This window comes from Haemorhous mexicanus, chromosome 1 (genome assembly GCF_027477595.1).
Source record: "Haemorhous mexicanus isolate bHaeMex1 chromosome 1, bHaeMex1.pri, whole genome shotgun sequence".
NCBI classification, from domain to species: domain Eukaryota; kingdom Metazoa; phylum Chordata; class Aves; order Passeriformes; family Fringillidae; genus Haemorhous; species Haemorhous mexicanus.
In genome coordinates, this window is record NC_082341.1 from 151,163,565 (window position 1) to 151,451,922 (window position 288,358).

The 288,358-nt window shown below is 39.3% G+C and overlaps 1 protein-coding gene and 1 long non-coding RNA gene across 2 annotated transcripts; both read left to right on the top strand.

Moving 5' to 3' along the window:
- The first annotated feature begins 122,495 nt into the window (after window positions 1-122,495).
- Window positions 122,496-207,035, top strand: KHDRBS3 (KH RNA binding domain containing, signal transduction associated 3). The gene is made up of 9 exons (XM_059867498.1): window positions 122,496-122,999; window positions 148,726-148,844; window positions 158,039-158,155; window positions 160,222-160,368; window positions 166,608-166,747; window positions 177,206-177,398; window positions 189,411-189,493; window positions 203,071-203,129; window positions 206,427-207,035. Exons 1-9 carry the CDS (start codon window positions 122,912-122,914, stop codon window positions 206,516-206,518), a joined length of 1,038 nt encoding a protein of 345 aa, XP_059723481.1. The 5' UTR covers window positions 122,496-122,911; the 3' UTR covers window positions 206,519-207,035.
- Window positions 207,036-207,871: 836 nt separating this feature from the next.
- LOC132338214 (uncharacterized) lies at window positions 207,872-210,766 on the top strand. The gene is made up of 2 exons (XR_009489406.1): window positions 207,872-208,014; window positions 210,024-210,766. It is a non-coding gene; the product is annotated as an uncharacterized LOC132338214 (long non-coding RNA).
- The last annotated feature ends 77,592 nt before the right edge of the window (window positions 210,767-288,358 follow it).

Sequence of the window (288,358 nt, forward strand, 5' to 3'; positions counted from 1 at the left end):
TGTCATCATCTACTGTCAAAATAATAAGAGTAATTTCATTAGTCTGGACATTCAGAAAAGCAAAACTTTTGTCTGAAATTAATAACTCCCACAGATTAATCAAAGGTAATTATATTACGAGAAGTTATGTCTTCTTGTATCTTGAGTCATAAAATGAAATTCTCATTAAAATTGTATTACATTCATTACCCAGATTCCCAGAGATATACATTATATAAGAATCTCCATTTCAATATTGCTTGCAAACCTCATTTTGATTCAGGGCCAGGCTTTCAGCACAAGAGTGTTAGGTCTGAGGAAATCATACAATTCCTCCAACCACAACTTAGATTGTTCTGCTGTGAATAAAAGATGTTGCATTCAACTTAGCAAAGGCCATTGATGGTCACTTTGCCCAATTGTAAGCTCCAACTGATTTGTGACTATAACTATCAATCTGTGTTTCAGGAGGGTAATTCAGTTGCAGTTGCACCTCTCCTATTTAGAGAAAAACCTAAAATCACTGAAGCTTTATTACATGTTGTTTTTTTGTGCTATGAGGCAGCACAACAATTTGGGCAGAACCCAAGCATAAAACTCATGTGCTGAGCACTCTCTAGAAATTCTTTTGAATGCACTCCCATTCTGTCCTTCAACTTTTATCACTGCTTTCTTCTGAGCTTGGAGCAGCAGCTTGCTCCTTCCATGAATCTGTGCAATGCCTCACACAATGCAGCCTTGACCTTGGTTGGGACACTGCAGTGCTGTGAACAAGAAAAATGTTAATTAACTGCTATGTCCCAGCCAAAATATTTGTCCTTCAAAGGTGCATAAGGGTTTTGCTCTTCCTATTGGTTGCAATAAGGACTGCCAACTATGTGCTTTTGTGGTGAAAAGCTCTAGAGATATACAGTATTAGCTTTTTTCAAGGCAAGATATCTACTAGCAAGGTTGCTCTGAGTAAGAGATAAGGTTGTGCAATTCTTTTTTGAGGCCAATAATATATTAATTACTTGGACAGAGAAAAAAACCTCAAGGAGGGGTATTCCTTTTTTAACTTTTCTCACCATTGCTTAATGATGTACTTTTCTACCTTATCTCAGAAAATTCCATAGCTGCTGCTTTCTTTTGACTCACTTGTGCTCCTGCAACTTTCCCCTGAAGTCCATTTTGCTATTTGAAATATCATGATAAAGGCTAAGGAAATTGTCTGCATGAAAAAAGTATGAAAACAACTCGTAAAAATGAATCTGGGGTTTGGAAATATTATTTGATTACTAAAATCACCCTGGTTTGTGCTTGAGAACTGCCATTATCACATAGCACTGCTGCCTGTTTGGCATCACCTCCAGGATGAAGTTAATCAACAAAATTTTCCTTAACAAAATGAATCAAAATTTTGCTAATAAAATTAATACCAGATTAAAAATAAGGCAAAAACCCCAAAGCCAAAGCAAAGTTTGGGAAAGCACCAGAACCACATATTAAATGGAATTTGTAGTGCTTTATGGAAAATGAAACTGTTCTTTGAGTTTCCACTTGACCCTTTTTAACCAGATTTATGGCTTGGACCATAACTAAGCACACTCTCTAGCCTTCATGAAAGGCAGATCTGCCTCTGGAGCTCTGGTTTTGGTGCATTAGATGAGGCACTTTACCTGGGAGTCCTGGCACAGGGGTTTATCAGGGCAATGGAGCTGCCAGAAATGTTCATGTTCTTTACACACTAGAGGAAGCATGACAGGAAACACAAGCCTAGAGGCAAGTCACAAATAGCAAGCTACTGAAAGAACCTGAAACCAAACAAGAACAAGGCAACCTGCTCCTATGACACAGGGAGGTCTTTATTTTCATGTAATGAATTTTGGTGGATTTTGTCCACAGATGCATGAAATGGAGCTAGGAGGAAGGGAATGGAAGATGAGGCACTCCTGGGTGCCTGATTACATCATGGCCATCCCAGCAATAACACTTGCAATTCCAAGGTGAGGTAGCAGAAACACTGCTCTTGGGATGGAGTTAAAGGCAATTGTGTACTTCTGACTTGGGTACCACGTGACTTGTTTCTCTGAAATGCAATGAGGGTATATTGTCATGTTTTCAAGTTACCACCATGCCAGGATGCAAGGCCCCATGCACAAATGGAAGGAGACAGGAAATAGAGCACTTTTACCATAATAGCCATTCCTTTCTTGGCAGGTCACCTCATGGAGTAACTCTTGGAGAAGAGAGATTTACGAATGACAGCTGCTTTTGTGCTCTAAGACCTAACATGGTCTATTGAATCCTGTTGTCATAGAGGTCTTCAAATGGAGTAGAAACACTTCATTCCATTGCTTGGCACAGGACACTTGCAGAAACCTTCTTGACACAAGCAGAGGGAAGAAATAGTCTTGTAAGGAGCTCCTGAGCAGCAGCAGTGGCAGCACACCCCCAACTGTGACTGACCTGTCAGCTGTAATGCACCCTGCAGGGAAACTTTCCAGGATGCCTCTCGTGGAAGGAGGCAAGAACTGCACAGAATACACAAACCTGTAGCCTGCAAACACCTCGGGCAGAGACCACACCAGCAGCAGCAGGTGTGAGGCCACGAGTCAGTCATGTGAACAAGTGAATATTTCTGGACTGGCCACCAGGCAGAGTTATACAACAGAGCCCTTCTAGGGGCAGAGTTTTGTTCTCTTCAGCATGAGACACGTTGCTGACAAGTCTGGTCACACCTCTCTCACTTACACCTTCCTTCTTTGTAGTGACCTTGAGATGATTTCTCTCAGCTCCTCATGTGTTGGAACTCATCCCAAGCAAATTCTGCAGAATTTGGCAAAACTAACTCATGCAAATTATGGCTTGATGTCAACTGGGCTTATTTTTATTCATAGGGAAGCTCAAGGAAGGTGTTGTCAAAAAAGGTGTGGACAGAAGGATCACTTCTATAAATCTGACAAACTGAAAATGTGACAAAACTAGACAAAAATGGAGATTACAAAACTGGGCACAAGTCAGTATTATTGCCAGAAAACCTCTGCAAAACACCAGTTGACAACAGCAACAAATCAAGGGATCATGAAATGGGCATCTTCCTCCTTTTTAAAGTAACTCCAGTATATCAAGACCTTGTGGGCACTATCTGTTACACTTTTAATTTGCTCCCTGTAGCCTCTCTCCTGGGGCCGCGGGGGCTGTACGGGAGCCCGGCTGGGTGCCCCCGGCCCGGCCGAAGGTGGCCACACGATGCTGCCACTCCCGGATCCCCTCCAGAACCCTGGCAGTGGTTACCGTCTGCGGTGTGGGGGGCGCAGGCGGGATCTCGGCTACGAGGTACTGAAGCAAAGGAAGAAGGAGGAACACCTGTATAGGTACCAAGGATCTTTTAATCTTCCCCCGGCTATGCTAGGGACGGGTGACCAGACGGGGTCTCGGTGCGGGGGGAGGGAGGGGGGGTACTGATAAAAGGAGTGGATGTGTTAAGAGGAGACACAAAGTTTGCCAATAACGAGGACCCAGGGAGGAGCGGGGGTTACAGCTAAGCCACTGAGGATCACACAGGGGAGGGGAAAAAACCCCAGGGGCAAATCATACATCGAATAAGGAAATGACTGACACAGAGAAGTCTCGAGATAAGGGGGGTGGTTACAGGCAGGGCAGGGGAGGCGGGGGCAGCTCCAAAAGGGAGGAAATAGGGAGAAACCATTTTGAGGGAAGTACATGGGGGGAGCCGAGGACCAAACCATTATTGAGTTACAAAAGGAATTACCGATTCTAAAAACACACAATGCCACAGTTCCCCAAACCATTATGATGTATCAAGAAAAGTCCTTTTCTTTAATTCACTTTTGCCTCTTGAGAACAGCTTAATTCTCTCTAGGAGAGTATCTTTAGCTGTGTAACAGAGAAGATGAAACCTAAGTTCAGCTCTGCTGTGAAAACTATGTCTGCTTTAACAGATACATATTGTCCAATTCTAATCTACTCTAAATGTATTTAATACTTGTATTTAACCAAAGCAGCAAAGTATCTCATAACTATCTTTTAAGGAGAGTGGCACTTCTGCTAAGTTATGTGTAATTTTTCCCCCCAAGACCCTTAAAACAACTTTCAGAGGGCATGGCCCCTCATGTGAGCCAGTTCAATTTTCCACCAGAAGACCATTTTACACTAAAGCAAATGATACCTATCTGGCATATCTTAGTCTACAATCTTTCACTTCTTTTCCCAGGCTTACACCTAGAATACATTGCTGGAAACTGCTTTAACCTTTTTGTAAAGCCCATAAACCCCTGACTTTTCGTCTAATTTAGTTTGGCAGCACTTGTTCTTCTAAGGAAACATTTGCATGACAGTAGCAAAGAAAAAATTGTAATTAAGCAAGGATACTTCTAGCAATTTTATGTGCTAGATGGAATAATTTTCCAGTAATAAAAGCTTTATTTGCTATCTGTAGCTTGACTTAATCATGTTACTAAAAGGACAATGTAATCCAGACAGCCTCATGCTCACTCTCAAGTATCTAGTTTGTAACACTATGAACTTTTCAGGCTTTGTAGCCTTAAAAATAAAAGCATGCTATCACATATGAATTTGTTATTGTTAATTTTTTTTTTAGCCTAATCATCAGCTTGGTGTTTACTCTCCTTTCATTTCATTGGTTGATGAGCAAATAGAATTTTTTTGAAAACTCATTTCATTTCCAGAATTTTTTTGTTGTTGACAATTTCATGCTGTTGCCTAAATCAAAATAATTTTCTATGATAGAGCATTATGATAATTATTAAAAGTAGCAGTAATTGTCAACAATAATTATTATTTTCTTGCTTAATTGCCAGGAAAGCAGAATTCTCCAGAATGAGCATTTTGCCCAAACACTGCTTTGGCTTAGTGGAAGAATTCATTAAAGAATTAGGATATTAAAAAATATGTTTGTCATCTGTTTTCTACACTGGATTAAAAAGCATGGGTTAATATGTTCCCATCTGAAAAAATTTAGGCATTTTTGCAAATCAAGTATGGTCCTTATTCTAATTTTTTATCATCTTTTAATTATGTTGAAAAAATTCAAGCTCACAAAAATATCTTTACTATTTTTCCTGATATTTTGAAAATCTCTTGACAGGTAATTGATGCACTAGAGAGGAGCACAGTGGATATTACAGTAGCACACCATGTCCTCAGCCCATATTCTGCTTTTTTACTGATTCCTCACCACAACTGTCTCCAGGAGTTCATTAAGTGACCTGAGCAGCTCCTGACATTCAGAGTCTGCCCTTTCCTGCCCTTGTTCATTGTTTCAGTGCCTATGTCCTATGTGCTTGTGTTAGTGATGGCGTGGACCTGGCAGCTTCAGCAAGAACAGGAGTGAGATTTGGGAGGGTTCTTTCTCAAGACCATTGTCCCTACAAGGTCATTTCTTTCTCGGAGTCTCTGTGGCCAAGATGACCCCGAGGTGTTAGAAAGTCTCTTTTTCCCAGCCCTGCAATGGAAGAAGAAGTCAGGATTCCTCTGCTGTGGTTTCCAAGGCTGTTTATTTTATTTTCTGTTATCTATACCATTCTTTTTCTGACCTGCTGAGGTCTGTCTGGCAGGTTGGTCTGTGGCACACTGACTGCCCTCAGGGTGATGTTATCTTTTTATACTAAAAACTACATCTACTTTATTTACAATAATTTTCCAATACCTATCAGCTATGTTAGACAGTGAGTTTCTACTCTAAACCAATCTAAAAGTGCCAGCATCACACAGAAGATGGAGGCTAAGAAGAAGAAAGAAGAAGGACAAGGCATGCCCAAATCCCTCCATCTTGTCTTCTGAACCCCCATTCTAAAAAACCCCAAAATTCTACTTTTCCATCCTGTGACATACTATCATTCTACTTAAACTCTCGTGGCTTGTTAATCTTCACATAAGGTTGGTAATTTTCTCCATGGGTTAAAATCAAAAGCACAAGTGTCTTTGACTTTGTGCCAAGGTCTCTGAGCCCCCCCCCACCCCTGGCAGGGTCTTGAGCCATCCAGGGCAGCCAGAGTGATGTCCTGGGTTCTGACAGTCATTTGGGCATGAAGTTAATCCCATGTAACTCCCTGAGTACTGCTGGGCTGTGTTGGGTGCTGGGACTAGTTGGGAGTCCACACACCAGTTGTGTTCATCCTGTCTGGTGCAGTAAAATATGAGTTTGACCAGGAGCCCTGTGATGTGTCCTTCCTGAGAAGCCAGGTGGCATCCTTGGTGGCACTAACCAACAGGCTAAGTGTCAATAACAGGGTGTCAGCATTGCAGTACAGACTAAATCATCTGAAACTAGTGCTCAAAAATTTTTTTGCTTTGTTAAGATTTTAATGTTGAGAGAGTTTTGATATTGCCAGTGTGGAAAGGGTTAAGCTGATAAAATTCTCATATTATCAGCTGTCCTCAGTGGCAAAGACCAGCTTGAGATTTTTGCCAGCTGTGGACGATTTTGTGCCCACACTTTTTACATTGATTTACATTATTTTATCTCTTACTGATCAGGGCCACCTGTTTCTATTCTATGCCTGGTGGCTCTAGATATCATGCAAGTGTTAAATGTCTGTTGTGTGAGATCTGAATTGCTCCTAGTCCATTTTTTTTCCATTTTAATTTTTAACTGCAACAGAGAGCTCTCTGCCATGCTGTATGAGAGCAATGCTCTTGCTTGATTTTATTATTTCTTTGTTGTTGTCTTATCCCTTTGTTCCAATAAAGACGTTATTTAAAATATTTTAATTAAATTATGTCTTGTAAATTCATATAAACAGCATCTTTATGCTTGGTGACACTAATAAGAACATAACAGACCTAAGAAATTATGAGAAAACAAATCTAGACAGAGGTTTCTTTCTCCTGTTTCAGGGGCTAAAGTATTCTGATGAGGTCGAGCTAAGGAAGCTAAATTTCAAAACTGTGCAACAGTTTGCCTTTACAAAGATCTTTCCATGACTCCTCCTAAATTACTGTAGTTGCATCATGGTGCACTCAGATCTTTATGTGGAATAGAGTACAATTTGTGTCATGAGAAAACAAGAGTTTACAACATCCCTTCCTACAAGAAGAAAAGGTGTGGAGGTCATGGTGATGATACAACTGTCTCTGCTGCACAGCAGTCACTGCCCATTCCAAAAACCCATGCAGTTAACTAATTTTCCCCAGATGGTTCTCCTGGATGCTGCAGTGCATGTCATCCATGCAGCAGAGGAAGAGGCAGAGGACCCAGCCCTCAGTTTTGCTTATCAGGGCTGACCAGCTAAATTCCTCCAGGGAGCTTCATCTGAACACTTTCTGTGCCCAAGGACCCAAGTCAGAACCTGAGATTTCAGTGCAGGGTGAACCAGGCTGCTGCCAGAATGACTCCATTTCCTCATTAACAAAATGACAGATTATAGAGGATCTTCACCATACCAGCAGCAGGTAGTTACAGAAATGAAATGAGAAAAATGTGACATGGTACCCTTTTCATATGTACAGCTTTAATTAAGTTAGTGGCACAACTCATGTTACTAAAGAAGAGTAAAGAAAAGATTAATAGAAGCAATATCTAGATCACAAGCAATTATAATGGCTCCAGTCATCTAATTAAGAAATTCAGCTCTTGAAGTGGCTTTGTTTTTTGTATGCCAGCCACATGGGTTTATAATTGAAACACCCACAGTGCATAAAACTCTTGTGAAGAGCAGGTGGATACACAGCTGTTTTGGAAATGACAATAAATAAATAAGTGTCTTAATTCTTTCTACCTGTAAATCTGCAAAGAGGTCAGAGCTGCAGTGACAATTTATAGAACAACAAGGAACATATCTGAAATTAATAAGAGTGAGAGTCCATTTTCTTATGCTCAGGAAAAAGTCATAGAAACTTAGCAGTCAATATATTCTTTACTGTGCTGAGTAAACAGTAAAAAGAAAATGCAATTTGCTCACAGGGTATTTCATTGTGGAGAAAATTGTGGGAATGGCATCTTTTTATTAACTTATAAATATATGTGCATATATAGGACAATTTAAAGACTGGATTTCAAATGCTGATGGATGTGGAAATGCCCTATACCTATTACAATGAAATGAATAAATTTTGGAGAGGATGAAAAGTTAACTTACACATTTCTAACAGCTGCAGCCCAACTTTAAATATAAATACAGGATTAATGAGAGAGGGCATTGGGCTGTTGGTGCTAAGGGTGGCAGGCTGCAAATTTTAAAGGTATCATCTTTAAGGAGAGAAGTATCTTTCACCCAGACCTATCCAGGTTTATACCCTGTGCTGATGTTCCTGCAAAGTGAGGGACATTTCATATGTTTAGAAGTCCAGTCTCCAGATATTGCTGGGAAGCACTGTCCTCTCAACCTAGATCCATTTCATGGGGCTTTTGCTGATTCATTGGAAGTTTTGAAAAAGGTCCATGGTAACCTGGGTCATTGGTATTCTTTTTCTCCTGAAAGTCATGTGCACAACCTAAGCTTTTGATAAGCCAATAATGAACACTGACTTGTATTTACAATATTTCTGTATAGGAGTTTCAGTTTGGGGCTTGGAGTAGAGTTTGCATAGGCTGAACAGGGAAGACCTGGGGCTCTCCTTGGGCAAAATAAAGTCTAATAGTAGAGGAATCAAGGCTGGTTCATCTAGAGGAGCTGGCTGAACATGGCAATCAGTACTGGTGGGTAGTTCCTTGTCAGTAGTGGCTCAGCTGCCAAGCATCTTCTCCAGCTGTAACACTGCACAGAACTCTTGTGCCTCACTGGTGGCCTCCTTGTGTGAAATCACAGAGCTACCAAATGCTGAATATCAGCCCCAAGTGTAAGACTGGGAAGAGAAAGGGAGGGACAAATCTTCTGATGTCAAATATTGCAGCGCCTGACTTTCAGGGTGGCCAATCATGGGAACATTCAGCATTCAGGTGAGGTGTATTAGGAGAACCATACATTCCCTGGGAAGACTCAGACACCTAATGGGAGAAGGAGAAGGCATTGTTGTCCTCTTTCCTCATGCAATTGCTCAAAACCTGGGGAGGACATTTAGCTAAAGTAAGCTTTGACTCCACCTGAAGTGATTTGGAGACACATTCTCCATTATATAAAGCAGACAGCTATACAGGACAATTAAATCATACAACACAAAACAGGGTAAATTTAGGGCTGGACAGCTCAGAATTTGTGAGAAAAATGGCATTTCTATAGAGGGATAAATATTATTGTTTTCTGACCTACCTGCTGCTAAAATATCTTAAATTTTTTTCACTTGAAGGCATGATCTGAGTATAGCGAACCTAGACATCTCTTCTTTTTTCTACTTTCAAAACCACTGTCCCAGTTATCATCCACCATAAATATAAATAACTTGGTTTGGAAAGGTGGCGAAGATGAGGAGAGGAGCTTATTATCCTCTTCCCCACTAGCAATTTCAATACCAGCTGCCACGGTGACATTGACACAGTGGGATCAAATATGATGAACCACAAGGTGCCACTTTAACTGTCACTTCAAATTCCTGGAGTCTTCATATATTTAGTCATGTTTATTTATAAGATAAATTTCCTGTTTCTATATTGGCACTGATTTTAAACTGTCTGAAACGAAACATTTGCCTGTCAGAATGTGTCTCTCTCTTACTAAGTATGTATCATTGTGAATATCATATTCATAACCCAGAAAATTATTCTTTCCAGTCTATGGAAGTAAACATCTATTGTAGTCTCATTTACTCTCCAGCACAATCAACACCCCATGTTTTTTCCTCCTTTCAATGTAGCAAATATTCCTTCATGTTTCTGTGAGCTAATTTTGAGATTTCCTTGAGTGATTTTCAAATCACCTGACCATCTGTTTCAAATTTAAACATCCCCAGATGCAGCCAATCTAAATATGGGAGTTATGTTGTAAATTACATTCAGAGCTACCCTTTAAATTATCTGGAGTTCTGTTTGTTGATATTAACTGTTCCATGCGTAGGGCTATAATTGACTTTAAAACTTGTAAGCACTTTATTATCTAGAAGAAAGAACTCAGTGTTGAAATAATGTTGATGAAGGCAACAAACAAATCAATGCCTGAAGCAGACTCCCAAACAGAGCAAGTTCAGAGGGATCAATTAATAGCAGCTCTCTTGGAATGGGTGAGATTGGTAACTGTGAGAACCCTGCTCGAGCTGTGTCCCAGGGTAGATGACAACAAATCATTTCCATCAGTTCAAAAGAATGAATAAATCTTGAGCTGGGGTTTGTGAGTAGGTTAGTTTCTGTTAGGCATGCTACATGGGAATTAGGATTGGTGACTAGATCAAATGATTGTATGTCTCTTTCAGAACTTCCTGACTCAGAAATTGTAGATCTAGGACACTGAGGTCCTCAATTATCAGAAGCCATTATTTTCTAATGAATATTGGGGGCTTTTCTTCATGCAAAATGCATTAATTAATCATGGATTTAAATTATTAAGTTTCAACACAACAAAAGTCAGAGCAGGTGATCCTTCTGCCACAGAAGGGCAGTGTGTGGATTGACTGGGCCACAGAAAATAGGAGAAAGAGACAGAAACTTTCACTGCAGAAGAAACTATTGCAAGAAAATTCACTCTGCTGACTCGATAGTCCTCTGTCAGGAGACTGAAGACACATCTGTTAGAGAATGAACATCACAGCTGTTAATGTGGGGCCTTGCACCAAACCTAAAATTCACTTTCTATAGCTAAAAGAGAACATCAGATCTATGTAAGCCTACTGCTGAATGTCCCTTGGCTACAGAGAGGACTTAGCTAATGAACTGTCAGACCAAAGCAGGACAATTTCAAAATTATTTTTATTTTTTCCTTGAAGACTGAGTTCTGCTGCATAGAACTGTTTGTGTGGAGGACTGATGAATAATAGCTGCAGTTATGGATCCATGGGGATCCAAGAAAAGTCAAGTCAGCAGAGGAAGATGTGATGAGTGCATTTACTCTGTAACCACAATGAAGAAAATACATCTGGGTGAGGTGCCAATCAAAACCAGAAATCACTGTCTCTAACAGTTTAGATGATGGTTTTAGGTTGAATGAAATAAAAGAATTGTAGAATGACTTAGGTTGGAAAGAGAGACGATCTTGTTCCAACACCCCTGCCATGGGCAGGGGCATTTTCCACTAGACCAGGTTGCTCATCCAACCTGGCCTTGAACACTTCCAGGGATGGGGCAACAACAACTCTTCTGAACAACCAGTGCCAGGGCCTCACCACCCTCACAGTAAAGATTTTCTTCCTAATAGCTAATCTAAACCTACTCTTCCAGTTTGAAGCCACTTCCCCTTGTCCTGTCACCACTTGTGGAAAGTCCCTCTCCAGCTCTCTTGTAACTCCTCTGGGTCCTGGAAGATGCTCTAAGGTCACCCTGGAGCCTTCTCTTCCAAAGGCCAAACAACTCCAACTCTCTCAGCCTGTCTTCACAGGAAAGGCATTCCAGCCCTCTGATTGTCTTTGTCACCTCCTCTGGACTCATCCCAACAGGTTCTTCCTTTGCTGTGACCCCAGAGCTGGATGCAGCACTCCAGCTGGGGTCTCACCAGAGCAGAGGAAAAGGAGAGAATCCCCTCCAAAACCTGGGAGGGGATTTGGATGCTGCCCAGGACAGGTTTGGCTTTCTGGACTGCAAGGGCACCTTGCTGGGACGTGATGAACTTCTTAACCATCAGCACCCTCAAGTCTTTTTCCTCAGGGCAGCTCTCAATGCCTTCATCCCCCAGCCTGTGTTTGTGCTTGGGATTGTCCCAACCCAGGTGCAGGACCTTGTTATTTCTAGTAGAGAAGAAGAAACCTTTAGACAGGCAGCTGGATAGACAGAGACAGAGATCAAGAAATTGTGATCCTTTGGCAAGGGAACAAAAAAATTTAGATTAGTTTTATTTTTTATAAAATGTCTCTTAGCAAGAATTGTATTTTTTGATGTTTTCCATTTGTTAATAGTAATACCAGCCAGCAAAACATTCCAGGGGGTCATGGATGGATGGAGATTTCAATATACTCTGCATGGGCTGAATGAAGCAGAACAGAAATTGGCAAAATAGGGTTATTATCTTTGTTATTTAATATTCATAATAGAGTGATACTCAGACAGGCTAACCGACTCCATACTGCAGTAGTTTTTCTGCTTAGTCTTTTTCAGCAAATTTAAGCTCTGCATTCCTGATCTTACTGTCTAAACAAGGTGTTGAAAAGTCTGATTTAAAGAAAGTTTAAGGCAAGAAATGGAGACTAAGTAAAAAACACAGCTTTCAGCCAGTCTGGGTTTCATTCTGAGCTTTCCAGGTATGAGGACACAGACAAATCATCACATGAATGAACATGATTTTGACATTGGTGGGAAGACACTGACAGTAAGTTCAAAACCAGTCTTCCAAGGATCTTAGAGAGGAGCAGAAGGAGACAAATGTGCAGGAAATATTTTTGGGAATTCTCCAGTTCTCTAAAGCAAGAGAAGAGAGAAGGTGACACATTGTGGGAGTTGGTTATGTGCCAGAGGAGAATGGTTCTGTTCTGTAGGACATCCAGTATCTGCTTTGAGTAGCTGCCCTGGATGTACCTATGCTGGGATGCCAAGTTAATTTTAATAGCTAAAACAGCTTTAAATATCCCATAAAGGTACACTTCCATGCAAACTGTCATGCAAGGGGTATAATTTCAGGGTTTTTAAATATTTAGGAACTTAAAGGGAAATAGAGGCTTGTACAGGTCATTGGAGAGCAAGTCCCAGCCAACAATCTTTGTTACTTTTTCTCTAATCCCGTTGCTTGAAGACCTCTTCCAAAATAATCAAATTTTCTAGAGCAAGGATTTTTAAGATATGTCTTCATTAGATATCTTCCTAATTACAGCTGTTTGACCATATTCATGCTTCCTGACAAATTTATGTATAATTTTTACAAGTGGTGTAGCCTTGATTCTGGCATATTTCTGAAGACACTTCTGTTCTGAAAACAGTTTCAGAGTTGAGTTACAGTTTAGAGGAGGAATGTTCTGCAGCAAGAAAAACAGCAACTTCAAAGTAATGTTTTGTTTATATTCAGTCCTTTCTTCATGAGATTCACTTGAGCTTGTTTAACTCTCATGTAGATTCAGTTTCAAAGAACAACGTTGGCTTCAAAATTAGAGCAAATTCGAAAGGGTGGTGGAGGGGTGGAGAAGAGATTTGGGCTGAGGAAAAAGTTTTGCCTTCCTGACTTTTTAACTCAGTAAATTGAACATCTTCTATTGTTTTTGTCATCTTTCAAATGAAATGGGAGCTGCTGAGTTTATATTTCATGAAGGACTAAGCCACACAGCATTTATGCTTAAAAAATGTTTCTGCTCTACTTTGAAGCACTTGTTGCTTTTTATTTTCCCATAGGAGAACAGATAAAACACTTGGTGCTGACATCCCATGTGTGCATTCTCTGTTTTGCACATCTGCCATTCCATTTTGATGATCCATAATATTTTAAGCATACACAGACCTTTCTTTCTAGACTAGACTCCTTTCTACACAGTTCACTCAATTGTCTCATTTTTTTTAACTTTATGCGAGAGCTGTTCCATTTGAGAAGTTGTTTTGGGAAATGCTTAAGGACACACAGAGCTGTCAGAGTGACATTTTCTCATCTTAATGGTAATGTTTTCAAGAATTTTTTTAATTTTTTTTTTTTTTTTTTTTATTCACGTTCTCTGCATAAAATTTGACAGCCAGGATAGATTGAGGTCAGAATACAGTTGCTAAGATTAATGCTATCAATCTCCATTAAAAGCAAATGGAACTATTTTCTGGTATTCTGGCCTGCTGCAGATTTTGTTAATTTGGTTCTTTCTTGTGAAATTTAGCCTGAAGTGTAAGGAAACTGCTGGCTACCCTCCCAGGTAGATGTGGTTCTGTTAACACTGCCTCCCATCTTTGGGCTGGCATAAAGCTCTGTCAGGGATGAAATTTTCCTCAGTTACAGTGCTTGAGGTATTCCATCATCCCCTACTACGAATATGCATTTATTTTCACCAGCATGTCTTGCATCCCAGTAAGGCCAAATGAGCTTTAGTCTCCAATAACCATTAAAGGAGTGCTCCTTTTGACCACTTTTTTTTTTTTTTTTTTTTTTTTTTAATATCCCCAGTTCTAAAAGCTTTACAGCTTTTAGAAATTGAAATAGCAACAAAAATATTCTCAGAAATTAAAATGAGAAATTAGGTTTTTACGACCTACTAGTATGCCCAGTTTTTATTTTATGATGAGAATGTTCTTCTTTTTTTTATTTCATCTATGAAATTGGCTTTGATAGTGTGTCAGCTTTTGATACTTGAAGTTATACAAAAATACTTTCATTCATTCAAAACCAGGAACTTTCAAATTAAGAAATAAAACATGTTGGGATAAAAATAAAAGTCAATTTTCTTTGGAAAGTCACATTTATTATTAGACAGCTTGAAAGGGAAAAATAAGCCATCAGTTATTCTTAAATACATCTCTTCAGAAACACAAATATCAGATTGCTTATTCCTGTCCTCATCAGTTTGTAGTTGTTCATATAAAAACTAAGACCATGTATTAAAACATTGCAGCATGCGGCACACCAAACTTAAATCATTCCTTAAAGGTGCAAGAGGGATTTCAGGAATGAGGAAAAGGGTGTGGAGAGGGTCAAACGACTCACCCAGAGGCACACAAGAGCTCTTTGTCACTGCCCTCCACCAGGCCTGGTTCTGCATGTCAATTGTGTCCTTCCCTCACAGATTCCCTCACAGAGCTTTAAGTCTGCAGTTATATATATATATATATATATATATATATATATATATATATATAATTGGTTCTCACATTGCAAATTCAGAGGAACACACGTTTATTATTAATGTTGATAATGAGATAATGAGCTGTCACCTGGGATTGTGATGAGCAGCATCAAGGCAAGTCTGTTGCTAGCATCCACAGTGGAGTTTCTGCCAAGGAAATGTAATGAGGAAGACTGGGGAAAAGAAAAAAAAAGCAACAGCACCTGGTAGTGTGAGGGGTGTGTGGGCTGGAAACACTATCTTGGGAGATCTGCAGTTCTGCTTGTAGAGATGCAGTTTAGCCTGTCATTTAGCTTTTTCTGGTAGTTTTCCTTTTGAAATGAATATTATGCTCATTACAGGTGCCAAACTGACAGCCCCTAAGATTGAAGTTTCTTCTCACAAAATCAAGTGTAGTAAGCAGCAGTAGGAAAAGCTTTTTCAGAAATTCCTGTCAATAAGTCTGCACCTTGCCCAGAAAAAATTGAAAATAGCTAAAATTTATCTTTGGTCTTTGTACTTTGCCTGGCAGCAAAGAAATTTTTAATGCTACTTGTGTTGTTTCCATTTTCACTTTGGAAATGAATTGGTATCAACATATTTGTCTTTTGTCCCTAGAGGAGTACCCTTTGATTGCCTTTATCTCACCTTGTTATTGATAAGTGACCCCAGCTTTGACACTGACCATGTGCCACCTTCATTAAGTTGATAGTAATTAAGTTTTGAAGGGTCTTAAATGACACTTAAGAAAACATCTAATGGAAAAAGCTGAAAAACTTCTTATAGGCCAAGACAGCAGTGGTTATATCACAATGTGTGTAGCTTTGTGATCCCCTAATGCTCTTGTTTACTCTTAAAATATTGGCTTCCAGTCCCTAAATTCCATGAATGCTCTCTGCTAAGGTCCTGCTGGTTTGCCTTTCTTTGGAGCAGCTGAATTGTCTGATTTTCAGGTATGGTTTGTTGGGCTCATAATAAAAAACAAGATGGAAGAAAAAGCTCCAGAATGTATTTCCTCTGCTCTGTGGAAGTATCAATTCTGTCTAGTCCACTCCTGATGGATATTTTTCAAAGATGACCTCAAAAATTTTCAAAGAATGGAGTGTCTTTAAGCAGGAATGACCTCGTGTAAACACTGCACTATTTAATATAGGCAGTGGACTGGGTAAGATGGGCCATTTTTTTGGTGTGAGTGCTATCAAATAATTTCCTGACTTGCCTATACAGGGTAATTTAAAATAGTTCCTCCCTTTTTAGTGACACTAGGAGTGTCAGTCCCCTAGGAAAATTAAGTCCCAGCTTTCAGTTATGTTTTATTGGGCTTTTATGTCTATGAGTACATAGACATAGTATATAGACATGATATATCTACCTATACCCTAAGTCTTTGCTTTTCTGACACAGACCCAATGACACAGCAGCACACAATGACAGAGACTGAGATTAGGTTTGGGACAGACTCAGCAAAGAAGCAGGAAGGAGGATGGTGATGATCTTCTTAATCCTCCATTTAACAGCTGTGAAATGGGAGCAAGATATTGATTTTCATCAACTCTACCTCATCCATCGAGTGTCTGCTGACCATGAAGAAACTTAGATGCACCCAGCTTGGCACTGAAAGGAACTTCTGGGCACAGTGGGGCTCAAACCCCTCTGTTTCGTTGGAACTGGAGCTCACTGGATGCGTTGAAATTCAAGCAGCTGTCAAAGGCCAGATGAAATCTGATTTACCTGACCTATGAGTTACTGTTCTTTACCCTGTGCCAGTGGCTCTTCACTTTTGTGTCCACCTAGAGGAGACATCCCAAAGGAAGAATAGCACACAGGCTTTCATCAGTCATAAATCTCTTTGAAGACACAATCTCTTCCACTGCTTCAGTAAATCAAAGCAACAACCACTGTTACTGGTTCTTATCTGGAAACCAACACTGGCAGAAATTGGAATTTCATTAAGAAATCCACAGAATACAAATTTGGGGAACGGGAGCATTCCAGAAAAGGGGCCAGACAATAGTGCAATCAAACACCAAAAAATCAGAGCTGGCTTTCTCCATACAAAATGTATTTCTTCATACAAGTTTTACCCCTAAATGCATGAAGTCACTGACAGCCTCTTGATAGCCATCAAAGAAACCTGTGTGAGGTAATGCATGGTGGAAGGGGAGGGTCAGAGCTGAGGAACTCTGTGGGCAATGTTAAATATTCCTTCTTATTATGACATTGTAAATGTGATCAAATTAGAACTGGTGGTATGGGAACAGGTACACAACAGCCACTCTGCCCTTCAGTTCTTTAGGCTATTTTTTGTTAGAGAAAATGCTCAATTTATGTTTTGAAATGCACCCAGAAATTTCTCCGGAATAAATATCATGGGCTCCGAGGTTACATTTTCAAGTAAAACAAAAAGGAAGTAAAATACAAAATTGTCAACCTCCAAAACTCTGCCTAAACGCTTATTGTGATGTATTGCCCTGAGAAAGCCTGCCAGGCTGTTTAACACCTTTATTGCTTGATCCTGGGAGCTCAATTTATTATTTACTGATCCTTCTCCTGTCATTGGTCATGACCACATATCTGGTTATATTATTCCTAGCAGGTTTTCCAGCACACATTGGTTCAAAAATCAATCACTTCCTAGATCCATCATTTCTGTCCTTCTTTTGGACTACATGTCTCAAGTGCTGATCTGCCAGTGGCAGTCTCATGCTGTTTACAGCAGCACCTGCTTTTGCCACATGAGGAAAGAAAGACTTGCCTCTTGTTTCTTCAGCCAAAGCACTGTAATAAATAGATGGCATGGACAAATAAATACATTTATCTCTCCAACAGTACAGGAGTTCCCAGTTGTACATTTATTTATGTTCTGCAAATTTTCACATGGTTTCACCATTCCTCTGGGAAGATGGTTCTTCAAAATATCAAATCATCAGTATTTGTTTGAATTACTGTCATTTTATACTACCTTGAGCTTACTTTCCTCCTATTACTTATACTCTTAAGTGATATTCTAAATCATTCTCATCCTCTTGTTGCTTATTCCTCTCTGTATTGCATACCAATATATGGATTTCTAGTTTTATTCATCATTCTTACTGTTCATTTATTACTTAAGCATTTTAACATTTGCTTTTGGATAAATCTTTGATTTTTTTTTTTCACTCTTAAATGCAAGGTATGGAGAATGATGTTTATGATAGCACTGGCTTATTTTTCTGCCATATCTCTTTGCAAGCAACCACACAATTTTTATTTTTCTTAGAATTGGCCTTTCCTAGTTGTTTTCCTCTCATGCAGTATTGATAGTTATCTTATTGATTTTGTGAATTTGCAGATCCTATTTTGCTCTATTTTGATAGAATCATAGAATCACTATGTTGAAAAAAAAAACCCCTAAGATCATCAAATCTGAGCATTTACCCAGCATTTCAACCCAACTGAACAACCCCCTATGTTCACCATTAAACCATGTTCCTTTTAACAATAAATTTAATCCTCTTTTAAACACCTCCAGCAATGGTGACTCCACCACTTCCATAAGAAGCCTGTTCCAATGCTTTACAAGCCTTTTGGTGAACAAATTTTTCCTAAACATCCAACTTTTTGGCCAATTCCTCTTGTCCTGTCATTTGTTACTTGGGAGAAAAGACTGAACCCACCTGTCTGCTGCCTCCTTTCAGGAGTTGTAGAGGGTCATAAGGTTCTTCCTGAGCCTCCTTTTTTCCAGACTGAACACCCCCAGCTCCTCCAGCTGCTCCTCATCAGCAGACCCTTCCCCAGCTCCATTGCCCTTCCCTGGACAGGTTCCAGCCCCTCAATGTCTTTATTGTGAGTGGCACAGAAGAACTGGACTCAGCCCTTGGGGCATGGCCTCACCAGAATCCAATCCTACTCGTTTTCCAAGTCTCTAAAACTCAGGTAATTATGATCCATTTTCACATTTTCTCTGATGTTCTCATCTTATTTACTGCTTTCTCAGGCTATACCGTGCTAAGTTTTGCACACCAAGGGCCTTTCCTTAAAGGAGATGCATTGTAGACTCATAAAAATGTTGGTTGTAGACTCATAACAAAGGTCAATTTACCTTGGCTGGATACCAGATGTGCAGCAAAGCTGCTCTGTCACTCCTCTTCCCAGCTGGATAGGTGAGAGAAAACATAAAGAAAGGTTCGTGGGGTGAGATAAGGACAGGAGGAGATCACTCAGCAGTTATGGACTTCACCTGGGGAAATTACCTTAATTTATTACCAAACAAAGAAGACCAGGATAACAAGAAATACAACCCAAATCTTACAACACTTTTCCTCTAGCCCTCACTTCTTCCAGGCTCAACTCCACTCTCAAATTCTCTACCTTCTCTCCATCAGAGAAACTAGGGGAACTGGGAATGGAGGCAGCAGTTCATTGTATGTTGCCTTAGTTCCTCCTCCCTCCTTGGGAACAGGACTCCTCACACTTCTCCTGCTCCAGTGTGGTGTACCTCTCATGGGAGACCATCCCCTGCATCAGCCTGACCCTGCCTGGACACCAGGCACCCACCAAAGCCTCTCTATCACTCCCTTCCACAACTGGAAAGGGGAGAGAAAATAAAATGAAGGTTTCATGGGTTGAGATAAGGGCCAGGATGGATCACTCTCCAAATGCCATCACCAGAAAAACAGGCTCAACTTGGGGATGTTAACTGAATTTATTACTAACCAAATTAGAGCAAAAACACCTTCTCCCCACCCCTCACTTCTTCCCAGCCTTTCCTTCTTCCCCAGCATGCAGGCAGACAGGGAATGGGAATTATGGTCAGTTCATCACACATTGTTCCTGCCCCTGCTCAGGGAGAGGAGTCTTTCCCCTGCTGCACGGTGGGGTCCCTCCCACAGGAGACAGTGCTCCAAGAAATACTCCAAATTGAGTCCATTTCATGGGAAATCAGTCCTCCCCAAACTGCTGCAATGTGGGTCACTCTCCACAGGGTCAGTCTTAGGCTGCTTCAGCCTGGGCTCCTCCCTCCACAGATCCCTGCCAGGACTCTGCTCCAGCACAGGCCTCCCATGGGATCACAGCCTCCTTCAGCATCCCCCTGCTCCAGCGTGGGCTCCTGCAGGGCTGCAGGGGGATCTCTGCTCCCCATGGACCCCCAGGGGCTGCAGGGGGATCTCTGCTCCCCATGGACCCCCAGGGGCTGCAGGGGGATCTCTGCTCCCCATGGACCCCCAGGGGCTGCAGGGGGCTCTCTGCTCAGTGCCTTGATCTTCTCCTGCCCCACCTTCCCCACTGATGGTGGTGTCTGCAGAGATGCTCCTCTCACAGGTTCTCACTTTGCTCTTCCCTGGCTGTAGTTGGAAACTGTGGAATAACTTTTTTTCCTTCTTAAATATGTTATCACAGAGGCATTATGATCATTCCTGATGGGCTCACCCTTGGCCAGGGGCAGATCCATCTTGAAGACATTTGGCATTGTCTCTGTTGGACATGGGAGAAAACTTCTGGCCGCTTCTCACCCTGTCCCTCCCAAAAAACCTTGTCACATAAACCAAGTAAAACAAAATAAACAATTCAGAAGATAAACACCCAAAGAGGGAAAGAGAAATTATCAGTGAAGAGAGTTGTGTGTAGGTCATACATCCTGCTATTTACATGTAGCCCTGATTTCACATCTTCATTTTTTAGAGTTTTCTGTTTGAAGACTCAAAGGATGATCCATTAGACTGTAAGGTTGGCTGTGCACTATTTTAGATATTCCACAGGAATATTCTGCTCTTAAGAGATATAAATTTTCATGTTGTCTCATTGAGGACCCTCTGATGGGATCAAAATCACAGCCTGGGCAGTGACTATAGGATGTTGTGAGGCCTTAAAATGGGGAATGGGGCTCACAGAGAACTTCAGGGAAGAGTTAAAAGATTGTGAGCAGCCAGGAAAGCCAAAAGAAGGGGGAAAGGGAAGAAGAAAACTTTCCTTGTTTAAAACAACCTTCTGGGACTGTTTAAACTTAATTTAAATCTCTCTAACTTTTCTATAAACCCAGATCAGGAATATTGAAATGGAATAATAATGTTTTCTGTTCACTTTTACAGCAACTAAACTTTTTTAAGGACTTAAAAAATAGTAGCTAACATTTTGAGGATATGTGTCTTTATTTCTTTTTAAGGAATGCTTATATTTGAATCTCTTAAACACAACATAAAGCCTGCTATTTTTCTTTCAAAGTTACACCCTATGCCAGAGCATATCTTTCAACAAAATAGAAGTTTTCCTTAACTGACCTCTGCTGGAGCTGTTTTGTTTCCGTCCTAAAAGAGATTCTGGCAAGGACACTGAAGGTTCCACATTTGCTCTGTGACTCCTGCTCATTCTGTGGCTCTCAGTGGGCTACACATTATTTACTGAAGCACAACATGTGCCTTGATGACCCTGAAAAATGGGCAGAGTCTACAAAGCAAAGCAAGATCTCTGCTCAGAGGGTTTTACAATCTTCTGAAGTATTTTTGGAAGTTATAGAAACCAGCAGAGTTCTCACCACTATCACTGGACCAAGTCCAGCAGCTCTTGGGGTAAGGTGTAGTTTTCAGAGCTGCTGCACTCCCAGAACAGTTTCTCTGGATGATGAGCCACATTCTACAGTAAAACAGCTACTACAATCTTTGCTACTTTGGTATCACACAATGGCTGAGGTTGGAAGTGACCTCTGGAGATTGTCCAGCCCACGCCCTGCTCAAATCAGGGTTAGCTAAGCCAGCTTGTTCAGGTATATGTCCAGTTGGGTTTTGAATATATCCAGGGACTGAGACTCCACATCTCTGGGCATAACATTTCAGTTCTTAGTCATCCTCACACTAAAAATGTGAGGATGTGTCAGCATGTGCCTTTTGGCTCTTGTGCTTTCAGGGAGAACAACTGAGGAGAGCCTGGCTCCCTCATTGCAACCCCCACACTCCCCAGCCTGCTACTCGTACACATGGTTTCACAGTCCCTCTGAGTCTCCTCTTCTCTGGTTCCCTCTGAGCCATGCCTTCTCTTACAATCTCTTCTTATTTGTCAGATGCTCCAGTCCCTTAAACATCTTTGTAACCCCTCAGTGGACTTGTTTCAGGGCATACAAAACTCTCTTGCCTGGGGAGCTCAGCACTGGACACAGCACTCTCAATCTGTAGCATCAGTACTGAGCAGAGTGGAAGGTTCCTGCATCCATCCCTTAAAACTGTCTATAAAAGTGGAAAGCTTTATTGGGAGCACAGTGAAGGCCACATCAAAATTTTGAGCTGCCTGGAGGGCTATCCAACTTCTGTCTCTATGCTGCATTGCCTCCTGTGCTGCTTTCAGAGCAAACAAAGGCTCATGTATCAGTAAGAGGGCTCTTTCTCTGTGTGTTGTTTACTCCTGATCTAGATCAGTCCTGATGAAGACTGCGTGAGATTGAAATTGGATGCCCAGGGACTCTTTGCCCCAGAGAGGTTTCTGAGCATTTTAAGTGCAGCATTGGGTTGTGCCCTGGTATGAAATGAAGTAAGGAAGGCTATGTGATATCCTCCCTTTGAAAGACAGCTTTTATGAAAAATTCAAGAGGAAATGCTTTCCTTTTGTTCACTGCCAGTTCATCTAGTTTGCAGCTACAGAAGGAGAGATTATTATTTTGGGGTACTTTAATGTATGGGAGCTTTCAAGTGGATATAGATTTGTTCTGTTTGTTGTCAGGGTGCCAGAAGTTTTTGAAGCCTGATAATGCTCTTTCCATGTTTTATTCAGGTTGTCATTAGTAATGAAATATAATTTAATTTTACTTTCCTATTATGTTTTTCTCATCTCACAATCAAAAAAAAAAAGTGTGCAGAATAGTTTTTATCACTGCTTACAAATAAGGGAGTTTTACAAACAAATGTATGCAAAAAATTAATGCTTTTGTAGAAAGGCTTTAATTTATTATTTAGCTCTATTTCTCCAGTGATAGTAGAAACATGCTTTTTATGAACATCATAGTACCCTTAATTCTTGAAGATAATTTACACATTAAAAATAAATTGCAAAATCCCAGTAGGTTTCAGCATGTTGACACATTTTAGATTAAGGATGGTAATTTTGATGGTTGCTAACTTTAAATAAGTTAGATGGCTAAAAATGATTAGCAAGCGCTGGTTTTTTGGGGTTTTTTTTTGTTGTTTTTTTTTTAAAGGAGGAAGACCCACATTCCTTGAGACTAGACTGATTGCCTTTCTTCTTCAAGATGGAGTCTCAACACTTTTTCCTTTCCTCTAAGAGTTCAAAGAGAAAAATGAACCAATAACCCCTTATGATGGCAGGTTGCAGTCTTGGAGAGGACCTGGAACTGAATCTTCTGAGAGATCCCCAGGTGTGGATTTTTGTTCCTGCCCTCGTTCTGGTGGGAGCTGCTCAATCTCTCATTGCCGAGTCAGGAATTGTTTCTACTCTTTAATGCAGCCTTTGTGTCAACTCAATGGCCATCCAGGAAGCCAGCTGCCTGGCCAAGGGGGAATTGCTGCAGTGATTCCTTGTGGTCACAACTGGTAAAATTACCAAAGAGGATTTCCTTAAAGCCATGGCCTGTCCTACTCACCATGAGCATTGGCTCCCTTCATCACCTCACTGCTGTCCTCAGTGTGGAGGATCAGCAGTTCCTCTCTTCTCCCCACCCTACCACATGGACTCATTTTGTGTTCTGACTGTTTCTGCAGCATCATCTCCTGCAGCCCTGGCACCTATTTCCTGACAAAAATCTTCATCCTTCTCTATCACCCTTATTCATTTCCCCTTAATCTTCCTCATCACACTCCCATAAATCCTCTTCTGCTCCCAGAATTGCACTTGCTTGAAACAGATCTTAAAGAGAAGCAGCCCTTTGGCTATCAGGTACATTTTCTGTCCTTTTGCAGATTTTTATTTAAATCCTATTTCTTTTGCATTCCTTCATTAGGTTGCTGTCAAACCTCTGTGCATATTTGCCTCAGGATAATAGACTACATATGCATAATACATAGTTTGGATGCCAATAGATTTTATTACAGTTTAGGATAGTGGTTCTGCTTAATTTCATGCTATCCACAAACTAGGTGGTAAATTGTTGTCTCTGACAGGAAGGTTATACTACAGGCTAAATTTTACCCTGAGTCACATCCAAGCATCTTTCTATCAGAATTAGAATTTGGCCAATAATGCATTTGGAATTGAAACAGAGAAGTTCTGGTCCCCTTATCAGACCTGACATACAATCCTGTTACATTACAGATGCATCTCCTTGATATAAAGAAAGTAAAAAATCCCCAGTTCATGGTGAATTTTTGTGGTTAATAGTATCTGATAAAATATAAGTGAATGAACAGCACCTTGAGGGAAGGTTGGATGGGTGAGGGAGACAAGGCATCCAGGCAAGCATTGTTACATTTCTAGCAGAAGGGCAAAAGCAAAGATAAATGTAGGTCACTGGAAAAGCCAGAAGCAACAGTAAAATACCATAGAAAATTCCAGAAGAGGCAAGACAAAGTGACTGCAACAGTGCTTAATCCTCATCACATCTCAGGACAAACTCAAAGCAGATGTAAACCCCAGAAATCAGCAAAGCTACATCAGTCCTTTCCCCCTCCTTCAGTAGGGCATGAGAAACAAAACTGTCATTTTGCAAACTCACCTCTTTATGTCTTCAAGGTCTCAAATTTCTGAAACAAATCCCCACTTTGGAATTTCACCAACAATTCTTTCCTGTTCACTGAAGAACAAACCCAAGCAAGACACTGGTCTGGCCTCACTGTGTGAATAGAAAGTGTTCAAGAAACAGCTGGATATGGCACTTGGTGTTATGGGTTAGCTAATATGGTGTTTGTCAAAGGTTGGATTTGATGATACTGGAAGTTTTTCCAGCCTCAGTGATTCTATGGTTCTGTGATTCCATGAAATGCCCTGCACACCACTACAGAAGGATAAAAAGCCCCTCACCTGACTTCCCACGCTTGGCTGATGTTTCCTGGACCCCGGAGCTCAGCAGTACCAAGCTCTCCCATGCAAGGAGGGTGACAGCACAGCTTGTCTGTACCCTGGGTCAAGACCAGGCTCCAGTTTACTCCAGCCTGTCACTGCCCTTTCCCTTTCCCATGTTTGTAGTCTGGATACAAGGCAGTTGTGCTTTTGGCATGTGCAATAAATAAAACAAGGAGTGGTTAGTGGGAAAAGGTATACAAGCATTAGGACCAGATACAAAATTAGAATATTCTGAAAAAAAATTAAATCTGGCTGGCCTCCTGCATCTCTCTCCCTCCCAGATTGCTTCTTTCCCTTCCCAGATTTATTTTCTAATAATCTGTCCCATCTGTTAGACACAAGATCACTGGGGCATTTTCAGGGTTGATTCATCCAAACATAAGAGATCCCACCCACAAGGATGCATCTTTTCTGTACAGAGCTGACTATATGGAAGCAGGTAATTGAAAGCAATTAATCACACCAAAGACAAACAAACTTGGACATAAATCATTAAGCTAACAATAACATGATCTGCTTCTCTACCCCCTTCCATCTCCTCATCTGCCTTCACACAGCTTGGAAGAAATATCTTGGCTTACAGAGAAATTGTTGCCAGTGCATTTTATGGCTTCTAATGATAGCAGGAGGGCTTGCTTTATTTTTTTTTTTTGCTTTGTATTTTTTTTCCCTTGTATTACTATAATGCAAGTACATCTCTGTAGATCTTCCATACTGAGACCTCCAACCATATATAAAGAGAGCACACTCTATTGAATCATTAAGCATCTTTTTCAGCCTTCTACTATTTCACCAGTGTACTGTCCATTCAGCAAGTTTTCATGCTTGAAATACCCACACTGACCCTGGAGATGTGTCAGCTAGTTTGTGTAACAAACTAGTTCTGAAAACGTTGTGGCTTTTATGGCCACTGTCTGCAGCCTCTCAGCTCTCATTCACATTCATCCTGCTGCACAGGAGCCTTGCATCTCTGACCTTATTCCCCACGACCTACTTGTAATACTTTAGATTTAATGGTCTTATTGTTGAGCTGCCCTTGGAGGGATCCTTATGCTTTTCCTATCAAAGTCTCCTTGAGAAAGGTGTCTTACCAGAGCATTTGCACTTCAAAGTGCTCCAGGAGGGCCCGAGTCAGCAGCCATCTCACCAAACACAGCTTCTAGCTGGAAGGGATTGTGTCCTTCACAAAGGGCTTTAGGAAATGAGAATGAACTACAGAAGGACAGGTAACAGATCCTGATCTCTGCTTTGCTACTCCATATTCTTTTAGCAGACATGTCCAGAAAAGCCCCTAAACTTGCTGGTGCAAGAAGCACTCTCCAGTTAACTGGTTGCCAGGTGATGTGAATCCTTGAAATGGAGAAGTTACACAGCTGATTATATTCTTATAATTTGTAATGTGAAATAATGACAATTGTGACCCAGAAAATACCGAGAAAAGACGAACTGGAGAAACCTGCTAGCCAAAACAGAAGCCTTGGAATTTGACTGGTGTAGACTTGAAGAAGCAGGGGCACAAATGTGAGCACAGGTACTTGTATGACAAGAGAACCTTAAGTGTGCAATGAAATATCCAACTGCAACACCTCTGTTACAAAAGAATATTCAGCCAAAGAGGAGACAAGGACTAATAATGTGTAAATTTTGCTACACAAATGGCTACAGTCTAGGCTACTGGATGCTTCAACCCCCTGTAAAGGTATTTAGTCAGAAACATTCAGTTCTCTCCCACAGGGTGCAATCTCTGAATAAAAGGAAACTTGAATTTTTGCTATCTGTGTTTAACTAGAGAGGAAGACCCAAACTTCCTTTTCATAGCTGACATATTAGATTATATATACATATATTAGATATATTAGACTAGGGAATTATATTAGATCTATAAGGAAGCTACATGACCCAAATGATGGGAGCCTACACACAAACTTGGGAAACATATCTAAAATATAGCTGGGAAACATATCTAAAATATAGCTGATGTGCCAAGTCCACCCCTATTTAAAATCTTTCTGGGGAGACCACGTTCACCCCCCTTTACACATTGCCATGTTTTTACACCTCTGTCTGGACTGGCTCCAAGCACAGTCATTGAAGGGAAATAAGTTCATGGGGGATCTGAATCATCTGGTCTATTTTAGCTCTCTACCTTAGGGGATGAATCACCTCTTGCCTGCTTCTCTCTGGCTACACAGGAAGTCTGATTGCTTGTTCAAATGCAGATTATTATCTTATAGATGTTTCTGTTGGAAAAGGTGTGCTTTATCTTTCAGAACTCTTTGATATATTGAATTGTTGTGTGAAGAACTGAACCTCTGTTTAGTTTTTGAGAGTGAAGAGGATTAACTGAGTAATGACAAGAGATGGCTGCAATGATTGGTGAAAGATTAGTCCATCCTCAGTTTCCTTGTAGAGCCCAAAATGTGAAGAAGGAGCCTCTCCATGCCTAGCAAAATTAATGTCACTTACTTTGTCACCTATCATTCCATGGTGGGAAGGCAGCACAGGGTGAAAGAGGTGATGTCACCCACTGTACTCTGCATTTTCACTTCTCCTATGCCAAAACTTTTGCTGCTTATTGTGCAGATTTGCCTAGAGGCTTGGGGCTGATGAATTAGCAGAATGAAGCAGTCAGCCTGTTCCTCAGGGTATTTTACAGGTCTCCGTGATGTCACCAGTGTAAGTCCTGTCTGTGGTGGGGAAAAGGGCTTAGAGGAGAGGAAACTTTTGTGAATAAGATCAATATCATTTAGAAAAAAAATAGGCTGCTTGGTATATCCTGGAAAAAAAAAAACAAAAAACAAAACCAGAACAAAGCAAACCAAAAAAAAAAAAAAAACCCACAAAAAAAAACCAAAAAACCCCCCCAAAACCCCAAAAAACACCCCAAAACTCCAAACAAACAAACAAACACCCACAACCAAAACCCATGAACTATTACTAGCATTTTAAAAACAAAATTTGAAGTAAAAAGTGAATCACAGGGAAAGAACTTAATTATGTGTGCAAAACCTATTCAGCATTCAAACAATCCTGAACATCAAAAAGGGACACCTCTCTATGGTCTGAAGGGAAAAAAAGGGGAAAATAACTAATATTGAAAATATTGTGCATAACTAAGGAGGTCTGTTGTTGAACAAAAAACCCAAACCAACCAACTAGTGAAACCAAAAGCAATAATGGTAATCTGCAAAGAGAGGACTGGTAATTTCATAAGGTTCCCAAATGCCTACCAGATAAATAGAGCACCCTGGCAGTGTAGTCACTGTCTGAGGAGTATCCCTCAAATATATTAGACACACTATGGAAAACCAAGAGGAGTGATAATTTGACCAAAGACAGGTGAGAAAAACTGCTATTCCTGGAGAACAGGCCTGATCCTTCTATCTGATCCACAAAGCAACAATTGATAAATTCCATGGACATGAACTTACCTACTCTCTAGTGTGGAAGGAACAATCCAGGACACAGACACGTGATGCCTTGGGCTGAGGCATTCAAAGATGTGCACATCTGCCAGCCTCCAGGAGGATGCAAGGTCAGAGAAATTTAGGATAACATATATTTCTTCACCTCTGCAGCTTTATCAATAACCTAGGCCTACTTTTCTGTTAATCAGTCACCTGGCTTGTGTTTTCATTAAAGTGCTAATCTCAGTAACAAAAATGAAGTGATTAGAATTTTAAGAATGGTTAATATCCAAACCTAGGTCTCTTTTTCTTCTCTTTGCATTGATTTACATAGAAAAAAGAACAGACATTTCTAGCAGTTGCTACTAAGATCCATGAGTGTTTGAGGTGTTTTTCATGGAATTAAATCTCTTAGTTGAAAAAGCAAGAAGTCACCTTCAGTAAAATAAATATTGTAACAAAATTTTGCAAAGTTGACAAGAATGTTGGCTCCTGCCCCTGCCCCCTATGTTATCTGTCTCTGAAGACAGAGCACAAAGGAAATACAGTCAAAAAGATCAATGACCTTTGAAGAAGAAAGTCTCAGAGAACAAAGTTGTGTTGTTTTCCTGTCAGTAAATTTAGCATTCCTTTCGTGAAACACAATTTAGTCAAACTATTAAATGCAACCATAGATCTTATTAATGAAAAACTGCTAATTTAGTTTTTCTCCAATTATGGTGTAAGGTTTGGTGTAGAAGGGAAAAAAAAAAGTAAAACCAGCTTCTGATTTCTCCAGTCTTTCCATTGTCTGTAGTAGAAAAACAAAATGAAAAAGTTTTCTTCAGGCAAGAGAACAAGAAAACAATTATCTCCTTTCCTTTTTAAATTCCCTTTTCCCTGTCTACCTTGCCATCTCCCTTAACAGAGGGATTATTATCAGAAATAATAAAATCTATTCCCTAAGGAGAAAGGATGAGTAAACTTTATGGAAGGTGAGATTTCCTGAACCATTCATTTGAAAAGTCATTTAGCATTCATAGCCCTTTCATTCTAATTTAAATCTGTATGGTTTGAGCCAGTTTTCTCTTGGACCAGTTTTACACCTGAACAACTCCTCTGGGAAGGTTTCTCCCCTGCATGGCATTTTGCACAGTGAATTATACTGTGATATAATATAATATAAATGAGTGCTAGGTGCTACAACCCTGCTCTGGGACAATTCTTCATGCACCTTGCAGGGTACAAGATGATTATCTGCAAGACATAAAGCAGCAGAGATCCTGGGCCCTTTGCCATTTATGGGGTTACTTCCAACTTTCAGTACCAGCACAACCAAGGAACTTTGTAGGGATTATTCAGATGTACAATAAAAGAATCTCCTATGACAGAGGAAAGTATGCATATGAGCTCTCCTCTCCTCTCCTCTCCTCTCCTCGCCTCTCCTCTCCTCTCCTCTCCTCTCCTCTCCTCTCCTCTCCTCTCCTCTCCTCTCCTCTCCTCTCCTCTCCTCTCCTCACCTCTCCTCTCCGAACCTCTCCGAACCTCTCCGAACCTCTCCGAACCTCTCCGAACCTCTCCTGTCCTCTCCTCTCCTCTCCTGGGGCAATCCTGTGTTCTACCCCAGCCAAATACCTCCTCCTTCTAGGAGACAAAGCCTTTCAGCAGGACATGGTGCTTGGTCATAGCATCACACTGCAGGGGCTGACTGGGCTCTCAAACTATCCCTCTACAGAGAACTTTTTAATTTTTATCTATTAAGGAGTGAAGCCTCAAGTTGCAAGGACTTCTTACAGCCCATGTACACATGAGAAGGCTGCCAAGTCTCTCAGCACAAATACCCCAGAGATCTGTTTGCTTGTGTTGAAAGCTACTGAGAAAAGGACATAATTTCCTCTGAATTCTGAAAAAAAGGGGAAAAAAAGGAAGCAAAGTGTCCACTGAGCATTTCCTGGGAAACTATTTCTGAATGCAGAGGTCTGAAATCAGAGTGAGAATACTCTAAGGCTGTTTCATGTATCATCCACCCAGGAGTCAGAAACACATCATGGCCTGTGAGACTGCAGGTTTTGGAAACAACCTGGTGGCTTGATGTGCAACACAACATCAGTTCCTCAGCCACTGTGGGCTTGACAATTTAATGTGTTAATCTTCACAAACCCTTTGGATCATAGATAAAAGTTATATCCATTACCCAGGGAAGGAGCCTGCAGCCACGAGTCGGAGGGAACTGCAGGAAAACTACAATAAAATGGCCTAAGAAAATGTCAGCTTTGTGCCTCAGTGTTGTTTCAGAGTTTCTAGCCCCCTAAGACAGGCAAGCAGTAACCTGGCCTGTTGGGTGATAGGTTCTCCTCCCTGTTTGATCAATTCTTCCCAAATTCTTCCCCTTCCCTAACACAAGACCTGGTCACTGCTTCCTCCACCTCCTGGATGCCTTTCACACTAAGTGGTGAAAATCAGCAATAGAGTTGTACATGACATGTCTTCAACCTTTGTGATTTCCCATTCACTCCCGTGGATTGGGGTTTTTCTGGCCCAAATCTAGATGAAAAATTTCCATAATGTAAAATTTCCCAAGCAGATGCAGAACCCCTGGAACAGTGTCTAATTTTAAAAAGTCAACACATTTTATTTGGATTCTATTTGTCATGTAAGCACAATGGGGAATATTTCAGGGCCAGATTCCATGTGTTTTGTAAAGGAAAATTATTCCAGACTCAACAGGAAATATAGTTGCCTGACACCTTCTAGGATATTCCTTCCTGGCAACATGTGAGATACATGAAAACTTAAATCTTTAGGTTCTCTTTAGGAAAAAGTAATTTTTTTACCTTGTAGTTTTCACTGCTTGGCATACTTATTCACACACTCCCCAGCTGGACTGCACTTAACCCAATTAAAAACATACAACGGAAGAAATTTTGGCCTTGTCTTCATTCCCATATCGACAGTGTAATACCTCATCATGTCAAATTTCATTCCCATATTGACAGTGTAATACCTCATTATGTAAAAAAGCACCATTGAGAAGTTTTACATAATGTAATACTAGAAATTGTGTTTATGAGCACTTTGCTTTAATGTGAATATCTCCTGAGCAAAGTGTTTGCTGCTTGCCTCCTCCACAGCCCTTAACCCTCCTAAAGCCTTGTGCTGAGGCAGGAGCACAGAAAATCTAAACCCCACAAACAACAAGCAAAACAATTACAGGAGGTACCTTGATAAACAGCCAAGGCACTTGTAAAACCTGATGTCTGCAATTACCTAAACAAGGAAATGGACGTGGAAATACATCTCACAAAGGAGAATTATCACAGTGAAAACTTCCAGAAGATGAAGCAGCACTTCCAAGAAGCGTTTTGACAGTTCTGCTAGAGAGGAACTGCAGGAGAAAAGTGTAAGGATGCTGTTGTGGCCAGAAGCTGCTGATAAGATTGAACACCCTTGTTCTTTGGAGGGCTGCTCACAGCAGCAGGAAGGCCCAGATCAGCTGAGGGGCTGTGTTAAGCTGGTCAGTTGGAAACCTCACAGACAAGGCTGGCTGGAAAGCAAAAACAAAATTTTGTGAAAATGATCAACTTCTGACATTTCTCTTTCTTGTTCTAGAGAAGGCTTCCCAGACATTATTGGTAAAAATATGCAACAAGAAAATTACCATAGCTGGTGGCCAGACCTGGAGGGCACTAACGGGGTTAAATGGACCTGACAGGTGGTTTTAGGAATTCACACAAAGAATAATGGTTTAAATGCCTTCTCTGAATGACTTGGATTTGATCTCCCAGATGATATCTCATCTCCAGGCTTTGTTGTCTGGGAGGCAAGCAGGCAGTGTCCTGGTTTGAGTTGTCTCACATTATATAAAAATGAAATATCAAAGCAGGACCACAAAGGGGCTAATTATGTTTCCTGGAGAACATCTTCCTCCAGACAGATGCCCCTGAAACAAACTCCTGCCTGGTCTAAGAGGTTTTTTTACTGTTTTTGTTGTCCTGAGTCACTCTCTAACTTTGATCATGAATTGTGTCTTATACCTGTTCATGCCTCCTGATGGTTACAGGGAATGAAGGCTCAATTTCCACAAACCAATGATTGAATCAGATGATGACAAACACAAGGAGTATTTATTGAGTTAGATGATCCTTTATTACATAAAATAATGTTCCAACCATTATCTATAATCTCATTATGACTTATTATAACCTTGTAACAACACAAATAGTATCCCACCTAATGTGCACACCATGAGAACATGTGCAGTTCCAGCACAAGCCCTGCTGGAACACCTGCACACCAGCTGCCCTGTGATGACAGAACCACCACTGTCCCTCAGCCTCCTGGTGTGGAAACACCAGGGAAGTATGTTCCCAGCAACCAGGGAGGTTATCTGGGCTGATGCTGACCTTCCCTTCCCTTCCCTTCCCTTCCCTTCCCTTCCCTTCCCTTCCCTTCCCTTCCCTTCCCTTCCCTTCCCTTCCCTTCCCTTCCCTTCCCTTCCCTTCCCTTCCCTTCCCTTCCCTTCCCTTCCCTTCCCTTCCCTTCCCTTCCCTTCCCTTCCCTTCCCTTCCCTTCCCTTCCCTTCCCTTCCCTTCCCTTCCCTTCCCTTCCCTTCCCTTCCCTTCCCTTCCCTTCCCTTCCCTTCCCTTCCCTTCCCAAACCTTCCCAAACCTTCCCAAACCTTCCCAAACCTTCCCTTCCCTTCCTCCTAGATTTCTTTTAGTCCAGAAAAACTGATCAACCCTCATTCATGTTTATGTCAGTGATTTCCTGCCGAGGTGTCACATAGATCACCAGGCAGTATTTGCATGTTCATCTTGCCACAACGTTATCTAAGTTTACATCAGTCTAAAGCAAGCTATTGATTTTTTTCTGTTAGCCTCAAACAAGCTCTATTAAGCTTCAGGTAATTTCTCTTCCGTGTATCAGCTGACTTTCAATTACAGTTTACATTTTACTCCATCTTTGACAGATTTCAAGCAGTAAGGGCAGGTCTTGCATACTCCTTCAAGCTGATGAACTAAGATATTTCTGACCAAAATTAGAAAGAAAAATTAATATATAAATAAATAAATAAATGAAAAAGAAATTTGTTGAACATTTCCCTGTAAATATTTTTTGTAGGATTTCTATCACAGCTGGAATATAAGGCTCTTCATGACTTCTGTTATAAGTACACTCAGTACCAAATCAATCCCAGCTGGTTTCAGGACCAGGACAGACACTGCACTACCAAGGCCTCATAGAAAGTTTTCCACTTTCTTACACCATGGTCACTGTCATTATGTGCACTATGGACAAAGCCAAGTAAAGTTTAGCAGCATAACCTTCCCAGCTCTGCCACCAATCAGCAGAGCTTGAGGGCTCAGTCTTTGACTACCACTATCCAGACACCCTCCAGCTTCCACCTGAGGACAGTCTGAGTAAATCAAAGGGCCAAGGTAAAAGCCAGATGAGCAATGAACTAAAATCAGTGCAGCCAGGGGCAGGAATCTCAGGTGGTTGCAGTCAGCTGGGCTTCCCTGACAGAAGCCAAAGCTTTGAGAGGCTGGAGTTGACATCCTATTTAAACCTCCCAGCAGGGACAGAACTGATGATCAACCTAGTTGGCTCAGAGTGAGTAATGATTCTACCATTTATCTTGCTCACTGTATTTCTCCTCCCCTGTCCCCTCTTTATCCACATTTCTTAATCCTATTAAGCTTCTCACATACCTACTGTTACATTATTTGAGCAAAACATTACTGATAGTTTCCCCTCATGTCTTGCCTGACCAATCCTTGGAAATGAAACTTTCATAAATCTATGAAGCAGGAGCATGGATTCAGTGTGGAGGTATTTTTCCTCCTGACTATCTGGGGATGAAACAGATGTATTTTAAATGTTTGTGGTACTGTTAAGTGCAGCTGTTTCCCAGAAAAGACTAATCAGATGTCTCCTTAAAAATGCCATGGTACTTCTAAGGTACCCAAACAGCTTTTGATAATTTAATGGGAATTTTTTATAACATCTTGCTATTTCAATAGTATTCATCAAATAAAAGATAGATATGTTCATCTGATTAAGTACATTTGTAACCAGTACTATCAATTTCTTACTAGCATACATACCTACTTTATATCTAGGTACTTCAAAAGGTGAGCAGTCAGCTCCACTGATCAAACATGAGGATGAACCCCAGCCTTTTTGCTTATCTAGTTTCCTTACTTCAGTCAGGCACAGCATGAGAGCTTCTGATCATTGCCCTGCTCTCATCTTCCAGTTCAGGCTGCTGATGTGACAGACAGATGTTTGGACTGCTCAGTTTGGATGAAGAAGTTGAAAGCAAGGATTCATCCAGGATCTGTTAGTCCAATGGATTTACTTCTAAGTGAGATGTGAAGAGCCATCTGCTTTTGGAGCAGAGATTTACATGCTATCTCCAGCTCCTCCCCAACATCTGAGCTCTTCCCTGGCACTGTGTGGTGCTGCTCTTGCCTTTGTGAGCAGGTCAGTCCTTAGAATCCATGTGCACTGCCAAGAAGTTTCAGCTGAGCAAAGCACAGAATAATGGCAGCTTTGAAAAGAAAGACAGCTGTGTATAAGGTGTAAAGAAATAATTACATATGTAAGAGGTATAAAGAAAAAAAAAAAATACAAGAAACGGATTTAGAGATGTTTTAAATTTTTTTAAAAAATTAAATTTTAAAAATTAAAAAAAAATCAGGAAAATGCTCAAAGACACAAGCTTTATCCCACAACATATTCTCCAACTTCTTCACAGGAGCTAGACTATGTACTTCCTCTCTAAAAGTCTTTGGAAACTTCCTGGTATTAGATCTACTTTTCACAATGAAATCAGATGAAATCACCTTACAAAAAAATACAAATTGGATAATTTCTGAGAAGGTTGTAAAATGCCAAAAGGTTTTGTGCAATAGGTAGCATGGATTTTCATGTTCTTTCTCTAGTTTTCTAGGTGAATTTCATTTTCCTTTTTCCTGTGGAGCTGGATTGTGATGTCCTTTAGGTCTAATAGGGGGTTTCTGATAGAAGTATCTTTGTCAGATTCCTTTGTCCAGACCATTTGCTTTGTTATTCAGCTGGGTTTTCTTATCTTTTTTTTCCTCCCCTTTTTTAATTAATATGAAGCCCACTGCAACAAGAAAGGAAAACTGATCTATTATTTCTTCCCAACTGACACAGATCCAACAGAATTATTCCCTTGCAAATCCTCCTTCCATGCCAAGTTCTATTCACGATTTTACCAATTCTCATTCCTTAATAGGCCCAGCTCTGTGTGTTTCTATTTGATCATATTGTGATGAAAAACAAAAAAACTCCAGCATCTGCTTCCTCTTGCTTCCTCATCATCATCCTTCCTCAGTTACTACATCCCATACCATAGTTCTCCTACCACCATTTTTTTCTGTCCTTTCAGGTTTTTTCTTTGTCTCACTAATATGTTGATTTGGACCTGCTGACAGGTAATGGTGAGGTTGCTTTGCCACTGTGTCTTATAACTGTGGCTGATTAACTGGACATTTCCCAGCTTGCTCCTGCATGGCCTTTCTGTAGATGGAAATTAAATTATTCTTTAATTATGACCAGCATTTCATGCTACAAAGCACCAGACACCCTTTCTCTTTCTTTGCAATAATCCAAATTACATGCCAATGTTGATGTACCAGGTCCTGAGTGTACTGGGACAGGCTGTTTAGGTATTCCCAGTTTGGAGTGAAGAGTCCTGCTTGCTAATGTTAAGCACATGCCATGAACAGTATAAGAAACAACACAAACATGAGCAGATGAGGAAATAATGCTTTAATGTGACTGATCATTAAGTATAAAAAAGCACTGAAAATGGCTTGCAGTACAGGACACAGAATCAAAACCTGGAGCAGTGAAGATTCTCAGAGCTTTGCCCACTCCCCTACTCCTCCATTCTTCCAAGAAAATGCTGCCATTCAAAATGTTTCCACACAGGAAATTGCTCTTGGTTTTAGGGGTTGTACTTCATGGTGTGAGGAGCAGTCAGAGACCTGAACTTAGTGTCAGAATTTGATTCTACCTTCTTTTACTTTAAAACCATTACCCCTTGTCCTACTGCTACAAGTCCCAAGTGCTGCTAAAGCAATCCTTGGGAAGGGGATGGAGAAAATCCCCCTGGTAATTATATCCAAACATTTGAAGCACATTGTGATTGTGAGTAGTCAGCATGGATTTTTGGAGAGTCATGTATAATCAAGTTAATATCTTTCTATAATGAGATGGCTGATTCAGTGGATGAGGGGAGAGCAGTGGATGTTGTTTACCTTGACTTTAGCAAAGGTTTCAAAGCTGTCTTTTGCAATGTCCTCATAGACAAAACTGACCAAGTAAGGAGGAGATAAATAGATAGGGAGGTGGACTGAACTCTGGCTGAACTGCTGTGTGTAAAGTGCTGTGTCCAGTGGCACAAAAGCAAGCTGAAGGCCAGACACTACTGGAGTAGTCTGGGAATTGATACAGAGGCCAGTAGAGTTCAACATCTTTATTAATTACCTGGATGATGGGACAGAATGCGCCCTTTGCAAGTCTGGAGCTGGTACAAATCTCTGGGAGGAGAAACTGACAGTCCAGAGGGCTGCATTACCTCCAGATGGATCCATTGAGGCTGAAGATACAGCCAGGAACCTCAACAAGTACAACAAAGGGAAATGTGAAGTGCTTCAAGTCCAAGCAAGGCAAGGGAGCTGATTCTTCCCCCCTACTCAGCCCATCAGGAATGCTGTGTGCAGTGCTAGGCTGCCCAGTAGAGGACAGATATGGAAACATTGGAGCAAGTCCAGAGAATGTCCATCAAGATGGTTTTTGGAGCATATGGCATACAAGGAGAGGCTGGGAGAGAAGGGTCAGGGGGAGATTATCCATGTGTATAAATATGTGCAATGCAGGTTCCTTTCAGTAGTGCCCAGAGAGGAGACAAGAGGCAATGGGCACAAACTGAAATGTGGTTTTTAATTGTTGTGGTGTTGTGTGTGGTTATTAATTGTTGAGGTGTTGTTGTGGGTCCCAGTACGAGGTGAGAGATGAAAATTGGTTCCAAGTTCTCAGGAGGCTGATTTATTATATTATGTTATTATATTATATTAAAAGAAAATTATATACTAAAACTATACTAAAGAAAGAGAAAAGGAGACATCAGAAGGCTAGAAAAGAATGATAATAAAAACCCATGACTGACCAGAGTCTTGCCACAGCTGGACTGGGATTGGACATTAGGTAAAACCAATTCACATGGAACAAATCAAAGATGCACCTGTTGGTAAGCAACATCTAAACCACATTTCAAGCAATCAGATAATTATTGTTTACATTTTGTTTCTGAGGCTTCTCAGGAGAAAAATCCTGGCAAAGGGATTTTTCATAAAATATGATAGGGAAAATAATGAAATGCAGGAAATACCATTTAAACATGAGAAAGAAAACACGTTTTCATTGTGAGGATGATCACACACTGGAGCAGGTTTCCCAGAGTGGTTATGGAGTCTGCACCCTTGGAGACACTTCAAACATTTCTGTTTCAGCCTGTGAGTGCTGACCCTGGTTTGAGAAAGGTGAGGCTGAGCTACATGATGTTTACAGGTCCCTTTCAGTCTCAGCAATTCTGTGGAAATTCCCTCTCTTACCCTATGCTACAAAGCATTTTTTTTACAGAGTGTGAAGGAATTATGACTTCCTTAAAAGCCTCTCAAAGCCATTGTCTCTGTAAGAAAAGAAAGTTCCAGTCTAACTACCTTCAGGCAGTCCTAGCCTACAGACAGAAACAAGAATTCAGGTGCCTGCTTCTTCCTGGGCAAAGGGTCTGCTACTTTAGGAATAAAACAGAGGAAAAAAACCACTCTGACTAATGTCTCCTAGTGGAGAAGGCCTTAAGGCTGTTGTTTGCTGGCCTGTGAGGCAGTTAAACTTCATTGATTTCTTGAGGCTTGCACTGGAATGGTCATGATTTTAAATGTCCTAAGCTACCATGAAGGTGAGTCTATCTGCCTGCTTGTTTTCTAGTTTTTTTTTTTTAAAAAGCCATGTCTTCATGGCTAGGTTTCAGACAAGAGTGTCAACAAAGAGAACATGGCATGAGATCTTCTCCAAGAACCCTGGAGAAGGTGCTCCTGCTCTTTTTTGAGGTTCCTCTCTCATGGTCTGTGTGGACACTTTTAATTTGTTTCCCTGTTGCAGATGTCTGCCAGTTCTCTGCACTTAGCTCCTGAACTTTTTGACTTTTTCCATTTAAATTAGAAAGAATGGGAATGTTCCTCTTGGTGGGGGGGGGGAGCTGAAAACTCTGAGAATCCACTTTTCTGTCTTTATTAAGTTGCAGTGAAAGCTTTTAAACACAACTTGTGAAAAACTTTTTTCTTTTCTGTCAGTTGCTTCAGTCCTGAAGTGGTTTCTCTGTTAAAGAAGAGGCTGGGGAGCTAAGCCCTGTGAGGAAGGCACAGACCACTCACTGCTGCTCCAAAGCAATGGGAGAGGGGATCATCCTCCAGCACCTGGTCTCACTATAATAAGATAAGATTGCTTGAGGAAACACTCAATGTGAGCTTTAGTAAGGAGAATTTCGGGAGAAGGAGAGGAAGATGAATTAAAAATGTATAAAACCTGTGAACCCAAAATGTTTGGGTTACTGTTTACTGTCATTAAGATGTGTACTAATTACAGCCTATATTCTCACATCCAAGGATTTGTTTGATTACACTTACAGACTGAACAATTTTTCTGTGCAGAAATTGTTCAGACTATTCTACAATAATGACTTCATAATGCTACTGAATTTAAATTATCTCAAAGAATCTTGTTCATGCTTTTCTATAAGGTAGACCCAGTAAGAGCCATAAACATTTTACTGACACAAAAAAGCAGGGAGAGTGAAGTGCAATAGTAAATTCAAGGTGATGGAACATGTTTGCAGCAGAGTAAGTAATTTGACTTTTCTGTTTACTCTGTGAGGATGTATGTGCTTCCAAAAGTAGAATTATAGCTAGAAAAATGTCTGTGAGATTTATTGTGTTGCACCTGATCAGGGTTCATCCAACTGCATGTGGTGCCTTCTAAATTGATGTACGAAATTAATGAAACAGAAACAAGGTCATCTCAAATCAAAAAGACTCATCTTCTCTGCACAGAAAAGAATGCTGCATCTAATCTAAAAAGTAGGATTGCTAGCAAGGGGCTGGAGCCTGAAAGTATGTGTAGGCAAGGAAGAGACTGCAATTAGCTGGAGGGGAAAGCAGTGATAAAAAATAAAAAGGCAAACCCAACTTTTTTAATGCTTTCAAATGATTACTATAACAATCTGGAAATGATCAGCATGATGTTTGCACCATTAACAAAACACATAATTTCAGTTCTGTAACGTTAAACATAGTGCCAAGGAAGACAATCTTGTGCCAAACTTTGTATAACACCTGGCGTTAGGAAAATATGCTTTCTATTTCTCTGCTCTTTTATTAAAAGAAGATATTTCTGGTCTCATTCTCCTGAAAGTATGCCATCCTTTCAGCTCTGCATGAGCATTCCATCCCTTTAGGAAGAAATGCTCAGTACATACAGCCAAACTCCATCACTAATCATGCACTTCCTCTAAACCAGAGATGACCTCCAGGTGACTCCCATTCCACTGGCTGGGAAAAACACCTCACTCGTGTCAGGATGTGTGACCTTGAGTCCTGCTGAGGTGTAATTACTCATGCACACTTAGGTTGGTTTGGTTTAACTCTTCTCACTGGACAAGGGCATGTGACACTCATGGGAAACAGGCCCTGATCTAACTGCTGGCCTAAATTCAGCACTCAAAAACATGAAAGTTCAGAACAACACCTCCTCATTTATTCATGTGTCCTCATCATCCTGCTCTCAGCCAGAACCAAAATCTGTGCTCTTAAGGAACTAATATCCTTAGTATCTTATTTTTACATAACCATTTTCAGCAGCATACCTTCAAACACCACCTAAAGTAGTTCAGGTCTACCAGGACCTCTTCTAGATGCAGAAATACATATCTGTGGGCAGGAAATTATGTGCATAAGATCTCACAGTTACAGAATATTGTGCAAGCCACTCCTCTCTAAGCAGATATCTCTATAATACTATACCATAACACAGTTGTGGTGGGCTGTGGCCAGCTGCCAGCTGCCCACCCAGACACTCTTTCACTCCCCCTCCTCAACAGGCCAGATGAAGAAAATAGGATGGAAAAAGTCTTGGGTGGAGATAAAGACAGGGATATCCCTCAGCAGTTACCATTATGGGCAGAACAGACATGCCTTGGGGAAAATAAATTTATTCTCTTGTAAATTAAAATAATTTTTGACAGTGAGAAACCACAAGCTCCTGCTCAATTTTAATTCTTCACTCCTGACTCTCCTCCTTTGAAGGGAAGACAGACCTGTACTTTGTTGTCACAGTCACTGTGTTTTGGCTAAGGAAGCCCTGAGGCACAAACAACCCTGTCTGCTTCAGGGCCAGATCCAGATTTCCAAACACAGGCCCTTCCCTACTGAAAACTGCATTTGAAATAAAGGCTCGTGGTACAACTTCTTGTTAGGGTAACAGGAGCCTTAGCACTCTGGATTTGTCTTGTGATGGGAATGCCACAGCATTCCCAGCCCTGGACTGAGGGATCCAGGGATTTCTGACTTGGCCATCTGCAGGTGAGGCTGCTGCCATTGCAGCCTGTAGGTCCAGGAAGTAACAAGGATGAGCAGGGGAAAGATGTCAACTTACACTGAGCAGATAAGAGGCCAGGCATGATAACAAAGCAGGATTTTAGCCTATAACCACACAGAAACCAACAGCACTCACATAGGCATGAGAAACACAAAGGTCATCTCCTTTTCAGATGACCAAGTCTGAGGTTCACTAATAGACACACAAACTTTTAAATCTCTAGAACCTCAGTACAAACCCCAGGTTCCTTACTCAGCCCCCAGCTGTAAGCTTGGGTCTTTTCAACTGTGAGCTGCCCAGTTCAGCTTGAAGTTCATATGTGAGTCTCATGGAAAGTGAGGTCACACCCTCAGTAAATTTGAAGATGCCACCAAGCTGACAGGTGCCACTGACACACCTGAGGGACAGGATTCCATCCAGAGGGACCTGGACAAGCTGGAGAAGTGGCTCCATGATAACTTCCCAAGGTTTAACAAGACCAAGGACAAGGTGCAGGCAATCCCCAGTATCAATCCAGGCTGGGAGAGGATGAGCAGATGAGGAGCAGCCCTGCCCAGAAGGAACTGGGAATGCTGGGGAGCAAGAGGCTGGACATGAGCTGGCAATGTGCACTCACAGCCCAGAAACAAATCCAGAGCACTGTGGGCAGCAGGTGAGGGGGGATTCTGCCCCTCTGCTCTGCTCAGTGGGGCAGAATCCTGCAGTGCTGCATCCAGCTCTGGGGTCCACAGCACCTGTTGGAGCAGCTCAGTAGGAGGGCCATGCAGGTGACCAGAAGGCTGGAACACCTCTGAGGTCTCTGGGGATCCCTGATTGCACCTTCCAGTGCCTAAAGGGGGTTTATAAAAAATGTGGGGGCAGAGACTTTATCAGCGCCTGTTTTGATAGAACAAGGGGTAATGGCTTTAAACCAAAAAAGGGCAGACTCAGAGTAGTTATGAGAAGAAATTTTTTACAATGAGGCTGTTAAAACACTAGACCAGGTTGCCAAGAGACTTATCCCTAGAAACATTCAGGGCCAGGTTTAACAGGGATTTTAGCCACGCGATTGGAAAGTGTGCCAGTCTGTGGCAGGAGGGTTGGACTAGCTGATTTTTACAGGTCTCTTCCAACCCAAACTATTCTGTGATTGTATGAAAATGGGAGTAGGATTTAATGAGAAGAAAGCACAGAATGCAGTTCTCAATTTGCCATGCTTGTTCCACCACAATCTACTATGATCCCTCCCTTTCTCACATTTAGCCCTTCCTCTAAATGTGCCATAATAATTTCATGTGTCCTCAAGATTCCCTCAAAGCATTCTATAAGCAGCTTTACACAGCCCTACAAGTTTCACCAGCTATCCCATAATCAGTTTTCTTTTTCCTGTGGTTCATGTGGGAAACAGATTTCCTCCCTTCTTGATCAGCTACAAAATTCTGGTTGAGCCCTCTAAAGGCTTTAGTCATTTGCCCAGTGGCCCCTCAGCTGATGACCTGGAGGCTCAGGCTTTTGCTGGTGTCTATTATCTTGTTTTCCTTAGGGCTTGTGTATTTAGGGGTTTAATTTATTCTTTTCCTGCCTCTTATCTGTGTCTGTTATCTTTGTCTCTCATGCTGATAGCTGTTAACCAGATGTCCTTAGATTCCACTATCTTTGCATCGGGCAGGGCTTGGATTAAATAGGCAGAAAGGAATTAGGCTTGGAATTAAAAAAGCAGAAAGTGCAGAGCAGACCTGAGCATGCTAAAGTCTTCTGCTCCAGGGGCTCAGCTCAACATCTGAATCCCAAATTTCAGTTTACAAGTGGTGTCAAGCCTCCTTCCTCCCTGTGTTTACCAGTTATTTATAAACATCACGGGAAAGACCAAGGCTATGTGGAAATGAATGTGTTGTGGATTTGGTCTGCAATGAGCTGTAGAAATTTTAGTAAGAGCTAGTCCTGATCTCATGGCATTGACAACAAAATTACACAATAACAAAATAATAGTATTTCTGCTTTATGGCTAAGGGTCTGGGACACAGACACTGAAGGGCTAATCCTAAATCACACAGGAATTCTGTGACACATTGAGAATTGGACCTTTCTTCCTTCCTCAAGTCTCAAACTAGTGATGCAGACACATCCAAAAAAAAAAAAAATTTCACCTTTGGAACTTTTAGCAAATACATAGGTACCAAGCTAAAAGATGAAATCAGTGTTCTTTCCAAGATGTTAATCAGATTCTCTTAAGTTTTGTCAAGATATTGTTATTCTTAGAGAGTCCAAAAGAGTCTCCAAAACTTCCACTCATGGGCAAAGCCTTCTTGTTCCTAGAATGGACTTTAGGAGTGCTTTTACATGACTTTATGCTCCAGTCAGAATGTCTCACCCAACCCTAATTCAATGAGACAGACGGAAAACATCAGAGGAAAGAAATAAAGAGCACAACTGGAAAATCCTAATGTAGATTACACAGCACAATGATGTGTTCCTGTGTCCTTAGATGCAGCTCACAGCAATATAAAAACTGTGGGTAAGAAACCAAAATTCTAGTGGAAAACAAACTGCTTGGGAAGTCACTGCCAATAAATGTGATGCAATCCTCACAATCCAAGGTGATTTTTTCAGAGATTTCCATCCTATCAATGATTCCACATGAACTTTGTGTGAAATATAAATGTTGCTGCTAATCTGCATTTTCGTTTTGTTGATTTTAAACCAATAAAAAAACAATAATTGATTACAGTACATTAAAAAAGACATTAAAAAATGTTGGAAGTGTTTCTTTGGTGCTAAATCATTATTCCTGAATAGATGCTGGCAGAGCCAATGCAAGCAACAAACCCAGATTTGGTTTGAGTTTCTAAAATCCCCATTTCTTTAGAAAAAACCAATTTTCTTGTTGAAGAACATTTGGATACAAACTTTTAATTTTAATGGTGCCTGGACTGTAGGTTTCTGAATTAGAAGTTCTTTTATCTGAAGAAGGGGAAGTGAGTCAGAAGAAAGGAGCAGCAGAGATAATGTGTGAGGAACAGACTGCAACCTCCATTCCCTGTTGCCCTGTTCTTCTTGGGGTGAAGAAGAAATCTTTGGGAATCCATTTTACCCAAACACTAGAGATACTAGAAGACTAGAGATATTCTTATGCTCTGACAATGTAGTCATTTTCATCTCCATTTTTAACTTTATTTTTTGTATTATCTTATTTTTTTAATTATCTATATTTGGCACACTTGTTTTGTTGATGTTTCTAAAATCTATATAATCATATTTGGCACAATATATTTAAAGACAGGTGCATGCTCACTGATATGTGGAGGAAGGTTTCAATTTCAAAGCCCACAAAAAAATTTCAAAATTTAAATGTATTTTATCAGGAGACAAATATTCAAATTGGAAATAACCTTTTCACAAAGATTTGAAAAATAATAGAAATATAATCTCTTTAATCAATCAGTTGATGCCACAATTTTGGTATCATACTCCTGAACAAAGTAGAAACCACACAAAGAAGCAAAAATTTAGAGTCTGTAATGAAAGAATAGACATCTTGCTGGAAATATTTGATTATTGTTTCATGCCCTGACTGCTGTTCTCATTCTGTGCAGGTGCAGGTGCTCCTGTTATCAGTTAGTAGTTGGTTTACGGCTAAAATGCTTTAGTTTATCCCATTAGGCATGGATAAGAACTGTTATCAACTCAGAGGCAAACCTTAACTCAAATTTCAGGCATCTCCATGTAGTTATCTGTAGTGAGTGACTGAGCTGCAGGCATCAAAAAATGAAAATGGAATCAATACCTCCAGTATGAAACCAGCTGGGAGATACTTTAACCTTTAACCTGGTTTGATAAATGTGTGTTCCAAAATTTAAAAAATAATAAAAATCTCATTTTTTGAATGAAATGTTCCTTTTTGGCTGTAAAGGAAGCTGAATCAAGTCTCCCATTCTGTTTCTAGACCGGAGCAGAGACCCTTCTCCTCAGACAGATCTTCTGAATGCATTTAGAGACCTGTAACAGAGTGGGGTGATTGCACTTGATTACATTTCCATACTTTAAAATCAAACTTGGAGATTGCCCTGGTTTGAGACATCACTCCTTCAAAATAATTGTATCCAGGAAGTTTATATACTGCCCTCAGAAGTGTAAGTTATTCCCTTTCCTGTCCTTTTTTTCTTTTCCTAGTGACAAATGACAAGGAACAAGAGCCAACACCTGCTTATTGCAGAATTTAAGACATGCTCATCCTTTCTGCTCTGTTCTCTCTGTTATGGTGCAAACAAACCATGAACAGTACCAGCTCTCATCTAGCAGTGCTTTTACTCATTAACCCTGGGGTAAATAAATGGCTTTAGGCTGACAAGGGTAGGGAAAAATGAGGTCTTTCTTGATATTCAATCTTTAGTTTTCAGCTTGAAAACGTTTTCTTTACCTGTTGACCCTTCATAGTTTTTCAGTTACTCAAGGTAAAAGTAAAATAAAGAATAAAAAAATGCCATTTTTTGTTGCTAGGGGAAATTTAAAACCCAGCTTAATTCTGGAGCTGTGGTTCACGTCCAGAGCTCTTTGATAATAGAATCTATAACCAAGGGAATTGCTTAATTCTGTTCAGTTTGCTCATCTCCACTCACAGTCAAAATGAGTTCCTGAATAAATTAAATGATAATTAATTGTGTGACATTTCAGACCACGTGTTGTGGATTTTAGAGTTAAGGTTTCCTGATGGAATCCAATCCATGGGTTTAGTTTCTCCTTGTTTACTATAACAGTTTTCCAAGCTTTTTCATACTGAAGAACTTGCACTGTGGTTCCATGCATAATAATCAGATCAGGGTAAGGTTACATAACAAGAAAGAACTTCACTTTCATCCTCTCTTGGTAATAGATGAGCAAGTCAGACAGGAAATCAGTCTGCTTTCAAACAGGGTGTATTAAAAAATGTATGATGCAACGATATCTTGTACTGCCTGGGTTTAGAGGGAAAAGCGTGGTTTGATAAAGAGGCGTCCTATACCCAAAGCAAAATGGTAACACAATTGCAAGTGTACAACATGAGAAAGAACCAGTGACAATAGCAACACTGCCATTAATCTTTCTGTTGAGGACAGCTATTTATCAAGAGAGGAATCTCTCAGCAACTATGGCTCACGTGGCTTGAACTTAAAGAACCCTGAATGATCCTTGAAGGATAAAGGAAATGTTAAATTTTCACACAAGTAACACAGCCTTTGCTTTCCTGGGTCAGGAGAAAAATGTGTAACCAACATTCAGGCCATGATGACTCAGCTTGTGCTTGTTGTAACAAACCACAGAAGCAGCAACAGGACAATAAAGAAGTAAGGTGTCTCTCAGCTTCCCCTCCAATGCTCTAAATACAAGGGTCCTAATGACTCTTCCTGGAGAAGAGGACCTGATTGCAGCCCTTCTAACAGTGGTCTTGTGCTGTTTTTGGCAGGGATAGAGTTCATTTTGTGGGACACGCCAGACAACAAGGCACCATGTTCAGCACATAAAGCTGGGGGAAGAAGGAAAGGGGGCTGTTCATAATGATGGTGCTTGTCTTCCCAAGCCCTGGCTGGGTGTAATGGAGCCTTGCTGGACAACTGCCTGCCCTGGGGAAGTGAATTAATTCCTTGTGTTGCTTTGCTACTGTGCACAGACTTTGTTTTATCTACTGAAGTTAGCCCATGAGTTTTCTCACTTTTATTCCTCTGATTCTTCCCCTGTCCCACTCTAGGCAGGGAGTGTCTGTGTAGGGCTGGGCTGCACTGGAGTTAAACCACAGTGGGTGTTCTTCACCTGCCTTTGCATGGGGCCCTTGCAGAGCAGTCCTAAGGAAAAGAAGAGACATTCCCAGGATATTCACCCCTTTCCAGGTGGGCAGGAGGTGGATTACCAGGCATGGAGCCTAACTCATCTTCTCAGAACCAGCCTTAATTTTCCTACAAATCAGAAACATCAAAGGAGGGCTACAGAAATTGCTGACTGAGACAACCTTCCTGGCAAAGGTGGTAGCTCAAAGTCAGCACCAGCCCTGAGAATTGGAGCTTCCTCTGCTGCTGGTATTACTGAGGGGAGACTCTCATGTGTGGGTAATTGTGTGGGCACAGTTTCCCACTGAGGAGGGGCAGTGGGGAAATGCTTGTGGTGCCAGAACATCCATTTCTGCATCTGGTATTCAGGACACTGATTCCCCTGGCTTCAATGAGGGAAAGAAGACACACTGTGTGCTGAGGGAAGTTTGCCCTGCTGGCATTGTAGCTTTCCATCTGTTCTGCAGGCAGAACAGAAAACTTCGATGTCAAGAACAGTGACATTAACAAAAAGTGTACTTTTCCCTCTCTTTTTTTCAGAAAAAAACCCCATAAAATTAAGAGAATCAGAAAGAAGTGGATAAAAGTGCATACCTTTCCACAGGCACTTCTCCTCTGAAGAGAGAAAACAGTCTGGGTAGATGCTGAGTTGAAAGCATTCAAGAGTGAATATGTCAGTTAACAGTGATTTGGCTTGAATGATGCCTTCCCAGAGGAAAGAGGTAACTCATAAAACTTTCCTTCTGGAAGCTCTCAGATTCCAGCTAATTAATTGCAGTGCGGTATCTTTTAAACTAGAGGTGTGCCAAGGCAGATCCAGTTGCTTCTGAATCGCTGTTGCCAAGACTTTTTATTATTACTTTAAAGACCATCTCCAACATATATCAATGCAAAAATCCTTGGCAGTATAAAGATAACACAGAAATGCAGCAGTTTATTTTGAAGAAATAGTATCTCAATAAAGATAAAATGGGGGGGAAGCACAGAAAACCACAGCTTGTTATGAAGCTTTTGAACTTGACCACCTTGGATAAAGGTCTGTGCCTTGCAGGCTCAGGGGCTGGTGAGCACTGCAGCTGCTTTGTCAGGTGAACAGTCTGGGGAGACCACACCATCCCCCTCTCTAAATTTACCCCTGTACAGTGTTCAGGGCCCTCCTCCCTACAACCATACTGACCTGGCTAGGAGAGTGTTGTTTTTCCCAGCACTTGCTTTCCCTGACGTGACACCCCATGTGCTGGGATTTGTCCTCTAGTGAAAGTTCTTGCTTTTGTTGTGCCCTCCTGGGGTTTTGCAATGCAGCCTGGGCACAGGAGTCCATTGACTGAGCAGGAGGGAGCTCCGTGGGCTCCAGGAGTCACACTGGGGCTGTGAGATGCTGCTCCAAAGATCAGTGGAGTCTCTTTCCATGCAAAATGCAAACTGATGTGTTTGACTTTGCTCTCTCATGGCAATTCCCCAAAAGCACCAGCTGACTTGTGCTTATTACAAAGTAAAAAAAGATCTCTACAATAACCTTCAGCTTTACTCCTGATCACAAATCTGGCAAAGGTGGGACACGCTGTTGTACCTAAACTAATAAATAAAGATAATCTCATTACAGTTTATTAAGGCCAGTTAAGAAAACTGTATAGACAAGGATATTTGCTTTTTAACTAGCAATAGCAGGTGATGACAAAACCCTCACAGAGAATCCTGCCAAAGCAAACAAAAGTCCATATTGCTGTTTGTTTCCATTTGTTTCTCACTGCTATTTTAACCTGTGATAAGACCACAGCTTTTCTCATGACCTAGATTAACCCTTGCCAGATTTTTTAATCATATAGAGGACGTTCAAATAGGGTGATGGCTAACCTCAGAAAAACCTTGATGAAGACCTTGTAATTCATCTGCAATACGAGAGATGAACAGGAAAGATTGAGGCCTGTGGCAAACAGGTTTTTTTTGACACTGTATTCCTCTCCAAAACAAGGAAAACTAAGAAAAAAAGAGTGCACAATGACCTAAATAAGCTGTATTTTTTTATGCTTAAACATGAAAAGCAAAGTGGAATGTCCATGTTTATATCCCTGAGCCCCACAGAGCCACAGATGGAGGTTGCCACTTTGAATTTTTAAATGAACGTCGTTCCCTAAAAAGTGCAGAGGAATAATAGGCAGCAGAAAACTTGCTCAATGGTGTCACTCTGTTAGAAAGATGTAGGAAAAAGAGATAATAATGATTATCACAAAGTGGGAGAATGAGGTGGAAAAATAAACTACAATTTCAAAGCCATAAAAGCACTTGGGAGGCAGTTTTTCATCCACCTTTTTCTATGTCTGACTTTTGCACATAAGAGCAGAGAGCTCTCAACAGAAAGACAGTTTGAAAAGATTGATGAGAGCTAACAGGACCTGAATCTTCTTTTACAAATGACTGTGCATTTTCATTTAATATTCAGGCTTATTAAGTGCAAAAGTGTAAAACTCACAGTTCTGATTCAAGACAGAGACCAGAAAAATGGTATTGCAAGAGGTCTGAGGCAGGGACTGTACAGCCAGGGGTGGTTACTCTGAGCCTCACCATGACCTCCTACACTCACACTCTTTCCTGAGGTAGATGCCTTCTTGGGGGACATCTAGAGGGGCTGCCTCACCTGCTTAATTTCCAGAGTTCACAGAGTAATCAGAGTCCTGATTTACATTTAAATACCAATTTATAATCTGCAGAGGTTTGGCAGCTGTTGCAAGAGCAGACGATGCAATTCTGCAGATTCATTTTAAAAAGGGGATCAAAATGACAGCTGGGGTAAGGAAATACCACTAGTGTCCTGAGTTAAGCTGAATTCCTTCATAAAAAGAGGACAGAATTTTGCCCTTGTTCAAGGCACCTAAATGTGTGCTTGCATTAAAGATGTGCTTAAACTCCATTGATTACAATAGGGTTTAAAAGTATACTTAAATATTAGCATATGTGTACGTGATTTCACAGAAGTTTGCAGTCTTGAGTCAGAGTCCAAGCTAACTCAAACAACTAGCTTGTCCTGAATTCACAGAAATCAAGAATACATTTTTATTGTTACTGATAAAGAGCACCACATTTGTATGATGTAAATGCTGCATAAGCTGTCCCAAAAGTTTATTCCTCCTATGGGATATACATTTTTTGATAAAGGATGAAGTCTGATATGTTGCATCATCTGTCTACAATCATGATATCATGATGATTTTCAAATGAAGCAAGTGCATAAGATTTTACTTAATTAGTAAGTTCTGGGTTTGAAACTTGTCTCAGAGATCCCATGATCAGTGAATTACATTGTGGTGGTAAATTTGCAGTAGATCTTTAGAGGTTTAAGCCATAGCACATAACAACAGCAAGTTCAGCCCCTGAGCAGGTGTGTCTGTCCACACCAACACCACAGCTGGGCTCACAGGCATAGCCAGATCCAGCCAGCTCCTGTTTAACATTCTGGAACTTCAGGGCAAAGGAGAGTCCTAAGCCCTCAAGCAGCAGCCCAAGTGACTTCTTTTTGCAACATGTTCAATAAATATGCAGTATCACCTTGCAGAACTGGTGCACAAAGGCTTCCAACAGGAGACCTTCTGCAGATTGTTGTGACAGCAGCATCTGTTTACTAGGGCTGCTTAAGTGAAAGTAGCATAGCTATGTGCTTCTCTTTCTTCCACCTTGGGGCATGGCCAGTTTGTTATCTGAATGAATTTAGACCCATTTTCTGACAAATCCATGGGGTTTTAGCTAGTCCCTAAATTTTCCAGTCATTTCTATTTGCTTCTTATTTTAACATCTCAGTGATTCCTTGGTTCCCTCTGCTTCTGAAGTGCTCATACTGAGCTCTCTCCTTTAATCTATTTTCCTGGGAGTTATTTATATCTATATTAGGGTTTATAACCCTGCAGGCAGTCTCTTCAGTCTGCCTAGTAGAATTGCCATAGCAAATTTTGAGACCGTCTCACCAATATCGATAGCAAATTCTCTTTGTGAGTCTCCTGAAATCAAAGCTCTAGCTGAGGGTCAAAAGGAGGTGTGCTTTCTGATCTTTGCTCAAATACCTGCTAGGCTCAGGAATCTAAGAGGGTGGTCATCTATGGTGGGGCACTTGCAAACTGAAAATCTTATGAGACTTGCTCATTAGGCACAACTAATGAGCCTGTAATGACCAGAGAATGTATCTCAATTTCCAAAGCTGAGAATTTTTAGCACATTTACCAAGCCTTGGTCCCAGGCCTTGATTATGTGCATGATGCCAGTGAAGTTCTATCCTTATCAGAGGGATGTATGCCTTGAAGGCTGATCTAAGAGGGGTGGGAGTTCTTGACTGGTTTAAGAGTTAGATCTGATCATCCAGGCTTTCACTTCATATGGACTGAAAGCAATAAAGAAGTTACTCCTGGGAATGACTTTCTTGTGGATACCTAAACCACAGGAAGACAAATAAATGGTTGCATTCTTATACCAGTGAGAAATGGTCCTTATATTTTCCCTCCAGAAAGTGAAGGCAGTTGTAGTAACAAGCACTTGGATCAGGGCTGCCAACAATCTCCTTGTCCTTTCCAGGTCCCTGTGCCTGGCCTGATGGGCTGGGCTTCGTACACAGTCATCATCCTATTAGGCATGAAAGCAGGTGTGGATTTTGCAGTGCTAAAGGGTTTGAGGTCCACAGCTCATCTGTTAGATCAGGCAAAAACGCAGTGTGGTATCTCAGTCCCCAGCAGACATGGGGCTGCAGTGTTTGACAAGAATCTTTTGTGCACCACAGCAATTTCCTCGTGATTTTCTCACCTGAATTCCCAGCCTATTGTAACAGCTGCCTTACAGGAGGAATGACTTGGCCCCGAGGTCTCCTGTGACCACTCCTTCTCACATTGCACTTCTGCTCCCTCCCTTCGGGAAGGGAGTTACACTGGCTGCAGCTTTTATCTTCATTCCTATTCAGCCTTTAGCAGCTCCCCTTTGATGCTTCCTTCCATCTCTCTCTTTCTGGCTGTGCTTTGACGGCTCTCTACTGCAGGCACAAGTAAGATCATGCTGTGATGATCTCCCTCAAAGCAGTGTCTTGCTGGTAGCAGGTGCCCCTGCAGTGGAGGCTGGCAGGGTTCTGCTGTAGGGAGACAATAGCTCCTCTCTGCCTTTTCAGATTCATCCCCTCCCGGGACTCACAAGGGCACCCCTCTTGACCAGAAATGTCAAACCACAGTTTGAAGCTGGCAGCAGATAAACTCTGACAGGGTTCAAATCTACAAGCCCTAAGAGCAGTGGCTTGCATTGATGTGCTTCCTAAAGGTCTGCATCTGCATTAGGAGTGCTGCTGATCTTTTGCTTAAAGGTTTGGTTTTTAAAAAGGTACCACGGTGAAACACAGGGAGAGAGAATTATCCCATTTCTGAAATTCTGAAATTTTTAAAACCAAGCCTTAATGGAATATCTCTTCTCCTAAGAGATTAAACATTTTTTTAAAAATAATGGAGCTTCTACATTTATATGCAGAAAAAAATAATTGAAAAGGAATGTATATCACTTTAAAAAATTAGGATTGATGAGCTGAAATGGTTTCAAGAGCAAGAGGTGACTGGGTTTTACAGTGAACAGAAAGAATAACACTCAAAACACACTAGATGGGAGAAAAAATTCTTGTGCCTTCTGTTTACTCTCAGGAAAATTTAGTTCCACATTTAAACTCAGCAAACACCATGAGCTGTGAAAGACTGAAGCATTTTTCTGCTCTCTGTGGCTGAGCAATGTCAAAATAAAATGGCTACAGGGTCGAGAAATAGCCAGAAAAAGTCCATTATCAGCTCATGAACTTGAGGGCACTCCTGAGTTACATCCTTAGCCCAGGCTTGAGGAGGAAAAAAATGAGTTACTTCCCTCTTTCACTGTATACAAAGTAAAATGGGTGAAGTCAAAGAAACTCTCTCCTCCATGTCCCAGTCTTTACCAATCCAAAAAAAAAAAAAAACCACACACACACAAAAAAAAAAAAAAAAGGAAAGAAGAAAGAGCAGTCAATCACCAATCAACTAAATCCAAGCAGTGCAGTGTGACAGCTGAGCATCTCACAGTCTTTGTACACGTAAAAAAGTGAAAAGACAACTGCTTTAGAGGTTGGGCTTGAAAATTTTGGGAGTTTCTGAGTAGACTGAAACATAACAAAAGTCTCAAAGTTTGTCCTGGTAGTTATCTTTCAGCCAGGCTTCTTCCCAGATTGCCAAGAAAGATGTGGAACCCTCATCCTGCCTTTGAAGAACAAAATACAGAAAACTCTCTGCTGGAAATAGCACAGGTAGGGGCTGTGATTTTTATTTCATTAAGAGAGTGAGACACAGGAGGAGGGATTTTATTTTTGCTACAATATATTAATTTTGAGAGAAAAGTGGCTATCAGAGGAAGAGCTGGACTAGGCCTGAGTCAAATGCAAATCCAAATTCATTACTGCTTAGTATTTTTAAAAATCCTCTATGGGTAGAGGCTACATCCTGGCATCCTTTTGGTGAAGATGCTGGCACATGAGTGCCTGCACATCTCATCTGGAGAGGCAGGATCCAACCTTCAGTGTCTCATAATAAGAAAGTTTATAGTGAAAACTGATTTCAACATAGAATTCTGCCTCTGTTTAAGAAACTAGAGGAAATATGCATGAAGCATTTATCTGACCATGTATGCCGTACAAAGGAACATATGAGAGAATGAAAACTCCTGAGAATAAGTAAAAAAAGAAAATCCACCCCACCTCCTGAACTTTAGACAACTAATAGTTTTGAGATTGTTTTGGCTGCTTCTTGTTAAATTATGCCTACATACATATGATCAGAGCTAAAAAAATAAAATTGTTCTGCTCTGACACCTACCAACTCTCACTTTCAGTAATCAGTTCACAATACTGGCATCCATACGGCTGCGGGGGGACTGGGGAGAGTATTTCACTTCAGACCAGCCTGCTGCTGTGAGATCCCTTTAAAAACACCTTCCTGAAGAGCAGAGAGCTGCTACTTAAGACCAAACCATGCCACTGCTAAAATGCTACATGCATTGCAATTAGATGTCCTTGCAGACAAGATTGTTTTTAACATACAAGTTTTTAAAACAGAAATAATGTGTTTGTTTCATGTCCTTAAATGTTTCTGCAAAAGTTCCTTGGCAAAGGAGTATTTTAAACTCAAGTGGAGCCAGGAGCTGCTTGCACTCCAGCAACCTATTGCTGCAGATACAGACAATTTTCCTTTGCACTCTGAACTACCACAATTTTGCTGTAACTATTCAAGTCCCTAACAAAAGAATTATATTTCATACAAAACAAAGAAAATACTGAAAGGGCTAGTGCAGCATCCTTCTGCTTCCCTTCCACATCTCTCTTTCCTTTAAGCTGTTTTTTGTTTCTAGTTTTTATGTCTGGCTGAAGAATAGACAGTGGTGCAGTAAAGGTGTTTCCTTTCTTTCTACACAAAATGATAAGCTTGATGTGCTGCTTTATATAAATGTTCCAGATGTAACCTGTTCTTAATATTTACAAGAATTTTAAAGCTGATGCTAATATAGCACTGCTTTCCTTAAAGATGTAACAAAGCACAATCCTCAAGGCAAAAACTATGAAATAAATATTTTTTGAGATAGCACTCTTCTTCACTTTGCATAAATTTAACACCCTGCTCTCTGTACAATATGTGTTCTTTTTCCTAACTCCCCACAGACAGAAATAGCTCTGGCGAGATGTCATGAAAGTAACAGAAGCTTTGGAAAACACCGCACATTAAGGATGCTGAATTTAATTTTCTGCCTTTGTTTTGGATGGCCTACTTACTCTTCAAAAGCCTTGCCATGTCATGATGCAGAGTGGAGATGAAGGAACTATTAGACTATATTTTGCCACATACTAAACCTCAGCTATAAACACCCAGCAGAAAATATTCATGTGAGCCTTGAGCTGTCTATAAACAAAAATAATGGGATGGAGCAGTCACCCCTGTTCAGAAGAAGAGTTTGTACCAGTGGTCCTGCCTCCAGGTTGTTGGGCTGAGATTGCTGTTTTACAAGGTTGATAAGTACAGAGGAAAGAGGAGCCTGCAGAGATCTGCCTGGAACAGCTGTTCTGCAGAGGTCACCTCTTGTACTTACCTGAAACTCTCCTTTGTTTTTTGAGGACATTACATATTTCTAATGTGAAATGCATTCACAAATTGGGCACATGATGAATGTTTTATCCAGATAGAAATGCAAAGTGTACAGCAGGAGTAATAATCCTGGACAAAATTTTAAAATTACACATTATTGGCCAAATATTTTTGAAGTCCATGCTCTCAGTGTGGGTTACCAACCATTCCTGATAGTCTCCCTTTCTTCACTTTGCATCTCTAAATGATATTCTGGCACAGATTCATGAGTCATAGAGGATTCACCTCTCAGAGTTCAGTGTCTTCCCACATTTCCTTGGATTATCCTCTTAGCTGATCACCTGCTGACCTATCCCTAAAGCAGCTAAACTTTGGGAGTCCTTTGGACTGGCAGACTGGGCCCAGACATTGCAGCAGTTCAGGTGCTCTCTGGAACCCACCAAACCTCTTCAATGACTCCAGCAGGGAACTGCCTTGCACTGCAGCTCAGGTTTCTGCTCCTTCCATAGATGTTAGGTGTTATTTGGAAACTGAAGGCTTTCCTTGCCACTCCATGGCTGGGCTCAATGTACTAAGTGTTCAAACTTAGGGAGGGGAGGAGATTCCCAACATATTTGTTTTAATCCATGATCTCTCCTTGATTCAACCATCTGCACATTTTTTCAGCCCTTGTCCCAAATCCTGCAACTTTCTTGTCATTCTCTTTCCCTTCATGAGAAAGGAGCACAAGAGCAACACCCTCTACTGCTCCCACAAACAGCAATTTTTCTCTAATTTCTAGTTAACAATGCATTGCCAATGATTAGCAATATTTTATTTAGACTAGACAAGAACCAATAATGTCCTCATCTCTTAGAAAACTTAGGAAACTGAGGGAATTCAAATGGTTTGAGGCTTTAACAATGAACATAGAGCAGCAGGACAATGTGCTCTCCCTGTTTCAGTTTGTGTCTACGTTGCTAAAGGCCTTAAGAATTGTTGTAATGTTCTTTTAGATAAACATTTTGTCATTTAAAATGAAAAATTACTGCTTCCAAATCTCACTATCCCTTCATTGAACCATAAAGAGTTTGTACAGATGCAGGTGCATCTGTAGCTCCAGGGTAGGAAACACGAAAATGATCAGAGGCAGAATTCTTGACTTGTAGGTAAGAAAAGCTGTACCAATGTCACAGTTTGAGTCACTGTCCCTAAAATCGACTGATCCATAAAGCTGGTGCCTGATTACATGGCCTCAGTCCATAACTGTCTCCATTTTGATAAAATGAAACTGAAATATATTATTATTCAATGCCATTAATACATTTGTGCTGATTTGGGACAGATGCTTCTTTGCCATCCAGTTTTCCTTTGCCTGGTGACAGTTTGGCATTCAGACTTCAGTGCCCTGACTTCAGTGGTCACTTCAGCCTTTACTGTGAAGCAGGTCCAGCTCCCATTTCCCAGTGTTTCCCAGGGCATGATGCTTCAAACAAACTTCTGGGAATGCAGGGAGAGAAAGGGAACTTTACAGCTAGTGAGAAACGTCATAGCACAGACATCCTAATTTTAGTATCACTGATAAATTTCTAAATTATGAAGCTTGTAACTTTAAATAGACCATTTCAGACTGTATAATCAACTTATATTTGATTAAATATTTTTTTAATTTGAATTAGCCTTATCATCAAACAGTTTTCTTAGTTCACAAAAAAGTGGAGATTCAGCTCACCTGTATGGAAAGAAACTGAATTTGGGCTGTTAGAATGAAACCTCTTGATTTGGTATCTCTTAAAAATAACATAAAAATAACAAAAAAGCTCGAGAAAAAAATCCAAACTTAATGGGCTGATGATCCACGGTTACTAAGTTTAGCTAGCAAAAGTAGCTTAAGACATTTTTGAAAACTTTACCTTGACAAATTAAGAAAAAAACCCCATTAATCCTGAAAATTCCTGCTGAAATATGACACAAAACCCTCCAACTCGCCCAGCATGGAACTGCATGGATCTAAGTGACTTGAGACCAGATACTGATGAGCAAAATCAGAAGTACTCCTCTGTAGTGAGTAAACAAATTTTTTACTCAACTGGTCTGGAAAAATAGGCTGTGAGGAAGAATTTTCATTTGTGGTAGAAATATAACTTTTTTGAGTTTATTTAATGAAATTTAAATAAAATAAATATTTTTCCTTACTTTGGCATATCTTGGTTTTTTTTTTTTTTTGTTAAATGGTAACACATCTGTATAGATTTTTTTAGTTCTTTGTCTTTTTTATTTGGCTAAAACTGTTAAAAAAATGCACTTCAAGTTTAGAAATAAGTACTCCTAAAATCCAGTTTTCAGTGATTTATGAATTAATAACGTGGAGCTCAAACAGTAGGTATGGAGCTAGATGAAATATATTTATTTATAGTTTGATATTGAATTTAATAATTGTAAAAAGTAATTTGAGTCAAAATAAAACAGAAATGTGATCATCTTGGGTCCTGGAAAAACAAAAGTGGTATCAAAAATAATTTTCTTTAAATTTAAAACTTTTTATATACCAGTTCTTATATGCTGCACAATGTTTTTTTCTAGATGTACTGGTTGGTGAAACAAAAGATTTATTCTTTATGAGATTTTACTGCTTATCTCCTTAAATCATTATTGCTAGAAAAAGTATAGAAGGGAAAGAAAACTTACCATTTAACAGTGTAGCACAGTTGAAAAAACAGTACGGAATTCAGAAATTATTTAATACTTTTATAATAAATTTTAAAATTATTATTTTATAATAAATGCTTTAGTTTTTTTTTTTTTGTTGTTTTTTTTTTTTTTTTTGTGAATTATTTTATCTGTCTCTGTCACCCACACCTCAATTTTCCAGCAAATTGCTGGTTCTTTTCTGTGTTCATCAGCATTAACATCTGAAGAGCTGCAACTCTTCATGCTTCAGCAGATGCACTTCTGGCTGTGCTCAAGGAGAATTTCCCCCAGTGCAGGAGCCCCCAGGGCATTGGCACTGTCAGGATCCAGCATCCCTCCCACTCCCTCCCGAGCCTGCTGCTTCCCACCAGGGCCCACAAAACCACCTCCCAGCTCCTACCATTTCAGGCAGATCATAATTACAGCCTAAGTAAACTGACTTTACAAGTCATGACAACATTTAATTCAGCCCATTAATCCACCCCTAACTGTTTCACAGTTCCACAGAGAAGCTCACAGATGTCTCCAATATTTGCAGCAGGATCAGTTGGAAGGTGACTGCGTCCGATTCCCGGGAGAAGTTTCTTCTCAAAATCCTTCACATTAGAGAGGTGCAAAGCTACTCTCATTCTCACACATTCCTGGGTAAGCAACAGGTAAATCTGTCTGCTCAGCCCTTCACACTTTAATGTGATTTTCAGCATTAAAAAGATTCTGAGAAACTCTTGCCAAAGGCACAAAATCATTCAGTTACGCCGAAAACAGCAGTCAACACAAGGTGGATAAATCCTGCATAACCTACCTCTGTGAACCAGAGGTTTCCTTCAAATTATCCTAATCAAATTAATGTGGGATTTATGCATACTTTTGCACACAAGAGTTCTTGGTGGGAGAATGTGCCAGCCTGAGATTTAAGAGGGTTTGATGTAAACTTCACAGATTATTGCTTGGAGCCCTCACCATGACATATGGCCAAAAAATCCCCACTCCACATTCCCTGATTCCTGATTCCCTTCCCATGGGTACATTTCTCAATAACACAAGGAGAGTTTTTAGTTTTAGAGAGTGAGGGCAGCAGATAGTGATTCTGGGGACAAAGAACTAAGGCTGAATAACAGTGTGTGCATAGAAAGGCTAAGAAAAATCTTTCTCCCCACAATGTCACACATGGCAGCTACATGTCCCCAATTTGCCATCACTCTGGGATCCTTCAGCCAGCAAATTTCCTTTTACATTCTGCTTTCAGTTCCCTACTCTCCTCACAGAATTTATCAACCCTGCTTTTAAAGTGATTTCAGCCCTCTGCATATCCCATGGAAAGATAATTCCTTCTGTCTCACAGCCTTAATGCAACCTACTCATATTTTCTCTCATTATATGCTCACTTCCCAACATGCTTCTGGGTCTTGGACCATCCCACTGCATCTATGTGACCCCAAAAGGAACTGACCCCAAAAGAACCACCCTGCAAGCTTAGGTTTGGCATCTTGTTCCTCAGTTTTTCTCTTCACATAGAGGATATAAGATCAGGACATCTGGAATACGCCGGGACCCAGCATTACAGAACCTGGCTGCAGGTCCTGCAGAGGTCTGTGAAGCCCTCTCACAGCTGGGATTTACCTCAAGAGAGCAATAATGGCTGCTGTGTGCAGTCCCAAGCAAGTAAATGTGCAGCTCTGCACACTTGGGTGTGTGGCATCCCTGGCCACTGAGAGAAACTTGTGTGGAGGTACTTTGAAAAATTCAAAATGAAAAATCATTATGTACATAAAATTCCTGCCAATTAACAGCCAGTTTTCTCTCCCAGTGCCAAGGGGTTTACCTGATTGCTTAGAGCCAGGGACAAGAGATGAAATCATAAAGTTTAAAATATTAAATTTTAGATTTTTTTTTTCCATGTAATATCACTTCTCTTTCAGACAAGCTGCTGTTCTGCGTCTGCTAAGAAGCACATGAAGACACATCAGAGAATTTGGGAATCCAAAACTTACTTATTCAGACTATGTTTTCCAGACAATATTTATTATTTCTATTTTGTGCGTGTGTGTCCATGTATATAGGCTTCAATGTGCATAACTCTGTGGTCCTTGGATTAAGAACAAGCCTTCATCTCTCCTGTGAGCCTTTGTGGGCACTGCTTAGGTATGAAAAAGGCTCCCCCTTCAAGGACCTTCCTCTCCAGCCTCATTGGCTATCACAGCTGTGAAGAAGAGAATGCATTGTGTTGGTCCAGTTTGTGCTGAAGGAGTTGCAGTCTGTGTCAAATTACAGAGCATTCTCTTCCTTCAAGAGAGGCTCTGCTGCACCACAGTTCTGGCAGGTGCCCTCGAGGATCACAATCCTTTAGAGAAAAAAACAGTTTCACTTGTTTAGGGTTTGGAAGTTTTTTTTTCTTTTTTTCTGCAATGATGCATAAAAATTTTAATGAAGGGAGGAGAACAAAAGAGTAATTGAAACATAAGGAGTTCCAAGGAGGCTTTTCAACAAGCTAAAAATACTATTGCCTTTATCAAACTCCCCATATTGACTAATAAGCTTGCATCCTGGTTGCAAAGATTTCACACAGACCTGTAGTATTAGAAAATGGCAATCATTCTTTATCAGCACATTAATTGCTGTTGGACATGAACATGCAGATCATTCAGTGCAATTCAGCACAGACCAGGGAGGGCCAACATATGGAGAGAGACTATTTACAAGAGCATGTGGTAACAGAACAAGGGGGAATGGCTTAGAACAGAAAGAGAAGAGGTTTAAATTAGATATTAGGAAGAAATGTTTTACTGTGAGGGTGGTGAGACCCTGGCACAGGTTGTCCAGAGAAGCTGTGGATGCCCCATCCCTGCAAGTGTTTAAGGCCAGGTTGGATGGGGCTTGGAACAACCTGAGATAGTGGAAGACATCCCTGATCATGGCAGGGAGTTTGGATGAGATGATGTTCAAGGTCCCTTAGAACCCAAACGATTCTGTGATTCTACATGGGGAAGAACGAGTTAACCAAAATCAGGGCTTTAAGGAGCAGACTGCCAGGGGGCTGACCAGCAAAACCTTGCAGTCATTTCTACCAGGACAAGACTGATAAAGTAGATTTTTACTGGATCAACAATTACTGTAAAAGGCCTTAAAGGTCAAAATGGATAAATATCAGGTCATACAAAGCCCATCTTCAGCTAACAGCAATTTGGAAGGTTGTGCTTTTTTAATAACAATTTATTGTACAAAAGGTGCTGAAAATGTATCACAGAGTTCTTACAGAAATCCTGTGTTGAAACTGCATCTTCCTAGCTATTAATAATACTACAACAAGCATCATCTTGTATCATATCACTGGTTTAAAACTGTTCTTCATAAATATTTCTGGAGCTGGTTGAATTAGACTTCAATGATTTCTCCATTAAATGTGGTCTGATCAATTTTTATGGCATCGCCTGAGGACTGAAATCAAACAAATGTCATGCTGGACTCACATTTCCTCTATGGATTTTTGAGGCATTCCTTTAAAATTATATTTTTGTTTGACAGCAGAGACATCGATTTGACAACTTGCTTTATAAAATTAGAGTAGCTTTCAAGTAAGGTAGTTATGCAGGGTGATCTGAGTACTGCTTCTGTGTCATTTGAGGCTTCAGCTCACATCCCAGTCACACGGGGCAATTTGTCATTATCTCTGCTAATGACTGTGTGAATCTGGATCAAACGGAGGAGCTGGTAAGTAAACATGTTGATTTCTGGAATCAAAGAGCTTGATTTTAATATTTGTCATTAAAAAAGTGACACAGCTTCCTAAATGCTACGACATGGCGCTGTGAAAGATGAGACATATCACTTATCAAAGGTATAATTTTATAGCTAATTTGAGAGCAAAGGACTTGTGAGCTACCATGAGTCAGGCTAAAGGGCCTTCAGTCCAGTATCATGATCCTTAACCTGGCAAGTAGCTCCTGCTTAGAGAAAGGCAACAGCCACTGCTGAAGTTGATTGGAATAGCTGAATAGTACACATTCAACTATTAACAAGATATCAAGGGTCACTCTAGTTGAAAAAATGAAGGGATTTTTTAAGGTATATTGTAAAAAATTCAGGAAATGTAGGGCTGAGATGAAGAGGAAAAGTACATTGAACTTAGCTAAAAGCACCTCATTAAACCCCCATTTCATTAGCACAGCTTGTTAAGTCACTCAAGGCTTAACGAAGGTCTATCCACTGCAGCAGCTGTGGTCCTGCAGGGTTCTAGGTAGAACATCAATTGAATTATCCTGACAAACAGCTGAGAAGGGCCTGGCAGCCTCCTCTTTCAGGTACTTTTGCTGTACAACTGAACAGAGAGCGGGTTGTGCAGGAAACCTTTTCAAAGTCTTGCAAAACCCACTGAAAATGGTCAGATTTCAGAACACCTGAACAATAGCTGTGATTAATTATGATCTATTTTGAAATAAAAATAATGGGTTAACTACCTTGTAATGGGAGCCTGTGGTGAGCCTGCAGAAGACTTATCCTTTCCCCTCTTTAGAAGTAGCTTTCCTTGTATTAAATAAAATATATTAAATCCCCTTTTGATTTTATATTATGGTCGGGAGTAAGGCTGAGTAATATCAATTTTCTGTGAATTCAGGGAATAAGAAGTTAGAGGAGATAATTTGAAACTTTATATCTTGTCCCACCTGAGCTCTTGAACTACTCCCCAAACTTTCTGTTGGTTGAAATCACATTGCTTAAGAATAATTTATGTTTTATTTTAAAGGCATTGACTAATCTGGAAGATGAAAAGTCAGTGATGTCAGCTATGTGTTTTGTAGCACAACTATGTGATACCTGAGCACTTTTTAAAAAAGGGGCAAATTCTTTGTAAAAAAAAAATAAAGTGTGGCCCACTGAAGAACATGGACTGCATCTATTTGCAAGCTTGTGAAATATAATATTTTATGACCACCAGCTTCAAACACAGATTTCTTCAGTGTAAGTGAAGTGTGACTTCAGTGACTGAACCATTTGACACAGAGGTAGAACTAATCCAAAACTGGTACAACACAAGGCTGCAGAAAATATGCCCAAAGTGAGACAGCTTTAACTCTGCATCTGGCACTGACATTGCTTTCACCAGGCAAGCAGCCAATTGTTTGAAAGGACTGAAAGAGCTGTGAACTCTTTCCCCCACCATCCCCCTGTAGTCAACCAAAAATCTTAAGGAAAGGGTTAGAGTGAGCCCTGCCACCAGCGCTAAACACACAATTGACTCCAGGCTTTAGGAGCTGCACACCTGAACCAGATTGTCCTCAGAAATTCTGCATCACCTTCTTCTTCTCCATGGTTAAACAATGCCCAGCCTCACAGATGATCCAGCCTCACATGCTGCTTCCACCTGTGGACATTAATCCCCTTGTTTCTCACAAAATCCCATGATTTGTGAGAAAGCACCTGAAGGGGAGCCCTGGAGCCTGGAGAAAAAGGCTCAAAAGTTTTCCCATTTAAGCTTTTCCACTTTGGTCAGATTCCCTGAATATTCATTAGACCACCAAGAGCTAAAACTCATGAGAAGTATTCTGCAAACACAGAGGCTGAGTCACCAGTCAGGAAGAGAAAGAAACTGAATACTAATGTTTGCTGAAATTAATAGCTACTGCTACTACTACTACTACTCCTCAACTATTACTTAACTTTTCCTTAAAAAGGGAATGAGCTCCAGCAGAACATATGGAAGTTGTAAAGACTTCCTCCAAAATTTCTTCCTTTTGTGGTCCAGATTCTTTCCTAAGAGTTAGAGGTCTCAGGCAGAGGGCAGAGGTGACACTGAATCTCCCAATCTGGCCTTTGTTCTAATCAATAGACTACAGGGTAAAATGTTCTGTACAAGTCTCCTCGTGCTCTAAAATGTCTTTGCACATGGGCCTCATGGGTAACAGGGTGGGTGGCATAACAATGTCTTCATTGTGAATTTAAACAAAGAGCAATGGTGAGATAGAAAGTGATTGTTCACAATGGATACATGATGGTAAACCTTGTGCACTATTGAAAATGTCAAAAAAAAGAAGAGATTTTCAGAATTTGGTTACCAATGGAGGAGCTGCTTAGCCTAAATTTTATGATTGCAATTTTGGAGCAGTTAAGCCTCTAATCCCTTTCATGGATTGAGCTTTAAAATGCTAAAAAATTAGTAACAAACAAAAAACCCCAAAAAAAACCCAAACAAAAAACTACACACACAATCAAAAAACCCCAAACAAACAAACAAATAAACAAAAAGACCAGAATAAAAACCACACCTCAAAAAAATCCCAAAGAACCCCCAGGAAACCAACAAGTGAGGCTTCTCATTCACTTGGATGTCACTGAGTTTTTTATCTCTAAAATTTGAGTTCAGTGAGCCCTGATCTAAGAGAATCTCATGTGCAATGTGCACTTTCTTTTATTCCCAAGACTTTCCTGTATTGCTAGAATAAATGACCAAACTTCATCATTAGTCTACATTTATTTCAAGGTCTGATGTCTCCCACGTTCTTTTGTTATAAATCTGATTTTTTATAAATAGGCAAAACCCTGGACTCCCCCATGCTTTGTTACAGACCTGAACTGGAGTTACCTACAGTGACTGGCATAGCAATAAGTTAAAAAACCAAACAGCAAACCAGTCCCAACAGTGGCTTGAAGAGTTAAATTATTTAACACAAGATTCACTCAGCTCAAAAAGTCAGGATTCCCAAATCTCTGCCATTCTTTTACATACTTCATAGCCAGACTGGGTCTCCATATGTTCAGAATAATCCAACTCATGGTGAGACTAATCTCCCGAAAACGAACTCATTAAATTAATGTCAGTGATTTTATATGCCTGACTTGTGGGAACAACTCATGGGAGAATGACAGGTCCTGTGTGCTGTAGTGCCCTGCCACCACTGCCATTGAACTGACCCTTATGGATAGCTTGAACTCCAGGGCTGAATTTGGGAACTTAATTCAGGTTTTCTGGAATCTGAGTGCAACATGCATGTATCTGCCCTGTCAGGACAGCTTTTGCTGATGCTTATTGGCAGAGGATGCTGTCAGAAGAGATATCTTTTGGCCAGGTTTCTATTTCCACAAGCTATCTTATCATTAGAGTATTCAGCAGTCAAATAGATCATCCCTCAAATGAGTGATTGCACCAGCAGTAGCATTTGGAGGTTAGAAAGGATGTGATAGCAAACACAGGCCAATCCTGCAATGCTGCCACAAAAAGGAAAATCCTGCACTGAGTTGAATTCATGGATAAGCAAAATAGAAAAGATGTTAAGTGTTTTTATCACTGTCCTTAGCTTGGACTAAGGTTCAGTGGCAGTGATTTACTGCTTATGGTTGTGGTGTTGCTGATTAAATTAGTTGCTGGTGTTATGACATTGATTTACTATTTGTAGTGTTTTAGGAATAGGTGCCACTCTCATGAACCATGTCCCTCTTGTTCCACAGGCTTTGCCACCAGGAGACAGAGTTGTGGCTGGTGCTGGGAGAGCTCCCAGTGGGAAGCAAGGGATGCAGACAGATGGGAGAGCAGAAGGAGCCACAGCATCGACACCAGGCCCTGGTCTCTGCACAACTCAGCCCAGCAGCACAGAGCTTGTCATGCACACCAGAGGAATTTAAGGGGGGATTTGAAGGAGGCAAGTGAAATGGCTTTGGGAATTTTTAGAGGGAGACACTCCAAAATAAACAGTGGGCTTGGACAGCTCACATCTGGGCTGGGTAGGAGGGAACTGCCATCTTGATGAAGCATTGTCAAAGTCTGGGCTTTGAAGGAGCTTGGAAGTTTAGACAGGAGGAGTGCTTGATGCCATGGAGAGGGGGGAACTCAAATGGGGAGGAAAATCAGAAGGGACACAACAGGAAACTAATTTTTATAGCCATGTTTTGAATTGGTAAATGAGAAGGTGAACAGGCAAGAACACAGACATGACAAAAATGTATGGGAAAGCCTAGTAAGGGGACTAAAGAATATTCCAGACAACACAGAAAGGAAAAATTGATAGTTCCTCTCTTTTGTTCAGTTTTGGCTGGCATAGAGGAGTTTTTTTCCAATATTAGGTAAAACTCTTAATCTGACTATAACTCAGCTCCTTCCCTCTAGATGGATAATAATGTCTGTTCTTGTTGTTAGGAGATATTCCTTTTTGGCAGAGAATTTTCTGACCATGGTTTATTCCTCACTTAGTACAAGTTTGGCCTTTTATCAAACCTAGATTTAAACTTAAGCAATACCTAATAATAGCTTTTAAAAGCTATTGAAAAATGTAAAGCAGTTTGAAAAAAACAGAAGATATGAAGCAGAGAAAACAGGAAGAAAACCCATTGAGAATGGAACTTTATCCCCAAGTTTTTTGTGTGAGAAAGCCACTGCATTGGCCCAACCACAGTACCAGCACAGCATTGCCATCACATCAGGGCAATACATCACTTTATTTGTGATGTGGCAGTCTGAGCAGCAAAACACAAGGACCCAAGTGGATGCTGTCTTCTAGGACTTCTCCAATGCCTGAAATGCATCCCTACCCTTTGCTTGGTTTACCAGTTTGGGGTTTTTTTGATTGTCACAATGCATTTAGGAGGAAAGGGTTTGTTGAATTCCCTCCTGGCAAGAAACCACAGACAAAAGTGTACTAATGGCAAGCCAAAATGGCCAAGGAGGGAAAATTCAGAGAACTGGACATGTTTATGAATTCAATAAAAAATTATTCTATTTCCTTACCTCTTACTTCTCTCTGATTCATTAACATACATTATTTAGTTAAGAAAAAAACACCTTCTGCTAATCTGAATTAGAACACAAAAACCCACACTGTTTCCAGTAGATTCTTTGGGGTTTTTGATTTTTGATTTTTTTTTTCCAATTTGTATTAAGAATTTTTTGGGGTTTATTGAAAATTTGTAATTAGGCTGTTGAAACACTCTCTTTGCAAAATGCATAGTATATAGGTAAATTTGACTTAAATTGTTAGCATGTGCCCCCTAGCAGAGGGCCTTTTTTGGGAAGCTGAAATATTGAACTTGATCCACACAAAAGTAAAATCTGTGCTAGCAACAACAAACCGAAAAGACCTTTAGGTGTACATACTTCAGGATTTAAAAAATCTTACTGGAATAGGACATTCCCTTCCTTCTTTCCCCTTCAGGGAAAGTATCAGTGTAATGAGGGAAGAGAGAACACATTGGTACCATGAAAACCGAGGCTTCATGTAAGAAAAAGATCAATCTCTCTGTAAAAGTACTTCTAAAAACTGCATACAGGGAGACATTCTTGTAACAAACTAAAGGAAAAAAATCAATCTGGAAACAAAGCTTATTTTTATGATTGTGGTGAGAACAAGACTTGTGTTGAGAAATTAAATTCCAGTGAAGAGTCCGTGTTACATCTTCTCACTCAGGTGTAAGCACTGAGAAACAGAATGTACAGCCAAGTCACAAGAGAGAGCCACTTCAAGAAAAGATACGCAGGAAGATATTAATACAATTGCTGTTTGAAAATAATTATGAGTATTTGTATATGTTTCAGCTGTAACATATCCCATTGGCTTTCAGAGGAAATCTTCACAAATTAAATTACCACAGCAAAGGCTGTGGGTAAAGTTTGTATAATATAAAATCTATTTTTTTTCTGAAGGTATGTGATTAATGTGCTTTATGTCATAAAACTGGTCAGCTGGTAGGATGATTAATCAGACACATTGGTCCCCTCTCTCAGATCATTCCTGGTTTATCGATTATCACACAGCTTTTTCTTCCCTACAGTTAGAGCTCACTAGTTTTCACTTAAAATGATCAGATTAGACCTGAAATGTTTGCTGTGCGTGAGCTAATTCCAGTCACTTGAAACTTCACCTAGCATATATTCTGGGTAAATCTGATTAGAATGGACAATTGACTTCTGATCTGTGCTCACTCCGAGGGACAGCGCAGCAGCCCCCAACCCGCAATTAGACCGAGCACACGGAGCGCCCTGCACGGGGGGAGGCAGCAGCTCCTGGCCAGCCTGCCACTTACCATTAGCCAAACCCACAGAGGATGTCACTGAAACAAGAGCTGAAGTCAAAAGACAGAGAGAGACTGAGAGTGCCTGGTCTCTGCTGCAAATGACCTTGAGATATCTCCTGTAAATGTCGGGGAGTCTCTTGCTCTATTGCCAGGAAAGAACCCACAGTGATGCTTTTCTCAGTCATGCAATACTGTTTTCAAAATGCCATTCTTGTACTTTAAGACTCCTCAGGATAAATAAAATTTGTGGTAGGCAGATCTATTTGTGTTTACAGGAGGCGTTGAGCTCTTTCTGGATTCTGGACCATTTGCAGCTGTCCATGCCTCCTTCTTTCTTCTCTGCTGTTTAAGGACTTCAGAGCTTTTAGTCATAATAAGCCCCTAGTGTCTATTTTCTACTCATCTGCCATGACCCCTCAGACACTTCACACAGGAACTTTATTTCTTAAAATCAGACTTCCTCTGCTCTCTGTAAACAGGTATCCTGTAACCCCAGTTTCGTCTTTCCCCTTTTCTGCTCATGCTTTTATTCTTTTCATTTCTTAGATGCTACAATTTTGCTTTCCTGTCTTCTCACTTCTGTGAAGTCCTCAGAAGCTCAGCCTCTGCACTGTCCATTATTTTATTCAACCACTTTTGACTAGATCCTGCAAACACACTTCTCAACCCTGGGCTTCTCTCTTCCACCAACCTTTGTCTGTGGTGCTTCTCCCTGTGCTAACAGCTAAATGTAGCTGCCACAAAATGGGTCACTTTGGCCTCTTATCCAAGCCATCCTTTCCACATGCAATGCAGAAAGAATGTTAGTCTGGATTTCACCCCTGGCTTCCTGATTGCTGCCCTGCTCTTAAATCTGTTCTCTGATATGCTATTAGCTTTTTATAGGCACTACACCTATTTTCTTGAGTCCCTTCACGATTCCTCTGTGAGTCACTGACATCAGATGGAGGTTACCTCTGCATCTTTACCTGTACAAAAATAGTTGCACTTGCCCTTGTGCATTTTCATGACCTCCCTCTTCCCAGGTCTCTCCTGTTCACACAACTCTTTTATAGCATCCCTTATGTGCTTTTCAACAAGATTCTTTAAATCTAACCTGCAACTCTAAGGTCCTTCCTTCTTTTAAGTCTCTCTTTAAAGTCTCTTCAAGAATGCCCCCCCACCTGTGCTTCCTGTGACAAATTACCAGGACTGGCCAGAACACAAAGATCTTCAGCTATTTGCAGGTGCTTCATTGTATACATCTGATGTTAATTTATATCTTTGCAAAGTGTAAAGATGTTCAGTCTGAACATGCAGCCTTCCTCCTGCTCCAGTGTGACCTTTTACCCAGGCTTTTCTAATGTCTGGGACACCAGCTTGTATTTTTCATACATAAGACATAGCTAATGAGGAAATGTCCTGCACCTTTCACTGAGAGATGATCCTTACTGGAGGGTCTCAACTCTCTTGCAACACAACTGGCAGGAAAAACCAAAATAAATGAACTGTGAATAAAAAGTCTTTTCTTAAAGACAAAGCAAAAAACCCCCTGGCTTTATGGACACATCCCTGCACATGTGAGCCCTGAGAAGAGCTGATATTCACAATACAAAGACAGATAAGGATTTAACAGAACTAACTCAAAACAGCAGGATCAGACAAAAGAAAATATTTCAGAAAGACAAAAAGAGGGAGGAAGTGACCACTTCTATCAATGTAAGGAAATGAACTGACCTTGCAGTTTCACCAAGAAGAGATTATTTTTATTATTAGTTTGTGACAGAACTGAATTCCTTTTCTCTTGCTTTTATCAAACAGTAGGAATACAATATCTCCTTTCACAAGAGAACTAGAGTCTATTTTCTAGCCTCAAAATAACAACAAATCTTGCAAGTGCTTTAGAAATGGATCAGCACATAGAGGCGAGAATAGATGTAAATTTCTAATTTAGGGCAGCATTTTCTTACACCATTGCAGAGTAATTCTGGTGTTTTATGTAGTATTTAACGTCCTACAACTATAACTTTTAAGGGGAAAAAAAGAAACTAGTAAACCCTCCAACATTTCTTTGCCCTATCAGCTGTGATTATTTTTAGGCCTGCTATTAGGTTTTCAAAGGAAAAATAAGATCATGCAGTAAATTTAATCAAAATAATTGCAAGAAACAAAAGTGAGAAAGCTAGAGAGAAACAATAAAGACAAAAATAAGTTTCTTAACTATAATATGAAACCTCCTATCAATGTGCCTCTCTTAAAACTTGTAAAGGTAATAATCAGAAAATGGCCTGGTTATTTTGTCATTACAATTCTTCTTAAATTGGGTAGTCAACAGCAAGTATGAAGCTGAAAGAAGAGTTCTAGATCAGTGGTCAGAAGATATTAATTGTGTCCTCTCCTTCATTGCCCCTTCCCTGCCACTCACACATTTGGTTCACAAAGAACTGAGACCTGCAGCCCACAGGCACAAGGGTGGCTCATTGGTGATCCTGAAGAAGTGGGTGACCATCTCTTCATCTATGGCTTCCAGCACTCAGGAGTGTGTTTGGGGGGGAGGAAAAAGAGAGAGAGGAGAAAAAAAAAAAAAGACTAATTACCTCAAACCTACATGGAAATTCAATGTCTCATTGGGTGGGATAGACACACCTTACCCAGTCATGTCCATAGGCACAACTCACCAGGGGCTCCCATACTAATCAAAGAAGTTTAGACCATGGCCTGTTGGTTTTTATAACTGGTGTTGATGTTTGGTTGATTGAATCATGCTCTCAATGACACTGACTATCCAATGGGTCTCCACTGAACAGGCAACAAGCTTCAACATGGATGTTGGCATCACTGACTCCTGAAGCCAGGGAGGTGGATCCCACTGTTGGAATGGGATTCTGTCGCTGAAGCAAAGGTGCTGATAGAACTTTGAGAAGTGTCAGATCATCTCAGACACCTCACTCAGGTACCAGGTATAGGAAAGGACTCTTGGGAGATCCAGATCTTTTGGATTGTCAGACAGAGGTCAGGGATGATGTCCTAGAGGATTGAAAATCCTCAGTAACTGGAGTCCAACACATGAACTGTATTTTACAAGCTGGCATTGGAAACTCAATATATTTTAATATGTGAGGAGATACAGAACTTCTAGGAATTTTAAAGAGCATAAAAATAAATACAAATAAGGTTCTTCATAATAGTAATCTTTACATGTGTGAAAGAACTTGAAGATTTTTAAGATTCCAGGTTGCTCTGAGTGCAAAGGCAATAGAGATGCCCTAAGCACCAGGACTAGCACATGAGAGGGATATCATGGTGTAACCCCAGCCAGCAGCCAAGCCCCAGGCAGCCTCTTGCTCACCCACCACCAGCAGCATCAGGGAGACAAGGAGAAGAGTAAAAGCTGGAATACTCATGGGTGGACATGTAGACAGTTTAATAGGTAAAGCAGAAGCTGTACCCAGAAGCAAAACAAAGCAAGCAATTAACTCCCTGCTTCCCATTGGCAGGCAGGTGTTCTGCCATCTCCAGGAGAGCAGGGCCCCATCACAGGTAATGGTTACTTGGGAAGAAAAACACCATCACTGCAAATGTCCCTCCCTTCCTCCCCTCACTTTGCACACTGAGCTTGATGTCACATGGTCTGGAATATCCCTTTGGTCAGTTTGGGTCACCTCTTCTTCCCAACACCCCAAATTTTCCTCCCCAATGTGGCCATATAAAAAGGAGAAAAGGCCTTGGCTCTGTGTGGGCCCTGCTCAGCAATAACAAAAGCATCTCTGTATTATCAGCACAAATCCAAAACACAGCCCCATACCAGCCACCATGAAGAAAATTAACTTCACCCCAGGCAAAACCAGCACAGGGGTGACAAAATAGAAAAAGCAAATTTACAGGAAGGGCTAATACTTTGCAGCAATTGTTCAATTTTTTTTGCTTGCTATTGACCTCTGGTGATTTTTCTCTGCTTTGAGACTTTTGTGCCTACTCTAAGTGTTCATTTTATGGTTGTTTGTGGATTAAGTGCTTTAAATTTTCTTGTTTATAAGCCAAATATCCTATTTTAAAGAGCAATATTTTGTTTTGCTTACATATAGAAGACATTTTCTCAGTGAAATTTCCCTGAAAATCGATAGGTTTTATATGGAGGATTGGTGCTTTAACCAAGATTGTGTATTATGATACTGTAAGAGAAAATAGAAATTATAGAACTTATAATAAAGATATCATATGATTTGTCCTTTATAATGAAAAGTGCATCTCCTTCTTTGTTGCCATGGTATTCTTTTGTGACTTTATTTATAAGTGCTTTATGTAGAATTCATGGTCTTTTTCTTAGATTGTTTTTTTTTTTTTTCAGTCTCTGTGTATTGCCAGTCTCTGTACACAAATTTCAAGTTCAGGCATCATTGAAAAAACTCACATTGGATATTTTCAGAACTATCTATAGTAAGTAGCAACTCAGATTTTATTAAAAAAAAAAAGCTTTCTTCAGCTGTTGCATGAAGCATAGGCCTTTTCAAACTCTCCCAAAAACCAGTGAAATATCTTTTTGGATTGCTCAACAGAAAGATACCAAAGTTCTCTATACGATATCCAGGCATTTTCCTTCCTTTCATCTTTTTTGACTCACCAAAAAAAGCCAAAGCTTTCATGGGAAAAAAAAAAAAGTCCCATATCTTCACACAAATAAATATATTCCTAAACTTCACCCTAAAAATACTCATTCCTAAAAGTGTGGAATGACACCAAAACAAAAGATATGAAATTAGCACCAAAAGCTACTGAGTGGCCTTTCCTGGAGCAGGGGTTCAAAAACCTCTGGAGAGTAAAAGGCTGAGTGCACACCTCCTGCAGGATAAAATCAGGGCCATGCCCACACTAGAAAGGAGGCACTGGCTGGGCTCCAGGTGCTTCTCCTGTAAGATCCCAGCTGTGCTCAGAAGAAAAAAAGCCTTTGAAAATCCTACTTTAGGTCTCCCTCTGCAGCTAAGGACCTGGCATGTGAGTATTGACAGGGAGAACTGGAGGCCTTGGGGATTACACGAGAGCTGAACGTGCTTCTGGATGCTTGAAAAGGTGGGCAGGTGGTCCAAGGCCACCAAGGCTCCCGTGGTTGGTAGGGCTGGCATGGTTTAGGGTGGGAAAGCCAGCAAAGGAGTGCTAAGAGTAGCACTGATTGCAGGAAAAATTGCTTCCCTGGAGGGACTCAAGGGTAGTGGCTGGCTGAACCAAGGAGAGGCTTCTGCTCTGAGTTTGCAAGTGTGTCAGGGCACCAGAGGAGCTTGCCATTGCTCCAATGGCTGCACGGAAAATTCCAATGATCTGCTCTTCCTCACCTACCAGGGGACAGAGAGTCTCAGGAACATACAGGATCTCCTTCCTCAAGGTGATCCATCCATTCAGGGTTTTGCAGCAGATTGTCTGAAAACTGGAAATTTGTGACCAGCTGGGGCAAAGCCCCAGGGTGTAAAGAAAGGGACAGTCCACACTCCTCCTCACAGGCAGCCCCTCCTACCAGATGTCAGAGTTCAGAAAAGGTCACTGTATTCTGCAGACAGTCTGTCAGCAAGATTCAAGGCAAGATCCTCACACAGGCTTTTACAGGCTGGAGCCATCACAGTTTTTCTTGATTTGAGGGTGACTGTAGCAGTTTTGTGCAGTGATCACAACTATCACTTGTGTGGCCATGGACACTGTCTCCATGTGACACCCACCAGCCCCTGAGCAGCACTTTGCACTTTCCCTGCCTGTTTTTTCAGCCACAGCAAGGTTTGAATTGTGAGTCTCCTTTCCTTCCTGCGCAGCCCGTGCTGCTAAATTTGTGATGTCTTTTTCTGGGATGCTGAAAGAACACTCTGCCTTTCTCTAACTGTTCCTGTTATGTTTTGATTCTTTCTTTGAACAAAGATGCTCTCAGGTATTACTGTTCTCTGCTTGGCAAAGAAAGGAAACACAGCAGGTTCTGAGTGCTGCTTTCACATGTTTACAAGGGACATTGTACAAATCTTTTCTAGCTGGCTTAACTGCTCCTGTGATCTTGTATGATTGTTGTCATACCTCTTGCTTTTCTCCAGAGTAATTCCTACTGAAGCTACAATTCATCCTGTCTTCTTGTATGCTGAGAACATCATCCATGGCAGGATCTTTGTCACAGTGTCTCTGCTGAGAAAACCACTAATTTATCTACTCTATTATTGTTTTTCAACTTTTTTTGTTAAACAGATGCCATAATCATACTGACAGTGCAGTGACAGGATTACACAAGTTTGATTAGTATATAATGAAAATTGCCTGTAACATAAGTATTTTGCAATTATGTAAAAAGCACAATGCCATCTGGGTCCTGCTTGTATTTCTCTTTTTTTTTTCCTAATAAATGACGACTAACAATAAAATTTTACTCTGTAGTAAAATGTAAATTGCAGCAACAAGAAATTATTAAAAACATTTTGTGCTTTCTTCTTAGCACTTTAAGACTTAGAAATCAGGCCAGCAAGTGTTTTGCCTGCTGAGTAGTCCTTACTCACAAAAGGAGCCATTGACTTTAATAGTGTGACCTATCTGGTTAAAGATTATTTGCAAGAGCCAAATGTTTCCTGGTCTCCTAGAGAATGGGGGGAGATTGATTCAGGCTCCTGCAGAGTAATCATTTCCCATCTTTCTTTCATTCACCTGAGCCATGAAAGTATAGCAAATTGCAGTGCTCCAGCCCACAGTGTATACATCCCTGCTATTATTGCTGCTATTCAGTGCATGTGTCCACCCAGGGTTTTGGACAGTGCATCCCACAGTGGCCAAAAGCTGGCAACCAGGACCTGGCATCCTCTTGACTCTTTGACATCACAGTAACGTGTCTTTGGAGCACTGAAATTGAGTCCTTGGTTTCTCCCAGTAGACATTCAGAAATCAGCAAAAGCAACTAGCCTGTCAAAGACCCTTGAAAAGGCTGAAATGACCTGGTAAGAATCCCAGCATGAGCCAATGAGGGAACTGGGATTACCAGACAGAGTTAACTGTGTCTCAAACTTCTGCTATATCTCCTGCAAGAAAAAGAAGTTTATCCAACTCCTTGTTAAAACAGTGGTGGGTGAGAAGAGGAAGGTAATTATCCTTCTATAAATGTTGAAAATTAGATAAGAACTTCTGGTACAAGGGTCTGCTGGATTTGGGCTTTTATCTCTGCAGAACAGTATTCCTTAGGCACCAAAATACATAGCTAGGAAAGTTCTTGCAAGATTCATGATTCCATGCATGTATAATGAATTCAAACAAGAATTATATAAACCTCCACAAACTACTTTCATCTAAGTCTGGAAAGTCCTCTGTGTTTTTGCAGTCAAAATGCTGTTTGAGATTACTTTAGCTGGATGTAAAGAATGGCCTGTTTACATAAAGAAAAATAGCACAGCGCTCCTCTGCAGTGGCAGGGAGAGCTGTAAAGAACTTTCACTCTTGGTAAGCACTAGATAAAGCATTTCTCTGAGCTGCTTGCGGCCCTTGGGAATAGAATGTCTTCATTTCCTGTTGGGAAGATGGCACCAAGCATAGGGTAAAGGGATGATCAGAGGTAGTGGAAAAGGAAAGCTCCATGTCTGAGGAAAGGAGTCAAGGGGACAGGCAGGGCTGCCTTCTTCTCAGACTCCATAATTTCTGTCAGGTGAACGTGCTAAAGAAGGGTTTAGGTCAGTGTACCTGAGAACAGTTTGTCTTTAAGTGAGGGAGAAAGGAAATTATTGGAATAAGATACAGACCCAAAGCTTTGGCTTCAGCACTCAATAGGTTTAAAAAAAAATAATAAATAATAAGAGGGATGTTAGTTACATGAGGTAAACAGAAAATGAGATAAAATACTAAATAGTTTACCAAGATTAGATAATGCTCAAATAATCATATATCTCCCTTTGATAGCAGAACTGATTACGCAGACAAAGGAAATGCAGCAGATGAAATCTGTCTGCATTTAGCTAGGGCTTTAGACATGGTGTCACATGGGAAGACACCAGAGAGGGAGAAAAATGGAGAATCAGTGTTACATCTGTAAAGTGGGGAGGGATTTAGCTAAGTCTGATACTACTGCACTCAGCAGGGAGGTGTCACTCTGAAGAGAAGCTGTTAGGGAAGTTCTCCAGAGTTCCTCCAGACTTACCTTTAATATTTTAATTACTGAACACGGCATAAAATATCTACTGAAACTCTCCATTGAACTGAAGTTGTGACAAGCACAGATCAGAACTCTGTGGATCCAGAGGAGCTGTGGTTTGTCTGAGTCCTGCCACACTAGAAATGGGTGACACTCACTTGGACTGAACACAGGGTTGTGTGCTACTGATTGAGAACGAACATTTGTGCTATGAACTGGGAATAAAGATGGAATCAGAGGGACATCCTGGGAAGATGGGAATGCAAACTTTTTATTCAGCTGTTCTACTCATCAGATCCTCTTGGAGAAGTGCTCTCAGGGTGGAAATGAAAGGAGGAGTAGGAAGACATTTCCTGCTTAGGCTTTTGCAAATGAGAGCAGAGTTGGAAGTTAAGGAATGAGCTTAGGTCATCTCAACTTCCATTGCTGCTGCCAGCAGCTGCACCATGGAGAGGAGAGAAATGAATTCTGTAAATGGAGGCAACAGAACCAGAAGAAAACTCTTCCAGCCCTCAAGATTCCCTTTTCCCTGTACTGAGAGAGGCTCTTTGACACGGGGACTCCTCTACAGCACTTGCAGCTGCTGGTGCCCAACTTTCAGTTTGCTGCCTTAGTGAGAATCCCTGATTTGATGTCTCAGACCTCACTGCCACCTGAAGAGCTCTGAAAAGTAGAGGCAGAACATTTGCTCATTTTACAACTGCATCAAAATGGTTTTTTGGCTGCTTTTTGATGAAAACTTTTGCTGAAAGGCACAAAGAAATCTTTCATTTAAATACTTGTGAGACAAGAGTTGAGTTTATGAAAAAAGTCATAGTCACACAAAGTGATGTTAAAAGCAGCACTAGCTATTGCCAAAACAAATGGCAAAAGTTACAAAAAACCCCTACATTTGTCTCTTGTTTAATTTCAGGGGACATTTTAATAATAAATTAAGATGTGTAACCTGTTCTTCTTAATTAATGTGGTCTGACTCTATGAATTATGTAATTCTGGGACTATTTCCAGTCTGCAAATTGTTTTAAGTCCATAGTAGTTTATGATAATTCTTGTGTATGAAATGTATTAATCCCGTGGAAAACAAAATACTAGCATTTGTTTAATGAAATCATTATCACTAAACACTTATCATCTGTTTAATGAAATTCAGAAATTCACAGATGGTTGTTCTCTTATACAGCAAATGCATGTTTAGCAGAAACAATGTTGGGAAGTAAACACAGTAATCAGTATTACAAATGTCCCTCTTCTGCAATAAAACTGAAACAATTTTTTTCAGGCATGGATATGGACTATCAGCCCACAGTAAGATTACTTATCTCTTCTGAAGAGTCCTCTTTGAAATTAAAATAGGAAATAATCTGCTTTTTGTAACAGCAGATTAAAACAAACCCAAAAATGCAAAATGCTACCCTGATCCAGAGGCTCACAACTCTCCTGACTTTTTAAATCCCCAGCCACCACATGCATAATAAACTTTAGTGAGGCTGATAATTATACTGAGGAATTATCCAGGATTACAATGGCAATAACTGTTATCTCCTACCTAAAACTGGTATAAGTTTAGCCAGCACTCATCACAAGCACATTTCTTTTGTTATGCAGAATATACAGCTTTGCAATTTTCTTGCTTCTGTAGATTTGGCCTGCCTGTAGGCATTTACCCCTCACTGCCTGATTTTGTTCTGCTCTGCTTTAGATGTTCTCAGTTATTTAACTGCTCCCATATGAAATTCTGGGTCTGCCTGAAGTCATGTCATGTTGAACTGAAGCTGAGATGTTAAAGTATGTGATTTAGCCATACAGCACAGCCTCACTCCTCTCCCACATCCACAGAGGTTCTGGGGATAGAGCTTGACAAAGTGTCTACAAAATCAAATTGCTTCTCAACATTTTGTCCTTGGATTTGTTCTTCCCATATACAAGGGCAGCAAGGAGAATAACTAATACAGGAAAGGAAGCTGTAAGGGAGCTCTTACTTATGGGGATTAACATGATACAGCACAGTGACTTTGCAATCTAATCTGCCCTGTAAAGTATCAGATGTCCCATCACAGGAAGTCCCATTACTTAAAGGAGTACATGTACAACTTCTCTTTGCCCTAAATAAATTCTGAGTTGCGGTCCCACTGAAAAGGCCAAACTTTCCTGTCTGTTTTCAGTTTGCTGACAATCTCAGCATGAAAACACATAGAACTCAAGCACAGCTTTATTGAAGAGATAAATGTCAGGCGATGGCAACTCTTCCATTGAAAACTTGACAAGAGCTGGTTGCATTAACACAGAATTACTTACAGTGGGTGAAATTTTAATTCATTAAATATAGATTTCACCTTTTCCACCTCACTACTTTGTGGAACTGCTAGAAGAGCCACATGTCGGAGTACTCTTCCAAAAAAGCTACATGTGAATCATTTCATTAACACATTTAATACATCCAGGCTGGAAATTGGCCAGACTCCACAGATAGCCTGGAATTGCTCCCACCTTTCCCAATCAGGAGGATTAACAGGTTTCTACTTTCCTATTGCCACTCTTTCATGGTTCAGGTCTATGGCTAAATCTGCTCTCAGCTCAAGGCAAAGTTCATGGGATAAAAAAGGAAATCTGAGCAGAGAGGAGAGAGGGGAGATGTTCTCTAAAGGAGCCATCAGCCCTCAGCCCTGGGGAAAATGGAGGATATTATTAGTGCAGCCAAATTTTGTATTACTTTACCTTGGTGATTTTCTGTGTCTGTGAAGACCTGCTGGAGGCAGCATAACTCCAGCTGCAGGACTGCCAGAGAGCAGGTGGGAGAAGTGAGAACCCTGGGGTCCAGACAGAAACCTGACACTGAATATCTCTTTTCCTGCAGAGGTGCTGAGGGAAATAGGGCAGGAGCATGGACCACTTCTTCCACTCTACAGGGCAGACCCACTCTCTGAAAAGAAAAAAAGAAGTTGCTGAAGCTGTCAGAAATACTGTGATCAGTGGAAAAATGATATGATCCCTTTGGATTTCCCTTCTTCAGGATTTTGTTCAGGAGTAGTCCAAGCCAAGGGAGTGTCAGGGATAGTTTCTCTATCTGGTTAAGTGTAGCATAATTAAGAAATCACAGACAATAGTGGCTGACATACTGGGATCTCTAATATTTAGGGATAATTTTCACAAGAGTGAAACTGGAGAATTTGGCCCTGCAAAAAAATCCCCATGGAACCTTAAAGCCAAGGTAATTACTGTGCATTTTCTTTCCAGCTGCTTCTCTGCCACTTGGTGTTTCTCAGACTTGTATTATTGAAAGGAAAAAACTGAAGGGCATTTTCTTGCCTCTACCACATGGCTAAATCTTTGAAAGCTTTCTATTTTCATCCAGCACAGATCCTTCTCTGACTTATTGCTGCCCACCCTCAAAGCAACAGCAAATCCAGATTATGTGTCAAAAACAAAAAGCATTCAGAGCATATGCACATTATATTTAAAAAAAAAAAAAAAACCACAAAAACCAAAACCAAACAACTCTTTCCTAATGTCTCCCTTTAAATTTTGTCTTATTTTCCCCCTCTGGGAAACCAGTCTATAAATTTTCCCCTTTTTTAATGTTCTGAAGGCCCTTAACTCTGCCCTCTTAGCATTGTCATGCATTTAATTTAGTTAAGCAAATTTGGTTTGTATCAGTCCGTTTGCTGTTCCTGCCCATGCTCTGAGCCTCCCGTGTCAGCACAGGGACTGCAGGAGCAGCCCCGAGGTTTTCAGCTGAGGGACAGTCAACAGAGGAATTCAGAGCACTGGCAGACCCCTGTGTTTGTGCTGGACTGTGAGCCATCAATCATTTCCAGAGGCTTTGCCAAGAAGGTGAATGGCCAGATGTCTTATTTTGGTAAGTTTATAATTCTTTCTAAACAGGGAAATGATCTTTCTCCAGCAGACATGAATCTCCTCCAGGAGCACCTCCTCCAGTTGTGAAGCCCCACATAAGACAGATCACTGGCTTTCAAAATACCCACTGAGCTCAAGTGTCCCACATTCAGCAGACTCCAAATGCAAGATTTAGTTAATGAACACATTTATAGACTGCCATTTACTCTTTTTTTTTTCTCTTCATTTTGATTTGAATCAAAATTCCAAGTGTTTCCTTATAGAAATATTTGCATTTTGGAGTTGATTTACATCAAAAATCCCAATTACTTCAATTTCCAAAGCATCAGTTAGTTTCATTGCAACAGGAGACAGGAAACACTTCTTCTGTTCAATATCTATCAGTAAGTCTTGGGACCACTGAAGATTTCACAACCAGGAAAGTAGCTTAGTCAATTCTAGCAAAGCCACTGGCATAAATGTGGTTGGGTTTTTTATCTCTCATTTATTTTAAAATAACATCACAATAAAGACAACACCACTCCCCACCCCCCCCAAAAAAAAAAAAAAAGGAAATTTCAGACTTATTTTTCAAAGTACCTTTTTTCAAAAATCCAAATCACAATATTGTAATTCCAATATATTTTCCCTATGAGTCTTTTTTTAACACAATTTCAGAAAAACTCCTTCAACCTGTTTTGTAACAACAACAAGGGGGAAAAAAAAAGAACCTTTTTCCAATCACTTTATCCTGCAACAAAATACACATTGAGCTTCCTCACTGGTCTTATTACAGCTGTCTGAATGAATGGAACAATTTGATTCAGACACATGTTTCAGCAGAAGAAAAAGACAACTTCACTGCCTCTAAATCTTGTAATCTTAATACTGATTTATTCTTACATGTTTTCACAAGTAGCTACCATTGTCCACAAGCAAAGCAATTTGTTCAGCAGAGCTGAGCTGAGCCTTTAGGCTTGTTTGAATCTTCTCTCACAAACCCTGAATGGAAAAGAGATGGAAACCCATCTGCTGAAACTGGGAGCAGGATGATGCAGCAAAAGGAGTAAATATTTTTCCCCACTTTGTTGGTGAATTTCTGACATCCCATAAACTCCAGGAGAAAAAAATGGTAGTGAAGGGGTGACAAATAATATAAAAAGCAGTTCTGCTGAAAAAATAGTCTCAAACCTGTGGTCTGGATTCAAGGAAAAAATTAGTGCTAATTTTACTGATGTTTTTTCTCATTATATAAAAGTCAAGTAATAACACAGTATTGGCATCATTTGGTGAGTGATTTGATCAAGGATGAGTGAGGCAATGAAGACTGGAACTCCTTCCTTCAGCTGTTCTATAGACTTACTGACAAATACAGCAGGAACACCAAAATCTTAATGAAAGAGAAGAAATGGTTAACTATTGTGCATTCCTGAGGTGGAGTTAGGCAGGGAGAAATTAAAGTCCTTGAGGATTTTTGACAGTTTCTACTGAAGAACAAACCTCTGGATGTAGAGCTTCTAAATTCCCACTCATGTCACAGTTACTGGCTCACACCATCTTTTATAACAACAATTCTATGTTAGAAAAAAGATTTTGAGGATCTCTGCATCCTGTGTACTCCACAGAACAGCTTGAAAGGAAGATGAATCATAGGCAACCAGTTGGCACCTTAGTCTCCTGTTTATTGAAGTGCATAGTTGAAAAGGGAAAACGTAACAAATATAAGCTATAAAATTAGTACAATCCTTTAATGACTGGAACTGCAAAACATCCGGAGTGTGAAGTTTTAACAAAGCATGGTATTTGGACAATTGCCATCCTCTTCATTGAGTAAAACCAAAATGATGGTTGAGGAACACTTCCTGGGCACTAGCAAAGCTTCTGGACACAAAGTCCCAAAATAATGTGTCCCTCTTCATGGATGCAAAAGCTATTAGTAGTTTGTCAGTGATTTCAAACAGGAACAAAGCCCTACAAAAAAATGTTGTGTATTCAGGGCTGGGTTCATCTGTTTGTGCAGGCATGCCTGTTCTTACAAAGTCATATTTGCCATATATTCAGTTATATCTCTGTACACTCCAAGTGGCTCCACATTTAGGTACCAATGGTGGATGCTATCGGGTCACACTAAAATCTTTCTTTGTTTCTCTTCTAATTAGCACCCGAATGAAATGAATCCTCCAAATGAAATCTAAGACTTGATAGGGTTTGGTCTCATGTTCAACTGGCCTTATTTGATGAGTGTTTTACCAGGATTCTTGTGATAGGAATTACATGGCCTTTGTATAGTGTAAAAGTCACAAGAAGGGAGGAATTGTGAAAATAACAGAGCTTTTAACTGTAAGCTGAAAATAGAAACCACAGCACTTGACAATCTTTTGAGCAGAAGGGCTTTTTGAAAAAGAGCAGTTTGTAAAGGGAGAAACAGAGGTCAAGCGACAAAGAACAGGTCTGTGTTACAGGGAAAGAGCTGAAAAGTGAAGGTACTGAACTGCAAAGCAAACAGCAAAGGAATTTACTGACTTTACAAATCATGTACCAGAAGCCCTGCAGAGAAGTTACACTATTTTCCTTTTCCTTTTCTCTCTGGTTTTTCTTTTTTTTTCTTTTTTTTTTTTTTTTTTTTTTTTTTTTTTTTTTGAGGGGGAAAGGAGCATATACATTTCAGAGCAGTGCAGTATGCTGGTAGCCACATAGCCACATTCCACTATTTAAAATTATTCTTTATACCCCTCACTTATTCTACTCATCATGATTCAGGAGGGTGCTTAAATATGCAATGAATCCTTTACCAATCAAGTGAATGACATGCTTAAATTTTGGCAACTATTAAAGCACCTAAGTGAAATGGGGCCTTAAATGAGATTTTGTATGTGACTGAGATAGGCCTTACATAGATATGCAGAGATGATATGTAATGGTCACATCAATTTCTGAAATATTAATATACCCCCGGGGATTTCAAAGTCACAGTGATTTATGCTGCTAAAGACTTGTCTCACTGTATATATCATATATAAAACTGTGGCTTTGGGTTGTTAAATAAATATCACTTTTCAGATGAATGAAACACTATGTCAGACAGTATAAAAGCAAAACTCTTCAAAGAATATTCTACGACAAGGTCCAGAACAGAAGTTTTGGAGCAAGCTAAGTTAAGTTTTAAATTATTAATTAGGAAATTTACACTTTCCCTTGATTTTTGAAGGGCTAGACACAATCCTTGTCACATGCTGTTGAAACTGAAACATGTCATAATTGAGAAATTCAATATTCCATCAAAGTATAAGGGGAACTGAGTAAGGGTCAAGAAATAAAGTCAATCAAAGCAACTGTCTACAATGCTGAATTTGTGTTGTTTTCTGCTTAGCACAGATCCATTCTTAATCGGCCTTATTATTAAAATGTATGACTAATAATAATTTAAAATTATAGAAACCTGGAATAAATTGGATGGGTAAAGACCTTGGGATGCCTCCAGCCCAGTTTCCAGCAGTGTCAGTTATAGGGTCAGTCCAGGCTGCTTTGGGATTTATCCAAGGATGGAGATGGCACAGCCTTTCTGACTGGGCAGGAGCTCCAGATGGACCATCCCAGTGGTCAATACCTTCCAGCTTGCTGCCTTTCTTGCACTGGACTGTGAAAAACTGGATATGCATTGTGCTAAACTCTTCACAGATGCCTCTGGTATTTGACTTGAAAAAGCTGAATATTTTTTTTTTTTTTCCACCACAGACAGTTAAGGTACCATGGGGTAACTGGTTCACCCAGGGCTGGCAGCAGGGAGCAGCGTGGGCTGCCCCATGGGGTGGGCAGGGCAGGGCCTCACAAGGCAGATCCTGCCCCACAGCCCCAGGTAAGAGCATCAGAGATGTCTGTGGGGCTGGGGATGGGGATGGGGAAGGCCAGGCCAGGCCATTCCCCTGTGGCTCAGGGGCAGAGCCTACCCCAGCAGGCTGCCAAGGGAAAGGACCACCCTTGGCTTCACTGGTGCTGAACTGGTTCCAGCCCTGGCACTTAAGGACTCATAGGCTGGGTTTTGTCAAAAAAAGACCCAGCAATTTTCCTGCTTTGAAGAATGTTTTTGAAATAAAATCTGCATACAAAACAAGGTATTGATTTCTTTCAAGTAGGAATCCTCAGACGAGAGAGGCAAGGTCCCATGAGAAGGTGAAAGAGACTTCTACTCAGTTCTCCAATCTGGTGGAGAGACTTTACACCCAGAGGAAGAAATTGCAGCCCTATGAAACCCAAGGCAGCATGCTTTACTCTGGACTCTGTACCACTGACCACTTGTGAAGCTGAGAGCACACACCATCACTATTTTGGTTATTTTTCCAGCAGAATGGGAGCATTCCTTCTTCATTCTGGAAGCGTAGGATCTGTCCATATCAACATACTACTACAGTATTTTCCACCTGAGGATGTCACTCCACAGATGATGACCCTCCACACTGCAACCCTTGACATTTTTATCTCCAGATAGTGAGATAGTGACAAAAGTCCAGTGATACAACTGCAGAAAAAAAAGTGTAGAAGCAATACCAGACCCTCTAGGTCATTCCTCCTGGGAAAGACACACCAGTAAGTCTGGCTTCCATCACTCACAAGATGGTTGAAGTGGTAACAAGGAGTATGATCACTTTGTTCATGGATAAACACAATGTGCTGGATAAAAGTTGTCAAGGGAAATCCTGTTTTACCAATGCAGTCACAGTTTCATGGAGATTCAGTAAGCGTGTGGGTAATGGATGTGCATTTGGATGTGCACTTATAAAAGGTTTTTCATAAGATTCCATTATTTAGGAAACCAAGTTGTCAAGTGGCACAATTCAAGTTTTTTGACTGAAGCTGCTGGAATGGTAAGAAGTCACACATTGCAGGACTCAGCAGCAGGGGGGCGTCGGATCCTTAAGTCAGTAATCCTTAAAAATAAACAGAACATTTTGGGGGGAAAAAAGAGAGAAAGAGACAGTAAGTAACTGCACTTGGAAAAGTGTATTGATACACAATTAATTGAGAAGACAATTCCCTGTTTCCTCCCCAGGTATCAGGAATTGTCATGACCCTTACAGCTGTGAAGAGCTTATGAGTTAACTGACCACTTCTCCCTCCTGTACCCCTTCTCACAGTTGGTTGTTCCAGTTTGGAGACAGCATCTTGGACATATCTCTCTGCTTCTCTTCATAAAATTGAAGCTAAAGTGTTCTTCTATGTCCCTCATGTTTGGTCAGAAATAGGCCCCACACTGGACTCCTTCAATTAGGCTGCAAGGGTCAAAACTCGAGTAATCTGAGGCCCTTACCACTCATGGGGAAATATCCTCCTCACTGTCTCAGCTTCCCAGAGAAAAATCAATGTTATAAAGAATCACATTGATGTTTTGTCCACAAGTAAGCCCTTGGAGCAGAAAAATGCTTGTTTCTAGCTAAACTAGACAAATTGGTGTTCAAGGTTACTCACCTCCTCACCAGACCCTGAATCCCCAGATGTGATTCATTTGCCATTTCCTCAGTAGACTCCAATAACAGCTCCTTTACTATTAAACACAAATATCTGAAAAATCAACAACACACTCACAGTGCATCAGTAGGTTTCTTTTGTCCCACAAAGGTTTTCTCTTACTTGAGTTATTGGATTATTATCTGCATTTCTCATGAGCATTTCTATTCATCTTCCAATTCCCCCTTCATTCTCTGAAGATTTAAACTCCACACGTCTCACCTCACATCTTCAGGTAAATTTTGAGGGAAAATGCAATATGCACAGCACAGTCTGGAAGTGTAAATGTTACAAATCAATATGAAATAGTCATATTTAAATAAACAGAATTAAAAGCTCAAATGAAACTGCAGCATCACAATCAGTGACACATTTAGATTAGAATTTATACTATGCTCAATATGAAATATGGGTATCATAACAGCTGATCCATCTCCAGATGTCTTTCAGGCTGATAAGTAATAACATGCTATTCAGAGACACAGATTCAACCCCTTCAGCCCTCCTAACAATGTCAGAACAAATTTTTCTTTGTTCAGCATCTCATTATACCTATTTTGCTGTAGATAATTTTAGTCCTAAAAATTCTCTGTGATTGCTGTTTATGTTGTGCTTCTGCACCTCAAAGTGACTGTGGAGCTCCATAAGCATTTCATGCCACTGATGTTCATATCAAACAAGCTCAGTTTAAAATCAGTTTCTTTTCTTTCACTACTTCTAGCCCTAAAAAGACAAGCCAGAGCCCACTCTGTGATAACCAGAGCTGGGGTTTTCCGCAGTTAGAGCCACACAGATGAGCCCACCAAGGGTCTGGAGGACGTGTTTCAGGGCAGTGTTTGCTCCAGTGTTTGCTTAAACACCCAGTGATTCTGACTCCCAGAGTCATCTTCCCAAGAGCCAGCTCTCATATCTGAGCCCACTGTATACACACAGCTCAGGTGGGTTTTTTTTTCCTGTGTCACTACTGGAAATAAATGTGGTGTTCCATTTTTACCCATATTGTCTTCAGGTTATGTTCCAGCATCTCTCCATGATGTCAATCTTCACCCCTACAAGGACATTTTCTGTAGAGAAGTTTTTCCTTGGTGTAACTTCGGGGATGAGCAAATGGCAATAGGGTTATGGAGGTGTTATTGAATTGTTACTGCTGGCAATAAAGTGCCAGCAGAGCACAGCACAGTGTGACTGCCATATTCCAAACTGAGTTACCAGCACTGACAGCTATGAGTACATAGCTTTTTTGCTGATAAAGTGATCACACTTGACTCAAAGGCCCTGGAACACTGTGTGTTTGGGATGATGTGTTACAGCCTTTATAGCCACTAATCACAGGAGAAACGTGATTTGCTATAACTTCTTTTAATGCAGACATCTGGATGATACAAGCTAACTGCACCCAGAAAATCTTACAAAAACTTAAATTTTGATCTAAAGTTTTGCAATAACCATGCATACCTACAGTAATAGCTCGAGCTCCCTAATCTTTATTGCATGTGTAGTGCACCACTGTGCTAGAATAGTATACTTTATAGTCATTTGTTTTTCAGCACTGAAAATTTAAATAATGTTAATGTCCCTTTAGATTTGATGTAAATTTGACTTGCCTATATAGCAAACTCCAATCTTTCCCTGGATAGATTCTGCATTCCTCTTCTGTCTTGACCTTTGAAAATCTTCCCCATGACTACCAGTCAAAACATTCTAAACATCAGAAATTCTTTCAGATCTTGTTGGAAGATTAATCATTCTGTATTCCAAAATATTCAGTTGAGAGCCTTTTAGTTAGTTAATTTCCTCAAATCTCACTTGAATAGTATCTAACTACTAAAAAATTGACAGGAATGATCAGTGGCAGTACCCTGCAATTGCCACTGAAAAGGATGTGAATACTTCCTCACAAAAGATGGTAATTCCCTGAAGTGTGCTTTTTGCTTCCTAAGCTAGCTCCAATAAGAGACTCATATGCCTGGAAGCCAATATGTGTATGATATTTAGGATCTGATCCTCCCTAAGCAAAATACAGAGCTCTTTTCTGTGTGTCTGGACTCTGGGTATGAGACAGAGAATCACCTACCACAAAATGAGACCAGGGGCAGCAACTGTGCTGAGCAGGAAGCTGACAGGAGCATTTATGCCCCCTCCAAAAAAGGGATAACTCTGGATATAGCTTTAAAACAATTTTAAACACCTCTGCTCTGGTTGCCTACACAGACTAGTTTGTTTTGAGCAATACTGAGATGTACAGATAATCCAAGCACAGGAGCAGACAGGTTTAAGAAAGAGCTGTCAAGCTCTATCCAGCAGCTCTCCCAAAGCACACTGGCAATTAGCACAGACACACTCCAAACAACTTGCCAAAGACAAGCCTTGCCATACCCACAAATGTGTGTGTGTTTGCAGGGAGTGTTCATGCTGACCTGAATCCCTGTTCCTTCATCTGCTTGATGGAAGGTAGAAGGGTAATTAGATCAGAAATACCCAAAAAGGGGGATACTCTGGGATTAGCTGTCCTAACATGACACACCCACTCACACAGGGGCACACAGTCCCAAGAGATCACTACACCCACAGCTCTACTTTCTCATTTCTACTGCCCTGGAAACACATACACATGTGCAAGGGAAGGCTCTGATTTTAGAGCACAGGGAGACAAGTCTTTAACTGCAGGTTCATGTAAGTGTTCATCCCCCCAACACTGAACTTTTCCCCAGAAATTTATTCTACTTTTAATTCGCTTGTATATCATAACATCATGTCTGCTATAATTCCTCCCTGGAAAGTACCTGGAGGGTCATTCAAGATGAGAGACACTTTAGAAAAACATTAATTATCATGTTGATATCAGAATTTATCTTTTGCAAAGTGTATAACTAACATCTTAGTAGCTTTCCCTAACTTTATGTATTTGCTTCTAGTAATTGATATCTCTCTTGGGATTCGTCACCACCAGATGGGTGACCATATGGACAGGGACACTTGTTTATAAACCCTGTTATTTATGCACCTACAAGGCTACCTAGGGAAAATAAACTTCCTCTAGATTTTATTAGGAAGACAGACATTAAAGTATTGTCATTCCATAGTGATAGAAATTACATTTTTCTTGTCCCTTTTCAATAGGAGTAAGAGAAAAACTCAGGTTTTGGTTGGTATTTTGGTGTGGTGTTTTTTGTTTTTTTTTTTTTTTTAATTACTTCTTAAGGAAAGTGAGGATTTAAATTAAGATAAAAAGTTACCTGTGCAACTGCATCACTTTTTCTTCTCCAAAGAAAGAGCACACAGAATGCTGAAAGGAAAAAAAAAATATTTTGCAAGAAGGCTGAGTTTAATAAAGAAGAGTGTGTTTGACTATTGGTGAGTGCACCAGAAATACCAGCTGGAAAACTAGCAAAGGAAACCTGCATTTGAAATCCCACCAAGAAGAAAAAGGGGTCTGGATTCTGATCTATTCCATTAGAAAATGTTATGAAAAAGCTTAGTAGCTCTAGGTTAACAGCTATCTGCATTCACACCAGTGTCATTGAGATCAGTCCCTGCCCTGGAAACTAGTAAAACTAATCATGTTAGAATAACATTTTAGGCTAATGATAATTTACATGACTTAATTTGCCATTTACCTAAAGCTGTTTAATCCACCAGAAAAATTAATTTGCTGTTAAAAGACCTCTTATATCCCATTGCCTTCAATGGACATTGGATGAACCTTTGTAAGTTCACAACAAGGGAATGATGACAGGTAGTAGGACAGTTTAACCCTGGTAAACTGAGACAGTACAAACACTGGAACAGGCTGCCCAGGGCAGCTGTGGAGTCACCACCCCTGGAGATATTTAATAGCTGTGGCACCTGGAGACAGGGTTTAGTGCTGGATTAATGCCTGGACTTGATGATCTCAGAGGTCTTTTCCAACCTGCCTGAGTCTAAGTGAGGAACCTTATGAAATATTTTACACCAAATAATTTTTATATAATTCCTGTGAGCCAACAAAAGAGTTTTCTCTAACATGAAGTTAATAATTGCATTACTAACACATACAACAAATGCTATTGCACAGGGCCATACACTGAAAAGAAATGTAACAGTTGGTGTGTGTGACATGGTCTCTGTATAGATATACACCAGATGAGGAAACCTTGTAAAACCACCAACCCAAGTAACAAAACATCTATTTGTATTTTTTCTGTAAGCATTAAACAGTCTGATGCCATGGCTGGATTGAAGGACTGAAGCATGGCCACGTGGCATATGCAATAAAAGGCAGAGCTATACCTGCCCTCTCCTAGCAGACCTGCTGTGTTCATCCCTAGGCATCACTGTCAAACCTCCATGGCCTCATCCAGCTTCTCATAGCCCAGGTCTCCTGGGCTGAACACCTTACTGGGAGCTTGTTTCTCTTCCCAGCTAATAGGTAAAGGGAAAAAAGACAGGGTTTCTGTGCCTCCTCAGTTTTTGTGGGTCACAATTTTGGACATGAAGTGAAATGTGAGCAGGGCCTCAGAGTTAATACAGCAGCTGGGAACACACAACTCAGATTGTTGAGGTTTTTGTTTAGTTTTGTTTTGTGTTTTCAGATATAGCTCAAGAAACTGCTTGATTTGTGTTTAGCCTCCACAGCCACTTGAAAGTGAGGTTACAGCAAAGCTGAGCTAACATTTTCAGATTGTTGGTTTCAGCAGCACAGCACTGCAGGGAGTTTTCACAAAGCAGCTCACCTTCAAAGCTCAGTGTGCAGGAATGCCTTATTTCCCCTTTGAAGCCCTGGAAGGGAAATAACTAGTTGGTGTGAGACGGGGAGGAATTCTTCTGCACTGCGATTCTCCACTTTATTTGTCTGAAATTCGGCTTTACTTTGATATCAGTTGAGTTAACTCAGCTGTGAGGTTAAATTTAGGTAGAAGGTTTGCATTGGCACTCCTCCCTCTTCTAGATAATCCTCCAGTAATGCTCACAGCAAACGGAGCAGCAGGCTGGGTACCCAAGTACTGATTTCTCACAACTGTCTGAAAGAGACACACTTTCAATGACAGAGCAGCACACAAAGTGTTTTCTAGGTCAAAGGTTTCTTCCTGTTTATCTAATAGCCACATTAATGTAGCTTTCCTGTAGAATTTATGGCTGTGTCTGACCAGTACATTAAACATTGCCAGGAACCATCCCCAGACATGGATATTCGATTGCGCTGCTAAATCACTCAGATGGTCCCTGGTGCTGTTGTGGTCCATGCCAGCCAGCAGTCCCCCAAACGTTTTGGGAGTTAGCACAGGACAGAGATCACTCTGAAGAGGAATTTTGGATGTAGTCACCCTGTTTTGGAAGCCACAGAGTTTCAGCAAGCTAATTGCTTTAGGGGCAGATGATGGTCTTGGTTCCTTTTGACTTTATAGTACAGCAGTAGTCTTTGATTTTGTTGTATGAAAATGTTCATGCCAAGAAAGATTCTTAGAAAAGGGTGAAATTTATAGCCATCACAGACCATAAAAATCACATTCCTGTTGTAGTAGGCAGCAGTGCATGTTATTAAGGCAGTTTATAAAAATAATGATAGGATATAAGGGATGAATTCCAGACAAGATGGATCCAACAGGAAAAATATACTGTGAGGGTGACCGAGCACTGGCACAGGTTGCTGAGGGAGGTTGTCTCTATCCTTGGAGGTATTCAAAAGCCATCTGGATGTGGTCCTGGGCATATGACTCTAGATGGCCCTGCTTGACCTCCAGAGGTTGCCTCCAGCCTCAACCATTCACTAGATCTGTGATTCAAATGAAGAAAAATAATTTTAATTTCTTCTAATTTAATTAAGTCAATGGCCACAAAGAGGATAAGGAAAATATCCTTTTTCTGGACTACAAAGCAGCAAAATTGGATGTTTTCCTGTGACTGCATAAGGCTTAGGCAGCAGTGAGTTTGAACCATGGAAATCTTCTACTCCTGGGTATGCTATGTTATATTGTGCAGGAAAAGGAGAAAAGAGACTGGTGGCCAGGTGAGCTAAGAGAGTAGAACAAAGAAGAAAAAGCTTTGCCACTTTTCCCTTTTATTGATAAAACATCAAACATCAGTACTGACTAACTCCAGCTGGAAAGTGACATTTCCCTTTAAAGGCAGAATATATTACATTAAAAAAGGGTAATGAATTGCTCAGCTTCTGCCTGGAATGGGAAAAGAACAAGGACTGAAAAAAGAAAACTTCTTTGTCATGAATTGACAAGCATGTTATTAAAGCTATTTATTCTGCAAACATGCCTCCAGAAGTAAGCTGTCATCCTGTCATCTGCAAGGACTGCAGGGGCCAATGAGTAGGGTGGACATCTGACCACTAGAAACAGGGCTGAGATCACTGCACTCACTTCTGACCACAGGTTGCAGTATAAAAGGTCTCACATCCAATAATTCATCAAGTTTATAAAGCCAGAAATATTTGGCCACATCTGTGGTCCTATTTATTGAATATACTTGAGCATCAAAGTACTGATAAATCAACTTTTAGCAAAATCTGCATGAGAAACATTTCAGATGTGTCTTAATAATTCACAGCTGGAAGAGGATTATTGGCCTCTTACCTCTCACATCTCAGAGGGCTGAGAGTTTGAAAGATATGTCTATACCACCTCCTTCTCATATCAACTGCACCACATGTTATTCCCTCTAAATAACCAACATTTTGGATTAGATACATCAACTTTTTTTTTCTTTTTTTTTTTTTTTTTTTTTTTTTGATAACTAAGTTGAAATATTTTGACCTTGGACAATGCAGCAATTGAAGGTACTAGGGAGAGTAACAGCTTGTGAAATGACTGGTGTCAGAGAAATTTGAGCCAGATCAGGGTGGAGGGGGGGAAAGGTGTTGACAAGTGAAACAGCAGTGGAAGGAGTAAATCCAAATGGGGCTCAGCTCAGCTTGTACCCACCACTGAGGCACCTCAGGTGAAGCAGGTTTCTCCTCCTGGCCTTGAACTCACTGCACATGCCTAGAATTGCCCTGGAAAATACAATAGGTCCTATGTCTTTCTTTCTACCTGGGCCAGAAGGTAAAAAGAGTAAGAAATAAGTTTTACATTGTCTTGATGACCCCATCCAGTCTGTTCAGAGTCACATGATCATCATACCAAGCACTGTCTGGAAGCTGCAGATTTCATTTATATTTGCAGTGATAACTGATGGCACTACCAACATTTTCTGTATAACACATCACCTGTTGGATTCCTTTCAGGCAGCAGACTGCACCAGCAGAGAAGAGGATTTCCATCCCTTTTGGTGACACAGATAATGCTTGAAAAGAGAGGTGCAGCTTCTTTAAAACCACTGTGCCTGAGAAAGGCTTTGGAGCAGGGTCACATTTTGTGAGTTTCCAACCACTTGTACTGAAGGTGAAGTGCAGCTTCTCCTGCATCTTTAAAAAGACAAGAGTGAATCATCATCACATGAGCCCTTTGACAGACTGCAGGGGCTTTTCCTAAAGAGGACTTTGGGCTCTAGCTTCCAAATAGAAATTCTCTAAAAGACCTTTATTGGGACTGCTCATCTCTGGATGACAGTGAAGGTTGGAAAAGCATCCAGATGCTTGGTAAATTTAGCAGACTGCATGGAGAGAGCCCTGAGCTCTGAAAGGGTCGAGTTGATCTAATACCTCATGATCATTAGGAGTGACCTGTCTATGGTTATATGCTCTCTTTGCATCTTACATCCAAAGAGATCGTGCACATCACTCCAGGAGAAAAATGCTGAGTTCTCTACCTTAGTGGTTTTTTTTTCAAGCATAACAGAGGGAAAAAAGAGAGAGGAAGAGGAAGAAAGCTGTAGCTCCTGCTAAAATGAGGCCTCATCCATCCTCTGAGTGCACATTCCTAGCTTGCTTTCTTTGCCTAAATCTCCCTTTACATCACATGAAAAGTGAAGCTCTGAGATCTGGATGCAGTCCCAGGCACCAGGGAACTCCACTTGTAGGTACTTAAGTTGTACACTGAATTAATTCAACAAGAGTCAATAGTGCAAAAAATCTCAATGCCCAATAACCACAGGTCAAACCACAGTAAACAGATCTGAGCTCTGCTGCACTTTCCTAATGACCCTCTGGCTAACTTATATTTTCCTCTTCATTGCTCAAGGATGGTGAGTAATGCAGAGAAAGTGATATATCCTGGCATGTGGAAAACACTTTGGAAATCCCCCAAAAAAGGGTATTTCATGGTGTAAGTGAAAGCCGTCCTAATCACTATTTGAAAAATAGGCCTTCATGCCAATCTGACTGATCTCATGAAAACAGGGGTTACAAATAGATTATTTACCTTTTTAGCAACTCAGATATTTAGCATTTTTCTTCTCATTATTAATAATGCTGGGATCATTGTTAATCCAGGATCTTACTTACTTTTGTGCCGTTAGGATTAAGTCAGACTGGAATTCCTTTTTTTTTTAATATGTGTTAAATGGTAGTTGTTGCTCTCAGACAAATCCTAATGGACAAGCCATAAGAGGTGAGTGCCAGTGCCCTCACAAGTGCAATTACTAATGGAAAAGATTGGAGAGCTGAATGGGATCAAGAAGCTGTGTGTGAAAGTGGAAAAGAGGATTTTGAAAACAACACATTATTTCAGCATTAGTCATCAATATGCATAATTTAGAGCTAATCAATAGTGGTAATTACAACTCCTTACTGATCTAACCATTATCAGATGGTAATATTATATAAATATCCAGGTTATTGGAATGGATTGCCATTATTATTCACAGCTGTATTAATTTTTATAGTGGCATAATGGTCAAAATCCTTTTCATCCATGCGTGGCATATTAAAATTTTAGTTTTGGTACAAAGAGATCTGCTCCATCCATCTTAACATAATTCATGATGCTGATGAATTTTCTGATTACTTAACCCTAAAGAATTATTCCCCCTAAATAAATTTTTTCTCCTCTAGTCACAATCTGCATTTCAGAATAGCAGGACAAACGCTGGGAGGTGTCAAGCATTTATAATTTGACTTCAGTGAAAGTTACAGATGCTCGATACTTTTCAGGTCATGAACCACCGTCTGCTTCTCCAGCTCCTGGAACACTAATGCTGTCCACTGTAATTTCAGTTCACTTTCAAATCATGGACTTGATTGTCAAGTGCTGGAGTTAATGGCTGTCTTGCCATTCATCCCACATGGGCAAGAGAGAGCTGCATGCAAGGCATAACAGAGATTTATTTTGCATTATTTCATTGAGTATTCCATGAGGGAACTAAGGAATAATAGAACAGATTTTATACACAAGTCATAAAATTAATTTGCCAATAGCATGGGGCTGCACTTCATGTTCAGCTCCCAGTGACTCAGAAAAACTCGTGGTAAGATTTGGTTAGGCTTTGCCCCAAGGTCAAGGATCCAGGTAAACAACAAAGTGTTCATTTACCAACAAAACAAAATTAAATACTTCTGTAAATAATTACTTAGTTGAATTATTCAGTAAAACTATCCATTAAAAATATAAAAATTTGACATAAAAATCAGATTAAAATCTGAAAAGACAAAATCACATAAAGAAATTTTTCCAGTGCTCACATATGGCCATGTATTTCTGTGCTTAGAGACTAGATGTTTTGGAGGGTCACATGAATTTCAAATATTTATCTCTAGGTGTACAGTATTTCTAATAAGCATTTTTTAGGCAAAAATACAGAGTTGCACTGACGTTTCAGCAAGGGTAAGATCTACCACTGTACCACTGTTTTCCAGCTATCTATGCAAACATAGATCACACAGCAGTTCTGAAACTTCCCAAATGGGCTGTCCATCCAAGGAATGGAGTCTGTGAGTCTCCCTGTGAATGAAGAGACACTGAACACATTGTAGTTGCATAGAATTGCACAAAATCTTCTAACTCCTCTGAAACTGAAATTTCACACAAAAAAAAAAGAGGTGACAGAAAATGCTGACATCTGGTAGCCATAAACCACTGTGCTCTGCAGAGCAGAGATATGAAGCAGAAGGAGAAAGGTAAATTAAATGTCTTGCATGATGTTACAAATGAAAAATAGTTCCATTAAAAGTTGAGCATTAAAGAAATCTCAGCGCTGAGGTGACAGTGTACTACTGTCAAGACCACTGCAAGTTCACAGCTCTCTATTTATTGTATTTTTGGAAGGATTTTGATCTTGAGAGATCTTCATCACTTATAAATGAACTAGTCATTAGTAGCCTTTTATGTATCTCCAGAGAGCTATCACAGCTCTCATTAGCACTGTATCCAAACAACTGAAATCTCCTGTTGCAGTGGCACGTGTTTTCAAGTCTGAATCCTTACCCACTACCATGTCCTATCTCACAGAAACAGAATAAAGCCTGAATAAATTAGGGTAAACCACAAAACTTCCAGCACTGCCTCACTGAGTGTTTAGGACATATACAAGATATATTGAACTTAACTGTTCAGACTCAAAGATTCCTTCAAGAAAACAAAGCAAAAAGTAAAGGACCAACACAAATTTTTCTTCTGAACTGACAGAACTGGGATTTTTTCTTTAACTGTTGATGATCTAGTTTATATCAGTCACTTGCTAGCTACGAATGTGATCATTTAGGTCATAAAAGAGAAGACAATAAGAAAAGTTTGATACAAAACCAGTGCAGACAACTATGGAATTCTTTCAAAAAAAGCAGCTGTGTTTCTTGTTTGCTCTTTGCCACAGTTTCCTACATGAAAAAAAAAAAACAGAAATGAGTTTTCACCTAATTCTCAGTTCACACATTGCCCTTTGCAAGATTCTTTGTCCTAGAGCATGTGAAAACACTATATGTACTTAATAAATTAAAGAATTTTGCTTCTCTCAGTCTTACTATTATCCTTTATTTTAGTTAGAAATTGAAGCCATATCCACACTGAGTTATAGAACAGATCCAGCCTGTCTGCAACAGTGGCCAGCAGCTGCTGTTTATAGAGGGGTATAAAATCAGACTAAGATCCAACAGTGCTTTCCCTCACACACATTCCCAGTTTCCAGAAAAATATAATGTGTTGCTTCATACTCATCTTTTTGCCCAATTTCTTCCCTTCCTGCTAACTTGAAGGATTTTATGAAGCACTATAACTGCACAATCACTGTCCTCTTTTATGGGCACAGACAACATTTCCCCCCACCCCCCTCTTTTATTACATTTATAGTCTTTGCCTGCCAAGATACTTTTATGGCAGGGGAAATGATTGCCTCACTCTTGATAAAGCCTGGAGTATCCCTTGGTGCTCCATATAACTTGTCACAGTGCTCTCAACAACAGCTCCTGGTGTGTTCCTGAGCCACTGACACTTGTCCCAGCTCCCCTGATGTGCTTCCTGACATGGCAGAGAATATTCTGCTCTGCAGCATCTCCCACACAGGGCTCTGCACTGCTTCTTTCCAAGGTCTGCTCTTGCATTCCTCACTTGTCTTAACTCCTGGGCTTTTGCCTTTGGAGACAATGAAAATTTAAAGCTTTGCTTTGCACAGTAACTACACAAACAATTTAAAGAAAAACATTTCCTTTGCTGCCTCACATTTCTGTTGAGAGTGCTGTGTGCAGGGTACATCCCCAGCCCTTTTATTTAATGTAACTGGAAACCAGGCAAGTTCACCTCACAGCATCTTGTACAGAGCAGCCTGCATTGTTGCAGACTCTTGGCTTTCCATTCAGCACAGCCTTGTGGCCTGGTTCATCTGCATTTCCAGCTCACAGAGGATTACAAGTGTACTTTCTGTACTGAAATGTAGAACCTAAAGGCAATAAAAGACCAGGCAATGGTATAAAATTGATTCTTCTTCAGAGATCTAAATGGGAAAGAATTATTGAAGATACTTTTAGGGCCCCTTGCTGAATCATCAAACTATTTTGCAGTGGTAATTGAGACAGCATATAAATACTGCATAGATATCTCTTCAGGCCCTCTTCATAGAGCAGTTGTATTCCATCAAAGTGCTTTTCTTGTACAGGTTAATCTCTCAAAATAAAAGTGGAAAATACAGCAACAAAACAAGATGATATTTTCACTACTCAATAAACCTCTCTTCCCTTGTCTATAAATAAATGATTCCCAGAGGCACCCTCTCCAGGGCTCCTGAAAACTCAAAAGGGCAAGCAAAGGAATTAAAAAACATCACACACTGCTGCTCATAGTGTTTATTAAAACAAACAAACAAACAAACCAGAACATCAAAGGCTGTCCTGCTTTATCCTGTATTTACATGGTATGAAAGTTAAATCAGATTTGGATCCATTCTGCCTGTGGGAGAGCACTCCTTGTACCCATTGATTGACATAAAGGTGAAAACAACCTCCCCACTGATGGGAAGCAGGAAAGCTGAGGGTTTTCTGAAAATGAGAATGACAAACCAGGCTTAATGATCAGGACAAATCCTAAGTGTGAAGAAGGCATAGAATAAGTGCATTATCACCCATTGTAATTTTTTGCACATCCCTAATTTTCTTTTTTTTCTTGTCCTGTGATTTTTTTTTCCCCAGTTCCAGAACTATATCTACAGCAACTGAACAGCATCTGATTTATTTTGGATACTAAGATAGTGTAACTACCAGTGACAAAAATACATTCTCATTGCAGCTGCACACATAGAAAAGTATTTCAACACTCAGAGTTGGATTGATTTTACATTATATATAAAAAAATACAAAAGTCTCTCCTAAAGGAAGTGAAATCCTGAAGTTTAATGGCTAGATACCAGTAACAGGGTGCTTACATAAATTGCTTTTAATAATATTATATCTAATTATATATACTATCTGTCACTCTGTTTTGACATCTTTGTCCTTCTCTTCCTGTCCCAAACTGGTGTACTGCATATTCTTCCAGATAACTGTTTCCTGCTCAAGAAGTTCTTCATGGGCCTTGTATTTCCTCTCAAAAATGGTGTTTGAATGAGTACCTAAAATGCTCTGGAATATTTGAGGGATGAGAGGAACTATATAAATCTTAGTTCTTATTAAAAGAGCACTGAATGAGTTGCCTAGAGTATGTGGTTTGGATCTTTATTGTAAATCATAGAAACCTGCACTACTGGTCTGCTTTACTGTAGATGAAACAAGTGTTGGATGACACCTTGTATTTCACCAGCTGCTTTCCTGCAATTTTTCATAGAAAGTAACACAATATATGGTCCACCTGCTGTGAGAACATCTGAAATACCACAGACAGTAAAAAGCCTCTGAGTAAAGTTCTTCCAGAGAGTGTTTTGTTGATATGCTTTATGGCATATACATATACCTTACATATAACATATACATAGCATATACCTTACTCAGTTTTCAGACAGTATGTCTAGTTTCCCTTGAAAAAGAACTATGCTTATAACACTAGTAATGTTGTTTTTTTTAATGTGAATGAGAATTCAATGAGTATTATCTTTAAATGTTGTTTTCCTTTTGTTTTAGGCTTCTGGATTTTTTTAAAATTTTCATTTAAGTTTCCACAAAGGATCAATCAGCCCATTATTAACTCATTGCTATCGAATACAAATTTAGGTCCTGCAAGAGTTCTAACAAAGGGCTAATTTTGTATCCTTCACCTATGTAAATAAATTGTCAGATGTTGGTGGAACTAATTACAAGAGCATTGCTTTCTGCTTTCATCAGGACTTCAAGGCCTGATTGAAGCATGGTCGATACACACCACTGTCTTCCAATATTATTCTTATTTCAGATCTTGATTTAAAAAGTTGTGTCCTCTTTGAAGAGTGTGAAGGAACTTTATAAGAATTAATTCCTGTAGTCACCTGGAAGGGGCTACAGCCAGTTGCAGCAAGGCTTGGTGACTCATCTGATAGATCCTCATCAGCCATATTTTTCATAACCCACACAATTCTCATCATTAAATTCAGCTCAATTCCCTACAAGCACTCTGTGCCTTTGATTTATACCCACAAAGCAGACACTAATTGTGCTGTATGTACACAGTGGAATGGGACTTTAAGGGATAGGTTTTTAGTAACTCTTATGACACCTTTCTAGTTAGTGCAGTGTAGCAGGATCCTTTTTAAGATTGCTTTGTTTAATTATTTAAGAGCCATTATGGTAACTGGATATACTCTAACTGTAATTTATTAACTCATACACTTGAATTATCCAAGTCTCTACATCCACTTCACAGAATTACAGAGGAACTAGAATAAGATAATGGTATTGAAACGCTACAGAATATTCCCTCTGCTGAGAAGTAGAGCAGCTCTCTTATCTCTCATAGCAAAGGGGTTCATAAGCTTTCTCAAACTATGCACTAAGAGTACAAGAATCATTTTATACTAGCAGCAGATGTTCATATAGACACTATTAAGAAAATGTGTGCATTTTCTACGTATATATGTGTATGTATAAATAAATACACAAATGAATGTATGCATAGATAAGTCTTCCATCTAGTACTGTGATTTGCTTCCCTTTTTTTGTGTAAAAATGATAGTAAATTAATCTGTTCATTCTCCTTTCTCTGCTCTTCTGAATATGCTTCTTCATGCTCTGATCCTTGTATCTTTCCACCTTTTGCTTTCTTCTTTTCTCCACATTTTATTTAAGTTTGGATGTTGTGTTAGAAGTTTCCTTAATCACTGTAAGGTGAGTGGAGTCACCATCCCTGGATGTGTTTAAAAAAAGCACGTGGTGCCATGGTTTAGTTGAGGTGTTGGGGCATGGGTTGAACTCGATGATCTTCAAGGTCTCTTCCAACATAGTCATTCTGTGAATTTGGTGTAAACACTGCCCATTCACCTGCATCCTCTTCACTACCCTCTGTTCACACTGCTTGTCTGCCTTCTGCCTGTGTGGGACATTTTCCTTTTCCTCTGGAAAATGACAGCTCTGGGAGCAGCACCTTGAGAGTGCTCTGACAGAGTGTCTGCTCTTGCCATCAGCAGCCTCATTCTCTTCTTGCCATTTGGGCACTTCTGAGCAGAGCTGTCATTTGCAAAAAGAATCGAGCACATGGAGTAGCAGTCCAAGCAAAAAACATCAAGACTAAATCATGTGATGAGCCAGCCCCCTGAAAGCCATAGCAGGTACTCACAGACCAGCTCAGTGTCATAAATTAATTGGGAACTGCTTAGAAAGGAAAATTTTCAGCACTCTGGATTCTTATTTACATCAGTCTCTTCAACAGAATATTGCTTTAGTTTCAGCATGTATCTTTCTTAAGCTGAGATGCTTCCCACAATTCTGCTGTGCTCCAGACAACAGGTCATAAACATCAGGAACGTGAAGCAGAGCAATTATTAGCCCTGTATGCTGGGCTGCAGCATCCCTGCTGTTCAAATATACTGGCATAGGACAGAAAACTGATAACAGTAATTCTACAGAGCTTTTGAGCCAGGAGAAGAAGAGGATTGTGAACAATTACTGCCTTGGAGGCTCAGATGTTCTAAAGCAAAAAGGGGGGAAACTCATAATTTACCTGGACTGACCACTTTTGCAATAAAAAAAGTAATTTTCTCTACATTAAGAGCCTGCCAAAACAGAAAAGTTAAAACAGGCATGCCTGAGAAAGATGATTAACAGATACAGAATGCTTTCCTGTGTAACCACTAATGCACAATATCCCTCTTACACTTAACCTTTATGTGCTACCAAAAGGACAGCATCAAGACTGTCCTTCCAGCACATGCCTGTTACTGAAAGCTTTTAATATCCTCCTTCCATATCCATCAAAGCCAAGATATCAGGAACATAGAAAGATTTAACCACTTATTAAACAGAGATATCATGTCAGGCAATATGTTCTTTTCTACAGGGCACTACTGAATTGAATGTGCAAGAGAGACAAAGTGTCTAACAAAGAGAAAGCTGCTGCAGGACATGCATTGCCTCTCCTCTCCCAAGGAACTCGACTAGCAAGGAAATCTCACCGAGTACAAACCAGAGCAAGCCGATGACAGCAGATGAGGCAATGGAAAATCACAGAAATAAAGGTGTGGAGAGAGACTTGCAGACATAATTTTTTTTTGTTGGTTTGTTTGTTTGTTTGTTTTGGGGGTTTTTGTTTGTTTAGTTGCATTTTAGGGGTTTTTTAATTTTCTTTTTAAGTTTTTTAATATTACATCAATAGTAAACAAAAACTTCAAAGAATCATAGCTTCGTAGAACAATTTGGGTTGGAAGAGACCTTAAAGATCATCCACTTCCAACCCCTTTACTATGGGTAGGGATGTCACACACTAAATAAGGTTGCTTAGGGCCCCATCCAAACAGGCTTGAACCTCATACAGAGTTGCTTGTTGGATCCAGCTTGGGATTTAATTGCTTTGATTACCTGGCTCAAGATGAAGTTGACTATCCCTTCCTCTTTTTCTGCAATGTGGACTTGGAAACCCAGGTCTCTCTGTCATGTTTCACACAACCATTGCCCAAACACAGTGCACACCAGACTAGGTACAGAACACAGCTGGAAACCAGGCCCTGAGGCAATCACTGCTGTCACAAAACCACAGAATATCCTGAGCTGGAGGGGACCAACAAGGGTTATTGAGTCCAACTCCTGGCCTTGCACAGGACACCCCAAGAGTCACACCATGTTCTTGAGAGCGTTTTTCAAGTGCTTCCTGAACTCTGTCAGGTTGGTGCTGTGACCACTTCCCTGGAGAGTCTGTTCAGTGCCCAACCACCCTCTGGGGGAAGAACCTCTTCCTAATATCCAACCTAAATCTTCCCTGGCACAGCTGCAGGCCATTCCCTTGGCTCCTGTCACTGGTCACCTGAGAGGAGAGATCTGTCCCTGCCCTTCCTTTTCCCCTCAGTGAGGAAGTTGTGACTGCAATTAGGTCTTCCCTCAGTGTCCTCAAGGCTGAACAAACTAAGTGGCTTCAGTCACTGCTTAAATGGATTCCCCTCAAGGCCCTTTGCCATCTTTTCAGGCCTCCTCTGGACACTCTCCAACACCTTTATATCCTTATCTGCTTAAGAAAATGAAATAAATATCATTATATAACAGCAGGTATTTAACACTGTGGGGAAGCTGCCATCAGGGATGTTTCCAGTGAAAGAAAACACAACAAAGAGCTCTCCCCTGGCAATATTCACACATCTTTATTGCACAGCATCAATGCATCACACATACTGACACAGAGAGGTCAGAATGAGCCTGTATCTGGCTTAACTACCCCACAGCTGCAGCATATTGACACCTGCTCTATCTGTGGACACCAAACAGTGCAAACAGTTCAGGACTCCTACATTCCTATGCTGAAAACCTCTGAAACTGCTGCTGCTACAGATTCACACTACCTCACATTTGTTTCCTGTCTTTAAAGCTGTGTCTACATAAATAATTACCAGTTGATGCATAGTCGTGAGTCATACAGACAAAAGGCACCAGCAATTCCAAGCTCTTCAGGTTCTGAAAATCAGCCTGACACAGGCTTCAACCTACAACATCTCTCTCACCTCTGCAAACCTCTGCTAATTGGAGGACACAGGGGCTTGGCCATATTTTTGGACAGAATTCGACCCAGAAAAAAAAAAGCAGCCGATAATGCATAGGTGCATGGCAGCCATGAGTTTTTGGCTTCCATGTTCAAAATGATTACCTAAAATGTTTCCTGTAACTTTTATAGGGCCTGGAACATTCAGAGGCACTTTCTCATGGTCATATAAGATCTCAGGTGCAGTACTAGGGTGAAAAAGAAAACATCAAAGAAACCCCCAAAGCTACACCCCCAAACTGAAATACACTTTCATTTCAATGGAAAACTAAAATATTAATATAAAAAAATCAGAATAAATTATGTTATTTCAGTTTCAAAAAAATGGATTTTTTTCAGTCAGCAAAACACATTTAATTAGGCTTTTCAACTCACACACAATTGAATAAAATACATGTAAAAAAGGCATAACTGTCTCAACTCATTATACACTCTTGTTTGAATGAATACAGCTTGCCCCCACAGACCCTTCACGGTGACTTTCCACGAATCATCTCGCTGAGGGCTGAGGGACTGAGTGGGCTTTGTGCAGACAGGTCAAGTGGACCTGTGTGCTCTAGGAGAGTCATAAACAACACAAAAATCCAGTGCCTGTAATTAAGCTGGATGATACAGACTCATTAAATCATTTCCACCGAATGATGAGAAGTTTCCAGCAATCAGATTGCTCAGGATGCTGCTAAAGGAATTGCTCTGGATGAAAATTTGACTTGAGGAGTAGAATGCTTTGTGCATCTTTCAGAATCTTGCCAAGGCAAAATGAGAAGAAAACAGAGTATTGAAGTTTCCAGTCAGAGCCTCAATTACTGCAACTGTAGTAAAATAATCCTATGAAAAATTCAGAAAAAAGCATCCTGCAAACACAGGTAGGGAGGTGCCTGCACCTTGTTGAACACAACAAAATGAGGGTACTTGTGTGCATTTTGCATCCAAAATACAAAAGAAACAAATAATATGATTTATAGCCTCAAATCAGCTGTAAAATATAAAGGGATGAATGAGAGAGGAAGCCACCGGGAGGCACTATTGCCACTCAGCAAGTGCGTGATCAGAGCCTCTCCTGCTGCCGCAGGTGCTCGGCCAGCAGCGAAACAGCCTCGTGTGCAGGTCACCGTAGGAGCCACAGCACCACTGCGCACAAAATACACTCATTTACAGGTGCATTTGTACCTACCTTGAATGGTGCTGAAAATGTTTGCAATAAAAATGATGTGCGACTTTTGCTAGTTACCAGAGACTAAAGTGGTTGTGGGGGTTTTTTGTGCTTTTTTTTTTTTTTTTTCTGTTTGTTTGTTTTATTGTACAGCATCATCTAACTTAATCTTGAATAAAAAAGAGGGCTGTTATGAACAAGCCAAAATCTTAACGGATTATGAACGAACTTCCTTGTAAATTAGAAATCTAGGAATGTCTGCAGAATGAATACTTACCTTTCAAAACTGCAAATTGCTATGCAAAAAAGGAAAATGAAAGTAATGATAATATGACTCCCCTTGCAGTTGAAAGAACCCTTTAATTTTGCGTTTTAATAATTTTATACTGTATCAACCACTTTGATTTTAATCTCAGAAGAAAAAAACAAAGCTGAGTGCAGTACAGATGAAAAATCAGAAACCACAGAAGCCTGAGACATCCTGTTCTTATATCGACACTCATCAGAATAAAAGTCCACAAAATGCAACTTCTTTTTCCTTCCAGCTATAATTAAAAAAAATCATTTTTTTCATGTAGTTAACAATTCTTTGGCAATTTGAAGACTATTGTACATCTTTTAAAATTCTGCATTCAAATATTTTGAAGTAGCTTCACAAAAAGATTTGACTCTCAGTTATGAAGTATCACAGTCAGAGAAGGGTTTACCTAGTATTCTTCTTATGCATTTACTGTATTTTTAAATGTTGCCATAATCAAGAAAAATAAAGTTTATTTAGGATTTTTGTCATTTTATAATGAAAATAGCATATGAAAAATTCAATTTAAAACAATTCTTTATGATCTCTATTGATTCATATGTACAAGGGCTTAATTCCTGAAGCAGATCACACATATAACATTTTCCTTTTCTGCTGTTACCCACAATATTTTAGATGCAAGATATTTCCCCATTTTTATCTCAAGGAAGAAATACACCTTTAATTATTGATAAATGTGATCTCAACTGCCTTGACTGCCCAAGAACAATTAACCCAGAAAGATCAGCTGATAGCATTAAGTATAGAAATGCAATTCAAAGAACCCAAAGTGAACAATTTTTAAGGCACATATACTTTGAATTATTTAATTCACCACACAGAACTCATTCAGAGAAACACAATGCATATCTCAATTGAAACTCCTCCTTAGTGCAGAGGTTTAATGTCAAAGTGAGTCAGGTAGGTTAATCCATGGCAATATCAGATCTTGTCTGGCAAATTTGCCTGTGCCAAGAGCATGTGCTCAGGCAGCTGGAAACAGCTGGCTTAATTTGCTTCTACTCAAAGCTAGAAAGATGAAAATCGGCTCCAGATTTGATAGCCCTGCTCCTGCAAGAGTGTGTCACCTGAGATGATGGTTATAAGCAGAAACTGGAGTCAACGACAGCAAATAGTTTTGATTTTTTGGCACAGCCACACACCTGGCTTGTGCTCTGCTGTGCAAAAACACAGCAGAGTTAGCCCAGGTCAGATAATGATGGGCACAAGAGGAAGGTGGTTTGCTCCATGGGTGCCAACTGAAAGCTGATTGCTGCTCTGTCATAGCTTACCTTTGGACAATTTTCTGTGCCTTGGATCTTCATCTCCAAAATATTAATTCTCTAATTGTCACAGTATTGCACAGATAATTCAATTTATGATTGCCATGCTCTTCAATACTGTTGTAATAAGACTCATATAAAAAACTTCAGAGACGTCCTTAGAGCTATCCGTTGTATAAGCTGGACAAGCAGAAATTACATGCCTCAGGCACAAGATAACCAGCAGCTTCAAGAAGACCTAAAATATCTGCTTATTTCAGGTACTTATTTAGTTCTTATTGCTGGACAAAGGAAACAAAGAGTAATCATTTAGTTCTACTCCAGAGAGAGAGAAAAAATTGCTAAGTTCAAGAATGTATTCACTGAAGAGTGGTCAGGCTGCCCAGGTGGAATCATCATCCCTGGAAGTGTTAAGAAAACATTTAGATGTGGCACTTGGGGACATGGATTAGTGCTGGACCTGGCAGTGCTGGGTTAATTGTTGAACTTGATGATCTCAGAGGACTTTTCCAGCCTTCAGAATTCTATGAATCTATGGTAATATTCTGCCTGTTTCCTTCTACCTTTATTAAAAAACTTGTGAAATGATAGTCAAGTTAAATGTGGGATTCAGACCCACTTATCTTTATGGGAGATTTCAAATTCCCAGAAAAAAACTGGGAATATCATCCTGCTGTGACAAACTGACAGATCTTGAAAATTCTTGAAGTTTGTAGGAGATAACTTCTTGTCACAGGTACTCAGTGAGGCAATGAGGAAAGATGCCCTCCTAGATCTGCTGTTTGTGAAGAGAAGGATTTGTGTGGGATGTGATGGTAAGTGGCAGCCTTGGCCACAGAGATGACAATGTGGTTGTGTTTAAAATTTTCAGTGCAATGAGAAAAAGGGACTGGAGAGTTGCTACCCTGGACTTCAGGAGAGCAAACTTAAAGCTAATAATGAACTGTTTAGTAGATTATCCTGGGAATCTGCTTTTGAGGGATTGGAAGCCCTCAAGGGCTGAGCAGTCTTGAAGAAAACCTTTTGGAAGCAGAGGATGCAGCAATTCAGCTGTGTCTTAAGTGGGGAAGAAATCCAGCTTGACTCCATGTGGGGCTCAGGAGGGAAAATAAACTGTATGCTCTGGTAAGTGAGCTCAGGCTTTTCAGGAAGAATACAGAGGTTTGGATACTGTCCATCACAGCATCTTCTGGAGAAGTTGTCCAGCTATGGAAAGATAGATACACAGAGCACTGGGTGAAGAACTGGTTGAATGACAGAGCTCCAAAAGTTGTCACCAATGGTGTTCCTCTGGGGTTGTTTCTAGGGCCTGTCCTGTTCAATATATTTATCAACAATCTGGATGCAGGAGTTGGATACACTATTAGCAGGTCTGCTGAGGATACCAAAATGGGAGGTGTGCTTTGCTTTTTTGAGACACAAAAGGTCTTAGAGAGGAAACTAGGCAGATAGGGTAATTGGGTAATGATTAACTGGATGAAAATTAAAAGCTGGATTTTGCATCTAGGGTGGACCAATGCCCAGCAAAAGTCTAAATAGGGAGAGCAGTGGCTGTAGATCAGCCCTGCAGACAAGGCTCTGCTCTCCAGGAGCCAGCAGTGGCCCTGGCAGCCCAGAGGGCAAATCCCATCCTGGGCTGCATTAAACACAGCATGAGCAGCAGGGAAAAGAGAGGATTATCCTGCTGTGCTCAGGGTGGGAGCCCTGAGTGCAGGGCTGGGATCACCAGGTGAGGATGTGAAGGTTCATGACTGTGTCCAGAGGGTACCAAAGATGGTGATGGGGCTGGAAGCCATGTCCTGTGAGGAGCACCTGAGGGCTCTGTGCTTGTCTGGTTTGGAGGAGGCTGAGGGGTGACCTCATTGCTCTCTGACAGCTTCCTGAGGGGGAAAGGGGAGAGGGAAGTGCTGAGCTCTTCTCCTTGGGATCCAGTGATGGAACATTTTGGAATGGTTCAAAACTGTGCCTGGGAGGCTTAGACTGGACATTAGGAAGCATTTCTTTACTGAGAGGGTGGTGAAACTGTGGAAGAGACTTTAGAGATGTGGTTGATGCTCCAGGCCTGGGTGTGTTTAAGAGGTACTCAACCAATGCCCTTAAAGCACTTTAATTTTTGGTCATCTCTGAACTGGTCAGGCAGTTGGATTAGATGGTCTTGTAAGTTCCCCCCAACTGAAATAGTCCATTTTGTTTAGTTCTATTCTTGTGATTCACAGACTGATTAAAAATCTGCTCTGCCCCCACACTGCTCATTGTGCTGAGAATCCCCATGAGTTTGCTCCGGAACCTGTGATGACCTCTGTTTGTGTTTTCATCCCTGTGCTAATGAGAGTTAACAGTATTACAGAATCCATTTTAAAAGCTGCCATTTCCAGCGTTGATGTCAGAGGTAACCTGCAGGTAGGAAATAGTTTCATTTGTTTTATTAAACAATTTATTTGTTCACTTAGCCTTAGCCTTCTGGGGTTACAGGTAACCAGAACTGCAGCAGTTTCTTGATCCAGTTGCACCCAGAACATCATCAGAGAGCATTTAGAAGGTTATATTTCCAATATTGTTATTAAAAATTAAGCCATTCACGGCAGATAGTTCCAGAAAAATCTGAAATTTGACCAAATGAAAGTCACCTACCTTCTTTATTTGGAAGATTAATTTGTACAGGACTCAGGATTCTTTGTCCTTTTTCTTTTTCCCTAAAGGATATTATTGTTTCTACAAGCTGGTGAGAGTAGAAAGCTATACACAACTGCTGATGGGCTGCTGTGAACTGAATAGAATAGTCATCATAATTAATAAATTAGTAATATTCACTACAGTGTCATGACCTGGCAGAAACTTTCATCTATAATTAATTATAGCCCTCATTTTGGATAGTTTTTGTCTTTGTTTTTTTTAGAAAAAGGCATGACAGTATTTGTGCTTATCTATTTAACTGCTAACATGAGTCTAATTTCATTAACAGTGAAATTTGGGGTTTGATTTGCAACAATAAAAACACAGTTGCATAAGCCCTGAAAATTCCTTTAAAACTAATTAAAGATTTTCTTGCATTTACCAAGGTAGAAAATTAGAATTTTTTCATATAAAAATAAGTTAAGAAAATATGCACTTGCATATGCTTATTGTCTGGAAATTGCTGTCCATTTTTTCCAAGTAGATAATGTAGCTATTAAAGCTAAAAACAGGCTTGGAGGACATTTGTTTTAAAATTCACTCCATGGAGAGTTCCAGGATTTATATGCTTTTATATGGGAAAGGGCAAAACAAAAACAATGTTGAAAACTAGGTTATATAAATAGAGCATGCACCTAGTTATGTACTATAAATCATGTAGATGAGCATTTTTTACAGGGAGAAGGAGATACAAGAACAAAGAAGAAATATAGATGTTCCTAAACTCTGAGGTGATGATATTCTGTTCTGAACACACCAGAAATACTCACAGACATTGAGCTTGCTTCTCAAAGAGAACTGATGAATGAGGGAAGGCCTCCCAAAGTGTTCCCCTAGGTTCCCTAAGTTTAACAAAATCAAAAGTACTCTTCAGTAAATACTTTTTCTTCATGTCTTTCCTCAAATAAAATGAATTATCCACAAAGATTGTTTATTTCAATTTGGATGCTTTGGAATTTCTGTTGTAATAAACAGGGCTCTGAGGACCTCTCTATAAATGCTTTCCCTGTTTGTTTATGTCATTTTTATCAACAAAAATACTTATCTCAACCCCAACAACTTATTTCTCCCCAAAAAACCCCCACAAACCCAAATATTATTAGGTTGGAGATGCTGACATATGTTTAAATTGCTGCCTCTCTGCATCTTTCCATTCACAGAAAAAATGGAACAGGAAAGTTTACCTTCCTGCAGGATTGATAGTGAGATTTTTTTTTACATTAATTATATACTTAGAAAATGGATTCTCTGCCTGTTTAAGTTAATTTTATTACTAAATTAGCTGTAGGATTTAGGAATAGTCATGCACAATTAAAGAGAAAAGAGCAAATAAAAAAAACAACCTGAGGATATTTTTTATGGTAACTCCATTCTTTACACAAATATGTTTTTTGGTGTTTTTTTTTTTTTTTCTTTTTTCCAAACAGATGTAATCCTGTCTTCTTTCCCTCACAGCCCAAAGCATGAGCTCTGTCAGGACCCAGAAAATATGTCGAGCAGTGCCTAAGATTCCGACACCCAGTCTGGAAGATGTCTTCTAAGAACAGTCAGGAGACATACTCAGAAGGACAAAAGCTGCCAAAATACAGTTGTAACATTTTTCTTTATAAAACCTGAGACGCAGCAGTATCTGTCATTATATTAGCCCAGTAGCCACAATGTTTACCCAGAAACTGTTGAGAACTAACTTGTATGCTTTGGGAAGATTTTCCTCTCTTAGAGAGCTACTCTAGTAAGCAATTCACTCTTTCACATCCATTCTCCCCTTGTCATATGAATCTTTCCTCCTTTTCAACACAGGCAAACACTTTGAATGTACCCACAGGCTCCTATGTTTTGCATTCAGTAGACATTGGATTTAAACACGAAATAATCTTCAGGGCAAGTTGAAACTCCAGGACTCCACACTCTAAATTCAAGGCATTAAGCACTGGTGTCAAAGGATTTCTGATTGAGTGTTAAACCCAGCAGGTTATTTTGCACAAGAGCATCACAATGATTTTAGCACAATTTTTTTTCCATTTTTTTAGATTAGACATCATCCCTCACAACTGGCTTTGACTCTGGACTCTCAGAAAGTTATCTAGGACGTCCTTAACAGAACTCTCTATGGTGCCTAAATTGCAAAAAGGACAAAAAAAATGACTTCTCCCACACTTAGAATTTTCCACTGGAAACTGCTGAGGTACCAGCGGTGTCCTAGTGAATCTGATTGTCTCCTTAAGGGAACTAGTTCTTCCTGGAGCATTGCAAAGAAGGCATATGGTAGGCTCTGGCTTCCATTTCTTGGGACCAGGCACCTAAAAAAAAAAAACCCTTGCAAAAACATCACTGCAGTCCTTTATCCATCTGTCTTTGGTATGCTGGTGTGAGACAATTTCACTCCAAGTTCTTCATACTGATGGAGTCCTACTTAACTGAAGTACTGCCATAGAAAATAGCTGAGCAGATCAGCCCTTCCTGGAGGACAACTTTGCTCACTGAAGCAGATGATAGTCATCCACAGACTTACACAATCTTTGAGAAAAGCAGGAAGACACAGAAGGTTCATTTCAGCTAAAATTCTGGTGGCTCTCTGTTCTCATTATAACTGCATTAGAGTCCATCATAAGAGGCCATCACATATGTTTGAAATTAAACACCTACACAACCTTTTGCACAACGAGGTCACAGCTATTACCAGTTTTGCTGGTACTTATTTTTATCTGCTCTCATCGTAGTTTGTTTATAAGAGGCTACCAAAGAACTGTAATGTCATTAAACACCATCCAGACATGAAAAGCTTGGTGGAGAACTTCAAGCCACAGAGGAACAAGTATTTATGGTTTTCAAATCACATTTTTGAAATCACTGGCCTTACAGAGTAGACTTAATCTGTGAGAACAAATCATCTTATGATAGATTTCTTTGGGGTTAACATCAAGGAAGCATCGTGTTGCATCGGATGCACCTCAGCCAATGAGGCATATCCACACCTCCTCTTCATAGAGGAGAATAAATATTGTCTGAAATCAATATATTTGTGTCCTTCACCAAGACGAGAAATCCCAATCATTCCAACCATTTTGGTCTGTAAAAGGAGATGGTGTTTTTCAGGGACTTTCCATAAGCTACAAAGAAATTCTCCATGGATGGGAAAGGGTTCAATTCAGCTGTGTAAGCACAAGCACCCAGTGCTACTAAATGCTAAGGTGTATACAGCTTGATAGACACATAGATATAGATAGATAGATAGATAGATAGATAGATAGATAGATAGATAGATAGACAGACAGATAGATATGTGTGTTTGTATATATATATATATATATATATATATATATATATATATATATATATATATATATACACACCTTAGGGAGCACATATAAATTATATGTATATATAAAGCTGAGGTCAGGTGTGCTGTTCCAGATTTGTCATGTCACACGTGTTTGGTCCCTGCCTCCCTGCCAAGTGAATACTGTGTCACCTTTATGCTGAAAGAGAGCTCAGTCCTTGCTGTGCACTTGGTGCTGAAGCACAGGTGGCGACCTTGCTGCCCACCTTTATTGATGGTCAGTAATTTAAACAAAGAAGACAGAACTACACCCATGATTGTCAGCAATTCTTCCTAGCCCTCTATTCTCCCTCCTTCACCTCTATGTGTTAAGATGTTAGCTAGAGGTAATTATTTTTCGTATACAAAATTTAAGCTATACATTTTTATTTCTCAGACACAGTTCATGCAAAACCCAGTTTAGAAAAGAGTGTTTTGATTTAAACATCCATTACTAGGTTCAGATTGACAGCAAAAAGAATTCACTGAGAATTTCTAAAAAAATATGTCACACAGTTCTGGTGACCCTGTTAGAAAATGTAAGAGATTGCTGTTTCACAAAGTAAATAGCAAGTCTCATTTTCCTAGAAATTCTCCTCTCTTCAGATTCAACAAACTAAAATTGTTCTCCAGTGGTAGAGCAACACCTGCCTGCAGGGGAGCATTGCAGGAAACTGACTTACACGTTGTACTAAAACCACACCCTGCAGACAACAGAGGGGTATAAACAAAAGCTGTATCTCCCCACTGCATATTAAAATAATTGCATAAAGCTGAGGATTCCAACTACTACTACCACCAAAAAAAAAGCAAAAATCAAAACCCACCAAACCCCCCAAAAAGCCACTTATATTAAAAAGAGCTCAATAGATGATTTATTGCATGTTGCTCTCAGACCCTATTATGAAGGAAATAATGAAACCCAAACCAAATGGTCCTACATGATGATAATAAAAAAATCTTCTCTGCAGAAAGAAATCAAAACACAGGCTCTGAACCCATCAGATAACCCTAACCAAATGGACCACAAACAAGGTTATGGACTCTTGCTGCACTCTAAGGCTCCCTTGCTCGTGCCACAGTTGTTAACTGTAAGACACAGTTTTACCACACACTACCAACTCTTCATCTCCTTTTCCCCAGGGTGTTAATAAGGTTTAATTAGCAAAAGAAACATTTGCAGTAGAACTACATTTCCCAGAGCGGTCTTCTTTTTGCAAAGCAGTTATTTCTCAATACCTGTCAAGATCCATAGAAGAGAGAACTTTCTTCTTGAACCTTTGTCCGGGAATGGTTTTTAAGACCCAATTGAACCAGTCGATACAATTGGTATTGTAGAGCTGTTCTCGATTCAGGGTTTTCAGGTACTTGTAAATGAAGACAAATAATTAGGTTCTTACAGGGACCCTATCTTGTCTCAGCTTACTCCACTGTTGCATCTGTACAATGTAAAATTTTCTAAGATTTTCCTCAGCTCAGGAAGTGTTAAATGACACGCAGCACAGGAAATATCTAGGGCTACATTGTGAGCTTTTGGGGAGTGCCTTAAATTTTTTAAAACACACAAAGAGTTTTTTATTATAATATTTTTCACATTTTTAATGCATATTAACATTTATTTCTTCCAAAATTTCTTATATTGGTGCTAATGCCCTTTTTTGGTGGATTGGTTCTCAGACACTGGAGAAGCAGAAATGAATTCAAAATTTCAGGGCTTCTTTTTTCTCAATTTGGATAAAGAAACACATTTTAAAAAGCAATAGCTGTGTGTGGGGCCTTAGGGTTTTGTGGGTTTTAAGGGTGGACGTTGATAGCTTTTTTTAAACCAGGTTAGAAATAATTCCAGTAAAGACTCCTGCTGTGTCAGCAGATCTGGATAAAAGTAATCAGTACAAAATGATGTATAGGTTTCTTTTCTTTAATAAAAAACCCATACCAAAAAAAACAAAGCCCCAAAAGAAAACAGAAGTTGAGAGCTCAATGTAAATAAGGAAAAGCTAGCTGGTGCTGCCACAAATGAGTGGTTTAGGTTGCTTAAAGAATCACCAGCAAGGGATCAGCAAAAGCAGGTTTGATATAAATTTGCAAAAACATGGCAAAGTTTGATGGCAAGGTTCACTCTACTACTTACTATATAAATAAAGCCCACAAATAAAAAATGGTTGAGGAGTAACCTATGAAGACTTTTGCTGGGACCAGGGACATAAATGGGTACAGAGGGAAAAGAGTAAGGGATGCAATGGATAACAGAGATCCTCCTGCTGATTCTCAAAGTTCAGAGTGGACGCCCTTGCCAAACTTAGCCTGAAACAGGATCAGCAGTTTAGGTCTAAAGGATTTAGCATAATAAGACTACAGAAAATATTTTCCATATGTAGTAAGGGGTACTATAGTGGCAGGTAAATTTAGGCTTTTATCTTTAGTTTGATATAAGAAAGGCTAACTGGGCACTTCTAGGTTTGAAAAACATCACATAATTGTTCACAATCTTTAGGTTGGGTGAATATTACCAAGCAAGATGCAGGATGCATAAAATCACCCTACATAACCTGAACAAGCGGGATAAACTTTTTTGTCTCACAGATTCAGGGCAGAAGCTCAGGTCCTGCAGTGAGCTCTGTCCTGGTGCATTTGCAGCCCTCCATGCTTTACATAAAAGGAAGTCTGAAAGTGCAAGGGAAGGCTGCTACTGGGGGCATTGTATCCAAGTTTTGGCAAGGCAGTTCAGCAGGTATTAGTGCTCCCAAGACTCTTTCATTGGGTAAACTGTTGGATCAGATGACCTTGTGGGGTCTTTTTCATTCTCCTTTTCTTTGGTTCTGTATTATGTTACTCCCAGCTGTTTGGGTCGTCAAGAAAAAAATATTCCTGTTGATAATTTTCCTGCATGTAAAGGACAACAGCATCTGGCAAAGCAATGTTTTATAAAGCTGCACTTGACCACTAACTGTTGTGTTAAGGACATTTGAATAGTCTTCCATATTGAAAAACCAGCAAGACTTTAACACCACTGTAGATAAATACCATAATCTTGAAATGAAAGCATATGTTTCTTTCACACATTCCTACTTCTATGCTTTAATTTGTACCAGCCTACCTGAAGTGTTTTTACTGAAATTAGATCTGTTACTAGTGTAAAATTATAGCTGTTCTATTTCTGTGTTATAAAAAAAAAGAAATAGAAATGTATCTCGTTATACTTAGCATTGGATATTTTTAGTATTGTTTCCTAATCTTGCTGTAGGAATCTAATGCAATACAGAACATAAGAGATCACATTATTATACTTATAGCTACAATATAAGCAATCAGAAATAAAAAACCCACAAACCCAAACAATAATGGATATTAAAAATCTAATTATTCGTGTCGTTTAGAGAAGAGCATTTGTTTTATAATACAACCATGAATATGGCACATTTGTGTAACACATTCCGTTTATTGAAAAACAAATCCAAGATGAGATAATTTTAACTGCATATGGTATCATGGGAACAGGAGATTTGTGGCAAAACACCGGGAAAAAAAAATCACAGTAAAGAATGAAAAAAATCAGTAGCTGAGAAACTTCCAGCAAGGGACCCATTTGTTCTTTAGGATTGTTATGCTAATTTTTAGGACTTGCTGGAGCAGCAAAGTAGAGGTTTTAGGATGAAGGCATCAATTACCAAATACTAATGCTATAAAGATATCATTCCCTTCTCAAGGTAATTTCAAACACCCATTCATAACACTACTTTTCAAGCACTGCACTTTTACTTGAACTCTGTAAGAGGTAAAACTCTTCAAAAGTCAATAAAACTTAACAGTTTCTTTATCAAAACAAAAGTGGTTTCCTTGGGAAATATAATGTTCTAATCCTTCACTAATTTGAAAAAAAATAATAAAATATCTAGAGGCCCCTAAATAAGACCCAGAATTGAGGTATTAGACTACTGAGGTATTATTTTTAAGGAAGTGTGTGCTTGGATACATTTTAAGCCTTACTAAGCACTTCTTACCTGAGTTTACATTTGTGGCTGTTCACTGCCAAAATAAGGCAGTGCATAAATAAAATTCAAATTATGGATTTTTAGTAACTTATTTTGACAAAAAATTATTTCTCAATATAAGTCACAAAACTGCATTTAGTCAGATTCCCAAATTATTAGGAGAAATGATGGGGAGGGAAATGAGGGAGGGACACTGCACCTAATGAAAATATTCCAGCAGGAAAGCAAAGATATATTTTTGCCTTAACATTTCACTTTATACATTGATCTATAATGAAACAGTCCTGCTATAATGAAATTGTCCTGCTTCTTACTTTCCCTCATTTTGTGAAAACTTAATAAACAGATAGAAGTGCTGTGACACTTGTGAATGTATAGTCAGGACTATTTTCTTTCCATTTGAGTTCTAAATTAAAAATCTGAACTCAGGCCATTATCACCCATTGAATTCTCAGGCACAGTTTATAGAAACAGGAGTTTAGGGGTTCTGTTGGGTTTTTGTTCATTTTGTTTTGTTTCCTATCGTAGTGCCACCAATTTCTCTTCTCACAGCCACATTTCCTTTAACATCCCCCAAAGCAACAGCTCTCCCAACTCCTCTTGCTGTATCTTGCAGTGCCAACTCTTCTTGGGGTGTTCTGTGTAGGGCCATGAGCTGTACCCAATGATCCCTTTGGGTCCCTTCCAACTCTGAATATTCTGTGATTCTATGATTCTATGTACTGTCTAAAACAACTACTAACTTAAATACATAGTTTGCTAACTGCAAAAATTTAAAGTAAATTTAAGTAAGTAAACATTTGATTTCAAAATATAGGACCAAAACACAATTATTAGAAGTTTCAATAGAAATTAATCTAAACTTATGTGACAGATTTAAGGAACAGATTTCTTGTGAGATAATATTCATAAATACAGAAGGTGACAAAACTCTGCCTTGCTATCCAAGGTATTTTTTAAAATTATTAGTGTCTACTAATGTTCACACAGCTGAAATATTTTTAAAAACAATTGTTTTGCATATATATTCTACCAGGCTTTATGATATTAAAAATTAAGCAATGAGATCAGTCAGATCAACATCGTGGAGTCGGTATGGATGGGTAGGTTGAAAGAATTGACTTTAGAAAACAGACTTATTTTGTGTTATAAGTGCAAATGACACTATTTGGAGTTGGACAAAAATACAATGTCCTTCTCAGGAACAGCTGGTGAGCTAAGCAAACTTCTCATGGCAAAGACTGATGATTCTCTCTGTTCCTTAACTCTTTGTATCACAAAAGATACCAAGAACAGGATGCTGAGAACATTTTGCACTGTTTGATCCTTCCACTGTATCCTGGCAGAGTGGGTGCATGTATAAAATCCACGTTTCACAGACTGATCTGCATGTGTGCTTTCAATGGGAGCTGAGTCTTACTGTCTTATATGGTGAGTTCCTCTGTCACGTGTTGCCTTGTAGAAAGTACAGAAGGAGAATGGTTCCATTTCCAAACAGAAAATGCTTTATATCTTTTTTTGTTCATTTTCTTCCCCCCCTCCAAAAATTGCTTCTTTTGGGGGTCTCCTACAGCTGCTGCCTTGCTTCATAATATCACTTCAAGTATGCAAGGCCACTTAAAAGTAGTGTTAATTTTGTACCCACTCTGGTCTCAACATAGTCTGCAAAGTTTTAATGAACTATGCTCTTGCTCACCCTCCAGCTTTTTAAATAAAATTTTTTATTCTAAGAGAAAAACGGATGTTTTACTGCTAACCTTCCTCCCTTTTAAGAGAAGCTTAAGAAATGATTTTTCTAGGACTGCTTTACTATTACTGTGTAGAGTTAAAGTTTAAAAGCAAATGCATAAACCACCATCACCAAATGGCCTCTATTATATAATAACTTTAGTTTACTCCAACTCTCTCAGGATCTGAGCAGTCTGAACAATGTTATTTTCTGATATATTATCAGAAGAAAAGAAACTGTGGTTTTCATGCACAATAATGAAAGAAATAGGCCATGGGTAAGTCAGAAATGAAATATTGCAGAAAATAGTGGTATATAGAAGATATTAAGGCAGCAGATTTATTTCAGGGTTGGAGTAGCTAATATTCTTCACCTCGGTTCCAGTCAGTTACAAGGAAAAAGGCACTGATATTTTCAAAGCTCAAGTATCCAGTAAACTCATGCAAGCAGACAGGAAAACACAGATTGTAATTTTGAATTGAGTTCTGTTTCTTTTTCAAGAAAACATCACCATACAAAGATAAATGTTGGGAGCTACATCACAGTCTTACCAAGACAACAGATAACTTATGGCTGATGAAGCCTTAGTAGTTACGAAAGGCAGTCTGTGAGAGACAAGCTTTTAATGGATTGAATATAAGAAGAAAAAATTAGCCACAAACAATTTCACCCTGTAAAAAGCTGTCCTAAGAACAAAAGAGAACATTCATTAGCACACAACACAATGTGCTAAAAGATGTGAAAGCAGGAAGAGGACAGGTATAACAGAGATAAGGGTGCACTGGATTTGGCATCACCCACGTCCAGAGCAATAAAAGAGGTATGTGGGAGGACAAGATGCATCAAGGTTTGTAATACACGTTGATTGTCCCAGCACCAGAGAAGGCAGTCACAAGGAGCTCAAAGCAAACCACTTTTGTAAGTGTACTAGGCAGGAATATAGGAAATTAAAGATTGTACAATTTTGCAAAAGCTCCTAGCAGAGGAATTTAGAAATGGTACAACATTCCTTTATAGGTACAGTGTAAGATCAAGAAAGGATTACTAAAATGTATTTATATTCAAATATGACAGAAGAGAAAAAGATTATGTAGAAAAAGTTTTTTGCAATAATGTTATCTTTTGCATCATTAGAACTATAGGAAGTGTGTATTAGCAAGTACATAATAGAAAATGAAAAAAATCTAGATTTTTAACAAATACCTGTACAAAACAAATAATGGGCTGTAAAATCATTTCACCTTATTGAAAACAAGATTAGGAAAGACCCTTTTAACATTATAAAATGCTTCAGAGCAGAGAATACAAAGTTCATCAAGATGCCTACAGGCACCTCCCATGACCAAGGCACATGAGTGTGCAGCTCCAGGACTACACTGCTCCACAGGACTACACTGCAGCTCCACTGCTACAGCTGCCATTAGCAAAATATCTAGAGGAAAGAAAAAAATCCTTCAGACCATGGCATACTTGAATATAATGACAAAGGTGGTGAACTCACTGCAATGTATTGACTCAATTACTGCACTAGAAATCAGACAGCCTGTTCTGATACAGTGTGTTAGCCTTTAAGACCTAGAAAGTAAAGTAGAATGATAAAATTTATCATCTGCTCCAGATGATGTAATAATTTTGCTCTATAGATCTCATACATTCTATGCACTGTCTTCAACCTTAACTTGGCTGATTACCTTGATTAGGTCCAAAAAAAGTCTAAACTTTGAACCATGAGGCAGAAGGTATAAAAGAGAAAGAGATTAATTTTTAGAGAAAAGTTTCTGAAAGCAATTTGTCATGAATGTTTTGATATGACAGTACACTCTTATTTATTTTTTCATATTTTTAAACACATGAAAGTTAAAAAGAAAAAGAAAAACAACCATGGGAATATTGGAGAAAGGAGTGCAAAGGTACTTTCATCACACCTAATAGAAATTGGCAAGTAACACACTGCAATATTAAGGAAGCCAGAACCCACTTAGCAACATGCTAGTCAGAACTGTGGTGAGTCACATCAATCACTAAATGTGGTATTTGTGACAAACCATTCTCCAAATAGACCCTGCTTCTACAGGTCTTCAGCTGTGTGCACTTTATTGAGTTGAAGTCTCAAATAATGATTCTGTAACAATCTCTTGTGGACTGAGATCTAAATCAGGAACGCAGGAGTTAATCAGAAGCAAGGACGACATTAGAGGTAGGTAAAGTCTACCACAGAACTGGAAATGACCTCAGCAGGGTGACTGCCTGTGGATGCAGTGCCTTCTGTATCTGAGTGAGGGTGCTGCAACAGGCTCTCCTTGATCAGGTGCCTTATAGTAGATCCCAACCACAAGGTTGATTTTGCCTAAATTAATGCCCACTCTGTTTGGTTCCTCTCCTGTGACAAATGTTCCATCTATTCAATGATCACACCAGCTGCCACTGACTGTGGTGGGCTCATATCCCACAAAGCCAACCCTGTCCTGGGGCGGCATCCACAGCCCTGTGGGTAGCACAATGAGAGAGGTGATTCTGCCCCTCTGCTCTGCTCTCATGAGACCCCATCTGCAGTGCTCCATCCAGCTCTGGGGTCCTCAGGACAGGAAAGATATGGATCTACTGCAGCAGGTCCAGAGGAGGCCACAAAGATGGTCAGAGGTCTGGAACACCTTCCCTGTGAAGACAAGGCTGAATGAGTTGGGACAGTTCAGCCTGCAGAAGAGATGGCTCTGAGGAGAGCTTATAGCTGATTTTGATATTTAAAGGGGGCTTATAAGAAAGATCAGAAGAAACATTTTTAGCAGGAGCTGTTGTGACAGGACAAGAGGTAATGGTTTTTAAGTAAAAGATAGTAGAGTCAGGATAGATATAAAGAAATTCTTTACGATGAGCACGGTGAAACACTAGACCAGGCTGCCCAGAGAGGTGATAGATGCCCCATCCCTGAAAACATTCAATGTCAGTTTTGATGGAGCTCTGAGATACCTGATCTAGTTGATGATGTCCCTGCTCATTGCAGAAGCAGAGTTGGACTAGATGACCTTTCCAACCCAAAGCATTCAATGATTCCATGGAAATGACAAATATTTAGTTGTACTTGCGATATTTGGAACAAAGGCTTTGGTGAAATTACTGCTTGTAATCGCTGCTTGTTATGTTGATTCCACAAATAAAGAAAATTTAAGTGGATTAATTTGTACAGAATCCATATTTCAGAGAGAGGACACAGCTCAGTTTCTGCCTCTTTACACATGGTCCCCTCACATCCTGGTACAAGAAAGTGAATCTCACTCCTGAGAGTGAAGATACCAACACATCCTGATGCTTCTAGCACATATGAATATTAATTTTGACACCTACAATTTTAGCTTATAGATAGACACAGTGTCAGGTCAGATAACTGGTGCAAAAAAGGGAGCAATGGATATTATTCTGACATGGTTCCTGACTGATGTCCACCTACCGAACTAACTTCCTGAGACTACCACATGCATTAAACAGCAAAGTAGATGTGTCCTGTTAGAGAGAAAATACATTTAAGTCATGAGTTTTAGAAATTTGGACTCATGGCGTTTCAATATTCATGAATCCTACAGCTAATACTTACTGGGCAGCTCCTTGAGCAAGGCTGCTTTTCAAGCTCTGCACAGATTTCAGCAGTAAGAAAGCAATCAATCCTTAAGAAGATGGTATTTCCTACCTTTCCTGGACAGTAAAAGTAATGCTCAGAAGGCTTTTCCCAGCTAACCACATCCTGGGCTGCTTTCTAAGGCCCAAGGCTTGTAATTTCCCATCCTTTCTGCCCTTGTCTGACTTTATTGCATCCTAGTGAATTTCATTGGAGAAAACAATATCCTGCATTTGTTATGTTCAGGTTTGAGTTTGAACAGTAGGGTACAACATGGATAATTTTATAATTCCTATATTATTACAGACCTGGAGAGAACCAAGTCTTCAGACTTCCAGTAAGTCTTTCTCTGCTGAAAGCCAGAGGGAATTGGTAAAATATGGGAAGAAATACAGTGGTTTCTTGAAACACCAAATGTTTATTTAATCAGTTACCAGGGAGAATATGACTCTTTCCAAAAAAGGTGCATAGTTTTCTACACAGTTTGCAATAACATAACTACCTCTCTGTCTGAGGTCATGCTTTAGTACAACTTTAAGTACATTTAGGCTTAACTGGAAAAAAAAGGATTTTTTTGCTCCAGGTCACTCAATAAAGATTACACTCCTACATATTGTTCTGTGTCAAGAGTTGTATGTGCCTGCCTGCTTCACAACAGATGGCTGCATTTCAGTACTTTTATACAGAAGACGTATATGGAAGGTTGAAAAAAACATTCATTTTAATTCATATTCTTCCAGCTGCTTTTATGCTTTAGTTCTATCCATTAAGCTTGATGCCATGCAAAAGAATTTTTTAAATAGAACTTTGCAAATTTGTTTCTGTTCATTTTGGATCAAGATTTATTTGGAATGGTTGTACAGAGAGCATAAATCAAGTATATTTCATGTTGTAACATACCAGACATTGTTTCACGGGGCATTGCAATCTGTGAAATGCAACAAGGAGTAAGACACCTTAAAATATAGTCTTTTGGTTTTCAGGGTGAAAGAGCACTTACAGTTCTGAGAAGGGAACCTTAACCTCTGCTTCCAAGCTTTGAGTGAGCATTTCTCATGCTGGTTTACTTTTTCAGAGCTTTCTCCCTCACTGTATTGCAATGATATGTGTAAGATATATCGCAGTTTTATTTTTTTTTCATGAAATAAGGAAGTAAATGTATGGTTATTCAATTCACAGATATGAGTATTTTTCGTGGTCTTTTAAGTCTAGATCATCAAAATTCCTTACTGGCTTATCCAGTAAACACTGACTTAAAATGCTACTTTTATGGGTTTGGCTTCAGTGATTTAGTAATTTTCCTCTGTTTTACCCTTGTGCTCTATGACAGAGAAGAGCTGGTCTGGCTTCCTCCGGGCTTTTGTCACCCAAGATTCATTGATGAGACACCTAAGGACTAATAAGGAAGCAATGTAAAGCCTCAAAGCTAAAGAACAGAGCCAATCATGACCTATTACAACAAATGCATTCTCGGGAAAAATAGGCTCGAGCAAGGTCTTTTAAACTTTGCTTCTCTTTCCTGGTTTAGAGCAGGGTGAACCCCAAACCCACTTAGTGCCGCACATGTGGGCAACTCATCAGAAATACGGGTTTTTGGCTGGCATTTATTAAGTGGTTTATATTAATACAGGCAAAACCACAGCACGCTGGATAGAGGATACGCTGTTTCCAAGAGGAAAAAAAAGAAAATAAACTCGCGTTTACACTACTTTCAACACAAGATCTGCCTTTCTCCGTAACATCTGAGAGCGACGGAAAGGACGCCGTCCTGGATCCCCGACCCCTCTCACAGACCCTACGGCCCCGGAGAGGGTCTCGAAGAGGACTCGTGTGTCAGAAGGGTCGCTGTGGGGTCTGAAGGGCTCTCTGAGTCTCGCTGGTGCAGACACTGGCCCACACTCACCCACCGGCCGCTCGGCCCGCGGTGCGGAGCCGCTCTGGGAGCGCCCCTCAGCACCGGCCCCTCACCGACGGCGGGGAGGCGGAGCTAGCAGCAGCCACCAATGAGAAGATGCGGCTCGTCTCTGACTGACAGGCCACGCCATCCAATAGAAGCCTTCACTTGAGCAAGGCGGGGACACTTGGGGGGTTCTGCTATCCCCGCCCATTGGAAGGGGCAGGGGTGGGGCACCGATCCTGGGCGAGGCTAAAGGCCGCCGGGGGGGCGTGGTCTAGGGCGGTATATAATGCGGGTGCGGCGCGGTTTCCGCGCTCAGTGGGCGCAGTATCGGTGGTGGTGCTGTTTGTGTCGTTTGTCTGTGCGCAGCGCCTGTCGCCGCCTAACAGTCTCTTTTGTTGTGTGCGCGGCTCGCGTCTTGCCTGGGTCAGCGGCTCCCGGGGCGCGCCTCTTTCCCGTCTTACCTCCTTGTGCGCTCCCGCAGAGCGATTTGTCCTCGCCCCTTGTCCGCTGAGGAGGGGTGTCCCCTCAGCCCGCGCCCCTTTTCTCCCCCCTCCTGGCCGGGGGCTTGCGGCGCTTCCTTCTGGATGCGTCCCCGCAGCCCCGGGCGGGAGGCGGCCAGGGGGAAGCGCTGCCTCCGAGGATTTACCGCTGCCTGGGACTCGAGCCCGCTCCTTCCCCGCGGGCGCACCCGGCGCCCCGGCTCCGCTGCCGCTCCGGGCCGCCACCGCTGCCATGGACGAGAAGTACCTGCCCGAGCTGATGGCGGAGAAGGACTCGCTGGACCCGTCCTTCACCCACGCCTTGCGGCTGGTCAACCAAGGTGAGGGGCGGCGGGGCGGAGTGGGGCTCCTTGTCCCGCGGTGGGGACGGGCCGGAGTGAGCGGCGGCTGCCGCGGATGCTCAGCCCGAGGTTCACCCTTACTGCACCGCCTGGAGGGGTTTGTTGTGTTCAGGCTCCCGGTGAGGTTCTCGGTGCGGGGCTCACCCTTGCCTGGCACCGCTTGGGGGGGTTTGTTGTGTTCAGGCTGTCGGTGCTTGCCGGCTCCCGGCGCCTTCCCCTGCCGGGCAGCATCGCCCGGGCAGCGGCGCACGCTGGGTGCCTGCCCGCATTGCCCCTCTTCCATCCGTGTTTTCTCTGCCGTCGCTCACTACTCGAGTTATAGATTATTCCGAGTTGAATGGCTGTGTCTGTTGTGCTCTGCTCGGGCTGCATGTCAATCAAAACCCCAGAAGGTTTCCCTATTTTACCCCGTTTCTGAACAATGAACAGCCGATTGTTTACATGGTTGTGAGCCTTCATTAAGAACGAGCCTGCTGCCTATGGCCTTTCCTAGAAACTTTGGGCTCTGCTACATTTCAATAAGCCGTTATAAAAACACAAAGCATATTTTATTTTGAAATTATATAACTCCAGATAATAAATTACTCCCTCCCCTTCTGCATCTGTCGAGTCAGATGTGCTTTAAAGTGCTAGCTTTTTGTTTCAGTGATGCAGTACTAACTAGAAAAGTCATTCTGTGAGAATTAAAGTATGATTTAATGTACATTTGGACATACTGTATAATTGGCAGGCGACTTTCAAGTACAGCTCCGGAGAGACAAATGCTTGATCTAGTGCTTAGGCTGCTCAAGTGAAATAAGCTATGAACTGATCCTCTCTCTAACACACCAAACACAGTGATAGCCAGAATGATTTTGGCTTCAATTGCAATGACTACAAAGCCGTGCTTGGTGTGCTTTGTGTTCCTATAACAGGAACAAGTTTAAGTTGATGTGGGTTTTTCTAATGTGTTGTAGGTTTTGATGTGTAATAGATGCAAATGCCTGTTTCAGAATCAGAAGGAGAATTACTGTTGTCTGAAATAGTCTGGAGTTAGGGGCAGCTGTCACAGTTTAAGCTGTGCAATGCATTTGTTAAGTGAATTGAAGGTCCATATCTATGGGTGGTTGATATATTGCATATTTTCTCCAAACTTTGAATCTGTAAAAATGTCCCTGTTGATTGTGGGAAAAGGAGAATTATGTTAAAAAAGCAGTTATTTGCTGTGTTTGCTGTAAATGACAAAACTTGTAAAAATTAAACTTGAGGACTACAAATTATTGAAGTTCCTCTCCAGGTAGTGAAGAATCTTTTTGTGTAAATTATTCCTGGGAGTTACAGAACCATGTGATTTATTATTTTGTAAACAGTGTTAAAGGAAGTAAATCTGTCCTTTTGACTGAGTTTGATATTTTTTGAGGTTCTCATTGAAATATAAATTGGAGGACTGAAACTTTTGCCTTCCATCATGGTATCTGCATACATATATTCAGCTCCAGAAAAAGAACCTATATTGTCAGTGTAAAAATGTAGATGTATGTGCATCCAACCTCTGTAATCTACTAGGTGTCTTGATTTTTTGTTTACTTTGAAAGTGAAGTCTTGGATTATATCTGAAGTGTCTCACATGTTAGAGGTGGAGAATAGAAAGATTGAGGGTGACTAATCAACTGGTTTACTCCAGTTTAAAATGGAAATTTGTATAACATCTATGTACAAGAGTTTAATTGTAGAATCACCAAAGAGCCAGATCAAATGAATTCCCTGTGTAATACAGGGGGGGAATATGACTTCAGGAGGGGATGTTTTACTAGCCCATCCTGCCATGACACTAACTTTATCAGGAATTGGTTTTTTTCTTGATTGTAATAATTCTATGCCCTGAAATGAATGACTGTTATTAGTGGAAATGCATATGTAATGGTTCTGGCTTAGATTTTGTGTGCCAGCTCTGAGTATTTTCTATATTAGTTCATGGGAGGCAAATGAAATAGCTTGTCTAATTTTTTTAAACTGGATTTGTTTATCTTTTAAGTTTAGCATGAAACAGGTTTCCAAGTTTGGCTTCTTTTGGTTATCTGTGGGAGAATGTCTTAGCAAAGGTTTTAAGTGCTTTAAATAACATGCTTAATTATGTAATAGCATTTTGGTGTCTTAGTGGCATTAAAGTTGCTATCTGTATTTACTTAAACTGAAATACTGTACATCAGCTGGCTTTTTTCAGCAATTCAAGAGTAATTTGTAAGAGTTGTATGGTTCAAGTAGAATCCTTTTGAGATGCTGAAGTAATTCAGGTATGTTTACTGCTTAAACAGAAGAGCCAAATGGCTAACAAATTTCCAGTCATGTTGAAATTCGGTTTCTAGGGAAAATCCTGGGTTTAGACTTCTGAAATGTGGTAATTATAGCTTTCAAATTGAAGTGGATAAATTTGCATATTATGCTTATAATTACACATTATAATTTGTGTACACACAAATTACATAATTTTAAATTTAAAAAGTGGAGCTTGACCTGCTTCAAGTTCCTGGGTAACATTTCAGTTAAAAAAAGAACAATGTGGAAATAACTAAGATGCTGTAAGAATATTTTCATGGGCAGTATTATTAATCTGTCTTTCTGAATTAAGATACAACAGGAATTTCCTTGCCTTTAAACACTATTTTGAAAGAACTAAAATCAAATGTTAGTATCATTCAATGATCCTGCATAGTAAGTCCTGATTTTTCTTGCTGAGAACTCTGTGTAAGGATTTGATGCCCCGTTTCCTTGGGACACAAATACAATATTTACTGCTTAAATTTTGTTTTAAACAGTCATTGAAGCATTTAACTGCTGCTTATATTTTAGAACAGTGGGAATCTTTTCCAGGAGACTAGACTTTATTCCCTCTTCTTCTAATTAAGAAGATGTATTTGTATACTTGAACATTAAGCCATCCTAAAAAGGGTGGTTTTTTTGCCCATAAACCCTTAAGCATGTTATAGATTGGAAATGTACTTATTTGCACGTGTGGTAAGGTGACCATGCTAATAGGATTAGTTTGCAGCTGATATCAGACTCTGTGGGAACTGGAATTTTGTCCAGTTATTAGCTTATAGTAAGTTCTGTAAATGAGGAACCTGGGGAAAGATGAGTGTCTTTGAAGAAACAAGAGCTTAGTACATTTATGTTTTCCTATTTTCAGCTCTCATGTGCTCATGTTTATGTGAAATCTGAAAAATATTTGTCTGCGGGACTGATGGTAGTTCTGAAATCCAGCCTTATTTCCAAGGCTGTTTTTGCAGTTGTGGTTGTTTGTAAATGTTGGTAAATGTGCAAGTGTAGTATTGATTCTCATAACTTGGTTCATGAGTGGTGCTCTAAAAATACTGAAAGATCTGTGACAGAAAAGTTGCTTTACCTTCTTTCACATTTATTTATAGTAGTGATTCAAGAGGAGCAGTTTGTGAATGTTGAATGAAGTATGTGAAACTGCAGATGGAAGAAGCAAACTGTAAATAAAACATGGTGATACCAGACACATTTCCAACAGGGGAGACGTGGAAATGGGTGTTTGGCAGTTGTTTGGTTTGTGTGGATAATTAAATGTGTAGATAATGAAAGTTAGGGTTGCTTCCATTGCTGAAAGAGAACTCTCTTGTGCAGACTGGACCTCTGGAATTCTCCCTTACTAGCTCATTTCAGCTGCTTTGAGATTTGAGGTAATAACTGAAGCTGGCAAGGCTTCCCTTGAAATGTCGATGAGACTATGTGCAGGAATACCAAGCCTTCCTATCAGCAGATGGCTGTATGTGCTAGCTGTGTTGAATGGCTTCCCTGAGCCACGTGGCTTGTGGTGATCAGCAGGGGCTTGCTGTTTCTTGTGTCAAATTTTGCTTGAGACTTCAGCAATCAGAGCTGTACATCCCTAAATATCAGCGAGAATGGAGTGTGAGGGAGTGTGCTCACTTTGCTTTGTGGAGAATATTAGTGGTCTAATTTTTTTATTTTTCAGCAGAGATAGCTTTGTTGAAATGGTTGAAGTAGGAGCTTAACAATAAATTAAGGTTCTGTATATATTACTGATTTTTGTTGTGATTTAAGCTCAGCTTGCTTGGTAGGTACTGTGCAGCCACTCGTTGCTTTTCCCCCTGTGGAATCTGGGGAGAATTGAAAAAAATGGTTCAACTTGTGGGTTTAATGACTGAAATAAAGTAAAATATAATAATTATCCTGGAAATTAAAAAGAGGACTAAAACCCAAGAGAAACAAGTCATGCATAATACAGTTGTTTTCCATCTGCCAACTGATGCCCGGGCTATCCCTGAGCAGCAATCAGTGGCTCTGAGTCAACTCCCCCCAGTTTATATGCAGGACATCCATCCTGTGCTGTGGAATATTCCTTTGTCCAGTTCAGGTCACCTCTCCTGGCCATGCTCCCTCTGGGCTTCTTGTGCACCTGCTCCCCAGCAGAGCGTGAGACACTGCAGAGTCCTTGATTTAGAGTAAGCACTACTTAGCAACAACCAAAACATTCCTGTGTTGTCAATTCATACTGAATCTGAATCACAGCACTCTACCAGGCACTAGGAAGAAAATGAGCTCTATCCCAGCCAAAACCAGGAAAACTTCCAATAAATCTGTCTAAACTTGTGAGGGGTTTTGTGCTTTTCTTTAATTTATCAGTAATAAATGTGATTGTGGAGTGACATACCCCTCTTGTAATGTAAGTAATCAGTTTGCCACTGAAGCATCCACTTTGCTGTGTGGACAAGTTTCTTGGCATGGCACAGACACATGGTGCTGCTCATTCCAGTCACTAATGGTGTTGAATCACCATCTGTGTAACCCCAAACTCTCCTTTTTGTTGTTATAGTGTCAATCACAGGAAAAAATACTTGAAGCAAGTGTCCTACTCTTTGAGGATTTCAAAGCACTTCATGAAGGTTATAGGTGTTTTGAAAATGAGATTTGGCTGTAGAAAGCTGACTGTGGTTTACAATTATTTGGAGCATCGTATGAAATGTAGTAAGTTTTGTGCTCCTCAGATTTTTTCAGACTGCTGGTAACTTTTAGTTGCCATTCTTAGAAGTTAACCAGAAATAAATTCTTCTGGGTTTAGTTTGATAACTAGAAAACAAGAGTCTGAGCAAAATGTTTAGGTGGAATTTGATATTTTCCAGGCCAAGTGTGATGAGAAATTCAAGTGGCAGTAATGAGAATGGATATGATGTCATGGTTGCACCATTGAACTAGGGATGGCTGACTTGGATCCTATTTCTGTTTTCCTAAAGCAACATCAGAAGTAGTACGTCTTGGAGGGCAGAAGGGATATTTCAGAATCTGTCTCTCATCTCAGCTATCTGTATTTGGTAAAACTTCCGAACTTCACATTTTTTTAATGGTTGCTCTTTGCTTTTACTGCAGTGAAACTGTATTGGAGCAGTCAGAGGGCTTCCTAGAAGTTAGATTTCAATCTTGCTCTCTTAAAAGGCTGCGGAAGTGGTTTATCAGATATTCCAGTCATGTTAACAGGGCTTCTGCAAGTAAGATAATCATACTTTCTTCACCCCTGGGCTTATCTGTTCTGAAGCCTGACTGAGCCTAGAGCCACTCACTGCAATCACAGTTAGTGTAAAGCTGACTCCTAATTCACTTGCACACTCACTTTGGCAGTCAATGAGAGAGATTGAATTTAAAGGTTTCAAATGCAGGCTGACATGGTTTGTCACTTTCAATCCTTTTTGACACCAGCCATGCAAATTAAAACTGTAACCTTCTGAGTACTTATTTACTGGGGAAATCAGAAAGAAGGTCACAGCACTATTCCTTTGGCCTGTGGCTTGTTTGACTTTTCTTGCATGTACTTAAATTTTATGTATGTGACCTTTCTGCCCTCTGACTTCAAGTATAATTAAGAAACAAAAGAATTTAGGATGCACTTTTGTTTGAAAGATTCAGGTATCAAGGTTCAGAGTTGAGAAGGGTCTGTGAAATATTCAGTGTGGTACTGCATGACTTTTTAATTAGTATTTAGCAGGGTTCAGTTAAAAGCATGTTTAAATAAATTAACTGGTAACTGACACACCTAATATTTTATGGTGAATTAACTGACTATTCTTAGCTGAGCTCTGCAGGAATCTTGCAAGCTTAATGTTTACATTATTAATACTATTTTTCAAATAGGAGATAACAAAGGACAGGGCTACTCTACTGGGCATGTGGAATATCTTGATAAAGTGGTATGGTCTATCCCTGAGTCCTGGGAAGGCAAGTCTCACCCATGCCATGGGAGCTGTTTGGTAGGGGTGGTGGTAGTTCTGGGAATTATTTTAGAGCCATATATTTCTAGCCAAGTGTGATCTATTTTTTTTTTCCCCAAGTGTAACAGTAGCTAGAAAATTAATATCTTTATGGCCTTAAGCTAAGGCCATAAGGGCATATGGACTCAGGAATTTAATTTTCTTGTGACATTCTACTTACAGAAGTCCATATGTCTTAATCTTTGAGGAAATCATGGAAAAATACAGCACTTTGCAAGTTTGAGAAAATCTGTAGGTCTCTTGCTAGTCTGATTGGTGTGTGAAAGGGATCTTTGACTTGTGCTTTGAGAGCCTGACTGCCTTCAGGAGTGAATAAAGGTGCAAAGAGGCCCTGAAAACTGATGGTGAAATGTCTGGCCAAGAAGTACAAATGAAAAAAATGCACAATGCTTTAGCAATAAAAATCTTAACTTAAACCAAATATAAGGACCAGTAGATTTTTTGTGTCTTGGCATCTTTGCCTGAGAATGAGTTGCATTTATGGACATTTGATCCCTGCTAAATTGTTAAGCTCTTTGAGCTGTCAATGACTTGGGCTGTACAGTAGCTGTATGTTGGCTGTTTATGTCAAGGAATAAATTAAAGAGCAGTAACTGGAGAGGTAGCATGAAGAAGCATTGTTAGATTGACTGATGTATTTTTGTACCTCAACAGCTGAGCCGTGCATGTTTTATTCTTTGTGTGTTTCTCCTATCTTAAAATTTTCCTTTGCTCGTATCTTAGAATTTTTCTTTGCTTAAACTTGCCTTTGTCATATTTATCACTTATGGTTCTTTTATGTTGTGTTGTTGTTTTTCAGCATTTTTCCTTATTGTCAAGGCAAACTTATTAAGAAACTAGGCAGTTAAATGGATTTCCTTTCTGTTCTCCATCTCTAGTTGCTATTTGCTGGATGCCTTTCATTTCTTTTTTTGATGTGTTTATCAGACTTTTGGCTGCAGGTAGCAACTCAACTTCAACAAAGTTGCAAGGCAGCAAAAAAATGTCAGTTTAATTCTTATAGATGGTAAATCTTTCACTTTTTTTTTTGCTTTTCTAGATGTTCTTTTATAGATCTTTATTTTCTAGGAAAAAATTTGTTGACAAAGTAATTGGAAGCCTAAAAGATTAGAAATCATTTCAGTAAACCCATTGTACTTGATCCAACAGAAAATTTGTTATAACAACTGCTGCTGTGCTGATCTTGGTAGAATATAGTGACAGTGAAAACCTGAAGTTGCAAATCCTTTGAGGATTTACTGATTTTCTTTGACTTTAATAATCCAGCAGGATTGTTCAAAAGGAGCAGTCTGAGTTAGATGCCTTTATGTGGACAAGACAAAAAGTATAGGAAAATGTCTTAAGTACTGTGTGCAGTTTCAGACACCACAATATAAATCACAATATAGGAAAGATAAAGACCATTACAGGGTGTTCAGAGGAGAGGACTGTGAAGATGAATGGTTTGGAGGAGAAACCATATGAGATGTGGCTGAGGTCACTTGGTCTGTTCAGCCTGGAGAAGGGACTGAGGGGAGACCTCATTGCAATCTGCAACATCCTCCTGAGGGGCAGAGGAGGGGCTGGCACTCATCTCTTCTCTGTGGAGGACAGTGACAGGACCTGAGGGAAAGGCCTGAAGCTGTGTCAGGGGAGGTTTAGGTTGGATATTGAGAAAATGTTCTTGATCCAGAGGGAGGCTGGGGACTGGAACAGGTTCCCCAGGGAAGCAGCCCCAAGCCTGACAGAGGTCAAGAAATATTTGAACAATGTTTTCAGCCACATGGTGGGATTCTTGAGCTGGTCTTGTGCAAGGCCAGGAGTTGGACTTCAGTCCTTGTGGGTCCCTTCCAAGTCAGGATAGTCTATGATTCTGTAAATTGCTTCTCCCCTCACTGCTGCTGCATTTGTTGAATGCTTGGAGAAGAAATGTGTGTCTGTAGCCTTTTATTGCCTCAAACCATTCAGTGACAGTACTCTGGGAAGCAGATGTGTTTGAAAGCAAAAGGTTTTAGATGTTTTCAGCCAATTTTCCCTACTGTTTTGGGATAAAAATTATTATTTTCAGATGTAGAAATGGAGGGACTGCTTCTAATGTGGTCATTCTTCCTTTCATGTGTCCTTTCTGTTTGCTGGTAGTGGACAAAGGTTTTTGTTACTGGTTCATTTTGATCCATGTCCTAATTAACTAGAGGTGGTCAATACCAGTCCTCATGTGTCCCTGGTAAGAAGCCCATTTTCTGCTCCCTGCAGTATTTGAGGGTTAAGGAGATTTTTGTTGCCTTTCTTCTGCTATTTAGCAGAAACGCTGTAGTGCCCTCTATGCTGACTTCAGTGATATAGCTCCATGGGGTAAAGCAGTGAAGTAAAAAATCGCCCTTTCCCTCTCTGTCCACCTCCAGACTAATGCTAAATGATAAATTTCACTTCTGTTCAAGTGAAAGGCACTATGGTTTTCATGTCTCTTTAGTTATTTGACTTTTTATGGTGTTTAACTGTACCCCATCTCCCCTTCTGAGCTTGAAGGAAAGTAGATTTTTCTCAGCTATAGAAACACAGTTTGGATATGATGGTCTTGATCATTTGTAGAGTCATGAAAGTTCAGAAAGCATTTTTTCACTTTATTAAGTATCCAACTGCTTCATGACCACTTCCAGTATATTTTAGGCTCAGTAAGTCCTAATTTTGAAGAAACCTGGTCACAGATCAGTTTTTTGCCTTCCTTTAAAGAGTTCCCCAAAATCTTTATGGTATTTGGAGATGTTTCTCAGAGGAAAAGTATTTGTTCTTAATGATTAGCTCAGTTTCTCCACTTAAAACCTGGTGTGTTTGGAGGAGCGAAGCTGCTTCACAGCAGATGGACTGCAGTGATACCTTTAGCCCTTGCTAACACTTGCTCCCTATGTAGAGTTATCCCAGTAATATCCTGGGCTGGATAGTCTGCAAGGTGAAATGCAGCACCTTGGTACTAGATATTAAAGACTCTTGTGGTCCAATTTGTCTTGTGTTACACAGATTAGTCTTAAAGATTCTTTTTGCTTATCATATACCCTTGACCTTTTTATTACACCATGCATCCATGGTCTGGAAAAATGATTAGGTTTTTATTGGCCTACTGTATAAAAGCATACAATGAAAGATTTATAATTTTTAAGGCTTGCTGTATCTGTTCTTTAGACCTTTTTGTTTCTGCAGGCACCTGAGTCTTCACAGAAACCTGTTAATACCATGTGAAATAAATGCTGGGAATGATGTAAGTGTAGTCATTAAGTGCTTGTAAGGGATGTGGTGGTTTTGGCTGGGGTTAATTTTTTTTTTTCCCCCCAGTAGCCAGTGTGGGGTTGTTTTGGATTTGTGATGAAAACAGTGTTTATAACACAGCCATGTTTTCATTACTCCTTGGCAGAGCTTACACAGAGGCATTTTCTGCTGATTCTTTCCTCTTCCTCACCCCACCGGTGAGGGGGCTGGGGGGGAGCAAGGAAGGGGGTAAGACACAGCTGGGACAACTGACCCAAGAGATGTTCCAGACCATATGGCATCATACCCAGCATATAAAACTGGGGGGAAGAAGGAAGACAGGAAGTTTGGAGCGATGGTGTTTGTTTTCCCAAGCCATTATGTGTGATGGAGCCCTGCTTTCTTGAGAATGGCTGAGCACCTGCCTGGCCATGTCAAGGGGTAGATGAATTGTTTTGCTTTGCTTATGTGCGTGGATTTTGCTTTACCGACTATTAAACTGTCTTTTATCTTGACACACAAAGTCTGTTAATTTTATCCTTGCAATTTTCTCCCACATCCTCTTGGGGGGAAGGGAGCACCTATGTGGGGTTTAACTGCTAGCTGGGGCTAAACCATGACAGAGAATTAATGACCTCTGAAGAATTTTTCCAGCCTTATATCGTCTGTGAATTTTAGGATCTTGGGTGATTACGAACTATTCATATGAGCACACTTTGGAAAGAGCAGAAGCATTCCACCGAGGGTTTTCCTACAAGATTCCAATACAGCATCTTACATGTAGTGATGCAGAGCTATTGACAATGCAGCTTTTGCAGAACGATTTTTGAATGTATCTTTTCCAGGAAACTCTATTAGGGCACTAGTTACTAGAGAAGGCATTGTGTGTTTCATTTTTGGGGGAGCTGTTTCGGGAGGGTTTTAGAGCGTTTCGGGAATTATTTCTGGAGCGGTGCCAGGAGGGGGCGACAGCGGCCCGGCCCTGCGGGGCTCCCGGGATCGGGTGTGATCCCGGAGAGAGCCGGGATCGGGGCTGTGGGATCGGGTGTGATCCCCGGGAGAGCCGGGATCGGGGCTGTAGGATCGAGTCTAATCCCCGGGAGAGCCGGGATCGGGGCTGTACAAACGGGTGTGAGGCCCCCGGGAGAGGCGGGATCGGAACTCCTGGGATCGGGCATCAGCCCACCGGGAGAGGCGGGACTGGGGCTCCCGGGATCGGGTGTGGGCCCCTTGGGAGGGCCGGGATCGGGTGTCATCCCCCGGGGGAGCTGGGCTCGGGTGTCAGCCCCTCGGGAGAGCTGCGCTCGGGGCTGTGGGAATGGGTGTGATCCCCGGGAGAGGCGGGATTGGGATCGGATGTCAGCCCCGCCGGAGGGCAGGGTCGGGGCCGCGCGGCTGCGGGCGGTGCCGGTGCCATCGGTGTTGGCCTGTCGCAGCAGCTCTCGCAGACAGGTGTGTCCTGTCTGTCCCCTGTGTGTCCCTAAGGCGCAGGTGTGTCCCTGTCCTGCTGTAACCCCAGCCCGCATCCCCCGCGGCCGCTCGCTCCCTCCCCCGCGGGGGAATGGGGGCGGGAATCGGAAGAGTAAAAACTACAGAACTCTGGGTGAAGAGAGGATAGTTTGATAAGCGTGGTACAAGCTGCACGCACAAGCAAATGTAGCAAGGAATCCATTCTCCGCTTCCCATGAGCAGGCACGTGTTCAGCCATCTCCAGGAAGGCAGGATTCCGTCACAGTTGTCTGTGGCTCATGGAGACAAATGCTTCCACCTGGAACATCCTCCCCCGTCCTTATTCCTCCCACTCCAAATGTCCACCTCTTCCTTCTGCCCCTCACTTTATATATTGACGATGACACAATATCATACACTAAAGGAGAAATTCTTCTCCGTGTACTGATGCACTGGCGTGGGTTGCCCAGAGAAGCTGTGGAAGCCCCATCCCTTGGAGTGTTCCTGGTCAGGTTGGATGCAGCCTGGTCTAAGGGAAGGCATCCCTGCCCATGGCAGGGGGTATGGAACTAGATGATATTTAAGGTCACTTCCACCCCAAACTCTTCTATGACCTGAAGTAGCTTTGACCTGTGGTGTTTTCTTCATGTATGCTTGAACTATTAAGACTGCTGTCAGTCCAGTTTGAAAAATCTTGGATAAAATTTTAAAAGAAACTTTCCCTGACTTCTAAATTTGAAGGTCTTAAAATATTCCTTTATTATCAGCTGATGAAATGGAGAGTACAGGGAAATTACGTTAATGGTATTTATAAATTATTTGTTTATAGATGCACTTACATAGTTTGCAGACGTGAAATAACAGGCCTTGTTTGAAATCCTAAGTAATAGTTCACAAAGTTCAATATAATATTAATTAAAAATGCTGGTGTGTATTTCATTACCACATAAGCGGTAAGTAGCTGGCTGTGGGATCAGGTCTATAAAGAACTCAAAGCGAATTATCCTTTAGATTAATGCCTTGATAATGGAAAATGGATGTGATTTGCTTTCTTAACTTTTAGATTATAGTTTAGACTTGACTGGTGTGCTGAGCATTGTGCTAAAATAATGTATTTTCTGCCTCTGAGTAGGTTGTAGGTCCTGAAGGTACCAATCCCTTATTCCTGTTACTGTTTTCAAAGCAATGACCAAAGCTTCCAATGACTGCCTGGGCTAGGAGGCTGCGTGCTCTGATGCCTTGCATGAGGCTGATGCTGAGTATTTATTTAGTTACTCTAGGCAATAGCTAAAGTACTCTACTTGCTGGATAGCTTCCTGCTTCGTTATTTTTCTGGGGAAAGCGATGAAATGGATAGGAAATAACTGAAACAAAAGTACTTTTTTTTTTTTCCCCACTTGAATAAAGTATAAGGTAAAACTGTAGGTTAAATTCTTTACTGTTCCTTCAGAGTATTTTGCTTAACTTTGTATTATTGCACTGGAGTAGTAGTAACTGGCTAGAGCTCAACCCTGGAGCTTGTATTTCAGTAAGTGTTTTAGCAGTGACTTCATTATTTCTACGTCTGTGCAAATGATGCTAATCATGTAGGTATGTCTTGTCAGCATCTGGATGAAGTATTTTTTGGCTTATCATTTGGAAAGGTTTCATTGCTGCTATCAAAGCTGAGATTTGAAGCTTTTCTGCAGAGTCATTGGAAAAGAGCTGAGTGGAGGGAATGCAGAAAGCAAATGTAGTTCCTTTATTCAGGTTTGGTACCTTAAACATGGCTGTGCATACTGTTGGTAATGGATGTCAAGCTGTGCTGCAATAAAATAAATGTTAGCATTATTTTTCTTTCATTTTATTGATGACTAATCAGCTGTTTGAGCTGTATCAATAACAGTCAATCAACTTTTTCTTATAACACCTTTTGCCCTTACAGTACTTCATCCTCAAAACAGCCATCCTGACATGGGAGAAATTTTACGTGTACCTAACTGAAATCCTAACAGAATAGTGAATGTAATTTCAAGCTAAGCCACAAAAGGAAGAAATAAGAGCAGATGGCCCCTTCAGAAAAATAGATTAAACAGAATAGATATTCATGGCCAGCTACATAGTTAATCTCATGCTTCTTGTCAAGGGGTACTGCCAATACATAGTTATTATGCAAGGGTAAAGTAAAAGCTGTATGAATTTAGTGATAAAAGCTTTCCTTAATTTCCAGTTCTTTCAGAGAATTTAGTGTTATAGTCATATTTTTAAAGTTACAGTTATAGAAAGTATGAGTAGTAATCTATTAAATTAGTTGTGTCGTGCTTTAGAAAGGGATCCTGCAAAAAGAGCAGCTCTGGGAATGTAGTTCCATTTATGATCTATGAAAATTCATGGTAGCATTTCTGGTATTTTCGGGCTCTGTGACACACTGATGATTGAGTCTTTAAACCCACATGTCAGATTTGGTAGAGGGATTTGTGAGTGTGTCTCTCCTGTTGGCGTGAGAAAGAATTTCTATTCCCTGTGGTTAAATGTTCTTTTCAGACCTGTTAGTGGACAGTCAGATTTTTCATTTAAGTGAAGCACCTTTATTTCTTGGGTGTATGCAAAATAACACATTCCAGCTTCTTTAGGTTATTTAGGTGGTTATTCTGTATGTGACTGGACATGTCATTCCTGTGCTTGCTCTAAGGTTAATGAATGGAGAGGGGGAAGTAAGATTTGGAACCTAGTAACACCTGACCTTTTCTCTAGGAAGACTTCAGGGGTGCACAAGTACCCATTGCAACTGTTTGAGTTTCTTCCCAAATGCACTTTTTTGCTTTGTTTCTCTAAAGCAGCAATAGAAAAGTCTTACCCTAATAATTGGTTATTTCTGTCTCAGCTGTCCTTCATCTTTTAGGTACCCAGACTCTAAATTTCTTAAGCAGCTATATTTTCTTAAATTCATTCTCTTTGTCCTCTGCCACATCTAGAAGATAACTTCATTCTGTACTTTTGGAAAATGGAGCATCAACATTTTCTTTCCCATATAAAAGCAATTTAAGCATCACTGAATCACAAAGTAATGGCACCTCAGGTAGTTTGCGTTGGCACTTTTCTTATTGTTTCTTGGCAGACAGAAGTGATGAAGGAGCAGAAACTTGAATATATGGGGCTGTGAAGGCAGTGGGGGACAGGCAGGGCAGGTGTCTGGTTAGAAGTAGTTTCTGCAGGTTCCCAGCATGACTGTTAAAAATATGACCAGTTTTGTTCTTGCTTTCTCACCTTGAACGTAGGTGAACTTCCCTGGCTGTCAGTTGTTCTACTGCACTTAAAAGTGTCAGCTGTTTTGTGCCCATGACACTTTGTAGTAGTTGATTTTTAGTGCATAATCTGTAGAAATGTACTGAAATATGCTATTTAAACTATTGAATATAAGAATTACTCCCCTAAAAACCCACGTGCTCATCACTGGGAAAAAGTGTTCAGTGAAAGTTGGCATTCTGAAATTAGCTGGATGAGAACTAAAACAGTAGCAGGTCTAAAGTTAATTTATCAAATAATTGTGTGACGTAATTTGGCTGCAGTAAAACTCAGGCATCACATTTTAGATTTCTATATAAACATTTGATTTTAAACTGTCTTCAAAACAAACAAGTAAGGCAAATGAATTTGCAATGTCTTGACTGCTGAGTAGTGGCACAGAACATGACGTTTTCCTGATTCTTACAGATATACCATAACCACATCTGCTGGAAAGAAACTTAGACCTTTAAAAATACTTTTTACTGAAGAAAGATGCTTTTTGTCAACAAATTTACTAAGTCAAAATATAACTTAACCAGAAGGAGCTGATTAGTTCAATTTAAGGTAAACATGAAGATACTTTCTTTAGAGAAAGATTCTGAGTCAGAGCTGTTTCTTACCACAAGTCAACCCACACCATAAATGCTACTAAATCTCTAGTGTATTTTAGCTTTGTAAGGTGTGTTTCAGCAAAAGCTTTGTCACTTAAGTTGGTAGTTACTTCAGATATTTACGCAGGTATAAAACATGGTTTGTTTCAGTTTTTCTTAAATTTGAAAAGATGCATGATGTTCTATTAGGTCAATGCTAGAAATACTAGCTTAAGAAAAAAACCTTTTCTTCATAGATGCCATGAAAGCTGGAAGATTGCCTTCCTCAGGAAAGGTGCTACATGGACAGGCACATGGTCCTAAAGAGACAGAGATTTATTGCAGCTGTAGATGTGGCTGCTTTCCTGCAAAAACTGGTCTGTTGAAAGATGTTTGGCCCTTTCCTTAAGATTTGCAGCTGGATTGAGTCCCTAAAATGGACTTAAAAGTTTTATAACACTTCTAGGGGAGTCTGATCTTGTTCTACAATTTTGAGAAATGGTTCAACTAATTTCATGAAGATAAGTTTAATAGCATAATATTTGGAAAAAAATTGAATGTGCTAGCAATATGTATTATTCTGTGTAATATGTGTCTTCATCACAGAAAATAATTTGGATTTGCCTGCTATTGAGCACATGAAAGGGATTGTAATTAATGTTATCCCTCTGGTAGTTAATTTTTAACTTGGATATTTGAAGTTTTTAACATCAAATTTTTGTTGAAGCTCATATAAAAAATGACCACACACATTTCTTTAAGCTGCACCTTCCCATAGGACAGTAGATGTGCAAGCTGCCTTTGTATGTTTTTCCTGCCAAGTTACATTACTGCAGCCCAGGACTATAATGGGTGACAAAAAATAAAAGTACTGCCTACAATAATTTTGTCAAAAGTGGTGCTTTACCTCTTTTATCTGCTGGCAGTGGAAGTCATGGCCTACTGAAGGAATCATGAAATGGTTTGGGTTGGAAGGACCTTAAAGGTCATCTAGGTACAATCCCCCCTTCCATGGGCAAAGGGCACCTTCCACAAACAAGGACCAGCTTGTTTAAAGCCCATCCAACCTGTCTTTGAGGTTAGAGGATTAGGGTTGTGTTAAACTAATCCAGGATGGTGTGTTGGAATTAGTCCCTTTTCTTTTACATGTGCCAACCACAGTCCGTGGGTTTGTTTCCTACATCTGTGGGTCAGAAGGCACAAATGCTTTAGGTTGTTACCTTTTTCATAAATTTGTAATTTTTTTTTTGGTTTTTTTTTTTTGGTTTTTTTTTTTTTTTTTTGTTGTTTTGCAGAGTAAAATATAATTCATCTATTTTATGACTCATGATATACATCTGTTTTTGTGGTTTTGTGTTCTTTCTAGACAGGATTACTTTTTCACAGCTTACTTGCACATCAGTAGTTTGTGCTTTAGTAAAGAAAGTTTTGGACGTGGAATTTCTCAGGATTGAGAAATTTACATCAAAGGACCAAGCAGCTTGTGTTATAAATCAGCAATATGAGAAAATTACAAACAGTAGGTTGAAACGAGATTATACATGAAGGTTTCTCCAGTCTATGCTGTTTTTAATGGTTCGTCTTTTAGAGGCTCTAAGCAGTGATTGCATTCACTTTCTGAGTTCACTCAGTGCAATGCCACAGAATATATAGATGTTTTTTATCAATTCTGCAGTAAGATTGAGGTTATACTTGTTGGTAGAGCTTGTGTAGGATCAGTGAGTGTGAGTTTAAGTCATAGCAGTGTCTGGTGCTAACTCTGAATTTCACTGAATTAAGTATAAGACTTTAAAAACACTGTAGATACTTGCAATAGCTTTATCTCTGTTCCTTTCCCTAACTCTGTGTGAAATATGGACAGTGACAAGTTTTTGTTGGACAGAAAATGCATTTTGGACAATGTTGCATTCTGGGAAGCAGTGGGAAGAGCTGCATGCTGTGTGCATTTTCAGCCATGCACAATGGAGAGGGAAAACAATGGACTGCTCTACCCTGCGTCTGTCCGTATCTGTTTCTCTGGACTGTTTCAGCATTTCTATGATGAATGAATAACATTGATTTCTGCCATGCTTTCAGGTAACAAATCATGGCTTTCCATGTTCCAGTATTTCATGAGAAATAAATCTTGGGTGGGGGAAGAATAGATTAGGACTAGTGCTTTTTTTAAAAGTACTAAAGATGGAACAAATCTTTCCTCCAAAAAAGAAAAAGTTCAAAACTCTTTAGAAAAATAGCAGAAATCAAGACACTTGCTAAAACTTGCATGAGAGGAAGGATCACCACTTCCAAAGTGCTAGCAGTGCTGTTCTGGTGCAGCCCAGGTGCTGGTGGCCTTTGCAAGGACACCTTCCTGGCTGGTGCTCAGCTTATTTGAGCTTCAGGTGCTCTTCTGCAAAGCTGCTTCTGGTGTTTGGTTTCCAGGCATGGGGTTCTCTTGCATGGGGTTGTTCCTCCACAGGCACAGGACTTGGCACTTCCCTTTGAACTGCATAGCACTGCTGCCCATTCCTCCACCTCTTCCAGGCACTTTGAGTGTCATCACAGCCCTCTGGTATTTGGATCACTCCTGGTTTTCTTTTGTGCAAAGCTGCTGAAACTGCACTTTGTGCCATCAGCCAGGTCACTGATGAACATGTTGAATATCATTGACCCTCAGAGCTCCCCACTGATGTCTGGCCCCTGGCTGGCCTGGTTGTGAGGGCCCTGACAGAATCCTTTGAGCCAGGCAGGTCAGTTTTCAGTCTGCCTCATGTCTCTATCCTGTGCCTCATCTGTCCACATGAGGATGGGGGAAGCTTATCAAAAGCCCTACTACAGATGGGGTGGACACATCAGCTCTTGTCTCATCTCACGTTGTTCAAAGTGCTGTTTGGTGTGTGTGATTTCCCTGCCATAAATTTGTGCAAACTGCTCTCATCTTGGCCTTCTATGCTTGGAAATGGTTTTTAAGAGCTGTTGACTACATCACCTTCCAAGAGATCAAGGTGAGTCTTACCTTGCCGTGGTGTCCCAGATCCTCCTCCCTGCTCTTGAAGATAGGATTGCTTTGCCTCAGGCATCGGTGACATTCCCTGATGACCATGACCTTACAAAAGCAGTGGCCTGTTGATGACATCAGCCAGCTTTCTCAGTATTTGTGTATGTTTCCTGAAACTTCTGCTTTGCTGATGGTTTCGAGACGTATAGAAGGTCTGAATTGGGTTTTACTGATATTTATCAGTGGGTTATGACACATTACAGAATTAAGGATTGCCAGAGTGTGAGGCTCTACCATGGCCTTCTGTCATTGGGTTGGAGGCTCTGGCAAAGCTCTAGTTGCCTAAAAACGATTTTTGGAGAAGTAGAAGATAACACTTCTTGGTCTTGCTGATGGCTACATGAATCTTACATAATGCTAAGTAAATAGCTGTTCAGTTATTTGTGTAACTATCGGTTATACAGAACACAGGGATGTGTTTTGTTAGCATAGCTATCTTCTAGTATTAAATATGGTTTGTTTGAATTTGCTGGCAGGTCTTTAGACTGCAGTCTTTGCCGGTGCCTTAAAGTGTGGTCTTAATAGCGCTCAAGTCTATCTGTTGTAAGGATCAACAGCTGGATGTGTCATGGCTACTGCTTCACCTTGGCAATAGTTTAAAGTGTGATATTTGCATACTGAGAGCTGTAGGTTGTGTCCATTTTTCAGCTGAGATCTGATTTAGACCTTTTCTCGTGAGAGTTGTCAGAGGAATCACAGAAAGTTTGTAGTACTCTGCAGTGCTATGTACATGATAAGGAAGGAAGATTATAGGCCCTTCTTGATGTCTCACCAAAATGTCAAGTGAAATCTTCTGTAAGAGCTACCTGACTGTGTTCATATGCTGAAATGAAAAAAGTGGAACAGCTGCTTGTAAGGACTCTTGATACAGAATATTAATTTCATTTTGGCTGAGTCCTATGCACCAAGAAGTGTAAGATGCTCTGTACATTGGATTTTATTTTTAAGTTACAGAACAAAAGAGTTGACTTTTTGTAGTTAGTGGATGCCTGACCTTGGTAATTTAGAAATATTCATGCTAAAGAAAGATCTACAGTAGGTAAATGTACAGTAGCTATAGTAGCTAAATCATACAGATGATTTTAGCATTTTGTTATAAGGTTTTTTCACAATGAGATAAGTAATTTTCAGTGGAGTAGGTTGAGGATATGGGACTGATGTCTACGTCTTGTTTTCTTCTTGAGCAAGACTGATTAAATATCTGTTAATACCTTATACATGATTTTGACAGTTCCTACTGTGGTACTTCCTTCCTGCTAAAATATTAATCAGTCTAAACAGATTTTACTGGAATTATTTTTGATGTGAAGGTAATAGGTGTTAATTTAGTTTTGAATTGCTTAAATAAAAAAGCACATTAAAAATATTTGTCATATTGGTGACTGAAATGTATTTTCAGATCAGTGCAGATAGTAGTACCTAGACTGTAAAATAGAACTTATAATGCCTGTGAATGCAATTTAAATAAAGATTGGTTTGAGTCCTTCAACAGGGATATTATTATTAATTTGAGGATTCTGAATGCTGTAGACATCATTTTGGCATGAACTGCTTATTTTATTGTAAATTGAAATTAGATTCATTGTCAGTTGCTTTTACAAAATTAAGGTGGCATATGAAAGACAGTTATTTGGAATTCAACTATGGTAATAATGAGCATTAGCTGAAACAAATTAGTGTGGTTTTTTTACGCACAATTCATGCTTTTAATGCATTACTTTCTCTGCCAGTTCAGAATTAGGACCTATTATGGATGCAAAACTTGCAATTTTTAAAAAGACTTTTTAAAGGATTAAAATGTTGGCTGAGGAGAATCGGTGAAGTTTTCTGAGGCTCTTAAAGGAATTGGGGTGGGTGCATTAATAGGAAAACAGCATTAAAAATTGAAAATTCTGTTGCATTTTTTATTTGTGTTTTAGACCCATTTCAGGATGAGTCTAAATGTTTCCATTCCACATATATTTAGTTTCCTTATTTTAAATATTTTGAGACTATTTTTGTTTGATTACTTTAGTTCCCTATTTTTCCCTTTTTTTCTTTTTTTCTTTTTTTTTTTAATGGAGACACACTAATTAGTATTTACTTTGGAAACATCTTAGAGGATAGAAAAAGGGGTCTTTGTCTAAGCATTTTCTCATATAAGAAAATGTTTAGTTGCCGAACTTAATTGTGTGTTTCTCTGGAGGATTGGGATGCCATATACAGTTGAAATTGGGAAATTCTATATTTTTTTTGAATGTCTACAGAGAGAAACTGCTTTGAAGCAAACTAGACTATGCTAGACATGTTTTAAGATACTCAAAAGTAGGAGGCTGAGGTTGCCTCTCCTGTTTGGTGCAAAATTTGGGAAGGTTGTGCAGCTTCATGCTGATCAAGAAGACAGGGAATGAGTAGTAGGTCTCTTGGAGGCTGTTGTAAGGAAATCTATGAGGTTTATTTCAGCAAGCCTTTTGGAATGTATTAAAGCCTCAGTGTGGTGATTCTAGTTCAAGTTGGTGCTGTGCAGTACTGTTTTCAGCTCAAAAGATGAGAAATATTGTTTGGAGAGGTGCTGATTCAAAGAACTTCTAATCATCTCCCTAGTAGGGCAGGGAATAAAGGAATCTAATAAAAGATGTATAATCTAAAGCACAATCAAGACCATTTTACTACAGCAATAATGAGATTAAGTTCTCATCAATTTAATTAAACTTAGAATTGTAATTGGGTTGACCATCTTGTGTACTCTTGATTTACAGAACTCCAGGAAGGTCTGTGGGCAGTTAGTCAGCATCCAGCACAGCAGACTTCTATGACTTGGCTTCGTTGGGAAAATTAAATTATTTTTTTTAAGAATAGGCATTCTTAAGATGTGTCTTCTTGGATAAATTATGGCTTTTGCCACAGTGAAAAATTCCAAATAAATAGTATGGAATGCTGATATTGCCAGTTTTTGTCCATTAAGGAAAAACTTTTTTTTTTTCTGAAATTCCTCTACAATCGACTTGGACCCCCCTTTTCCTCTGGGAGCTTGTCTCTTACCAAAGCTTGACTGTGTTCCTTAAAGAGGGTCTTCATAAAATGCAAACTACTAAGTTAAGTTCTGTTTTTTGTAGTGCCATCACTTTGATTTGTTTCTGGTGTGAAACCAAAAAGAATCATGCTGCCAGACTAAGTGGCCATCCAGCTCAGTGTTCTGTCTCCATCAATGGGCAAAAGCAGTGAGTTTTCAAGGGCTAAAAGGACAGGGGAAATATGTAAAGATACTTAGCCTTCAGTTTGACTTAAGAGCTTTTTGAATTGAGGAGGATGTGATTTTGTAAGTCAACTGTGAAGTTGTGAGAATTCACTGAGAAATATTCTTGCTGTTGGGCTATGCTTCAGTAGTTGTACAACATGCTTGATTGAGTCAGTCTAAATTTTGATGTTTCCTTTTCTTAGATACAAGGCAATAAAATTGCCCAAATAAAGCAAAATCTATAGCTTCTATTGTATAATGTTAGTAATTTTCAAACCCACTTGATTTAGGAGTATTTTTAAAGGATAATGTAACTCTTAGAATATTTTCACTTTCAAAATGAATGTGGAAACTACTTCTAGTGCAATTGCAGTCCAGTTGCATCAATGCCCTGTTCTCTTAAGCTGTGATCATGTGGCTATCCTTGAATGAGCCTTGCATCTTTCACTTTTTCTTCCACCTAAAGCAGAAAAAATTAGTACAAATTATTTGGATATGATGGTGTTTTTGATAAGACATCTGAATCTCAGGAAATAAAGTAGAAACTTTCTTCAGGATTTGCAGGCAAATTGACCTGATTTCTGTTTCTCCTGATCTTGTGTAAAGGAAATATTGCCTTAAGGACAAATGCAGTAAACATTTCTGTTTACTTTGAGGTTGACATTAGTTCTTATATTTATTATATTGATTTACTACAGACAAATAGGGCATCACTTTGCTCAGCATTAAACACAAGTATTTATATTGGCTTAGCTGAGGGAGCTGGAATCCTGGATTGTACTTGTGCCCCAGGAAGATTAATTCTAATTGAAGAATCATATGAAACAATTCTACTTTGTCATTATCTGATGTATCTACTGCTGTTATTTGGTGAATTAACTGAGGACTAATCATTGCTTAGATCTCTGCTGTGATTAAATCTAAAGAAAAGAAATCCATCCATGCAGTTATTACTGCATGCAGTTAAATTCCTGTTGCATTAGCTGCATCCTTGGTCTGAGAACATGAGATTTTAATCTCTAGCATTATGGGAAGCTTTAATCACATGTTTATTTACTGTTTGTGATCTAGGAAATGGCATTGCTTCGTATAACAAATCAGTACAGAATGTAATCTAAGGATTAAGAAAAGGCAAATCTTCCCATCCATTTGACCTTGAAAATCTGATTGGATTTCCTGTGTGATCTGGCATGATTTTTTCCCTAATTATCTAAAGCTCGATGTATGTGAATGATATTGCAAGAGCTGTGTATATATGGATAAAATTCTAATGCTTAGCTGTATTTCCTGTTCATCTTAGATTTCAAGTGCAAAGAAATAAAAAAAAGTAAAATCTGTGATAAAATGTGATCAGTGGACTGGACTTTGTTCATACAAAACTAAAGTCTTTTACAACAGCAATGAAGGCAGAAAGTCTTAAATCAGTTCGATTAACATTAGACCATAACAGGAAAAAATTACTTAATCTTACTTTGCATTGCTTTGGCAATGGGCTATGGCTCTTTGTTAGTAAACTAATTTGTCTTTAAAACAAATGGGGAAAATTGTGATCTGTTTTGCTGAGAGCTGATTTGCAGCCTCTTAATGGGCTTCAGTAGCTTCTTCAAGCAAAAAAGTTGTTTAAACAGTGCAAGTAAAAGAATAAAGGGTTTTTGCTTAAAATGGTCAATAAAGTGTATAGATACTTGGCTTAGGAGAACTGATTTTTGGAGTAAGTAATGGGTTTCTTTTAATAATTACTTTAGTGACTTGAAGTTCAGTATCTACTAGAGCAAGAAGAGAATGGTCTTTTTATGTTTCTTATCAGCTCAAAGTAGTCCCATATTATGAGCATATTTAGCATTAATCACATTGCTGCAAACAAGTCCTTCAAATACCAATTCAAATAAGTTTCTGAGCTAAGGTATTTAGGAAATACAATGTAGCACTGTATTGATCTCTTAGGGATTTATGCATCTGGCTCAGCTGAAGAATGTTACTGAGGTAGAACTCTGTGCTTAACTCTTCAACTGCATTTTAAGTGCATCTGAGGTGTCTGAAACAACTCATTTTCAGGTGTAATATTTTTTTGACAATTTCTAGGAAGTTCCTTAAGCCACTGCTGATTCATAAAGTTGTGATTCTCACTTCCAGGTGGGCAGGGGATTGCAGTGTATGTCATGCTCTGCATTTGTGGATAGTAGCATATGACTCAATATGAGAAAACAAATTTTTAGTTTTACCAGTTCATAAAAACTTGGTGGGCTTTGATGTTGAAGGTACTTTTATTTTGTAAGTTTAGATTCTTCAGGAAAAAGTCTTTTACTGTAACAGTAATTACAGTGACTGAGAACTTGTAAATGTCTTGCATCAGGCTGGGATCAGTTGAACTACCTGGGAGGTCTTGGTGCATTGCTCTGTCACAAAAAAATACAGCAAAATGCATTAATTGAATTTAATATTTATGGGGTTTAACTGTGCTTTTCTGACTTTGAAAAAATTTTAGTCCTAACATTTAAAATTAATACTAAATCAAATCATATCAGATTTTGTTGCAACTGCATTTGCTTCAATCATTACAAATGGATGTATTTTTATTACTGTTTTAATAATCAGCATTTCATGGTGTAAAATATTGCTAAAGATTAGCAAATTGGTGGTCAGTTTTAAGATTTGAATATTTATACTAACAGTGTAGCACCAACAGCACCCTCAAATTTTAGTGTTGTGTTTCTATGTGTATAACATAAAAGCCTCTAAGTACCTAATCTTGTTTTTTAAGAGAAATCAAAGAGCTTTGTCACTACTGCTCTTGTTATATGAGGAAAGAGCCGTGTTAGAGGTATGTTTGTATTTGAATGCTGTGACAGTATTATGCTTTTACACCTGAATGTGATAGTTGGAAACTTTGACTTCTAAATGGTACCAGTCACCCGATTCCTGAGTAGGAACATCACACCCTATAAAATTTTAGTCCTAATTTCACCTGGAAATGAGTTCCAAATTAAATTGATGTAAGTTCACATTTAATTGCCCATAATTCCCTAGTCTGTAATGTGGCATTTCCAAATTTCCATTTTTACCTAGATTTCGAATATTGAAATATTCTTGGATATTGAATATTCTTCAGTTGTTGTTAGCTGGTGGGGTAATGGTGCTGGAGACTTTTTTTTACTGAGCATGATGAAACAAAGGACATGCTGGAGCAAGGTTGCTTTGATAAGGCTTCTCCAGAATTTTTACAATGCTACAATCCATAGGAATCAAAAACTTTGTAGAGACTTGGCAAGAAGTTTTTCTTTTGAAAAAACTTCTTTGAAAAAGACTTTTGAAAGTACAGCTGGGGAATTCTTTTCCTTCAAGAAGCCTTCAGATAGTCTGAGGCTGGTTTGACCTCCTTAATTTTCAGGAACTGAACAGTAACTTGGATAAATTGTTTATTTCCTGGTTTTTGTTAAAACTTGCATGGAAGATAAGTTTCAGTTATTAAAAAAGATGTTGGCATCTTAATTTCTGTAGTGGTAAATTGAAATGGACTGGTATTCATGAAACAAATCTGCTGATAATGCATGGATTTTTTTCTGTAGTTAGAAATGTTTTTCATTGGACATAATTTCAAACCAGACTGTCTTTGAAAGTTTACTGAAGGCTGGTTTCTCCTGTATTTTTGGTTGGTTTCTTTGCATTCAAGTTTTCATTACAGTCTCCTCTCAGCCTAAGATCACATTCCCATTAAAGAAACTGCAGGGTCTTGATGAATGTCCTAAATTTCTAGTGGTCCAGTAGAGTAGAAGGGTGTTTCTTGTTGTAACAGTTGAACAAGATATATGGAGATACTTGTGGAGGACAAGTGCTAGAGTCCCACAGCAGAGCTTCTCTGGCACTTGTAAATGGGATGGGTTTTGGTGTGTGCTAACATCTTTAATGCTGCAGCAGGATGGACCCAATCCAGCAAAACTGCTTCACTTCATCTCCCTGTATGTGCCTCATGAATCCTCTCTAATGAAATGAAATCTGCAGTTTTTCATTAGCACACTGGAGAGTCAATATTTGGAGAAAAGTATAATCAAGAGTCAGTTTTGTGTGTGCCTCTGGAATGAATTGAGTCAATGCAAGCCAGGGTTTGAACTTCTAAATCCCATTCCTAATAATGTCATTGCTGGTATAACACTAATCTCAGATTTTTGGGTATGATCTATGTGCCTCAATTACATTTCTGAAATTCCAAAAGATTAACTTGGCATTTGTTCCTAAGTCCACTGTAGAAAACCACCATTAAAACTGATACTTTATTTATAGAAGAGGTATAAAATTGTTGAATATTAAACTATGCTATGTTTTTTAGTTTATACATGCTCAAAGGTATCTAGGAATAGTTTTCACTAATTGAGCCATATAAAAATTTGTATCCTAAGTGTTAAGTGAGTACAGTGTTTGCAATGCTAATTCCAGGTGCTGGTATAAACATGAATATACAAAAAAGGGAAAAAAGGGAAACATGCTTTATCTCATTGGCCTTGTATAACCAATTACGTGTATTGATTAAACAATACATAAGTGTGCCATAAAGTATTAGCTTTGAAATTTATTTATACTGAATTTGAAGATTCTTGGCTTTTAGATTGTTGCATTAAACTAAAAAAAATAACTTTTTCTTTAACAGAAATTGAAAAATTCCAAAAAGGGGAAGGAAAGGAAGAAGAAAAATATATTGATGTAGTCATCAATAAGAATATGAAGTTGGGACAAAAAGTTCTGATTCCAGTAAAACAATTCCCTAAGGTAAGCCCAGTTTTCATATTTGATAAATGTAAGTTCTTACAAAAGATATTTCACTAATATTTTACTATTCTTTAATGTAACTTTTAAAACTATTACCAGTCACTACTGTTACTCTCTTGCAGTCTGTTCTGTAAGAGCTCTAAGGTAGAAGTGATTCTACCTTAGAGCTCCTACATTCTTCATTTGTGGGAATAAATGTGCAGGAAGTGGTGCTGGTCACACAAAATAGTATGTTGAGAGCAATAATTGAACCATATTTCTGGGATAGCAGGAACCTCCTCTTCCAAATATCAAAAGGAAAACAAGTTTTGAATTTGAATCTGACACCAGACTTTGAAACTCTCTTATTGTAGCTGGAAGTGCACCTTAAAATGCACCATTAAGGAACTAATTGTGAAAATTTTCTTCTCATCCTCTTAAGTTTCAGACATTGTTATTCTTGAATGAATTATAGCTTGACTGCTAAATTATGCAGTCTGTTCTGGAGGGGTAGAGACTGCTTCATTAATATCTTTGCCCACCATGAATTCTTAACACTTCTTTACTGCCAAGTATTACCCTGCACTAAAATATTGCTGCCTGGAAGCATTTATGCAACATTCAGTAGGCTGTGGAACTTTATTATTTTGGTGCTGCTTAAAATTTTAAGGTTAATGTTATGACAATCAGATTAGCATTTTTTAATTTGTTTGAAATGGCTTTTTCTTCCTACTAGAAATTTCAAGACTGTCTGTTCATGGAGGGAAAAAAAGTCACCATTCCTCCCTCCTATTTAGAAAAACCTTTTATAATTGGTTTTTTTTTTTTCTGCACAGTATCAGTGTTTTTCTCACAGGCCTGTGCAGGATAACTTACAGAGATTTCTTTGCTCCTGTTCAAAGTTTCATTAAATATTCCTTGAGTGAGTGCAAGGCTGCACATCATTGGGCACCTCTTCAGAACTCTGACTTAAGTCATCTTTATGGCTAAGTAGAGCTACATAGAAGCATGCAGAAACATGAGGATGGGAAGGTAAAATACAGGATCCTCTTACTCCAGGGTCAGTGTTTGCAAACAGAATGTTTTTCTTCTAAATGTTGAGATTTAGATACTTGGGCTCAGGGGCAAGAAAGGCAAACTGGCTATTAAAAAGGGAAACACTGCCCTCTGAAAGATACTTCTGCTCCTTATCTAGTGTCAACTTTCCTTATAGGACTAAACACTGAAATTATTTAGGATAGCTTGTAGGAAAGTCCTTGCCATGTTTTGAATGGCTAGAGATGCTCTGCTGTTTGATTCTGACCCATAAAGACACTGAAGTGGAGTAAAGCCTGGTGTGTGCTATGGAAGGAAGCCTGAACTTATGTCCAGGCAGGTCCAGGGGTGCAAAATAAAACAGCTGTGAAGAGCAGACATGTCATATGAGTTCCTTCATCTCTACTAGGACTGCTCCACAGAAAGCAAAATATTGCTATCTCTATTCACATAAATCTCTCTTCTGGCAGAGTGAATAAAATCCTAGATACTTAATATTTAAGAATATTTTTACCTCAATATTTGGGGGCTCAACTTCTCTCAGAAATTTCCATTTTATTGCATGTAGATGGATAATTGATAAAGGCTGCTCATTAAAGGTTCTGTAAAGTCGAACTAAAATTTCCCACTGTATAGGGAGCATCAGTTCAGAATTATGTTAGGTACTCCTGATACCTCTGAAAAGCACCTGCCCTAAACCACAACGAGTTGCTGCAATTTGCTATCGCTTGTGGTTTTATTTTTGAGATTTAATAAATTATGACACATTGTATGAAATTACATAGCTTCAACATGGCAAACTAAGAACCTTATCCTGGCATACTGTAGTCTGAAGTAAGTGACATGAGTTTCAGATGCCTGAACATGGGAGAACAGTGTCTTTTTGCATCAATAAATTTTTGAGGTGCTAATCCTATTTCTATTTCATGTGTTCAGAGGAGGGATGAGAAGTTAGAGATGCTTTGTCAAGATTTGTGAGATGGATATGGGGTTGTTCCAATCATCTTGGTTCTCCTGAACTGTATGTGGAGTGCATGTGTTGGATATTTATCCATGTTGGCTGATTGGTGACAGCCAAAGTGGCTTCACTGAGGACAAGCTGTGTGTGACAAAGCTGGTGAACTCTTTTGACAGGGTTGGTAGATAATTATTCCTTTGTTTATATTTGCCAGGGATGACTCTGGGAAAGAAAGATGCCTCTGCTGTTTATGTATATTGATATTTAATTAATCCTATTCTAATTTTTTGTTATGAAAGAGGTCTGTGAACCAAAACAACCCATCAGTGCCCTGCCCCCAAGCAAGACAGCTTGCTAGACCTGAAATGTATATTGCATTGCCTTTTCCTTCTTTAAAGCTTTTCTGTAACTCTGATTCCTTGAATAAATCATAATAGCCTCAACACAAGTCAGGCATTCCAGGCTCTGATCAGATCAGCCTGGTGTGGTAATGCTTGCTCACATTTCCTGTCCTGTCAGATCCATTCTCATGAGCCCATGGCTGGGTCCTGTGCAATTACCTCTGACAGCCCTGGAAGGTGGCAGGTTAAGTGCAGCAGAAGCTCTTCAACTAAAGTGCAGAGCAGCTGGGTTTCTGTTGAAAAAGAAACTGGTAGACCTCACATTCAAAAGTGTGTATTGCACTTTTTTAGGCATCTTTGCTCACCCTGAAAAATTATGAGTTTTTGGTCTTTTGCTTAGTGCACAAATAGTTGAGTGTTCCTGGTGATGTGCTTAGCTGGCCTCCTGCCTAAGAGATCTTGGTTCTTTCTGTGATACTCTGTAATTAAATCCTTTAACTGGGAACCTTTGTCTTACTCAACCCTTGGCAGTGTTAGTTTACAAGCTTAATCTTATGCTACAGATAGTTGGTATAAATGGGTTTTTTCATACCTGGGCGTTGATGGAAGGTGATGGAATAACCAAGACAATCTGAATTTTGTCTGTGCTATCAAATAACTCAAGATGGTTAGTCCCAGGAGCTATGTTCAGTTTCTCCTTGAAGCTGGTGGTGCATTAGAATAAATTTCCTTGTGTTATTTATAGACTCCTGTAAAAAAGTCCCTGATTTAAAATGTCTTGATATTCAGATAGTCTTACCTGGTAAGACAAAACCTTGTGGAAACTCCCCTATAGATTGCAGGCCCAGTCACATCTTTTCAGAATATGGTTGTGCAGGGTCTTAGAGTTTTTTGGTTTTGTCCAGCTCTGCAGATGCCTCCAAGAGGCCTGAAGAGCTGTGATACAGAAATTAATCTGAGGTGTTTAGGTGAAGCTTAAATAAGCTTTGGTAATACTGTCTGCAATCCTGTTGTAACTGGGACATGTACTACAAGTAAGGATTAGCAAGGTTGGAATTTTGTGCACCCTTACAGGAAAAGGGCCAATTTTTGAGGAAGAACTGACCTATAGGAAGGAGTCCATGTGCATGCTGGGTTTTGAAACTGCAGGTGGTGGAAGGAGATCTTGTCAGCTTAGGGCACTGAGGTTAGAGTGACTTGTTCTTTGATCTGCAGAATACTTCAACTGACACTGAGTTGTTTGTGAAAATGTGATGCTTAAACCTGTATTTCTTTTGTGTTTCATGCTTGAAAATAATCTTCAAACTTAAACAGACTTAAAGGCATAAAAGGTGAGCTGGCCACTCAAGGAAGGGCCTGATGTAGTTGTGGAGGGATTCTGGATCTGTCCCAGCTCTGCTGTGAAGAGCCATAATGTGTGAAAGGTGTTCTAGAGCTTTGTTGTGTACTTATGAGGCAGGAAGGTGTTACCCCCTCCCATACATTTAATGAATATGCATTGTGAAGTAGTTTAGTCTCAGAACCTGATTTTGCTTTGAAAGTTTGCTGAACTTGGGTGTTCTGAATAAGGTGAAAAAAATAGCTTCCATGGATGGTAAGTGGAATCATGATGATTTTCTATGAGATGGATCAAAACTGTGGGGAATAATTATTTCCATTTTGACAGGCTACCATTTTAAAAATTGCCCATAGATCTACACTTAAATACTGGGTAAATCTCAGAAGTTAGGAAGAAATGGTCTGTTGTTCCCCAAAGTGTTACTTTAAATATATTTTTTCAAAATTTACTGACTTGTGGAACTGATATCCATTTAAGCCTTTTAGCTCAGCTTCTAAAGTGAAAATACCTGTTTTAAAGTATCATTGTCATATACAATATATCTGTCATTGTTATGTAAAGTCATGGAGAGATTAATATTTTAATCACATGACTACTTAGAAAGCAGTTATTTTTCATAATAGCTCATTTCTTAAAGCAGAAAAGAGAAAATGTTATTGCATAACCAGAAGTAATGTGGAGAAACAAGCATCAATAGTAATAGCAGAGATAACTTTTGAGCAACTTTATAGTAAAATTGACCAAGCTTTCTGCTTTGAATAAATGTTTAAAGACCTATTACCATGTTACATGAAGGAAAGTAGTTTGTGGTGTAACATTGATGCTTGAAGCACTTATCTTTCTATAAAAACTTCAACTTTCTGAGATGAATAGGAAAAACCTTGAAGTTTGCCTTGTTTCAGGTCATTCTAGGGGAAAGTGCTCTGAATCTTAACTTTTTTTTTTTTTCTAGTGACCCTGTCACAGAGAAGCCATTGCAGAAAACTAATATGTTAAGAAAGCTTTCCATGGCTTTAATAACAATGGAGTGCTTAAAGCTTTACAGGAAAGCATTTGGTCAAGCATTTATACTTTCACTAAGTGTTTTAAGCTGGATGAACCATTCTTAGCAGACTTGCCTTGGCTGGGGATAAACAAGGATTACTTTTTCTATTATATCCCCTTTTCTGTAATATATACAGTTAAAAATGCTGTAGCACTGGCATTAGATTTTGTTTTTTTTCTTTTTGTTATAATTAATATAGTAGATCAAATGGTTCTGAAGAGAGTATCATGTTCTTTGAATGTTCTTTGTAACTGTGTTTCTCCAGAAATGTTTTCAGGGAATAGTTTCAAGCAGTGCTGTGGTAAGGAAGCAGATCTCTAGACACCTGTTCAACTCATGTTTTGGTTTGGTGATTCTGAGGAAATGGGTGCTACAAAGCAATGCCCATAATCTCCATTGTACGATAACTGAAAAAATGCTTCTTAAAATAAGGATTTATGAACAGCTAAGAAAGGAGACAGTTTTGAAGCAAAAACCTTATAATAAATTTTTTTTGTTGCTTCTGGTGTGAAAGATGTTTTGTATTTAGGATGTATTTTAAATTGGAGATTTTTTTTGTTACAGAATTCAGGATGATCTGTAAAAGGGAAACAGATGCAGTCCTTCAGTACAGTTAACCAGTATTTTCCAGCTAATGGACACCATGGTCAAGAGAAAAATCCCATGTCCCAGAAATATGAGGAAGGGCTGTTGCACTGCATGTTGTATCTTTACCTACAAAGTAAACCAGTTCTCAGATTTTAGGAATATGAACTCCTTTCAAATCTTGCATCCTTTTGCTCAAACGAATGTATTATCAGATGACATTTTGCTCAGAGGGTACCATTTATCAACAGTAGGATATTATTTGGTTAGAAGTGTAGCTGAGGTGCTAATTTCCCTCATTTTATCTAATTGTTTCCTCCCATGTCTGTTCATCTGAGTCTTGATATTGTCTTTGCAAAGATGTCTGTAATTTTGCTTGAGATACCATATTTGCCAAATCCTTCAGAGCTGCTCTAGAAGCAAATTTGAGTTGGGGACTTTATCTCCTCTTATATATGCCATTGTCCATAGTTTACTGGTACTTACCTAATACATTAGAAGCTGTCTTAGTGCAGAGGCAATTCCTGATTTGAGAAAGGTGATCCAGTGTAGAGTGACATTTATGGTTGACTCTTAAGAGTTCATCTGCCCTGTAGAACTGAAAACTTCACCAGCTTGCACTGGATTACAGTGTAACTGCTTTAATGCAGTGTTAAGCTGAAGCTGGTGAAGGTGAGGACAATTTTTGGTATTTACAGCAGTTTAGAGGTGATTGTGCTGTTTTAGAGGGGTGAGTAGAGAGGGGAGTCTGGCACATCTGATTCTGATCCAGCACTAGTGAATGTGACTGGTCTGACTCGGGCAGAGCTGCTCAGATTTCTGTTTGTTACTCTCCAGTCTATCTAATTCAAAGATAGTTTATAAGCTTGAGTTCAATAATAAACTTGAATTTTATTCTTTGTTCTTGTGCTCTTGGGGCAAATAAACCCTAAATGTGGAACATGGGAAGCACCCATGCAACTTGTATGTGAGCAATCCTGTGTAAGAGCTAACCTGGATCTGCCAGGCTTACCTGCTTCTGTAACACCAGCACATTAACAGGATTTGTTAATTTTCTAAGTAACTTATTCTTTTACTGTGTGCTGGATTTTTAGCTTTAGGTTTGAGATATTCTATTATTTGATTGAAAGCAGTGTATAAGTAATAATAGTAACTTAGTGACTGATACTTTGAGTGTTTCTGTATCTATGAAATATCTTAAAATAAACCTTTGATGAGATGTTTCCAATTTGATGTAAAAGGCAGATAAACCAATAGTTTGAACAAAATGCATTACCTGTTGAAAGTAAATAATCTGTTGTCTACTGAAAGGATTCCTTCAATATCATAAATGGGTTTTATTTATGGAATAATCAACTGATAAGGACCAAAGCCTCTCAGTTTTGTTATGTGGGAGCAAAAATGCTTTGTGAGTGTGTTTCAAGCCATATTTTATTAACCTTTGTTTGTGCTCTTAAGCTACACCTAGAAACGTTGTGCTTTTAAATCGGCAGAATTTCAGACTTGCAACAGAAGTTTCTTATGTTTCAGCCTTGTCAAATCAAATATTTGGAGCCTCAGTGCACAGTAAAGAATAGTTCAGTGGATCTCAGGATGCAGACAATACTATTCATGTTCATTAAATGTGTCTAGAACATGTCATCTGTGCAGTCCTTGTATAGCTTCTGTAGTGTCTGACTTTGGCACTAGAGATTTCACAGTTTTTAAAAGATGACAACTTTTGGAGTTATTAAAGTTTGGTACGTCAAGTTTTAGATTTACACAACATTAAACTACTTGGTTTTAACTGAAAGAATACAGCTGCAGTAAAGAGTAAGTGTTTATTTTTGTTCCCAATAGCTTAAAAGGCTGTTATAAGTAGACATAAGTAATCTTAAGTAATGCTTGAAATACTGAGGTGTAGTTCCTCTACATGAAAGCTTTACTCTGAGCTGAACCATGAGCTTCCTTTGAGGAAACTCTTGATAAGGAGGAATTGACATCTCAAGTTTCAAATTTGTTACAAATTGTTTCAATTTGTTTCCTTTCCTTAGTTATATCTTCTGAAAAAATAAAATCAGAAGTCCAAGATAAAGGAATCTCTAGAGAGCATCTGTGCCTTCAGATGTTCAACCTTCTGTTGAAATAATGATTGTAAATTAAATTGCACAGGACCCCATCAGTGGCCTTGAGTCCTGAATATTCTCAGCAAGGGAAATTTCTGCCTGTATCTGTTCAATCTTTCTGATTAATATTTTTATTGACTATATCTTAGGATCTTTATGAAAAAAAATGGACAACTCTAATTAAAAAAAAAAAAATAAGGAAAATTCCCTGAAAATTTTTTGATGTGACCTGATAATTTCAGAAAAGACTGGTTCACACAAGACCTTAAATTTAGTAAGCTCTGTGGGCTGTAGTAATCTGAAAGCCATTTTCTCAATAGTATTGTGTCAGGTCTACATTGGGAATTGAATTTTCAACTAGTAAGAGGAATAAACTTATATTTCCATATTTAGTTGACCTTTAATGCTTGTTTTCCTTTCTGTCTAAAGCTGAAAGAAATGAACTGGAGCTGTAGACTTTCTCCATTGTAGGGTGAGTGCAGCTGGGCCTTTGTTCCATCAGCACTTCCAGTGTAGCAACAAGAGATTTGGGACTGCCATTGCCCCATTGTTAGGTCCTTTCAAGTAACTCCAGATGAACAGGGAGATCAGTGCAGCCCATCTTGGCTCTTCAGTGACACAGCAGTAGAGGGACAAGCAAAGAACTTAAAAACTGTTTCTTAAATTTGAGTGTATCTAATGTGTATCTAAGCTCATTGATGATCAGCATCAGTATATTATATTTCTGCCTAAAGCTATCTTTTTAACATGATTGTGTCACTTCAGTTGTTGAGTACCTCAACCTTCTTACCTGTTGTAACCAGTTTTCCAGCATTGTTTATCAAGGCAAAGGGGGAACAATACCTTCTTTAGCCTTCCTTTTCTGCTTGGGACGTCCTGAGAAGCCCTTTTTGTTGCTCTTTGTGTCTTTTGTCAGATTCAGTTTCAGCTGTGCTTGGGCCTTCCTCACCCCAGCTCTACACAACCAGACTTCATCTCTACACTCTTCCCAGGTCACCTGTCGTAACTTCCCACTGTCTGTGTATTTATTTCTTGCCCTTTAGTTTGACCAGCCTGTCCCTTCTCAGCCACACAGGTCTCTTGCCTGAATTCTTGCTGCTGAGAATCACTAACTCTTGAGTTCAGTAGAAGACTTCCTTAAAGATCTGCAAGCTCTGTTCCACTCCCTCATCCCTGAGGGCAGTCTCTGAGTGGATCCCTAAAGAGCTAGAAGTCTGCTTCCCTAAAATTCATGAGCCCAACTTAACTCCTTACCTGATCCACATCCAATGCCCGATCGCTGCCTCCAATCCTGGTGTCCCCATTGAGCTCATTTGCCTCAGAGACCAGCAGATCCCATAAAGCCTCCCCTCTGGTCGGTCTGTCTGTTATCTGAGTCAGAAGAATGTCCCACATGCATTCCAGGAGTCTCCAGGGTTGCCTGCAGCTTGCCTTGCCACTTTTCCAGCAGGTATTGGGTGGTTGGAGTCCCTCAGCAGGACAGAAGCCTTGGGCATGATGCCTCCTGTTAGCTGGAGCAAGGGGGCTTTGTCAACAGGCTCCTCTTGACCTGGCAGCCTGTATTGGACACCAAGTTATCCTTGAGTTCAGATACTTCTGCGTTACTGGAGCCACTGACTTTCTATTAATTGAACTATGTGATTGTACTTAATATTTTTTAATTTATTATCTAATCATTTGCACTTATGACCAAAAGCTGTTTCATCAAAATATCCCTTTTAATTTACTCATTGCTCATTAATTTGCTATTAAAAATCCAATGAAGTTAATGTGCTGGTTTTTTCTTTGTTTCTTTGTTTTCTTACAGTTCAACTTTGTGGGAAAACTTTTGGGTCCACGTGGTAATTCTCTAAAGCGTTTACAGGAAGAAACACTGACAAAAATGTCTATTTTGGGAAAAGGTTCTATGAGGGACAAGACAAAGGTAAGGCCTGACTATGCCAGTGGAGTTTTGATACTTACCTTACATTTCTGAGGAGGGGAACAAACCTTGTAATGAAAATTGGAACAAATAAAAAGCATAGGAAATCCTAATATTGATTATTGGTCAGTGTCTCTCTTTGGCCAGTCAAGGCAAGATTCCACATGCAGTGGAATCAAGCCAATAGATGTCATTTAATGGAAGGCAGAGAATTTTATGGGAGGTAAATTGCTGTCAAAGAGGGGTACTGGAATGGGAACAAGTTGTGGCTTTTGTGTTGATCTTCATGGGAAATGAAAAAAACCTGAAATGCTTAATGTGTTCCCAAGGTTATGAGATGTGGCCAGTAAGTGAGCTCATTTTAATTTGTGTGCTGTTGTAAGAGTTTTAGTGTGTAGTGATTTCATAGAACCACAGAATGTCCCGAGTTAAAAGGTACCCACATGGATCATCAAAGTCCAACTTCTGGCCTTGCAAGTAATGGAGAAAGTAATGGAAGCATTGCCAAGTTGTGTTACAGAGCTAAAATAAAATACAATAATAAAGTGAACTTAGCAAAAAAAGCACAGAGTGATCTTACAAGTTTGGTTATGGGAATGATCTTAAAAAAACCTGCATTGAAATTCTGTATGTTTTGTTGAAAGTGCTGATTGAAATGCTTTTTACCAGATCCTATGCAGAAAATGGTCACTCTTCTATTGCTCATTGCTTTTATCAGCCAACTTGATCAGTAAGCACAGAAAGGAAGTTTCTTAGCACTCTGTTTTCTGCACAAACTAACTGCACAGTGATTTTTTTTTCCGCTTTAGGAGAAAAGGACAGGGAACTTGTGGTGCAAGTGTATACTAATATGGGGAACTCAACTAGCTCCCAGTGCTAGTGGCTCCTATGTTTTGAGTAACTGATCCTAAAGCATTTAACTGAGAAGCAGTTCCTATTAAAACTAAATATTTGAGCTGTTACATTTACATTGGGTTACTTTCTATTTTTATGATCTCTTATTTTTATTGACAAAATAATGATTTTACTGACAGACTCTAATCCTGCTGAGTGACCTCTTAATATTCTTGGTCTGGGTGCTCTGCCAGTGATCTAGACTGATTTTTGGGTTTTCTTTCCTGTTTTAAACACCTTCATAGCTAAGCACAAATCATGTTAATAAGAAGGTTATTCATGAGGAGCAGAAATGGAGTGTCACATATAAACCTCAGCCCATAATTAGGAGTGTGCAGGAGAGAGTTCAGCTATCATTGCAGCTTACAAATTTAGTAATCTTAAGGGTGAAGTGCTTACCTAGTGCTTGCCAAATATGGAAAGCTGCAGGGGAGTGTTAGTTTTTTAGACAACAGAACTGCTAATTATTTGATATAATGTTATCTGGTAAAGCAATGAAGTTATTTTCAGTGCTGGTTTCATCCCTTTGGACCAGTCAAGTACACACGGGTGAGGGGCAGCCTGAAAAAAGCAGGTGCTGCACTTTTGGTCTGTGAATATTTTGCATGTGAATGTCAGTATTTGAGAACTGAGCTCTGCTTTACTCCATTGAACTCAGCTTTGCAGTCATTGAAGTGGGTTGGGTGAAGGAAGATGAAAGAAATTGGCTTGCTACTGAAATAGCTTCTGAACTCTTTTTGCTAATGTTCTCTTCCCTCATTTCATATGCTGTTAGCTTTATGTCCAAATAGCACAGTTCTGTGAAGGATGCACTCATTGGATAAAAACTTCAGTGAGAACAGCATAGTAATACTGAGATTGAAATAATATTGGTAAGAGAAGCTTGCTCTTATGGAATATTAGATCAAACCTGTTTCTATAGACTTTACTTTCAAGAAAAGAGTCTCTTCATGAAACTGGTGCACCTGGGAAAACTCTTGGAAGCATTCCTCCTTGTGCTGCAATTTCTGTATGTGAGCAGAAGCTGTTGGCTCTTACTTCCTGTTACTTATTTATTTGCAGACATCTGAACATGAGTGAAGAGTCTCTGCAAATTCCTCTGGAGAAACTTCAACACTTGCATTGCAATGTTTCAAACAAGAATGTGTAAAAACAATCTTTTTCTTATCTCCTAGGAGGAAGAGTTGAGAAAAAGTGGAGAGGCAAAGTATTTCCACCTAAATGATGACCTACATGTTTTAATTGAAGTATTTGCTCCACCTGCAGAAGCATATGCCAGAATGGGACATGCATTGGAAGAAATCAAGAAATTCCTCATCCCTGTTAGTATTTTTTTTTTAATGAGAATTCTGGTAGTCTTGAGTGAGAAATGTTATCTCTAAAACTGAGTAAGCTGGTCTAGCAAAGGTGTCTCTGCCCATTGCAGGGGGTTGGAACTAGATGGTGTTTAAGGTGCTTTCCAACCCAAACTGTTCTATGATTCTGAACAGTGCACAATTTTGGTCAGGTCATGTTGCTTGATTTCCTTTGTGAAAGAAAGGATGGTTGTCAAATATATTGCATTTTGATACAGGCAATTACTGGGTGAACCTATAACTGTCCACACAAATCTCGTGACTTGACCTACAGTAAAAGAGAAACGTTTTCTTGCTTAGCTAGTCATATGCAAAGTATCACAGACTACAAATAATTGTAAAAATCTGTAAAATGTGTGCCTTTAATGTTTTCTTGGTACATGTGAAGCATCAGTTCTGTTTAAGAATTAATACATTTGAAGCTTTAGTATTTCTCTCACTTTTAATCCTGGTTTAGTGTTGAGTGCTGAGAATCAATACAGCTTTATCTTTTATCTTCATTTTTATCACAATACTAGTGATACATGAGCTATACTTGTTCTCTGGTGTATACTTCAGCTTCCATTGTATGGGTGTATACAATGACATCCGGTTTCCAGTACAATTTTGTATACTCCAGGTTAGGATAGATCTAGTTAATGGGTTTCTAATGTCTTCTGTAAGAAGATAACTTCATCTGCTCCTCATGTAAGAAGCAACCTTACTTCTTTTCAATCTTAAAATGCTTGAAAAAATCCAGCCTCTCTTAGGAAGCTCTGGAGCACTTGAGGTGATGTTTCTCTGTGTGAAGTTCCCAACTGTTTTAGCTCTTAAGTGAACATTTCTTCAGTCTGTATTGGTGATCAAAGGAATGGTATAGAAAGCAAAGCATTCTTAAGGTGCATTGACTTTTGTTTATTTTTACTGCTAAAAATGTTACCCAAGTGTTAATCTTTGTTAGTGTCAGATCTGGGAAATGTGGGGACCTGGCCAAGGAAAGTTTCCTGAGGCATGTGTCTGAGTGACAGAAGCTTGGAAATGTCTGAGTGGAGCCAGAGTGGCTGTATTGGGGACCAGCTGGGGTTGTCTCTTGTACAGTTGGTGCTGGTGACTTAACAGTGCTCCTGTGTGTATTTTGGAAATTATAGTTTGTACCAAACCTAGTCCACATCTGTGTAACCACCCAGAGAGTGGCTGGGCACCAGAACAGGCTCGCCAGGGAAATGGTCACAGCACCAAGCCTGAGAGAGTTCAAGAAATGGACAGTACTCTTAGTCACATGGTGGGATTCTAGAGGCGTCCTGTGCAGGGCCAGGATTTGGACTTAAATGATCCCTCTTGGTCCCTTCCAACTCAAGCTATTTTATGAAACTAAGTCTCCAGGTGACTGGAGCTGTGTGCCCCTTGAGTGTTTCTTCTGACTTGTTTTTGTCTGAATGGAGTTCATAACCCCAATACTACTGTGGTATGAACCAAAGTATGATAAATGACAGTTGTCAGTAAGTTCAGTAGGAATATGACCTGATGTGAAATAACCCTAATGCACTTCAGGACAGTTAAAAAGCAAAGATATCCTCGGTGTTATGTTCTGATCTTATAAAAAAATCAAGCTTCACATTGTACATTTGTCCGCAGGTTCCAAATTGCTTTTTTCTTGATGCAAATGAAAAGAGGTGAATGAGCATGCTACTATTCAGACATCCTAACAGATTAAACAGGGCATACTCAACAGAATATATGTAGGAATGCTGGGTGTCATAACGTCAAAGGTTACTCTATTTACACGATTCATGATTTAATGGTGTGGAGAGATAAGGGAGAATTAAATTCTTGGCTATTCTAGACAGCAAACAGCTGACTTCTTTAGATAGAAATATGTTTAATTTGATAAATGCTTCTTGCACGTGCTGGAAGGAAGGATATGCCTGATCCCCATGCCCCCTTCATCAGAAGTCTTATTTTTCTTCATTGAGCTTGATTTCCCTAATGTTGCCATAAAGGAAGTAAGCTTATCAAAACCTGGTCATTAGTGTGTTAAGCCAGTAGAATTACAGACTGATAATGAGCAATTCCATTGACTGGTGGTTACACACTTTTCCATCTTTATTTTTTGATCATTGCATCTTTATTATACTGAGCCAAACTGATGCTACATAATCTTTCCTGAACTGTGGGATCAAGCCAACACTGTCTTAATTTCCCTTTGGCTTTTCAAATGTGAGCTTATCAGAATTGCTCTAAATGCCATAATCTCTTTCACCTGCCCCCCCTTGCAGCAACCACTGAAGGAATAAGGAACAGCTTTTTCTTCTCTAGAACTGTTTGGTTCACTGCTGCCAAATGCAGCTTGGTGGTTTGTCTTTTTTTTTCCTCCAAGGTCTGTTGTGGCTTAAGAAATTACCTGTTTTATTTCAGGAAGGATGTCCTGCTATGAGTATATATGATTATGATCATATATTGCATTCTCCTTACAATGTAGGGTCACTCTGACTTCCTGTAGTTTTAGATGCTAGACCCAATTTATGAATATGGTTACTGTTCATTTTTCAGATCCGTGCTGAACATAACATCATGTTTGGTGCTAGAATGCAGAATACAGAATATCCTTGTGCTAGCTGACTACAGCAAAAATGCCTCAGCATAAAAGATCTCTTATTGGATCTTTTGATCCATGGGCAAGCATCCTTGCATTGAAATTTAACCTAAAGCAGCTGCAGTGATGTAATTTCATTTAAACTATTGACATGACTCAACCCAAAACATAAAAACTGGTTTTGAGAGTATTTTTGGCTGTGCTTATGTTGCCTTGAGTCTTGCCTTTCTTCTGCAGTTGGAATTGTGGCTTCTGACTTTAAGTATATTCTTCTACCTTCCTTTAAATTAGCCAGACCCTTTAGTTCTTCCGTTTATTCTGGCCAGACTCTTTGGCCAGCACTCTTGTTTGAGTATTAGCTTGGTGAGTGTTGTCCTTGATACTGGTTGTCTCAGAATTACTTCTGTCAGGTCAGAAAGCCAGGTACTTTGAATCTCACCTGCCCCTGTATTATACCAGGGTTTCAAGGCCAGCCTGGATGGGGGGCTGAGCATCCTGGTCTAGTGGAAGGTGTCCCCTGCCCATGGTTGGAGAGTTGGAATGAGATGGTCTTTAAGGCCCTTTCCACCCTAAAACATTCTGTGTTTCTATGCTATGGTAGTTTTGGCCATTAGAACTTGGCTGTTTAGCTTAATTTTTGAGCAGTGGCAATCATTTGTCTTCTGACAGATACAGCAGTAATTACCCTTTGCCTTTGGTTACCAGAGATTCTTGTTTTCCTTGTCTTTCAAGCCAAGTATAGAAATGTCTTTGAGAGAACAATCTCTACCAGTTATATGACAATGTGAGCAGGATTCACAACCTTTTCCTGTAGCCTGTCCTACCTTTTGCATATTTGGTTTGTAAGATGTGGTGATGAAATAGATTTTAATTGCATTTTGAAGCGCTTGGTGGCCTTTGGAAGCTCTCAGAGACTTTTCCTTAAGTAAGCTGGCAAGCAAGTGTAAGGTGTAAAAAGGTGGCTGGAAACCTGATAATTATTGATTGCTCACTGTCAGGATAAAGATCTACTTGAGTGCTTTGCAAAGCTACAAAGGGTTTTCTAGAGACTTGTCCTAACATGATATAAATAAATAGCTTTGCTAATGGTTTGAGTGATAAACTGAAATAAGGTCTTAAGCTAGAGTGGTCCCAAGAAGAGCTGCTGCCAGTGTGTTGATCTCACTGGGTGAAAATCTTAGATACCATTTTAAAGAAGGTTTAGTTAGATCTAAGTGTGGGGACTTGTGGGATGAAAATCTCTTGCTTGGATCTTGGTGTAAATGCACCTTCCATGGTTGGATAAGACTGTAGTTAGTCAGGGTAGGCAATTTATTCATAAAGTGAGAGTACATCTGTTCAGTTGAAATTCAGCAGCAGTTAATTTCAATTGCTGCCACTGCCTAAGCTGTTCAGAGAAGGGATGCAGTCTAAAGGGTTTCTATGTCTCTCTTCCAGGTAAGGAAAAGATTATTGTCTGCTTAATTTGACTTGAAGTGTGCTTTTTCCAGCAGTGACTATTCATAAATTGACCGTCTGCTACTTTTAATTGAGGAATCCATTTCAGAGTCTAATGGATTAACACTGCAGCTTATCGTGGCTGCCTTGTACTGCCCTTTCACTCTGCATCCTCCTGCTGCCTCTGGCATCTGTGATAAGGGCCATGTTTTCCGTTCTGTGCTGTGCACAGTGGAGCCCTTCTCTGTGACCTAAGGCTGCTGCTGTGTCTGGTAATGTGCTGCAGGAAAGTGAGAAAGCATCAGGGAGAAAAGAAAAGGGACCCAACACACACAGTGGCAACCCCAGCACATCTTTGCTAAGGGATTAAATTAATTGAGTATAAAATGATCAAAGGTATTTTTCCAGGGGCACAGTTCTGAAAAAGATGTTTTGTGAAGAAATTATAAAGGGCATGTGATAAAGGCTGTCAGAACTTTGATACTGTATGTTGGTGGTACAGTGTCTTGGTGTTTTGTTCTATACAGGACATAGAATTTTGCATTTGTAGCCAGCTCTGATCCAGCAACAAAGAAAAAATACAGAGTGGGCTTCTGTACAGTAGCTGGCCAGAATAGTGTTCACTTTCCTGTTTTTAGTCTACTTCCTGTGATGGATTGGTTATGTATTGGGTCCTGGCCATTTAATAATGGACTCTGCTTCTCAAAAAGCTTCAATTATGCCATTTGAAATAGTTATTTCAGTCTTTTAGACCTTTTTCATATTTGCTGTTTGGTTTCTGCTGCTAAATAGAGGATGATCTCAGGTGGGCAGTAGGGAGTTTAATTTCAGAACCTATTTAAGGCAGTTTGGACAAAATGCTGTTATGGTGCTTCTTCTTTTAATACCAGTAATTTTCTTCAGCAATGGCATATAAAGGACAAATTTTTTATTTCCATTTATAGAAGTCTAGGAGAAGCAGAATGTTTCAAGGATAATTGAGAGATTTGAATTCATGGAAGTTTTAATCTCCTTTCAATGCAGGGTTATGTTTCAGAGTCTTTAAGACTGCCTGACAATCTTTTGGTCCCTGTCTAGTGAATAAATGTAATAAACTCAGATTTGCAGTGAGATGCAGATTCTTTGTTTTGTCATTGAATTGTAAAATGGGTGATGTTAGAACAAACCCTCCTTGAAATGGGAGGATTTGCAGAAGAGCTGTTGTATCAGAAGTATCCCTTTGTTCCTATGGGACCACCTATTAATATTTTGATAGTACAGATGCATCTTGGGTAAAATAGTTATCTGTAATTCACCTTTATGTCTGCATTCTGCTTGGCTCACTTTAAGTGGAGGAGAAATGACAGAAAAATACTTACATCTCCAGAGTTCACTGCTGGGTCTGCTTTATTCCTGTGTGCTCTGCTTGTTTCAGAGGTTGACTCAAGGTCCCTCAAAACTGTGCTTGGGAAGTACCATATTAATTCTGTGTGTAAAAACATGAGCTTTGCTTTTACTAGACCTTGAAAGTAGAGGATTTGAGCAGACAGAAATAAGCCATATGTCCTTGGCATTTTTACCACTGCATATTATAGAATTTAATTTTTTGAGCTTTTCTGATTAGATAACAGTGTGTATGTGTATTGAATGAATTCCTGTGTTTATTCTTTAACTCCTGACTTTAAAAGTGTGGATTCCTATTCTATTTCTTCATTTTCATGTGCTGTTCTCAACAGTGTATTTATTCTCTACTCTTTTGCAACTCTCTCACACTCTCCAATCTCTCTCTCTCTCTCCCTCTCCCTCTCTCCCCCTCCCTCCCTCCCTCCCTCCCTCTCCTCTTTCTCCTGCTTATAACACACAGTCATTCTACAGCTAGAGCTACAAATTAGTTCTCAGTTCAGAATATGGGATCTTGATTTTTTTTTTCTGGTTTCCTCCTATCTCTGCAGCATTTTAACTTTGCCATTTTAATTGGTAAAGCTACATAAAAATATACGCAAATGGAAGAAAAACATGTCTGAGCGAAAAAATGGAAGTTATTATGTAGAATTCCCTAATAATGTTTGGAGTGAATATTATTCCTATCTTATTATGTGTATTAAATTTTTGCAGAATGTTCAACTTTTTAAGAGGAAACTTTCAGGAGACATGTTTGCTGAGAGTGGTGGGTAAACAATTAGATTTTTTTTCTCACTCTGCCTCCCCCTTGTTTTAGGACTACAACGATGAAATCAGACAGGCACAGCTTCAAGAATTAACATATTTAAATGGTGGCTCAGAAAGTGCAGAAGTTCCAGTTGTCCGTGGAAAAGCATCCATTCGAGCAAGAGGAGTGCCTGTTCCTACTTTGTCCAGGTATGTGGAGTTTCATTGGAATGTATGCATTTCAAGCTTTTCCCTTCAAACACAGTTTCAACCCCAAGTACAACATGAAGGATTCCCAAAAGAAGAGCAAAAGATCGAAAAGGAAAGGAAACAGCCTTCATTTATTGATGGAAGTTTAATTCATTTGGACTGAATTAACAATGCTCTTGTGAAACTTGAATGCTGCCTTTGTAAAGAAGTAGTGCACAGCATAGGAGATGTTCAGTCCTACTGTGAGCACCTTGATTTCTAGCCTTGAGTTGCTCCTTAGGTGCAGTCTGTGTTTGGGCCCTATGGAGTTGACAGCAGTAAATCTCCTACCTCGATTGACATGAATTTCAGACAGTATCTCCAATTTATACAGAATGCTTTTCTTTTTTATGGTACTACTAAGTTTTCATAGTCATGATGAAATGATACTGAAGTGCTCTGGAGGTAGAATTTGGATTTTCTTGTTTGAGTGGTACTTTGTGAAAAGTGGCTTTTGTTTGATTTGGGAGTAGGCAAACCCTACTGCTTTTGCTGTTTTTCTTTGTCACAGGAGATGTATTGTTTTTACTCTAACATCTCCCATCTTCACTGCAGTACTGAGATGACAGCTGAAACTCCTTCAAGTTCTCAAGTGTGAAAAAAACCCTGAAATAAAGTTCATAACTGTTTATGTTACAGAATACAGGGATTGTGGCTGCAGCACCTAAGTGTGACTGTTAACTGTGGTGATTTTTTCTTCTGTTTTGTGTACAGTTCTTGTCAACGCAACTTGAAACTTCTATTTCTGAATGCAAGTTGTAAACTAATTTCTTGTTTCAATGCATTTCTCAGGAACTAATTTCTTAATAATACCCTGAAGCATTTTACCTCAGATGATGAAGCACGTTAGAAGAAGCAGCACTAAGGAAATATTCCATTTATATAGATCTTCTTAGTTACATGTATCCTGAAAATGATTCAAATGCAATGCAGAGTGAATCTTAATTTAAAGAAATTATTCTTACTGTGGGTTGTGTGCTGGAAGAAAAAATTCTCTCAATCATCAAATTGTTGTTCTTGTATTTTGTAATACCGTGTAAATATATATATATATATATATACTGCTTTTCTTGATTTTAATGTTCTGAGTAATGTTAATTACATACCAAGATTCACCCCTTGGTTTTATAATCAGCTCTACAAGAGTTCTTTCAAATTGGAGACCTTGGAGGGGGTTTTTTGGTTGTTTTTTTTTTTTTTTTTTTTCAAATTTTTTTTGTTTTGTTTTTTTAAATAGCTTTTTGTAACCTGGCCACAGTTGCCTGTAATGATTCTGCTGCAGACTCTCAGTATATATTTGCAGTACTGTTTAAAGTTAGTTTCATAAAGTTTATTTCATGTCCTTCAGGTAGTATTTCTGGGATACAGAAGCTATTATTTGGTCATTTCATATCACCAAAACTTGATAACTAATTTACATTGTTAGTACCTAGTATTTGCATATGTAAATAGTTTTTTAGAGTACTACATTTTTAACATCACTAGTTCTGTCCTCTGGATTTTGGTAAATTATTTTTTCAAATCTTCATTTTATGCAAGAGATACAGTGTTACAGAGCTCGCAGAATCCTTCAGAGTTGGTCTAAAACTACTGAAGTGTCTTCAGGGTAAATTCAAATGCTATTAGTGTTGGATTTGGAGATGACAGTAAAAAAATTGTGGGTTTGTCATCACCATTTTTCACAGATATTCTAAGGGAAAGTTAGAGGGTGTCTTTTTGACTTGTCCTTACTTGAAGACTTGTCTTAAACTCAAAGATACTTTTCTCTCAAATTGAAGTGCTCTGTTAGCATATTCCTTAAGTGAAGTTCAGTTCTGTTGCTACTGAGATTCTACAGCCATTGAGCTGAAGATCTCAGACTCAGTTATAATGCTCTGATTCTTTTTTAGCAGAAATGAATTTCAATGAATAATACTTTTGTTGAAGCAAAGCTTTAAAGGCTTTGTCTCAGAGTTGGATAAAACACTTTCAATAGGCAGCATCCCTGAGATATCCAGGAGAAGGTGAAGCAAAGCCTCAGAAGACTTGCAAAATGGAGTTTAAAACCTTGATCCTAACCTTTCTTTGTAATCTGCAGAATGGTGTTATGATACCAGCCTTTATACATGAAACATCCTGACATCCTGTTGAGTGTGTTTAAGTTTGCACTTTTGAAACCTTTATTACTCCTGAATAGTTTCAGTTAAAAAAAATAAAAAAGGGTATTAATTAATGCCTTTTTTGCTCCTTATCAGATATGTGAGAACTGGATATAATACATCTTATTAAATCTTTTTTTAGCTCCATAACAAAATTTTATTTTGTGAAAAACAGTACATTTGTGTTTGCATACAAAAATTCTAGTTCATATGCAGACATTCCTGTGTGTGGTAAGTAATTTCCTAATGGTTGTGGTTTGGAAAATCTGTAGTCTTTTTTCTGGATTGTTCCTGATTTTCTTGACTAAATTTTTATTACTCTAGAGCCAAGGTTTTGTGGGTGACTGGATGGAATTTTTTTGGAAGAGCTGTATGTGTGTTGCAGGCTTTATATTCAAAAATGTTCTTTTCTCATCATTGATCTCAGAGGATACAGCTGCTTCCTGTATAGCTATTTCCTTTCTTCCCTCCTTGCCCCAAGTTTGTGTCCCTAATACTGTTAAAGATGACCTTCAGATGTAATCACAGCACTTCTGTTTTCTGCAGTGTTCATGCTGAGCACTTGAACTATTTTGACATAACCCCTCTTCTGTACAACAAGATGGGAAAGTGGTGAAAGCCAGTTTTTTATTCCTTTGTTTTTATTATGATCCTAAATTCTTTTCTTGAGGCAACTGTATAAAATGATCACACCAGTTGCTTTTTAATTTATTGTGATAACAAACTTAGAAAGATCCATGGTGTCTAATGTGATTCTGTTAAGGTGTGAAATCAGAAAATGTAACTCTTCAGGAATCAGTGTTTCTTTAGTGCATGTGTATTCCCATCCTGAATCAGTGCTTTATAAATGATAGCAACTAAAATGTGAATTTTGATTTCTGATTAATTAAAGACTTAAAATACACATAATAACATTCTAGGGGAAGGTGTCCTTGCCCATGGCAATACAGTTGGAATTTGATGATTATTAAGGTCTCTTCCAACCCAAGCCTTTCTATGACTCTGTGCATGTAAATGTACACCTCTGAGGAGGTTTTGCAACTAAAGCACCATTTCTCTTTAAAACTTCACACTATTTTAAGAATAAAAATAAGATTAAAGGATCACTCATTTGTGACTCCAACTGAGATATTCTAGAAAAGTGAAATTCTAGAGGATGATAATAATAAGTCTAAGAATTTTGCTAAAAGTTCCTTGATACCTGGGGTGGCGCAGGAGGAACCATTTCATGTCACTTATGGCTAGAAAACAGTGCTAGAATCACAAAATGGTTTGGGTTGGAAGGGACCCTTAAAGAGCATCTCATTTCACCCCCTGCCATGGGCAGGACACCTTCTCCTAGACCAGGTTGCTCCAAGCCCCACCCTGGCCTTGAACACTTCCAGGGATGGGGCATCTGCAACTTCTCTGGGCAACCTCTTCCATTGTTGTCTCACCACCCTCATCATAAATTTCTTCTTTATTTCCAATCTCAACCTGCCCTCTTCAACTGAATGCTGTTGTTCCTTGTCCTATCATATGGACCCTGAAAAATGACTCTCTCTTTCTTAAAAGCAGCTCCATTTTGTTATTGAATGGCCACAATAAGGTAGAGCTGGCTGAGTTCACACCCCAGATTAAGAGATTGTATTTGAAAACAATAGTCTCATTAAAGAAATGGCAGATTTTTGGTTTATGCATTCAATGGGGGTGTGGAGGGTTTTTTTACTTTTCCATTTATTATTCATCTTTCAGTCTATGCATGGCTGGGGTCCTAATGGTTGAATGACTGTCTGTCTGGGGAAAAATAAAACTTCTACAGAAGTTGTGAGTTAGAACTTGCTGTCATATGTGTTAGAAGTAAGATGAGCTGATGTGGATCACTGCTGCAGTGTGTTCACAACTTCCAGCTGCTTTCCTGCCACGTCTGGAATGAACTGGTTTCTTTTTTTGAAAAATCACTTTTTCTTGAGAATATGTAGGTAGTGAAGTGCAAAAGATTCTGTAGCACAAAATAAATATTTGACAAAGCCAGCTCAGGATCTAGGCCAAAGGCAGATATTATTAATGCTCACTGTGTTTTGTTTTAGTTTTGTAATCTCCCATTTTCCACAAAATTGAAACATGAACATATCTATTAGTGTTTTGAAATATAAATATGAAATAAAACTTGTTTAAGAGTGTTAATTCAATGGTGGCTCTTTTTTTTTTTTTTCTTCAAGAAGGATGAAAAGTCAGGAATCTGAGTTGTGTCCAGATATCAGTACGTTAGTATTTTGAAATGCCAGCACTGAAATAACTGGTCTGTGTTTTTTCATATGTCTAATATAAAACAAAAATATTTACTGTTTGAGGAACACTAAATATAGCTGTCTGTGCTCGAATGAAGATAATATATCAACATCTGGTAACCAAATTTGTTAGATCTATTTATTGAACAGTGTAAATCCCTGCAGATATATAGAACTATGAATGCTAAAATTAAAGAATTTCAATGTTTCCTCATTGAATAATGTCTTATTCAAGAACCGGTCCTAAGTTTTGTGAGTATTTTTATTTTAAATCTGTTCTTCCATTTAATGTTTCTGGGGGGGATATAGTGAAAAGGATCTTCATACCATTAACTCTTCCAATTTTTTGTTTCACTAAAAGTGAAGGAAAGCTGTGAACTGACTTTAGTTGGGCTTTCATGATCAGAATAATTTTACTAACTCAGCCATCCAGTGATAGGCTAAACAAGAAATAAAAATCAGTGTGATTCTAGAGCAGAGAAAGTGCTAAATGAAATGATGGAACTGGCTGTTGCTGAGGGCAGCTGGAGATGAGTGTAAGTGAGATGCTGTGCCTGCTACTGTGGGCAAGGGCAGTAAGGATTTATTTCTAGGAAATAAATCCTAGAAACACTGGGACTACTAGAAAGTAGAAATGTCAAATATTATTGCTAAAAAAGGCCAAAGAGGAAGTATCTAAGTTGTATAAGTTGGTAAAATACTATTTCAGTGGGAATCAATTATTAGATCAGTACTTGGGAATTCCTTCTGAGCATTCACAAATGTTTTGAATCTAACATTGTGTAGCATAGTTCTAAGTGGCATTAGATTTTGGTGTTAGATTTTTTTGAAAATGTTTTTTCTTACACAATAAATTCAGGATTCAAGCAATGAGATGTTAATCACAAAATTCAATACTTTAGGAATGCTCTAAGTGGACACATAAGGTAGACTTTGCATTTGCACATTTTTAGACATTAACCATCATCAATCATTACTCCACAGGGTTTACAAATCACTTTAGCACCTTCTGACACTTTTGTTAGAGGTTTTTTCTCCCCTTCTCTAGTGTGTTAATAGTTTTATAGAAAATGTGCTTTACTTTGTATTTTCTTTTTCCTCATACACTGTATTGCAAGTGTAAGTAATGAAATAATGTCATGAGAGGAGAGTTATATTCCAACAAAAACAGCTTTCATGACAATATCCTCAAGGGATGATGTGGTATGTGAGTTAGATTAGATTATTCTTCCCATTTTGTCGTGAAATAAAAGATATTAAATGAGTTACTGGGATTTGCTTTACTTGGTCTAGTCAATGGTACCCAGATATAAAAGCCTTTTTTTAATGCAGAGCCTACAAGATAATTACCCAACTTTGGGAGTAAAGTTATTCAGAATTTAACAATCTAAATTACTTGTGTGTTTAATGGAGAAGGGTTAACTTCTTCACTGGATTCACCACTGCCTGATTAATAAATTCAGGAAAGTCAAACCTAAAGTGATTATGAAGATGAAACAAATACTTTAAACTTTCTTGAAGAAGTAAGAATCTGGCAAGAAAATGTTTCTTTGAGAGCAGGGCACATTGGACTCAAGTGCGTAGATGAGCGTTTTGTTGCTAAAGCCTTTTTGGAAGTGACAATAACAACACATGGCTAGGCAACAGGATTTGCTGTGTGTTTACTGCCAAAAATTAAATACCAGTGTGTGTTTGATAAAAATTGTGGTTCATAGGTACTTAAAGTTTTTCTCAAAAACAAAGCAAAAAGAAATTCAAATGCTAGGGTCCCCTGTGAAGCTTCAGTACTTGTGTACTGCAGTGTCATACTCTGAGGGGTTATTGGCAAGGACCTTTTAATTTCACCTTTCCTGAAAATAAGACCCCTTAACCCTGTTCTTAAGTACTTGCACAATCAAAGTACTCAAAAAGTTTGGAGACAGATCTGTGGGAGGGTGGTTCAGTCCTTATTTGTGCATGCTATCAGCCTGGATATACAGACTCAGCACTGTAAGAGGTTTTTATGGGTTCTTACTCAAAAGGGGTTCTTATTGAGGACACTCAAAAGATTTCTTACAGGGACAGAGGTTGACACCATGGTAGAGAGGAGAGAAAATAGAGACAAAAATACCTTTCCTGTATTTTAGAAAATAAGCTAGTAGTCAAGGCTGACAATGGGCTGACAAACCAGATTTGATAATGTTTAACTTGTTATAAAGGTTTTATAAAGGAAATAAAACTAATCAGCAGTCTGGTAGCAAAAACAAGGGGAGTTGTTAGCACCTGAAATTTGGCTTGCAGAAGGATGTCCTTGGGCAAAGAAGCAAACAGTGGAATGGGTCTGGAGCCATGAGAAGTTTGATTTGATGATAAGGTATCTCTGAATGTGATAAAATAGAGCTGGGATAAAATATGTAGCATAATTGTTGTAATTATTAGCAGTTTCACAGATTCTTTAATTTGTAGGTGAGATAGTTGTAGAGGAGAAAGGGTGGAGAACAGACCCTCTGTGCAGTTTCTTCAGAGGCTTTGGAAGCAGATGGAAACTCCTCAAAAGTAGTTGATTGAAAAGTCCAGGAAAGAACAAAATTTCAAAATCAGCTTCATTCAGTTTTGTTTGGTCCTGTGTCTGGTCACCAGGGAGGAGCTCAGCGCCTCCTGTTCCACTGCTCCCCTTGAGGAGGGTGTAGATTGTGCTGAGGGCACCCTCAGCCTTCTCCATTCCTCTGATGTTTCTGTTGGACCCATCAGATAAGCCTCAGTTTTCATTGGTGGTATGAAGTGTCTTAATCTACTTAATTCTTCCTGATACATGAACAGGTCTAGAGTGCTCATCATCTTTGACATGGTTTCTGATGCAACTCCAGTTATTTTATGTTTGGGGTTTTTTTAAATTAGGAAATAGGCTGATTTAGGAAACAAGTCTGTGAATACACACAGTTGAGTAGTGAAGTTTTGTGTGTACTCATGTTTTTTTTTTTTTTTTTTAAGTGTCCTGACCTTTGGACCAATCTTAGTTCTAGATGTTCTGTAGGCAGTTATAGAGCAGAACTTATTGGTTTGTGTAATGGTAGGATATATAAAATATATGTGTGTAGGTATTAACTCCCAAGTGTTCCCTCTTGTAAGTTGGATTTTTTTAGCAATTTTCTTTTCTAAAACATTCAGTTTGGGATTCAACTACAAATTAGAGTAGGCATCTGAATCTGTGTTGCAGTTTATTGAAAAATAGTGCATGTATTTGTATTTGTTCCTTTTGCTCTGTAATTTGTCTCTAAACCATTGGCAGCACTATCTAGTGGATTACTGTAAGAACAGCTCTACCATGAGGAACTTGTTCAGTTATTCTTGATTGTGTAGCAAAACCTTAATGTACATGTGCATGTAGACATTCATATGTATGAACTGATCTGCTCTGGTGATCAAGGCTCACTCTGGGAGGTTTCCTGATTGTGGGACAATTGAAGTACTTCAGTTATCCTGGACCTGCTTTCCTGAGTATTTTGTTTTATAAGGATTCTTCCTTTGAGGTTAGACTTGGGTTCAGCCTTCCAAGTGATACCTCTTTTAAAACCTGTTTTAGCTTTACTGAGTTCCTATTGCCCTTTCTCAAGTGTTTTCTTTTTTGATAATTGTGTATTTGCTCTGACTCCCCACAGAATTGCTGTTTCCCAATATCATAAATGCACATTTTACTCTTTTAAGCATTTTTAAACATAATTTGTGTAGCTGCCCTTTTCAAATCAAGCAATACCTGAACAGATCTGTTGTTTTTACAAAGGTGTGCAAAGGTTCCTGTTCAAGTGGTTCCTCTATATTTTGAGTCTGTTCATTGTAAATGTTCATCAAACTTCTTTAGTTCCCTTATAACGTCTTTAAAAATAACAATTATTAAATTAAAAGGATTTACAATTTACAAAATTTTATACAAGTTAAAAGGAATAACAGTTTACAGTTTCTAAAAATTTCCTCTTAGCAGCATAACCTGATAGAACTCAAATCTGTGTGGTGCTGATTGAACTCTTCTGTCACTGGGTTTTCTGTCTTGGTGCTTTTCCAGTCTCCTCCAGCCTGGTGCAGTAACCATGAGAACCATACAGCTCAGGTTAAGAGGTCCTGTAGGAGGAATGAACAAAGTTATGAAAAGTTAAGGTCATAAATTATCTCATAATACAAGAGAAATATTATTTCCCACCCATCACCATTCCAATCCTATTAACTGTTTTTTTGAAATGCAGAAAAGACCTCATCAAATGGATCTGGTTTTCTAATTACTTATCAAGAATAAATATATGCTAGCTTGAAAAACTGTACTTTTTTTCTTCTATTAAATGTTTTTTCATGTTTTTCAGCATATCCCATTTCCTACTTTTGCACCCTGCCTTGAAGGATGCTGTCATAATTATGCCTAATGATTCTTGAATCTTTTTACTGACAGTTTTCTTTTCTTTTTTTTTTTTTGATATTGGCTATATTCTGTGCCACTAGGTTCATTTCCCTTTCTCTGGCTTCTCCGGGAAAGTATCGCATTTGCTATTTCTTTATATTACTTTAGCAGGCTGTGTCTGGAAACTTCACTGCTCACCCCTGCCCCCACTACAATGAAGTCAAATAAGCAGCTGGTACCCTGTCCCAAGGAGGCATTCTACAGATTAGCCAAAACCAAGTAATAAGCACAGTTTTAAATCACTTACTCTTTAGGCTTGTTTAAAATACTTTGTAACTGTGTTTTGATCAGTAATAAAATTAATAAAATCTATCCTGGTTGTATCTTTACATTTTTTGCATTCCTCATTCAGTGATGCAGTTTTTGAAATACTGCTTATTTGTGGTAAAATGATTGTCTTGTTTTGTGATTTGTTTATTGATGTGAAATTATACAATTTGTATGAAATGGGATAGGAAATCATAAGGCCAAATCTGGATCTTTATCGTGCTGTTCAAGTTGGAAATTTCTACTGAAATCAGGATATTTTTACTCAATTACTGCTCTTGAGATTAATTAGATAATGGCTTGGTAGGTAGAAAGATAGGGTAGATCTTGTGCCTTGTTTCCTTCTATGTATCTGTCAGAGTGAAAGGTCTGACTTCTTTGGAACAACTCTATTTGCCAACAGCAGTCATTCAGACTCAATTACAGCTCATGGGTTGAAATGATCTCCTTAAAAAGGAGTTGTCTATTAGCAATGTTTTAGATTTCTTGTTTAAAATAGTAATTGATGAAAATTTCTCACAGATTGTACCTCTAAGTCTCTGCCTTTACTACAGGGAAGTAGGAGGAAAAGCCACTTCTAAATGGATCAAATGTTTTTTGAAAACTGGTTCAACTGAAGTCTCATATTTTTCATCCATATGTTAAGTGTCCAAAGTAATGGAATGCAAGTTTGTGCCTATCATGCTTTCAGAACTTTTAGACCAAATATACTGTTATTTAGTATTCTTAAATACATAAAGGACATCAGGTTATATCCTGTAATCACCCTGCAGGTTTTATTGTGTTTGGATGTTTCCTGAAACAGATGGAAATCTCTTCAGAAGCAGAAGAAAATGTACTTTTTGTGATGCACTCAGTGTCTCACACCCAGCGTGATTTTTTGGGTTGTGTTCAGAAGCTTTCATGGGGTCAGAAGGGAGTAGCAACTGATTCCTCTGTGCAGGATTTGAGTATGATATAGCCTGATGCCTTCCAATGAAGCTGTTACTCTTTGCTTGTGATTTCACATAGTAGAAGTCAAATTCCAGTGAAGGTGACTGATTCCATCAGATTGTTTTGGGTGTGCCTGAGTGTGTGAGAATGACTGAAGTCAGTGCAAGGCTCATCACTGAATCTCATGTCTAGTTTGTATCTTCCAGCATTTTTTGCATAACACGTGCAATTGGATTTAAGCCTACAGAGAAAGGACAAAGTCTAAATCCCTTCTAGACTTTTTCTGGCTGTAGCAAAGCAGAACTGCCATGATATGGGAGAGGGAGGTGTTGGAAGGGAGGTCCTGGGTATGGTGTTTAATGGTCAGTGATCCATGTGTTTGCAGGGGCCGTGGGGGAGTGCCTCCACCACCAGCAGGAGTGCCCAGAGGGGCACCAGCTCCCCGGGGAGTCCCTCCCAGCCGAGGACCAGTCAGTCGGAGCCGGGGACTTCTGGCACCCAGAGCACGAGGAGTTCCTCCCCCGGCAGGGTACCGGCCCCTGCCGCCGCCCCCGGCACAGGAGACCTACGGGGAGTATGTAAGTGGAGCTGTGGGCGTGCTGTGCATGCAGCCTGTGTCATTCTGGAGAGGGCAGATCCCTTCAGAACTCTGTGCAGTCTCTGTAATTAGCACCTAAGTAGGTGCTACACCCAACATCTCTGACAAATGTGGTCATCTCTCTTTATCATGTCAGGCTTGAACTGTTTAATAAAAATAAAAAAATCGGGTTATATATATGCACCATCATAAAGACATTTACAGTGCATTTGGCAAAATAGTTATGTGCCTCTTAAATGTTTAATATTAGGTTTCTGCTTTCCAAAAAATCTGAAAAATCACAATTGTTGTAGACTTTTAATTCTCAGCTAAAACAGAATCATATTCTAATCTTCCTTCCTAAGCCTATCTTTGTGGTCATATAGAGGTTTAATGATCAGACGTGTAAAGTATTTTTATGAAAGCTTCAGAACTAATCCTAAAATTTTAACAATGCACCATGTATCTCAATAAGCCATACATACTCATCTGGATTTTATTGTATTAAACATTAGAATCATATCAAAATACTTTTTATGTTGTATATGAAAAAATTATGCAGTTATGAATTGTTAAGGAAAACTTAAATTGAACTTACAGAGCAGTAAGATATAGAAAAAAGATCATTAAGTCAAAACTATAGTGATAAAAATGAATTAAGTCTTATAGAAAAATAATACCTTCAAGGACAATGCTTTTAATACTAAAGGTTTTAGTGTGCCCTCTTTACAGCCAAGTGTGTCTAGACTTCATTGTTTAGACTAGCAAAAAAGGAGATTCAGTGTTCCTGAAAATGTCTTTGCTACTTATATTTTTTTTTTGCTTTTTTCTTATCCTTTCTTTCACCTCTCTTCTTCCAAAGATCCCCACCAAAACCATCTAAATCAAATACCAGGTTTTTTCCCTTTTGGCAGAAAAACAGTTTTCTGTATAACACTTGTAGATCTATAAGGGAAGAAATTCAATGTTGTTAATATAAACATTTATGCATATAACTGAAAAAAATCAGAAGTAGTTAATGTAGTTCATTAATTTTGAGGAAGAATACTTAAAAACATGCCTAAATTTCCCCTGGCTATTCTTGACTAGTCAAAGTGGATACTGCAAATAAGTGGTTCTCTCACAATGCTGTCCAAGGAATCAATCCTCATTGTCCACCTGTTTCCAGGACATTCTAGAACACATAGAGAGATGGTAGAATAGAAACCTCTTTGAGTAACTTCATAGTTCTTTATGATCTGCTATTTATAGAATGTGTCTATAGAAGGGGTGTGGAAGTAACAGCTGTTTGCTTCAGTGTCCTGAAGTACACTTCACTTCTGGGAGAATAGTTAGAAAATAGCACTGTACAGGAAAATAGTGCTGTGCTAAATAACTTCTAAAAAGAATTTTCTTTAGAACTAAATCACTTATCTTCCAAAAAAGATACCTTAGCAAGGATAGATATAGTTAGATAGATAGATATAATACTTAAAACTGTAGTTAAAAAAAGAGTCCTAGGTGGTCTGTGTTTTTTTTAGAATAATGTTTAGCAGGGACATAAGCCATTGGTGTGTTGCATACTGAGTGTTATATTTGATGTTTGGTATTTTTTACCTGTCCATTTGCAGTACATTACCTAAGTGCCTTATCTCCATCTTTTACAGGTTAAGGGAGCATGGTCTGAGTCTTTAGTAGTATTTCTGTGCCTTCTTTACTAATTCCTGCTTAGTTATATCTAGTACTAAAGCACTAGTTTGCCAACCTGAGCAGAATAAGGTCTTGTTGATTGAGAAGTGTCTGTAGAATGAGAACATCAGAAACACTGTGGGGTACCAAAAGCTGTTTTAAGCACCATCAAAGCTTTGGAGATTGAGATATCCAGAGAGGTTACAGAGAAATCTTTAGAAGTGTATTGGGTTTTTGTGGCCAGGTTCTGGTAGCAGAGGGGGTGTGGGGTTGGTTTCTGTGAGACGCTTCTGGAAGCTTCTGCTGTGCCCAGCAGAGCCTGTGCCAGCCAGCTCCAAGGTGGTCCTGCTGCCGGCCAAGCCAAAGCCCAGCAATGGTGCTACTGCATCTGGGATAATGTATCTAAGGGAGGGAAAAAAATCCCAGTCTGGAGCAGTCTGTTCCTAAAGGACTTCACCCCATGCAAGGTTCCTACACTGGAGCAGTTCATGACGAACTGCAGCCCAGGGGAAGGCTCACATTGGAGAAGTTTGCGTTGGACTGTCCTTGTGGGAGGGATCTGATGCTGGAGCTGGTGAGGAGTGAGAGGTGTCCTGTCCCTGGGGAGGAGCAAGCAGGGACAAGGTGTGGTGAGTTCACCACAGCCCCCATTCCCATCCCCTGCATTGCTGTGAGGGAGTGAGTAGAGAATTTTGGAGTGAAGTTGAGACTAGGAAAGAAGGGAAAAGTACAGGGGAAGATGTTGCTAAATTGAGTTTTTATTCTCACCATCCTGATTTCATTGGTGGTAAGCTAATTTACCCCAGTTGGGTCTGTTTTGCCTGTGACAGTAACTGGTAAGAGATCTTGAGCCATGAGATTTTATAGTTTCTCCCCCATGTCCACCTGAGGAGGGGAGTGACAGAGTGGCTTTGGTGGTCACCTGGTGTCCAGTCAGGGTCAACCCTCTATAAGAAGACTTTCCATTGAGGGTTGGAAAGTCCTGAGGATTCATGAAGCTTTTCATTCCTTAGACTTACAAGCCTTTGCTTTGTACTCATGAAACTAATGTGAAAGTGTGCAAGTCCAGGAGGAAGCAAACTGTGTGTGGATGGAAGCTTTGTAACTCACTCCTGTAACTATCTCAAAGGTGATTTAGAGCTTTCAGTATGTAAAGTCCTTGCCCATTTCCTCTGAGTGCTATTAAATCTACCTTGTCACAGACAATGAATTACAGCTTCCTTTTTCCTTCACTCCTTTTGCTAACTCTGTCTAGTCCTTGAAACCAGTGAATTTTTAACATCTGTGATGTTAAAACTAAGTTTTGTCTCCTGTTTATCTTGATATCTCCCCTTCCTCTCCTAGATTAGGTTGCTGGTTTTTTATAAATAGTTATCTTCAAAATGGGAAAGGGAATGCCTATTTCATTCTGAAAAATTGGAAGGGTTACTTCTGGAGGCAGTATTTCACATGGAAAAAATATTGCAGGCAAAAAAGTCTTGATTTGAGATGCATTTTAATGTAAAATCAAGAAAACTGTGTGAACGTTGCTGTCCTGTGTTTAGAGCCCACAGGGAAGTGTTCCAGAATCTTGCCCATTACAGAAAGCTCTGCACAGAGTGAGCTGCCTCTGTCTTCTGTCAGCTTTTTAGGGTCTGTGCACTGGTGGCCTTTGAATGCTTTGGCTTTCTCTGCAGAAGTCACACAGCATACTGGGCTAGCAGCAATAGTGGCACGTCTTTCCATTTCAATATAAGCAGTTTTCCCACTCCACTGTTGCCAGTCTCACTTATGTATGAGTCTCAGCTGCAGGACTCATTCCTCCTGAGACCCCACCACACTGTTAGTACCATGATGAAGCTCTTGAAGCCACTAAATGACAGTTCCTTATCATTTTCTCTGAAGACTGGCTCTTTAATAGCTGTAGTGCCAGCTTATATAGGAAAAATTCCAGCCACTACAGCCAGCCAGCTTTATAATCACTGTTCTGAAGTCACTGCTCTGGTTGCTGTGATAAACTTTCTCTGAACACTAGCAGGACTCTCATTTTTCTTTCCTCAGCTGCTTAGGTCAGGAGAAAACATGTTGTGATGTATGAAGCATGGGCAGGATTATTTTTGTAATAGTTGGATGAGGGAAGCCATTAGTTGAAGAACTTACATATGGTTTCAGGAACATTTTTCTCTTAATTAAATGGGGTTTTTTTTTCTACTCATTGAACTATACTGTGCAATAGAGAAAAAAAAAAATTTTATGGATTTTTAAGCTGACAACTTATTCCATTACGATAAGAAATAGAAACTGTATTTAAGTACTCGCTGAAAATTTTAAGCTTTTCTACAATTTTCCAATAAACAGGAAATTAGTAGCAGTGTAAGGTCAATTCCTTAGCAAATGTTGAGTCAAACATGGGTTAGAACAGAACTGCTCAGTTTCAGTTACTGCCTCATCACATTTGTTGCTCTTGGCCTCGTCCTGCTGTTGTCTTCTTCACAGCTTCCAACCTCTGAGGCTTTTTTCCAAGTTAGCAACACAGCAGTGGGACTGAAGCTTTTCAAGACTAGATTTTTATTTCATGCTGTTTTCATTTTTTAAAGGCAAATATTTTGCAAATATTCAGCCAGTCTTTCACTTCTGTACTTGACACAGCATCATCACAAATACATTCATGCAAAGTCCTGTTTTGGCTGCTTAATTGTGTTAAATCCGAAGTGAATTTTATCTGAGTTCATAATCACATTTTTAGGCATTAAGAATTTTAAGCATGGATTTAAAACCTGTTGCTCTGGCAGTATGGAATGTCAACACTAAAAAATAACTCATCAGTCCAGCATGTTGTGGCCAAGACTTGCTTCAACAGTACTTTAGAAGACTGTCAGATCTGAATATTCCTCCCTGTTCTGTAGAAAATTTGTGTCAGAGCTTTCTTTCTGGTTTTGGCCAATTTATTTATGTTTTCTGGTGTTCAGACAAGGGTTAACTCAGGGGCAGAGTTTTCTGATGCACTGACCACGTGTAATTTCTAGCAGATAAAGCTTCAATGACATTGCTTTTGCATTAAGAAATGGAACTAAGTTGGGATGTCTACCAATAAGAGACCAAGGGAGCCTTTCTGATGTTAAGTAAATTTTAATTTGAAAAAGAGCACTGTGAATTATTTCCAATTGGATTTCAAAATTATTTTACTTGGATACAGATACAGGCCACTCAAAAAGATGTACAGAACAGTTGGATACAAAGAAGTTACTGATAGCAAGAAACTTCAAAACCTATTCTTTAAAATCTACATTTAGTTATTTCTTCTTTCTGCAAAACCATAAAGTTTAGGGATGTTTATATGCTTTATAGTTCCTGAAGCATTCATATGTGGACATTTCCAGAAATATATTTCTTTAACTGATGAGCCAACAGACCTCAGACTCAAGATTGTAGTTCTCACACTAGGTCTGTATTGTGAGACTGTAATTAGCACTGTATGTGTACTGTGAAGTGCATGTGTATTACAGGTATTACAATACTATGAGACTGTGCTTGTCCTGTTTCCCATGAGAAATGGGGAAGACCCAAAACATTACCATAACCTGCTGTCTAACAAGATCTCACCCCAAATAATGAGCAGATGATGTGTTACTCCATCTCTCTTTGTAAGTGAAATATCAGTATTTTTTCTGGTAGTGGAAGGCCTGTGGTTCAAATTCCTGTTACAGGTATTCATCTTCCCTTGGTTCTCTCTGGAGATGATGTGCTGGCCACCAGGATACTGTCCCAGCATACACACCCCTTTTCTGTACTTTTGGATTTGCAGGAAATCCTACAAATTTGGTAAGCCTGAGGGAAAGTTGATTCACAAATAATATTTTTCAGGATGGCTAAGAAATTAATTTCATGGTCCAGTGAGTATTACAAAATATGAATGCAGGTATCCATTAGATAAAAGAATAATTGCAGTCTTACTGTTTACAGGGGAGAGCCCATTCCATTGAAGAACATGTATCCTGTTATTTTGTTCACTTCCTTAGAAAACCTGTGCAAATTCTCTTTTAATCTCCATCCTTAAGCTTGAATTCCCTGTCTCCCTATTGAGATCATAATTAATTTAGATTTTGAAAAACTGAAAATTAGGATTAATGTGGAAGCAATTTCTTGTAGCTATTAATACACTGCCGATTTTGAGTGGTGAACTGTTTTTAAAGTAGAGTTTTCTCATTAACATTCACTTGCTGTTTGGGGTTGAAGAAGGTAAGATCTGTAGGAAAAAAAAGAAAAATCTCTGTATACCATTTAAAAAAACTAATTTTTTTTTTTTTTTTACAAATAAAGGCTTCTTGAGGTTCAGATAGCAAAATATTAGTAAAAGTCAGGTCTAGTCCAGATGGCATAAGACTTTAAAAAGAATTTAAATTCTTGAATGGAGTTCAAGTATAATTTCAGTGTCACTTTGCAAGATTTACACCATGTTTTAATTTCCCTTGGTCTTGTGAATGTTGATAGCTTCCTGATGATGTGCAGCATTTTAAATCAGTGAGTTTATCTGCTTAATTGTTTGAATGTGAAGCTTTTTGTTTGGGTTCCTGGAAAGGGCTTGAATTAGCTTCAGTCTCTAAGAAGCAGAGAAATTATCTTTTGTCCATGCTGTCCCCATTCCCCTTTGTGGATAATGTTGTGGTTTCCATTTAGGTATTGTGCCATTTTATAAGCAGTTTGTTCACTGAGTTCTGGCTTTTTAGAAGGGCTAACAATGTTCTTAAATTCAGGGGGAATTTGTGTAAGATGATTGGAAAGCAAGTTCATAACATGAAAACATTATTTCTTGGCTTTTCCCTCCCAATACAATGTTCTTTTTCAAAGTACATAGGACAAGCAAGAAGAAGTAAATGGGGGTGGGGGGAAGGAAAAGGTTTCATATCTTAAGCCCTTCAAATAACTGAATTGTTTAATTTCAAATCTTGTATCTTCTCTGGGGTTTTCAGGATGAGATGGAGAGAGAATGCAAAATGTTTCCGTTTTCTCAGAACTGGGATGACATTGGCTGTGGAAGAAGTGGAGTGCTTTGGAGAAAAGGCTGAACAGCTTTTCCCCTTGCCTAACTCAATGTTCACCTATAAAGTTCCTATAAAATTCCTTTCTAAGTATTTTAGTTTAAGCTGCTTATCTGAAACTTGGTGTTATTGAATGAGTCCTCCTGATTCTGGCACTGCTCCCTGCTGTTGTGTTTAGAAAACCAGACTTGTTTTGGTCTGGTAGTAATTTGGTTTAAATGTTGCTGTCTATATTCATTAGCAACTCCTTAGGGTTTTTTTGAGTTGCATGAAAAACAATCCACTCCGGCATCTCTCGTTCTATGAAAACCTTATTTGTTCTGGTTGGATATGCACTAGGCTTCTTCTGGATGAAAACAGATGAAAATCTCCAAAACAAGAGCTTACAGTCTGTGCATGTTTGCTGCTAATGTCCTTGATATTGGTGCTCAGACTTAAGATGGTTGTAGTTGCCCATATTTGTTCTGATTGCCCCATATTCCCTGTTGATTAAATGAGGGGGGGATGTTATTCCCATGTAACAAAATGTTCCCATGTTCCTTCCCTTTACAGTTCTAATTTGCCAAAACGAGTTCGTTGCACTAATGTTGTTTTGTGTTGTCTCCTTCAAGTTAATCTCTGCATAAACTTTTTTTTTTTTTGGAATTTGATAGTTTTATCTAAAAGAGATACGTGAATGTGCTCCTCCAGTGTTCTGGGTTAGTATAGCAGTGTAAGTATTAATTTCAGAGAATGATGAGGAAAAGAAGCAGTGTAAAAAGAAAACATTTTAGCTGTAGTGGTAGTGTCCTTATTTTTTCCCCTTGGATGGATTTCCTTAGATGGGAACAGCTGGAAAATTGATTTCTTATTGATTTCATGATCTTTTTTCCCGGCTCTGCAAATGGCCTTTCTCTAAGAGCCACTTTTACCTCTTCTTTCTTCCTGTTTCTCTGTCTTGTTCTTTGAAACATTGTTCATTTTCCTTAAAGAGGGTCCAAGCAGTAGTCTGTCATTGTCACTGCCAACAGATTCCAATTTAAAACCACCATTTCCTATTCTCCACTTGCAAGGGTTTGTTCAGAGTACTGTTTTAATTAAAAAGCACTGATGAGCAAGGCTTAGCGTGATTTATAATGTTTTGGGGAGTGCAGAGGTTGTGGCAAAGATTGCTTTTATCATTTTTTTGACCCATTATAGTAACTTAATATATTCAAATGGTTCATATTTACACATTGCCTTTGATTCCATTAATGAAAAATGTCTGTTCTTTACACGGAGCAATTACAGCTACCAGTGCTGCTCTTTGGATTTATTTCACCTGTGGGCACCATCACTGAGACCACTGCAAGCAGAAGCTCTCTTTAAGTAGAAACACTTATTGGTTGGCTTAATAAAGGACTTTATTATTAAGCTTTGAGATTTGAGAGAGTAATTTCATATTCTTTTCAGATGATCTTTGTTGTAACTCCAGCTTTTCTGTTCCTTTGGGAGAAGATTCTTAAGCCTGAAATCAAGGCAGTTGCTCTTGATACCTTCCTGGTGGATACTTCAAATGTTGGGTGATAAATACCTGTAGTTTGAAAGGACTTCAGAATTTTCACCTCTTTTTTCCCCACATTTCTGTTGTAAGCACAGAGTGTCAGCACACTTGCTGCCTTTTGATCAGACTAATCTGATAAGAGTCAAGTTTTCTGGGTTATCCTGAAAAGCAGAATAATGAATAACAATGAAAAGGCTTCTGTTCATGGCATGAAGACATGATCTGGAGTGGGCTTTTGGGTTTTGAAGTGGGAGATGGAATATGGGTTCACCAGTAAACTTTCTGATATCTGAGTACATTTTGGAAAAGCTATTCATAGACAGATGTAGTATGAATAGAGAGGGAAGTCCATTGTATTGCATTTCATAGGTTGAAGGAATACAGACACTGTCATCCATGTGAAGAAGAATAATGGCTTTAAATATGAAAGTGAATGCTTTTATAAGTACCTGAAAGATGCCCAAAAATCAGCAGGAAAAATGTAATGAGAAGGTTCTTATGAAAGTATAATTCTTTTGTTATTACATAGAAAGAAATTTGTATAGCAATGCTTGGGCTTAGTAGAATGTACTTAGTACAAAGGTGTACTTCAGTACAGGCTTTCTCTGTGTGTAAGTTCAGTTCTGTCCATTTTTATTATATATGTGTAAAAATGGTAGTTATTTTCATTTAAGTTAGCATGGTATTTTATAGCCCTGAAATGTGCCAGATGGCCAGAGATATTTCACCTAAATACTAAATAAAGTTAAAGAAAACATTCACTGAGCCACTAGAGGTCTGATTCAGAAAGAAAATACTCAAGTAGCATTAATTTAATTTAAAATTTTAAAAATTCTGTCTTGGTTGACCTTATTTGTAACCTCCTGAAAGAAGAAGTTTTCAAATACTGCATGACTAAGAGCAAATACTGTCAGACCTAGTTCAGGGAAAGCTCTGAAACATATTTCAGCTGCTCCTGCCTAATTGCTACTTCAAAGGAATTGTGCAGAGCAAACACATATTTTTGGAATCTTAATATCTTATTTCTTAACAGAATAAGCTATTGAGAGCAAACCCATTTTATTTTTGGATCTTGTTGCAGATATTTATCTTGTTTTTAGTGTAAACTTTGAGGTTTTTAACTATAAATATTAGGGGAAAATTCTTTCCTGTGAGGGTGGGGAGGCTCTGGCACAGACTGCCCAGAGAAGTTGTGGCTGCCCCATCCCTGGAAGTGTTCAAGGCCAGGTTGGATGGGACTCTGAGCAACCTGGTCTAGTCTGGACACATGGAAGGTGTCCCTATCCATGACAGGGCATGGAACAAGATGATCATTAACATCCCTTCCAATCCAAACCATTCTGTGATTCTATGAAATACATCATAAAAGATAATAGATTTATTTAAGTAGATTATAGTAATCTCAAAAGCCCAGGTTGACAATTTTAACTCTGACAGGAGTCCTACATGTAAACCACAAACCAGATCTCTTCCTGTACAAAGCTTCTAAGAACCACCATCAACAATATCGTTATGCAGGGCTTAATTTTGGCCATAGTCAGCTTATTACCACATGGAGTGGTGAAGAGTGATGAATCCTGGGCAAAAGTTCTCTGGAAGACAAGTGCTAATAAATGAAGTAGTTCAGTCTGATACAGAATGGACCTCCCACATTTTCCTTTTGTTCTGCTGAACATCTTTTGAAGGATCTTCTGTTTTCAAATTTATTTTGTTCCTCCGTTTTCAAGAAGTCGTAGAAACACCATAACTTCAAAGCAGTCTCTTACCATCTTTCTTTCATGATCCATTTTTTCAGTGGAATAGTTAACATAAATGTGAATGAGAGGGCTGATTGCTCAAGAGGTTTCTAATGATTCCTCAGGGGCAAAGCCTTCCTAACACATTAAAAGGTTAATTTCAGTCCTCCAATTTTATTTGTTGACACTGCTGGATGTACCCAGTTTGAACTTTGGAAGGGATGTGGAAGGGATTTTGAAGTTTTAGAGATGGCTGTTTCACAGTTGGGAGAGTCTATGAGAGGAGTCTAAATGTCATGTAAATGTTCTGGAACAGAGCAAAGAAATTGGCTCAGGCAGCTTCTGCTGTTGGTCAGGGTCTGTATTGTTAACAGATGTCTGTGTATTGCATCAATAAGTAATAAAATGCCTGTTTGGAATAACTGCCAGGAGGCAATGGGGTTGGAGTTTAGTCTGTGGCTTATCAAGAAAAGCCTTATCTGATGGGCAAGAAAATCCTAAGAGTCTGTTTTAATTTTTAGTTTCAGGGCAGTGAATTACTGAAAGACAAAATGCATTTCCTTTTATGAGTGACTAATTTATTCATGGATCCCCATGCAACTGACAGTTGAAAGAATCCTAGTTTCTTCTTCCAAACCACTAAATAAATTCACTCAACTGTGCTGGAAAATGTTCACAGACACCCTTCTCCTAATCACTGCTGGGAAACAATCATGAGCAGTGATCTAGCAGTGGTGAAGCCCTATTGATGGGCAGGTTGCCTGTTTTCCATAGAAGCAATTTCAAATGACTGGAAAACTTGCTAAAAACTCATAGGAAATTAGGTTTTCTGTCAGTTGTTTTGAGGATGTCGCTGCCTTCTGCTATAGCAAGCTGTCAGATTCCCATCATTGGAGATGTTTTCTGCTAGAGTTAGACAATCCATCATTTGTCATTCCTACCTGAATTCATTGATGCTGATTGTTGGTTTTGTTTTCTGTCACTGCTGAAAGATCCTTAAACATTCCATTTGTGAAAATGTTGGTTCTTTCATGAGGATTTACCCTGGATTTATCCTTTAATTGCTACTGCTGGATACACACTTATTCAGAAAACACCATTTTTATTTATACATATAAATATACACACACACAGATGTATATGAAGGATGATTCTCTGTCTTCAAAGGGTCTTCCCATTAGGTCATTCATTTTCATCTGGCAGCATACTCCTCAATATCCACTGAGGGTTTTGGCATATTTAGACAGGATTTAGATATTAGGATATCCTAAGAATCAATGCAGTAGATGAGCCATTTCTGCTTTTCCTGTGTTTAGCTCACTTAGGTGTATTATTGGACAAAACTGTAAATTGATGACAGTTTTTCAGATTTGTATAGCTGATCCTTCTCTGTGAAAACACATAATCACTGTCACTTGTTTTTATTATAAACTTCTATATGGCTGGGGTTAGTAGTTTCTTCAAATTGGTGTTCAAATACAGCACTGCTTTCAGAAGAGAGTTACATTGTATACTTGAATACTGTGTATAATGTGGAGAGAAGTAACAAATCCTTACTTACAGTTTCTTGTTCAGTGCTAAACTCCCACAAGTTGAAGTGTTCAGAGGGCATTCAGAATAGTAAAATTATCATTCCTGTTAGTCTTATCTCTAGGGAAGTCCTTTCCTATCCAGAGTTACATAGAATTGAATTTATTGACCAGAAATAATTCAGCTACCTAAGTCACTTGTAAAATATTTATTCAGATGTTTTGATTCCTGAGATGATTCCCAGAGCTTTCTTGAAGATCAGTAGTTCAGTCAAATCAAGAACACGGAGACACGAAATGTTTGTATTGTCATCTGCACAAGCCACTGTTAACTAAAAAAAAAAATCTTTCCAAAGCACATTGCCAATAGCTTAAAATACCTTTTAAGAAATTATGGTCTAATATGTATAGTAGGAGTAATCTCAATATTCAGATTTTGCCATTTCATGGCGTAAATATTTTATACATACATTTCAGGGGGGTGTTATCTTTTCCTGGAGTGTGCTTGAAGTTAATATTTCATCTTTTGTGTCATTTCAGGAGTATGATGATGGCTATGGAGCTGCTTATGATGAACAAAGCTATGACTCCTATGATAACAGCTATAGCACTCAAGCACAAAGGTAAGCCTCCAAATCATCTGTAACTGCATTTGAAAAATTCTGGCTTTGGTCAGGTAATTTTACTTAGAGTTTTTTAATTTCATCTCAAACAGTAAAAATTGTATGAGAGGATTTTAGAAATAACCCCCAGGTTACTTGTCTTTAATATCACATAAGTATAAAAGTTAAATTTCTGAGAGTCTGAAAAGAAGCAACTGAGAACTTGTAATAGTTTTTGTGATGCCAAATCCTAAATCAAAGTTTTCAAAAGTTCAGAAAATTCAGGGAAATTTAGTTCATATTTGTTGTGGGAGGGACAAATGGGTAAGGAGGGAAGAGGACTAAAAAGCAACTTTATAGAAGGTATTAAATTTTCTGAAACACAACTGATTAAATTTTCCTACTGCTTTTGCAAAGTTATATTCAAGCATTTTGCCTGTATTTGATTGTAAAAAAATACACCTGTCAGTTTGGTTTACTCCTCTGGAACTCCTTGTGACAAATTTGAATCTCTTGTCATTTGTTTTCCTTCTCCCTCTTCATTGTCAGCAGTATTTTTAAGCACTTCTGATTTTTTTTTTTATTTTTTTTTTAATTTTGCTTTCCTAAAGAAGTCATTATTTGGCAACTCCATGAATAACAATATGACCCAACAATGGGAAACATGCTGTGAAGTAAAACTACTTCTTTTATGTGGTTTGAACTTCATGGCAAAAATCTCATTACAAATATAGCAGCTTGGATGATCATCTCCACTTCTGGAAACAGAATTTCTGTCTACCTTTTACTGAGCTGTAATTTGTTTTCATTCTTTTTTTCTCAGACCAAGCATTCATAACTCGCTCAATAGTAGATGTTTTAATGTCTTTGACAATGTCCTGAAATTCTATGGCAAAATTATGACTTGCCTTTGAGGTAGGGTTACTGAGGTTCCTGTTGATAAATCTCTTGTAGTGAATTAAACTGAAAAGTGCACTTGCAGATTTATTTTACCTTCTGCTAAATATGTAAGATTTACAATGCAGCTTTATCTGAAATAGTACAGAATTGTTCACAGCAAAGTTGAGAACAAAGCTGTTTACACCTGGCATCTGCTCTGCTGTAGTGTTGTCTCACCCAACTTCAGTTTTGTTGTGCAAATGAATATTTTTCTGTGCTCAACAACTTAGTCAATGTAAAAAGCATAGTGGAAAGTTCAAGTGGCCTTATTGTTGAGAACTAAAATAATGAAATTACCTTTGTGTCTGATACTTGGCTCCCACAGACTCTAAGCTTGATAAAAATATGACTTAAGAAATCTGCAGTGTTGAAACTTCAAAATATGAGACTATAGAGTATTACATTTCAAGAACAGTTGCTGGTAATGGATTTTTTTTCTCCAAAAGACAATTGCCAAAGTAGTCCTCAACATTTATGTTTGCAATTGTATTCTGCATTCTTGCTTGTGCTGTAGGTAAATGGGTTTATTGCACACAAACATTTGGACTTCATTACAAAGTCATTTGCCTGATGCAAAATTAAACATTACTTGGATTTGATTTTCTTTTTGCCACATTAAGAAGGTTTTCACTGAGATTTTCTTGCTTTGAACTAAAATTAGGAAAAAAACAAATCTCCCCAGGAATGAAATTGCTCTTGTGAAGGATTAATACATAAGAATATGTATAATATTCTTAGATACATTTGCACATGTTTAGCTGTCTAGAAGGAGATATGTCATAAAATGATTGCTTTTTTTTGTATTTTACCTGTAGTTTCAATATATATATATAAATCTATATATATATTTATTATAATTTTTTAATGAATTCGTTACCTTCTTAATGATTATTTGACATTTTCCCCCTAATTTTATTTAGTGCTCTGTGAAAAAAGAAAACAAGAAATTTTTCACTTGCACTTTTCTCACAGAATATCAGCACTCATTTTTCTGGCATATTTTCTGGCTTGGCGGAAAGATTTTTAAAATAGTATTGGCAGGCAAAAAATAATAGCTATAAACAGCCATCTGAGCTACCTAGAGCAGCATTCCTGTCTTTAATCTGAATATCAAGTAGTAGCCCATATTGCAAAATATCATTCTGTAACCACACTGAGATACTTAACATATTTAGGAGCATTGCAATGCCCTCACTATGAAGGAAATTAGGGCAAAAAGTATTGCTTTCATAGTTTAGCTTTAATTATTCTTAATTTTTGGCCTCATAAAAAATTGAAAGAAACTGCATTTGCACAGGGAGAGCAGTGATATATTTAAAATGCATAATTTGGTGATCAGCATTTGAAAATAACTTACTCTCCTTTTCTAAGTTGAAAATAGTAATCTTGAAGTAGTAGTATTTCTAGTATGTCTTCTGATACTGATTCTCTAAAAATACTGTGATATTAGTGATACTGTGTTAAAGAGGAAATCTGAGAAATAGGTAGCAAACTGAAAATGAGTTGTCTCATTAAATTACTTGAAGTAGTTTTTAGTACATGACTAAGTTTGAGTGCAGGAACAGGGCTTAATGCTCACAAGTGTGCAATGATGATATGTGATATAGCAGAAACAGCTGAAATTTTCATTTTTGTTTTAAGTATTTGGCTTATTTAGTGATTCCTCTGTTAAAGATAGAAACTTTCAATAGAATCTAAAATATCTTCAGGAATTTTGTAGATCTCTAAGAGGTTGCACAACAGCAAATCTTTTGCTGTAGGTGCACAGGAGTGCATTCTCCAAATTCAATCTTCAGCACCACACAGTGTGACTCTCCTTTGTTGCTCTTTTAATCTGGAGATTTCAAGTGTATTTCCCATACATGTTCAAATCTGAGTTGGATTAGGATGAGTGACCTGTTTAGATATGAAGAATAGGAAACTGTCTATTTCTGTGTGCATTAAGGTAGTTGAGACTTTGCTTGTTCTGCAAATAAAGTATTCCATTCTCTGTACTAACTTCTTGCTGACACCAAATCATGAGCAGTTAGAAGTTTAATGGTATTTTATTTGACATTGTGTGAATCCTTCCTTGTGCCTGGCAAGCTGAAGTTTGAGTTAAAACCTGCCACAGCACTAACAAGAGAGAGAAACATGAGAATTTTGAGTTATCTATCTTAATGCCCTGTAATCCTATAAAAAAATGTTGTTATCGTTTAGAACATTTTTATTATCCACTGTTGCTTGTTCATGGAACAAAGCCCCAAATACTGCTTCAGGATGTCCTTTAACAGAATTATTTTTTATAGTGGAAAAGACTTATAACATCCCTTGAAGCTGTACTGTGCTTTACTAGATATCTAATTGATTTTTAGAAGATTAAATTACTTGAATAGTTTTTTGCAGAGGGGTTGTTAGATAATTTTATCAGTCTAAACTGGGATGTTTAATAAACTGGATTGTTTAGTCTTATTTTAAAAAACCAAAATTATCTAAATTTTTTTTTTTTAAATTGCACTTTATGAAAATCAGAGAGTAGCAAATTCTTCATAGAATAGTTTAGGTTGTAAAGGACCTCAAAGATCATTTAGTTCCAACCCTCTGCCATGGGCAGGACCAACTTCCAGTAGACCAGGGTGCTCCAAGCTCCATCCAACCTGGTCTTGAACACTTCTAGAGGTGGAGCATTCCCAGATTTTCCAGACAGCCTCTGCCAGTGCCTCACCACCCTCACAGTAAAGAATTTCTTTATAATATATAATCTAAATCTCCCCTCTTTTAGTTTAAAGCCATATCCTCTTCTCCTATCACTTCATGCCCCAATATGCAGTGAGGTTTTAGGGTTACATGATATGCAGTCAAGGGCATGTTATGTAGTCAGGAATTCCTTCATAAAATTTCTCCTATATACATATTTATTAATTTCATGTGTGCAGCTGTGTGCCAAAAGCCTTGTCAGGATCTTACGGTAAAATACGAATTAGAGTTGTGAAAGCCAAACTCGAGACTCCTAGTGCTGTTATTTGCCTATGTCAGACACATGTAGTCTTGTCACCAGCATATATGCAAGCTTACACAACTTAGGTGACTCTTAAAGGACTTCCCAAGCCTGCCTAGAATTGTAATTATTTACTTGGATTTATTTCAGAAAGTTGGGGGTGCTTTAATGGCCTGGTGTTGTTAATGCTAGAACAATTTTCTTACGAAAATTCAGCTAATAGCATTGTGGAGGAATCAAGAGGATTTAGTTGGGTCTTCATTTAAAACTGTAGTTTAAACATTTTCAGCATGGAAAAAACCTAGTTATTTTAAATCTCTGAAATAGGCTTCAGATTGAGCCAAAGTGCTTTTGGTCCCTTAGTGACTCCGTACATGATCTGCACAAGTGTTTGCGAGGACAATAAGGAAATGCGAGGCAAGGGGAAGTGGATGCTAATAAATCAATTGTCTCTGTCAGCTCCCTGTTTAATGTTCTCTAGAATACATAAGATTTATCACTGAGGAATTGTAGAATAATGGTGGTGTATGGAAACAAAGTCCACCAGGGAGATGTACTACATCATTTGGATTTAGCGCTGCCATCTGCTTAATGGCATTGAGATGACTACAGAGGTACTTATGATCAACCATTCATAGCAGTGACAGATGCTGCAGAGAGTTAACATGCCAGGGAATGAGGTTTGGTGCTGAAATCCAGGTTATGTGGCAGGGTTGCTGAGAAAAGGAGGCTGGGTTTCTTACCTCTCCAGTAGCATTAGGGGGTTTACTGTGTGCTTTTAGGTTTACTATTGAGAGAGCATGGCTAATGCAGTTACTGTAGTGCAAAAAAGAATGTGGACAAACCCCATCTGTCTGCTTCAAGCACTCAGAGGTTTCAAAGAACATCTTTAGGCTTGTCTGCTAGCATTTAAAATAGGATACTTTTCCTAGGAAAAAAAGATAAGGTTTTTCTCGATTTATTTTCAGCCTACAACAGAGATCAGAAGCCTAAACCATAAGAGAACACTCTGTGTACCTGTATGCCAGTGTCTGGTGAGGGACAGGAATGAGTCGTTTATGTAGCAATGTCATTTTGTGTTTAATTATAATTCATAATTTTAAAAGTATTTTAGATCTTCAGTCGAGGTGATCTCCCCTTCACTCTGTTGCAAAATTTAATCTAAACACACACATAAAAATGGGAAAATTTGGACTTGGAGAAATTGCTGGATTTGTTTAGTTTTCTGCATGGTTCTGTGGTTTCAGCGTTTACCTAATACTGCTATAGATTTCTCTTGGCAAAAACCATTTTGCCATTGACTTAAATAGTGTTTCTCAACTGCTCTTTGTGCATATCTAACAGTAATTACTATCACTTCTAATCATACCAAAATGTGGTAAATTCAAATCCCTGCAAGTTGTTTGGGAGTCTTGGAGCCAGACAGTCAAATTAATCTGAGCAGAGGGAACTGGCAAATTCTTTTTAGTATACCTACATTTATTCAGTGCCACTAAATCATTCCATGGTTATTGCTGATGTGTTGGGAAGTAAGAATTACACACTGCAACTTTCTTAGATTATTTACTTAAATGCATCAAAACATAACTGCCCCTATGGTAAATCCTAGGCATGTTGAAAATGAATTATATAATTGTTCAAGTTGGAGAAGACCTCCAAGATCAAATAAAATTGTCAACCCAGCACCACCATGTTCACCACCAAACCATGCCCCAGGTGCCACATTCTCACTTTTCAGATTCTCACTGTTTCTTGGGCAGCCTGTTTCAGTGCCTGACCACCCTTTCAGTTTTCCACAGCCTCCTTTAGGGTGTTGTAGGGAGTGATAAGGTTCCCCCTGAGCCTCCTTTATCATCCATTACCTTATTTACCATTTATTTCAAAAGTGACTGATTCAAGACAGAAAATTTCTCTGTAATAGGGAAGACTATGCACAAAAACCCTGTGGTGTGAAAGGTTTGAGGAATTTTGTTTGGTAGCTTATGGTAGTTACCTAACAATGGAGAAACTGGATGTTAGGTTGAAAAGGACTTAGAAAAACACTTAGAAATCTAGGAGTGGCTATTGTTCTACTGATCCTTGGAGAATACATCTAAATTGGTTTGCTAAAATCCTTCAAATCTCCAAGTACTGCTTTTTATATTATTCCAGAGGCTCTTTAGTTACAAGAGAAGCTGATTCCTGGTATGTAGCTCTTGGAAATACCCTCCTCATTTCCCACTAGGAGCTCAAATTTTCAGGTGTTTTTTGAACTGTGCTTAGTAGTCATACAAAAGATGATGACAATCCTGTTTAATAGGAGGATTTTCATGAAAAGCTGAGCATATGGATTTGAAATTGGCTCATGGAGATGTTGCTATTGGTATTTGAAAGTTAATTGCTAACAGTTTGTTTTTGATGCTCAGTGTTTTAAATTTACATTGTTGAGTTTGTCAGCAATCATGCATTTCCAGGATGTATAAATATGCATTATATGCAAATAAGTGTCTGTTACTGTAGTTTTCCAAGATGTAATTCTCTCCATTTTAATGCTTGTAGCTGTTTTTATTTCAAGCTTTGACTTATAAATCAAATCAGTCTGCAGGAGTTTGATTTCTGAGGATTGTGCAAAGGGTTGGCATTTGTGTTGCTGCTGTTTATCAACACCTGGTATGTACCAGAGTGTACTGGAGGTTATAATTCTGTAAAATAAAGCCTTAAAGCATTAACATAAATAAGCTAATGTAGCTTTTGAATGAAAATCCTGGCATGTAGTTTCCTGCTTAATTTTTGCTCTTACATTATTGAAAGAGATTATTTACTGCAGTTTTTCAGATCTAATTTTTCAGGTTTAGATAGATGCTTTCTTTTTAATTACATGTTAAGATGTGACAAGGTAAACTATTCGGAAGTGCCTCAGTAGCATAGATAGTTGTAATTGTGAATCTAGTGTATTTTAATTTTTCTTAAATTGATTTACATAAATCTGGTCTGAAGTGTGAGTAAAAAGGAATATGACTAAGATGATTCAGCTGTAGTGATATTAGGGAAGTACTGGAAAGGATCTTGAACATGGTAAAGCTTGTGATTATGCAGCCCTGACAACAATTAAACCTGAACTTTCTTTTACCAAATGTATTCCTTGATGGCACTTCCATTATTTTTGAATTATATAAACCCAGGATGGAATGATAGCTTTTCTCTGAAATGTTCTTCAATTACAACTTGTAAGGCCACAGTTTTTTAGAAAGGTGCTGAAAGTTGTACTGTTCCTTCAGTAGATTAAAAGTATAAGAAGATATGATATGTATCTTCTGGAGCAGTATTTGTGCTGATGGAGTGGTGACAAACCACCTGTGCCCTTTTTGAGAACAGTGTGTTAGAGGCAGTGTTGACTTGTACTCCAGTCTGTGACAAGTGACATCATTTTGGATCTCTGACAACAGCATATGCAGAGCTTGGGGGGTAACCAAGAAATACCTGGAATAATACCCCAGATCTTTCCAGTATTGCAGGAATTTTTGGCTGATATCTCTCAGCTCCTCACTGGGCTGCTTCCACTGTCCAGAGTAATTTGTCTTTTTAGAGAGAGAGGGAAGAAAACATCTTTTTTCTGGTATTAATGTTGTGTCATGTCTTTTTTCTCCATTTAGCAGCTGAAATATGATTGGTACACACCTGGATAGTTAAAGACTTCAAGTTTAGCTTCCTATGGTAGCAGTTCACAACCTGCTTTGCCAAGTAGACAGATGAGGTGTCGTTTGTCTGGGGCTTGGTTCTAATTCACCAGCCAAACCAAAATGCTGAATTTATGCAACCTGAGGTTTTAGTATTTCTGCTGGTACTTTCTTATTTAATGTAGTGTATTTCTGACATTAATAGGGTTAGCATTGCTCATGTTCAGGGATGTTTTGTTGCTTTGTTCTATTCATAGTTTCAAGGTAAAGCTGTCACTCCTGCTGCTGCTGTTCCTGAGAAACCTTATTTGTACCATGTGCTATAGTCACCTTTTAATTGCCATTTTCCTTTCCTCTCTTGAGAGGTTCCACATGAGAATGTCACTTGGAAAGACTGATTGTGTTGAGACAGCAATAAGTGGACGTTTCAGGTGGTAAAACTGCTCTAGGCAACTGTGTAGAATACTGCTAGAAATACCCAATAGATCTGTGCCTGGTAGTAGCACCAGAATGCAGATGCCTCTGAGGACATTTCACTATTCAAAAGTGAGATTTTTCATTTCTGCCATAAAAAGTAATTCCTAAATAGTGATAGCTAAGGGGATCATAGGGAGGGAACTCTGGTCACCTTTTAGGATTACAGGTAACATATCTGCTGTTTGTATGAGCCATTTGAGAGTACAATATGCTATAATTCAAGGAAAATTGTGTAATTTTTCTGTATTTTATAAAGCATTCATGTAGGGATCTCAGTTGTTTTCTGAGATCATTATCTGTTTGACAGATATAACCTGACCTGCAAGGATAAAAATATGTACTACTAAGTAGCAGCAGAACTGAGGATTAACTAAAAACTTATCTAGAAAATGCAAGCAAAGATGTGGGTCTCCTCTTGATACTCTTAATTTCTGCTGTCTTGCTGTAAGCTGGGTCCCAGAATAGGGTGTTCTAGTGATCCACAGAAGCATTCAGAACAGCTCCCCAACATTCAAGACATTACAGAGTTATGAGAAGCTTCACTGCAGTGATTGTTGTCTTGGATGCTCTTCCTGTTTGCTGTTGACAGATGCTTTTTGCTATCAGAAGTTGCTGAGCATGAAGATCTGACAGGAATGATGGAAAGAGGCTTATCCTTATGGAAGAATTCTCTTCAGATGTGATCATATCAGTCAGGGTCTATCATATAAGAACTGTTGCTAGAGAGATCCTCATTTGCTTTTTCTGTTTTGTTGTTCTGTGCAGCTCTGGGTGGAAGTACAAAGGATGGTGCTTGTTGGAACTTCCCTTGGCACAAAAGGAAACCTTGGTGTTTGCAATGGTTTTATTGTCACTGTCTGAAACTGCCCTGGTTTCTGCCTAAAGGGATCAAAATTACTTTTGATACTCATGTGAAAAAGCCAAAATTTTGGTCAGTTTTTCCCTAATAAGCATTACTGGAAGCTGAACTGTTGGCCAAGGCTGTTTTTCATCAGAAGCCAAAGAAAGTTTCAGATCACTTGGTGCTTACACTGGGCTTGTCAGTGCTTGAGTCTGGGATTTTCCAGTAAACTAGGAGCTTTCAGTCTGGGCTTTTCCAGTAAACTAGGAGCTTTCAGTCAGAGACCTTTTAATCTTCCCTTGGCAAACAGGCTCCCTGCCACACTGCTTCTGTTTCAAACACAGAAATATCATAATGGCCATTCTAAAAGAAGCCTGTATCAAATGAAAAGAGCTGTGGCAATCATATAAATTAGGTGCAATATATTTTTGCTACCTTTGTGCATTTCTGGAAGTACACTTGGACTGTGTGGTTGATCTTCCTGTTTTAGGCTTGTCCCAAAAATAGCCTGGTACCCCTTCTGATATGGAATCACAGGATCGTTAAGGTTGGAAAAGACCTCCCAAGAAGAGTCCAATTTTTGACCAAATACCATTATGTCAACTAAACCACAGCACTCAGTGCCACATCCAGACATTTCTTGAACACTTCCAGGGATGGTGACTCCACCACCTCCCTCAACAGGGACCAATGCCTGACCACCTTTTCAGTGAAGAAATTCTAACTGATGTCCAACCTGAGTGTCCCCTTGAGGGACATCTTGAGGCCATTTCCTCTCATCCTGTCTCTAGTTGCCTGGGAGAGACTGACCCCCCCCCCCAGGAAACAATCTCTTTTCAGGAGCAATAAGGCTCAGGCTCTCCCCTGAGCCTCCTTTACTCCAGGCCTATGGCTAAACACACCCATCTCCCTCAGGTGCCCATCACAGGACTGACTTTCCAAACCCTTCCCAGCTCTGCTGTCCTTCTCTGATGCCTCAATGTCTGTTTTGTACTGAGGGACCCATGAGAGGTGGGTTGAAACTACTGCTGATATCTGTTCTAGGTGAATATTCCAGTGTCCCTAGGCAGAATAACCCAATAGTTAATAAAGTATAAAAGGTAAAGTTCCTTAAGACTTCACCATCATGTCGAGAGCAGTTATTCCTATTTGGTTTTTGTAAACATTTGTTCTATTATGGTTCATCAAGATATTTTCAGAAACAAATCAGCTTAGTAGAAAAGCCTGAGAAATTGAGGTCATTTTTCATAGGGCTTTTGAAGGCATATGTTGAATAACTCTAAATTAAAGTATTTTAAGATACTTCTCACAGTGATTCTAGAGAAATGGCAGGAAGCTTCCCAGTCCTCTAGTTTACTAAATAAAGCCATAGAGAAGCATTTCTGTTTCATCAGCGCTGCTGTGCTAGGATCTGAGCTTGCTCCTTGCTGTCTGAAGCTTTTTCTCTTAACACAGAAATCAGGCTCTTCCCCTGGCCTCACTTACACTATTTAAGGCTCATTTCACACTTCCTCTGAACATTGTAGGATTACTGGCCAGCCCTCAGCAATTAGAAACAACATACTTAAATTTATTGTTGTTTTCTAATCCTTCCATAGCATTAAGTGGTTTCAAGTTTTTACGCTGACGTGGAAAATCAAAGCAATTTTTCTTTGCCATCTCTGTCTTCTCTCTTGTCAGCCCAAAGCCATTATGCTGGAATGGGAATACAAAAAAAGCTAAAAAGAGGGGATATAAGCAAAAGGTCTGTGTGTGCAAAAGATCTGAATCACAGCTGATACTCCAGTGTTAATTGCACTTGTACCATTTACTTGATGGTTAGGAAGATGCTTCACAACTGAGCTGGATATAGCATGTAATCCAATTATTTATCTAAAAAAGTAGATGCATAGGAAATGAGGAAAAATAAAGAAAGTGGTTTCATGAAGACAATTCACATATGAAAACAAAAGAACTCCAAGCAGAGTCCATGTCTAATTTTGTTGGGGTCAAAAGGAAAAATCCATGTCATGTTTTCTCCTTTTTTGTTTGTGAAAAGAGGGCGTCACATGAGATAAAAAAGAAAATTAACTGAGTTTGTGGATTTTTATTTTCTTTTTACATTTCTATGAGACAAAATGAAAAGAAGAGGAGCAACCTGACCATCCTGGTTAGTGGAAGGTGTCCCTGCCAATGGAATTAGATGATATTTGTGGTCCCTTCCAACCCAAGCCTTTCTGTGGTTCTGTGAAAAGGCCTTTCCTTGCAGAATAAGTCAATTAAGGGAAGTAAAAAGCTTAATATTCTTCAGTCAGACTGCTAGAATGTCAGAGAATATATATAAGAGTCTGAATGTAAAGGATGATTTTAAAGCAAAAATGTATATCAATCTTCTGTCCACAGGAAGAATTATTTAATGTAGCTACTGAAGTCTTTGCAGCAGAAATGAGGTCAAGTATCTCAGTTATCTCAGTTAATGAGTCAAAATGTACAAATTAGGAGTTCAGTATTGCTTTAGGGTGCTTTGAATAAGCTTGCTTTTTGCAGGCAGTTGCTTTGAAACAAAATACAATTCTATAAGCTGTGAGTTCATGCACAGTACTAGAATTTTCTGTAATCCTAAAATATCAGTCTTGGTTGTGAAAGCCATGGACTATTCGGACTCTTTAACAAATTTTAAAATTATCTTTTTTTTTTTTTTTTTCCCCCCCACCCAAACCTCCTTACAACCATCTGTATGTACCATGTACCCTTTTCTTTGGGTCTTGAGGTATTCTCTTCTGAAGCTTTGGTTTGTTTAACACAGAGCTGACTGGAGAATGTTGGCATTATTCATAGAACATGAATGAAGTAGAGCAGGGAGTACTGAATTGCACTGGGCAAGTCTCCTTCCCATTGTACCTTGTACTTTTCAAGCAGATTATTAATTTTGAAGGGTTTGTCTGTTAATAAAGATGAGTTGTATATATACTTTCAGTATAAGTGAAAGGTTCCTTCCTTTCTGATGTTTATTTGTTGTGCAGTTTGTGTGCTGTGAAGTGAGTCATTTTTTTGTTTAATAGATGTATTAGATCTATGAAATGAGACTCCACAAAGTCATTCTGACAGGATTGACAGATACAGGGATGGAGCTCAGCTGCTTTAGACTTCTAAACTAGATCACAGTCTTAAAATAAATAAGTTCAATGTGGAGGGATAGTGAATGTCAGTTTTCAGTTCATTGTCAGAATAAAGACTTTTATTACTGGCTGCCACAGGGAAAAAAATACTTCTTATTCAAACTTTACCCTTATTCTGGGGTCCTCATCACCTGAGAAACCATAGAGAAAAGGTTTTGTAGGGTTAGTTCCTTGTGGATCTTCAAAGTTCAGTTGGTTAAGTTTTTGTTTAGGAACCATTATACCAGCAATAAAAAATACTCATCCAGGCTTTTTAGATATGCACTTACACGCACCAAAACGAATTTTTTTTCTGTCCTGGTTATTTTGAGGAGTTTAAAATGTTTAGTTTAAGGGGAAAAAAAAAAAGAAACCAAAAATAAACACAAATAAATTCAAGCACAACAAAGTCTTTTGTCATTTCAGAAGTAATTGTGATGTGTTGTTTGTTTTATATAAATGCTTTACCTGCTAATTCATGTTAAGGCTATAAATTGTTTATTTTCACTCTGGTGTTTATTTTGTTAGCAATCAATCTAATGTTAGGAACATTTTGTCAATATCAGTAATTACTTGCTAGTGATCATATATTAGTGATTTCCTTCTCACTCAGGAGGTGACTCTATGAAAAGGTTTTTCCTTGCAGAATAAATCCATTAAGGGAAATAAAAAGTTTAAGAGTCTACTGATCTGGCAGCATCATTCCATAGAGTATTTTCCAAGTATCGTCAGCCCTGAATCTTTTTTTGGTTAGAAAGAAAAGGAAAAGAACTATTTAGGCACTTGTTTTTCATGTCCTACAAACTGTGTTAAAGACTACATGTAGGTAGACGTGGATAAAATACAAAGTATAATGGAGTGATGTGTAATAAGGACTGTTCTTCCGTTTCCATTCAGGGGTCTTAATACAAATATAAAAACCCTTATGAAAGGGAGCACTGCTTTAGGCCATGATTATGGTATTCATCCACACTTCTGAATCCTAACAAGTACAGATGTCATCATTTAACATAGTTCCTGCTGTCATTTCTTCCTGTTAAATTGATAGCCTTTATATTTGTGTTCTGCTGTCTTGTTTTGAAGGCACTGGAATTTGTACACACACACCAGCTGTATAACCTTCCAATCACCAAATATTTTCCTTTTATTGCATTCTTATCAGTGAATTTGAAGATATAAAAGCAAAATATTAGTAAGTGATCACAAGGAATTTATAAGATGAATTAATTGGTTCATTACCTACATCTCCATTTTTTATCATTAACACTTATCTTTACTTTCCCAACTATAATCTTTAACTTTCCCAATTATAATTTTAAATGGAAAATTCCCACATCCACATTTACAATGTGGATGAGTAGCCAAGTGATGAAAAAAAAAATCTTGAATGAAATTAAATATAGTTTCTAATCAATAAACAAGCAGGACCTCAGTTGTCACTGCCACACGGATACTTACCTTTCTTAGGGCATGTGCTATATCCTTCAAGCTTTTTTTTCAGAGGTAGAATGTGTAATTATTTCTTCTCATGTTTTCTTTCCTGCTCTCTCCATGCCCCTCCTGCCCTGCAGTGGAGCAGATTACTATGACTATGGCCACGGACTGAGTGAAGACACCTACGACTCCTATGGTGAGTGGCTGTATCAGTTCAATCACTGCAGCAACAGATCTTGGGGAAAAAAAAAATCATAATGAAAGGACAATTTTTGTGAGGCAAGGCTTAGTCCTGCAGCAGGCAATGGCTGCTCAGGGATTTCTGAGATGTCACAGAGCTCCTCGTGTGCTTATTGAGAAAAATGCCCTCTGTGGTCTGTTAGCTAAAGCAGTCATGGGAAACTAAAACCAAAGATGTAGAGAAACTAAAACTTAAATCATGATGCATGCTGCCTTTTCATGTCACATTCAATAAGATTTAAGAAAAAAATGGGGGTGGAAGACCTCTTTCCAGGAACTTCAGGCTGCCAAAAGCAAATGCTTGTGGTGTGGCACAGCTTGAGTTGAGACTTGGTACAAGGTAGGAATGTGCTGAAGCTCCCAGCTGAATTAGAGCCTAATTGAGTGTGGTTTAGCCTTGTATGGTCCTTTTGTTGTAATTCATTTTCATGCATCAGTCCTGGGAAATCAAGCAGGGAGTCATTATGTAAAGGTTAGGGAAGTACTTTAGGTAGCTAATAGATATGAGGGCAGGGGGTTACTCTGTATAGAGACAAAACAATGCGTAATGAAGCAAAAAAAACACATGCCAGTTGTAAAGATCACTTTTTTCTTTTTTTTTTTTTTAATATACAAGTGTGATAGTGACAGGTTTAATTAAAGAAATCTGTTACGGGTTAGAAGCATAAAGCATTTTAAAAGGCACTTTTGATTAAGGGATAAATGTTAAGTCTCTAGGTAGAGATCAGAGAAATACAATTTAGGTCTCTCAAATCTCAAACATTTGAGGGTTGTTAGTAACCTGTGTAAAAGATGTGATTCTGAGCAATAAATGCATCAGTGAGTTTGGGGCTCTACTTGAAATTTTCCAAGGTCTATTTCTTTAACTCCATGTGGAAGTGCTTCCTGCTTGAAACTAAAATGACCTTAACTAAGTTGTGATAAATGCACCTAATGCAGTAATTTGCCCAACATATCTGCTTAAACTAACTCTTTTGCTTAAGGAGAAAGTTCATCAAAAGAAGAGGTCACTTGAAATTCCTCTGTCCCTCAGAACTTTCAGGTGTTGATAGATATATAGCTTAAATCTTTATTTCAGCATTAAAATAAACTGTTTGCCATTATAAACCTGATATTTCTTAAGACTATTTCAGTAATGCAAAATTGATGGGGGAAAAATGTATGAAACTGCTTAATGTAGATAAACTGATGTGGAGAGATATTGATTGCAATATATAAGGTTGAAAATATGGATTTTTCATTTCTTTTGCATTTAAAAATGGTTTTCTATTTATCAAAGCACAGCCACTCAGAATATTAAGTGATGTATTTATTCAAGTTGAAAGAAAGACTGTAAATACCTTGAAGAATGATTACGGGTTGCTGCCACTGTAGTTTTTGCACATATAAATAGTTACACACTTTATTTCTTAAGTATATCCCTTAAAAGCAAAGTTAGATATTAATAACCATCTTCACTATATGTAAAGAACATTAGATGCCTCAAAGTTACACTGCCTAGTGAGCAGGTAGTTGTCTAGTGCTGGCTGGGAGGAAATTCAGATTTCCAGGTGGTATCTCAACTTTTCCTTGAGAAACTGAGATGACGATCCAGAGGATGTAGGAATAATATCAGTGGTTTTAGGATTTGGAGCATGAACAGCACCAAAATGAAAACTGAGAAACACTAAGATAACTCTTTACCCTGCTGATTTGTTCAAGGGCTTGAGAAAGAGCAAGTATTCCCTTTAAACTGTAACCAAGACTTCTCTTTTAATTTTGTCAGTTCTTGCAGCAGTGTTTAGAAGCTAGGATATTTTTAATTCCTACCTCTCAGTCAGCTGCCAGTACTATTAGGCTCAGGGTCTTTTTCTTTTTTAATGTAAATCTTGCTTTCTGTGTGATGAAGAAGCACAAGAGGTTGTTATCAGATGCCCCTGGAAATCTCCTGAGGTGAAAGTTTAATTCATTCAGCCTTACACCAAATTTTATATTGTTCCTTTTACCTCCTAGGCAAATGTCCTGACCACCTGGGTGTGATTTATAGCCTGGACTCTGCAGGCAGCCACCTACCACCTACATTATTAAAAAGTAGTTAGGATGAGGCTTCTGCGAAGGGATTGTGAAACTGAGCCCTTGACATATGGGGTCCTTGTCATCTAATTTCAGATATCTCATGTCAGAGCAAGTTACCTCAGCCTTCAAATTGCAGGAGTTCTTTGGGTTTTTTTTTTCTCTTTTTTTTCTCTTTTTTTTTAAAGACAAAGTGATGTCTACACTTATCCTGCCTTACATTTGGATTCTGCCTTTAGTTTCTGGATTGCACTGGGTTAACTGGAGTACCTGTCTATTTAGGGCAGGGCAGTTCAGCAAAAATAAGTATGGAAACACACTGCTTTAATGTGTGTTTTCTTCTGGGGATTTTCTTTAGTGCTGCTTTTTTATTTTTGTTCTCGCAGATGTGACATACTACTCTGATTGTTTACACCATTAAAGTGTACCTAAGTACTGTTTCCTTATACTCTGCATTTAATTCTGTGTTTCCCTTTTGCAACTGCCTGGCATAGTAGGTCTGACTCTCATTTATGATAATAATTTTTCCTACTTTTTAAAAATATTTATTACCATTAAAAGTATGAATCATTAAATACAGCACAAGCTCTTTTTTACAAACTTACTTTATAGCAAAAAGTCAAACAACCAATGTTACTTGTCCTTTTAATATTTTTTTTTTAATCTGCTCTCCTATTTCTTGTATTTCGGAGGAGGTGTATGGTTACCTCCAGAGAAATTGAATATTGGCCCAAGCATGTTAAAAGCCACAGGTGTTTCCAGTGATACTTGAGGCTTGGTTTGCATGTTTGAATTAGGCCTAAATTGTCATTGATGCAGAGAAACTTATTTCTGAGGGCAGCTTATTTCCTTATACATAATTCATACCTTCCATTCATTTCATCCCATTGCAATTATTGGTTTGTCTGCTACAGGAGCTGACATTTCTGTGCATTTGCAGCAAGCAGGTCCAGCTGAATTTCCACAGCTGTAAATATTTTGGCCATTAGCCTCTCATGTTCCCTGTTTCTGTGTGCTGAGAAATCTCTGTGGGATAGCTCAGATAGATGTGCTGTACCCAGATTTCTTGTTTCAAGTGTTAGACTTGTACACCTTGGTTTCTGTCAACAGGAGGTGGCTGTTTGATTCACAGATAAGAACAATTACATTCAGCATCTGAGAATGTTGGAAGGGCTCTGACCATATTTTCTTTCCCTTGTAGGGCAAGAAGAATGGACCAACTCACGACACAAGACACCTTCTGCAAGGACAACAAAAGGAGTCTACAGAGACCAGCCATATGCCAGATACTGATTGTACTGTCTGATGTTGTGAAATATCCAATCTCCACCAGTCCTGTATACTGTTCAAAGTAATTTTTTCTATGAACAATCCCTTTTTATTAACTCAAAGTGCATAAAATTCTGAATGGATGGACTGAACTTTAAACATTTTGTTGAAAGAACAACCTGGACAGAAAGATATGTAAAACAAGGAACTTTGTTATTTCCAGACTGTGTTTGAAAAAATAGGTGATCAAAAAAATAACCTTTGATTAACTAGTGTTAAACAAAAAATAGGTTTACTAAATACGTTAGTCCATTCTTTTTAACATAAGTGTAACCTTTTATTTTAAAGGTTTTCAACAATTTAGTTTTTAGCTTTTATTTTCAGCCATTTGCTAGATTTTCTCTTTGCAAACATGCGTAAAAAGGGAAGCAAACTACAAATGCGAATAATGTGGTATTTTGTAACTCAAGTCTTGAAATGTTCTGTAGTGTTAAGCAAAGTTTTACCCTTGCTTGATACTAAATAAACTTTTGAAAGAAAATCAGTGTGTGTGAGATTAATTTTATGCTTTATCTTATAATAAAACTTCATAAATAGTAGTAAACAGGGAGAAGTGTTTAACAGTGATCAGCATAAAAGGATCATATTAAACATTGTGCAACTTCTTTTAAAACAAAATGGTTTAAACCTAAATGTATCTCTCTATATACACACAGTAGGTATAAATGCTGTTTAAAATATCCAAATGGTATGGATCTGCTTGAGTGCCACATTAAATCAAAATACTTTTGTTTAAAAATGGTTTAAAATAGCTAATGAATTTTCTGGAAAAAGATGTGACTAGTTTTCACCTTGTTGAGCATTTTTTCACTAGTGCAACTTTGGAATTTTTATGAGAATTTTGGTACGTTAATGACCACCTCGCTCCGTGCTGGAAGCAATAAACACAAAGCTTTTAAAGACTTTCTGACTTGACTAATTGAGGTCGCTTTCGTCAGAGGCAGAGGATGTGTAACCCTTAAAACGGTCTTCATTTGCAAAGGTAAATAAATCAAATAAGATTTTAATCTCACTTAAGTTATCTCAGTATAACCAATAAAAACAGGGAGGCTACAACTTAGAAAGTTTCATTTTAGAATGTAGGAAAGACTTGTGAGGACACCTAAATTCTCATTTTAAAACGTTTAGTTTGTGTCAGTCATCTAAAAAGCCTTAGCTTAGCTAGTTAAATTTGGACAAACTATTCCCTATTAAACAACTGTAAAAACTCATAACCAATAGTTTGTAATATATTATTTTTCCATAAATTCTAGTAACTTAAACATTGCAAATGTTATCTAAAGCCTTTTTTTAAGCATTGTTTCTATTAATTACTGTTTGATTTATGTTGTTTTCTTAAGTTTTTATTTGAAATTCTTTGAAATTTAATAAAAACATCTCTTTTTTTTTCTCTCTCTTGTCAGGAAACTCACCTCCTTGGACAGCCAAGAGAACAAAAACCCTAATCTTCTGATGCTCTGGTAGGTATCTTTGCTCCTCTCTGAAATTATTAGATAGATAATGGAACTTTTGATCAGGTCCTTAATTCTGCACAAATCTTTAAGTTATGTGTCACTGTCTGAGTTCAGTTCTGGAAGGAAAAGTAACAGCTTTAAACTTGCATTAATCAGGACTTTAAGCTGTCACAGTGTGTGGACACTCCCCTGGCAGATTATTGAGGGGTGTGCGCAGCTTTGGCAGCATCTCAGGCAATTAAGTCTTTGATTGGACAGAGGAAGGTGAAGAAGCCAAATGTAATTTGATGCTTGTAGTTTTCAAATAGGAATTTAAAACTCTAATCTGGTCAACAAACATGTCTAAAATATGAAAAATGCATTTTGTAAACTGATTTTCAAAGCAGGCATTTCTGCACAAGTAGCAGACTGATTTCTGGCATTAATTGAAGGAGAAAAATCCATTAAGAAACATTAGCTGAAGAATAGCTGGCTCTACTGTTTCTGGTCAATTCAATATATAAAGTAAGAAATAATTTAACTGTATTTATGCTCAGATGGTGCATATTTTAAATAAAACAGATTTTTTTCTATTTGGACTGGTAGTTCTTCCTGCTAACCTCATGATCTCAGTGTTTTTAGTTGACAAGGCTCAGCTAAATAGAGCTTTATACTGAGAAATATTGCATAAGTTGCACTGCCTCTGTGTACTGCAGTAAATTTAAGAGGATGCTGTCACAGGCTAAAGGAACCTTTTGTACATACAAAATGGCTTTAGAACTGTTTTGAGTGTTTTAAGGGCTTAAATCAAAGGACTCTAAGAGTAGCAGAGCTTGAAGATTTCTCCCCTTTGGGGCTCAGAGGGGAAGGATTTAATACCAGCTGCTAGAATTGCTATGGCAAAACTGAAAGTATAAATATCTTCTAACAGTATTTATAAAAATTGGCACAATCTCTCCTTCTGGTCACATCTTAAATCACATAATATGATGAATTATATAGGAAGTGTTCATCTGCAAACATCATGTATTATTTTAAATAGACAGAATGAAACTTCAGAGGTTGAAACTAAAATACCTAGTAGCAAGGGTGGTTAGTAGATAAATAAGTGAATCAGAAGTGGATTCAGTGTTCTGTATTGTTTATCCAAGTCTCTTTTATTTAATGCAATATTTCCTTATTGCCTCCAGTCTGGAGGATGAATTTGTGATCAGCATATGTGATTTGTGCCACTTATCTGCTACTCTGCCCTGAAGTCCTAGAGAACCTTAAATTTTTTTAGGTTCCCTTTGGGATGGAAAAATGTGTCTCCCTGAAAATAGAGGTTCTTCCTTCTTCCAAAATAGAGGGTCTTCCTTCTTCCAATGCTCTACATGTTATTTCTCCTAAGAAAATGTGTTTCCATGCCTCTTCAAAAAACAAAAAAAAAATCAATTCTCATGTCCTGTGTGTGCACAATAAACTACATCAGTTCAAACAAATTATACTGGATATTCTTCAAAACTATATTTTTGCCATGCAAAACTTATCTTGGCATTTCCTCAAATAACGTGCACTAACATTGCTCTGCTATTGCATTTCTCTTGTGGGCATTTTTTTTTTCTCTGTGGAGTAATCTCTTAAATTTAATAAATTTGATTTTGAGCAGAGGGAAAAATAATCTAAGAGGTCTCTACATGAAAGAAAACCAATATAGAAGGCAGCCTTTTTTCCATTGTGACAAACTTAGAAGTGTGTTTTAATTCTAGTAGAGTTTTGCACTCTGACACTGGCCTGTTACTGTGTGTTACTGGTCAAAAAAGTAATGTTAATGGTCATAATTAGTTATATCAATAATTTGACTTCACTGAATCTTCTTATAAAATTTCCACTGAATTTCAATGATAGCAGTTTCTGCAATGTTTGCCTAGATCCCCATTCATTTATTATATGCATCATTGTCCAATTCCTCTACTTGCAGTCTGACAGGGTTCAGAGAATTCATGAACTCTAGTCTCAAGATATATACAAATAAAGTGCATTTTGCTCTTTTTCAGGAACTTCTGCCATGTTAATTATGGACTGCTTAGAGCACTGTACTTATCTGTATGCTCAGACACTGACGAGACCGAGTACGAAAATCCTGCTCAGCATTTCTTGTATGAAAGCCTTAAAGTGTATAACAGCATACACTTTTTAAAAAAAATTGTATATTGAAACTCCTAACTGTATAGTGATGCAACAATGTTTTATTTGGAGCTCAATAAAGAATTTCCATGTAAGTTCCTGTTACAAAGCAATAACGTGACCTCCTTTTCTTTAGTGACTCCTTTTAGCCTTATGCAGCAAGTGTGAGAGAGTGTGTGAAGTCTCATATCTAGAACTTAAATGCTTCTGGAAATAGCTTGTCTAATGTATGAACCACATGGATAAGTTAAAATGAAGATAGGTGGTTTCTGCTGAAGCTTATTTAAATAGCTAATTGTAAACAAGTCTGCTCCAGACAAGACCCTTGGGTAGAAATAATGCTCCAACTTCCATTTCCTTCAAAAACTTGTATAACAAGGTGTTTAATCCCTGTCAATTATACTATGCTGCTTATTCTCTTTCACTTGGTGTTTGATGCATAGAAATCTTTTCTCTAATACACAGTCACAGGTTTTCTAGTAGTAGAGTCTTGGATGAGGCTTTTACACCTTGATAAATCTTGTATCCAACAGTCATGTTTCCTCAGTGGTTTCTGTTTTATATTAATTGTGATTGTGATAATTTGTAGCAGAAATAAAGTTCTGATAATTTATTTTCTTTTGTTCTTCTTCGTAAATACTGCTTGCAGAGCACGTGTGCCTCATTCATCAATTATGGTTCCACCAGATGCATTTTTCTTCACTGAATTTCAATTTATTGCCAACAAAAGTATAATTTGGTTCTGTGTTGTTGCTGTTTTGAACATAAACAATACCACTTGACAGTTTCACACCAAAATGCTACCTCTTCAACAGGTTTTCATAAATTCTAACTCCTCATACTGACTACTGAAAAATAGCTTTGAAGTTGTGGGGTTGTGGATAAAAATAAGCTTTCCTATTAACTGTGGCACCAATCCAATTATCTTGAGTAAGGCAGTTTTTAATAGACTTAGTAAACTGACCATTAAAGTCTGTATGTTTAACCTCTGAATATTTAAGGTGATTTTGTCAGTTAATCTCACCATCTGGAGAGGTTTTCCCTGCCTTCATTTCTCACTGTGCTAGAACTGCATTTCTAAACTTTTTTCTACAGCCAGGAACAGTAATTATTTAAATAAGTGAAAGCAAAATCAAGAAAAAAACTTCTTTGAATGAGCACAAGAGATGTATAATAATGATTCCTTCAGACTGACAGGCAGGAGCCTCTGGCGTGGAACAGCACCTGACATTTTAAATGCAGGCCAAGTATAAAAACTGTATATAGATACTGTGTGGGGAATTTAGATAAGCAGAATGCAATTTCACTTTCTGTTATTTGGACACCAGGATTGCCAGCACAAGCTCATTTGAGGAGTGCTATGAACTACAAAAGGAGTGAAGTATCACCTTCCACTCTGGAGTCATGGGCTGCTTAATGGCAATACTAAAATATTTTGCTAGTATGACTTACGTGACTATCAAGGCTGTCTAGAAAATGTGGCTTTCCTGGGGTCTTGTCTGATTGCTGAGTGGCCTAATGTGGGAGCTCAGCACATCACTCCTGATGTCCAGAGCTACCGAGAGAACCCTTGGGGGGCTCGGGAGCCCTGGAATGTTGCCAAAAGCACTTGGTGGCTTGATTTTGATCCATCTAGAGATGTGCCACCGATGTATGAAGAAATGGAACATGCGAGAACCACTCAGGTGTAAATGGTGAAGGGAAGATATCATTATAGGGTGAATTACAAATTTTGGGGTTTCGGTACAGGGGGGTGGTAGAGACAAGATGGAGGAATCTGGGTGTGCCACCAAGCTTTTCCTTCTTCTTCCTGTCTTCCATCTTCTGGGGTGGTGTTAGCACTTGTAGATTGGTCTGGGATGAGGGTGTACTTAGTGACGAAGATGATAGGTATTGGAGACAAAATGTAAATATGATATACGTAGTTTTTGTTATAAAAGATGCGGCCGCCTTAGGGGTGGGCAGAGTGCCTTTGGCTGCCGTGCTGGTCAGATCCTTCAGGCAGAGAAAGGACCTTTTAGATAAGAGATAATAAACAAACTGAAGACCGAAAAAACCTAGCGTCCAGTCTCATCCTTTGAAGCCCAGCGTGCAAGAACCATCCTGAGCGTGTCTGGGGGCAGAGACAGACAGCCAACCCCCCCAGAGCCTAAGAGGAACCACTGGGGTCTGGTCAAAGTGGGGCCTGTGGCCATCCAGCTGTTGGGGTTGTAAGTACTTTGTTTCACTGAGAGTTTAAGGACTGGCTGTCTCCAGCCTTTGCAGCCTGGACTTCAGGCCCTTCCAACCCAACCATTCTCTGATTCTGTAGCTCCATTTCTGCTGGGTATTATCATCATTAGGTAAAAAAAATGTTGTGATTGTGTTTTGAGTGAAATCTGGGTCTCGTTTGTTGCTCACTTCAGGAGCACATGTGCAGCCTTGTGCTGCCTCAGTGATGTTGCACTGTAGGACAGTCCTGATGCTCTGTTCCCAGAGGGGACCTCGAAGATTTTGAGGAAGGATGTGAGCCTGCTACTTCAAATGAGTTGTCCAGTCTGCATCACAGCCTGTCCCATTGTGTCTGGTCTTTTGGGGATGACCCCACCTGTGAGGTACAATAAATCCATGAAAAGATGTTTGTTCCATGACTATGAATTAGAACATACTTTGAGGTCAGACATCTTTCTAAGAACATAAATTTCATGCTGGAACTTCATCTTTCTGGTAACAAAGGAACTGAAAATTTAAAGATCAGAATGCAAAGCTCAACTTAAAATGCATATAAAATGATTTGGTATAAATCAGATCAAATCTGTTATTGAGTGGTTCTGCTCCAATTTTCTCACCCAGAATTTTGCAATCTTTTTAAAACTATTTTAGCTATTATAATTGGATTTCTGTAGTAAGATCACAAGTGTGTGCTAAAAGACAAAATTTGTAGAAGAATTTCCAGGTTGCCAATGTCCAAGAACACCAGCATTATTGGCAGCTGAAGTAAATACACACCAATAATCCAAATATCTTTGACTTTATAACTTTATGAAAAAGACTAATTGGATGAAGGGGCTGAGAATTACTTTCACAAGCTCAGCAGTTTTGTCTGAGACAGCTGCATTTGTTTAATGGGGAGAAAAACCCCTTTGGTAATGGAAATTATTGAAGGTATTTAGTATTAAAGCAGACATTGTGAAGATAAATGTTTGTGCAGCCTCAGATACTTCATTGTGCATTGACCCTTGTCTTCAGGCAGGCTTTCCACATGATTGCAAGTCAAGAGAACATCTCTGGCAAACCTGGATTTTAAAAATGTTTAAGCTGTAGCCAGGGGCCAAAATAAAGCTGCTTTGCTTCATAGTTCTTTTTTTTCGGTCTTTTTTTTCCCATCAGTGGGAAGGTATTACAAAAGTGTGAGATGTCAACACTCCTAAAAATAGGACATTAGGAAATAGCCTTAATGGGCACTTTCACTTTTTGGTCAAAGATGTACTTGACAAATATAAAATTAAAATAATTTATATGTAGCAAATGTTTATGGCAAAACTTATCAGGAATCTATATATCCAGTAATCAAAGAAACTCATTTTCTTTCAAGATAGCCACTAAGCCAGAAGTCCTGACTAAACAAGATTCTGATCTTATTATGCAGAGAAAAATCAAATATAAATCAGTCCTTGGAGTATAGTTTCTGCCTTTGCAAAGCTAAATACTAAACCCCTTCTTTATGCTTAGAACCATTTGGCATGAAATAGCATAAATAATTTTATCTTTATGTTCCTACTGAAATTTAGAATAAAAACCAGTTTTCAACCGAAGTGAAATTCCAGCCCCTTTGTGAAGATAATGGGACCTCGTGGGTTTTTTTCTGACCTCCAGAGAGTGATTTTTTTCCCCCTTAGACAAAACATAGTAAACTGCTCCAAATGCTTACTCAAGCAGTAACCCAGGAACTCGAGTTTTTTGTCTTCAGTGGCAAAAGAGTAGGTGGTAACTTGTGCTCTTGCTGTTGATCTGGTTATGAAGATCAACACAAAGATCCTGATGTCCTACACATCTCAGGAGGGTGAAACACTTTTTATTCGTTTGAATACCTGCCTTGGTTTTTTGTTCCTCTGTTAAAAGTTGAAATTTCTTAGTGTGGAGATAGCTGTTTGTTGTCTTTCTTACTGAAAGAAGATTTGTAGACTCCATCTCAGAATTAACTGCTATTATTATGATATAAATTTAAAAAAAAATAAAAAAGAAAATACATTTTTCCTTGAGGTAATTCTTCTGATAGTGCAATTATCAGCCCAGAAATCCATGGATGAAGATGCTCTTGCTTCACATAGTGAGACTGCTAAACCTGCATTCACTGACTGGGCTTTTGCTAAACCATTTTGCAACATTTATGTTGCAATATAAATATTTACTATTTAGAAAATTAGATAGACCTTTCAGGATAGTTAATTACAGTTTGAAATCAAGTGAGAAGACTGTATGCATACTGGAAATCATCTGACTAGTGTTGATTATCAGAATTCTCCACATGTGAAAGTTGACCTTAATCTTTTTAGTAGAAGTTTACAGATTCGCTGAAAGAGATTTGGAAGGGACCCACAAGGATCATCAGGTCCAGCTGTTCCAGGGACTGACCCCACAACCTTGGTCTTAAAGCACCAAGGTGCTCTGACCAACTGAGCCAATTTTAGTTATAATCAACGAATCAGACAGAACAAACCGACTTTCAAAATTCAGAATTAGAGCATATACCATGCCTAGTTTCACTATTTTACAGCACTTGAGGCTCTAACTTCAAATGGTTTGAATAGAAAATTCCCTTAGATATTTAAAATACTCCAGTGATGATTTTCTCATACAGCTTACTAATAAGAAAAGTGTGTGTGGTTTTTTCATTATTCATTTTAAGACTTTTTTTTTTTTTTTACATCAGAAATAGGATCACTCTAAGACTGACAGAATTAATAAGTCAAGAAAGCAGAGCTGATCCTCAGGCAATTCTCCTGAACAGGCTACAGGATGAATGCATAAGGGATGTGGCAAAGTTTTGTGGTGTGTTTGATGGTGACCATGAAATGCATTTACCTTGTTAGACTAATTACAGGCTTGAGGAAATGAAAATGTAAAAAATAGTACAAGCAAATTACACAAAAGGGAACTGAGAAGTGGTTATTAAAAAGTAGACTGAATACTAAAAGACAACTTGGATTTCAAAATCTGGAATAGAAGAAGAAAACCACCATGTTCCAGAACATATTTCCCTAAACTAGCTTGGGAAGTCACGCAATAGCTGCTAATTTTTTTTTTTTTTTTTAATTTTTTTTTCTTTCTCCTTTTTTTTTTTTCTGATTAGGTTATTCCATCTATTTTTCCCTGAAGTTCACTCTCAGTTTAAATGTGTTTGATGTTAGGAAGTTGAAGTGATATATTGTAGTCCAGAGGGGCAAGATAAACACAGGTCACAGTTATGGCCTGTGTTAACTAACTTTTTTTTTAATTTTTCTGCCTATATGTAACTGGTCTGGCATTGAAATTCCTCACCTAGTAGGAACAGCAGCACAAATTTTTGGTGATACACTTCAAAGATATAAGCATATAACTTTTGTAAATGCCACAATCAATATTCCTTTGAAAGGTCACTTTCTGTACTGAATAATATTTATAGCGTGTGTACATAATTTACTGGTTTTTGTAAGGGCCCTTCAGAAGAATAATTCAAAGGACAGAAGGTGATATCTTACTGTGAGAGACTTAAAAAGCTTGATTATGGTTTATAATTGCTTGCACAGGGAGAAAATAACAAGTACTAAATTACTCTAATCTAGCAGTGAAAAAAGTAAGAATTAATGCTGAGTAAAAACCCTGCAGTCTTAAATAGGAAATTAGGTTCAAATGAGAGTGATTAACCACAGCAGCAAGCTACATGAAAAGAATGGGCTTCTCTTTGTTTTCCTGAGTAGCAGCTAGACTGGATGATCTCATAACTGTGTCTGAGCTTGAGACTCGTGGATCAATGATTACTTTCTTTAACTGATTTTCAGACTATGTGAGAATTAAGATTATCAAAATTCCTTTTATTCACAGGGGTGAATTCTCCATTTCTGTCTATGTTATCTGTGTACTGCACATCCTACTGTCTTTGCAAACTGAGGGGGAGATCAGTCAGCATTTCCTGACACACCAACACAACTCTTGTTCCTTGTGCGGGCTGCGCCTAGAAGTTCTGGGTATTGCTGTGGTAAACTCACAAATTACACTTTTTAAACGACACCATCTACTTTTTGAATTAACAGAAGGCTCTTAATTTTGTTAAAGAAATAGGCTGGATTTTTTTAGTTCTGGCTTATGTATGTACACTTCAGATGACAAACTCTTGACTGTTTGCCCAAGCTCCCCTTATCATCGACACAGAGCAACAATCTCAAAGGATAAATCAACTTTTTGAGGGAGAAATGGATGAGCTTAGGGGGCTGACTCACCCTCTGGGAGCACCTGGCTCTTCCCCCTTGACTCATGTGAGTGATTAAACTTCTCTGGATGTTTAAACCTTAGATGTCTGAAGTAAAGAATGATGAATCTCACTCATATTTCTGTTGCAAAACTACCTTTGCTGATACCTTGAAAACAACAGCAAGGAGCAAAGAAAGGCAGACTCTTTTTTGATGGCTTCTGCTCCAAATATTTCTCTATCAACCTTCTTAGTTTATGCATTGATCAGGAGGATTTCACACTCAGTATTTGTTTCCAGAGCCTTCTGTTAAGCACAGCCACATGCTTTTGGTTGTAAGCATCTTAAATCTCAGGATTAGATAGAATATTGGCTGAGAGAACTTGTACAAGAGGGAATTTCCCTTCCAATTCAGGAGATTCTCTGAATCTGTATTCTTGGGACTATCCTGTGCAGGGACAGGAGTTGGACTTCGGTGATCCCTGTGATTCACTTCCAGCTCTAGATATTCAGTGATTCTATGAATTTATGGTTATGCTGTAAATATTAGTCTCTGTTTAAGAGAAAGCTTTAAATTCTGAATGAAAGCCTCGAGACCAGAAAAAGTAAATTAATTTCTGTGCATAAATACTTAGAACAATGTGAAGTAAAAGTTTTCCTCTTTCAGTCAAGTGTTTGAAATATTAGTATCCAGTCCACACTAATAACCATTAGATGTTACACAGAAGGAAAATAAAAACCTCCAGTGTACTTATCCAGTTATCCAGAGCAGTTTAAATAACATTATCCATTCTTTGGAATATGTTCAGGGTATATTTTAACTAGGAAACAGAAAATATGCAGCACTTCTGCTAATGAAAATCTAAGACTTTATACCTCTGTAGCTCATAATACTAAAGGAATTCACTAGCTTTCAAGCACTGTTCTGTTAAGGGAGTGGTGATGCAGGTAGATAATTTTTGCACGATACAGAAAAAGACCTAAAGCAAATCTTAAGTTTAGCATTGGTGAAATACTCCTTGGAAGCTGAAGTTTTCCCAGAAAAACATGGGTCTGCAGAAAAAAAGGATTGGGAATAGAGTTACTGTTTAATTTTGAAATAACTAATTTGAAAATTTCTTTAAAAAAAATACATCTTTTTGAAGTATGGCTTTCTTTGAGACACTGTACTTGTCAGCATTTACCCAACACCCAAATGAGAGTACTTGAGAGGAACCCAAACTGATACAGACCCTTCCTTCTTCCACTTCTGGAAAAAAAAAAAAAAAAAAAAAAAAAAAAAAAAAAAAAAAAAAGAAAAGCATGAGACATGAGAAGGAGGTTAAAAATACTCTGCATGCTTTCTTGCTGTTTCTTTTCCTTCTCAAATCCATCAAGGCAAAATAAACATGTTTGCAAATCTTTACTTCTCCCTCAGCCAGCAGACCTTAGGACCATTACAACTTTTGTTCAATAGTTTGGAAGCATCTGCACAGTGTCATTGTCTATTGAGTTTTATTTGTTTCAGGTGTGTCAGACCCAGATAACGTGACCCTAAGTCTGGAGCTGTTCTAGGCTCCTTTATAGACAGTTGTGGCAGGAAGCCATTGAAGAGAGGGGGGAGCAGTGCCAGGTGGGATTTGGTTACCCTGGGAAACATCAGGAACTCTGCTCCTAGGCCAAGAGCCTCATTTGGTTGCCTCAGGTTGTCTCACACCTCCTTACTGACTCATGGAAATGACTTTTTGAAATGATTGCAGCTGTTAATAGAGTAAAAAAAATTAATAATGAATAAACACTAAATATGAAGTTGGTGCTCCCTGCTCTGTCTTCTGTACTGAGTAAACACAGACTTTGAGTGAGCTGATTAGAAATAAGTTTACAGTGATCAGCATGTCAGCAGGAAAGTGTTTATTTCCTTGTGCTACTTCCCCCCCAGTCCTGGTATTGTCCTTCACTGCTGAAACCTTGTTCTGCTCATTCCAGTGAAGGATGTGCAAGTGGAAATACTGTTAATCAGATGGTGCTTGAGGAACAGTGCTACAGATTAATTATCCCTGCAGATCTTTTGTTCTACTACAGGTACATCTAGAGAACAAGGCAGAATTTTCATAATATATGCAGGCAATTATTTTTCAAGGAGCTTCTCAGTATTAAAGCATCAGAATATCTAGCAGACTGCAATATATTATTTATTTTCTTCTCAGCACCTACTGAGCATTTCAGGTCTAGTGAGCAGAACACAACTCTGCATTAGTACATTTATCTGTGAATGTCTTTTTCCTACTACCTCCATGTAAGAGGCATTAAAATTTAAAAAGCCCAAAATTAACAATTAGGATATGCCTCATGGTGTATCAGTATATTTCAAAAGAAAAATCAGAATTTGAATTCCCTGGCCACGCTACATTTAGTTAGAATGGAGACAGTCTGGAAGGATTTACAGCTTTGATTTAGACAGCTCATCATCAAAAGCAGAAGTTGCTGACCTTTAGTCAAAGTTCAAAATTTTGTGAAAAGATACATATTTGTAAACCTGGGCTGAAAGAAATAGAAATCTTGAAAAAGGAAGACAAAACTAGAACAAACACTCTGGAAAGGAGATATGATGAAATCAAATGCAATTGGAAAAAAAAGAACGTATGCAAAGGCAGTGACTACAACCAAATGGACTGAGACAAAATGAGGAGCAGTGAAAAGGACATAAACTTGCCAAAATTATTCCCATTGAATTCCCAAAATCAGGCAAGAAAGGTAAACAAAAAGACAGGAGTAGTATTTGAAGAAATTAAATGCTCCAAAAGGGCGAGAGAAAATTCTGAAAAAAACCAGAAATAAGAAAAGTGAATGAGATGACATGAAATGCATAGAAATGGCCCAAACCTTGCCCAACTGATCTTCATTGAAATCACAAGATTTCATTTCCTTTCCTTCCCATTAAGCTACTCTTTTAGTCTTCTTCCTAAATGGTCAGGGAGGAAAATATAATGAAAGTCTCATTTGTGTGTGGAGATGTGGGTAGGGAGTGATCACTCAGCAATCACCATCACAGTGTTAGTTGAGGTTGATAAGCATTGCTTACCACGGAAATTTCCAGACTGATGGTTTGGATGCCTCGTTTGTTTGGGTTGTTGGACCCTGTGTCCATATGCAGTGAATGGGAAGAGCAGAACTGACTCACAAATTGCTGGAAATGGTTGAGGATTATTGGGTACAGATGAGGTCCCCAGTGGGACTTGGCAGCATCTCCTCGGCTGTGTCTCCATCCTTCACCCAATCCTTAAGTGGATATTTGGAAAATTCCTTCACTGGTGGTCAAGCACTGGAGCAGTCAGTGCAGGGAAGTGATGAATCCCTGTGTTGGAGGTGTTCAGAAAATGTCTTGGTGTGGTGCTTGTGGGCATGGTCTGGTTCTGGACCTGGCAGTGCTGAGTGAATGTTTGGCCTCAATTTTCCAACCTTTATGTTTCAATGATTCTTGCTCCCCTGCCCAGGCCTGAAGGTCAGTTGCAGTGTGCCACACTCCTCCCACCCAGGCTGCTCAGGCAAAGGCTGCCTGTGCCAAACTCTGGTGGCCTGTCAGATCAACTCCCCTCCTCCTGGCTAGAGCACTGATTTGTGAGCCACACAAGAACTGCCTCAGTGCTCTTCTCTGGGTGCCTTTTACATTTACCAATGCTTTAATTAGGTGCAGCAAAATTCTTTTATGAGTAAATCCATCTCCACTTCCTAAGCCTCTGGTGAAGCTTGTTATTTGTCTCTTAGATATCCAGCAAAAGTGTTAATTTTCATCCTGCACTTCCCCCTCTAATAAGTGAGTAAAGCACATTGATGCACATCTAATATTCATCCAGAGCCAGGTATTTATTATCTCATTTCAGTTTCCTGTTGACTCAGTAGGTGGTACAGCTTTTGATTCATATTTAGATTGCTGCCTTTCCTTTTTTTCCTTTTTTTCAGGGGGATTTTTTCTGTATTTTTTCTTTTCCTTTTTTCCCCCACCCCCTTTTGAAAGCAGCCAAAGTTATTTGCACCAGCAAACTCTGTCTGTAACCATAGATTGCTTGTGAGTGAATTTGTATCTGCTGTTGTGACATCAGAACAGCCCTTGCAGCAGCAGCATCAGAGCAGAGGGCCATGTGAGGTGGTGGTTGCCAGGCTTCAAATAAGATATCAGACTTCAGACTTTGCCACAGAGGAGTGTTTAAAGGCCCTGTGCTACAGGAAGCCTAATTTCCATCTCTGTCCCAAAAATCTGAAAGGGTAATGACTGCACAGTTTGTCTAGCGAAGTTCCTGGTGCTGCTGTGCTTTCACGTGCGATTTTTCCTTTCCTGTCAAGTTTCCTTTCCTGTCAACTATGTGTTATTGCACAGCTGCTTCTCTTTACCCCAGAGAGAGTGGCATTTCAGCAGAAGACAAAGCAATTGCTGTTCTTCAAGCATGTGAAATTCCCTGGGAGTAAAGAGCTCCTAATCTTCTGCCTTATTTGACTTTAAAATCTTTTTCAAACATCTGCAGATTTAAAATCCGATATTGGTAGGGATGCACCCTTAAATTATTATATCCTTGCAGATGAATGCTTCCTTTCACCTCCCCCACGCAGAAAAGAAACAAAACAGACTTTTAGGCTTACAACATCAGACTAAATAGTTGCAATTAAATATCAGTGTACTAGAGGTCATTTGTGTTTGAAACTAAAAAAATAGCCTTAAAATCCTACCAGATGTGCTCCTTCTGCCTGATCTTGGGATGAGTTATATTTAATTTGAGTTTGTGTTTATTCCTACTGTAGTTTTTCAGTTGACTTTCTCCATTTATACCAGAAGATCTGACATAAGTGTTTTGGTAAAATCAGATAATAAGTAAACAATCTATTATGCAAAAAAGATGTTAAAAACCCAACCAACCAAAGAAACAAACAAACCACAAAACGCATCCACACACCAAGTACCTATTTTTCTTTAAAGAAGGAGATGTATCATCTTGGCAATTTCACATAACACAGAACGAGGACTGTGAAGTGACCTCAGTGCAGCTCGTTCAGATTAGCCACGTGTGGTGTGCAAGCTCCTTCCTGTCACAGAGAAAAGTCTAGTCATGAGCTGTTTCTGGTTTTCAGGACTAGCCAAGATAAGCTTAGAAATAGATCCTGCAAAATTTAAGGATGCTAATTTTTCCAAACTCTCAGGATTGGTCTTTGTGTGCAGCTCACCTAAAAATAGTCTTCACACAAAGATTCTCTGTGCATATATGAAATTCACTTTCCTGCTGTGCAAGCTCCATAGCTTGCCTTCATTTCAGCAACTTTACCTTGTTTAAAGTAGAGGTGAAAGAATTTCCACAATGCAGAATAAGAATTTGACAGTTTTGTGTCTCATGAATGGGACAAGTCATGGTCACAACTGAGCTGGATGATGAGTTGGAGTGCTTCCCTAAGTGATGGATTTCAGATAAGAAATCCAAATGAAGACAAGAAATGTATTTAAATAGGTTAATTAAAAGTCAGTCAGTTTTGTATGAGAGTCTCTGATTCATGGAATGATAAAATGGTCTGGATTGGAAGGTACCTTAAAGACCATCTCATTCCAACCCCCTGCCATGGCCAGGGACACTTTCCACTACCCCAGGTTGCTCCAAGCCCCATCCACCCTGGCCTTGGACACTTCCAGGGATGGGACATCCACAGATTCTCTGGGCAAAAAGATCTGAACAGGCTGCACAAAGTGGTGAAAGAAGGCAGGGGTTTCCCATGTAGGAATCTAACAAAGTTTCTTTTGCTTCTTGCTCCACAATGGTGGGTTCTAAAAACGTCAGTTTCATATCTGGAAATCAGCTGCTAAAACTCATTGAGGCAGTGCCTGGTTGCACACTGAGCTTGACTTTGGGTATTTTAGCTGGGGAGATTCAACAGTGACAAACAAAGCCAATTGCTTTTATCCCTCAGCACTCCCATCCTATTTCCCACCTCTCACATTACCTATGTTGCTATGGGACATGCTAATGAATGTGTATTCCTGCAATATGTACAGAGAGACATATCCTGCATTTATTTCCTCTGTAACAAAAATTGAGAAGGTCATTTTTACTCCTATTTGAACCAACAGTAACTGCAGTTTGCTCATTAACAACTGTAACAAGCAAACTGGAGGGAAGGGCCACACCAAGTGGAGCACAGCTTACCTGAATTTGATGCACTTTTCCTCTGTATTTTATGAATGTAATGAAGTCCTTCTGGAAATTATAAGTGCTAATCTGATACCATTAACTTGTACTGCAAGAAATTATTAAGCCTTAGCTAAATTACTATGCTATGATTGCACTGAGTGCAGCACAAGGAATCCCAGTCCTGCTGCTGGTGCTTGTATTCATTCAGCAGAATAGGCTCAAATGTCTTTTCCCCCTCAAAAAGTGCAAATACAAAAATTCTTTCCAAAGCTGGATAAAAGGATCACAAGCCTTGTTTAAAAGACCACAGAAGACAGGCAGGATTGCCTACACTTCCTTTCCTTGTGTAAGTACCGTGCATGTTCCAGCCCTTAACAATATTATTTACAGGATATCATCACTGATTTAAGGTTGAATTTTTTAGTCTCTAGCTACCAGCTCTTGTTAACAATGCCAAAATAGATATTAGGGTGTTTGCATGCAATCCTACAGAGTGAATTAGCCCAGACCTGCTACCAAGTATTTTTATTTTACACTAGAAAAGCATAGGTGATGAGAATATTACATTCTGTTTCACTAGGAGATGCAAGTCTAGAAGGTGGCACAGTGAAATCTTTTCTAAAATTTCATAGCATGTCACTTCACAAGTGCCAGAACTGACACAGCAGAGAAGGTCTGAGGAAGTCAAGTAGAATCTGTCCCCAACAACACAAGCACCACAGGGAGGATAGCTATTAGGAGAATAAACTGTTGGGATAATACATAGGAAGGCTTCAGGGGGGAAAAAAAAAAACAAACAAGGTCAAAACTTCCAAACAAAAAACTATCAAAAACTAGAGGGTTTTTGATCTTCAGATAAAAGATGTCTTGGAGTGTAAAATTCCCTGCCCTGTTCATTAGCCAGCACGTTCACAGACCTGCAGACAGATGCAAATGCTGTGCTCCATCACAGAGAACAGCACAGGGAAAGAGGGAGCAGCTCCACTGCTCTGGTGGGACTGGGAGCTCTGCTTAGCAAAGCCAGAGCTTTTGGTCTTTTTAATAAAATGACAGTAATTTGATAGTAATAAACATTAGGCTGTCACCGTAACGTAGCAGTTTGCAAATAATGTTGACATTATCTTATGCTTCATGTCAGAATGTGGGTCTGCTTCATCAGCTGATTAATGGGGAAATTGGATGAAATTCTTTAAATCTGACAAAAGGAGGTGGATTGCACTGGGAATAAATTTTGATTTCACCTGTTCCTTTTAAGCCCTGGTAGTGCTTTTTCATCTGCTTTTGTTGTTTGGAGTTTTTCTGTTGTTGTTTTTTCCTTTTCCTAATTTTGAGCAGTTGTGCAAAGCTGTGACAAGTTCTACATAAATGATAATGTAGGCTTAACTACTGGAAGTGCCATTAAAAGAGGTTCTGGAGTTGTTTTTTTTCTAGAAATACACAGTTCTGAAATAGGGAAGTTTTGCTTTTTGTAGTGAGGTGTTTTTTAGGGGTTTGGTTGGTTGGTTGGATTTTGTTGGTTGGTTTCTGTGGTTTGGTTTTTTGTTAAAGTGCTTTCATGATTAACTTCTGTCTCCCTGCTGTCACAGATTGTTGCTGTTCCTACACAGTAGTGATCTAATACAAATGATGATCAGCCTTCCAGAATTCATTTTAGAACTGAGGGAATTATGGACACAGAAATTTCCCAATGCCTTGCCAGGGACTCCCTTGTCATTGCAGCCCACTGTTGTGAGCCAGGAAATCTGTCACAACACAGCCCTCCCAGCCACATTTTCCAAATCTTAAACTTGACTTTCAGGATTTCCTAGAAATGCATCTGACTGTAACAGACAGGCACCAGGAAGATTTGAATTTTGCATTCATTTTATAACTGTGTGTACAATTCAAATGCATTTCTTGCCACTGAAATGAGGGTCAGGAGTAGGCTACTGGACATTTTTACAGATGCCAGGAAAATTCATCAATTGTTTTCTTTTCAGAAGGCAAAACATCACCAGTAGTATCCCCCTTCAGAGGTGTTTGAGCTTTGTGCTGGGAGCACACCTGGCTCACACTGGTTGCTGTGTGTGCTGGCTGTGGAGAGTGGTGGATATTCCCATCTGTCCATTCTCCCAGGCATCTCACACAAATGGAGTATCCAGCACCAACGTGCCATTTCATGGGCTCAACAGGTTTTCAGGTTTAATGGGATCCCAGGAGACCTCAACTGAGACTTCCTTCTCTGGACAAGGCCAGCTGTGGGATCCTTTAACACAGCTCAGTTTGATCCATTTGGGTCTTGAAAAGCTCTAAAGATGAGAAGGCACGATGTAGCTGGGCCATCTGCTCCACTGTCTGGCCATCCTCACGGGGAAAAAACCTCTTTCTATTCAGTGTGAGACACACTGATATCCTCCCACCACACACCACAGGGAAAAGCCTGGCTCCATCTTCCTGAGGACCTTGCCATGGGAGCTGCTGTGAGGTCCCCCAAGGCGACCTCCTCTCCATGCTGAACCCTGCCCACCCCTCAGCCCTGATCACCTCAGAGTCCTCCTCAGGACTTGTTCTGGATTGGGGATATATTTTCAGTATTGATTCTGTATTTAACTCTTAATTAAGTCAGTTGAAATAAGAATTAATCACTTAAACCCCTGTAGACCTGGTACCAAGTGCTCAGACCTGTTCTGTGAATGTTGATAACCTGCCCTTTACACCTCTGAATCTCACGGGCAAGAGGACAGGATTATTTTTCTTTCAGGATGAGAGATTCAAACCCAAGTTGGACTCTGTCCATTTAGGGACTGAGTCACTTAGTCCTTTCCCAGCTTTGCTGGACTGGACCTCAAAAACCCATTTGTTTTTGCTGGCATGGGATGACAATGATGATTGAATTTGCAATGAGTGTCAGTAAGTACTCCCAAGAGGCACTTGACACCCTCTACAGGAAAGTCAGCAGCCAGTATTAAAAATCAATTAGCATTTTCACAGCACAACCTTTGCTGTGCAATGTACAATGACCTTTACAGGCCAGAGAAGAGTCAGTTTAATGTACTTACTATATAATGCCAGGTGGTAATATCTTCCCTCACTTAGGTGGCTCATGATTAAATTCAATTATCTCAGCTACCAATTGACCTTTATCCATCTCCCACTATTTAGTGAATGGAAGTTGGTAAAAGCTAGCAGGGTAGATACATCATGGTATGACAATGTCTTCTTACAAGTGGGAGTGAGGCATTTCTGATATGCAGTGGTATCAAGCAAATTTTGTATCCTTCCAGATAAAAGACAACTTGTTGAGATGCAACCAGGTTACTTTTGTGTCCTGTGTGTACATTTTCCTTTCCTCTTTTCACTGTCATCTTCTTTTCCTGTCCTCTTTTCACTGCTTAGTTGGAGGTGTTCAGTAGATAAATATTTTCCATTTAACAAGAGTAGGAAGAGAAATTTATAATTCCCAGCTGGTGGTCCAGTAAACAAGGAGGGAATTTACCATCGTTATTCACCTTTGGAGGCTTTATTCAAAGTACATCCAGTAGCTGATACTATGCAGAGCCACAGTGTAAGAAATGGCCTCTGCAGTAGTTGTTTATCTCCTTGCTGATGCAGTAGCTTCCCATGATCCAAATATTTGCTAGCCCTGGAGGTCTGACAAAAAATATTCTGAGGTCAGTAGTAAAATGAAGTATCACAGTGCAGTCTCCTCTCATGTGCAGCTAGATTACTTCCTCTCACTTACCCCATTTTTTAATCTGTGCTAGGGGAAGGCTAGTTGATATTTCTAAAACACATATAATGTTTCAAACTCTTCAGTGCAACCCGAAGAGGAAATTATCATGTACAATTCCATTTCCATTGGGAAAGTTTGAGTTTTACAAGGCTCCAGCATGTACATGGTACATTTGCTCATCCTAAGACTTCTTGACAAAGTGCTTCTGTTTCTTGTAAATGTTCCTCCCATCACTGTGTCCAGGATACCAGAGTTTGAAATCTGGTTTAAATGAAAGCTGATTTGGGCTCTCCCTGTGGAACAGGCTGTGGTTAACTCTTCACTACAGTAAAGCAAACCCAGAATTTATAGAGTATTCTTTAGAATGAAAGAGAACAACTTTGTAAATAATTGAGTATTTTGCTTTTTTGGTTCTTTACCATGTTTCCTTTCCATTGAAATACTCTGGAAGAAAGGGAAGGGCAGTTTTATCATGCCCTATTTCTATGGGCTCATCTGTTCTTCTCTTGTTGTTTTTCACTCTGCTCACAAATTGTCGACACCTAATATTTTTTCTCCTATTGCAATTGTCATCTGGAGCTCTCATTTGGCAAAGCTCTCCTTAAGATGTTTTCATTTCCTCTCCAGGCTCCAAAGATGCCAGCATATGGCCATGGAACACCATCCCTGAATTACTGTCTCTTTTCATGGCAATTAGTTTAGACTTTTGGACCACATCTATCCTGGTTAATTGAATGGCACCAGGGAATGTTCCCAGCAATGGAAACTTGATAGGCTGTCCTGTTAAATGGCTCCTGCTATGATTTTGGCCCCATCCGGCTGGCACTCTCCCAAATGCATCCTGGACACAGCCAGGGAGTCAGCACAGACCCAGGACCATTCCCAGAAACCAGTTTGGATGCCCACCCTGTTTCCAAGTCTGGGAGAGTTTAACAGTACAGAGAGAGGCAAATCTGTGCCAAAGAATGATCCCAGAATCATGTAGCATAATTATCTAGCCATATTGTAACCCAAAAGCAGGTTTGGAATCCCCCTTTTCCACTTTATCTGGAAAGAATCACGATTACTGACTTAAAAAACAACTATATATTTTTAAAACATGTATAACATATATCTTGGGCACTGCTATAATTTCCTGTGACAGCTGAATTGGTGCTGTTCATTCCAGCCATTGACTGTACAACTACATGCACATATTGCATCTGCGTATGGGTCCTGCTCCACTGATAAACCAGGACTAAGCAGTGAAAGGACTCCACTGCCCAGGAATGTGGCTTGTGGCAGCAATGAGGTGTTATGTGATGGATAAGAAAGAGAATATAGGGATGGAAATGAGGATTTCTTGCTTATCATGGCTGAGTTCTGAACTGAAGAACTAGATATTATCCCTCCACCCAGTGCAGAGCTCCCAACAGATGATGCATAAGAGTTCCATGCTACTCAGAGCCAGTAGCCCAAGGTGAAAACTTTTATTTTTGACACCTCAGAAAAGTGGCCATTGCCTGGATCTGCTGGTTGTGGACAAATTCAGAGTGGGTTACAAAGAGGCAACCTTGACTCGTTGTCTTCCTTAATGAAAAGCTGTGGAGGAAAGAGAGGCAGGAATGATGTCTTTGTGAAACAGTCTTACGTGGCTGTATCTAGGTTGATTTTTTGGGACGTTCAAGTAGTTCCTTGGGGATTTTCTAATCAGATGGCAGATGTTTTCATGCCAAGACTTTTCCGTCTCTCAGAAGACCTGGAGGTAGCTCCCTTCCTGTGGTTACAGCTCCACATATCACTTTTTCAGGTGACCACAGACTTCCTTGAATAGGGATTTCTTGCAGTGAAAGCCTTCCTGTGGTGTGCATCAACCACACATTTATACAGATGTTGTGGCCTTGACACCAAAAGTTGGTGTAGGCTTGGAATGGTCCTAACCTGATTGTGAACTATCCCAGCTGCAGTGGCCTGACAGGAAATTTGCAGCAAAACCTCATCAGAACATCAGAATTAGAAAGATCCTGCAAATAATTTGCTTTTCATGGAATGTGCAGTTCTCTTTTACATCAAATGAGGAGAAATTCTTCTCTCATTAAAGCAGAACAAAAATAGGTTTTCAATTCAACCCGCTATTAATATTAAAACATTGTAAAAGCAACCCTGTGCTCCAGAGATGTACAATTCAATGTCCCCAGAATGTAATATCAAGGATAGCAGGTATTATTGATTAATTTCATTATACAGGGTACAGTATTCACTTTGGAGAGCCACTCAATACTAGTTATCAAAATGTATGCAGAGGACAGGGAAAGGTTATGAAACTGCCTGGAGAACAGAGCTAACAAAGTGAACTCTCAGCTGTGAGTCCTGTGCATGACTTAGTACTGCTAATAGAGAGAGTGTGTGCATATTAGAAGCCCTATTGATCATCAGGAGCTACACTTCAAGTCAGAAATAACAAAGGTAGTAAGACAAACACAGAAAATAATAGCCCATTAATCTGGGTAACAGAAGCAAACCGTGAAGTTTGAAAGTCCTTGGTAGAACAGTTTTGTTCTACTCAGGTAGTAGCTAAAGAGTGGAGGACAAGGAAAAGTGGTGTCTTTCCTCGTTCTGAGATTGGTACTGCAACAGGTACAGATGCAAACTCACATATTTACTTTTTAATGCTGTTATTATTGTTTCCAGTGTCCTTAACATCTCTACATATATAGGTTTGTTTTCACCAATTGGCAGTAACTCCCACTAAAAGCAATTTACTATCTAGAGGGCAAATATAAGGGTCCTTTCCCTGAAACAAAAATGCTCTAAAACCACAGGCCATTTGATTAATCTTTCTCTGCTTTTGCCACCTTTCATTTTCATTAAAACATTTATCTGTAATGGCTACTTACCTCATATTGTTCCAACTGATCTTCCCACTTCAGCTGCAAGATCTAATGCTTTATGATAATACAAATGAATAATAGCTCTTACCTACCAAATAAGAATTTAAGATTAACTTCCACTTTGGTAGAAACCAAACCCCTCCCTTAACAAACCACAAATAAATAAACAAGAAAAAACACCCTTTCCCTAAAAATCTTTCTGTCAGTTCTTAATTTTAAAGTTTCCTACTTTTGAAACTGCACAGAAAAATCAGACTATCTGGAAACTTTTTTATACATGATAATTTTAATCTAAACTACAGCAATTTCACTCACTTTACATGGCCATTTCCAGTTATTTGAGGTGACAGGGTCAGTGAAGGAAGTGAATTGTGAACCTGACTGATGAATATGTTGGACATCATTCAGGTTTCCTCTTGCCAGCTAAAATGAGGATCCTCTCCTCTCCCCATATGGATGTGGTCAGCCAGCCACCTGCAGCTGGGGCTGTTACACCCACCCAATCACACCAACCTCTAATTCTGAAGAATTAGAGTTCCATTTTTTATTGCTAAAGAGGAAAGTTACAGAAAGACAGCCTAGGAAATGGAAATCAGCACACTGAGCTCTGTGGCCACCTGTGTCTGACAGGCTTGCAGGTTCATTTAGCTGGTGGAAACACATGATTCACTGGATTACAGTGAGAAGATGGAAACTTGAACCCACCTGAATCCTGTAAAATTACTTTTCCTCAAGATGTGGCAGCTTTGTCATCTTTTACTGTGACTTATGGGAGATAACAAACACCCTCTACAGGGAGGCTACTCTAACTCTCCTATTGATTTTTGCCAGTCCTGTGTGCTTGTTTAATAAGAAAAATGTTGCTCAAAACTGAGTCTGATAATCTTAAATATGTTATTTACTTTTTGAAAGGTGAGCTGGATTATGATTAATATGGTAAACAGCTCAAATCTAATAGAGTCAATGCTTTTTTATTTCTCACAGTGGCCCAGTCCTGGTGCAGAGAAGAAAGTTACAGTCAAGCCTGAATTAAACACTCCCAGCTTTCATGTTTGTGGTTTTGATTTATTTATTGATATCTATGTAGAGGCCTCCTTTCAATCACAGGAGCTAATGTTATCCTGCTACATAGCTGGGGATGAAAAACTCAGCTGTCTGCCAGGTACAACTTCCTTTCACACTTCCTCTGCCCTTTTCTGGGGTCAGCCAGTTCTGGAACCTCTCCCTTTTGATGATCAGCTGGGAAACTTGGTACATGTTTTCCTGTGAGTGTATCAGACACAGCTTTTACAGGGAATATGTGACAGTTCCTGTCTGTTGTTTGCACTGTGACAGGCACCTCATGGTACCAGCACAGCCCAGGAGGAAGGGCACAGGTGACCCACACCAACCTGTAGTGATCCCTGCCCCTCTCTCCTCTTCATTCCATCTCACTGCCCTTTTGACCTGAAATCACATCCCACCCATGTGTCAAGAACCTCAGCAACTCCCTTAGGAGTCACCCTAGGATGGGACCAGGCCCCCATCAAATACCTCTTGCATCCCTCCACTGGAAATGGGGGTGGTTTACCATGAGGCTGCAGAAGATTCAGATTCTCCTGGCAGGGGAGGCATGATGGATGATCCCAGCCTGGCACTCCTGCCCTTCCTTGCTGGCTCTCAGAAGGATCTCCAAGGCCCCTGTCAGCCATGAACCTGTCATAGGCTTTTGTGGTGTCTTTCCTGTGGAATACACAGCCACAGGAGCTCTCCTTGCTATTGATTAGCAACAGCTCAATATAAAAATGTTTTAGGCAGCAGAGCTTTACTGGAACCACAGTTGCTCCTGGTGCTGCTGACTCCCAAAAACAGAGCACTGCTCATTACATTCTTCTTGACCTCATCCTCCTTTCTCTTGAGATCACTGTGTCCATTTGTCATCTTGTGCAGGACCCTACAGACACCAGTGCTTGCTTTGATTTTCCTCCTGGCATCCCAGCTGGGCTCTGATAAGTTGTCTTGTCATGCTGAACTACCACTTTGTTTTGGTATATATTTGCACAGTGATACAATATTTCCCAACATGAATTTTCCCAACATTTCTTACCTTGAAACAGGAGCTGGGCCTAAATGGATGGAAAAAAAGCCCCCATTGGTAAAACTTTCTTGTTAAAGTGGAAAAATAATTAAAAATCAGATAGTGCATAAGACTTTATGTGTTACTTCTCACAATGGAAATTATCTACAATGCAGTGATGTTTTCACTTACAATTTTAAACTAATGGTAACTCTCACACTGTCATAATGTAAGAAATTACCACTACTAATTTTAATAAACCATCTACTCAGAATAGCAAATTTTCTACCATGTTCAAAACAGGATTGGAAAGAAACTCACTCAGTCTAAGAGACCAATCAGTATTATTTTTTCTTACTGATGCTGGAAGGAAATTCTTTTGTGTTTTGTGAATTTGTATCAGGAATATTGTCTCTTCAGTCAGGATTCATTCTGCATAAGGAAACAAGCACAATTAAGTTAGTAAGACATCAGTGACACTGTGTTGAAGTCATGAAGAATATTGAAAACCCTGAATAACACATGATTGCTGGTTAGCTTTCCCAGAAAACTGTGATTAAAAACATCAGCTGCAGGGGGCTTTTTGTGTGCTTCAGTTACCTCACTTCTCTGCTTTAAAAGGAATAAAATATACATCAGAAAGGAACCAATACAAAAATGAAATTGAGGAATATTTTAAGTAGTTGAGTATTGGTTTAGTAAGTGCTGCTGTGAGCAGTGAAATGTGAGTGGTGAAAAGTCTGCTCTGGCTCTCATGACAACCTAATTGTTCTAATTAAATGTGTTTCTATGGATGAAGAATCCATACCATACCCCCACCATATAGATTATTTGGTGCCTAAAGTATAGCTGAATGTGAGGTTCCTTGGGGATGGCACTAACTTGGGTCTTCCTCTATGTATTTCATCACAGCATAAAGAAACTTGGTAATTTAAATTTAGGTTCCTTCTACCAATAGAAGTTTAATCCACTTCCCTACTCTGTCTTTTCTTGTCTCAGTGACTCTCCCATCTTGCAAGTATTTACCTATTTACCTTGACCTATCTGGTCCTTTATCTCATATATCTTCAAAGAAAAAAAAGGAAAAGAAAAATAAAATATAAACAAACATAAAAAAGTTATTTTCCTTGTCAATTTCTGTTCCTGTCCATCACCTACTCTTATTAATGTTGCTGCCTAAAATCATAATCTGAAATTATTTGCTGCAGATAATCCCACAGTTCTGTATAACTTTCAGTTCCTTAGCAGTGTTCAAATTTAAGTCTCACTCCTTCCCAAATTAAAGCCTTTTGTAGCCACTCACATTCCTGCCCAGCTTTTGAGCAGCTCTTGTTTTCATAAGCAAGAGGTTTGCCTGCCACCCTGCCCTGTACAAGATGACCTTCCTCTTCTCCATGTAAGTCACTGCTGTCAGGAGTGACCTCCCAGGCTACTGAGCCCACACCATCCCACCCTGATGTCCTTCTGTGCTTCCCTCAGGAGTCTTTTTTCTTATTACAAGAAAACCAAAACAAAGCACCTATTTGCCTGAACTGAACCAAATGAACTGAACTGAACTATCTCTCCAGCCTCTTTCAATCAGTATCACAGTGTCAGCTCCTGCCTCTGCTCCACCCACGATCTGCCAGCTCCCACTGGCTGCCCTCTCTCTTAATGCCATTTGTTTCCCATAACAAATGGCAAAATTCATGGCCTTATCCTCCTCAAATACCCTCAAAGTCCATCCTCATCAGGAGCCCCACAACGAATTCAACACTATGCAGCCACCCCCTCTGCAACCTGGATTTTTTGCCTTTGTTTTCTCAATTTTCCCACTTCTACCCAGGTGTTCAGTTTCAACTTCACTGGAAACAGTTTTGGGGTAGAGCCTTCATTGGCTGCCTGGTTGGAAAGCAGTCTTGACTTCTCAGTGTGAGAATTTTTTCTCCAAGTATCCCAAGCCTAACTTGATGTGGTTTTGCATTTTATATTTTACAATGTTTTGCTGTATGATTTTAATCTCAGAACACTTAGCTTCAAACTGGATAGACTTTAAAATATACAGTCACCCAAAAAACTGTTCTAGATGTGTAACAGAAGCAGCCCCACATTCATGTTTCTCTTGGACTCTTCCTCAGGCTCCGTGGTGCTTTCCCCTAACTCCCACCTTTGTGAGTAACTGCCCTGTCAAGACTCACACGCCTTTCTCTTTTGACCTTCATTCTTTTTGTTATCAGATCCATTTAGCCAGTGCCTTTTCTTCTTATCCCTCCCTCTCTGCCTGAATGACTCATCTGTTGTATCCTTTCTGGCATTTAACTTCAGAGTTGTCTGGGCAGGGACTCTGTTGCTGTGATTTAACTTTATAGCATCTGGTCCCGAGGGACTCAGAGCAGTGCTGGTCTTACAGCACTCCTGACTTCCCAGTGATTCTGTCTCCTACAGCAGGCTGCTCGAGAAGTACCTGAAAATATATTAAAAAATATAGCACAATGGCATATCCCAAAAGAATCTGATTTAATGCCAAATCTTTGTTGAACAGTTCAAGTTAAGGACAAAGTGTCAGCCTAAATTTACCATCTTTGGTTATCTTCTGTCACAGTCTTCATCTTATTTTAATGCAGCTTACTTAGACATGCAAAAAATAAAGGTCATTTCCTTCTACTAAAAAGAATTTGTATTTATTATTTTTTTTTAAGAATGACCTTATTGCTGCTGAAGAGACAGACAGGCAGCTGAGGAGTCTGGAATAGTTTATTCCAGAGTTTATCAAGCATGGCGAGAGTGCTGGTGACAGCGCTCAAGCAAACACAGAAGGGGAAAGGCAGCTGCACCTGGTGGTTTCTTCAGAGATGTGTCTGAGCTGAGGACATGTGTGCCTCTGTCTGAGGACCTGCTTGGTCATTAATGTTGATAAGGCACAGAGTGCAAGTGCAGATGGAGAAATAGGGGGTTAGGAGTGATGGCTGCATGGTGTTCATGAAGACATAGCTTTGTGTTCTTGATGGTGGGAGCCTTGGACAAGGGCACGGAGTTTTGCTTTAAGGAAAGGGCATGAGGGTACAGAAATGAGGGGTTGACTCAACTTATATGTGCAAATTGTCCAGAACAGAGCTCAAAATGGGCCTATAGCTGTGCTGGTATCCTGACAAGCCAATGCTGGGAAACCTTTGTTTAGGTGCAATGTTCTTTCAGACTACACCACAATCTGACTGCAACGTTTGAGATTGTTCATCCCCCAGCTTCTGTGTGCTGGCTTCTCCAAGGTCCTGTTCTCTACCTTGCAAAGGAGATCATGCTGAGACACAAGAATTTAGGGGAAGGCTGCTATCTGCCCCTGTACCAGGTAGGTGGTATTGCATTAATTCCAGAAGGTAAAAAAGGAGATGGGGAGCTGTCACTGGGGAATTGTAAGGCAATCTGGAGTGAAACCTGCCTGTCACTCCTTCAGGATGTAGTTCTTCAGAAGTTCCAGGAGAATTTAAATAAGAGTGAGACAGTACAGCTAAAATATTTAATGCTAGAAAACTTTAAAAATTAAAAATATGGGAAAAGGTATACTGAAAGAAATGCCATGAAGGCACACAAAAAGACAGCTATTTAAAAATATCCTTAGGAGTATGAGAGACAGTGAGTTTCACATCATGGTATTTTTCAGTGACAAAACCAAAATGGAATGAAATAACTATGCAATGTCAGGAATTACCTCTTCCAAATTAGGTTTTATTGTCTTTGAAAGTCTTTTCTAAATAGCATTTTTGAGACTATAGTCTTTCCTCCCTCTAAATCAGACTTACATATGAAAGTATCTTCTGCAGTTGTTCCTTTAAGCCTCAGCACTGTATCTGTGTATCCTGTAATGACTGGGTCATTGTGTAATATCTGAACCATATTGAAATCAAAGTAAACCTAAGGGTGGATTAGAGAAATTTGTATCAAGGTTTTCATGTCCCCAGGGTCACCATCTGTATGCTTGGTGACAATTTCAGTGATTGCACCAGAAATGCATCACTTGCTATTTAATACCTTCATTATTGGCAGGGAAATTTCCTCTTTGTCTTTAGGAATTTACCAGAATAATGGAATTAGGAATTACTCTAATAGGATGAATCTTCACCAGACAAAGTAAGGAGCTGTTTCCAAGTTATTAGTTTTATGAGTGGAAAATAGAAGTAGTAGTAGTAGTAATAATATTAATATTAATATTAATATTAATAATAATAATAATAATAATAATAATAATAATAATAACAATAAGACTCCAGTAAATTATTCAAGATGTGGCTCCTTTATAAAAAGGCTCATACAAACCTTTTAAAAAAAAAACCAAAAAACAAAAAACACCAAACCCCCCAAAAACCGAAACCCAAACAGAAGTAAAGAAAAAACCTCAATGTATTTCAAACTAATTATTCTGAAGTCAAGTGACATAGCCTGTTAAACTGAAGCCTGGAAAAGTCAGTGTAGTATGAAAAATGACACAATCTATAAAAACAAGTGTCACAATCAAATTTCTCTGCTCTGGTCATAGGCACATTCAAATTTGTTCTACAAGATACAGTACAGGAAGTCCTGAAAAGCAGAACTTCTTTCCAATTTCCATGGCATGAACCCAGCAGACTGACGATTTAAGCAAGCTATCTAGATTTCCATCTAGGTATGCAATCAGAATGTAAATGCACTGGAAATTTTTTTTATTCATGCTGCACTGAATTTATCTCACCATGAAGACACTTTGCAATGTCCTTTTCTCAGGACTGGTGCTGAAATGTCATTCTTGTTAATGCTTTGCATAAAAAAGGGATATTCTATAAAATGTGAAGTTGGCTCTGCTAGCAGGTAAAAGAATCAGCCCTGATGGAGGATAAAGTAATAAAGGATACAACACTGGAAATATCAATAATGTCTTTTTCTTCGTGTATGAGAAAAGAGTGGGAGAAGCTATTTTAAATTACTTAATTAAACATAAAGAAAATGGACATGCTGGCAGCAGCTGTGAGGCAAGGATGTAATTTATGGGATTGCCTACTAATCTCAGGTTCTGCCTATACTGCATTTTGAGAACTATTGCCTTGTAATGGCTAAGAAGATCATAGAATCACAGAATGGTTTGGGTTGGAAGGAACCTTAAGACATCACCAAGTTCCAAGCCCTTTGCCATGGGCAAGGACCTTCCACTAGAGCAGATTGCTGAAAGATAGCATCTTGTAATTGCTGCTACTGATTGGAGAAAGACTACAATTGAAAAATATGCTAAAATTACAGCAACAGTAATAATACTGCTCTTTCGTTGCCTCATCTTACCCTTACCTGCCCTCTTGCAGTACTTGCAGTTATTATTTAAGAAAAGAGTGATAACAATCAACATAACAAAAGTACTGCAAATCCCTACGTGGATGGTCCTACATCAGTTTAAATCAAACTTATTTCACATTAAGGCAGCCAGGAATAGTTTCTAGTGAGATGCTAAAGCTGCTGTTTGGCAGTCCACAGAGAGCTCAGTGGGAGTTTGAACAGACTCAGCACAATCAGGTGAGGGGTTCTGCCAGACCTGTGCAGGGACTCCCCTCTCAGTGGTGTGGGACAGTGGTGCCTGTTGGCTACAGGTTGGGGCCATTTTATCTGAGATCTGTAATTCAGCCTGTGAAATCTCTGTAACTGTTACAGGGCTGAATAAACAAACAAACAAATAAATTACACACACAGACACAACACCCCCTGGTTTGGTCCAACCCACTTTATACTGTATAGAAATGGACCTGATAGGGCAGTAATTGGAAATGACCACATATGAGACCAAGAGATGAGACTTGTCTGGCAACACCTACAACAAAATGATGCCTGTGTGCCACAGATGGTTCACCCTGCCCCCAGGTTTTGGATTGAGGAGGCTGGGTAGGGAAGTCAGTCACCTAAGATCTGATATCCTGAAATTTTGTTTTACTGCTTCTCAAGGGGAAAAATAGCAGTTCAAAATAATCTGTGACAGGGTATTGAGCCCTGACTCTGGAGCTGTGGAAACCCTGGAAAGCCTGAGAGCACAGTTATCTGGTGGCTGTCAGGGAGTTTTGGCTCTTGAGGATCCATGGTGCAGCTCAATGCTCCAACCTTGTCCTGTCTGGCAGGTGAGCTGTCAGGAAACTGGGATTTATCAGAAAATTTGGTGAGATGGTGGACAAGGAAGTGGGCTGAAGGGCTAGAACAAGACAAACCTGTAGGGTAACTATGGGAAACCTGGAAAATTAATAGTCTCATGAAAATTGCACAATTTTTGATAATTCCTAAATTCTGATAAGGTGGAAAACTTCAGCCTTCCTTTGCTTAAATTCTTTTTAATCTATACTTCTATAGTAGGGAAAAAAAAAAAGAAAAAAAGGAATTCTTCACCTTTTGTCCAGCCATTGCCAAAGAAATAATATTAAATACCATTATTGCTCAGACTGGTGTCCTTGGTGTTAATGGAATAAAGCATCCATTGTCTTTAATGGAAGGAAGTTTGGACTCATCTGCCATTTTCCAGTTTCTGTTCACTGATGTATTACCCACAAGAATTGCTAAAATGTTGCTAAGAGGTAGATTAACGGAAGGGAGATGGAGATGAGATCCCATATGGGTGAGCTTGACTCACCAGAATACATAATCAAGTGTTTATCTTCTTTTGCTGGCTCCAGAGCTATTCCTACGTCTTTAAAAGGTTCATCTAGGTCCTGATTAATCAAGGTAATCAAAGAAGATAAATCAATCTATCAGATTTTTGTCGATGGTGATATTAATAGAAAAGAGGAATTGAAGGCATGGGTTTTACCAACATAATTCTAATATGGCCACAGGTGTGTTTCAAACATCATAGCCCTGAGAAGACACAAGAAATACCAATACTTCTTGTTATGTACAAACTCTGAAAAAAGAAGTTTTGCCTTTCCCCCTAGAGACAATATGGCTCTTTGTTGATCATGAAATTTTATGGCTTTTGTTCTTTTGTTCCCCCAGGCTTTTGAGAGCGGATTACAGCCAAACCTCAAGGGCATGTAGGCAGATCAAATACAAACAGTAGGATTCCTTTTCCTTTAATGATAGGACAATATTTACATATGCAATATCATAATAGAGGATATCAGAGTGCTCAATTCTTCACACCTGATTTTGAAGAAAAAGAGGGATGCATACAGAAGTTGGTGGTATTTTTTATAGCTGTGGACACTCTGCAGGAGGCCCCACCTCTGCTGTTAGCTATGTTCATCTTTGATGATTCTCCACATTCTTCATGTACAAGATTAATTAGTTATCCCACAGAAGGTTCCTGTTTTCTTTAATTTGGTAATACATCCATCTGTCAGTGCAGACTTTCTCTGAAATCCTCTGCATCTGTGAACTGTCCATTTTCAAATAACTTTTTTAAGTGTGGATTATCCCTTTGTATTTTACTTCAGGCAGATTGGGACCTGATATCTTCCCTTTACTTCAGATACAGATTAAGACCTGATATCTTCTTCTTTTTTTTTTTTTTTTTTTAATTCAAGTGGGGTTAGTATAATTTAGGGACATTTTTAATCACATTTATGTTCTTTAAATTTAGCGCTGAGATGTCTGAGCATTTCTAGAAATCCAAGTTACTCAGTTATAGTACCAGGATATGTTTGTATGTATATGTGTATGTGTATATGTAGCAACTGCTATATAATTACAACAATATTGTTGGTATTTATCAAACTTGTTTAATGATTTGCTCACATATTTTAGGCTTCAGACTGGTGTGAGTCAAAATGATCTCCTTACCCCTTCCTTTGGTCTGGAGAAAAGATCTTGGGTAGAATTTGCTGTGCTGCCTCAGCTCCCCCAGCTCAGGAGAGGCTGAGGAGGCTGAGGGGCTGCTGCTGGAGGCTCTGCTCAGTGGTACCCAGCCTTCCATCTGCTCCAGGTTGTTGCTAAGGAACGTCTGCTGCAAATAACAGCAGCACCTTCCCCCACCTGCTCCCACGCCAGCTCCAAGGGCTCCGCTCTCTCTCCTTGACTCCACAGGCCAGGAAGCACCAGATGCTGCAGGATTGTGTGGAAGTTTTTCTCCCACTGTCCCCCCCTCCCCAGTCACTCCTTAAATCCTCCAGGGCTGAAGCACCTGCTGCCAGCCCAAGGAAGCTGCCCAGCCTGCTCCCTCCCAGCCCTGCCAGTGCCAATCCTTACAGAGCTTTCCCCTCGGGCTCCCTTCCTCACCTTCTCTTCCACGGTGTGGTGAAGCACATCATGATTCAGGCCTTCAGACCCAAATGCTTTGTGCATGGATTTGCAGAGGAAAGGTGAGAATTCATGCAGCAAGTTCCCTCCTCTCCACAAATCTAGTCCCTTACAAGAGCTGTGACTTGGATCTCATAATTCACGTGTGCTTGGAGGGAAATGAGAAAGCATGTCTCTGACTATGTTCATACTTTAATGATTACTCTCTTTGAATTAATTATACCCTTTCTGGTATTTTTTGAAAGGTCTGTAGCTGATGGTGTGAGATATGATTTTATAAGAACAGAAGAGCTGACCACTCGTGATTATGAAATGATATACAGTTGAGCAAATATTCTTTATCTGCACTGAGAGCTAAGAAAAAGTTCATAGGCAGAGCACCCTACTATGAATAATCTTCTTATTTCTAATGCCACCCAGCCATGCAGACTTAAAGATAAGTACAGATGAACTAAGAGAGGCTGAAGTTATTAAATGTAATGGAAATGGACTTTAAATTTGGCGAATCAAAATTTTGGATTAACTTTTTCCTTTAATACGCTTAAATTGCCACCACAGCAGTTCCATTTTCCTCATCAAATTAGTTAAGTGGGAGATGAAGTGATGCAAGTTCTGATCTATCAAGGAATCACAGCCTCTGAGAAGAAACAACTGAAATATGGAAATGGCTGTTGCAAAGCCAGGGCTTGTGCCAGGGTGAAATGGAGACTTTTATTCTTTAGAAATTCTTCTGAAAGAAGGTTTGTACTTCCAGTGAAACAGAGCTGCCCACCATCATCTGACATTTCTTTCACTTTCAGGTCCTCCAAGCCATTTTATTCATAACTTTGGGCCGTGAAAAAAGGGTCTTGGAGCATCCAACAGCTGGGAGAGGAAGAGGTTTGCAGGGAACATGATCTAGGTCAAAGATGTTCCATCAAACTTCCCACAGCTGCTGATGTTTAATGCAGCCCATTGCATGGGTGGAACTGCTGTCCTGGAGGGAGTGGGAAGGCTGGAAAGCTGCTTCTGAGGGTTTCTGGGAAACCGATGGACAACATGGACTTTGTCTGCAAAGACGGTCTTGGGAGAGCCTGCCAGGTCTCTGCTTGCCCCCCTGGCCAGGGCTGAGGAGCTGCAGCTCTCTCCTGGAGCTGGTGGTTTTTGGAGCCAGGATTGTGTCCAGAGATTCACAGTGCATGGGCAGCACCACATGGAGAGAGGGGAAATGTGGGACATCCATGGCTGGGATGGAAAACTCCCTCATGATCTCCCACCTGTCTGTGACACATGTGCTTGTGAAAATCCTTTTCCTTTGTATTATAGAGTTTTTAGTACCTCAGCAGAAACAAAAGAAACCAAACCAAACCACACAAACTATAACCTGTTTCCAACCAGGCATGAACTGATAACATGCAAATTGCAACACTTCAAAATCAAATAATCTCCATGAGAGACACTCAACTAGAGGAATCACAGAGGCTGTAGGCTTTTTTCCTTTCATTCCCATTTAATTTCATTTAACTTTCAGTAATATCTCTGTTTAAAACATCCGAAATTAATGTGACAGTGCAAATTTAAATTATTATTGAAATCAGCAAAATTATCTGAAAGCTTTGGCCTTACATAAAAATGCTTCTCTATTTAAAATCAATTTGGTCTCATCTGTGCTGTCCAGAATTATGATTCCATGAAAAATAAAGTGTGTGAGTAGCTTGCCTCTGGTTACTATCCTCATGAGTCAGATGTCCTCATCTTTAAGCAGGTTTGGGGGCTATAAACACTGTGGTTCTTCCCTTAATTGAATCAATGGGAGTTCTGCTAGTAATTTCAGTGGGAAATGGTTTTTCTAATGAAATGTTTCATATTTTTAGGGCCTCTCCAGGACTGCATGAGGGTTCTTTTTCAATTTGGGAATAGGTTGAGCCCAGCTTTAGACTGGACAGGAGTAACAAGCCACCTCTGTAAGCATATCCCTCAAGCAAGCTGGTACTGTGTAGAGCATCTCAGTTTAGCTACTAAAAAAAAGAGAAACAACCCAAAGGGAAGCATTTCTGCCAAAGATTATGTCATGGGGACACCCCACCTGCCCCCAAAGGGCTGAGACATTGATCCAGGGCTCTGGAGAATACTGTGAAGAGACTTCCAAGCAGGTTTGTGTGCGTCATTTTTGCATCCAGAGCAAGACAGCAGCATTTGTGGTGCTGAACCAAAGCAATTTTTCTTTCTTGGTCTCTGCCCTATGCCATGAGGGTGCATTGCAGTCAGAGCAGCTTTCAAAACTCTGTCCTTCACCCTGTTGCTTCAAAAAAATCTGTGCTTTCTTAGTCACTGGGGAGATGATTTTCCTTCCTTCCTGTTTTGCTTATTATAGCTTCTGTTACTTGATGGTATCAGAGTATGGGGGATTGACGGGTTTGAGTTGGTTATAATTCTTTTCTTGAATTCCAATTTTTTTTTCTTTAGGAAAAATTGATTATTGATATAGGATAAAGACTTTTCTTTTTTTTCTTTTTTTACCCATTTGTTCATCAATTACATTTTCAGGTGCCCAGAGATATTTGTGTTCAAGGAAAAAAGAGAATCCCAACTGCAATCACACAGAAATGTGAAAACTGCAGCTAAAATATCAGTATAGGTGGATGGTGAGAGTTATTTGATTGTCCCAGCTCACACTCCACAACAAACCAGGGCTCTGGATTTTGTTTCTAGTTGCTCTGATCCCTCTTGCTCTGTTGCAAAGATACAAAACAAAATAATTGTGTGTTAAGGCTGCCAGCTCCTTATTCCCTATCCCTAACTAAATCTCCCTAATATTCATGGTAAGGAACTGATTATAGGGTGTGCTGTTGGCTGGTGGTTTTTTCCCCCTTTTTACCATCTGTCTGCTGTGAATTCATCTGAAATCCCTGGCTTCACCAGCTAAAATGTTCTCAGCAATGCATTTTTTTTTCTCTTCTAATTATCCTTTTAATTTTCTTCTGCTCAACTCCCACACCTCCTCCCCCTTACCAGATTGTTTATATTTTTCCAAAGAGCTTCTGAGAATTGCTTATCCTGCTCTTTTCACCCTTTACCTGCTCCTTATTCCAGAAATTACTCTCTTGTACCCTCCCTTGCTGTGATCTTGCAGGAGTCAATGTGGATCTCAACCCTCACAATAGTTTCTGACAGATTGCCCCATGGAGAAGTGATCTGTGATATTAAGAGTGTTTTCCTGTTACTCAGACCTCTCTGTTCTGCATTAGCAAGTGGGACAGATTCCAGTGATTATGAAGAGGTTTGGTCCAAACCAATAGTACTTTTATTTGTGGAGAGAGATACTTCATCCAATGACATCACCAAGCTCCACAAGAAGCTGCAGACTGAGAATTTACCCAAAACATGGCTGTAAAGTGATATTTGAGTGGCTGGAAAAGTGCAGCCTGGAAAGAAATCATGGAGCTGGTCCTGGGAACAGTATAGGTATGGAAGATTTAGGAATGAAACTATCTGCCATCTTCCCAGCCTGGGGGCTTGGTCTGGGCACAGATGCAGACAAGTAGCACAAGGAATAAGTGAGACTGAGGTGTCTGGCTCTGAAGTCTCATTCCCATGACTTCTTTTAGATGGCAATGAAGACTGGTGACATCTGAACTCTCCTGCCTCTTCGAATTTCCTCAGCCTCAGCAGAGCCCTCTCTGAGCCCCTGCCTCTTGTCTGAATCTAATCAGGGAGCAGGAAGGAGGCAGCACAAGGCTGGGGTCTCCTGAGGAGCTCCATGCAGTTTTTAGATATTCCCTAACATGCAGTGACAGAACTGGGTTCCCCAAGAAGCTGTTGCTGGTGGTTTTATGTAATAGCCAACTCCATAAACACATTTGTAGATATCTATAAAAAGACTTTGCTGTTGTGTCTGCCCATGAACTGCTGTGCACTTCATGCAACATATATAGAACACAGTACATGTGAGGTATTCATAACAAATACACTGTCAGTTGTACAAAAATAACCATATTAATATAATATAATTATGTGTTTTATATAATACTGTTGTGATTTAACCCCAGCAGGCAACTAGGTAGCACACAACCACTCACTCCAGTCCTCCCCTGCTCCCTGTGGGATGGGAAAGAGAAACAGAAGAGTAAAAGTGAGAAAAGTCGTGGGTTGAGATAAGGACACATTAATAATTAAAGCAAAAGCCATGCACACAAGCAGAGCAGAACAAGGAATTCATTCACCACTTCCCAAGTTCAGGCAGTTGTTCAGCAGTGCCCAGGGAGGCAGCTCCCCATCACTCATACCAGATACAAACACCATCACTCCAAATTGTTCAAGATCACTGAGCCCAACCATCAACCCAGCCCTGCCAAGTCCATCCCTGAACCTTGTCCCCAGGTACCACATACAGTGATTCCACCACCACCTGGGCCTTTCAAAAACAGTGACAAGGGTCTTGGCAATGGCATCAGCCAACTCTCAACACCCTGATTTGTATATCCTGTGATCCCATGGATTGAAGGTGTTCAGTTGGTTTAAGTGCTTCCTACCCACGTCTTCCTCTGGAGAGGTCAATGTTGCCTTCCCACAAAACCTGCTGGTGGGAGCAGGGGTCTTGGAGGCCAGAGAACAGACCTTTTGAGTGAACCTGGCAGAGTAGAAGTGAAACTTTTCTTTTCAAGTCCCTCCACCTCACATCCAAATATTTCATTCTAGCAAACACTCAAACTATTGCAGTTCAGAGATATTTCATAGAATCACAGAATCATTAAGGCTGGAAAAACCCTCTAGGATCATTGAGTCTAATCATCAACCCAGCACCACCACCAGGTTCACCACAAACCACATCCAGGGGTGGAAACTCCACTGCATCCAAGACAGTTTGTTCTAGTTCCTAACAACCCTTTCCATGAATTTTTTTCCTAATATCTAAGCTAAAACTTGAGGATAAAAAGCCCTGCAAAAACTTGAGGCCATTTCCTCTCATCCTGTCACTTGTTACCTGGGAAAAGAGACCAACACTCATATCACCACAGCCTCCTTTCAGGCTTGACACTGAACTATGTCTATGTAAACTGCTGTGGTGAATCTCAAAAAGATAGTCCAGAGCTTTTCACTCTTCATCAGGTTGGTGTCCTCATCTCTATTCACTTTCCCTTTGAGGCACCATGGTTCCCTTGATATCTGGGCTGTCTCTGTGATTCAGTGTCAATTTTTTTTTTAACAGTAAGTTTTACCCTTTGGAAAACAGGAAGGACATAACTTTTTCAGACAGTTTTCTTTCATCAAAAACCAAACAAATCAATAGAAGTAGACCAACTCTCAGTGGTGATATTTTCACTGTCCATTATGTTCAAGCTCAGGGACATTCTTGGAGGTTAAATTCACTCCTGTGAAAATGGAGCAGTGCAACAGAAAACTTGATCTTGGTCAGCCAGTTGGAGACAAGAGGCCACAAGAGGAATTTTTGCAGCTGACAGGGGCACAGACTGGCTTGAGCAGAAGAGTGGAGGACAAGAAGGCAGCCCCCATACCTGGACTTCTATGAACAAAGAAATGCAGCTGAGGAGAAGAGATGGGCAAGATACAAGACAGCACCTCATAGCAATGCAGATTTTATTATAGTGCAGCTACTGACCCTGAATCCTCCTGCCAGCCAGGGATGCTGCAGTATTGACTGTGCAGTCAGGTTTGCAGCAGAGCAAGGACCCTGACTGCACAGCTGATCAAACAAGCCATCAATCTAGTGACTCACTTTGTGTACTTAAACCTCCTGCTCAAAGTCAGGTTATAATTCATACAGCTGAACACATCCCAGGGCAGCTGCCTTAAACTTAAGGCAAGAGATGCTAAAAGAGGTAAAACAGCTGAAAAATTAAATTGACAGTTACTAATAATAAACGTGAAGAATCCTTCTCCTGACCTCTTTCAAATGGCATCTCATAAAATCATAGAAATGAGGGTTTTAAACTCATTGGGGATTACCTTTATAGCAATGCAAGGAGGAACATTCAAAGATTACTGGAGTAAGAAATTGCTGACCACACAAAGAGAGGCCAATGAACATGGCTTTAGAAGGGGCAGGACCAGCCAGGTGTGAAAGAGAGGCATTGTTCCTTTGTGTGACTCTGCACCAGCTAAAGGCACCAGGGCTGGCTGGATCTGAGCTGGATCTCAATTTGTTTGCCTACAAACAGATTCCTAGTGCCACATGAGATGGCTTGAGTTGTCTGAACAAGCAAGTCTGAAGGGAGACAGTACTTCCCAGACTGAGAGTCTTCAAGACCAGATGCTAAAAGCCAGATTGTGAGACTCTAGGAGATCTCAAATGGCACTGTCATGATCAGACATAGTGCACATCTATAGGACAGATCACTCAAGTCAGCTCAGGTGACTCCTTGCCCTTTCATAGTCTATGACTGGCAGAGGGGAAACCTTTGATGCAGCACTACCCTTGTGCACAGAGCATCTGCTGGTAGATTATTTTAGGCAAATTTCATTTAATGGAATAGGGAAGGAAATTACAGTAGTGTTGCAATTTAGATTCTGGAGTGTGATTCACATCTGGGGCACAAACTTTGCATGTAAGTAATTGCAGTGTTTCTGTGCTCACCTCCTGTGCACAAAATGGGCATTACTGTATTTTCCCTATATTATAAAAGTGACCTGAGTGACAATCTGTTAATCAGGAGGAGAAGCTCTGACACCCAAATAGAAGGCATTGCCATAGACATGGAGCTGATGTGCAGTAATAGCTGTTTTAGTAAGGTCAGCTGTGTTAGGGTCTTAAATGGAATCCAGTTATTATGAATAACACTATAACTAGTATTCAGACAGCTCCCTAATGTTGCATTCAGTAGGAACAAGGAAATAATGGCTTTCCAAAAAGAGCTTTTTACTTCATTAAAAGACAAAAGGCCTAAATGTTTTCGCCAGATATCCTTGTTTTCCAAGTTGCAAAGCTTGTTTTGGTGGAGCTGATGTGCTAAAGCACCTTAAGAAGTGTGAGAGGAGTATGCCAAGGCCTCTGCAAAGGTAGCATAAACTACTTGTTAGCAGCTCTTTAAACACCCCCGTGCAGATTGGGCTAGTGGAAGAACGTGGTCTTTATGTCCCAAAAGTGAGTATAAGGGAACAATTAGATATCAGGATGTTGGTTTTAATTGTGGTACTTATATAGATTTTGAGTCAGATTGACAGAAGTAGTTTAGCTGCTGACATCATTGCAGTGAATGGTACAGAACTGAAGTGTCAGAGTATAAGTCAGACCCTATAAAATGGTCCCAACTGCTGCCCCTAGGAATATGTGTCTTTGTGTCTTTCTAAAGCTAAAGCTGCTGTGGACATTGATGAAGCAGATGTTTATAACTGGAACAATGTTCAGAATTTTGCTCAGTACTTGGGGACTTCTCCTCTGGCATAGCATAGTCCAGGGATATTCAGGGATGTCTTTGTTATTTCCTCAGAAGTCTCCTTTCCTCAAAGGATTCCTCTCTGCTACAGAGAAGGAGAAGGATTAGAACTGGGTCAGTCCTTTAAACCCCTGTCATGGAATCATGGAATCCTTTGGCTGGAAAAGCCTCCTAAAATCTGACCATCAGCACAGCGTTGCCAAGCCCACCATAAACCCTGTCCCTCAGTAACAGATCTTCACATCTTTTAGATATCCCCAGGGATGGTGACTCCACCACTGCTGTGGGCAGCCTCTTCCATTGCTTGACAACACTTTCAGTAAAGGAACTTTCCTAATATCCAATAAAAAAAAAATTGAGGCTGTTTCTTCTTACTTTTGGAGCATGAAGGATTGTCTTGAACATCTTTGTTTTGGTTCCCTGTTGAGTCACAGACTTTCCTTTTGTTCCACGAGGACAGCAGACCATTAGGACCAGGAGCTGGAAGACTGCACTTCACATATTGCTTCTCCCTTTTTTGGCCAGAAGCCCTGCTGCTGTGCAGCACCCCAAAACTTCCTGTGTGCCCTCACTGATACCCTTTCCAGCTGTGCTGTAACATCTGCTGCCTGTAATCCTATGGTAGCACTGGCAAAATGCATAAATAAACATAAAAAAAAGAGAGAAAAAGCCATTTGCTCTCTTGGGTACTCTTATTCAAGGGAAAACAAGGCAAAGATTTTGGTGGCTCACCTCACATCCTATTTTGCTCCCATACAAGAAAGGTTTAGTATATCAGGATTGCATGTCTATTTAAGGTGTTGGCAGCTATTGCTTCCAAAATAAATTTGGCTTTTAGGTATTGGGGGTCATATCAAATCCTATCATGTCAACCATGGATTGACAACTGCTATGAAATATTGAAATCTGGCAAAAAAGACAACATATCACAATTCTCTCAATAAAATCAGTAGAGAAAATGAAATGAGTGTCAGTAAAGGCTTTAAGATTGTTTCTGAGAAAAACATATTTTTTTTCCTCTTATCTGTTCTTAGTTCCTAAACTCACTTCATATTTTAGTATGTAATTTGGACTTACTGGCTTTTTAATAGTTTGTACAATAGATACAGCACAAACAAGTTATTTAGTGCTCCATTGTAAAGACAGGTGGGAATCCAAAATTGCTTTAAGAACATAATTTCCTGATATGGAGAAGCATTTTTAATGTGCCATCTGTATTTATTGTGCTCTTATAGTAAAAAGTTTTATTAAGAAAAAAGTTGGGAGAGTGAAAAACAAAATGCAAATTTTCCCCCTGGTTTTGTTGTTGATGTTTGATTCTCTAGGCCAGAATCTTTTTTATTGCTTCTGTAAGTAGATGAGCAAACCTGAGTGGAGATGTGCAGGTGTAAAGCCAGCAAATATTTTCTGTGTTATGCTGTGTGGTGCTCCTGCCTCTTACCTCCTTTTCTTATAAAAAGCCAAGATTTTGAAGTAAAATCTAGAAGCTGTTCAGCAATAATTGTATTTTGCTTTTGCATCGAAGTTTCCTTAAAGTTCTTTCTGTGACAGCCTCCATTTTATGACAGGAGAGATCCAGGGAGACCAGGGGATTTTTTCAGACATGTTTAGAGAGCAAAATTTCTATGGAAAGTGCACTAGCCATTTGTCTCTTGTTATCAGGAATTGCAGATCATTTTTGGAAGGGTTTTTCTCTCTCAAATATGAGTTCCAAGAAGCCCTTTCCTCGTCAGATGGGAAAAGGTGAAATCTTTTATGGCTGCCAAAATTAGGCAGCAGTATTCCTAGAATGCTTTAAGGGTGCAATTCAAAATTCAAGCCAGGTGAAGTATGGAAGTTTGTTGTCTCTGCAAACAAATTGGCCATGGAGAGAGCATTGCAGATTGTGTATGTGGGGATGAATTCCCTTCCCTAAAACACAAGTCTGCACCCAAACTGCTCCCTGGACCAGCCTGACCATGTTCTGTGAAAGTGAAGAATGCAGGAAAATAGAAGTTTGTGTTTCAACAATGCTGGGGCGCCAGTTCTGTGTTGTTCTGGTCCTGTTTATTTCATTAATCAGGATGTAGCCAAAGAGACAGACTGGGAATTAAAAGCACAGACGGGGATCAGATGATTCGAATTTCATCTACTAAAATGCCAAAAAGCCTACTGAGCACTGACCAGGCACCTTGTGCATAAATCAGCAGTGAAAACCTAGGAACCATTTTCAGCTGGTGGAGAACCTTTACTTTCACTCCCAGGAAAAGGCTCTGTTAGATGATGAGGTATATTGGGTAAAAAAGGAAAATTCAGTGCTTGTGTGTAGTCTGAAACCCCCCTATCATGAGGGACAGTGAAGGATATGAGAACAGGGTGATGCAATACTTAGAGCAAACATAGATGCTTTGGTCCAGCTATGCTGCAGTAATCTGGATCTCAGACCAAAGCCAGACCTGCTGTAAATTCTTGGAGCTGCCACAACTCTGTTACTCACACAGCAAAATAGAAAACAAAAGAAGACAGAATAATGAAAATGTTGAATCCCAAAATGGTTGGAGCTGGAAAGGACCTTACAGATCATCCGTTCCAAACCCTTTCCATGAGCAGGGACACCTTTCACTAGAATGGGTTGCTCAGAGCCTCATTCAGCCTGGCCTTGGAAACCTGCAGGGATGGGAAGTCCACAGTCTCTGTGGGAAATATGCTCAGAAGGATACAAAAATTTATTCAGGGTCTAATCCCAAGTCACTACCAGAGTAGGAAAAATAATTCTGATGTCCTGTTTCCAGATGATCAGGTTGCTAGCTGACTTTATTCATAGCCTGCAATAGCATGCTGTTAGAGGCAGATCAAATCTCAGTGGGAAAAAAAAGCCTCTGAAAGCACCATTTTTTATTCCTTGTCCAGGCAGGGGCCAAGCTACTACAACTTGGAAAGAAAAAGCTTAAAATAATCCCCAAATAATGTTTTTCAGAAATCCCCATACTTCCATCTGTGGCACATAAAGATTACAGATGTGTCTCCTGGAGAAACTGAAATTTGGCTTATAGTTAACCAATCACTCCACTGCAGTTCTGCTGCAGGTCAGTTTTACTCTTTTTTTTTTTTTTTTTTTGTACCTACATTGTGCTGGCAGGCATCTAAGTTGAAGCAACCCTTTTGGATAGTCTAAGAAATATGTGGGTTTTTTCTCTAAGCCTGATTTCACCTGGCTGTGTAACTCTGGATTTCCTGGGCGTGTGCTGTCTTGGTTTTCAAAAAGCATTGTCTCCTGCTGACAATGAAGCCATCTCAGAAGGTGAGCTCACAGATAGCCTCAGGTGAGATCTTCTTGAGTCCTCTTGTATACAGACCTAAAAAATCTTTTCAAACTCAATCTACTTTCCTGTCAGTTGCAGCATTCCCCCTTACCCCTAGTTCCCAACCTCAGTGTCCTTATTTCCTCCCTGAATGATTGCATGAGTCTTTTCTCCTTCTGCTGCTGTTGTTGCTGTCATTGTTCCCCTTGTTATCTGGGGAAGTGTTCTGCAGCCCTGTTAAGCATCCTGAAACCAAAGGAAAATGTGTTAGGAAGTCACAAGGATGGGGAGGGATTCAGTGGGGACATCTGGTGACAATCCTGTTGGGTCAGCATCCCATGGCATTGACAGCCTGATAGTCCTAAGACCTAAAAAGCTGCAATACTGGAAAGCTGACAACTTCTGCTGCCAGAAATCTGAGGATCACTTGTCACAGCAAATGCAGGCACAGCTCCTGAGCAGTCAGGGTGAAAGCTGAGCCTGGAAGGCTCTGTGTACCTTCACCTGATGCTACGGCAGATGCAAATTGAAAAGGATCAGGCTGCAGAAGGGCTGGGCTGGTTTTTCTCTTCTCAGCCCACACCTGTGTCCAGCACTGGACTCCCCTTTGCAAGAAAAACATTGCAAAGTGCAGGAGATCAGCAAAACCCCACAGAGATGGCTGGGGCTGAAGCACCTGCCTGGTGAGCAGAGGGCCCAGAGAAGCTGAAGGTGAAATCTCACCTTGGTCAGTTAAAAAATCAAATGGATGAGGTGCTGAGCAACCTGACTTTAGCTGGTCTTTCTTTGAGAAAAGCAGTGAAACAGGTGGCCTTCAGAGCTCATTTCTAGCCTAGATTATCCTGTGCTTCTGTTCACCAATTGTTATTTCAGAGTTCTAATAAAAATTCTGGCCACTGATATGATTTATGTTTTTGGACAAAGTTAAAAAACAAAAAAAAAAGGACCAGGAAAGATTTAATGGTTAAAGCTGCTGATCAGTTAATGGAAACCATTTAGCAAACAAGTCTTCTGTGGACAACAAAAGGGAACAAAAATTTGTAAAGTGCAAAAAAAAAATACTACATAATTAATTCTTTTGGAAAAATAGAAGAATTTCAGGGGACTCAAAATAGCAAATGTTGATGAATAAATAAGTTAATTGAAGACTTTTGATTCCAAAATCACCAGAGTAGGGTTTTGTTGGTTTTCTGTTGTTTTATTTTGGTTTTGGTTTTGCTTTGTTTTTTTTTTGTTTGAGTTTTGGATTTTTGTTTTTATTTTGCTTTTTTTTTTTTTTTCAACCTAAAATGCGAACTTGTAGCTTAGAATTGAGTTTTTCAGTCTTCAGAGAGAAGGCTCCAGCTCAGCTCCATTTTTTTCCATCTGCTTCTAATATATAATTACAGGAAAAACCTGTATATACTAAAATGTAGAGGAAAAATCTCTTGATGTCACATCATGTGACCACAGAGGGTTTGTCAGAATCTCTGAGCAAGCAGCACCAAAAACTTCCAGGGCTGTACTTTGTGAACCAGTAGAGCAAGTTTTCACTCACCTGGTAGAGTGAATTCCCTTCCCTACTGCCAAATGGTGAAGTTGCCTCTTTGTTCCACTATTGATTGCAACCATTTTTCATCATCTGAATCCCCAGCCTTAGAGTGAAATTTGTCAGGTTTATCCTCTGCCAGAAGGTCATCTTCAAACAAGTCCAGCTATTTTTTGTATAAAATACATATTAGGTAAGAAACCTGCATCCCTTTTCACCATCTTTTCTTCCTTTCACCACCATTTATTCTTATCAAAACATTTTGATTTAATCTGCATGTGTGGCTGATGGAATAATTCTTAGATTGAAGCTGGACACTTTTTGTTTACATTTTATTGTCATTCCTCCATTAAGCTGAGGACAATCTAACTCTATTTATGCTGCCTCTGAGCTTTTCCCTTTCAATTCCTGCTGAAATATACTTCAGATCCCTGCATGGCAATTGGGGTAGTTTAGATTTCAAAATGGACTGCTCCCAGAAGAGTCCTAAAAAACCCTCAGGGTCCAGCTATTTGTGACATCCATCACTTGTTTGTGAGGTGGCATATGCAGGACCTCAGCTAACCCATGGCACTGGTTACTCTGTAATGGCAGAACACAGACTGCAGATGGGTCTGCCTTTATTACAGATGCAAACAGGATCACTTTTACAGGCTGCAATAAAATGTCTATTACACAACACTACAGTACCTACTTCTTGGTATGGTTGGCATGGCCATGTCCCCTTCCTGTACAGGGAAATCAGAGACTCTTTAAGGCTGCCACTGGAAATACTCTTAAGTCCCACACCAGCTGTTCCATCTGCAGTTAGGTAAGCAGCATCTCAGGGCTGTAGAGGACATGTCCATGAACTTGGGAGACAGTCATTGGACTGGGAATGCTTCACAAGAATCTCCTGCCTTTGGGGTCTTCAAGGTATCTGTGGAGTCAGACCGAGTGCTCACTCTTATAACCACTCAAGTCCTGACAGTGGCTGGCAACCAGAAACTGATAAAAAAACAGATGGAAAAAGCCTTTCCACATGGGGCCCAGCAAGTCATTAAAAGGAAGAAGGACCTGCCTTCCTCAGGGTGCACCAGGTGGAGACCTGATTAAAAGATGCACAAAGCATGGACTGAGGCTGCAAGAGCTGTCTTGCTTTCTTGTGCTGCTTTGGATGAAGAAGTAGATGACCTTTAAAGTCCCTTCCAACCCAACCCATCCTATGATTCTATGAACAAAGCATGCCCAGTTGCAAGCCCAGCTGTCTGTGAGCATAGCTCACCTGTTTGTTTGGGCATCTAGGGGTGTGTGCATATGTAGACATCTGTAGAGAAAGGCAGAAGGAGAATTCATGTTGGAACAGCTGAAGCTCTGGTAGAAATCAGAAAGGTGGTGTGTGTAAGGGGTGCTAGCTACCCTCTCACTGGAATCTAAAGCAAGCTCAGACAAAGAGGTCAGTACAGTTTCTGAAGATGTTAAGTACTTCTAGCACAAGTGGCTGGTGCTGCAGATGCTTCTGGTTTCTTGTCTTTGCTGAAAAGGGAAACGATGCAGTAAAGAACAATTCTTTCCTGCAGTAAGAAAAATAGCTTTGCCAAAGGAAATAGAGACATGCTGCCATTCACATTGCCTAATGACTTAAGATAATGTTCAAATTCAGATCAGTGATGCTTGGTCCGAATCAGGCAGAAAAAGGCATTTACCCTTGATGTCTTACCCACACAAGTGAGCAGGCAAATAATTTACCAGTCAGTGAAGTAGATTTAACAGAGGGTTTCAAAGATGTTTTTAACCACCTCTACTAAGAGTTACCACCTTCCAGGCCTGCCTTGGGAATTGGTGACTCTGAAAGAGCAGCACTGTGCCCCCATCCACTGATCCAAAGCTCTGACCTTGATGTAGTGAAATAAGAATGGGACCAATGCCTGTTTTTTGTGAATTGTTTCATAAAAAATGCTTATCCCTGCATAATCTCTGGAGCATCTGAAGTCACTTGGGTTAGTCCCTTAACTACACAATTTCATAGTAAATTGTATGAAACACAGTAAAAGAAAACCACTGTAGACTGGACTCTTGCTAGAGAGTGATGGTGCAGTCCCATGACTTTCCTTACCTGGAATCTCGACACATCATCCCACAAGGCAGCCCAGCTATTGACTTCACTTTGAAGGATTTCTTGGAAGCACAGGCTTTTTCTTTTTGTTCTGCTTCTATGTTAGTAACCAAAAAAATCCATGAAGGAAATCAATGTGAATTAAAAATGTTAACTCCCAGTTATTATAAAGGGAATGAAGAGAATACAGTGAGATGGGTACCTTAATTGTATATCTTTCAGAATGTCTGAAAAATATGGGTTTACTTGCTATACTTATTGCCTTTATTATCCAGTACAGTTTTTAGTCAGAAATATATGGGAGTCAATTAAGGTTTTGAAGAAAAGTTTTCTTTTCTTTTCCAAACGAAAGTGTCATATATCATGGAATATCAACTCCAGTGTTAGACTAGCAGAAATTTACTGCATCATGTCCCCGCAGTGAAAATTTGCAGCTAGATTAATGTTCCTTTAGCTGGCATTAAATCAATTCCATACAAATGCTCGTATTTTCACCAGTGACATTCTGCAATAGCTGATGTTTTGTAGGAGCTGTAAAGAAAAAAATCAGAAGATTTTGTTCAAGCTTCATATATAGGTATGTACATACAAGTAAACAAGCTGCTCCATGCTTCACTTGCTGTGAAAAAATCTTGAGTTTTTAAATTCGGCCAACTCTTTGTGTTTTTCATGGCTATACACAGCTTATTATCAGCACACCTTCATGTAGTTGAGAACCATCTAGAGTTACATAGATCTAATATAGATAGAATTAACATTTTCTTTTTTCCATCAGTTTATTGGAAATGTTTTTGTTATGAAACTTGCATGTCAGCAATTGACATATTGGGCTAAAACTGTCACATCTTCCTACCTATTGCTCACCACGCTGTAGCTGATTTCATCCTGGCTGGTTGTCAGGGGATCCATGAGATAACAACCCTCAGTGGCAAGACACGAACTGCCCACAGAGGTTCTGCATGTCTGTGGGACTTCACCTCCTGACCAGGGCACAGCAATCTCCAAAAAGGCCATTTTTCTCCTGAATTCTCCTTCTCAAGAAAGGATGCTGAGGAGAGCAGAGTCAGCTCATTCAGGATGCTCTCATGGAGCAACCCCTGCAGCCCTGGGGACAAGGACAGTGCCAGCCACCTAGGGCATAAGGAGTGGTTTGTGCAGCAGAGACATCACCACGACATCACTGGTGAACAAGCCAGTGGAATTTTCTCTTCTCAGTTACCTTTTGAGAGATAAACCCACACTGCTTGCCTTGGTCACCAGTTGCTGAAAGTGCCCCTCTTGTACTGAAAGGGCACTGCTGCTTGACACGACTCCAGGCAATGTGCATTTTCAGGAAAAAAGCCATTTCCTCATCAAGAGGTCTGAAAAAGAAAACTTCATTTTATGTCACAGTAGTAAAGGAGTGAGTCTAAAGTGTGGACAAACCACTGTGAGTGAAAGGAGAACCAAGCCTGAGACTTGCAAGTAGCTTTAATGTGGATTTGCAATTGAGGAAGTTTGTAGTCAGAAATATATGAGAGTCAATTAAGGTAATTTTACTGACATAAATGTCAATTTACTGACATTTGTGGATTTACAGGCACTCAAGTACAGGTATATTGTGTGCTGAGACACCCTAGGATGTACAGATAATGTAGCAAAGACAGATTAAAAAACATGGATATCTCTAAATATGCCCAGGGAAAAATTATTCATTTTCCAGCATTTCTCAGTGTAATGAGGGACCTGTGAAGAATTTTGAGGTCTCTTGGAGGGAAAATTAGTGGAAAGTGCTGATCCTGAAAGCCAGCCTCAGGGTGCCAGGGAACTGATCTTGCCCCTTTATTTTTGTATGATCTCCATTCTGTAGTATCTAAGCATCTCACAGGCATGGCCAGCTCTCAAGGAAATAGGAAACACTCATTGTATTCTAGAGGAGGGAACAGAAATATAGAGAAGATTACCAGAAGAAAAACTGATTGGCATTAATATGCAGGGCTCCAGGTGATCAGCCACCATCCTGAGGTGTTTTGACTTTCCTTGTGTATCTAAAGTTTATGGCAGAAGGACTCTAGCTTGGAAAAGCAGCCTTTTCTGCACAGGTAAAAACTGGCAGGTAAGGTTTCCTTGGAAGCTGCTCAATGCTGATGAATTATTTGTGAAGTTTTCATGTTCCTAAGGTCATGTATAAACTCTGTCACTAACCTGGGTAACAAACTTGAGCTGCCTAAATGCCTGTTTTACATGCACTTTTCTGTCTTTCTCTTTTTTGACTATGTTGTTAATATCAGATAAAATTGTTCTGAGGCATTCAGAAACAATAGCATCGTCCAGTTTTTTTCAAAGAAGGAATTCAGTTTAATGCTCTGGTTTCATAGGTCCTATGTCACTATTTCTTAAACCTTTGTCCTTGTTGTGATACGTTAAGTTTTGACAGCACAGAATAAAGTTGATTTTTAATCTGGAAGGAGAGGTTTGGGGATTTTTTCTGACATGTGAGGCAGCAAAATTATAAATTAGGATAAATTAATGGGTCACAAGGAAAAAACCACATTAATAATTTATTTTTACAAGTTGCTTGAATGACTTAGCTGTGATCAGCAGCACTGAGCATAAAGAGAAGCTTCTTACATATATATTATCATGGCAAATCAAAATTATCCCAACAGAGATCTTATGAATGTGGTTCCTTCTTAATACGTATGTCTTGGGGTTTGCTTTCCCCCTTCCCCCAATTAATGTATGATTTTCAGTGGTAGGTGAACTGTGCACTAGGAGAATCATAAATGAAAATCTAACTGCAAAAATTCAAGGATATGACAGCCTTGCAAGACTTAATGCAAGATCATTAAATATCTTCCAGTCCTGTGCATGCAGCAGCCATTGCACTGGTTCACACACATCAACCTGCTTTATTATTTTAAGGAAGGATTTCACATTTTCCACATAGATGACTGACTCTCTAAAACTAAAAATAAGCTGCATAAGAATTTTATTTCTGATTTGGAATCTGTGCAATGTGTTTTATCCATTAATTTTTTATCTCTGTTGTTCTTTTAGGGTTTTTTTTAATATAGTTTTTATGGCATATATATGGTCTAAGAAAAGAAAGTCTCAGCATCGTAATAGTTTTAGGCTTTGTTCTTGAAGTGTTCAATTTTTTATCTTCTGTGCTACTTCTTGGGGTTTATTTTTTGCTTATGTATGCACATGCATGCATTATCCATACACATGCTTCTCTATCATCTCAATTGCCTACCCTGCCTTTTTTATAAATCAGTTTTAAAATTACTGACTATTCTCTGTGTCATATGCAATTTAATACAATATTTATAATCATGGTGAAATGAACAATCACGCAGTGCTCTTCCGTGAATAGTTTGAAGCAATCTTCATAAATAAGGATTTAATAAAAAACAGGTTTCATTTTTTACACTCTAATTAAAAATTAAGAAGAAACAAAAGAAGAGCAATAAAACCAGACTGAATCCTTCTCTAAATTGCATACAGTAACCTGATTGGATTCACTGGATTTACTTTTATTTAGAATGTGTGCAAGGGAGAAAAGCAGAGCTTGGAGTAGCCATTCCTGAAATGGAGAGTGAGCTGCAATAACAGGGTGGTAATTAAGGACTGCCCCTAGTGTGCTCCTTCCAAGGAGCTCGTGTGCCTTTGCTCACTCTCCGAGAGTGTTACCTGAAAATTCATTAAACACAGAGCTCCAGGTTTAGCAAGGCAGCCCACAGAGCAGCAGAGACCAGGGAAATATTTGTCACTGTTGTTTTATTGCAGCTCAGTTGACTGATAACAGTGGGTTGTGGTGTCTTGGCTGTGAGGACCCCACATCCTTTTCTGGGGTCCTGATTTTGTGCTTCCCTACCTTTGCCCTGCTCTGTTGGGTGACCTGTAGTGGGCTGTGGGAATTTGATTCATCAGGGACTCCTTATCCACAAGGAGCTCATTCTCAGCCTCTGGAAAAAAAAGTGTCTGAAGTGGAGTGGTGCAGATGGGATGTTCCAAGGTCGAAGCTCAAATTTTACCTCCTGCTCAGAGGGGTTCTCCATAAGTAATGTGGAATATGCACAAGGAACTGGAAGGATAAATTAGAGTGGAGAAATCCTTGTCCCCACTCTGAAAATGACCATTGAGTTATCTTCACCTTTTCTTCTCCATTGTCTTTTGCCTCCTATTGTGCCCAGCTCTGGTTCCCCAACACAGGAAAGATGGGGACCTGTTGGAGCAAGTCCAGATGAGGCCAGGGAGATGCTCAGAGGGCTAGAGCACCTCTCCTGTGAAGCTGTAAGACTTGGGGTTGTTGAGCCTGGAGAAAAGAAAGCTTCAGAAAGAACTTCCAGCATCTTCCAGTACCTAAAGGGGACTACAAGAGGTCTGAAGAGGAACTTTAGACAAGGGCATGGAGTGACAGGTCAAGAGGAAAGGCTTAAGCTGAAGGAGGGGGAGGTTAGATTAGATGCAAGGGAGAAAGTCTTCACTGTGGGCATGGTGAGGCACTGCAACAGGCTGCCCAGAGGTGCTGTGGATACCCCAAGCCTCAAAGTCTTCAAGGCCAGTCTGGATGGCCTTGGAACAAACTGGTCCAGTGGAGGATGTCCCTGTCCATAACAGGAGAGTTGGAACAACATGATTTTTAAAGTTCCTTTCAACCCAAACTGTTTGATGATTCTATGGGGCTTTTTCTGTTGCTTTGTGAAATCTACATAGAGACAGAATAATAAAGTTTTCTGCATTTTCCCCCTGAATGAACTCCATAGGCATAAGCCCACATTTTACTGGTTTTAAAAGATTTATTTCAGTTCCTTCTCCTATTGGGTATTTTTTGTGGTTTTAATTCTTTGTCATTTGTTAGATGCCAAGCTAATTTGTGAAAAGGAAATGGAAACAGATATTCTCAAATTCATTGTATTGGATATGTTCAGCATTTCTAATGCTCTTTTTCCATGTTCAGCCAGAAGACACAAGATTTCTTTAGGGGAAAAAAAAAAAAGAAAAAAGAAAATAGAGAAAGTGTTTTTTTGAGCAGCAAGCTCAAATCTTAATTACTTGAGACATCCAGAGTTTGTTTCAGATATCCACACAGGTGAAGAGGGGTTGTTCATGTCACCTTCCTGTAAGTATATGAAGACAAGAGAGGAAACCATCTGGCAAATGAAGGCAGTGGAGGTGGGACTGGATGATCCTTAGGGTTCCTATGAACTTAAACAATTCTATGATTCTGTGATTATTATGGCACAATCAAGGGCAAATGTGGGTAATAACACTTGAGAGGTATTCAAGACTGTTTTTAAATACATAATCCTTTTCTTTCATGGGAGAATGAGAAAAGCAAAACCAAAAGAACACAAACCCCAAACTTATTTTCACCTCCAAAACAGTCTGGTGTTGAGTGATTTTGGGCAAATCTGAGGAAACCAAGGTTCACTGCTTCTCTGGAAGGAACAGATGAGCCTAAAATGCTGTTTGTATCCAATCTCTGAACCACTGAAAACACCTTACGAGTCACTGTGTCTTGTTTGAATCTGAAAGGGTTACTTGTATGTCTAGAATTGCCATTTATCCAGTTCAGAGAAAAATCTTTCCTCACTGGGAGTAAAACCCCACAATTTTCACACTGTGGAAGAAAATAACAGGAGAGGACTGGACCATCTCACCTTTTAAAAAATAAAGCGTTCTTTATAGGACAGCACATCTCATATGGAAGTTAAACACTTTTGATCTGCTAAATTCTTAAAAGTGTAAGTCTTCATCCTAAGGGAGCGAATTAAGTCTCTTATAAATTAAAATGTTCTCATTTGGATTATTAAATAGTGTCTTAATGGGAAAAGAACCAAATTAGAAACGGGGCTTTTAGTGTGAAAACTGGGAGGAGGGGTGTTATGAAGCTGCTTTCTCTTTGGAACAATGGAAAAGGCTTTCCATGTTTTCAAGGCAATTATTAATGGTCAGTCCTCAAAGAACCTTACAAACATTACTGAGGTGTTGAAATGCTGCATGTGAGAGGCAGGCAGTGTTTGGGCTGATGGAATTGAGCATCACAGAGGGAGCCTGGGGCCCGTGGAGCTCAGAGTGACTGGCAGCTTGGAGGTTATGTGGGAGCTGTAATACCATCAAGGCTGAGAGGCTAAACCCTTTCTAAGAGCAGCATTGAAGTCACTTACCTTCTTAATGCTTTTGCAAATGGTGCTCATAATTTTGCAAGATGACTTCACCTGGATAAGAACTGGAGACAGCCAGAGACAGAGACTGGGTGCAACATAAAGGTTTTTCCTCAGTTAATTATTGTTAAAATGAAGGATCATAATAAGGAAGTCAGAATATAACCCTCCAAAGAGCACATTTGTTTATGCTTTATCTACCTACATGTGCTAGCATTTATTATTTTCTGTTGCAAGCAAGCAATAATAATCCTGTGTCTGGCTTCATAAAATGTATGAATTTGCAAATATGTCTGTGTCAATATATAGCAATGCACAGTTGGCTAGAATTTGTTTGCATCTATCTGTATTTCTTCAGAGCTGATCTCAGCTCCTATCCAATATAAACCTGTCAGGTTGTCTGTTGTGCCAGGAGATCATTTATATTTCCACTTGTGCACAGTTAAATCATTGTTTCCAAAAAGTCCAACTCATTCTTCTCTTTGTTGAGTGTGTGTGTGTGTGTGTGTGTGTGTGTGTGTGTGTGTGTTCCTCTGTCTTTCTTTAGTTCAAACAATACTGTGTTGGCAACTGCCCAAGAAAATTTGGGCACTCAGCATCAGAGCTGTTCCATCATTAAAGTCTTTCAGACATATGCAGACATTGAGAGGTTAAGAGAGAAAGTTTCTTGTTTGATGCCTTATGCTGACTCAGAAAAAATTTTTACTAAAGCCTTGTGGGATTAAGGAAGGGGGCTAAAATCTAGTCTGATTACATCAGAATTGATTAAATGTGCTGTAATCCTCATTCTCTGATGACAGACTTTTAACTGAATTTAGTTTCCCTGCACTACAGTTTAAAATGAAGTTCAAGGGCTTTAGTAACTAAAGCCACAGAATTACAGTCTCTCTCTGACTCCTAAATGTGAAAAAGTATGATATGAGAAAAAAAGGTAGATAGTATCAAAGTCATTATTTTGACAGTTTTATCACAGTACAAACAACTGCTCAGGTTTCTGAGTATTCACTGAGAGGTATTTCTCTCCTTTTTTTGCATTCTTCAATTTAGGTCAGCCTTTCAAAGCAAAGGTAGTCATTCTTTTTAGAGGCACAGCACTATTTAACTTGCCCTTTCACAAGCAACTCAAGGTGTTTTATTGTCATCTGAAATGTGACAGTAGAATCCTCCACTAGCAAAATGCAATCTTTTTTCTAGAACAATCCCCAAGTTCTAAAGATCCAATCAGTAAGAAAAAAATATATGTTAAAAATTGAAAGATTTGAACCGCAAAAAGCAGAGACATGCAACTTTGCTGCCTATAAAGCATTTCCCACAAGGGGTTTAAAAATCCAGGCAAGATTTTCCTCCTTTACAATATAATATTTATAAAATGAAGCCTGTCATGCCATCATTATGTTTGTCAAGTGCAGGCTCAGTGACTCTTCTGCAGAGGTGAGGTGGCAGCAGATATCTCGAACTGGAGGTGCAGCCAATTACATTCAGCAAGTTGAAACATGGCAGACCTTTAAAAGTGGATTTCTCCCACTTGCAGAAAAAAAATTCTCTTTTGCTTCTTACTGAGCAAAAAAAATTTCTCTTTTGCTTCTTCTTCTTCTTCTTTATTACAACTTAGTCTGACTGCAGCATAAGGATTTTTTTCCATTAATCCCCCTGGCAGAGAATGGAGCCATATTGCTTAAAGTGTAGCTTTAACATTGAGGAGCTTCTTTTCTTCTTTTTTGGTATGAAGAGACTTGGATTTTCCCCTCCTCAGACAGCAGTATTGAAGAACCATGGAAAAGTAGGTCTTTGTGTGATACAGATGCTTCTTCATTTAAAATTTAAACACAGCTGCTCTTTGCTCCACTATAGGATGACTGATAATATGTCATTTCTTGGTCTGTTTGGCCCAGCAAACATCCCTGATCCCACTGGGCACAGCCCAAACATCCTTGTACTTATCCTCCAGCAAGAAAATGCTGGGACACAGAGAGCTGGTTTTCTTTTTTCTCCATGGGGAGCTCTGTCTTATTACAGCTAAATCTGAAAAGCTTCAACCCTGACAACAGCAGATGAAACCTATTGGTCCTGGCATGATGTATCTTCCTCATAATCATGTGTGTGTGTGTGTGTGTGTCCTATTAGGGGTAATCAGGGTTATGTATTGAGAGCAGATGCTCTTTAACCAATAACTGTCTCATACTATTATGTCTGGATTTATTTAAAAGCTGTTGTCTACCCATACCATGTGAGCATTAGAGTGCAGATTTCCACAACAAACCATTGAGAAAATTGTCAGTGCTGCCGATTATCACAGTGCAAAGATAAATTTCAGATTCCTAAGGCTGACTTTTTTTCCCAATTTGATTTCAGTGGTGTAAAACAAAAGGAACCACAAAAGACAAGTGCTCCCTTTACAACAAAGCTGCAGTTCAAAATTGCCTCGGATATGAGAAGGTGCACCTCAATGTTACATTGCACTTGGACTTGTGCATGGGTGGGGTTTTGACCAGAGTTAATAAAAAGGCAGAGGCTGGGGAAAGGAAAAAATTAATCTGTGATAAGTTTGCTCTTGGGTTGAAAGTGCAATTTGGTGTGAGCTGGGTTTGCTCACTTCTCCATGTCAGTGTCATGAAGTATTGCAAAGCTCACTTTCCAGCTCAGGTCACTCAGGGCAACAGGTTACAAAAGCCTCTGGGAGAACTCGGGGGAAAGTAATGGGAAATGCTGTGTTTCATAAAAAAGGCAAAGAAAGAGAGAAATAGACATAGAAAGGAGTGTGTGGGTGAAGAAAACCAATAACAAAACACATTTACTGTGCAAGGGCAGCTCAGCATGGGAAGCTGAAGTGAGTCAGGGGAAAGTAGAGGTTTTGTTATCACACACATTTTTCATCTCAGTTCTCATCTCTCCCTACACACAGAGGCAAATGGATGGGCTCTGTCTACATGGCACAGGATTTCACATTTCTCCTTGAGCAGTGACTGCAGATCTAGAAACTCAGGGCTGCCCTGGGTTCTGTTATTTTTGGAGGTGTATGCCTTCTCTTCTTGAGGCTGTGGACTTCCCTGATCTGCTGCATGCAGACATAGCTAGATCTTTTTAAAAGCTACTTATGAATCATAAATCCCCTCCCTCTATGCCACATGAAGTCTCATGATGCACAACATCTTCTGAAATTTAGCCCAGAGTATATAAGATTCTCAAACTCACTTTGCAAAATGCCTTTATGGCTGGTTCTTCACTGGCAGGTGAGGCTTCATGAGGATTCAGGTAATGTCAGCTAATGTAGAAAGGAGAGCTGTCTGTGCTTTCTCTACCACAGAGTCCTGGGATTATTTCCTACTATAGGAGAAAAATGAACAACAAGAGGGAAAAACTGCAACCTCCTAAATTATGTTGTTTTTTTTTAATGTATTTACTTGTTTACATAAAGCTTGTACCACCAGACAGAAAACCTCAACAGAACTTCTAATTAGAAGGCACTCAGAAACCCAGTCCTTATTTCCACAGAGATACCAGCACAGATGTATGGACACATTCACACGCTGGGGTGACAGTCCAGAGAGGACTGCACAATTAGGATTCACTGTTGTCTACACAACACACAGGACTCAAAGGTGGTACCTCTCCTTCACAGGCAAATCCTCTGTTCTCTCCTAGGTGACCAGGAGCCAGCTTTGAAGAGGAGTCCATTCTTTATGAATCGATAAGAAAAGATCTTAACACAGTGTTCAACCTCTGGCTTTATAGCAATCCAGATTAATTCAGTGACAGTTGCCAGTAAAAATTAACATTTTTCCATTCAGATCCTTAATGGGTTCAAATGCATGGCTTACCCATACATTTTTAGGCAGGCCTGTTTAAATTCTGGGACTGACTTACTTTGTGCATAAAACAATTTTTTTTTTAAAATAAATATAATGTGCTGCAGAGGGTAAGTACATGCCAGTGGTTAAATTTACTGAACACTCCAGAGCAGCAGCAAAAATGACCTTTCTGGCTGGGTCTTTAGGTGAGCAAAAGAATGTTTCTCTGATGTTTCTGTCTGGTGTTTCAACCTTGCAGGGCCATGTTTTTGCAGCACAGATGTCTGAGCAGCCTCCCAAAGGCAGAGGTGAGCAATTCCTTAGGGGAAGCAAGTCAGGCATTTAAGAGATGAAGAGTTGTTGAATTCACAGTACTTCTGTCTGCTTTTCTAACCCAAACCCAGACTTAACAGATGGGTCCTAAGGTCTGTTTCATGACCCCCCATGCTGTCAAAGAGATCAGAAATCCCCACTGCAGTTACTGGAAAGTTCCCTTGTTCTCATCTGTTATGGACATTGACTCCCTGGGGAGAACATGGAAGTCAAGGAACTGAGTAAGGCTGACACTCTGGTAGTGAGCTCACAGGATGGACCCAAAATGTTATTTTTTATTTTGGGATGGATAACTTAATTTTTCCTCTTTTTACTTTTTAATTATCTTTTCTGGTCTTTCTCAGCTTAAAGCTATTAGCACAATAGCAATCTGCTTAAAGAAAGGCCAATTAAAACAATAACCAAAAAAAAAAAAAAAAAAAAAAAAAAGGAAAGTGATGAGGTAGGTCGCTTTGCTATGAACTCATTAGTAAACTGTGCAAAATGCAGAGCCCCAGAAAGCTTCCACCAGCAGCCCTTGATCTAAGGATGAGTGGCTCTATCTCCTCTTCTGCAATTGCAGCCTTTGCTTCAGTTACATTATTTCTGCTCAGCTTGACTATGTTTTTCTATATTTCCCCTGTCTATTTTCTGAAGAGGCAATTGTTGTGAATGGTGGAGGAGGTTGAGTGCCTGACTGAAATAAAGGAAAATTAGTTTTTAAGGAGAGCAAATTGGATAGAATAGGACCCGTAAGGATAACAAGTTGGCGATAATTCAGTGTAGTCTTCCTGTTCTGCTCCTGTTTATTAAATATTCTTATTGACTTCTGCTTCTCAGTACTCTCTGTTCTAGTGTACTAAATTACAGTAACTGAATATTCTGTCTACATATGCTGACTGGTCATTTGAGAGATGAGTGCACTTAAGACAGAAATGTTTTCCTTTAGTCCTTGGATCCTTGAAATGCCTGTTATAAAATGTACATCTGCAAGAAGGCACTTCTCCTTGCCAAATGAGATTTAATGCTGAAAAAGCTACAGAGCTAAATAAAATAATAAATTTTTAGGAGGAGCCTTCTTTTTGACTCATATTGCTTTTTTTCTAGCCACTGCTAGATTTTTTTTTAGGAATTAATGCCTGCATACCCATATTCTCCCTCCAATAAAAGAAGTCCTAGTACAAATATATACCATGAAGCTTATTTTTCCCTTGATATGGCCTGTTGATGGAGTTTCTCAAACTTTATACATTTTGGTTTCTGTTGCTTAAGTAGCAAGATGCTCTGAGTGTCAGCTTCTTTGGCAATGAAGGGTAAACCATACTGGGCCAAGGAATGCTGTCAAGCACAACCAGGAATTTAGCCCTCATGTTTAACTCTTACTGTTTTCTCTGAAATAGTTTTGACAAGCACATTTAAAATTCTTTTGGGTGTTGCCTGGATGTGACAAGAGGAATAAGCCAGTGACTGCTCTCAGTAGACAGCACAGGTGACATCATCCTGTTCTTGGGTGAAAAGCCTTGCTCCATGGATTTCTACCATGGTTTCATGGACAGACAACAGGTCTTGGTTAGTTTTCTTTACTACTGCAGAGTAGATTAAGTGTTCCATCCTTCTCCCCTTTTCAGAAGAAGGGGATAGAGAGAAATTACAGTTCTCTCACATCCCTAATTTTCATGGTTCAAGACCAGGTAGAATGGGGCTCTGAGCAGACAGGTCTGGTGGAAGGCACTCCTGCCCCTGGCAGGGAGAATTTCACAGCCTTTCCACCCAGCCTGCCCATTCCCTGGAGGCAGGGAATTTCCCACAGGGGTACAGCTTTGAGGTCCCCCCTTCTGATGAAAGAATTGAAGCCAATTCTTCTAAGGGCAGACATGTGACCGTTAGGAGATTTTACAGGAGTGTGGAATTTTCTTAACTATAATTCTCCTTCTTGAAATCACTTTTATCTGATATGTTGGTTATTCTCTGAGAACCCTTTTCACAATGAACTCCCAGAGGAGAAAATGAGGGGACAACTGCTTTCTTTCCTAATCTCAGTTAAGCTTGTTTGTTAATCTGATGATGAATTGCTCAGCAAACTACACAGAAAAAAAAAAAAAAAAGTGCTCCTCCATTTGCTCAGAGATAAAACTTGCGGGCTCGTGAGATATTTGGCACTGAAAATAGTCACATTTATGAACTTCAAGTGCCTCCAAATACAGAAGGAAGAAGTACATTACTTTGGGAACATATTTAAATTTATAATGTATAAATATAAATTCTATTCCTCAATGCCCTCTTTTTATAGGGCTGCCTTTATTCCCTGTATTAGTGGTTGTGATTTGTCCTTGCTTCTCCTGGAGGACCATTCCTTGTCTTCCATTGCTGAACTGAATACGTGCTCCATCTTGCTTTGCTGTCTCTGCAGCAGAGGCCAAGCCTGCATCCAAAAGGGAATTCAACATCCTCAAACTCAGCATTGAGCAGTGAGTGATTTGGAGGCAGCTGTTCAGCAAACATTCATCTTGCTGTCATTGATCTCTCTCTTCCATTCAGAGGATCAGCCTTTTAAACCAAATGCAAGACTCTCCCACTGAATTAAGCCCCAGGCTCCAACACTTCTCACCAAAGCCATGAGAATTTCCCGTCCTTAGAAATCCATTAAGCATATGCAGTCTTTTATTAGGGGGAGGATAATTTTTCCAGTAGGAACTAGAATCATACAATCATAATGGCTTGGGTTGTAAGGGACCTTAAAATATCATCTTGTTCCAACTCTCCTGCCATGGGCAGGACACCTTCAACCAGACCAGGTTGCTCAGAGCCCCATCCAACCTGGCCAAGGATGGGGCATCCACAGCTTCTCTGGGCAGCCCGTGCCAGTGTCTGAGCACCAACACTGTAAAGAATTTCTTCCTCATATCTAATTGAAATTTACTCTCTTTCAGCTTAAAGCATTTGTCATCCAACTAGTTGCCATTAAAGACAAGTAGTTAGTCATCTGTTTTCAATGGCTTTATACAAAATTGCATGCAAGATTAAAATAAATGTATCTAATTAATTGATCTATGACGTTGTACCTTGCCAAGTACCTGATCTCTGGTACCTCAACTTAGGGAAATGCTTGGGAGTAGAAAACGTTCTTTTCTCCCTCTATGGATTCAAGTTTTAAGTTTTATACCCCTGGGATTCTTTAAGCCAGTTAAGATCTTGAAAGTGTGTTGCTCATCCTTCCCAGTTTAAGGTAACCCACAGCTCCACTTTGTAGTTTTTGGAAAGAAGAGTAGGTGCCAGCTCCCATGTTTGCATCAGAAGAATAATTTTGAATTACAAACCCAACCTGTCAGGCTCAATTCTTTCTCAAGGTAGAATTCACACCCTACAATTGAGATGCCTATTTTATCACTCTCTTGAGGCAGAAAAAATGAAATTAGGAGCACTGAAGTGACCTGGGTAAAAACAAATTTTTAGGCACAGCAGATTTCTTCCCTGAGTTTTTTCAAGATGCAAGTTGTCACTTGCTTCCTTCTCTGTGTCACAGGGACTAGATCAGGAAGAGTTCTTCTGAGTCATTCTCTCAAGTCTTCTATTGCAGAAAACCTCACCACCTAACCTCCAATTTAATAAACATAGAGTAAATTCAAATATATATAGTTACCTTGCAAAATTTTAATTTCTCTTTCATGATTCAAAAATCTTGAAAGATATCTAAAGAATATGGATTCTGATCATACATAGTTGACCTTCCTCTAAATTTAACTATTTGACCTTCATATGTTACCAATCCTGAATTATTCTATATATGGAATTTCATCGAGTTCTTAGATCTCACGATCTGGTGGGAAAGAAGTGAAAATTTTATAAAACCATTGCTTTTGCCAATGTCATTAACTGCTGTTATTTTGTTATACCATGTTAATTTCTCTGAGATGCTTCAGCTTCCTCTGTTTATTCTGAAAAATGATTCAAAGCAGAAGCTCTACAGAGAAGCCAACAGTTGGAACAGAAAGAGGCAAGGAGTAATAAAAATCTGTTCAGCAAGAGGATGGGGAAGCAAAAATCACTTTTTATTTCCTTTATTACCACTACAACTGTTTCTTTGTCTTATGTTAATTGTGAAAATGGAGATCTCCAGAACACAGGGAATAAGTGGAAATATTTCTATTGTCTTTAATAGAAGTAATATTGGTTTTAATTGTCTTTAATTGTCTTTAATATTTTCATTGTCTTATTCTTGACTTTGGCACAGTTTGGATTTCAACAGAAGGCAGGAAGCATGTTTCTTGACAAGAACACATCCCTTCACCTCATATGCTAATGGTTTGTTAAATGCCACACTGTGCAGGCCAGTTGACCTCTCTGCCTCCTTGTACCCTGCTGAGACAGAAGCCACACCAAGCAAGTAATAGCAAAGGTTAAATACTTTTAGAAATTGTGTGTCTTCATCTGCTAGAATTTGAGTAAGCCCTTTAGGGTCACTCAAAGTTAAGTATTGCTTCCCCCACTCGTACTTGTGCTCTCTGGTTTTGCAGTTCCACACTACTGTGGCCCCGTAAGCCAACATTCCATTGCTGATTTTGTTACACAACTGTACATGTGGTGGTCAGGAGAATTTTTATCCAAGGGGCACAAACTAAAACAGAATGTGAAATTATCCATCCTATGGTGGCAGAGAGAAGGGTGAAGAGGTGAGATCAGTTTTGGTGTGTGTCAGTCAGCACTTCTATTTGTGCTGGAGAGGTACAGAATTATTGTGGACTTCTCAGCAGGTGTTATCAGCTTAGACTTGGCCACTATGAGAAAGAACATTTGCCTGCCATGTTCTGCAGATGTCATGGGAAACCCTCCTCCAAGTCTTCTCTTAGGTCTGACTGTGCTTTCCCCCCAGGGTAAGGACCTGGGTAAAACTGCTGCCTTTCCTATCATTATGTAATACTCATGTGGTGATAGTGGCTTGCAGGAGTTAAAAAACCCTCTCTATCCATACCTCTGCTTGATTAACAACCTGAACAAAGTGATAGGTGAAGGAAGGACAGTGAAGGAAGGGCTGCTGCTTTGCAAAGCAGCAGGGATACAGCCAGCTGCCCAGCAGAAGTCTTACAAGTCTGAGAGCATTTGGATGTGGATTTCTAGGAAATAAAGCTTCATCTGTTAACTCTGACTCTGTTTCCTCAACTTCAGGTTGTGCAGATATTTCCTAAACAAGATGCAGTAACTTCAGTAGCTATCATGTAAAGATGTGGGTGGAAAAGTTCCTCTCCTGAATTTCTGCTTCTTTAACATTTCTTCTATGAAAGCAAATAGCACCAAGTACTGTATGTCAATGCCATTAATAAGTGATATTGATGTAATCACTGATGTGATCACAGTTCAGTCTGAGCCAAAGAAAGACTCTTAGTGAGACTATAACCTGTTAAAACAGTATCCTGCTCCTGACAGCTGGTCAAGGAAGGACAAGAAAAGGCAAGGGTGACATTTTTCCTGATACAACACTCAAACACCAGGAGCCAGCACTCTGGGTACTTTTCTGTCTGAATGCTGCATCTGTATAGTTATGTTTAAAGGTGTTGATGGACTTTGTTTCCAAGAATCTGCCAAATCTCCTTTTGACATATCTGGAACTATTGACTATCTGAGCACTATGTCCTTGTGCTCTCTATGAAAGTATAAATCCCTTTTTATGTTTGCTAAATTCCTGCCTCATTGTTTCACTTATCATAGACTCACAGAACCATTAAGGTTGGAAAATACCTCCAAAATCATTGAGTCCAACCTTTGACTGATCACCACTTTGTCAACTAAACCACAACACTAAATGCCACATCCAGTCATTTCTTGAACACCTCCAGGGGTGTTGACTCCATCACTTCCCTGAGCAGCTTGTTCCAATGCTTAACCTCCCTTTCAGTGAGAAATTTCTTCATGATGTCCAAAATGAACTTCCTCTGGCACAGCTTGAGGCTGTGTACTCTCATCCTGCCCCTTGTTACCTGGAAGAAGAGCCCGACCCCCACCTCGTTACAGCCTCCTCTCAGGCAGTGGTAGAGATGAGAAGGTCTCCCCTGGGCCTCCTTTATTCCAGGCTGCACAACCCCTGCTCCTTCAGCTGCTCCTCATATGACTTATGCCCCTACTTCCTCGTATATTTAGATTGTGAGAAAAAATGCATGACCATTGCCTAGTTCCTTTCTCCAAAATTTTCTAAAATTATCTGTTTTATCGTTGTGTCTTCCCCACTTTTGTTTTCAGACAAATTTTCTGTCTAGTATCTATCCGTATAGAAAATGTCCATCTCTTTAGGTCCATCTCTTTCTTTTAGTATTTCTTCTAGTCCTATTTCTATTTTTAATATGGGATGAGAATTGATGCAGTGTATAAGATAAAGAACTATTATGTTTTTATGGATTAGAATGACAATGTTTTCTGGTTAGTTCTCTGTGCTTTTCCTGCAAATCCTCCTGATGAGGATCAGGCTCTTCTCCCAAATAACAAGTAATAGGGCAATAGGAAATGACCTCTAGTTGTGCCAGGGCATTTTAGATTGTACATTATAATAAAATTTTATCAGTGGAAGGTTTGTCAAATGTTGAAACAGTCTGCCTGGGGAAGTGGTGGAATCACAATCCTTGGAGATATTTAAAATACATGTAGAAGTGGCACTTAGAGACTTGTTTTAATGGTGACTTGTTAGTGCTAGCTTCACAGCTGGACTTGATGATCTCAGTATTTTTCCAAATAAATTATTCCATAAGTGTGTTACCCTTGCCATTCTGTCTGCTCTTGAAAACTGAGGAGGCATTTTCAAGATGTGAGTTTGTGTAATGAGGAATTTGTGTTCAACCTAATTCTATGGAAACACAGTATATTTTTTAATCTACATGCAGAAATAAAAGGGTCTCTAATAAAGTTTTTATATAAAGGCATAGGTGGGATAAAAAGTGGTAACAGAATATGAATCAAAGGTGGGCTGTGAGTTCTTACCTGATGGACTCTTTCTTGGAATTGAGAAGGAGTTTCTCTTTGAGAGGATTGGAGGTCATCGCTGAGTACAGTTCCATGGTGATTCTTGCATTCTTTGGGTGTGGACATCTCCAGGAAACACCAAATTTGAGAGACATTAGTATGGGTAAGACAGAATCTCCTACTAAGGAGAATAAAACACTGTGATCTCAGTTGTATATAGGAGACAGAAAACAGTTGAAGGAAAATATGGCACTTAAAACTGGAAGAAAAAACCAAAAAAATAAAGCAAAAACCAGGACCTTTTTCAAAATGGTTGTGTTCCAAAATGTTGTTTTCCTGCAGGTTATGGCTAATCTTGGAGCGAAGCTCATGGCACCTGTTCAGGATGCCAGGACAGAGGGTGTTGTTCAGGCAGGGATGAAGCTGTCCTTTATCAATAACTCCAGCACATTCAGTATAAACAAGCTGATTCCATCTGTGCTGCATCCTGTCATTGCCTGAACAATGCTGAAGGGAAAATCCTACGGCCCACTTACTTCCTGCTCTTGACATTTGCAGCACCAAGAGATTGAAGGCAGCACATGGTTGAAAAGAAAGAAAAGAAATGAGCTAATGGCTGAGCACAGCTCTCCCATCTTGCTGACTCCTCCAGAGATGGCAGAATAGATTCACCTGATGGTGACTCACCACCAGGAAAGCCATGATGCTGTGAATTTTAGGTGTTATCTTTGGCTCTGGTTATACTGTAAAGGGAAAGGAAATGGCAGGTGGAGGCTTTTTGTTTCCCAGTTCCAGAACTCCAAATTAATGAACAAAATCAAGATATCATTTTACATGTGATGGATCTAAGATGCCAAGGTGAGGAAAGCCAGCCTTGTGCTTCTTATGAAACACCTTCTTATGGGTTTCTTATGAAAGCAAACAAAATCCTGGGCTGCATGAAAAGGACTGTGGGCAGCAAGTTGAGGGAATCTCCACTCTGCCCTTGTGAGACCCCACCCAGACTGCTGTGTACAGTTTTGGTGCCCCCAACATAAAAAGCACAGGGAAACTGTTGGAGCAGGACCAGAGGAGAACCATGAAGTTGATGCTGATAAGAAGGCTGGAGCATCTCCCCCACAAACAAAGGATGAGAAAGCTATGGCTGTTCAGCCTGGAGAAGAGGAGATTCCAATGAGAATTCAGAGCAGCCTTACAGGATCTGAAGGAGCTGCAGGGAAGCCAGACAGGGACCCTTCATCAGAAACTGTAGCAATAGGACAGGGACTAATGGGTACAAACTGAAAGAGGGGAAATTTATGTTGGATACCAGGAAGGAAGTCTTTACTGTGAGAGTGGAGAGACAAAGGATCAGGCTGCCCCATCTCTGGAAGAGTCCAAGGCCAGGTTGGATGAGGCTTAAACAACCTGATCCAGGGGGAGGTGTCCCTGCCCACAGCAGGGGAATTGGGACTGGATCATCTTTAAGGTCCATTCCAACCTCTTCACATTCTGTCAGTCTGTGATTCTGTGACCATGCAAGCTGAACACTCCAGCTTTGAGTGAGAAAAGGAGAGACAAACATCCGGCATTCGTGGGCCTGAATAAACTATTCATGCATTAGTCACAACAACTGGGATGGAAGAAAACTGCATTACAGCAAGTGTGAGGAATAGCCATGTCTTACTTCTGCTCTTAAAGTCTGCTCACTGACTCCACTGACCCTTGCTCTAGCTCAAGGCAAGCTATTATAAAATGAAGTTACTGTGTTTCCCCTTGCACTCCAAACCACTTGTTTTTTTTTAAGGTTCTGGGAAGATTTCTCCAACCTGTTGTACTGACACCATTCAAGAATGTGATATAATGTGACTAAATTCTGGTATGTTTTTCACAAAGAATGAAAAGAAATGCTGTGTAGTCCAAGATTTAGCTTCATACCCATGCAGGCTGGCCCTCTGCCACACTGTCTGGAGCAGGGACAGACATCTCAGCTGCACCACATTGCAGACTATCCCTCATTGCATTCTTTGCTCTTTCTTTGGCAGGAAAAAAAAAAAAAAAGAGAAAAATAATAATAAAAAATCAATTTCTGGACACCTGGGAGAGATTTTTCATCATGCAAGCGGAGATAGAAGCAGCACATTCCCATGAAAAGTCTTCCTTTTCGACTCCCACCTCCAAAACCCTTCAATTTCTGCATCCTGGCTGGAAAGCAGAGGCTGTGCAGCCCCTCACACAACTGAAGGACCTATGGATGCCCCAGGCTTGGCACAGGCTGATCTCTGCAGGACAATGGCAGTAAACTCAACAGCTTTCTGCACTCCTGTGATTGCTGAACAGCTCACTGTGATGATAATCAGGAGCACCCACAGCAGGAAAGTGGCTTGGCCAGTTCTTCATTCCCCAGACACAAAGCTAAAGAGAAATGTTGTACCCAGAAGGAAGTGGTGGGTTAGAGTTATGTAGAGTGCCTGGCTAGAGCCTGGTTAATGGGGGAAATGTTCACTGAAGCCCCTGTGCAATAATTCCCCCACATTAAAAATGCATCTAAATTAAGAGGGGTATTCAGACTAAGATCTTGTACTCCTCTGGAAGATTTGAGTTAAAAAAAAGAAAGAAAACAAAAAAGGAAAGAAAAGAAAACAACAAAAACCTTTTCTTCTCTTTCCTTAGGAACATCTTGGCAAATGCACATAAGCAGCTGCAGCCTCAAGGCTGTGGCTCCACAGCTCCTCACCCACCTCCAGTTGTGTCCCCAGTGGGAAGTAATTGCCTAATGAAGCCTAAGGGTGGTTGAAGCCTAAGAGCACTTAAGGGCCAGAACAGAAACTTAGGTGTCCTCTCCTCAGAATTTCCTACTTGTGCCTCAGCTTGGAGGATAGTTTTGTGAAATCAGTTTTTAATCTCTCCTCAGTCACTGTACAGGAAGCTCAGGTGTTTGATTCTGTGTGATAGTTAGGCTGAGAATCTGCAAAGACTTGGGTGTTGAAAATATGCCCTTCTTGCTTCTCTCTGACATGTCCTTCACAATCTCTCCCCATTTTAGTGTCACAGCAACTGTTGATCTTTGATTATCTATGTGATGAAATGAAGAATTCTCATTTTTCAGGAAAATAATTGACAGCCAGAGCTGCTGAGGACTGAGGAGCCTGGTGTTATGCAAAAAACATGGAGTGAAATGAAATACCCAGACAAGAGTTCCCCTTTTTTCCCTCCTCCTTGTGGCCCCCATCTTAATAAAAAAGGGCTTTTGCCTCGTTTGCTAAATATGAGAAAATCTTTGGATGCAAGAAAGTTACATTTTGGTTTCCTCAACAAAAGTGTGACTTTTATCCACTTGATTATACCTTTGTTTGCATCAGTTTAAGATGAGTGTGCAATGTAGTCACAAGTGCCTGAATTGAGGCCCACAATTTTTTAAATCTTCTAAATGCACAAACAAGAACAGCAGCAGCAGAAACAGCAATAAAAGAACCAGAAAAACCAATAACCTCTTTTAAAAATGTTCTCATAGTAAAACTAACTCCTTCCCCCCCTAAGTGCCTGTTTTGATTGAGGTTTAGGTTGTACATGGCACCAGGTAACCCCTATGGAGAATAAAATGCAGAATACAGAGAGAATATGGTTAGAAGCCATCTCAGCAATAATAGTAATGCCAAGGAGAATATTCAGTTTTAGCAAGGGACAAATAGACCACAAGATCACACAGAATTTAGGGCAAAGGAAATTCTACCCTACATTTTTGTGGTGGTAGTGTATCATTGTAGGAGGTGCTAAGTCTGGCTTTAAAGTGCCTGAAAATATAGAAAAGAACATACATCAGAATCTGCCCTCATTATAAATTGTGTTACTTCTCTGACTTTAGCAAAAGCAGAATATTGGCTTCTAAAAGTAGATTTTAGCCTCACAGATGACTCTGATCATATACAGTGCTATAAATTGCTAATGGGCTTGTGGATTCTGTAAAGCAGGAAGGAATTGGGTGGAAAAGTGCTGTTTCCAAAAGAGCTTCTAAAAGAGGAGAGAAGTGAAATAATCAGGATTCCTGCAGAAATCCAAGGTCAGGATAGGAGTAGAATTTTAGAAAAGGGAATCAGAAGAGAATGAAAATTAGAAGGATGAGAATGGGAAGGCAGAAAAAGGGTGAAAATGACAGTAGAAATAAAAAGGTGACAAAATGTTGATCACGTGGCAAGGGCTTCAGAAATCCCTTGCTCTCTGGCTAAGCCACTTTGCCTGTGGTCCATTCACAGCTCCTAGCTGGGACCATCTCTCTGTTAGTACAAACTTCAGCACAACAGGGCCCTGCTCTCTGTTCTCTTACATCTCCAGGCATTGGCATCACACAACTAATTAACAGCAGTAATAAATGATACTGCATTGCCTCTTAACCCTCAGCATTTATTTTTCTGTGGGCTGCATTAAAAAGAACAAAAAATTAAAAAAAAAAAAAAGAAAGATTAATAATCCTCAGTCAGAGTGAACCTCCAAAGAGATGACACCATCTGGATGATTACTACTTGTTTCATTTGCATGTTGAACTCAGTACTCTTCCGACACTAATTATTGCTTACCCTTTCCTTATTCCATGACTTCTGGGGCTCTGTGTGGGATATAAATAGCCAGACTAATGACATGCTGCATGTTGCTCAGGAGACCTCATGTTAGTTTACAGCATTTCTCTGATTATTACTTTTTTAATAGAGAGAAGATAAAATACTGGTCTCACAAGCGTAACATGAGAGCCTTAATTTGTTCACATTTTTCTCAGAGCTAGTGCATGATGAAATATTTATATGTTCCTCTCTGGCTGCAGCATTTTGAATGTGCTGGGTTGTTTATTGTTGTAGTTAAGGACTGATGGGGAAAGAAGTGCTGGAGCTCTCAGTAGCAGGGTATCCATGTCAAGTGTGAAAGTAAAATGGCTATAACCATAGCAAACATAACTACAGATGGTGTTAAGGGCCTGACCTGTCCTTTACAGGTAGAGAATTTAATAATGTGTCAATTGGTGAAACATTTGTAGGGGAAGTTGCAGAGTCAAACACTGTTCTTAGCACTGAAATGCAAGACAAACATAAGGTCATTAAAATGGCTCGTAATGCCAACTAAAATAATGAGGTTTTTCGTTTTATGGAGGTGTAACACAAACTATCTGCAGTGACCAAGAGAGAAAACAAAGCCACAGCTTTTGGATGCTGCCTGAAATATTGGACACTGCTGATGGCATGCCCATCCTTGGCTAACCTAAATGTGACCTGGTCATTATCCTCTTTAAGGTTCCACCCCAGTGTGTTCGTTTCTAGCTGTAAATTTCCAATTTACAAAAATCAGTAACTGATGAGGCTTGGTGTGGCATTTCCACTGCAGTGATGACATTTCAGTGGGTTAACTCATCGCCCTCGGGATGAGTTAATAAGCATTGATTGTTATTCACTCTTTGTATTAGGACTAGCAAAGATTTCTCTCCCTGTTCAAAGCGTGGGTTTAAGACAGATTTTAGGAACAGTATCATGGCATGTGAACAAGTGTATATTCTATCTTAAAGACCAGACTGGTAATCAAAAGAAGAATTAATATAGTTTTCTGCTGGTGATTTTTGCCATAATTCCCTTGTTTGACTGTCTTCTGCCCAACTCACTCTCTGCTCAGATCCCAGCCCAGTGCTACTCTGCTGCAAGTCTGCAAGTCTCTGCAAACACTTATTTAAACCATGGAGAACAGAACAGTCTTGAAAATCACTGTTCCTGACATAGCCAGAAACTTCCAGTCCATCCTTGGTTTGCCATTGCTCACAATACTGGGACAACCTTGTAAGAAAACACGGGTGCTCTGTGGGATGTCCACCCCAAGAGATCTGAAAGAGAATCTGAAATACACCTTAACATTGTGCTCAGGAGACTCAGAACTGAATAGGTGCAAGGGGAAAAAAAAGCAAAAGGCAACTGATAGCTTTTAGTCAGGGCAGGATTTCAGATGTTCATCTTGCCTGATTCATCAGTCTTCAAATTATCCAAACCCCATCCTGAAAATTTAGGCTCACTGAAAACAGATTTCATTTCCTTAGCTATCTTTTGTAGTTCAAAGACACTCAGAAAGCCACAGCCCATTTTGAAATGTAGAATTAAACATATGTGTTCAGACATGCTCTTATTTTGGGTTAAGAGAGGGGAGGAATTTAGGGAGTCCACAGGGACTGAAAACATTCTGTTAAAGCATTTAAGGTAAAGGGGATATACTCCTCTTTGCCTTCCACTGTGCTGTTTCCCCACTGACCTTACTCTGCTGCTAGCCCAGAAGATGAAAGCACCACTACCCTTTTCTGCACTCCTTTGGGTCTCCAGTCCTTTATCTCTGCTGAAGCCTTCGCATCCACAAAGTCCAAGGACCAAGAAGTGAGGTAAGGAGAGGGAAGTCTCCTTACCACTTTCTCCTAACTTTTTGTGCACCCATGCTGTTCCAGCTGCAGTCCTGGCCCTCTGTGATTCATAAACTATCAAATTCTTTTTTTTTTTTTTTTAATAAAACACTCTCTTAAATCAAAGAATTTTGTTTCATTGCCTCCTGCTGCATGAAGGTCAAAGCCTAGTGGTGCATACTTCACTGATTCTTTATAACAGTGTGCTCTTCAAGATTGGTTTCATTTGCCATGTGTCAATGGTTTCCACTCCTGTCTTCATATAATTACAGGAAGGTGACTTGAACAACCCCTCTTCACCTCTGGGAATGTCTGAAACTATCTGTGGATGTCTACAGGTAATTAAGATTTGAGCTTGCTGCTCATGTAAAAAGTCTTTCTCTGTTTTGATTATCTTTTTTTTTTTCCCTAAAGAAGCCTTATGTCTTCTGGCTTAGATTTTATAGCTGGGCATGGAAAAAAAAATCAGTGCATTAGAAATGCTGCATATGTCAGATACAAAGAATTTGAGAATAAATGCTTCCATTTCTTTTTCACAATTTATTTTGGGCCCTAACAGAAGACAGACAAAAGAATCAAACCCACAAAAAGTAACTAATAAGGAACTATGTAATTTGAATTAAGGAGAATTATATATGGGCTAATACAAATTATCAGGGGGAAAAAAGGCAGATAATTGTAATATAATCTCTCAATTCAGAATATAGGATTTTATGGATTTTAAAATACATGTAAAAAGCCACATAGAATCACAAAATGTCTTGAGTTGGAAGGGACCTTAGAGATCATCTTGTCCCAACAGCCCTGCCCTGGTTAGGGACACCTTCCACTAGACCAGGTTGTTCAAAACCCGTTCAACCTGGCCTCAAACACTTCCAGGAATGGAGCACCCACAACTTCTCTGGGCAACCTATTGCAGTTTCTTATCACCATCAAAATAAAGAAATTCTTCCTAATAGTCTAAATCTATCATTTTTGATCTTAAAGCCTACACCTTTTGTCTTATTCTTTTACTCAAGGGTATGGCAAAAATTCCATTGGTTTGGTGAGTTGAAATTAAGGTCTTGGTGAAAAAACGATCTTGCTCTTATTTGTAGGGATTTTTGTCTCTGATTATATTTCAAATAATATGCAAATGCAGGTACTCTGTCATGCCATAACACCTAATAAAGTGTGTGCTGTATTAAACACAACACCTAATAAGACATTGTTTATATCACAATTTCAATACACTAATATTAATAAAATAGATATGATATAATGCAATAAAATATATGGAAAGGATAATAATATATCACAATGCATAGTGGAACACATGTAATGCAGTTCCATAATAGACTTCATAATTTTTCCAAATATCCCTTTTCTGATTGTTATCAAACAAAAATATGATCAGGATTTCATGGGAGTGTTGTGTAAGAGATGAGAGATGAGGATGATTTTACTAAAATCTACCAAATTTTAGCATGAGAAAATTCAAATATCATCAAATATCAAGAAAAAAATCATAATGTATATTTGGAGCTACACAAAACAGGAAATGTCCCTTTTTTTTTCTGATTTGCTAATACCATCTGCCTGAACAGCTCTGGCAGGAGAAGAGCCTTTGAAAGAAAATGCTGGGACATGTTAAGGCTAGATTGGACAAAACCCAAGCAAAACTTCTGTATCAAAAAATTGATGGACTAGAGAATTTAAAAGGTTTTTATGGTCTCTATGTGCTATTTAGTGGCTTTGGATCTGAGCTGTAGAGTTTAATATTTAATATTGAAATATTTTGAAAAGTGTCATAGAAACAGTATTGCCTTCGTATCTTGCCCAACCCAGGATGGCAAAATGGCCATCTCAGTGTAGTGATGATTTGCCATGACATCATTGTTTCTCTTTACACTGAGTACAATGCCTGCAATGGAGCAGAGGGGAGGAGCAGCCCAACCAGCTTTTACAATAGCCTGAGCCAGGTAGAGGTTTTTGACCCCATGATGCTCTCAACTAACCATTTAGGTTTTCTAGTGATGACAGAATCATGCAGAGGAATGGAAACTTCAAGAAAAAAAAGACTTACAGGTTTGGTAGGAGGAAGAGTGAAGAAATGAAGGATTTCATGGCAGGGAATGTATGTAAATAAGATAATAAAATCCATATTATATGCAAAATGGAACTTTGCATTGCATGCAGAGTATCTCCAGTTTTCTCAGATTGTTGCATTGACAGCTGTGAGAGAGAAAGAGGGAGCATGGCCAGTCAGGTGTTTTCCCTGATTTGCAACTCCCAGTCTTGGGCAGGATCTGCTTGCACACACAAGACATGGCTACAGAAAATGCTGTCACTCTTTAATCACGACCCTTTATTCAATTAATCTTTCAAATAGCCAATATCAAGGTACCCAGCATTCTTACCCTCCAATATTTTTATATGAGTTTCTTAAGCATACTGTAAATGCTGGAATGAACAGCTGAGGCACTCTCAAAACCCTTGTAGCAAGTTTTTTAAAGGAGAAAGTAACTCATTTCCTAAATTTTATGGAAATCAACTGAAAGTGGTCACCAATCTTGACATTTTCTTGAAAAATGTGAACTGTTTAATTTGTAGCAAGAATCTATGCTGTAGGAAAGCTTTGTTCAGTTCTATATGCAAGAACTTGACAGGAAGGGAAGGTTCCCTTTCCACTTTCAGTGTGCTGTAGAAATGTCATCCATACTGAGAGAGAGGAGTAGAGAATAGAGTTGTGAGCAGCAGTGATTTCTCTTAAGCTAATTGTTTCACTAATGATTGATGCCAGTGATTAGAGCAGCAAGTACTCACTCACAGGAACCTACACACTTGGATAAACCCAACAAACCCTCAAGACAATGCACAGTCTTTTGTAAAGGTATTACTTCTAATTTAGAAGCATTTTCTTTGTTTTGGTTGTTAATGTGGTTTTTTTTTCCCTCCATGTTATTCATATCCCTTCACAATTCACAGAAAATAATGATTGTTTCCTTCTTTATTGAAGTTAATATTGCTTACCCCAGTGGCAAGCTCTCTTGAGCAGTGAAAACCTGCTTGAGTCTGGCAGTTTAGAGGCTGCTGGGTGCTTCCCATCTCTCTTAGCTTCAGTGCTGATACAACTAACAGCAATGACTCCAGAAACCAGCAATGAGATTTCTCTGATTTGGGAAAGAATTTGACTTCAGTGGGAGCTGGTCTGAGTAAAGGCAAGGCAGGGGGGTAACTCCCACTGGCAGGGCAATCAAGCTGCTGCTAAATGTGGCACCAAAGACTCTGTTGGGAGGAGCCAGACAAAGCCATGTGTACCACATCCAGCAGCTGGTCCCAGGCAGCTCAGCAAACAACCCTCAGCTGGTAATAGATGTTCTCTGATCCTTCTGAGGTGGCATTTTAACATACTCCAGCCTGCCACTTTTCAAGATGTTTGCTCCTTAGCAATAGTACCTGCCTTTTCCAAAGGTTTTGGAATAGGAGCCCATTCTGCTTTCACTGCAAAAACAAATGTGCAGTAATATGGTGAGCTGCTCACATGTCAGGTGAGTGCTGGGAAGAAGGAATTGAGATCTGAGGATCCAGTACAAAGCAGAGGCTCAGTCAAAAGTGAGTCTGCACAGTGTCCTGAGCCAAGCAACGTGTAGAGAGAATATTGACATTAAAAGGTGCTAAGAGATGAATCCATTATTACACCTGAACACAGCTATCCTAATTTCATTGACTTCTAAATAATTTTGAGAGTATTGCACTTCTCTCTGCAGCTCTCTCCTTTGTCCTCTTTTCCTTTGTCCTCTTTTCCTAACTGCTTGCATCTTCTTCATGTGTGTATGACTGGCAAAAAAAAAAGGGGGTGGGTTGAGAATAGCTAATGCTGAGCACTAGAAAATATCTGGAAGGAAAAAAAGACTTTTCAGATCTGAAGCTTTCTAGATGCTTTCAGTGCAGTATTTCCCACAGCTGCCTTTTCCTTTCAGGATGCTGGGGAACTACACCAGTGCTGGAGTTGTAGGCCTTCTTCAAAATGCCCCTTTTTTCTCCAGATTCTTCAGCTTTTACTCTAATAGTTTAACACAAATGGTCGTGCACTACTCAAAACTCTAAGAAGGAAAATATTTTTTCTAGATAAATCCTCACTAAAGATTGATGAATTCTATTTTACATTAGAGGAAAAAAAGGATATTCTCAAAAGAAGAGATGGGCAAAATTCTACATATCAGTGATTTTGACATTTCATTTTCCCCACATTTTTGTGTTGGTGGTGCTTGATGATATCTTAGTGTCACTGCTTGATCTAATTTCTTCCTAACAATACCTGGTAATAACAGAGACCTAATAAGAAACATAAAAAAAGCCCAAAGCCCAACCCCTTTGTCACCCAACCACTGCACAGTAAATTGAGCTAATCATTAAGAGACTAATTTTAAAGCAGCTACATATTAAAGAAAAGAGTTCATTATGTGTCAGTAAAAAAATATTAAGTGTCTGTGACCCAGGAGAAGAAAAAGAGAAATTGAATTTGACATCTGAGTGAAAACCCCTGGAAAAAAAACACTTGGAGCATTAATGTAAAAGGATTCAGCATTTTTTAATGTAATTGACCTTTGAAACCCTACGGGGTTTTTTTGTTGTTGTTGTTTGTTTTTTTTTTTTAAGATGGCAAAGCATGTCTAAGAGCCCATTTGGGAACACGACAATTTAGAAAATGGAAAATGCATTCCTTAGCCTGACTTTAGTGCATTTGCAGCCTCCCAGCATTACCCATGAGAGAACACTCCACTGCTCCTGTTTTTCTGTTTCCCAAACTCAGACAGTTGCATCCCCAGATACCATCTAGGAACCCTGGGTGTTTGTGCATCGCTGCTCTGTCTGCTTCGCTCCTTCCCACCCCCAAATTGGATTAGGTCCATCATCCTTAAAGGCAAGGGATAGAACATGAATCATCCATTGCACTAACTCTGAGAAAACTGTAAAGTGCTGTAGAGTTCCAGAAGTGGCTTTTAATAAATCCATCAGATCATACTCAGATGCAGCCTGATGTAATGGTTTCCATGGACAGTAAGCCTGATAATGAAACCTTAGATAATGAATAACAAGATCTAGTGGGATGTTACAATAATAGAGGGTTTGGGCAGGCACTGTCAATCCTGGTGACACCTATTTATAATGTTTCATTAATGCTAATGTAGCGAAGCATGAAGTAGGATACAAGTCCTTGATGCCTTCTCTGACAATTTCTTAGTACACTTAAGCATTAGGGTATACCTTAGTGCATTTTATCATTGGGTTCAGTTTCTTCTGAGAGACCTAGTGGCACAAATAAAATGTTGTTACTTCCAGTCATTATTCCAGGATGTGGGTGATATTTCTTCTCTAGAAAGTAGTCAGTCTCCTGCTTGAAAGTGAACAGGACTTCATCATAGTGGAAAAGGGACTGCAAAGTCAGAAGGGCAGATTATAGCTTCAGAAATACTTTGAGACATTGCTATTGCCAAGGGATCCCAGCAGAAGTCAAGGACTCATTTCCTCTTCTTTTGTTGATGAGTATTCACTGAGGGGGCACAGCAGCCTCCACGTTTTCCCCTTGAGCATTTCTATTCAGACTTGTAATTATGCAGATTTCATTCCAGCTAATTACAAATAGAAGTTTCTAATATCTTTATTAGCATTTTATTTCAGTCCACCACCCACACTGCTTTTTTCTCACCCCTCTTTCCCCTTGACCCTTTTGTTCAAGGATCCTCTTGACACTGAGCCAATGTCTGTTTCACCTTGTGATATTGCAGGTGTCCCTATTCTGCATTTTACTGAGTGTGTGCAGGGGAGAGACATCTGAGACACCTCTCCATGAGGTCATTTAAATGTTTGGGACAGCACAGTACAATGCACTGCATAAAGCACATGAACCCCCATCCCTCTTTCACAAACCTTTCTTGTTGTATATGTTTTTTTCATCTATTAAATCTGCAACTGATTTTAGTTATGTTTGACCCACCTTCCTGTGCATTTGTTTCTGTGTGTAAGAAAACTTTCTCACATCATCTGGCCATGTACAAGAGGTCAAATTTGGTCTTTCACACTGTTATATAACAAGGTTGGAGCCTGTAGGGCTTAGTGAAAACAGCCTTAGCATCAAAGCCTGTTGGGAGAGGGTGTAGCAGTAGTGAAATTATAGCCCTGTGAAGAATTAAGGTTTACTGGACATCCACAGGCCCATGAGTGACTTTGGATGGCCTGTGAGGACATCTAGGGGAATAGCCAAAGAAGCAATATCTATTTTGAGTGAAAAACCTTGTCTGGAAGATTCTGTTCCACAGTTTAGTCCAAGCTAGAAACTGTTGAAGCTGTGGATTGGGATTAGGTAGTTTCTGCTCTTACGACTGAAGGTTTTAAAGCTCTTTGCCCTGAAGGAGAAAAAATGACTTTTTTTAAAGTCTTTTTTAAAGACTTTTCATTGACCAAAATAATAATGAATTGACAGTTATGGAAGAAAGATATTTATTGGAAGAATTACTTTTTTCACAGGCAGAAAGTGATAGAAAAGGCAGGACAGTTTTGAACTAAAGGAGAATAGATTTAAATTAGATGTTAGAATGAAATTTTTACTGTGAGGGTGGTGAGACACTTGGCAGCTTACCCAGAAAAGCTGTGGATGCCCCATCCCTGGAAGTGTTCAAGGCCAGGTTGGATGGGGCTTGGAGCAACCTGGTCTAGTGGAAGGTGTCCCTGACCTTGCAATACCGGGCTGTTGGAACAAGATGATCTTTTAAGATCCCTTCCAAGCCAAACCATCTATGTGCCAGCTGGAAATGGAAGTGAGGTGGTTCCTCAACCATGACTTCTTTTAAATCAAGTGTAGAGCTAAAGGCATGATGGCAATGTGTCAATATTTAGGAAATGTTTGAATATGTGCAGTACATTAGACTGAAGCACGCTGTCCTGGGGGAAGCACTGAAAACATCCTGCCTTGAGACCACAACCTGCAAACCACATCACACACAATCTGGTAATCACATAGTCTGCCATAATATGTTAAAAAGACTCCTGTAGTAATGAGGGAGAAGAAAATATGGTTCAATCAATAAAATCTTTATCTTGATTTCTAAAAAAAGATAAAATATGTTGCTCTAATATCAGAAGTAGAAGAAAAGGAATTTGATCAGATGGTAAGGTACTCTTTCTTTAATTAAAAAAAAAAAAAAAAAAAAAGATCCATTTGCTTCCAGGATTTTTTTTCAGTACACTTGACATGAATAATTCATAATTAATCTTATTCACACAAATGAGAGGATTCATGATGTGCAATACTGCTCATACAAGCAACAAGAGCCATTTTAGCCAATGCAATTAGCCAAGGGTGCTTTGGAAGCCTGTATCAGCACCCAAAAATAAACCTAAATCTCTTGAATCCTGATCTTGCTCCTTAAGATTGGGTAAATGATCTCTTCTTTGTTTGAAGCTGACCCCTCTGATATGATTCAGTGGTCAAAGGTAAAGATTATTCTTCCAGAAAGGAAATAAGAAGATATTTACCAATTGTAGAATTTTCACATCTATTCTCTGTATCTGATGAATATAAATGCTTTTACAAAACTTAAATCTCTGATGGCTGACTGTATTTCAAAATAAGATTTTTTTAGATTCTCTGAGACAGCTTTTACTTGCATAACAGAAACAGAGTTTAGTAGGATAACACTGGAACTCAAAGAAAATGCATAAATATTTTGGTATCCTAAAACCCTATGGAAAAGCTCTTCTGAAAGAATTCATGTTATTTGTGAGTCTTACTGTTCTTCTCTCTCCACCTCTTTGGGATCATACATAATATATTTTCAGGAAAAAATACTGAACCAAGAAAATCCCCTAGATATCTGGAAATAAAGAAATCTGGAAAGAAACAAGACCTCAAATACTGTAAAAGTAAAAAATTGGTGATATGCTGACTCACAAGAATCACAACAAGCTTACGGAGAAAGCAGCAGAGAATTTTATGTTTGTGTTAAATTTCACAGCATTTTAATGCAATTTTAATATGTATTATTGATGAATTATGCATTCATACCTAATAACTTAAATAAACTCAGTAGATAAAACAAAAAAATGTGTAACACAAATGAAAAGAGCCATGTTTGTAATATATATGTGTGGTATTATTTTATTTTAGGTACAGATATAAACTTCTGTGTTAATGGAACCAATTTTACTTAATATAAAGAGTATGTCTTAAAGACAAAAAATTTCTCTGACTTGTCAGAGAATACATATTGTGTGGGTGGGTTATATGCTATAGGTAGATGCAACCCCACACATCTCATGGCCATTTGCTGCTGTTTGAATTGAGTATCTCTCTGATCCAGGCAACTTACATAAGTTCTTTTCAACTGCAGCAATGAAATTATTCATAATGACAAAGAAGGGAACTGACCCAGTTTACTTGAAATAAGATTCCCCTCCTTCCCCCAGCAATAGCTGACACCAGCAAGTTTCACTTCAAACTGGGGTTAAGGAATTCTTTAAAACAGAAGAGCAAACTTACAGAAATAACTGTTGCAAATTGGAAACAGTTGATTGTAAGCAAATTACAAGCTTGGGTTTTTTAAAGCTGATGTTATAAAGCTGATTGCACTCCTCAGTTATTTCTATCTAAATGCCTCCACTCTTTAAATAGTGTCCATTTATATTTCAAGTGGCCTACACACACAATGCTGGTGTTACATGGCTGTTCCACATGCATTGTAATTGAATTACTGAGCAAAATACAGGCAGGAGTCATGGCTTCTGATACTCTGTAGTTATTACAGCCTACTAAGGTCAGCACAGATTAATTGTGAAATCAAACTGCTCCATTTGAGGAGGAATGACAAGAATAAAGCACCATCCCTAACACCTTTCCAAGCTGTGGCTGTTTTATCCTCTTGGACTCTATTTTGTGCAAGTGAATCACAGAATTATGGAATCACAGAATAGCTGGGGTTGGAGGGGACCTTAAAATCATCTTGTTCCAATACCCCTGAACAGGGACATCTTCCACAGACAAATTTGTTCAAAGCCCCATCCAAGTCAGCCTTGGACACTTCCAGGCATGCGACATCCACCACTTCCCTGGACAACTTCTGCCAGTGTCTCACACCATCACAATAAAAATTTCATCCTAATATCTAATCTAAATCTACCATCTTTTATCTTGAAGTAATTTAAAAACCTTAAACTAAAGATGTGTTTTATAGTGCCAACTGTGCCTGGTGCCAGCTCAGGAGCACAGGAGCTGGGAAATGGCAATTTCCCAATCTCTCCTGCTGACTTGCATATTGCCAGAGTTTGGTGGAAAGAAAAGCTCAGCATTTGAGAGAGAAGGCTTTTGCTCTTTCATTTCAGGTTGTAAAAAGCATCTTTGGAAATCCTTGGTATACAGCTCTGGGGAGGATGGAAGTAGTAGCCTGGGACAGCAGGGATGTGGTTAGCCCATAGTTAAAATATTCACTGGTAACAGGGAAAATGTTCAGCTGGAACAGAGAATCAAGGTTTCCTTCAACTGCAGAGATCGTGGAGGGCTTAATCATTAGTATATTGGATACTGTAAAGTAGGTTTTCTCTCACTGGGAATTTTACCCTGAACACACACACACACACACACACAGAAATCTGATTAAAATTCAGTTGACACATTTCATCCTGAAGTGGTTCAGTTAAGACAAAGTAGCATATTCTAAGGAGAATAATTTTGCTAAAAAGATTTAGGCAGATCTCTGCTTACAACCTTTACAAAAATAGCTCCCCAACAGGCAGATGTGGGATCATCTGTTTCCTCCATTCCCTGCTGTGTCCTCTCTCTAAAAAGTTACAGTTCCAGATATGATACAGCAGTCCCTCCCTGCCAGTCCTACATTCAGGGCATCATTCAATTTGAATAACTTGCAGCATCTGAATTTCCATTCTCATTCTAGAAATTATAAGAACTGCTTTTTTGACCTCTGCTCTGCTAGAAATACTTTTCCTGAGGCAGCTCCAAGGAGAATATCTGGTGTATCCACAATTTCTCCAGATAGTTGTCTTTCTGGTCTCTCAATTTACAATTTCTATTTTACTCCCACAGGTTTTACTCAATCAGTTTGTTTTCCTGTTACTTCAGCTCAGAAGTATATATGTTTTCTTAAGTAACATAAATTTCCTTAATGATCATCTTGTTTGAGAACAAATACCAGTTTATGTCTTACTCAGAGATAACTGAGTTGTGGATTTACATTTATTTCTTTATTTATTTTTTTTTTTTAATTAGGACTGTAGGAGGTTGTTTCACTGGCAGATGCAATCTGTACCTTTTCTTTCTCCTCTGATTATCCTGATGTCCATATGCATGGCTCTTATGTGTGCATGGTGTGTGCATCCATTCTGATAAACAAATAGCACTGCAGCCCCAAATAGGGCATCTCACAATCTGAATGCCATTCTCATGGCAAGCAGGGCAAAAGAAAATGAACTGGGTGGATAATTTCAAGTTAAAAAAATGCATTTTATTTGGTTGATGTCACATTTCTAACTTCAGTACAGTTTCTACCAGCTACTGAGGGAGATATGTAAATTATTATAATACAAGTCTGGGTTCTCCCCTGTAGAAGTTTTTGTGCAACTTGTTGGCTCTAAAGGGTGCCCAGAAATTGAATTTATAAGGGCTGGGAGATCAGGCCATGTTTCTGTAGCTTGTAAGTGCAGGTGACACACCTCTCAATTGGCAGGTCTGGGAGTCCCTGAGCTCTATAATGAATTATGTGTGACATGAATTGCCACTAAGATGTAGCAGAAAAATGCTGAGACCACATGATGGAGTCTCCTGCTGGTGCAGCTCACCCTCAAGCTAACCTTGGGGAAACACTTTGAAATGGTAGCTGAATAACAAGGAAACCAGTTTTTGTATGTCAGAGGTGTTTCA

Excerpts from the sequence above, each read along its gene's own strand:
- KHDRBS3 (XM_059867498.1), top strand. The coding sequence starts at position 122,912 with ATGGACGAGAAGTACCTGCCCGAGCTGATGGCGGAGAAGGACTCGCTG. Across the intron at positions 160,369-166,607 it reads TCAAGAAATTCCTCATCCCT|GACTACAACGATGAAATCAG; the intron begins GTTAGTATTTTT and ends CCCTTGTTTTAG. Across the intron at positions 203,130-206,426 it reads AGACACCTACGACTCCTATG|GGCAAGAAGAATGGACCAAC; the intron begins GTGAGTGGCTGT and ends TTTCCCTTGTAG.